Source organism: Cygnus atratus, chromosome 12, assembly GCF_013377495.2.
Source record: "Cygnus atratus isolate AKBS03 ecotype Queensland, Australia chromosome 12, CAtr_DNAZoo_HiC_assembly, whole genome shotgun sequence".
Lineage (NCBI taxonomy): Eukaryota > Metazoa > Chordata > Aves > Anseriformes > Anatidae > Cygnus > Cygnus atratus.
The window spans coordinates 8,717,791-9,006,148 of record NC_066373.1 but is presented as its reverse complement, the minus strand read 5'-3'; the positions used below and the strand labels follow the sequence as shown (position 1 = coordinate 9,006,148).

The 288,358-nt window shown below is 38.4% G+C and overlaps 1 protein-coding gene across 4 annotated transcripts; it reads left to right on the top strand.

Moving 5' to 3' along the window:
- The first annotated feature begins 81,650 nt into the window (after nucleotides 1-81,650).
- CDH11 (cadherin 11) lies at nucleotides 81,651-261,069 on the top strand. 4 transcript variants are annotated; one of them, XM_050713263.1, is made up of 13 exons: nucleotides 81,651-81,739; nucleotides 178,418-178,568; nucleotides 240,434-240,825; nucleotides 242,135-242,429; nucleotides 243,193-243,312; nucleotides 243,784-243,951; nucleotides 246,871-247,058; nucleotides 248,573-248,826; nucleotides 249,810-249,946; nucleotides 250,161-250,282; nucleotides 251,087-251,204; nucleotides 256,918-257,169; nucleotides 258,171-261,069. In XM_050713263.1, the coding sequence occupies exons 3-13, from the start codon at nucleotides 240,601-240,603 to the stop codon at nucleotides 258,665-258,667; spliced, it is 2,376 nt and encodes a 791-aa protein (XP_050569220.1). In that variant the 5' UTR covers nucleotides 81,651-81,739; nucleotides 178,418-178,568; nucleotides 240,434-240,600; the 3' UTR covers nucleotides 258,668-261,069. The 4 variants fall into 4 exon arrangements, with proteins under 4 accessions (XP_050569220.1, XP_035399580.1, XP_050569219.1 ...); XM_035543687.2 differs by lacking the exon at nucleotides 81,651-81,739 and adding an exon at nucleotides 219,228-219,358; XM_050713262.1 differs by lacking the exons at nucleotides 81,651-81,739; nucleotides 178,418-178,568 and adding exons at nucleotides 219,021-219,059; nucleotides 219,211-219,358.
- The last annotated feature ends 27,289 nt before the right edge of the window (nucleotides 261,070-288,358 follow it).

Sequence of the window (288,358 nt, the reverse complement as noted above, 5' to 3'; positions counted from 1 at the left end):
GTTGATAGCTGAGTCATATTCCTTCTGATATAATTTCATGTCTTTATGTAAATGTATTAAATATGGTCGGGTAGAAGGAAATACGTCAGGTACTAAAGAACAATCAGAGCACATCTGTAAATCATTTACAGAAACAAGACAGGCTTACATAAATGCTAATTAGTTGAGAGCTTCCAGAGATTTTAGGACAAAAAAGTGTCTGTGTAAGCAAAATCTGACTGCAGTTATTTCTAGAAGGATGGATAAAGAGTAAAATATGTTTTGGTAAGATAGATTGTTATTGACTATGTATTAAGCTCAAGGACTATTGTCAGAAACCTGTCAGACCATATCTATAAACAGTAAATTCATTTAAAATAAATAACCTGTAAAACCCCCATATGTTCCTCAGGAAATGTAGTACCATGAAAATTTTCAAATACTTGCATAGGAACATTCTTCTGTCAACTTGAATCATTGTTTCTAACCTAAAGCTTCCCTTTTACTCCTCTTTGCGTCTTTATTTGAAACTTTGTAATTTCAATTATTCTTTAATTACGTAATAAGAGTTTTAGTAATTTTCTCAAAAAAAACCAACACATTGAGTCTCTGCTATCTGTTCTGCCACTTTGTCTTGGACATCTTGGCATGTTCTGCCGTCTTGCCGCATGGACAACTGTGTAAATTTATGGGGTGGCTTAAAAAAATAATCATGAAGCATTGGGGAAAAACGTATTTAGTGGTTGTGTTTATAATTGGTTCTCAGTGTTGTTGACAAGGAAGAGCTTATCATATAAGCACATCAGCAGTTATGAAAGGGAGCCCAAGCAAAATCCACTTTTAATAGTCTGGCTAGTATGCTTGTCTTCTGGGATTTTATTATAGGAGATTGCCTTGATTATATGTTTAGTATATTCATTCCTGGATGAGTCCTTGTTAGAGATCATGATATCTTGGGGGGGTGAAGTAGTTTTAATGTCCTTCCTAGAAGTGCAGGTCTCTTCAGGTGTAATATAGAAAGCACCCCTGAGAAGTTGCAGAAGCCAGGCTAAAACATTTGTGGGTATACTTCATTTTTTTTCAGAAGACTGACACATTCGTGTACTCTGTCAAAATCAGATGACTGATTATCTCCAAGGGGAGAAGACAGTTTCCAGATAAGACCACAAGTCTCAGGAGCTGGTGTGCTGCTGGGGTGGAACTGGACTGCTTGTTACACCCACCTCATCTGGCCTAGAACAATCACTTGGTGTTTTTTTTCAGGCAAGAAGGAGTGACTTGCAGTGCACAGGGCGTGGTCTTTTTCAGCAGTTAGTGTAATTCATTAATTGTTTCTATGATTCTGTGGATGCTGAAAAAAACAGCACTGTTGTTCCCTATGTCAGTTTAAAATTTATTGTAAAAACATGATGTTTTGTTTAGTTGGTTTTTTTGTGTGTGTCCCCCTAAGTTAGTGTTTTCTCAGTCTAGAGTAACAAAAGCAGACAAGATCAGCTCTGGCTGGTAGGAGTATAGCAGGTGACAGTGACATACAACATTTTTCCTGTTCTTCTGATGCACTAAAGTCAGAATATTGGTCTTGATCGGGAGGGTTGCTTGTAGGTTGTATGTGTGGGCTGTTTAGTCATAGAATATAACCTGAACAGCAGCAGTTTTCCAGGCATGCCGCTCAATAGACCATCAAAGACTGTCTGAGTGCTGTGTGTTTTTGGTTTGTTGCTGAATTGTGCAGCTGAAAGGGGGGGCATGTTCTGAAGACCTCCATGCTGGAGAACTCTCTGGGAAGACACAGCAGGCGGCTATCAAGTTTCTGGGGTAGGTCTCTCTTCTGGGAGATGAGCTCCTTCATAAGATGTAGTAGGAATACTCACTCTGAAATCTGAACTTACCCAAGGGCTTCATCCCCTCTCTATATGCATTTAGTTTAGAAACTGTTGCAGTCAAACTAAACGTGAAGTTGACTTGCTTTTTTACTTTTTTTCCTGTTTCAACTTCTCACGTCACATCAGGATACAGCTGGTGCCATTCTATTTAAATACATTTCGGTCTCCAAGAGAAATTTTTGAGATGCCACAGACTGTCTGTATCATTTTATTTCTTGATAACTTACAAGAGATTTAAATCTTTGTGTAACCCTTTACAATTCAGCATCATATGCAACAAATCAGAGTTCTGTAACCTTATCTCAGTGGTCAGTTGTTCTCTTCAATAAATAATGCTGGTTGATTTTTATTTTTTTAAGCTCTCTGTGCACTACTTTCTTCCTATTCTAATCTTGACCTTATTATTAATATGTTCCATCCCTCTTCCTAACTTGGGAATTTCATCTTGTCTTCAGATTGCTCTAGGCCAGTAAGGGAACAAAGGGACAGCGCATACAATCAGCCCTGAAAATATTAATTGATATTTTTACTACTTCTGAGTAGTTAAATCCCAGAAGAATACATCACAATTCATTAGGCTATTCTGACCTTCTTTGGGACTCTAGAAACCTGTGTATAATGAACAAAACAGGCACGTTTAATTTGGAGACGTGTTTCTTATGTCGGCATGTCTCCCAGTTTTTGATAATTCAATAATGTTAGAAACATTAGTGGGCTTTCCTCAATTGACGCTGTTTCCTAGTGCATATCTTTGTTTTAAGTTAGTAACCGTGACATAAACATAACTGACTGAACAACTGCATCTTCCTGAAAGTATCCCTGGATAGGAGGCAACCAATGCTCGCAGAATTCTTGCGTCACTGTCAGATTGCGATATATAGACTGGAAGTTTAAGCAAGTGTTTTATTTGAAGAAGAAATGGACTACGCTTGTCATTGAGGATTTGAAGTTAATGGATAACATGGAGGACCGTGACGGTGGGGATGACAAACTCCCAACCGACCCTGAACGTGTGCGGGATTTGCTGCTCCACCTGGATCCATACAAGTCCATGGGTCCGGATGGGATTCATCCCAGGTTGCTTAAAGAGCTGGCAGACGTCATCGCGGGACCTCTCTCAATTATTTTTCAACCATCTTGGGAATCTGGTGAGGTCCCATTGGACTGGAAGCTGGCAAATGTTGTGCCAATTTTCAGGAAGGGTAAGAAAGAAGACCCTAGCAATTACAAGCCTGTCAGTCTCACGTCAGTGCCTGGTAAAATTATGGAGAGGATGATCCTTGAAGTTATTGAAGCGCACCTGGGGGACAATGCAGTCATTGGTCCCAGCCAACATGGGTTCACGAGGGGTAGGTCCTGCCTAACAAATTTGATTTCCTTTTATGATAAGATCACCCATCTAGTCGATCAAGGGAAACCGGCTGATGTGATCTTTTTGGACTTCAGCAAAGCTTTTGACACGGTTTCCCATAGGATCCTACTGGACAAAATGTCCAGCATACAGCTAAACAAAAGCATCATACGATGGGGTGAGCAATTGGCTGACGGGCAGGGCTCAAAGGGTTGTGGTAAATGGGGCCACGTCTGGCTGGCGGATGGTCACTAGTGGGGTCCCTCAAGGCTCCATTTTAGGGCCAGTCCTCTTCAATGTTTTTATAAATGATTTGGATGTAGGACCAGGAGGTGTTTTGAGCAAATTTGCCGACGACACTAAACTTGGAGGAGTTGTGGACTCGGATGAGGGTGGAAAGGCCTTGCAGAGAGATCTGGACAGATTGGAGAGGTGGGCGATCACCAACCACATGAAGCTTAACAAAAGCAAGTGCTGGGTCCTGCACCTGGGACGGGGCAACCCTGGCTATACGTACAGACTGGGCGACAAGATGCTGGAGAGCAGCCCCGCAGAGAGGGATCTGGGGGTTGTGGTTGACAGCAAGTTGAATATGGGCCAGCAGTGTGCCCTGGCAGCCAGGAGGGCCAACCGCATCCTGGGATGCATCAAGCACGGCATTGCTAGTCGGTCGAGGGAAGTGATTGTCCCGCTCTACTCTGCGCTGGTGCGGCCTCACCTCGAGTACTGTGTGCAGTTCTGGGCACCACAGTACAAGAAGGACATTAAACTGTTGGAGAGTGTCCAGAGGAGGGCGACGAAGATGGCAAAGGGCCTAGAGGGGAAGACATATGAGGAGCGGCTGAGGTCACTGGGCCTGTTCAGCCTGGAGAAGAGGAGGCTGAGGGGGGACCACATCGCTGTCTACAACTTCCTCACAAGGGGGAATGGAGAGGCAGGTAACCTCTTCTCTGTTATCACCAGTGACAGGACCCGCAGGAACGGTGTTAAGCTGAGGCAGGGGAAGTTTAGGCTGGACATCAGGAAGAGGCTCTTCACCGAGAGGGTGGTCGCACACTGGAACAGGCTCCCCGGTGAAGTAGTCACTGCACCAAGCCTGTCTGAATTTAAGAGATTGGACTGTGCACTTAGTCACATGGTCTAAACTTTTGGGCAGACCTGTGCGGTGCCAGGAGTTGGACTTGATGATCCTTATGGGTCCCTTCCAACTCGGGATATTCTATGATTCTATGAACTTTTTTTTGGTAATTTGAGTGTTACTTATTTGGAGACTTGGAGTATAACTAAGTTCAATTTCTTAAGTGCAAACTTAAGAAGAAATTTCAGGTCCATTTAAAAATAAAAAAAAAATGAAGCCATCAGGAGCAGAGAGAAGAAAAAAGTAAAGCTTTGGTGAACAGTTTGATGTTGCTCTAATAACTCCTTGTAGTCTAGAGTCATGACCAGCATTTTGATTATTATTATATTATTAAAAGTGCGTTTTTAGTTTTGTAACTTCCCCACATTCACAGTATTAACTGACACTTTCTTTAACGCCCTACTGCACAGCATTGCAGAAATAAAAGTGTGGTGTAACAATGTTCATGGACCTTAGTTTGGCATTAGCATAATGGAAAGAGATCCTGAAAGCAGAATCATATTTCTGTAAGTGACCTATTACCAAGCTGATTACATTTTACAAAGTAATTTAAATGAATTCTGTTAGAAGTCTGGGTTAGTAAAGGGAAAAAATGGCTTTTTGTTCAGTGTGAGCAATTGGGAAGTAGCATGCCCAGCCACAGCCGGTGTTCGCACAAGCCAGGTATGGGGCTGCTGGTGAGGTGCAGCAACTCCATGTCTGAACTGGGAGGTGTGGGGGGGCGGCAACATGGAGCAGCAAAGAAAGCCTTTCTAAGACATTATGATTGTCTGATAACAAGGGTGGTTTAAGTTCAGCTGATGATAAATGTCAGTGGTTTATGGGGGAGGGAGCACACGTGAACTGAAGCAGGATTGAGGCTTGCTGCCGTTATTGTACGTGGCACTTTCATCCTCAAGAAAGGTGACTGCCTGGCTTCAGTTTGGTTGTTTACGAAGCACACTTGCTATCTCCACTCAAAGCACTTTCCTTGTTATAACAACTTCTGTCCATTTGTATTGTGAAAGGGTTCAATCAATACATTTTCAGATTATCCACTAATAGAGATCGGTATGTAAGGATGAAAGGCTAAAATCTTGTCAAAAGCTCAGATGCAGCTTGCTAAAGTTCTTGTACAGAAGTATTACATGAAGTGAAGCTTTTGGGATTTTTCAGACGCCATATTGATCTTTTCTACTGTTTATAGTAGGATATACAATTCTTTCACAGCAGTAAGGAATTATGAGACAAATGAGATGAGCGATGAAATTGGCCATAAAAATACATGCTTTTATAACCATCTATTAGAATAGCAAGAAAACTTTCTCTTAAAGCTATTATGAGACCCTTAGTGTTGCCCCTTGTTTGCAAATACTGATTTTTGACCTTGCATTGTGATATGGTCACACAAACATAGATCTGTCCCAGCTGTTGATCATACTTACCTGCAGATCAGGTATTTACTGTTATCATCTTTATTCCCAGCTGCGCGTGAGAGGTAACTGTTCCCTATTCTCTTTTCCTCCTGAATTGGCCGCCTTCTCTCTGGAACTGGGATGTCTGCAAGGCCAGCAAGGCCACTCTGTGTTCTTGGTCCCTAGAGATTGTCACCGTTCTTTTAGAGCGCTCCAAGCAGTTAACAGCTGGCCTCTGCAGGCACCCTTGCCGCAGCCCTAGAGCTCTGACAGCTTTTTTCCTTGAAGTTTATTGCAAAATTTATTTTCAGCGATTGGAGAGTAATGCACTTAATTCCTTATGTGGAAGGGAAGATTGTGATTACATCTTATGATGTTACTGTAAGTTTTACCAAAATGTAAGTCTTAATCTAATTAGTAATTAATGTATTATTTCTGAATGATATAATTTGTCTTCCTGGTTTCAAATGCCATCTGCTTTTAAGCACTGCAAAAATCTTTTGTGTGTGTCTTAAAAATGTTTTAGGCTCTTTGTGTGTGGTAGAGAATGATGCAACCTACATTTTTCCAACCCACATCACTCTGTGATTAGGGAGAAACAAAAAAGATGCATGAGTGAGTAGAGAGGCAGTTAACCAGCAAACACTTTGAACTGTTTTTCTTCTTACAGATATGTTAGCGTAAGCCTGGTTTAAATCTATGTTAATGTCCGTATACCTGCCTTGGATATTCACTGATGCAACAGGTTAAAAAAAAAAAAAAAGTGGCTTATCACATAAATAATGTGAGTGATTTAGTTTACTTAAATTGGCAAAAAAAAAAAAGTTTTCCTTGCCTAGTAAATAGCTCCTAGCCTCCGCTCCTGTGTGCTGGCTTCATAGTGAAGTTCCTTCTGACATTGTCTCAGGCACACTTTCAATTTTGATTTCAAGCTGTCTATAAACTTCGCATTGCAGGATTGTAAGAACAGTTCTCTGGACATTATCATGTAACCTGCTGACTGTGGAGATTGCTATCAGTTTCTTCTACGTGCAGCAACTTTTTTCGAATATGTATAACCATTCTACAAATGTTGAAGAAGCTGGGTTGGTCTGATTTGTGTATGTGAAGTAAAACAGAGCGTGCTCATTTGGCACATTTACAGTGCAAAAAGTTGGAGTCTAATTTCATTAACCACAGTACGAAATGCTTTCTAAAAATGCATGTCATGTTTGAAATGCAACGTTATTTTGCATCTTTTTTCTATGTATATGTTACAAAATTATGTAGTTATGAAAACAGCATTTATAAACTAAAAATGTGTCCTGCCTTATAAACAGCATTCGTTTTCCAAAGCAGTGGAATTTAAGGATCAGTTATAAAACTCAGCCAAGTCAGCAGATACCTTTCCATTGACTTCAGAGAACATCCAGACCTGCAATTAATTGATTGTATGTGTCCTTAGTGTATGAAGCCTCATGAAAATAAATTGGTAGTTGAACATGCCAGCTGGGCAGCCTGGCATCTGACTACTCCAAGTAAAACCAAAGGAAAACCTCTGTCTTGCAGCCTTCCTATTATCTTCTGGGAACAATTCAGTTGCATGTACTCTGGGTTTGTGATGTATTTCAGCACATTGTCATGCAGAAGGCCAGTTCTTCAATTTGTTCTCATTGTACTCAGAAAAAGTTCATCTCTGTCTAATGCAATCATTATTTTACAAAAAAAAAAAAAAATCTGTTGTGCTTTTTATCCTTAGCTTTAATAGTCCATGGTCTAGCATAGTCTTGGCTTACTTGTGCTGTTCTCTTGACTCAGCTGTTTAAGTGTTAGTGGGTGTTGATTCTTGGATATGAAGTCACTTTCTTCAGCTTTGCACAAGTATTGAAGAAAGTCCGTAATTCCTTTTATCTAGAAGAATTTCAGTTGATACCAAATCAAGGAAACAGTAGAACAGAAATGGACTCCTGAATTAGGGCAACCCAAGAACAAAGCAATGTAGGAAAGAAAGGAAGATCTGTTTGGTTGGTTATAATTCATAACTCTGCAATTGCCCAGATAGCTTTCCTGTGGTCAGAGTTGTGCTTTGGATTGAAGAGACTGCTACTTTTGTTCGGCCATTTCTGCCATGGTTTTTAGTGATGACATACAAAGTAAAAAATCTGTTCTGAAGGCAAAAGTTGTTTGCATGTGTTAATACACGTTTCTCTATGTTCTGCATCAATGATAATCAGCACTGGACACCTGATACCAGGTTGTGGTACTGTTTCAACTTCCAGGAAAAACAAATTTCTCTCCCTACCTAAAGGTGGCTCAAAAGTGCACATGCGTTTTTGTGCCTTGAGAATTTCTATTGCCAAAAAGGGTAAATAGTGGAAAATCTCATTTTAAAATTTGGGGTTTGAGCTTAAAGTGTGCTCAGCTACAACTAAAGACACCGGAAAGTTGAAGAGCTCAGTACTCTTTTGCATCACACTTCTAGAGGCATACGTATCCCACTTAGGATTATTTTGGCAACACAAAGTGTAACATGCTTGTTGAGCAGATGGCTGGGATGCTACAGTTCATGTCAGCTTGGCAGTCTACTGTATGGTGTCTTACATCCTCGGCGTTCTCACCACTGCAGTGCGATGGGTACGTGCAGCCAGTCTGCTCGCAGCTTAGTTGGTTCTAAAAATCTTGTAACCTGAGAATTTTATTCTTGGCAAGTCCCAGGTTGCCAAAAGAAGACTTTCAAACAACAAAAAGAGGGCTTTTAAGTGTTCAGAGTGGTTCAGTGATCCGTTAAATAATTCTCTGGGAGCATGTGATTCAAAATGGCCCAAGATAGTTTTGAACCTGAAAAATGATGACAGGGTCAGCTCATAAACCTCGCTAATTGTAGCACAATGCTTTTCTAGAGAGCAAAGCAAAAGTATAACCTAGAAGCTTGGTCTAAACTAATTAAAATGATCTGTGCCACTTTGCCTGACAGCTGTAGCGGGGAGGGGCTACTTAAGAGCATCATAGATTGGTTGAACATTGTAATTAAAGAATTAGAAATAGAACTGCTAGACTTGATCCGAGAGTTCTCCTTATTTGTCATATTGAGAGTCTGTAAGCTTAACAAATGTAGCTTGCTTTTCGTTTTTAACTGCGTGCTCAAAATCATTTGTAAATTATTACAGTAAAAGGAATGTGCTTAAATTCTTAGGCATATCATGCCACACAAGGTCTCCTTGATAAAAATACATCATTTGAAAAGTGTAACTTATGAATATGGAAAGAGGTGGCATGGAAACAACGAAATCATGCTAAACCTCTTGTTCCTTCCCATCTGTATGTAATTGTAGAGGTTGTGCTGGAAGCAGAGTCATCAAGTGTTATGTGTCATTCCCAAAAGTTGCCAAAAGCTGCTAGAGGCTGAAGTTAGACATGCTGAATACTTACTGAGCAACTTGGACTGTGTGAAATACCCCAAAGAACACTGGGTCTTCTAACCCTGAAGTAGGGTCATGGAAAAATCCACTGTCTTAGCTGTGCTCAACCCTGCTGAAAAGCACATGACTTGTTTGTGGCAATTCGGTGTATGAAGCATTCACAGTGTCAGTTAAACTTGCAGATACAGCTGTGAGCATGTAAGCATTTCTTCTTTCCTGGTTCCCTTTGTTGTGTCCCATTACTGGCAGCACATTTTAATTACAGTAAGCCTTCCCCACCTCCTTCAGTGTGTTCTTATAATCCAAATGGTGTGGAGTAGTTTGAGTGATATTCTCTGTTGAGATTTGTAAGGAACAACAGGAGAGAAGTACTGCTGGCAAAAGGGAAAAAAAATATATAGAGAGAGGATTTTAGCATGAAAGCATCCTAAACAATAATTGTTATTTGTCTGGAATAGTTTGAAATCAAAAGGAAGGAAAACCTGAGAAGCCAGCCTCTTATTTTACGGGGGTGGGGGTGATGACTTATTTCTCTTTTCTTTCTCCAGTTCCCACAGTTTGGTATCAAAATGTTCTGCACTGTATAGTTTTTAGGGTTGTATAAATGCTTTTGGATAGGCTTCTGCTGACTTAGCTCTAGAAATTTTAACCTTTCATTAGTTTTAACTGCTGAGCAAGGCAAATGGAAAGGAAGAGTTTCTATTCACAGGGTTTGGTTAGCACCCTACCCTCTCAAGTGCGGTGCCTTTTTCAGCTCTTGATTTGACTGCCTGGTGCTGTACTGATGGACCATAATGGGTTAAATCTCCCCCAAAGCCTTTCCCATACATACAAGACTAAACAAGAAGCAGACTTTAAAGGTTTTAAGTATGGCTGTAGTTAACTATAACCAGCTGTTGCAAGATAACAGTGTTTCCATTGGAAAAGTGAGCCCCTTTCCTGTTCACAATGAAACCATTCTGCAGGCGTGTTTGGAAGCAGGCGGCTCTGGCAATGATCAGAATGAGGTGGGGGGCTGGGCCCCGACTTGTCGGGTCTTTCTGCTCTAACTGACATTTATATAGCAATTCTATTTCTGCTACTGAAAGCCAAAACATACAAATCCATCTTATCCAGGCTATTAAGAAATAGAGAGCGAATGATTATTTTTTCCCCTTCCCTTCCATTCTCTTTTCTTTGCTGTCTCTGCTCTGCATCGATGTTTATTTTGAATAATGAGGAAAAAATGATATTAGCATGCCTCCATCTATCTTTTAGAGTCTGGTAACATGATGTTTGAAATAAATCCAAACAATACCTGGTGGAGGAATACATCTTTGGAAATCCATCTTGCTTGTTAAAGGCATACCATAAAACAAATTTTCTTGTTTTGCTGTTTTCAATACATTGAAATGTTAGTTAGAAGTGCCTTTTTGAAGAAAGATGCAAAAGCCAATTGCTTCCGTTCCAAGTCAAATGCAAGAAGGCCAGGAAAATAAAGGATCTGATTTGAACGCTTTTTGGCAGTTAGGGATTTGTTAAATAGTTTGTTTTTAATTGCTTTTCAAAAGTGAGGGGGAAGGAGAAATCTTTTGTAATTCGTGCTTCTGGAGAAAACAAATGTGGGAAATCAGGTTGTTAATATTAGAAGTTATAATGTGACTCACACGGTGCATAATCTCTGCAATAGTACAAGCAGCAAAAGCAGAGACAAAGAAACAGATGTGCAAACTTCCTACTAGTTAAATCCCTGCTATTTAATCAACAGCAGGATTCGTTCTTTGTTTCATGATATTTCCTAGCTCAGAAACATCTCCATAGGAGGACATGAAAAGGTACTGCAAGAAAAGTGCTTTGCCGTCTGCAGTCCAGCAAATGCCTCCTTAAAGCAACCTTCACGAGGTTGGCCTTAAGGCTGTAAAGGGGGGTAAGCAGCTATAGCTCCAAACCAGCAGCCTGGCTAGGAGCTTCCACATAGCTGAGCCAGATAGAAACTTGGTTGTCTGACCTCATACTTGCTTCTGCCAGACCCAAAGAGCTTTCCGAACTACAGGCAATAAGGAAGAGTTATGTTCCTCAGAGCAACGCCAGCTAGTAGGTTATTAATGTAATCGGAGGCTGGGAATTGTTCTGTGACTGCTTTCAGCCTGGGAGGAGGCCCTTGTGCTCCGGTGGCGGCATGTGTGAAGACGAGGGCTGGTCTCTGCTAGCAGCTGGGGCTGCTACAGGAGCAAAACTACATTTTGGTTGTGAAGTTGGGGGCCCTGGGGCTGGGACAGAACCACAACCGGTTGCTCCATGCTCTGCGTGCTGGTGTCACACAGAACTGTGGCAGGTAGATTTCCAGACCTGCCGTCTAATCTTCAGACCAGATAAATCTCCTACAGCAGAACACGGGGCTGCTGATAGAAAAGTGCTTTTTACATGTTTCACCTTATCTTGTGCTCTGAGGCTTTTTCCTTTCAAGATCCAGGTGCGGGTGGATGCTGAGTAAAACCACGAGCTCTGCCTTTTCCTCACTTTCTTGCCAAGGTGGGAGCCTGCACTGACAGCATCCCTGTGCCTGCATCCACCCCCACCTCCTGCTGCAGGTCGGGGAGCGCAGGTCCTCGGGGCTTGCCACGTGCTGGTTATCCTCCAGTCTATGGACAGGTTCCTGTGTGGAATTGCTGTAGAGTCTTGCCTTGCATTAATAATTTGGAAAACTGAAGAAGTTAAAGCTGGTGTTGTAGAACCGGGAGCCAGGCAGGGGGCTGACTGGGGGCCACTCTTTCCTCCCTAAGAAAGCTTATTAGTGACATTTAAAAACTTGCTGAAAAACGGGTCTTGGGTTGTTGCTTGCCAGTGTCTTTCTTCAGCTCATTTCTGCATCGCAATTACAAATGGGTTTTATTTTTAAGCAGGGCAGAAGAGATTGGGTAAAGTATGAGTGGAGATCAACAGGAGCCTAGAACTAGTTGGTAAGCACTGTACCTTTTCAGTGTAATAGTTAAGAGAAATATGAACTCTTAAAATGCCATCTATTTGTTGCACGAGTTTTATCACTTGCCTGTGTAATTATCATAGGGTTAAAGGAAATTGTGTGCAATTTCTGCTGAAATTTGTAGTTGTTTCTGTTCGTTTATAGTACACAAATCTCCCAATAGACTGTAACCCTAATTTTATTAGGCTAAATCATAGAGCGCTGCTGTTAAACTTAAGAGCCTAGGCAGTCCCAGGGGTAGTTCTGATGCACACAAGCTTAGAAGAGAGCTTTTGAAAAACAGCCCTGATTTATACTATTGTGTTAAAAGTGTGAACAACTTTCTTACTGATTTAAAACATGTCCCAAGTCACTGGTAGTGATCCGCATCACAGTTCCATGACCATTAATCATTTTATCATCACAAAACAAAGAGCCCCTTTCATGGAGAAGTGCTTTGCATGCACATATGCTATATCACTGATTTTTACAGCCAAGGGAACGTACGAGTCATCTGCATCCTTTGAAGACTACATTTTAAGCTAATTTACTGAGGAATCAAAAATGGATTGTATTGATATCTTCGCACAAATTCATGAAGTTACACAAATTTATGCAAGCAGAACATTTGGTCTTGGTAGTTTGGGGATTTTTCCAAGCATGTATACATAGTAAACAGCCTGTTGCATGACTTGTAGATATGCAGTATATCATCAAATGGCTTAATTGCTGCAGTAGCACTTCTATACTGCTTTTCTTTCACCTTGGTTATAGTCCTCGCAAGGTACCGCATAGTACTGTGTGACTCAGGATATACAGAAACTCGTTTGAAGTTGCTGGATTTTTTGTGCAGTAGCTCAGTGGGATTTTTGCTACATTCCTTCTAAACTGCTGGCACAGGATTTTTGTTTGGCCTCGTCGTTAATGTTTTCATCTTTAATGAGGAAGGTATATGTTAACAGACCCGTAAGTCAGTGTTTTCTGGTCCAAGCTGTTTCTATTACATGTGCATAGGTTGTAGAGAGTTCTATTTAGTCATCATGAGTCCATGAAAAAAATATACATCTGTGTATATACTCATACACCAACACAGAGGAAACTATTAAGAAAAAGAGCCTGATGAATGTTAAAAAGTGGAGAGAGTTTATGCTGCTAAATTCAAACTTTGTATTTCACAGTTGCATGCTGCAGTTTCGGGCTGCTCACTTAATCGTGCGTTATTTGCACTGACAAATGGCTTCTGCTTCATACAAGAAGCAATGCTGTAGCCTAAAAATAAAGTGGCTAAAAGAGTAGAAATGCTTCTGGAATTAATTGACATTTTGTGTTTCTTTTTAGTAACTGTTCATTTACCTAAATAATTAATGCATTTCATTTTTTTGTGTGTTCTCCTCTTCGGCAGTGTAATGTTTCTCTCTAAGCATTTGTTAAGACAGTGCCTTTTTTAGATTGCCATTCTTTCCTCTGCTGTTGCTTAAGCAATGGCACATACTGAGTGTCTGGATCCTTATCAAATATGAGTCTTCAGTCCCTCAATAACTTCTGAATAACTTCTGTCCTGCTCATGAACATAGGCTGCTGCCAAGAAAAAGAGAGACCGCATCCTTTTGAAGAGACACATAGTGCTTTTTCTCTGTGTTGGGATGTGTGTGATCTTTCTGGGGCTTCTCAGGATTCCTGCACACAGAAAATGCCTGGACTGAAAGACAGTTTGCTGTACTGTTTCCTTTTTCTTTTTTTTTTTTAAGAGCAAAGATCCCTTTTGTATTTAAGTCTAAGCATCTTTGAAAGCACTCTATGCAGTTCAGTTTTTTAAGATAAACTTCCAGGTATTTTGGCAGAAACTTGGGAAGTTCAAGTTATGTTCAATTATGACTCTCCTCAGGTAAAAGCAGTTAGAGTTGTTTCCTGCTGGAACTTCTGGGTCACATCAGTACAGACTACAGAGAAAGGTTAGGGGAGCTCTGCTTCATAACTCCTGGAGGATTTTCTGTGCAAGTTTTAACAGCTGAATGACAATGAAGACAAAAAAAAAAAAAAGCCTGTCAGATTTCACTGTTCTTCACCTTAGTGACTTCAAGTTTATTTTTGCCATCTCTGAATACGGTTCCTTTGTTTGATAATTTGGAAAGCCTTCTTGTAGTGAGTTGTTAATAATATGTTATGAAATATATAGTATTTCCTGCAAGTATATATTGTTACATAGCTGATGTGTTTGTATAACTAGAAAGCATTAGTTTAAATCTGTATGCTCTGGTTCTCCTTTTGCAAACACGGTGTGTGACTGTACAAGTGTGTGCCGCACAGAGCTCTGCCGGGGACGGTCCCCTGCTCTAGGAGCAAGAGGGAAAAAGGGATCATCTTGCTTCGTAGATGGAGAATAGGAGCCTTTTTCAAAGGAAATCATTTTCAGAGCCTACAGTCATAAGGATGCCAACCACAATGTGTCTGGCACCAGAGTTATCTGGAAAGCTGAGCACAGTACTCAGATTTAATCACTATATTACTCTACAAAGTTTTGCTTCATGTGTTTGTCATTACTGACTTTATTTAGTCTGAAAGACATTTTCTTGTACTCGGCAATTTTTAGAAGGTATTGCACCATTTGGTAGTATTTGGAGACCTGTCTGCTTTAAACACTGGGAAGATGACAATTTTGGCAGTCAAAATAAATGTAAGAAGCCACTGTGGATTTTTTTTATCCCTTTTTCTTCCTTTTCTTCTGCTGTGGCCAGAAGAGCCAGCTGGTTGAGTCGCAGCTCGAGCACAGCTGCTCCCAAGCCTGGCTGCAGGTCCTGTGGCCAAGCAGCCGCAGCTCGGCTGACCGCGGGGTGCTGCCATTGTCGTTTGGTTATGGCATGGGATATTTTTACAATACAGCACTTTAATAACGCATCATTTAAATTAATGAGGTTCATTTCACCCGTTGTCATCCCTCGATACCCTTCTTTGTAAATTAATTTGTGTTCGTGTTTTCTGTGCCTCTATTTTCATTAGTTAGAATTATTTCCATCAAAATTATGAAGCTGAAGTTGTATGAAACTTCTCAGGATAAATTATTGCAGCAGAAACAGCTCTTTGTGGCTTTCAGAATTTTTGGCTCTCGTTACAGGTGTGTATTTACACGTTATAGTTTGGATGTTGATACACTGAGTGAGAAAATCTTTGATGTAGCTTTGAAGACACTATACTTTTTGTTCTCTATACTTTGGCCTCATAACTAAATCAGAGTATTTAAAATTTGCTGGAGGTTTTAAGTCATTAGTTATGCTTGGTTTAAATCATAGAATCGAATTTTGAATGGATTAATTTAGCTGTAAAGAGCCTTAACCCTTGTTTGACTTCCTGCTGCTGGTAGTTCAAAATACAATTTTATTGATTGATTGAGATTGATTATAAGGGGTTTCCAAAATGCAGCCTTTTCCATTCAGTGGATGGTTTGGTTTGGTTTTCTTGCCAGAAAACTGATTTGGAGGCCTATTTCTAGGCTATTTCTAGAGTGACCAGTTAAAGATGATGGGTGAAAATTCAGACCCAGAGAACAGGAGTATGTTGGGGGAAGGGAGGTTATGAGGTCTGCTGCCCTTCTCTTTTGCTATCACATCGCAGAAAGTTTTACTCTATTATCAAGTTCCATTTAAAAACCTGGAGCTGAGTGTCGTCAGAATTATGTCAGCACTCCCTTTCAAATCCCAAATTACCGGAGAGAGAGAGAGAGAGAGAGATGCATTTTCTCCTGTCTCTGCAGGTTACTGGGCTATAATGCTTTTCTGGAAAATGATGTTATATTTTGCTTTCCTTGATTTTTGTAGCTTTTAAGTAAGACTAAATTATAACTGACCTTCATCCAACAGCTGCAGCAACTCAAGCCACCTGTGTGGTCCAAAGAAAGAGACTCTGGTAGCCTTGACATTGGAGATCTACAAGAAAACTATTAATATATTTAAAGGCTATAACTGAGAATTTTCAGTGACTTCGTTAAGTGGGAAAACTGAATTTAACAAAAACGTGTACAAAAAATACCTAGCAAATATTTTAGGTCATGGTTCTTAATTAGAAGTTTGGAGGAAGTAAGTGAAGTAGTCCTTTGTGTTTTCTGGACACTGTTGGCACTAGCAATGTAACTTTTGCTTCATGCTAGGGATCTGGCTTTGGGTGGGAGTGAATCAGGATTTCATAGAACTTTCTCTCTTCTGGTTCCCAGTCTGCCCCACAGCTTGTGGCTGCTCTGTGGGCCTGCACCTTGACAAATGCAGCTATAGCCTCTCCTCTGAGTAAAACGGACTTGTTCCCAGTCAGTGGCTCTTTCTCCATAGTCAAGGAGGTTAGAGATATTTTCTGCTGTATTGGGCCCAAGTCTGTCATATTTTGTGTGTGATGTGATGCTTAACACTTCCAGGCTAGGGATTAAACTTAACGAAAACTGCTGATTCTTATTTACTCAGATTGCTTTGGTCTTTAGCTACTGTGTGACTGTGATATTTGTTTATGTATATATATTTATTTATTTATTAGTAGTAATGATAGAGACTTTGGAAAACTAATCTTTCCTTTAGCATGCCACAGTCGTTAACCACTCTTTGTCAAAGGTCTCTCAGAATTTACAGCAAGGCTGTTAAATTCTTACCAGCTGAAATAACAGAGGTCATTTTCGTGTTGTTGTTGTGCTGGATAAAATGTAAAGTACAGGAAACAGAGGAGACATAAGGGAACCTTTCAGGAGATTTTGATTGAACCACAAAGTGTCTAAAAATATTTTACTCACTTGGAGCTTAGTGCTTTTGTGGGAGGGAAGGAGAGGAGAATATTTATCAGCTGTTCTGTGAAAGATATCTGAGACTTATTAAATGTTGATTCATGTTTTTCATTCCATTTTACATATAGTGTGTATATATATAATTCACCAAAATTACTTTGTTTTTTATTTATTTATTTATATCATAAACAAGTTTGTGCATGTTCTTTACAGAAAAGTGTATTTTCCTTTCTGTTGGTTGCTCTATATTATTTACATCTAACTTCCATAAACAGGATCATCTCCGAAATAATCATCTTAAATTCTCCCCCAGGGAGGAAAGCATGCACTGTTTCAAATATTTGTTCATTGTTTATTAAACCATGTTTATATTGTTTTATGATATGTTTAAAAATATTTGTGAGTAGATCTTGTAATTGTTGCTTTCGCACTAATAATGACAAAGCTAGTTCTGCACATTGGCAATTATATTTCAAATCAGAATCGTGATCCTGCCTGCGACTGTAAATTCACATAGCTCAGATTTCAAGGAAACCCTCCTGATTTACATAAGGTTGTCCCAGATTTGAAGGAGATCTCTTACCTTTTTTATGTGAAATATCAGAAAGTGTTATAAACTGTAATTCCACTGAACTGTATTTTCATGTAAAATCGTCTAGGAGCTCCGAGTGCGCTTTTCATTGCCCACAAGAGGAGGTGAAGCAGCCTGCTTCAGAGAGTGGAAAGTTTTGCCTGGTTTGGAAAACTGGTGAAATTAAAGGTAAGAAGTTGAAAAACACGTCACTGGATAATGAGTGGTTTATTACTTCAGTTAATTTTATGAAGACCTTTTCCTTTTGCTAAATTGAAATTGTCTGTTTCTTGAAATGAGACACAAATTAAGAGAGCCTTGCTCTGAAACCCTAACTGCTGGATGGAGCCTGTGCTGTACTTGTGGCACTGATGAAAGCCATTCCAGCAAATTGACGAACAGCGGGCCAAGGGTTGATCTGTTTTACTCCTTGCTCATGTAGTTGGGATAAGTATGCACTGAAAGCACCTATACAAGACAAAGAAATATTACTGTGCTGGCAAAATGATTCTTGAGACCTCCTGGCCCAATTTATGAGAGACAAATTCCAATGAAGGGTAATAATAATGGCAAGGCTTTTAATAGTCCGTTGAGCCCTGTTTTGCAGGGGCAAACACTGGGAGCTCTAAGGTTGCTCTACATTTGGCTGAAATTAAAGGTGCACATAGCGTTGGGGATTTGTTTTCCGATCTATAGAATTCTATGAAAACTGTAATTCAGCCATGCCCGGGGAAATGTCTCCATTAATGCTCCATTAATATTTTAAAAGTCAGTCCAGTCCTTGAGTTGTCAATGTTCCCTTACAACATCTGTTTACTAGCAAGTAAAACCATGCTCTAAGCATGGGGTCTGAAAATTCAAAGGTTTTAAAAACAAGCCATTACAGAACCAGAAATCTAATCCTTCAGTTAATCAACAGCAATATTTGAAAAGGGAGGAGCTATTGGATATCTGCCTTGCCTCAGATAAGCACCAGGAATAATGCACATCCAGAAACGAAATGTGTGTAAATCACTGCAAAGTTGACCAAAGCTGCATTTCGTGGCATTCAAAATACGAGAAAGATCTGAGGGGGGCGAAGGGAAGCTGTTCAGCTGCTGAAAAATACTTGATTTGTAATAAAAAGTGAGTTGTTTACTAAGGCTAAAGTGTTTTTTTTTTCCTTTTTATTGAAAGGCAAGCAACTCTGTATATTTATGATTACAATAATTTTAGCAGTAGCATTATCTTAATAAATTCTGACTTAAAAATTTGCCCTTCAGATTGAGAGAGAAATGAATTTTTCTTTTCCTATCCTAAACTGTAGATAAATACAGGCTGTGTTTGTACATTTCAGTGGTGGATTGACAGACTTTTGTGCATGTTTTAATGGTGTTGTATTATTAATATTATACTGTAATGGATGAGCTGAATCTCACAGCGTAGAGACTAGATATTTTTTTCCCAAATATGAGGTGTGCTTGGATCTGTTTTCAAGCTGCCCACCTGTAGATGACATGATTTTAAGTGTCTCACAGGATAGCAAATCCTGTTCACAGTCTTCAGTTATGTAGTCCCGGCACCTGACAAGTTCACTGGCCGCTCTCTTGGACTAGGAATGAGGAGAGAGAAATACATACAATTGATCTTAGGTGTATGAAAACAAGTCTGCAGTCAGTAGGACGGAAAATGAATGTTGCCTTTCTCCTGCTTCTTGGCATAATGTTTTAAAGCATACACCTGGCCTTTAATACTTGCTAGTAGATCTAAAAAAGCCAGAATTTCTGGTCGAGCTGTCCCTAAAAGTATGTTTTTCGTGATTGCAAGCAGTGCAAATTCCGTGAGGCCTGAGCTTCGGCTCAGCATTGTTTTTCAGGAGAGTAACCAAGTAACTGGTGCAGCAGTAACTGGGAGTTCCCTACTGTCTTTGGTCTTCTCAAGTGAATCTGTTCTAGATCTCCAGCTAAAGCTGATCGTGCTGTTGTAGGACGTACTAGGCACTTTATAGACTGATATACTTCAGTGGAGCAGTTTGACATGTAGCTGCTATGTGATCCCTGGAGGAGCAAGTTCCTCTGATGCTAGTCACTATGCCTTATCCCCTATTCCTTAAGCAATCCTCCTGAAATCCTCTCGTGCACACATGGCTCCTGAACACAAAGAAGAAAGGTACTGTTCAGTGAGTGGAAAAGTCACCTTGTGTTTATGTCATGAGGTAAAGAAGTGCAAATGAAGTCCTGTATGCACAGTGCATGTAAGTGTCTAATTCTTTAGTGACAAAAGACCATGTTATCTCGAGTTAGTTTCAAAGGGCCAGGTTCAGGTTCTCTCCCTTGCTGTGACAATGTATGCCTTCATACAATAAATTCCTCTAAACGTTTCATCTGACTGCAGGAAAAATACCTTTTGGAGAAGAATTGTTTAGTTATGCAGTTAACACATGTGCTAGGTAGAGGGCACAAAAATGTAATGGTTCTTCATGAATGAACAGGCTTTCTTTGGGTTTACCTAAGGAAAGACATCTCTCTGCATCTGTCTGGTTTGCTATGAGATGAATATAGGAACTTTGTTAATCTGTGCCAGGTAGTTTTTATTTAAAAAGTCAAACGTTAAAGGCGCAGCAGGCTGCCTGTAAAAGCCTTCATGCAAAAGTTGGCTCCAGGAGTGTCTGGCTCAGAGCTCTGGGCTGGGGAGAGGCATGGCAGGGTTTCTAGGAGGCTGCTTCTTCCCAGCTGTTGATTTGTCTGTGTCAATAAAGTAACACATTTCCTCTGTCTTCATTGTTCCTGTGTAGACCATAGCAATAATGGCAAAAACTTACCGTCTTTGTATTTTTCTGATAAACAGACTAAACACTGGGTGGTGAGAAATCTGCTGAATAAGGTAGCATGTTTTCATGATGCTGTGCGTGGGAGAAAGCTCCGGGTATGTTTTGTCTCATGAAAGAGCATCTTGCCTCTTTCTGCAAAATGGGGAGAAAGCCAGTGCTTCCGTTGTAGGGGCAGAGATGTAAAAATACTCTAAAATGTAATCCTGGGAAAGTGAAAGGAGAACAAGTCAGTCTTTAAAATGTCAGGCACCAGTGTTTCTGATGTATTACACTGAAATCATGTGTTTTCGTTGGTGTTACTGGATATTTAAGAGAGGTTTTAAAGTATGTACTTTTTACGAAATTAGTATTGTAATTTTTCATTGCTTTCACACTGGTATTATAACCTGTATGCATAGACTTAGCTAATATTGTTGTAACTTTAATTTTGTGAATTAGAAACAAACTTGGTTAATTTATGGTTGAATCTTTCACTTGTACATCAACAAAGCAGAACCAAGTACTTGAAGTCCGGCAAACTGCCTGGCCTGGGCTTGTCTAATGGCTGTATCGCAGCCGTCTGCTTGCCCACCAAACACCTGTTCCATTTCCATCTCTCTAAACTTGCTTGGCCTTGGTACCCTTTTAAGACAGACTCTGAAAACAGCAAAGGTCTCTGGCCAAGCACTGCAGCCCTCACTCCTTTGAGCACCTGGTCCTGCTGCAGGAGAGAGAAGGGGAGAGGAGAGAAGAGAGCTTTGGTGGTGGGGCAGCGACGGGCGGAGAATCCTCCCAAGGCTGTGGTCAGGTGATGGCAACTAATGTGTGGGGCTATGGTAGATCAATAAAGGCTTTTGACCATGCAGAAGGCTAGGGAGGAAAAACAAAACCATGCTATTCACTAGGTCTTCTAGGCACTTCTGAGCATTTGGCAGGAAGCTGGGATATAAGACTTAAGGAATCCCCTGCCTTTCTGGAATGAAGTACTTCTTCAGATGTGCTTCCTGTAGGTGTGGCACAGTTTTTGCCCTCCAGGCTTATCCATTTTGTTCTAATTCCTCACCTTGTTTTTAATTTCAGTAGCTTTATTGTGTTGGTATGAAAAATGACATCAATGCAGTGTTAGACATTCAAAGTTGGAGATGGTGAAGTGCAGCAAAAGCAGCATTGTTATGCCATGAGTTGAATGATGCTGGGAGTAAAATATTTCACTTCTTGAGGCTCACAGATACACAAATAAATCTCAAGAGATGTATTAATATGCAACAGTAATTTGTAATATAACTCAGCTAAACATTGACAAATCCACTTGATGCAGGCCTGATAAGATTTTATTTTCATATATATTTTTTTTAATTTTGGCTGCTTAAAGTGTTGTACTCACCAGAACTGATGTGTCAAGATAAATGCATATGTTATTTCCCTTTCCTCCCCCCTATTTATCATCAGTGAGGAGAAGAATAGAAGACTGTTACATTTTCCTGGATCCTACACTTTTACTTTGTTTTATTGTGACATCTGTCACACAAAAGTTTTATCCTCTTAAGCATCTTACAGAGAACTGCCATTTCATGATGAGGACCTAATCTTTGATCATGACGTATTTTAACCAAGATGTGTCAGGCACTGTATTTTCTTCAAAACTGAGGAACTATTGGAGGTGTTTAGTACTAAACAGAACTTTGGGGAAAAGGAATATAATTTTTTGTATCGTGAAGAATATTATGGTGCAAGTGAGAGCAATTTTTAAAAGAAGCAGAAAAGAGGAGAGGTATAAAACCTCAATAACTAGAGGATGTGCAAGTCTCTGTTCCATACTGTATTGATTTTTTTGCCTCACAAAACGGCAACTGTCTCACGTATACAAGCTTCATAAAAACCAGTACAGGCTTAGTTGCACTGCTCTGAAAAATGTGTGACCAAACTCTGAGTTCAAATATAAGAAACCTTTCCTCATGCCAATGAAACCTCACTATTTCACCCTGTGAGACAGCTTCAGTTTATATGATGTGACAAAAATATTATGGGTACTGTTTAATTTGGATGATCATCAGGAATCATAATCATGGGATGCTTCTGCATGTTTCTTCTGAATCACGTGAAGATTAGAAACAACAAAAAGCATGGCTGAGCAAAATTCATAGAAGAAAATTTCAACACTTGGTTCTAAATTCATCCAGAACTTCTCAAATGTGGTCCGTTTTATTCAGTGTTATGAAGATTCAGGGCCAAAAAGATAAGATGGAAAATGAGAATGAAGTGGAAAAGAAAATTGCTCTCAGGCATCACCTTCAGAGCGCTGGTGGAGGCAAGGTTTGGTCTGGGTCCTGAAATGGCTGAAAGAATGGCACAAGTCAGTGCAGGGATCCTTCACACTTGTTCAGAGGAATCCAGTTCACTTTATCTGCATTTTGGAAACTGTCATCTGTCTAGAAACACACACAAAATTTCTCAATTTACTTTTTAAATAGTTTTAGAATAATGAAGTCTGGACTTCTTGGATCATGCCCTTACAAGACATAAATGGAAGGCTACTTTTTTCTTTTTTTTTTTTTCTAAACAGAGAGAAGTGGTGATAATAGGCAGATTATGCACAATTTCTCCTATAACAGGAGACTTACAACCACGAAGCATGCATCTTATATGTTCCCTTCTATCCATCAAATTATATTTTGTGTCACTTAGGTCACTTCTTGAGCTGTACATGCAGTATATTATCAGTAAGCACAGGAGAACTCGTAACCTTTGGTGAGTTCCCAGTCCAGTTATATGTCTCCTCCTAAAATGCTCGCTGCTTGTTATTAATGGTGAGCACAGCTCCTGCTTAGACTCTCTGCTGTCTCCTGCCCCTTGTTAACTTCCCCTTTGAAGCAGAACTGGCTTCTAAGGAAGACAGTGCCCAAGACCTGCGCTAATCCTGCTGCTAAATAGGTATGGGCTCCTTATTAATCCAGAACCATAACAATGTAACCACATAAAGCAAATAGGTTTAGTGGCTGGTTTTTGTATCTGATTCTGTGTATCACACGCTAAAAAGAGGAAGCAGAAGGAAAATTGCAGCAGCAGTTCTGCCCCAGGCCTGTGCCTCCTCAGTATGATGTGGTAACCTCCCAGATCCCACCCTGGCCAGAAACCGATTCCTTTTTTTTTTCTTTTTTCTTTTTCTCCTTTTTATTTTTTTTTCCTCCTGCCTGCTTTCTCCAACCTTACAGCTACAACCCTACTGTCCCAAACACTCCCCACCCCATACCAGCTCCTATTCTGGGCATGTCCTCATGCACAAAACAGATTAGAGTGAAATATAATCATGAAAGCATCTTCCTTTGCAGAAGCTACTATTTCTGTTCAGGATATAAAACACCTGGATATAAGGTTAAAGTATCCAAAATCTTCATGGACAAAATTCTGACAGAAAAAGATGTTTTTGAGGGTAGTGGTGGAGTCAAATGGTCGCACTATGTAAACAGAGCAGAAGATGTGTTTTATTGACTGCATTGTGTGAAAAGAAAGTGATAAATTAAATTTATTGATTTACAATATTTTAAAAACTTAGTATTTATTTAACAGGATTATAAAAAGAAAAAATATGGCAAGTTTAAGGGTAGTGGAAACTTACTGTGTTTTCTACCTATTTTTTCACTTAGATTTGTGTTTGGAGAGCTGTAGATAGAGGTTTTGTCTCAGTTCCTAAGGTTAATATAGATTCTCTCTTAGTGTCTGGTTATTGATCCACGCCTCTCTCTGCTTTAGCAGATATTTTGATTGTCATCTTGCTCATTCACTGTTAAGGTCACAAAATAAGGCTACTGTATATCGTCCTATGGCACAGAAGAGTCAAGAATATTCCTTTGCCTCTCCATTTTTCTTCTTAGAGTCATTTCTGTGCTGTGATTTTTATTTTTTTCCCAATCTGTTTAATCTTTTATTGTTTTGAGTGGGGGGGTTAAAAAGCCTCTCAGCATGAATTTGCCATCAGCACAGATGACTTCAGTTCTTCAGAACTGTAAGTAGAATGAAATACGAATTAAAATCACTCATTAAGCAGGTACACAGTTTTGAAGATGGTTGTTGTACCCAATGGTGGTTGTGTTCAGCCTCGTCTCCTCTCTCTGAAGTGCACTCAGTGAAGGGCATGTTGTAATCTAAGTTTTTTATTACTGGAAAAAGGAATATTCATTAGAATCAGCTTGACTGTCCTCTGCTTTGTATTTCTTTTCATAAAGTGCTTCATTGTTGATGAAATTTCAGTGATTTATGGTAATGTGATTTGTGAAGAGATCAGAAAGTAAAGAAATCTGTAGCTCTGTCTGAATGACTGAGCTCAATCCCATCATCAAGTCCTGCGAATATCTGTCTGAACTTCGCATCTTATTGTATCAAGCCTACCGAGGCAGCAAGTAATTTTCTAATATTAATAATCCACTGCCTTTCCTATTTACAGTATAACTTGCTGGCATGCTTTCCTGAAGGTCTTTTAGGAGAGGAAAATATCAAATATATAGGAAGTGTTATAAAGCGATGTCCTACCCCTCAGCCCCCCAAAAAGCACTCTCTGTAAGACAGTTGTGGAGTAGAGGCTGAATTGCTGTGAAATGGTGCTGCCTGCAGGCCCTTGTGCATGCTCTTGGACGTTTCCTGAGTGCAGTGGAAAGGGAGAGGGAGAAAGACAGGCAAGGTGAGCTTTGTGAGCCGCGTGAGGGGGAAAGACAGGCAAGGTGAGCTTTGCAGCAGTGTGATCTGTTGGTTCTGCCGGTCTTGGCCTGCAGAAGGAGAGAGGGAAGGTGCTTTCTGAGGACGTTACAGCTCACTGCTTGTGGAGTGAAATGGTAAGGGCTGTATGTGTGAATGTCTTTCACATGAACAGCACGCGATCGAGATAGTCCCGGTGGGGCACTGGGATGGAGCGGTGGGAATGGTTCCTGTCCACGCCAGAGGTACGTGGGGCGGTGTGCTGAGCCCCTCAGGTGGGGTGGGTTCATCTGCCCTGTAGCATTCATGGTCAGTCTTGAAGTAGTGCATGTTTTCAATTAATTACTTGGATTTTTCTTTGCTCACATACAGTATTTTGGATTAGTTTTTACTCCAACCCCCAAAAGGACCCTTTCACACCAGTATATCTCTCTGCAGCGATCAGGACGGTTGTAGGAAATAGCGTAAGAGTAATGCATTGACACTTCCTCAGGTTTTTTGTGAGCCTGCTAGGATCCATGGATTTTGTGAGTCAGAGGTGATATGTTTGTTCTTACCGGTCTTTGATAGTTACTATAATACATTTGTTTCCCTAGTCTCTGAGAGCCTGTGAGAGCCCTTGTGAATTCTGATATACAGAGAAGAAAGTGCGGATCTTGGTTAAAAGTTATTGATTGCTCAGAGGGGTCACCACTTATTTCCATATGAATAAGTTGTTAAGTGTCTATCCATATGTATTAATCATTGATGGAACGAAACAAAATATTTTAAAAACGTATTTTTAGACAACTAAATTAGCGGTGTTCATAACATATGTATGCCTTCTTGAAACGCTTGTTCTATTGGATTTAAATTATTAATATTTGCAACGATATTATTAGTGTTTACTCTTGCATTGTATTGGATTTATATGCTAATAATGCTACTTTTTCATGCACTTGAAGCATCTGAATTGCTGTCAACTTTTTTTTTTCTGAGGCTAGTCTCTTCCTGACCTTTCTGGAGGAGCAAACCAGCACAGTGGGAAGTAAAGGCCCTGCCTAAGGCCAGTGTACAGGAGCTTACAGGCAAAAAATGCTCCTAAGTATTTTTCTGTGGTTGAAGAATGATTTTGTTGACTCTATACATTTTGTAACATACATGAATGACAGAATGTGGCTTTGATTTAGACAATTTCAAGTCCTACTGTTCAGTGACCTGTCCAGGTAATACAGCAAAACATCATTCTTGACGCAAGTCTGTGCCAATATGACAGTCTTGTTCCTGCCTTACTTTTCTTCCCAGTGGGGAAAAAAAAAAGTGTTTCCATGCTGTATGCTTATTAAAATAGCATATAAAGGTCTGGCTTTACTTTTTATCTTTCCTGCCTCCGGCCTGTCCCTACTCTTTTGCATTCCTCTCTCTGGGTCTTGATTGTGTCTCACTTAGAACTACCCAAAGTTTTCATGTTAACTTGACCTGAAACAGCGTAAAGCATTGAGCTGTGTTTGAAGTGAAGTTCATAGAGGAAAAATATTTTGTTAGATCAACTGAAGGAATACATAAGCAATTAGTGTTTTTTTGTTTGTTTGTTTTTAATAAAATTTATCACATTGGTTAGTTTAATAAAAAATAATATTCCTGTGCACTAAACTTTCCCTTCCTGGGTCATTAAGCCATGCTAGCTACTAGAGCACTACTTCCGTGTATAAGTAACATTTATTGCTATGCAGTGTTTTCCAAGCAGCCTTGAATGCATTTGCTCTTTGGAATCTCTCTGTGGGTCTGTATTTGTGTGCATGGGAATTTGTAAGATAGTGTTTCCACTGAAAAGAGAAGTTAAAATTAACGGTTGTTTTTCTGAAAATATAGGCTAGAACAGGGTTGGTGGTAAGTGGTTTTGAAGAGAGCTGACATACTCAAGATGGATTAGTTCATTGCTAGTTCTGTTTTCCTTCCGAATAGATTTAAAAAAAACCAAACCAATCCCTACTTTTTCTCAGGCTTATCTGTCATGTTTTCGGTTTATCTTGTATTGGATGTTGTAAGAAGTTGAGGGGTTTTTCCCCCCAACACTATGACTTCCAGACTGTTCCAAAACATGTTTAAGCTTACCTTCATTGACTTCCTATTCTATCGTAACAGTTGAACAAGGATTTCTTCAGGAGCAATAATCAAATCAGTTTTTAATGAGCTATTTAATTAAAGGCTAATTGAGGTGAATTCATTAAAGATTTTCAAATTATGCTTATCAGGGTAGCTATGTTTTAAGATAAGTTTTAAATATTTGTTTTATACTGTGTTGTTTGATCATAATAATTTCCTATGTGCTTTTTTTAAATGCCTAATTAGACTTTCTATGCATTTTTCTTCCTTAATACCCCATCAGGGCAGTTACCATGTGTGAATTTAATACGTCACTAATGTTGAGCTAACATAAGAAGCAACAAAGCTATTAGAGAGTGTTTTAGAGTGTTAGATACTAAAGAATTAAAGAGTCTATTGGGAACCAGTGAATTTATTGTTTTGTTGTTGTTTTTTATCTTATTATTCTTAGCCTTAGTTTTGGGTAGATGTTAACTGTGTTTTATGCATCTTTTCCTAACCTTCCTGAATATCCTTGACAGCAGGCTAACTGCGGGGAATATCAGTACATGAGGATAGTATAAATCTTTTCTTTGTTGGAAGTCAGTCACTTAATGAATGAGTACATTAATTAATCAATCTGGTAGATTTCTTTCCGGGAGTACTTACTATCATCTTGTATCAAAGTGAGTTTGGAAAATAGGCACCCTAGCTTACTTTAATCTTTTTGTCATTGACAGAAACACCAAAGTAGTTGACTAGAAGTGTGGGGGGAAAGGAAGAGAAAATAGAACAAGAAATCTGAGGCAGAGAATTCCCAAAATTAATCTACATTTCCAGAGCTCCCAAGATTTGCTATCAATAAATAGGTCATCAGAATAAAAGCCTCTTAAGAAAAGTGCTGCAGGAACCCAGAAACCATATTAAAGCAAACGCTTTTTATTTCCTGTTTTTATTGCCTTTCTTTTTTCCTTTTCCATTCATTCAAATGGCAGAAGTTGACAGCCCAGTCAGCCATCCCTTGTAGCTGATGTGCCTGTGATTCAGTAGTGCCTCTTTAGATGCACAGTATTCCTGCAGCTGATGTTCTGGGAGGAGATTCTCAGGGCAGCAGTGGCAGCAGGAGCTAAGACTGAGTGAAATATTATTGGTTATAGATCCATCAGTTTCATCCTGCGCTGGTATGTCTTGAGATTGATATCTCTGCCATCTAGGCTTATAGTCTGTAACCGTAGCAGAGTACTTTATTGTCTTGTACTATTGGGTTTTCTCATATCAGTGCATAGGTGGTCTGTTTCTGTAGTCCTGACTGGAACGGGAATGGTCTCATTGCAAGCCAAGAGAATCTTTTTGGGAGACTTATATCCATGAAGCTCGATGTGGTAAAATCGAGTGGGTAACGGTATTTTGACTTAATGGAGGATGGAGTCATAGTAATTTCAAGATGAGCATTTTTTTGTCAAGTATCATCCGATTTCTACAAATGAAGGGTTTTTCAGTTTTGCTAGACAACTTAAAAGCTTGGTTTTGAAAAATGTGTTTTTTATGTACTCTCCTAAAATGAGAATAGTGCTTTTTCTTGTTGTTGCAACCCCTTTTCAGTTTTTACAAAGTGTTTCATTCAGATTACCACATCCTTTGCATTATATTTAAGATACTTAACAGAAAGACATTTCAGTTAAACTTTAAAAGTTTTAGGTTAAATCCCAAACTCCTTGCAAACTTGAAATCACCCTAAATCTGCTAAAGGAAATTCCATATCCTAGCAGGTTGGGAGCATTGTATTTTTTTGAAAGGTGGCAACCCCAGGTGAAAAATCGTATCTTCTGTGTATCTAGGACAATCTAAGTTTGAGTCCTAGAAATCAATCATATCACTGTAAAGCTTGCCTACTTTTCCTATCGTACTTTTTATAAGATAAGAGACTTGAAGGCCTGCCATGCGGTTGTAGGATTACTTGAGGAGAACGTAAGATGTGCATCAGTGGGTTAACCCTGGTGCAGCACAGCATCCTGTCACCAGCATGGACAGCAGCAGATGATAGGACGTGGTACATCTACAGATGTATCTGCAGATTGGGCCTTTTTATATTCTCGGCTCTAGTAATACACAGAGTAGTTGCTTCTTGAGCTTTGAAGATGGACAGTCCCTCCAGGAATTTATCTAATTCCTTTTGAAAAAATTTATACTCTTGGCAGAAGCGTCGTGCTGGGGTAATGAGCTGTATGATTTAATTATGAGTTGTGAAGAAAAAGTCCTTTTTCTTGGTTGTTTTGAACTGCTTGCTCATAATTTCATTTTATACCACTTATGTCTTGAATAATGGCAAATAATGAAAAATCATTGCCTATTCACTATCTCCATACTACTCATCGTTTTATAGACCTCTATCGTATTTCCTCTCAGCCACTTGTTTTCAAAAATTACTGCATGTAGTTTTCCTTCTATGAAAGCCATGCCATTCCTGTGATCACATTCATTGTTCTGAATTCTTCTGCACTCTGCTCTTTTACTTTATCTTTTTGAGTGTGCATGACCTAAGCTATGTGCATTATTTGAGATGCATGTACACCACGGTTAGAAATTTAAGTATGCTTTGTGGTTTGTTCCCTATTCCTTTCCTAATAATTCTTAGTGTAATGCGTGACACTATGGCAGCTACTAAAATGGTGAGTTCAGGCTCTTGCCTTTTTTCCACAATGTGTTAGGTCCATCACTTTTTGTGCAAAGTTAGAAGCTACTCTTTCACAAAGCAATAAGTCTGGTTTTATTTACATTAATTTTCACCTTCCATTGTATTGTGAAGTTGTATTTCTTCTTGCAGCTCTTCAGTGAGGTGATTGTCCTAATTGTAATAATAATAAAAAGACCTAATACACAAATTTAAATAATGTCCTAATTTTAATATAAAGAGCACAAGCACTGCTTTGTTGACAAGCTATGTCATACTATTATATATGCTTTTCCTGATCAATGATGAATATGCTAACAGTAGAGATTGTTCAATTTCTCACCAATAAAAAAGCCTTTTTAAGTTTGGTGTCATCTGACACCATTTCCTTGTTATTGTTGATAGCTTAAACAATGACTTTCCCATTGTAGTCAGTAGCTCAAGTCTCATTTGAGAATTCATAGGCAAATACTAGCTAGAAGCAGTAATTTCTTACTGTTTGTTTTACCTCAAATACTGCATATTAATAATGTTCTTCAAAACTCTTTTGCTAATCTGGCCTTATTTAAGGTGCTGTGTACTTAAAGTGACTGACTATTATAATAACATATGTATGCATATTTTTATTTATGCTTATATATTTTGTGTATGTGTTTATTATAAGTCATTTGTCAGAGCAATGCAGGTATTTTACTTTGTCTCTAGTCACAATATACGGCCAAGTTCACTTTCAGGGGGAATTGTGGAAGGAAGTTGGAAAGAACTGAAGTTATTTGCAATTGCTCTTGGACACTGATATTGCAGGGGTGCTACAGCAATAGCATTGCTGTTGTATTTAGATGACTTCGGTGTTTATCTATCTTCTATGTAAAGAAGTCACAATGAACGCAAACTTTTGAAAAAGTATTACCAGGGGTATTATTGAAGTAACATTTTTTCTCTGTTTTTGGCTTTTCAGTGAAGTCACCAAAGGATCATATAGAAATGGATTTGAGAGCATCTCAGATGAAGAGATTATCTAAGTAGAAGAGAGATGTTTTTGATCCATCATGAGAGGAGGATCAATATCATAATCTGTGTGTTTCACTACTTATTATTGGCAATGCTTTATAAAGGGCTGGGAGAGGAATGAGCTCCAAGTCAGAGATTATCTATTACACTCTTTCTTGTGACACATTAAAACTTCAAGAAAACAAGGTGATGGACAGCAGATTAAAAACTCTGCTTGGGAATTACTTTTGTTTGGAAAGTGGAGAACTAGTTAAAAGTAATTCCCCGTGCTTTATTGCATGAGTGCACGAGCCCTCCAACTCTGTTTTTATGCTAAATTCATCTAGCGTTAACACCATGAAAATATTATGTGCAAATTAAACACATCCAGAGTCTGTTTTGTTTTCACTGTCTTATGTTCCTTTAGTACTCCACAGAGTGTAAGTACAGTGAAAAAATTCTGGCAATTAGCCTTGTCTTACAATTAAACAAAAGTTAAAATGCACTTTACTCAGAAACATTTGTAATGATTATAATTAAAATAGATGGATTGATTTTTTTTTTTTTTAATTTGAAATGTGCAACACTGATTAAATAGGCTGTGAGGTCTTTTTTAAAACTGATCTTACAAGGTAAGATTAACATATATCATCGATACTATGTGTATAGAATTGGAATTATAGTGAATTTATTTATTTTATCTGGCATATCATAGAATGCTTCTCGTTGCAAGCTACTTTTGCATGTCGTATCTGTCCAGCCTGTTGATCACAGAAGTCTAGCCTCAAAGTTAGATCAGGTTGCTCAGAATTTTATCTAGAGAAGATCAAATAGATATAACTTTTAAATGGAAATAGATATCATAAATATGGATACACTGTGCAAAACAACTTGGACATAAATGATGAAACTAGGTTGCTGTGGAGAGTAAGTTTGGAGCAATTGTTCTGTTTATGAAATTCTATTTTTCTCACTGGTTGTTTCTAGTACATATTAGCATCCAGAGCCAACTCTGAATATGATGCCTTCTGAGAAGCTACTATAGTGTTAAATTATGTTATATTCTGGCTGAGTGCATGTTAACTGTGATAAGTGGGTAGTTTGCTGTGTGGCAAAGATTATCCGTCAAGCAGTGGGTCTTTTTGAATTTATAGTTATGTATGAAATTTCTTGTGAACTCACTTGCTTTCTGGACATATAACAGTGATGAGTAATAGAAGGAATAGGATCTATTCATTTAGTTAAATTTGAGAAATTAAAACAATTACATTATTAAAAGAGGATTCTACCAAATACATAGGGAAAGCAGTATCCATGTGCTCCTAGGAGGCAGTGGAGGCATCAGCAGGCTGAAGCTCTATTAATGCAGCACCATGGATAATTAAGAGGTGAACAAGGAGCAACAGTACCTCATTTTGGGCTATTCAGCATAAATTCATGAAGATCATTCATGCAGCGTTGACTTAGACAATTCTTTTATTGAGAGAAGAAGCTGTAATACACAGTGACACTAGATGAGATTATATGGTGATATAATGAAGCTTACAGTGTCAAAAAATAAAATGATTAAATGCCATGTATGCTAGAGACTCGGCCTCCTCACAGCTCCATCTTATGTTTTCACTATATGAGCAATGAATTTTGTTAAGGCAGTGTAATGAAAAATAAGTTCCTTAAAACAAAAGTAAAGGGAAGGGAAGCTTAGCTATAGTTTCCATATTGGTTTCAGGAAAGAATTGATGAATATGTCTGTAACCTGCTCTGCCTTTTCTACTCCTCTTCCAAAAACCACTCCATTCAAATTGGCACCTCTCTCAGATGGCTGAGATCTACGTTCTCCTACCTGTTTTTTCTATCCTTCCTCTGAGATTTCATCACACGGGTCTTTATTTCGTTCCTTTACTGTCTTTCTTGACAATAATGGTTTGAGCTACTTTACTGATCAAGACTTTTTCCCCATATTTTTTGTTCTCATTCCTTTGTGTAAAGTTTAATAATTGGATCCTAATTTGGTAGTATCTTCTCTCTATATCACCTCTTCCAGGTTTTGTTCATCTGAATGTCACTATTAGGCACTCTGTATAATTCATTGGTCTCATTCTTTGTGCCAAACAGGCTAAAAAAATACATGGTTTTTGACTGTCCCTAGCTCTACATCACTCTCTTCATCCCTACATAATTCAGTGCTCACACACACTTTTTAAATCTTTGTCCTTAGCTAGTACCTAAGATATTCGCTCTGCTCAAATTCCAGTTCTTGTGCCACCAGATGCCTTGAGAAGTGAGTGGTGCCTGTACAGAGGAATCATTCCCGGTTAACAGAAAGAGTAGCTTTTGTGGGACAGCTACAGACCCACATGGATATCTGCAGAGCTTTACTATGAGGGGACCTCAGATAATTCAGCTGAAACAATTGTGTGGCACTAAAGGACCTTAGCAGGAGAGTGAAACATGCTGATACAACTCCTTTTACAACAGAAGGAAACTGAGATGCAAATCAAGCCTTTTTCTCCACCTGGGACGCAGAAGCCATGAACTATATAACATTTCAATCCTGGCCGATGCTGAGATGTTTTCAAATTCATCTGCTCTGAAATGACATGTCATTCATAAAAAACAGCATATAAAAGGGTCACACTAAAATTGTGAAGTTTGTGTTTTTGTAGGGTCTTAGGGTGATCATTAGGAATAATAAATTATCAGTAAGCAGGCACACCAGAGATGCCAGTTTTAAACAACTTCATATACATGCTCTGTCAAATTTCTGACTTGTTAGATAATGTTGCGCAGGGGAAGAGCCACTGTAGTGCAGAGGTGACAGCCCTGCCAGAACATTCCTTTCTCTTTTGTGGAGGAAACCACATCCTTGGTTTCTCCAGCTGTGCTGACTTCAGTGTCTGACTGACTTGCAGGGCAGGTGGGGGTCAACACTATCTTGAGTAAAACATTTATTAAAGTTATTTGCCCAATGTCTTGATGGTAACGATGCAAGGATTTCTAATTTTGTTTGTTTAATACAGATTCACAAATGTCAGAGGCAGAATAAACCCATACAAACTGTGTAGAAGAAATTATTGCCCTTTATTCAAAAAAAAAAGGGGGGGGGGGAGAAAAAAGGCGAGGACAGGGGAGTTGGATGCAATCGTGTAAGACGTGTTCTGTGGTGTTGAAGACATCAACACGAATAAATGTCTTCATTATGTTGTGAAATACAGTGCAAATTACTTTTTCAAAAGCTTTTGTTCCCTAGAATGCCTTCTATGCCCAGCTACAACACCTTAAATATATTGTACAACATTGTGGCTGAATTACAAAATGAAAGGTCTCTGTTTTTCCACCTCTGTGTCCTTGGCTGTTAGAAACACTCTGAAAATACATTTACCTGTGGGTTTGTCTTTTTCAGTAAGTTAATAAGGAAGGATGCTGCAATAAATTACTTTTTATTAAAAAGAAATACATTACTTTAGGCTTTAATACTTTAGTTGTGGTAAAATTATCTAAGACAGTAGTGAAACTCCACGACTAGAGTAATCTGCTGAGTGGGAGAATTCCTCTGAAAGAGCTGATGCAGAAGTTTGCTTTCATGCATACCCAGTAGCAAAGGTTTTCAGTGCAACTACTGAGTTGACTATAGTAGAACACAACCAGAAAACAGCAATTGTAGCATCTAATTCAAGCCTGTGACCCCAAACGAGTAGTCTGACTACAGTAGTTTGCAAAAGTTTAGAACAAATCTTGAAGAAAGTCATATAGTAATATGGCTGTGGGTTTACCCCCAGCACAGTGCACTGGGTTGATTGTAATTGAGATAACGAAGAGCTGATACCCCAGACTGTGGGAAAATCCCGAGGGTGTAGAACACAGTAGACAGCTCAGGACAAGGCCACCTGCCAGCCACTCTCTCATTGCCAAAGGAGAGGAACAAGAGAGGTTCCTGTTGTCTTAGGCTCGAGTCAGTGCCAGACCAGCACATGCTGCTGCCTCCTCCTTGCTGGAAGGAGAAAATGCCTAGGTAAACCAAGACAAAGTGTTAGCACAAGAACAGATGGGAGCTGTTAGGGATACGTTTAGTGCGGATGAATATGAATTCACTATGAATACATTTAGTGCAGGAATTAGGAGAAGACTCCATCCTGCTGCAGCACTATATATATAATACAGCAGTTGCTAAATCAGCTCTTGTGCAAAGGGTCTTAAATGTCTTGCAGCAAACTAGCTCTTGACTGAACTGTCAATATCTCCTTGAGTGACTTTCTTCTCTTTTTTATGACTATTTGAAATGTCATGTGTTCTCATTTCCTACCTATTATGGAAACTTTGCTTTAAATAGGTAATTTAGAGATCTTAAACTCCAAAAGACCTGTTTTTGCTTTAGCACAGTGTTCTCTCCTCCCTCAATATTTATTGCCTTGATGAGTCATTACTAGATGTAATGATTGGTTTAAATGAGCAAAATATACCAGTTTTGGCAATATGTCATTGCTAATAATTACTCAACCTCTTCAGTATTGTCAGCAGGATTTTCAAACCTAAGGACTTGATGGCACAGGGAAACAAAGCTTTCCAGCTACTTATGCCTCCTGTTTTGTTGCCTAATTATCATTCATTTACCCTGCCATAAGAGTCATTCTTTACCTGCTTTCTGATTGCTTTATGGCTGCTTTTACAGCTTTTGAGAATAAATTGAAATATATGTTCTCACTGTGTTATATCCTTAAAATAACTGATTCAGTCAACAATCTGCATTTTATTACCCAAATGATCTAACAGCCTTCATATCATAAATGGAAAAATGGTTAAGTTAGGGAGTTCAACTGTGTCATTTATCAGAAAATACTATTTGCTACAGTCAGCAAATATCACTTCTTCCTTTATTTTGGCAGATTCCCCTACAGTTTGAGACATCCATCCTTCTGAAGGCAACTAGGAATTAAGAACGTATGTTTAAATATAAATACATAAATATGCAAATACAAAAAAAAGGGCAAAATATTGGCAAATGAAATGAATTCATTTTACTGTTGGTCTGATTTTTCTTTTTTACTTTTTTTTTTACCTCCTTTACCTTTTATGAGTCTGTATTGTTTTCTTACCATACATAAATTGCAGGCAATGCCTGCGACTGATGCTGTGGGTTGCCCTTTCTGTATCTCTACAGCCAGCACTGAGCCCATGACACCAGTCATTGGTACATCTCCTGGCACGCAGTCAAACATGTGCCACAACTTATTAAACTCCAGCAATGCAAGACAAGCTGGAGAACCAAAGACTTGCTTGATGCATGTGCAACTCGATTTAAAACAGTTGGGGTTTTTTGAGTTTTGTCATACTAGAGATTCAGTTAATTTTAAAGACAGCTCAAGCCTCAACATGAATGTTTCTGAGAAAGCTCTGGTTAAGCTCTTAATTGTGCACAGCTGGAACCAAAGATACAAACAATAAGCAGAAAAAGAGAAATGCATGAACTTAGATTATATCTGGCTAAAGTTCAGTGCTGTATTGGATTTCTCCGAGACATACCCTGGCTGTAGGAGTGAGAAGACTGGGCAGCTTTATTCCTGAGGCCTCTCAGAATCAGCTTCTGCAGCTAGCTTGGCATCTGGCAGGACAGCCTTGATGTGCCAGGCAGGATAAATTTTGGGAGCTCTCCCTCTGTCACTTCTCCATCTTTTTTTCCCTCGTTTTCTGCCTGAATTTCTTCAAAGTCTGTCCTCTTCTAAAATGTAGTCTAAATAATCAGTACTCCTTTACCATATGTAGCTGTCTGCTCTTGCATTTTCCCCTTCCTGTCGTATCTTTTTCTTCCTTCCTTGTTCCCTGTTAATGTAAGTGAATTCCACAATACATGACGCTAAGGATGATGCCTTGCAAAGCAAACATCTGGGACTTAGCTAGAAGCTTAAGGAAGGCCTTTTAAATGATTTGAAACTTATGATGCTGTATAAATTGTCTTTTATAAAGCATTATGAATCCCTGTGTGCTGATAGACCCACGTTATAGTTTGTTTTCAACACGTTAGGGATCACACAGGATGTATTAATAGTATTGATGATGGCCCTAACGTTTAAAGCACATTTACTTGAATCAGTCCCTGCTACCTCTTTCTACTAATTCCTAATTAGTCAGAACAAATTTAATGACTCTAAGAACGTGTTGACCTTTGCATGTTTGTAAGGAACTATGACAATACTGCTTCATTATAGCATAGTTTTCTGGATCTGGGTTGATTCTGAACCCAGATTCTGTTTTTAAAAGCGACTGGTGGGCTAGGCAAGAGTTTGCAGTTGCTTTGCTTGTTTTGCTTGCATAGATGAAATTATTTTAAGACTTTGTAGAGCATGCCCTTACAAATACAAGGTAGTCTGAAGCATCTTTTAGCTCTTTATATAGCTGTTGACACTATTATTTCTTGACATCTTCCTGTTCTAGTGGCCTTTTGCCATCTGTTTCTAAGACGACATTATAATGCAAAGTAAAAATTTTAGTATATTCTTCTAAAGACTTTGCTTTTCTTGCTGCGCCATTCTAATTCTGCACAGTCCCTGTTGATGTATTCCTATTTATCTTGTCTGATAGCTGCTTTATTTTCCTATTATGTTCTCCTATTCAGCTTGCATAGAAAACACCAAGATGCCTTCTCAATTTAAATACTTGTCTTTTCTTCATTAACAGCAATGCCTCATCTGCTACCCAGTCCTACAATTTTTCCTTTACATTTTGGTTTTATAATTTGATGAAGTCTGCAAAATCAGGAGAATATCTATTTACAACCTTCTTTGTATGATTTTTGCTCAGAATGATACAGGATATACAGGAAAGAATGTATGCAAGATATTCTGTAAAAATAATTGTTTCAGCGAGTTAGAAGTGTGTGGTAATGAACCCACCAAAATAACGACTCTGATCTGTGTTACAGGCTCTTACTGACTTGAATCTAGATTTGCATTCTGGCGAATAATGCTGAATTTCAGCTTTTCATTTTATAGTTTAAGCAATTCTGTGTCCTATTACAGTACATCCTGACATTTAGCAAAATGCTTTGTAATTTTAACAAATAGGATACAAAGAAGTATTCCTGTTACAAATGCATGTGATTCACAGTTAGCCCTCATGCTGATTGCTGTTTTGCATGAAGGAATCTATGGCTTGTTAATTTTATCACTGGTCCTAGGATATAAAAAGAGCATCAAGTGGATGAACGGAATAATTTTAAAAATACACTTTTTTTTTCCCCTGGTAAAGCATGTTTTTATTGGTATAACGTATGTGTGTTGTTTCATTTCCACACCAATTCCATAACTGAATATTTTAAATTTTAGAGTTTTGATCTTGTTTTTCTTCTGTAAAAGACCCGAAGATGTGTTAGCTTCAATCTTGATTAGATTCTGCTTGTGTGGTTATATTATTTTTAATCTGATGTTACATTTATCAAAATTTGCCAGAGCAGACAAGCATTTCCATACTATAACAATAACTGTAATAGAATAGTGTGTTGGTAGAGTACACAGACTGTGATGGCACAAAACTAATAGATGTAGAATATCAGAGCTCTCTCCTGCATTAAATGCCATCTTCTCAAACCTGAAGGCAACAAAAACCGAGAGGAAACGTAGCCATCTGGGAAAATTGTTATCACCATCAATGACATCTGGCTTGGCATTTTGTGGTCCCCATATTATTAAATGCTTTGCTGTATTATGCATAGGGTTCATTAGTACAAATTAGGTTCTGTTCACATTACAGTAGGTAATCAATTATATTGGATACTAAATGTCTTCTCATAAATCTGAATTACACTTTTCTTGGAGCGTGGTCCAGTATTTCAGCTGGTACAGACTGTCAAGACTTGTAGAGAGCTGACCGAAGCATGCAGCCCTGCACCAGGTGAGAATCCAGCCCCAGCTTTCCTATGTGCCTGCGGCTGTGCCAGCTGTTTTGTCAGGTGCAGGGTTACCTTTGCCAGTGCAGCCTCGAGCTTCTGACAGGTGGGAAATAGGACAACAGTCTCCCCAACAATAGACAGTTTAGAAGTGATTGTGTCTGAGGAGCTGGCTGGGTCTCTGTTTTACTCTAGGTTCTGATTCCCCTGTTGGTTGGTTGCCGCTCTGCTGACAGGTGACACTGGGCCGGGGCTGCAGATCGTGCAGAAGACTGTACAGCTGCGTGGCTTGTGCAAGTCCATGTCACTTGCAGTCCATGATGAACTTTTTTTTTAACTAAAAAGTGCATATATCTAGCTAAATGTAATCTGATAGGCACCTAGTGATCAGCTTTTTATGAAATAGATTTGAGAGAATGAAAAATTATTTTTTAGTGTTTCATTCTGTAACGTATTTTCTGAATTGAACTGAGCTGGATTGAATTACGAGTGCCACTAGGAGAAGTGCTGCAATTGAAGTAGGTGGTCCTAAGTCACTGTGATACAAACTTTTATCTTTTTTTTTTTTCCTGAATTAACTACCTTGTTTATACTCTGATCGAGGAAGTTGAGAAACAAATGAAAATTGAGAGTTTCTTGTACAAGGAATATAAGAAAATCTTATCTGAAGCATTTGTTTCCTGAAACCTACCGAATTAACACTTTTGCAAGAAGAGATCTGGGACTTTCATGACTGGCAGCTATTCATAGGTTGCAAAGTTCTATCTAATTTTTCTGTACATGTTAATAATTACTTTTAATTTTATGTAGTTAATAAATACTTCTCCAGAAAACACCATTTCTAAAAATAATAATAATAAAAAAACATTAACTTGATTATATATAATATAGCATACAAAATATATGCTATATATAAACAGTACTACTGCTGTAATTATTTTAATGCTTCTGTGCCTTTTCTACTATAGTCTTTATGCTTGCATTGCATCTGGACTAAAAAGTGTAATTAATTGCAGTGCAGTTCTGGGGAAACAAAGCACAATAATTTAGTCTCGGTACTACACGTTTTTGAAAAGCCACCCCGCAAACACTGAATTGGATGGCCAGCAGTTTATGGCGATGCAGCTAATAGCAAGCTTCAGGTTATTTTTGACTCAGCCTTCAAGCTTCATGTATCTGAAGTCTCTAAGGTCTCTCATTACCATCTGAGAAACATAGCTTCTAGGTTGCAGCATTTTCTGTCTCCTGCTGATACTGAAGTTCTGATTCAAGTCTTTTTCTTTTCTGGGATTGATGATTGCAATTCTCTCTTTCCTTGCTTACCCACTACTATTAGAAATAGACTTGAACTGGTGTGGAGATGTGCTACAAGAGTGATTTCCAAACTTGAGTTCATCAGCACATTGCTTCTGCGTTTGCAGTGCTACAATGGCTTTGAGCTAAATGCTGTATAGATCGTAAGGTTCTGTTGCATAAGAGGGCTTTTACAGTTGCATATCTGAATAGGTTGGTAAGATTTAGGAAATGAAGGTCATAACAATTTCATCTCTTTTTTAGTTTACCCTACTGAATGTACACCTATTTGTTCACATTAATTACAAATTATTATGAATCTAGAATATTTGTTCATAGTATACCTTATTAATATGTCTTACTGCTTACTTGCATCTATCCACAATATATTTTAAGAATAAAAAGTAGAAAAATTTTGCTATAGCTGAGAAATCTTCCCAAGGTGCATTTATCTGTTGGGCAGGGCCCACTTCATCTCTTTCTTACAATTCTTCTACCAGTTCTTTGCTTTTTCCCAAATCTCTAGTGAATCTTTGAAATTAGAAGGCATATTATCAATTTATTTTTCAGATAAATCTTTAATAGAAAACACTGTTGACTTCCATGTCAGATGGTGTTATTAAAATAGCGTTATTAAAAATGAATTCAGAAAAACCTCACCCACTCAACATATATTTCCTAAAAACACAAGCTTCTTTTCTTAGACAGAAGTGTACAAATACAATTCCACTGTTTGATCATTGGAAGTACAGTTAGTATGCCATTTAAATTTTGCTGCTGTTGTAAAACATGTTTTGTTGCCAGTATGTCACAGGCTCCAATGATTGCTATTGGTTTCTGCTTTCTGGATAAAGAAATTCAAAATTGCACCTTAGTTTTTTTTCCCTCAATAAATACAATGTGTATGATTATTACTTAGACTTTTTTTTTTAAACTTTGGTCAGGTTTTCAGAGTCAGATGCTATCAAGCCAAACCAAGAATCCAAAGGGACAAATGTATTTGTTGAAATGATTGATACTGGAAAACACTGGTAACGAACCATAGAATCCCAGAATGGGTTTGGGTTGGAAGGGACCCTAAAGATCACCCAGTTCCAGCCCCCTGCCATGGGCAGGGACACTTCCCACCAGACCAGGTTGCCCAAAGCCCTATCCAGCCTGGCCTTGAGCACTTGCAGGGATGGGACATCCACAGCTCCCCTGGGTAACCTGTTCTAGTGCCTCACCACCCTCTGAGCAAAGAGTTCCTTCCTTATATCTAATCTAAATCTACCCTCTTTCAGTTTAAAAGCAGCACTCCTGGTGCTATCACCATATGCCCTTGTAAAAGGCAAATCGAAAATAGATGAAGGCTTAGCAAGCAATCAGTTCAAGAAATGCAAAACCTCCAGCCCAAAGTTTTCAGCCATGAGACAAATTCCCACAATGGTAATGCAAACAGGTGAAAGATTTTCCTTATATATAGATCCTGAGTATAAACAGTGGATGACATACAAATTTGGTGCCAGTCTAAGCTTTGACATGTAACGTGTTGGTTGGAATCCAGACCAGGATGACAACAATCAAAAATCTTTAAACAGGTAAATAAAAAATATCAGTTAGATGCTAGAGTAGGTTAAGGTAGTTCTCTTACGAGAACTATTGCTTTGATAAATAGAATAAAATACTGCAGCCCCAACAATACTGAAGTTACACATTAGAAACAAATCTTACCTTGAGGACTTAATCCCTCTCATTTACAATAAATATTTCAAGGTTTCTAAGGCTGTTCTATGAATCTTATTTACAATTTTATTGAGTGAACTATATTTGTATAGCTGTTTCTGTAATGTTTCTTCTTATGCCATCCTAAAAAAATTACTATCTATAAGTCACAAGAACCCTGAATTTATTTTTTTTTTTTGAAATTACTCTTTTATATGATGGTCATAGGCATGAAAAAGCTTGGCAAGCTATTTTTAAATCACTTGGCATTGATATTTTGAAAGGCACCCTGGTTTTGCAGGCCTTCATTCAGAAGCAGCCCAGTTAAGATTAGAGGGATTTTCCTGTAGAAGGGAAATGTGCATCATTTGGGGGCATGGCAACCTATGTTCAGATCCTGCCTCTGAAACATAATTGCTAGAGCCATGTGGAGAATGTATCCATTGGTCCTGAGTCCCCAAAACCCTGAGAAGTAATTGTCATACATCTTCACAAGACCGAAGCCCAGACTCTCATAATGTTCTGACCAGCAGATTCCCATTTTGGAATGTGCTTCTTACTGTAACCTCCAATCTTTTTGCCACGGTACTGGCTGGGGTGGGTCTCATGTGGGCTAGCTGTAGTAGGAACATGAAGTGTTCGTTTCATGCCTTCTGGTTTTGTACTTGTCTCAATTTTTCTATAAATGCAGGTATTCACTGTAGTAGTTCTTGTGCAAAATGTAGGATCTTGTTGCATGCCCTTTGAAGTAGATCTATTGCTTGGAAACGAGATAGTTATTTCTCATCAGCTCTTGCTCCTCCTGCTTTACAGTTGAGGTAAGGAAGGAATTCACCTGGGACTGCAACTTTGACATTGGTGAAGGATGGGGTGTGCATAATCTGGACATCAGTGGTCTGCAGAGGGAATTGTAAAGTGCCTGATGTAGTGGTTTGGGCTTGTACTTCTGTGACCTGCTGCAAACCCTGCACCAGCACCTGGGGTGGTTCTGCTGAACTCTGTCAGCTCTCTGCTTTGGGGGAAGAAGTTTCTGAAGCTGGTTGCAACACTGTTTAAAAAAGTAATTAGCTGGAAGCAGTCCTTGTTCATCTGTATACAACAAAAGAAAAACAGTGGTTTCCTCATCACTTTACTTAAGGACCAGAGGAGAAAAGAAAAGAGGAGTATTTATGCTGCATTAAATATTTTAATTATACATCAGCTGTTGACAAATTTCTGGTAGGCCTGCAGCATCTCTGGCATAAGTGGCTAGAAAACAAACAGAAAAACATGCAGCACATGGCAAGCAGTGTGGATTGTTTTCAGACTTTTAACTATATTTTGAATTGTATCTGAGACACAACATAAATTTATCAGATATTTGGCGCTGATTGATTCTCACAGACATGACTCAGATGTAGGTATTGATTGACTTCCAAAGAAAGCCCCTTAATTCTATATCATTTGTTCCTTTAAAAGTCTTCTCTTACCTGCTTGAATGTTGTGAACAGAGAACGTCAGGCTTGCACAATATGGCTGTAAGCTCAAGGATTTTTCTTGTGAACCTACTGTGTTTGTTGAAAGTAGCCTTTGTGGGGGGTTTGAGTGGTTTTTCTTTTTATTTATTATTTTTAAGCAGTCATTTTAATTAGAAGCTTAACCATCCAACTTAGAGAAGCAAATGTAGATGTCCTGTCTGCAAACATTAAGCACAAAGGAGCTGTGGATGTTAAAAGATGCTGCTTCCCAACCTAAAAGTTTGCCTGCACAGTTCTTGAGACTTTTTTTTTTTTTTGGCTAGCAGTCTGGAAAATGTCACCAATCTAAGTGGGAATCTTAAATCTGAATTCTTGCCTTCTCTGTTACTTTATTTGATGACTGTCAAACTTGAGAATCTCTAAGTGCTTGGTCTGTATTTATCAGGCTGTCATAGACTCATGGTGAATGCTATCAAATGGCAAGGTAACTACTGACAAGTCTATAAACTTTAATTGCTACCTTAATTCTGCAGCATTCAGTTTGTACTCAGGGTTTCTTCATCAAAACTTCTTTCAGCTGCAGTGTTCTTATGTAACAGGATCAACCCAAACAGCGTATTCATGTATGGATGTCACGTAACTGAGACTTCAGCAAAACAGTTGGATTTCGGTGTACATTTAGAGTTGAGTCCTTCCTGTTCTGCACAGATGTGCAAGGGGAGGAGAACTAGGAGGCACGGTGGCACAGGTGAGCTCTCCATAAGCCAGTTAGCACTGTGCGGCTCTCGGGGGATAAAGGGAGGCTGGATGGTAGCTACTGCAGAATGGACCTTGGAAGGGTGGGTTGAGGGATGGATTGCTTACCATCAGAATAGTTCCCACGTCATAGATAAGACTGGCTCAATCTTTATGAGCATCGGTTATTGTTTTTCAGGTGTGTGTTGAAATTGGTGCCCTTTTTGGCTTTACTTTTTAAAGGAGATAGCCTTGTGAGTCGCATGCTGCTGGATGCTTGCAGTGGGGTACCTGACATGGTGGTGGCTTCGCACGAGGTTCTGAAGACTCAGAAATAAATCGTGTCTCAGCACTTCTTGATCTAGTAAATTAGGGTAGGAGGAAGACATTATTGATGTTCAAATACATTGTCTTCTTGAAGCACTCAACACATGCAAATTATATAAAGAGCAGTTCTGAGTTCTTGGTGCTGTCATGAGTCTCCAAGTTTCTGTAATAAGTGTTGTTGTCACATTATATAGGTTATATGACTAATGATGGAAGTGTGTTCTTATTCATGCAAGCAGCTGCTGAAAAGTGTGTTGTCCTAAAATATACTTTCCTGTCTGGAGAGCTGACAGCCATGAAATGATGGAATCAAGTTCCTGTCCTTCAGTTTTGCTTACAATGAAAACTGTCACACAGTTTTTGGAACAGCCTGTCAAAGACAGAGCCATGGTTCTGATGCCGTGTGGACAATACACTTTGAAATGTCCTGTACTGTGGAGATGTTAAGTGCTGCACCTTGGTATGCTTTTACTTTTCATTTTATTTCTCACTCTTAATTACTTTTTAACCTCTTGGGCATTGGAGGGCAATTAAAAATTAAAAATAAATAAATAAATCAGTAAGTCCAGGTGCTGCAGTAATCTATTGTCTCTGGAACAAATCTAAGGGTTAGAAATCTATTTATTTATTTATTGCTATTCTCCTTTCAAATAAAATTACAGTATGGAAACTTTGGGGCACCTTTGTTTCAGGCACTGAGCTCATTTGGAGGTTTAAGAGTAAATTAACCTGAATAGAAGGCTAAAGGGAATTTGTGAATGTCATGCTGTCTTGCTGCGATGCTCTAGTAACAGGATGGCAGACCTTGCCATCCCAGGCACTTTAACCCTTCAGTCCTGTCTGTGTTTGCGGGTTCTTGTTTACCTGAAGAGGCTATGATGACATAAATGAGCCTCAAGAGAGGTGTGTGAATGGTGAACAGCACTGTAAAACTGAAATCCAGAATTAAAATGACACCTCTTACTGTGTTACTATCTTTATCCGTGCAGCTCTTCGTTTCTCCTATACAACATATTTATTTAAAAATTGATCCTGCAAAGTATCTCCTGACTCCCTCGTGCTGATGCGCTGCTTTGTCAAATCCATTAAAGCCAAGTTGTGCAATACTATTTAGAAACTGTGTTTTTCTGAAAATATTGGCAGTATGCTGAGAACCACAAACATATCTGATGAGATGGTCTATGTCCTGGTGAGTTTTCAATCTACAGCTGACCTAGGAATAATGAGCAAATACCTAATTGGGATAGCAGATAAAGAGGTTATTTTAGCTGCATTCAGTGTGTTACAAACAGAATTTAGTGATGGGAGACAAAAGCAGTAACAGTGTTCAGTAATTTAACCATGGTTCATTGGAAGTGTGTTAAAATAGCTGTCAGTAACAGCTACCAATGCTCACTAGCAAACACAAGGTGATATGTCATTTAGGATAAAGCTTTTTAACATTCATAAATTACCATCTCAAAACATATCGTTATACAAAGAAATGACAAAGGGAATGGTTTCTCTTCCATAATGAAATCTTAACAGCACAGAGTAGACAAGCAGCAAATTTGAAAGTAGCTTTTGCAATTTTTTGTGGTGCTGGGAAGGTTCCTTTGTGTAACTCAGAGATCTCTGGTGGTGAGGAGGAACAGGTTTGGGACCTAAAAAATGGAGACTTGTCAAAGGACAGGTCCCAGAGCCCCTGGGCAACAGGTATTGCCATAGCATCGGCAGCACTGGAAAGCTGGCCCCTGTATCTGTTCATTTTAATGATGAATCGTGTGCTCCAGCAGTTAACGTGTGCTTTGGAACGTCACATGAAAGCTGCTCCAAGTTTGCACCTGCACATTTAGCATACCAAAGGGAACAAAAGGAAGACCTTTTGACTCAAGGTATTCAGAAATAGGATGTTAGATCAATTAACTAAGATTTGAACAATATGTTGAGAAATGATAAAACAATAAAACCTTAATCTGGTTGCTTTCAAGTTGCCCCTCTGTCAATAATAAATAACACACAATTGTTTAATATGTAATTGATAATTAATTTATCTCAGATGAATATCTGGATATTTATACAGCTTGTATGTCAGATTTATGGAGTTATTTATTTAGCTTTGGAGATACTAGAAATTAGATTACTCAATTAATTGGATTACTTAACAAATATTGATTAGCATTTTTAGCAATTAACATTACAGACATGTAATATAGCACTATCTTTTAAAATTTTAATTAACTGTTTAAGCATTGCTTGGCAGTTCAGAGTTGTTAAGATTACAATTACATTATTGCCTATGCAGTTTTGAGTTAATTATACAGCATTTCTATAGACTTGATAAACTGCAAAATGTATCCCCTTAACAATCAATTGGTATTAAATTACTTTCAATTAGTTTTTATTAAAACCAAATTAGAGTCTCATTTCAGACAGTAAAAGCAGTGCAAGATCTCTGAATCCAACTGTGATTTCCACCACACTTACTGATTTCTAGATATTTAGCTGGTCAGCTGATGGGCATAGCTTTAAACTTTGCATAAACCTGAAGCCACAAAGCTGTTTAGGTTGCTGGTCTGCAAAGAAATGGTGCCTGATGCTTCTTCCATAGAAAGTATTGGGAGTCTCATTGGTTTGCACAACTGGGATAAGACCGAGTCTGGTATAAAGTGTTAGAGGCCCATTAATTGCAACAGGTTTCTACGCTGTAATTGTGGACGTTTCTCTAAACCCAAAGGGAATTTTTGTTTGTTTTATAGTGGTACAATATGGTGATTGATGAGAATATATGCTTGTTTAGTTGACAGGAGTCAAAATTAATCTTGTAGGCTCAGGGCTTTAAAGAAGCCCTTCAGATAGAGATTCCCAGATTAGTTAGGGTTTAAATACTTAAAAGCTCTAATATTTGATAATAAAATACATTTAATCTAGCCTCAGAAAATATAATACGCTGCTTTCTGTAGCATCTTTTTGCAATTTATAACCCCTTTTTTTTATCATGCGATGTTTGCGGTTTTGATTTTTCCAGCTCAGCCTTCTTTAATTTGAGGATGCTACATTGCCTCCTCAGTACTGGAGCAGATGAACTTCATATGTTGTTGAGTTTCAAAAACTATGTGTTGAATTTAATTTGTCTTGTAGTAGTAGTACAATAATAACCGCTGGAAGAAGCCTTAAAAAATGACCCCTGCAAATAAACTGGTGATGTACATCCCAGGACACTTACTGGTGACCAAGGGACAGCATGAAGGGAGGGAGGTCGTCTCTTAGTGTTCTGGCCGGAGTCCGCAGTGCTTTCTGACAACTTCAGTTTACTTGCTCTGGGAATGCAATGGTTTTACATAATCTAAACACTAGCAGAAGGAATCGTGCCTCAATACAGTCAGGGTTCGGTACAGAATATGTGAGGACTTGAGCAAAGATGTTGTTATAGGTGGTGGCGGCAACAGCTGTCGTGAAGCATGTATAATCCAGAGAGAATGACAGAGCTCGGTCACGTCAGTCAGGATTAATGAAGGCAGCAAATGAGGTGGCTGAAGGCGGAAAGATGCTGGGGACTACCAGAGTCGGCAGCCACGAGGGCTTGTGCTGCTGATGAACGCGGCTTTCCGTGGGCCACTGGATGTCTGACCAAGAGCAGGCAGTAGAGGACGATGCTTTTAGACACAGAAAGAGAAGCAACTGGCTGAGAAGGCAGCTTTTGAAATTTTGGTGCCTTTAGTTGTTTGTTTCTACCTGTATGTCCTTGTAAGTAGCAAATGACTACACCGGTAACCTATCACATAAATAACCAGTTTTTGCTCTGGCAAAAAGCAAAGGACAAGAACAATAACTGAACAGGGGGGCAGAGACTCCTAAGTCTCTATTAAAGTTTCCAAATGTGTGCTTTTAACTGATGTTTACCAAGGTCCTGAGCAACCATCGATTTCATGAAAATTTATAGTGAAAAGATTTTTAGTGCTAGTCAGGTACCCAAGATGGAAATAGGTACGTGGTGGGATTTATTTTGGATGCAGAGATATTGGGCAGGTACCTGTCTAGACTGGAAATCAATTGGGCTTAATGCCAACCTCCTTTAAACACTCCCTTGTGCCCCCAGGCATCTCTCTGCATCCTTTGGCTCTAAAGTGCCTTTGAAAAAGTAAGCTTAGCCACTCAATTAGTTGGAAAATCAAACCATTAGGGGGTAAGTGATGCCTCAGCCTCTCAGAGACCTGGCTGTGAGGGAGAGAGAACAAGCCCTATGCAGGAGGGCAGCGGGTTGGGTGGGCGGACGGGGGGTTGGGGCAGCTCCTTTGATAGCTGCTGCTATGTTGCTTGAAATGTGTTGTAAAACCTGGTCTTTGGTTAGTACCAGGAGATGATGGCTGTTCCTCTTGCATTGTTACGAAAGCATAGAAAAATGGTAACCGTGTCTGGTTTTGCCCATTTGTTTATACTGACACATTACAGAGGCATCCTGGTTGTTTCTGGGTTTCGTTGCCTTCAGCTCCACGCAGGCACGCACCAAAATGGAAGTTCTTGTCCTCATGCAGTGTGCAGTCTGAGTAACTTTTCTTATGGTCCTTCTTTTATATTTCACGGGCTGCTTAGCATAGCAGTAGACAAATCACACGTCATCATCTCATGTCACCTCTTTTGCCTGAATTTTGTGAAGCAGGTAAATTGCTTCCCACATGAAACTTAATTTGCTCCTTTTTCTTAATATCTTTTATTGCAGGCATCATAACGTGAAGGGTCTTACTGTCACACTGAAAGATTTCAAGGAACTAAACTTATTGTATGAACGGCTGGTGTTATCTGTATTTGAAGGAATCAAACATTCTGCATGTGACTCAGACTACATATATTTAAAAATTAAAATCTGGTGACTCTACAAAGATAATTTTAGTCTACAAGTTCTCTTCAAGAAGTATTAATAATGACAGTATTACATTGTGAGAGAGAGTAAACTAAAATGTCCCTATGGACACATTTCACTTCAGTCATTAAGAAGAAAATGACTATACTCTTTATTTAGAATAATGAGAGCTGATACTGGTTGTCATTAGAGTATGCTACAATAAAACGTTAATAAGAAGCAGCTTGAGAATACATCACTAATGCAACTTTTTTTAATCAAATTTTTGGAATTGATTGCCTGTGGCATAAGTAGCAAAATCTTTAATATGATATAATGATTTTTATAACATCCCCAGGGAGAGATGTTAGTTCTGTCAACTTCATAATCTCCTCTTTGGATGCAAAGCGCAACAAAAATTTTGTCCTGGTCATTACAAAATTGTATTCTGAAAAGATACAGCAATATGAAGTTTATTGATGCGTAGTCTATGATATTTTTCATGCTAGAACATTTTAGTAACTGTATTCTGCTCTCTAAAATGTGTGACTATTGATTAGTATTGATATTCATTCTAAGGTGCAGCGAATGAAGGGCTATTTTCAGGTGTCACTAAACTCCCTGTATTTATTCTGGGTTTTCACTCAGTGGCATCTGACACGTACCATGCTATTTTCTTCTAATTAGAATACAAAATATAAATGCTACCTAGAAACAAACAAATATGGAAAAGTGATTTGGGGAGATCTGTACAAGTTTCTCCATTTACTTTCAGTTCTAGCTCTGAGGCTGTTCATCAGTTTATTGCTGAGCAGAGGTGATATGCCTGGTAGCTCTTGGTTTTGATCCTACCTAAGTGCATATATGGGTGCAAAGATATAGATGCCTCTCATTTAACATTTGTGCTTGCGTAGAAATATGAGAATGAAATGAATTTTGTCTTTTTCACCAGCAAGAACACAAAAGAGAATGGAAAGGAAGATAAAACTCTATTTAATATGTATGGAGAGAGCATTTCTTATTTCTGCTGATGGCTGCCACATCTTTTCAGTGGGAACAGCTGGTATCTAAATGGCTTCCTCAGCTAAAACAATGTCTATCTCGCTTTAAAATTTCAGCAGGAAGCTGCTGTTTCATCATTTAGTCGTGTCACATATTTATAGTGTTGTGTTTAGCTGTAGTGTTTGAGAAACAAAAAATGAAAGAAAATTGATGCACTGTATATCTTGGCGCCAGTGAATATAAAGTTATGGTTAGTCATAAAACCTATAATCTGTTGCAAAGGGAAGGAACCAAATTCTCAGTGCTGTGGTAAAACTTTTAGAAATAGAACAATTAAAAAGTCTAGAAGGAAATATGGCCCCTGTTCAGCAATATGTTTCTGTTCATGCCTAAATATATAAATATCTTAGCAAGCCCATTGCAATCCTGGAACTTGTTTCGTAGTTAAGCACCCACTCAAGTACTCAAGCCTAGGTGAGGACATGCATTTCTCATAAATTCTCCTTCAGCTGGCAGATCTTTTTTTTTTTTTTTTTTTTTCTGGCAAATTTCAATATGAAAAACAAATGTGGAAAATGGGAACAAAATGGGATTCCAAGACAAAGGATTAGAAACATGTATACAGGATGAAGAATAAATTCAAACAAAGTTTCAATGTTTACTGAACAAGTGATTTCAACTGAGTTTCTTTAGTGTTCGTTTTTTCTTGCCATGGTGTTTATACCAGAGAAGCCAGTAATATTATTTAATAAAAGCCAGTCCTGTGCTTTTGAAATAGAAAACAATGAAATAAATCCATTAATCTAAGCTGTGGAAAAGCTCCAGTTTACAAAAGCAGAATATAGCTTTCTCCATCAAGGCTCAATGTTCTTCTTCCCGTCATATTGTTGGACACAACTAATATATTGTTTGGGCACACTGAGTTCAAAAAGCTCTTAAACTGGTATTTAGAGACAGGGCAGGAAAAATGTTGTTCTCAGTTCATCAAGTTGCTGAGATTAAATTTAAATTTTTATTTAAAAATGATAATTTTGCATACAAAACAAGAAGGGCAATAAGATGCCTGGAAAAGGCATCGTGTGAGGGACAGGTCACCCAATCTGGGGATAGGTTTCTCTTGCCAGCTGTAAGAAGTACTTATTGGAGGAATGAACTGTGTCACTACATTAAACAAAAGAAAAAAGTCTCTCTAAATTTGTGAGGATGACAGGAATGAATATGAAGGCCTTTGTCCCAAGATCCCAACTTAGATCACCATTCCAACATTACAAATGTATGAGGTTTCTCCACAAGATCAAGGAGGCGAGGTTTGCTGGCAAATGGGTAAGTTCATAAGACCCAGAACAGGGAGACATTAGTCTCAAAGGTGCTCCTAGCTTAGTCATGTTGTTTTATGTGAAAGCCTAATATTGCTAATTGGGTATATTGCATCAAAAATGGAAGAAACTAACTCCTCTGCTCCAGCTTGTGGATGCCGTGTCCATCAGTTGTAAAAGGCTGCACCAGTGGTTGAAATTACCACTGCCCATGTACTTGACTGACCTTGCAAGCTCATTTTCCCTTTCCCAGCTGGTCCTGACCTGTCTACAGTGATTTCTTTTGTCATGCCACTTGCTGCTCAAAAGAGCAGTTGCATTTCATGGTCGAGGAGACTAAGGTGTTCTGGGTGTCCTGGGAAAGGCTCCTTAGAACCAATCTGAAGATTTGCCTTCTGTTGGGAAAAAAAAAATAAAAAATAAATAAATTAGCTCCAATGCCTGTCCCCTGTGAGGAGTGTGAAAACTCTTCTTTGTGCTGAAGCTTCAGAGGTGGAAGAACACAGAAAATACCAGGGCTGCCTTTGGAAATGGAAAAGAATATTGGCCGAGCAAATGACAAGCATGCGGCAGGTCTTTAAAGCTGTTCTAGATTATAGTTATTTTTTAATCCTCATCAGTACCCCTGGGGAGTTGAGGATGTGGCTTCAGCCACAAGTCAGGGATCCCGTGTCTGTGAGGAGCCAACTTACTGTAATTAATGTGTTGCTTGTGGTTTACTTGTGCGGAGGCACGGCTCTGGCGGAGAAGTAGAAGAGGAGGACAGTAGGTTGTTTGTGTTTTTGAGCTCTTTGATGAGCTTGCCAGACAGAGGTGGTTTTAGCAGCTGATGGAAGGGGGAGAGGAGGTCTGGAAGTGCGGCACCAGCCGGGAGAACAGGGGCTCCCTCCAGCACGCTGCAGTGTGCCCCCTCACCCTGCGTTTGTGCCAGTGTCACCGAGATGAAAACTTGCCTCTAGCAGAGAGCAGCCAGTTCAAAGATGGCATTTAATCCTGAAAAATGTTCCTCTTTTGTTCCAGAGCCCTGCAGAGTGCTCTCTGTCCGCAGGTTAGCACAGAGAAATGGCTTGGTCCAACCCAAGGGGTCGTCCCACAGCCCTTCTCTGGAGCCCTGCGTGAGCAGCAGCTACGATGAATGCCTCTTCGGGCAGATTATTTTTCCAGAAAATTCTTTAAAAATAGGTCTAGAGCCGTAAGTGGATGCTCATCATTAGTTTTAGACATATGGTAATAGCATTAACACTATAAAATACCACTGATGCTAAGAAATTGTACTCAGCTACCTTCCCTGATAAAGTGGTTCAAAGGTGACCTGGAAAGATTAGGTGGATGGTGTGGAGGAGGCAGTCATGTAGGAAGACAAATTCAGAATTATAGCAGTTAGCTCAATGCATGTACCTATTATGATGATTATTTCTGTATATAAAGTCTAACTTAATAAATCTTTTTCCTTCTGCCTTTTCACTTCTTTGCTCATTGAACTGTACAGAAACATTCTGCTTGGCCATTTTCACGAGCCATTTGATTAAATGTATTTCAGTTTGATACCTACCCAATGGCTAATGCGCAAGAAAAGAGCAACTTACTAATTGAATAACTGGTGTATCAAATTTCTGACTTAAATTAAAAATCACATTGGTATTTGTAGAGCCCTGTGAGAGGTGGTGAACCTAAAAACAACAGTAAGACTCCTGCTTAACTATTATTTGGTAGATTATGTGATCTGAGGAGACCAAAAATGTAAAGGCTATGTAAAGCCTGAGATATTCAGTCTGAGGCTGAATGTTTAAAAAATTTTGCCTGCCAGAAGGTTTTTAAACATGTCAAAATGCTGGCACTATTTGCGACTAAGAATAAGAATAACTGTGTAATAGTCTAGTGTGACAAAGCCTACAGAATGTAACTACTTGGTCTTCTGTGTGTAATTGGGTGCGATTAACACACCGGTATCTTCTCGCTATGAACTCTCAGAGGAACTGTGAAGCCATTGTATCCTCTTTCTCCTTTGTTATCCCTCAGGAACTGCTGGCATGTGGGATGTATAAGGCAAGCTGCTGGCATTTCTAAGGAGACAGATTATCTATATTTACTGACATTTGCATTTATTTAGGGTATTGAACAAATACACGGATATTTATCTCACTGTATGAAAAAGGACTCCTGGCCTCAGACTGCTGTTTGTCTGCCTATCTACAGACATCTCAGAATTGCTGAGTTAAGCACCACGTTCACTTTTATCATAACCTGGTCTTATCAAGATTGTTATCTTCCACCTGATTTGCCTGCTTGTCAGCCTATACGCTTCATCTTCTGTTACAAAAACTAATTTTCAGTAGCAAACTTTTTAGGGAGAGGTACCATTTGTTAGGCTGTGACTGTGTCTGCAGTAAACAGTGCTTTTAATGCTAAGGCGAGGGTAACTTTGGGCTGCCCCAGCCCGTGCCACCAGGCGTGCTGGGAATTCCTGGTGTGCCTGAGACCTTGTGAGCAATTTGCAGCCTGCCCTAGGAGGTCCCAGGTGTAACTGTCTGAGAAGAGGCGGGTGGAGCCGGCAGCCTGGCAGGTACCAGTTCACGAAATAAAGCTGACATTTCTGTAGCTGAGCTATGGCTTTGTTTCATTGTCTGGGGGGGCGAGTGGCTCGGAGTTCTCCGCAACATCAAATGTAAGTACAGAGCCAGAAGTATGAAAGAGTTCAGCACTGAAGTCTTGCGGAAAAAAATTGCATTCTTTTACATTTTTGTATTTTCCAAGATATTTCGTGACTGCTTATGTATGCATAAATAAAATATATTTTTCTGTTTAAAGTCAACACCAAGAGTACAAGTTTAGGATGTTGTAATAATAAGTATATTTTTCCTTACTACAAAATAACAATTAAATGAATATTTAAACAACAAAAAAATAGTTACTAAATACCATTAAGAAACTCCACATAAGATTGTTGTTCACATTAAACTGAGCTCGTTGTTATTATGGTACATAGTTATAGTTGGCAGACCTAAAGTCATTTAAAAATCTTTTTTATTCATTATTCATATATGTGGGGTGAACTAGTGGGTTAAACCGTTTTGAACCACCTTGTTCATCTACACGCTGTGCTCTAGGAAAGAGCAGTATACATTGCTGTACGCTGTCTGTTTTGCCTGACTTTTGTAACCAAGTCCTGAGCTATTTCATGCTTTACATTTTTGAAGGATACTAATCACTAAGTAGAGATCTGTTTTTTTCCCCACCATGTTTTCTCAAACAAATTATTTTGTTTCTCAAATAATTTCTTCTGATGAACTTAAGCAGGGGGAAAGCATTTTGGTGAGACGGATGGTATGTCTTCAGTTTTACAGATATAGAACAATCTTTATGAATTTTTAAAATTTTATTATTTTTTGTTATTCCATTTTGCTTGAGCATTTGAACACTCTTCTGGGTCTTTTCTACATGGAAGAAAACCTGATAATGATGTTTTCTCTGATGAATCCTCATTTTTTTATATGTGCTGTCATGCTCCCTAATGTGGACTGCTGTAGTCACTTCATTAGCACTTCTCATGGATGTGCTGCCACATGTACACACACCTATGTAGTAATTCCTGGGCTGTGACTACTACAAGTCACTCCATGGGAGTCAGGGATGTTGAAGGACAAGCTCAGGTTACATAAGCAGCAGTAATACACTATAACCATCCACATTACGAAACCAAACTGGCTTGCGCTTGTGATAACACGGTACTGTCATTTCCAAATGTCATTGATTCCTATGAAGCAGTACAATTCCATATAACAAGGACAAATTCAACACTGTGTGCAAAAATTACACTGCACTGTGCTAGACGTGAGGTCAGCTCCTGCCACCATTGTAATAACCAACAAAATCAATTTCAGACCCTTCTCAGTGCTCAAGGTGAGCTCTGCTGCTCTTGGTACTGTAGCACTCAAGCAACACAGCAAAACTTGATCAGCAAAAAGAATGTGCAAAGTAGAACTATTATTAGGGTAAATTGCTGCCCAAGGAATGATTTCCTGGTGGATATTATTTTCTGGGAACAACTCAGAGCAGATGATACCTACATGAAATAAACAAAATCCTCAAACTGTGATGAAAGCTGTGAGGTTCTGAGGAGCTGGAGCTCAGGAAATATCAAGACATCTTTATTTCAGCTCTAAGGTATTGAATAGCATGGAGTTGTACAGACCTGCTATTAACTCTGTAGTAGGCCAGGGTAACAGTTAGGGATTAAATCTCCATTTAAAATCATTGCAGTTCCCTACGTTGTCTTCCTAACATCTTCAGTGTTTCAGGGGAGGAGATAATGGCAGTGTTAAATCCAGAGTGATATATAAATGGACTCCATCCTTTTTTTTTTTTTCTTTTTTAATGAACAAGATATATGTTACTTTGGAGTTGAGGATCTCCTCAAAGAGTTGAATTTAAACCATATGGATACATCAGACCTGAAATAAAATAATTTTTTAAAAAATTATAATACCTCAATCCTTGAAAACATGTATGAGGGTAGGGAGTGGCAGAGAGAAATATTCTTGCTGACCCTTAGGCATGTACTTCTTTCATCCTTTGAGTTTCCTGAATATTAAGTTTCATTTGTCGTACTTCAAGCTGGAATGGACTCTGATACTAGCCGTGGACGTGGTAACCTAGAGAAAGCTTGTATGTGTACTCTAACAAAGCGTGCTCTAACTACAGTTCTGAAATTTGATTGTTTTGTCTTTCACTTGTGACTTAAAAATGGAGGTTTAAAATGTCTGGTCATTGATTATTCAGGGGTGAGGAAAAGGTGTATCTAATTCCTCCCACTACTGTAGGGAAATAGCTGCCTCCTTGTCTGACATTAATGAAGTTATGAACTGGGGAGTCTAGACCCATTTCCATGTGGATTGTGGTTTAGTTGTCCCTTATGGTGTTTTGCTGTATGGACATGGTAGTTCAGAAAAGCCTTTAGCATGAGTAGTTACTGCCTGAAAGGAGTAAATTGCCTTTTTTACTGAAGAGAGAGAAAGGATGGAAGCTTGATTGTAAATGATGGTTGTTTTACCAGCAGCCATAGACACTAAAAAATTCTTACTGATAATAAGCGAGGCAGATGATTTCTCAGAGCAGGTAGCTGTTAACAACTCTTCATTAAAACCATCTTTACTTTGTAATAGATAATGAAAATGCTCGTAGACTTTTTGCATTTCAACTTCAATTATAACTTAGACTAATTGAATAAAAACAGTAACTGCAGGAGGTCCATCACATACAAGGGCAAACTTGTTACTTTAAGTTTTATTAAGTTTGTGCTAGCTAAGATGGATGAAAACAAGAAAATTCTGGGAGATGGTAGATGACAGTGACTTTAGATTGAACTAGCTTTTGTTATTCATAGTACCGTATTTTCCTTCCGTGCTTAAGTGAAAAGTCTGTTCCTTGTGTGATTTTAGCAATTATGACATTGCACCTGCAAAGACAAAACAACTTGCAACCTGAATTTTATTGTGGCAGATGAAACTACAGCATGGTACTACTTATTCTTCCTGCATATCTCAGTTCTTTGTGGGAGTAAGGCAGCTGTTAGAAGCCTGTGGTCTAGCAGAATGAGTAAGGGAATTTTTGGCATTGGGATATAGTTTAGTTGAAACTCCTTTTCAGACTGACATTTATGAAAGGTTAACAGATATAAGACCTGATGAAAGAACTAGCAGCATCAGGGGCTCAGCTTAATAGCTTATCTTCTCTGCTGTTTATTTTCCAGTGAGATTTCCTTGAACAAGAAGCAAGAAATGTTGCAATACTTGTCATGTTTAGGCCAAAGGTTTGAAAACTTTCAGACTTCCTTGACTTCTAGAACAGGCTAGATGTTATTGTAGTTCACATAGTAGCTATCTAAGTGAATATTATTGTCAAAACTACTGCCTAGCACAGTGTTTTGTTCAAAAGTGATGTGTAAATAAGTCCATAAATGAACTGTTTTCTCTGCCTTTGCATCTGCCTCCCTTTTAGCACGTCTTTGAAAGTAAATTAAAAATAATAATAATAATCAACTAGCTAAATACCCCATACTCCTGAAGTTAAATTAATTCAGAATCGAAAATTTACTATTCTTTGATGTTTCCAAAGATAACTGCTGATACAGCCTAGACAATGGATTGTCAATGTACTGCTTACACTGCTCAAATGTTGAGATAACAATTCTGGAAGGTCTAGGGATGTTTTAAAGGACCAACTTGAAAGGCAGAATTTAAATCATATGTATATAAAATAGGATCTGGCCATACCCTTGCTTCTTGTTTGCCTGGAGATTTTGTTGCTTATGTATTCCATGTCTGAGGCTACAAAAGCAAGGGGCCTCCAGGAGTTGTTTACAATGCAGTTACAGCAGAAGAGAGATTTCCGAGTCAGCTTGAAATTGGCTAACTTGGATATTGGTCATAGTCTAGTTGACCCAGCATGGAGATTAGCTTAGTGTAATTTGCTCCGTTCTTTTTTCCAGCTTTCTTGATTGCACAGCACAGTTTCCCTCATAGGTATCTAAGGCCAAATTACAAACCATGAGCAGCTCTTTCCCTCGTGTGTCCTTTCAGTTGCTTCCCAGCTCTGGAGGAGTCTGTGTTTTTTTTTGCCAAGAAAGCTGCCTAGGTGTAGAAGCTTTGCTACTGTGCGTACCCAGCACTTCCAAAGTGTTGACAGTGTGAGATGTAAGTGCCTAAGTCCCATTCAGAACTACAAAATGAGCATCCCTGTGATTATTTGGTCTAAGAAACATTCTCAGTCTGTTTACTGGATCAGTCCCACAGAAGATAGGGGGGAGATGTTTTTCTCTGTTCCTGTGTGATGCTTTTAGTAGAGAAAAAAATCCCTGAAATAGCCTTGAAGTCACCAAAGACTATAGCTTAGGATGCTTGTATTTCCTTAAGATTTACTGTTGCTGTATTTACTGTGTCTGCGCAGACATAATGAATGGCTTCTGTAGATTTCATGCTTAGATACCTGTCTTCTCGTTGTTTGTGTACCCATCTACCCAGATGCTGTGGAGTCACTGAAGAATTAGGTGATGCAGTGCTTAGAGTTGTGATGTTCCCTCTGAGGATGTAGCTCTTAATGCGTTATGGCAGGTACATCGATTTCAGATACGTAACACACTCACAATATTATGACAAGTTGCAAGTGTAATTAAAAGAAGTTTATCTGGTGTATCCAAAGTCATTCTTGAAGTCTTTTTTAGCTGACAGTGATTTGTGATGTCGGTAGCCACTTTTTAAAATACTGTGAAATTTGTCTATTTATTTTTTATGTGGGTCCCTGCATGACCCATTTCATCATTGTCCTTTTGAGATGCTGCGCATCCTTCGCAGAAGTGTCGCCTTATCAGAGTGCAGTTGGTGGCACTGAACAAAATAAATTGTTCTAAAATATGATAGAAAAATAATTCTGCATTTTTAGGAAAACAATTATCCTAATATCCATATACCTTTACTTCTCATTTTCTTTTCCACCAAGAAGAGCATGTATGGAAGGCAGATATGGCAATTCCTGAAATTGTATGCAGTTTGGTGCCCAAAGCACACTTCACTACTTTGCCATTCAGTGATCTACTGGGTAATTTGCTCTTACCATGTCCCCACACCTGCTGGGACCGAGGACCTCTTTACAGCATCAACAGGAATGTTATGGGTGCAGAGAGGTCCCCTCGCCTGCGTGCCTCTTTCCCTGCACCTGCACTGGATGAACAGAGCAGTTCAGATACCCATCATTTAACCATGGTGGCAAAGGCTTCTTCCATGTATCTCTTCCTGGAAAAGGAGACCTGTACAGTCTTAAAAACATTTTGATTTATTTAGCTGAAGCAATGGAATTGTCAATGAACTATTTGACTGGTTTCATTTATGTCCGGCCATATGATTTGGCTGTTATGAATTGAACCTGATGAGAGAGAGCACTGGAAGCTGACGTAACCCAGCTCTCACAAAGGCTTTGTTATCCAGTACAGCGCGAGGAGCTGAATAAGCAGACAGGCAGGGAAAAGTTAATAAAGATTATGAAACATCTTAGCATGGTCAAATCACATAGCTACATGCCATGAGCTAGGAGATAACTGAGTTGTAAGCAGCTGTCCCTAAATTTGAGGAAATTACAAAATTACTGCAGTTCCAGCTGTTTTTAAAGTACTTGGGAAATCCTGCTATCCTGTGAAATCAGGTTCCATATGCTGAATACAACCGAGAGTTATTATCACCTGGCATTTCATGTAGATTAACCCTTAAGTATTCCTGACACAGTCTCATTTGTAGATTGCTATCCCAATGTCCTCGAAGTGCTCCAGTCCTTCCTGGGAATATACAACGTATATCAAACTGCTGATAACTATATCTATGGCTGTAAGAGTCTATGTGACATTTCTAATATATTCTGAGCTTACATTCATGAAAGCAGCTTTTCTTTCTTTCTTTCCTTTTTTTTTTTTTTAAAGGGAAGAACATAGAACATTTGGGGAAATATTTTTTAAAGAACAACTGCACACTTCTGACAGAATATAAAGGAGCTAGCAGAAAAAGTGTGACTTACTAAGTGCAAAAAGACCTTGAGTTTGTTCAGACTGATACTTATTTATTAGCATTAATCAGCACGTGTTTCTAAACACACACACAGTGTGAGTACCTTTGAATACGTGGATGTTAAAAGCCTACATGTTTTCTGACAAATGTTGAACAAGTGTACACGGAGCTAAGAAAAGTGATGTTTCAAACCCAGAAAGCTCAAGCAGTGATGCACAGAATCACATTGGTACTTGTTACAACCTGTAAGAAAATACATTTTTTTCACCTTTCAGAGGTACTTTATACTGAAAGTTGTTTTGTTTTACTATGTAAAATGCAATATCTTAAAAATTAAATTACATTAAATGAGAAACAGTTTGGAAGGAGAAACAACCCTAAATAATTTTTGCCATTGTATCAATGTAGAAAGTTTTCATTGGGGTAATATTCACCTCTGTGTATAAGGACAGTGGAAAAAGTCATGGAGCTCTTAAGAAGCGAGCGAGCTCCTAGCCGAGCATAGCTCCCCTCCTGATGTCTGCAAAAGGTTGGGCTGCCATTAGAAATGCCTCTGTGTGGCTTTGGGGAAAGCCGAGCTGCTCCATGGAGGTGGCATCTCCCAAGCACATCTGTAGTGCAGAGCAGTTACGACTGCAGCCCCGGCCAGTGATGCAGACCTGACCGGGCCAGCTTGGAGGAGGCACCACTGCCGCTTGCTCAGCTGTAGCCCATATGAGGAGGCCCCAAATGTTCTTGGGATGGGTACGCAGTGTATTGAGCCAGGACTGCTGGACCTTGTTTCTTCGGTGCTCTATGCCCTGTAGGTAATGGAAAATTTTCGGAACTTAGTTCCTTCAGATTTCTTATAAACACATCTGGTAACTTGTGAAGGGTGCAAAGATTTGAGGCAAACTTATGACCTTACTGAAATTTTGCTGTCGATTTTCATTGGGCCATCAGGTCACTGCAGGCTCTTAATGAGTATACAACTGCTCTAATTCATCATCAGACATTCTTTTTTTTTCTAATTAAGAGATGAAAGGAATTTGTGTAACTACCTTTTCTTTGTATAGTACAGCTTAATTCATGATACTTGTCCTCTGAGCACAGCTTGACTGTCTCCTGAGTTTTGCTAGAGGTTTGTTCAATAGCAGAATCTTGGTTTTCATAGTTGAAATGAAAATGAAGGCTGCAATGGAAGGCTCTCTTGTTCAATTTACAGAAAAAGATAAGCCAGAATAGTAAAGTATGAATTACAGAACAAAAGGTTAAAATGAATGGTTAAAAGCAGAATGGTTTCATTGTAAAGTCTGACAGCCAAATGAAAACCTCACAGAGGTTAAAGATGAATATTCTGGAACACTGAATACTATACATTGGTAAATGGGATATTATTATATTAGAAATATTTTCTATTCAGAGTTGTTAGAGCAGATTTTTTTTTCTTGTAGCTGTAAAAGTAATGCATTAAATGCTTAAAGCTGAAATCTCTTTTTAAAGGATATTTTATGTTAGCTCAGAGTTGAATTATTACAATGGAAATAAAACGCAAAAAATAGTTTAGAGGTTTTAGGGTTTTTTAATGTTTAAAAAAACAAACAGAGGTGAATGCAGATAAGGAGAAACACTCAGAACATGTAATCTATATGCATCTTTCCTGTGCTTGCCATCAGTATTGATTTGTTATGAAGAACACCACTGATTGACACTTCAGGGCCATAGTCTAAATCAGATTTTAGAATCTGATTCAAGGTTTGCTTGGCTCACTGTGAAATCTCTTACTTCATTCAGTAATATCCGTACCTTGATAGTTCTTTACATAGAAAAAATGTTTGCGTAGTAAATCTGTGTCTGAGTCAATGCATGTGTATTGAACTCGTGGTTATTTGCATATACTCCTAAGTACCTCCTCATCGTTGCACTTTGTTATGTGTAATGAAAGGTATGTATTTTTGGATGTTTGAATGCTCCAGGAGCTAAAATCAAGTTAATCCACCTGTTTTATATTTATAAAAGTATATTCTGATGTTTAGGAATCTCTTATCCAGGAAATAATGAAAGTGAAATAAAATGCAATATTTTGGTGTATTTCAAGTATAATTAATCCCTGATTCTAATTTTTGGTTGTAACTTAGGAGTATTGAAAATGGGAAAAAAAGAGCTGAAGTCCTTAAATAAGGTATTTTTTACTGAACTGTACTGTTAGACAGTCCAAGAGACCGGGGTTCTGTTTTTTGAAGGAAGAAAGCAAACAAAACAGAAGTACTGATTTATCTTTTATTAGAATGTGAATCAATATGTTTGGCTTGTGAAATGTTTTTCAGGATCAAGCAAAATGTCTCAGAAGCAGATTTTTTTCAGTACATGGTAATCTACAAATCAACCAAGCATATGAGATCAATAGTACTGTGTCTTGTTAGGTAATCATGAAGCTAGAGAAATGTATGAAATATATGGAAGGAGGATACCAGAAAATGAGCCTTTTAGGTAACTTTTTTTTTTTTAAGCAAAAGAAATTATTTTAAACCATTAAACCCATTATCAATTAATATATCAATATTTCTATGAATAGAAGCTCTTAATTCATTTGACTTTCACTGCATAGTTTCTGTGGCTGTATGTATGTATTTTATGTATATATTTGTGCGTGTATGTGTGTATCAGTCAAATTATTCTTTATGAAAACAGTCACCTCTATTTTCAGACTATGACGAGACTGAAAGACATTGCTGGCCTTGCAATACATTAAAAACTTTTGTAGCTAGGAAACAGGGCTAACTGCAGCTGAAGCATTGATTTAGCTTTGGAAGTTTCCACAGGTCACTTATTCACGTGTGGTCATCCTTGGCAGTGGAGAGAACGGTGTTGATGCCCATCTAGATACCCCGCTGGCAGAACACGGGCCAATTAAATGTGCCCTGACAGTCTATTATTTTAAATTCAAAATAAATTGAAGCAGTTAATATTTGGAAAGGTAACTATTGCTGGCTGATGTGGAAGATGCCACTCTGTGCTTCTAGCCTATCCATTCAGGCTGCAGGTGAAGTGGAATTGCTTTGTGATATGGCAGTGAGAGGGAGAAGGATCAAGCCTTTCACCTCAACATTTCTGAGCACTTTTATTTGTGCCAAGCTCTACTTCTAATTGTAGCCACTGGTTCAGAGCCAAGGTTTTTCTGGCAGATGAGAGGACCAAAAGTTGAGTCCTGCAAATGCATGTTGAGACTTATGATATTAAAATTTGGTAATGATCATTAGGTACGTAATTGCAAAGGGATGCATCCATATCTCTTCTTGATTTCACACATTTATAGTTATTTAAAAGTAGAAATAAAATTAATAGTAGATGTTTTCAGCAAGGAGTTAGAAATGTAAGATGGAACAAAAATGATCATTGTAGTTCTATTTTAAAATATAGTTTTTCCAGAAATGCCTTTAAACTATTTTTATTCCACTGGCTGTTCTGTGCCAGAACTGAATTCTGGGCACAATCACATGCAAGCTCAAGAAGTGCCTGAAATCACACTCTATGGATTTTTTTTTTTTTTTTGTCTGTGATGTCTTGATCTGTAAGTTATGTGAAAGTTAAAAGCTTCAAATTAAAATGGAACTTTGTCAGTAATTCGGTTGACCAATTGAAAATATTGCTTAAAATGGATGGTGATGTTGGACAATGTTGAGACTGACAGATCACCCAGGTTCTTGTGACAATGTGCTGTGCTAATCTTAAGGGCTTGGCAAAGAAAGTGTTCAGAATAGACCAAGACAGCACAGCCAAAGAAACTGGAAAAAGCTTCAATATTCAAGAAGAGTCTGGTGGTTCTTTGTTGTTGTTGTTTTTGACTACGCTAGTTGGTCATGGAAAGGATACCGCCTGCACAAGCCTTGTTTCATAAAGTCCATGAGGTTCAATTGTGTATGTGCTCCACAAAGAGCATCCTGAACACAGCCTCCCAAGTCTCCTGATTAATTCTGTGAAATCAATCTTAATCTCTTTAACTGTCTGTCCCTCTTTCAGCTGAATTTCCTAAATTTTTCCTGTACCAGGCCCTGAAATGACTTTTCTGCTTCCATCTCTGTGAGAGATCCCCTAGCTCAGAGAGCTGCAAGGCAGCTCAGGTAAGAGACCATTGGGAAGGAGATGAATGTGCCCAGAAATGGATTTGTTTTTCCTACTGGGCTGACACTGATGCTTGGCTGCAGCTGTGTAGTCCCTGAAATAAATGAGAGTTGTAGTTCTGAGACAGAAAGCAGATTTTGGTCCTTTCTCTCTGCTGTAAAGCTGTTAGCAGTTTTGTTTTAGTTTCAGTGCACATTTTCTGTAGTTTTACAGAAATAAAAACAATCGTTGTTTTTCATTTCCATGATGAAAAATACTTTTGCAAAGCTAATCTGTTTGGAACTGCTGTATTTCCCACTATCTTGCCATTCCCTGAATCTGGGTGGTGTTGTCCTTGGCAAATATATGAGTAAAAAGTGTTCTGGGGCAGAACATACTATAAACAGTTTTAGTTTTGAGAATATCCAGTTAAACAAAAGGATTATTAATAAATGCATTTAATTTCTAAAGGTTCAATATGATGAAGAGTAATTGTGGGTTATCTTATAAATATGTTGTGTGTATGTGCATAGGTATGTCTGCATGGGTATTTCCATTTATATGGAAATGGAGACTTGCATCTCACAAACTCCACAGTTGTTTCAAAGAATCAGAGAACATTTGTTTTTTTATTATTATTATTATTTTACAAATGTTCTAAGATCATCTTGATCATTAATTTATTTCATAATTTAAGAATGTATTTGCAAAATGGAGTAAAGAAGCAAAATGTGCAGAACAGCTTTATCTGTCAGGGCAACACAATGAGCAGCTAGCAAGGAAGCACATACGTGCAACTTATATTGGGATATAAACATATTAGTTCAGGGACTACTGCTTTCAAAGCCAATATTAACTTGTCAGAAATTGAGTTACATATTAAATGGCTTCATTATTAGAATTTGGTTACTATTTTAGATCTATAAATCCATCTGTTATGATAATTTTAAAAAACAAGCATGTTATTAATAAAAGTTTTCATTTCAGCAGAGCAGTGTGCAAAGTAAACGTTACCATCTTAGGCCCAATTTGAAACAGGGAATAGTTTTTGAATCATAATGAAATTATTTCTTTAATGGAACATTTTATTTTCATATTTTTGTAATGCTCCTTTCATTCTGTAGCCTGGGGCTGATACGCCTGCTTTATCCTCTGAAAGTCGGAATAAATGGAGCTTGCTTGGCCACATGGGAAAGTTAGGTCTAGACAAAGATTCAAGCTTTGCATTTATGTCTCAGGAAAAAGTAAAAAGGTCCTGGAGATCATGTGTGTAGGCTTATGGGTCACGGAATTCCTGATGGGCTGTTCAAAGAGCAGCGACGAGGAGGTGATGACGAGCAGAGCCGTTTGCTGGCCCTGCTGCCAGGGGAACAGGCTCTGGGCTGGATCTCGCACTTGGGACTGCCTGACATTCTGCTCGAGGGGGGGTCACCAGTGGAGAATTTGGGCCCCGTCGCAGAAATCCGTTAGGATTTGCACAGAGAAGAAAAAGAAGGCAGGGTGGGTGGAAGAATGACAACAATTTGCAAATGTAGCACTAAAAGATACACTTCCCAGAGCACCATCTATTCCTTGGCATTTCCAGGGAGCTGAAAGAGCAGGCTGAACAAATTCCTTCCACCTAATTATGTTTTCCTTGTTGGCTCCAAGTGGCACACCGAGGTCAGTGAGAGGGGACTGGGTCTGCTCCACGCAAAGGTGATGACGTTCCTCTTTTGTATGAGCACAGCCGCAGTCTCAGTTTACATGCATTACTTTTCCAAATCTCAGGGTTTTCTTCCAAGTCACATGCCTTTACTTCGGTAGAGACAATCACAAATGAAATATATTTGGATAAAGGGGTGCTTTGAATTTGATGTGTTTGAGCATGTTAGAAACTTTTGTGTTTGTGTCGACGTGCTAGGGCTGAATTTGTGAAGCAAATGTCGCAGAGGCGGTGAAGGTGTTGAGTAGACACAAGGCACAGGCATGCCGGCCATAGCAGGAGCTCAGCTGCTGGCCTAGCTGCGCCCTGGGAATCGTGGCCCTGACCGCCACTGCAGGTCCTGCTGGGTGCTCAGGGCCATGGGGATGGCCAAGGGTGCTCCGAGGCTGTTTGAGGAGTTGTGTTTGAGGGCTGATGCTAATGACAAAAGGGAGTGAGGGTGTTGTGCGGGTTCACCTTGAATCAGCAATCTGTTAGTAGCACAGGCTGAAAAACGCTTGTAGGTACAGCGGACTGATTTTGGACTCTATTTTTTTTTTTTCCCCAGATCCACAGAACTCATGCCTTTTATCTAAGGGCCCAGGAGATAAAGTCATTCTGAAAAACATATACACTGTAGGCTCATCTATGTATCTGAAAGTGCATTACTGAAACGGAAGAAAAACAAATGTTACTAGCAGGATTAACTTCTTTCCAAAAACTAGCACCATCTCTTAGAAAACCCTGTGACCATAGTAGTAATAGTCCTAAGAAATAATTTAATTTAAAGTTCTTTACCTTTTATCACCATTTCATTTCTCTGGACATTAGAATGGCTCTGGTCATTATGGCCTGTCGTGAATAATCAACAGAGAGCAGTAATCTGTTACAGGGTGCTCATGGTATGAAATCCAGTAGTGATCTATATGAGTCTTATCTAGTACTGGGAATGTGATTTATGCTATAAAGAAAACATTTATAAGGAGTGCACTAGAAGAGGAAATTAATACTATAAACCTGTCATGAGGCACTTTAGTCAGAAGTGGAACCAAGGCAAAACTGAGCTCTTTGTGATGGCAAAATGAAGTTTGGGGGAAGCTGTAGCTATGAAACCTTGTACCTAACCTTCAACCTCCCAATGATATAAAAAAAAAAAAAGAATCCAAAACTGCTTTAAAAAACATAATTGATTTTGAGGCTGCAGACTTGAATGGAGAGAAGATTTTTTTTTTTCTTCTGTGACAGTGTGTTCGTGTCTGTAGCTACTGCTATAGAAAATACTGGCTTCAAAGTGCTTGCACTGTTAGATAGTTTAAATTGTCCTCGTATCCCCCTTGTCCCTATCAGTCTACAGGTAAGCAGTCATTTTTCCACTGTTTAAACAGACTTTTACTGTACATTTTGTGGTATTCTGTGTTTTTAGGAATTTCACTTATTTCTAATAAATCTGTATTAATCTGCCTCCTTTGCTGGAGAGTTTGCTCAGCCAGCTAATCCAGTTTTCTCTGTCTGATTGCACTCATTTTCAGATGTGTTAGGAAGGGCGTTGGTAAGGCTGTGTGTTTCAAATACATAATGATGCGTCTGGAGGGGTCATGAGAGTCAGCTGTGGGCTGCGCTCTGTGTCATAATGCTGATTAGATAGAATATATTCAGAATATTTCCTCTCTCTCTATTAGTATAATTATGATTAATGTTTTGTGCTAAAATTACTTAAAGATTCAAAAAACATACTATTTTTCCAATATAGTAATGATATATATTTCAGAAAGAAGACCTAGCCAAGCTGCTCAATTGTTCAGCAAAGAGATATGACTGAGTTTATGCATGTCAGAAATCTACTCAAGGCTTGGAAAGTCACATTTATGCAAGCCTTATGAGCTGCTGCCAAAGGAAAAGAACTGGGCATAACGTTTATTGAATGAGCGCTTTGTCTGTAAAAAGAGCCTTAATACCCTATCAGGATTAAATCCTCAATCTATCAGCTCTATTACAATTTTTTTTTCTCATAGCAAATAAGAAATTTGCTACGGAATTGTTCAACTTCTGCCTTCCTGCCATCCTAGAACGAAGTACTAAGACACAGAAAAAATAGAAGATTCTTCCCCACCACCTTAAAAACTGTGCAAACTACCATCTGGAGTCTGTGTTATTTTCTATTTCTTAATACTAAATAAATTAAAAGCTAATTAATTCCTTTATGTCAGGTTTTCTCATTAGGGTAATAATGACCTTTCAAAGTTTGTCATTCACCAGTCAGCAACGTACCATATGCTTGATGTCACATGATAAAAAGTATTTTCAATTTAGCATGCGATAGAGTGCCTTATCGCTATTTAGCATAATCATTTTTTTTCCTCGGTGATGTCTCACTGACATATGCCACCAGATACATTAATTGTTTGCTAATATGTCCTCAGCCACATTACTGCATGCTATGCCAGCAGTGTTACTCATATAAAAATATTTCTTCGTGCCCTTATTCTCTGTGAGCCCTATTTCCTACTTAATACTTATGCCTAAATCCCACCAGCGTCTTTTGGAGGAATGTGTGTTGGGCCTGGTGACACTCTGAGGACATTCATATGGCTGTGATTGGTTTGTCCAGCCCTGCAGTTATGCTCAAACAGGTTCGTAAGAATCACCTTTTCTCAAAATAATCTTTTCCCTCCATGAAAACGTCTTAATAAGGATTTCCATCTGCAAGATTAAATTATAATCTATCCAATTAAAACCTTGGTGTCTGAAATATGGACAGGACTAAATAAACAAAAGGGTAGCTTCATCTTAAGCTAAAACAGACTTGGAAAGTTTCCTTTATTCACATATCATTGAAAATAAATGCATAAAAAATTAAAACTGAAAAATCAAAAGCTCAGCTGGTTCTGTTGATGTGCAGCTAGTTCAGCTGGTGTCCTAACAGCATGTTCACTGAACCTACTAGGAAAACTCACATTAACTATTTTGTTTCTGGTACATTCTGGTAGTATAATTAGGATTTGCAAAATCAGTCATATCCTAGATTGGTTTATATTTAAGTGTTCTGTCTTTATTCTCTTCTAACTGGTTTGACGCTTTATTCTATTGTTCTATTCTGTAAGAGGTCATTCAGGCTTAGCCACTTACTACTGTAACTCAACCATTTTGTGCTTTGATTTCTAATAGTGGAGTTGTGACTATACTTTTACAGTTGCTGTCTTGGGATAAGGTCTCATGATCTTGGGTCAAGATTTGGATTGATGTAGAATTAGTTTTGAGCAGAAACTGTTGCCCTCGTTATGCTTCCTTTGGTCCTACTTTGCTGAATGACCTGAGATCAACACCCTGTAACCTCCTGAAAGGAACTCACAATAGTATATTCATAACCCTGTCTCGTGGAATTAAAACAGGCAGTGGCAGGCTGGCGCTGGAAGCCTTAAAAAGCAGAGCTTGCTAGCTGTAAAAGCAGTGCCGTAATGGACAGTCAGACCGGTGGGAGGATATCTGCATCAAAGCACCGCCTCGTTAGCAGCAGTTCTTTCAATGACTATTGTACTTTCGGAAATGATGAAACCAAAGTTATGCCTGACTATTTCTGTAGCCATCTCCACAGAATGTTAGGTAAGTTTCAGTGTACTGAAATGTACCATTCCCCAATTAAGAATGAGACTTTGCGCAATGGTTATTGGGAGTAGATTAAGTCTTTATGGTCCTCACTTTTTTTTTTTGTTTTGTTTAGTATTCTTTAGTATAAAGAATAAAACAAAAAAACGCTTTTGTGAAGGTCATTCTCTCAGATGGTCCAGAACAATGTATATTAATGTCTACATACTATAATATCCTATGCATACTATAGTCTGGAGTATGGTAACATACTGTATTTGGTCTGTTAAGCATTTCAGCCATTAGTTTAAAAAAAATGTATTGGAAACCCCTCACAATATAGCAAACAAAATATTTCAGAAATGAGGTCAAGTTAAAGGTTGATTCTTAAGAGACAAAATGATTAACAGTAAAACATTTGATGCAAGAATCCCCATAAGACAACCTCTGGTTTCCATTCCTAGCTTTGGGAACGTACTTGGGGAAGCGTGATCTTGCCAGCTACCAGGCTTTTAGTCTCTGCCCTGTCTGGCATTGGAGAGAAACGTGGTCTGTTTCAAGTCTTCGTGCATTGAAGTTACTCTGCAGTGCAGAAGAACTATACCAGCATAGCATATTGCTGCTGCACTTCTCTTTTTTCTCTCGTTCCCCTTCCACCCTCCTTTCCTAGTTTTTTGTAGGCTTTGGCTCTGCAGAAGGAGCTGAAATCCCTTTGGAGTGCAGCACTTCACGCGTAGCTGCTGAGAAACAACCGCTGGAGCTCGATGGAGCTTCTGGAGTGCAAGTTCCTTCTGAAGCCTTGTCTATACCACTGGCATTGTGTCAAACATTTCCCAGTGTTCATCTTCCCTGTTCTTGACATGTGTCCCTGCTATACGCAGTGTAGGCTACATGTGCCTGATGTAGCTGCACTGGTGTAGTGGAACATTTAAAGGAAAAATCAAACAGTTTGTCAATAAAAAGTTACTTGTTTAGAATTTCAGGCTGGGGACTGGCAAGTAGATAAATAGAATGTTTTTTCCTAGTGAAAGAGAACGGATTTCATTGCTCTGCACTTATCTGCCCTCTGACTGCGTGACTAAACAGCCAGCTGCTGAGCTGCCCCGGGCCTTCGGAGCTCTCTGGGGCAAGCTCTGGAGCGCCTGGCTGTCTTGTGCCATGGTTTCTCAGACAAGTGCTCAAGTCTGCTAGTCCTGCTAACGGACCCAAGTGTGCAAGGTGGCACAGACATGGTGTTGGTAGTAGTATGGTCCTGGTGGAGTTTCCTCTCTGACACACAGACAGTTTGAGGAGGTTTGCAGTGGCCAATTTTAGGTCAATTGGGCATGCATCTCTTGGGTGAGAGGCAATTTAGGGAAGGAATAAATGCTGCCTAGTCATAAAAAGCTGTATGCTTTGTTGCCAGTTTGGGGGGTATCAGGAATGAAGGATCAGTCACAGAGGGGACATTGCTGAGAATTAATTTTAATCCATTCCTTCATCGATGACCAGGAGAAGGACTGAGTACCATCTGTGTGGAGTCTCCCAACTGTAAAGTGTTAAGGTAGTCAAATGCACTGCTGATGGTGAGGAACTCTAGAAAGAACTTGTGAAACTAACAGTGTCATTGGGGAAAAAAAGGTGGCAAAGAGCTTTAGTGTAGGTGTACTCTATGAAAAAATAATCCAAACTGGGATAATATGATGCCGAATTAGTAATTGACAGTTACAGCTCAGGAAAGTGATCTTGGAGTTGTTGGCAGTTTCCTTCAATCCTCAACTCAAAGTGCATTGGCAGCCAAAAAAAGCCAGCAAAATGTCAAGCATCCTGAGAAAGGGTACTGAGAGCAAAAGAGGGCATTATTTTCCTAGTGTGTAAGACACTGGAGCGCTCTCATTGCGGTGCTCTGTGCAGTTCTGGTCTCCACATCTCAGGAAGGATACAGTGGAGTTGAAGATGGAGCAGACAAGGGCAAGCAAAAAGGTCAGTGGTGGAAAGCTTTTGCTATACAAAGAGATGCTGAACATACTGGGACTTTTCAGTTTTGAGAGAAGAAGGTTGAGGGAGAGAGCGTGACTGAAGTTTGCAAAGTCACAAAAGCAGGAGCTGAAGTGAATAAAGAGCAGCTTCCACAGTAAGAGGTTTGGGAGTACTTGATGAAGCCGTAGGAGGGAGATGAAGAGTGTCATCAGTTTGAAAAAGAGATTAGATGAATTATTGGACAGGAGATTCAAAACAGATACTATCAGGAATGACCGGCCACGTACCCCCTGACACCTTCATCCATTGGTTGTGGGTGCTGGGGGAGTGGACTCGGCACTGGCCAAGTTTCTGTGCTCTCCCTAAATATCATCTCCTGTGTCACTGGGGAAGACAGATTACTGCAATGTATGGACAGTTGGCATTGCACAGTGGGACATTTCTTGTTAGGTATGCAAAGCTGTATAATTACTGAAATGCATGCAAATAGGTTAATTAGAAAAGGAATTAAAAATGCCACATTCAGCTTAGTTCACTGTAGGTTACAGCCAATAATTTGTGTAGGTAAAAGGCCACAGAGCTCCTAAAAGCAGGGAAGATGGGAATATTGCTGTGTGTGCGCGAGGAAAGATGACGTGATGAGTTCTGGAAAGATATTCCTCCTTTCTCTCTTTTGGAGCAAAGGGGTTATGGGAGGACTGAAAAGCTGAGCTAAATCCTATTTTGGATGAATCCTATACTCAATCTTGTAGTTTGAGCCATATATTAGGATTATTTGAAAAACAACATGATACCCAAAATTAGTGTACTTGAGAACTTTAATTTCTGGAAAACATTTTGAATATTGCAGAAAAGTTGATGTTAGGACAAATTCCAGTCACTTTGGCACTCAAGAAGCAAAGAGCTATTTGGTAAGTGGATCGGATCCTTCCTTACCTTTTTTTTTTAGTTAGGAAGCACCTCACAATTATAACGTTATTTACACAAAGATGAGTAAAGGAATTTCATTTAAATAATGAAATATGAACCATATTTGATAGCAATATCATGACGGTCTCTTTGATTTCTCTGTGTGCAGATGAAGAAGCACAAAATAAAATTCCATAGGATGACTGAAGATTTGAACCACAGAGCTTAAATGCCAAACGTGAAGCTGACAAAATATTATCATTAGTTTCTGAGCCAACCTTATTTTTTTTTTTCTGTTTTTATTGTTCTTGGTATGCATAATACATTTAGCTGATGCCATTTGGAGGTGTAAATTAACCTCGTTTTTCCAGCGGACTTACTTAAATTTCCTTGAGCTGGAAGTATCTGTAGGTTAAGAAGTCCCAGACTGGCTTCCAGATGGAGTAGCTTGGCTATGCTATGAATATAGGTTACAGCCGGGGATGCTGGGAGCATCCAGCAGTTAAAGGGAGTATTCTTAATGCTACTTCCATTTTTCCAGTACTGTTCACATCAAAAATTCATTATGTTATCTTTTACAGAGTTGGGTACCATGGGAGCCTCCAGTAATACAGACCTGACAGCAGCCCTGATTAAAGCCCCATTTTGGCCTTGTCTCCTCCAGCAGGTTTTTACTTGTTATTAGCAATGACTGGAGATGCAGTGGTGTTAACAATCACTACAGTCTCTACCAGCCAGAGGGATTTCACTGCTGTGTCATCAAACTCCTCTTTGAGTGGGGCTTTTAACATGGTGCAGGAAAGTCATGACTCTGGTTGGTACTGTCGTTCTCATTGTTGCTAACAGCAGTAAGGCTGCACTTGTAGATAATAAGTAGGACAAGAATCTGCAAAAAACTTACTGGGCTGTGTGGTGCTGCCTTTTATTATTTTTTTTTTTCCTGTTGAGAATGAAGGTTCAGCACAAAGGACTAGATTTTCAATTGGTTTAGATCACGGTAGTTCTACTGAAGTTAACCAAGCTAAGCTGATTTACACTAGTGGAGAGTGTCCAGAGGTTCTCAAGTGCTGGCATTTTAAAGGAATGACATTCAAAATGAATCAGTCACTGTGCTTCCATTGCTCTCCGTCAAGTCAGTATACAATGGCTTCTAATAGAAGGCCAGATTCTGATAAACTTCTTCCTGTTGAATTTTATACTATCTTGGGAATGTTTTTTTTCCTAATATAAAGTCAATTTCTCATCAGGTACTTATACAAATAGCCATAGATAATAATTAAATAACAAAAAAAAAGACCTTTCATAAGAGCTGCTCTAAACTTCTGTAACAAAATATTGATTTTACTGTATTTGAAGGAAAAACATTTCAGAATCTGCCCTTAGTGGGAGTGAGAAGGCCGGGAGCTCAAATACAAACATTTGTAGTCGAAACCTGTGTATTGAAAGTGTTTCGAATTATTGTAGTGTGAAGAAAAATTTCTAAATATGGTTTTGAAACAAAAGATCAGCTGAGTGCAACTTAATTGACACGGTTTTTAAGACATTCCAGAATGCTGAGGTTGTGGGTTATAAAATATGTGCAGTCACTGAATAACTTGGCAGTGGGGAGAGCAAAGAAAATGAATGTTGGGCCTTCCATTGCGTGGGTCTCTTGTTTCTGATTTTGCTGTTTTTATAAATGTTCTGGGAAGAGATGCTGAAGGAGAGCTGAAGAATATCGGACTAACCCTAAACCTTTTACACAACTGCAAGTAAAATCCACTAATGCCATGAACATACTGCCTTATTCTGTCCTGAGTGTTATTAATAAAAAAATAATTTTGGTGTTAACAGAAAAATGTCATCCTCTGCAGCACAAGACTAAACATTACAAAGATATCAGCTGGATAAGCTGAGCCTCCAGGTAATTTTCTATAAAATAAGGCTTCAGAGCTGTGGCTGAAACTTGGGATAGTTCCCTCCCCTTTTTAAATTCATGTTAACAAGTCTGCCCAGTACATGTCAGGGAAGTTTATCCCAGCTCTTAACTAACATGATATCTTTATGACAATTTTGCGTGGGTGCTTCTGTGTATGCAATCAAATAATCATCTCTTACATCTTCAGTAGATAAGGCAAGGTAAAGTTAAATTATAATGAAGTAGTAGCAATTCTGCTAAAAATCAAAATATAATAATAACTGCAAATTTTAACATGCAAAATTATGCAGTGTTGCATAAACAGTATGGATTTCATGTAGCTTTCCTGTAATCCAACTGAGTATTTTGTATATGTCATCACTTTGATTTATTTCCAGTGTAAAATACCCCAAACTTGCCTGAAGCAGGTGAAGAGATGCTAGAAATATAAGGGATACTTGAGAACGGAACTTATGTATGTATATTAGCATTTTGACTAATCAAGATAACACAGCTAACACATGATCTAAAAGGTTTCAGTCCACTGATATTTTTATTTCTTAATATTTATTAATGTAATACTGTGACTGATGCTAGGGGATAGTAGGAGAGAGAGGAAGTTTATGCAGTAATCAATGTGGGAGGAAAATGGGCGCTGAATAGAAAAACAAATATTTTGGGATGCAAGCAGTTCTCTCAGCACATGACTGAAAAAATCCCTGCCATTATCAGTTTGTGTGCCTGCACATGTAGTGTTCCTCTGTGCAAGATCTCCGATAACAAAACAAAGCTATCTCCAATATCTTGAAGTTTCAAGAATTTTTGTTTTCTTTAGAGATTTTTAAACTTCATTTCAGATATGCTTATCATATGGCCTGAGTTCCTTTCTTGCAGAGAAAGCCATTCAAATTCAGGTCATGTACCAGAGATACAGCAGCTTTGTTATACCAGTCCAGAGTGTCTGCCAACATTATTAAAACTGATAAAGTCTTTGGCTTGCCTTTTAAGGGAAATTGAACCTAACTCAGGTGTGATTAATCATCAGCCCAGCACTGACATCATATATGGCCAGGTATCATGTGATATCTCAAAGGCTGATCCCAATGTTCCTCCTAAGTCCAACAGGTAACTTAATGGATCTGGAAAGATATATCTGTCTGCTGAGTTTCTTTGGTATATGGGATAAAAAGAACTTTTTTTTGGATTGCAGTATAATTTTAAGTCTCATCGAAAGTATTCATACAGGATGCCTTTATAAAGTAAAGTGTACAAGTGTACTTGTAGGACTCTGACAAATCTACAAAGGACAACGTGATTGCTACATGAAAGAAAAAAAGTAGGCAAAGCTGAGGCACTTCATGTTTCTCCAGCCTTTCAGAGGGTTCTTTCCAGGAATGTTTGTTTAAAAAAGAATCACTTGAAATTCTGTAGAAAAGGCATTGTTCCCTGCTGCGTTGCCTAGCAATGCTTTTCTGATGAATATGTGAAATTCAAAATAAAACACGTATTTTCTATCAGAAAATGAGGAATTAATCTTGATCAAGATCCTTTTGTTCTGATGTCTGTATTGCTTAGTGTAACAGGCACGACGTTGCATGCGATGTGTTTTCATTCAGTCTGCGATACCAAGTTACTAGTAGAGGAATTGGGCAGTTCACTAGATCATTACCAGCTTTGTTGTTAACTTATGCATAGCATCATATAGATAATAAAGACCAGGGATTTTTTTGCAGAGGTTCAGCAAAAGTGTATGATCAGACAACTTCCTCACAGTTCATGAACCCCTGGGTACACACTAATTCACTTCTTTAACCTTTTGTAACTGTTGAAGGCGGCAGTGTTTGTACAGTAGACAGGAATACTATACAATAAAATATTCTCTCAGAAGCACAAACTTTCAGAAGCAGTTACTGTACAAACTGATTTTATCTTAATGCCAGGGCACTTCATCTGGCCCCTTTCTCTTCCCGTGTGAAGGTTTTTTCTTTTGTAAAACTAAAGATGAAATTAAGATCCTGATGACCTTTTGCAGGAATCGTAACAAGGTCTCCTTTCTGAAAGATGGTGTCACAGAGAAATCTTTAAGGGAGCACTTTTCATTTGATTAAATGAGTAGATTTATAGCTGTCACTGCCTGAGTCCTGTCTGTTTTGAAGTTTTGTCCTTTAAAAAAAAAATCTATTATACACTATGAATGAACATAATCAGCTAGAATGTAATATCTTGTAAATGTATGTGTCTTTGTACTGTACTAGAAAGAATGTGTGTGTGTATAGGCAAAAATATTCAATGCAGTTAGCTGAGTGTAATGGACTTTGCCTCCTCAGTGGTCTGTAGGCTCATAAACGAACCATCGCAAGGTGTGCCTACATCAGTGTTTTAGCTCAGCCCAGTAGCATGATTTTGAAGCAGTCACCTTTGGGTCACTATTGAGATAATTTGGCTCACATAGTGAAGTTGGATACTTAGCAGCAACTGATTTATTTGCCTAAGACATCTGCTCATTTTGAATCCCAGTACATCCTACTGTAGTCATAGGCTTCAGGAGGCTTTAGAGCTGCCTTCGCCTGCTCATACCCGAAAACTGTAGGAAAATGTAAGAGGTTTCTACCTTGCAGTACAGTTTCTTATTGCTGTAAACTTATCTAAAAAAAAAAAATGTTATTAATGTTCAGAGGAGCACGGGTCAGTTCCAAGACAAGCTTTAACTTTTTTCTTACTTACTCAGAGCTTGGAAAATCTTTGACATTGCTGTCTATTGCTTGAAGCATCATGTTCTTTGATCTTTATGTTGTCTCATCTTTATCCTCCCTGTTACAATTTCTCTTGCTTTTATAGCTTCTGTATTTTTCCTTATGTTAAGCTTTGTAGCATTATAGAACGTCTTCAACAATTACTTTATTGTTTCAAGCCCGCAAGACATTCGTCTTTATTCCACAGTCTGTTATTACCTTCAGTATTTTCCTACCTCCTTTTCTGTCCCTGTTGCAATCTCTGTTGTTTTTCTCTGAATTTCTACAGTGTGGCTTTTCTCTCTCCTACATTGAAAAATTAATTTTCAGCCGTTCCCTGTTTATTTTTTCTTATTCATTACTTTTTCACCTCCTTTATCCTTGTTCTCTAAGCCTAAAATGTGGAGAACCAGACTCAGCTTCCCTGCAGAGAAATCAAATTGTTCCTCCTACCTCAGATGGGCTACTACCAGTACCTGAAATAGCTTTTTTTTTTTTTTTTGGAGTTTTCTTAGATACACAATATGTTCATCAACTAAGTGAGATCAAAGTTTTGGCTCAGTTCAAAAGGTTAGACTTACTGTGAGTGGTTAACATACAAAGCAATTCAATGTTGTGTTAATGAGCACAAACTGAAACCAACAACAGTGTTTTTGTCAGAGAAATGCTGAGGATGGCTTGTGCATGTTTTTCACACAGCATCATACCATGAGTTGTTAAATAATTCAGATTTTAGTCAAGGTATATTGTGTGTCAAGGTATATTTGGTGATGAAGGAAATAAAGCCAGATTCTGTCTGCATCAGAGGGGTGGTAGGAGCAGTGCTGTGCGTCTGCGTCTGGATTTGTATGGAGAGGAGGAGGTTCAGTTTCACAAGACAATTGCAAACAGGCTCTGGAGGAATATTGCTCCACTCAGCTAATAAAGGAATGCTGTACTGTTTGTGCTGGTACAAACAGTAATCAGTTTTACTTGTTTGTGGATAGCAGATTTGTTTCAAGACCTGTCAGTAATGCTCAAAATATTGGTTAACATATGGGGATGGTGAACTAGAGCCTGGATTTGCTGTAAAGATGAATTAATAGACTCCGAGATTTTTCAGAGTTCAATATATTATATTTTGTCAAAATGCATATGACATCAGTATGCTGTGAATGCACCGAGTGGATTTAAATCTTTATTTAGCTGGATCTTCTGGTTTGTTCGGGGGATTCTACAATGAAATATGTTGATTTTTTTCCATTAGTGTTGTGCAGATTGAAACACAGATGCTAGCTGTATACTGTGATCTAAATCTCTATCAGATGGTCTAATCTGGCTCTATACTTCACACAGACTTTCAAAAAACCCTTTAGCACTTATGTTCTGATAGGGTAGCTTTAAGATCTGTTACATAGGCTACAAAGCTCACATATCTGTTTCTCACTTTTTTCAGATTAAAATGGTAACAGCGCTGCTAACACAATGGGGAAAAAAGCTGTGGTTTGTGTGCTGAGGAGGGAGCAGAGAAAAGAAAGTTTGAGATGGTCATAGCCAATGCAGTGGAAAAATCCTAGCTCTGTCCTTAACTTGGTCCTATCACTAGCTCAGCAAATAGCACTGCAGTTTTTCTGCACCACTGATATTACAACTGTTTCTTGACAAATCCCTTTATATTCTGTATTGAAAACAGATTCATAAATATGGCTCTTTTATGGTGAATTCAATACATTTCTTATAAGTTGCACTGTCATTAGAATATATTTGTGAGGTGTATACCAAGAATATTACTACTGCAGTATAAATTTACTATATCTTTAGATGAAAATTCTGGTACCTTCTTCAGAAAACAAAATAAAAATAAGTGTTAGTAGAGCAAACAAACTGTGGAATAGTATTTGGTTTATCATTAATGCTATTGCTGATTTTGCAGATCTGGTAGTGATAATTTTGGATGAATATTTTGTTAAGACTGACAGTATGAATATGCCATTCACTTATACTTAGGACTGGCTTGATTTATTTTATATAAATATAAATATTTATATAAATATGGCTATATAAATAGCCATGGTTAATATTCTGAAATAACAAAGAATATGTAGAGTTCAAAGTACTCTGAACTGCAGTTCAGATGCCTTTGAATATTAGAGAGGATCAATGAGTACAAGTACTTTGTTATGTTAATGGATGCTTATCAAAGTATCACGAACTATTGGATGTCTTGGGCTCTTGGGATTGCTTGGAGTATTTTCGATACTCATCATCAATCTGTTCAGTTATTCTTCTCGGTTTCTGAAGGCAGCTTTCAATATTGCAAATATCCTATTTAAAAGGAATCATGTGTTTAAAGAGATAAAAACAAGACCAAAAACTCCTTGCCTATAGTTAAGATTAGCTTTCCCTTTTGTTTCTTTCTTTTTGTTGTTGCTGCATTCTGTCCTTGCCATTCTTCTAACCTGCATTTGGGAATGCTGTTATGGAGTTTTAGCTTGGAGTATTGTTTATTCTTATTCAGATGATGTATCTTTGGGTCGCACAGGGCTTATGTCTTTTAGAAATGCATGCATATAGACATGTTTACGCTAAAAGCTGAGATTAATTCATCCAACACGGTTATCATAGTATTTAAAGACACTGTGCACGTCAATAATAAGCTATGATAAACAGTATTTTTAATCAAATGTTAGGTACAAGTTTTGTTCTGTGATATTGTTAAACACTTTTTCATGTCTGGTGGCATGGTAGTTGAATCAAAAAATGAGGGGAAGAGTGAGAACAACAATGTAAGATGGTCAGCAGCATGTGGCAGTAGTCTTACCAACTTCAGGGTTTGGGCCAAATACTGGGTTGAGAAATATTGCTGTTGTGACAGTGCGTGTTATTAGGTCACCTTGTGGAAAAGTAATTTAAGCTGCTGATTAGCTGAGAGATGTTTCAATTATCCTGGTGTTTAGAAGCTTGGAGCCTGTTAACAAGTCTCCACATCAGCTGTTGCAACTTGAATTACCCAGAAATAAGAGAGACTTTTTGATGATATAAAACACTGCTGTAAGTGATTGCTTCGTTTTGTAATTGGTCCCCTTCTAACGAGGAGCAGAACAAGGAGGAACACAATGGTGCAGCCAGTGGGCCGACTAGTACTCCAGCACTTGCAGTAATGATTTCCATGGAGCTGCTTTAAAACAAGCAACATCCAGGTTACAAGGCAAGGCTCCAGGACATTCCTTAAGCCTATAGAGTTGGGGAGCGCTCGTTTTAAGGCTTCCCTGGGTCAAGGGTTACTGTGGAAAGCAAGACTGTATACTGCAGTGAGAACAGACCTTAAACTAGTATTCTGCAAGAACACATTATTTGTCATAAAAGCACCATTGCAGGAAGGTAAATTTCCTCTACAATGTAATGCAATACAAGTAACTTGATAAAGAAGTCTGTGACTGATCTATTTGTAGCTATAGATTAATTGATCTCACATGAATGTAGAGCTAACTACTTCAGTCTTCTCATACAGCCTGTGTTGCCTGGAGAGAGCTGTGCTGATGCTCTATCATGAGCAGCCTTTCAACAGCTAACGGGTTATTTAGGCCAGATGTATGCTGAGCATATAAGCTTCGTCCTGGAAAGAACTGTTTAATTGTAGTGCTCCAAGATCACTCAGGCCTACGTCATATTTATTCCAAACGCTCAGCAGTAATGCTTGTTAAGGGGACAGGCTGCTTTCCGAAATGTCTATCTGCATGTCTATATATAGTCTGTATGTTATATATAGACTCAAGAATACATGCTCCTCTGCTGAATAGAAAGGGAGGTTAAAAAAAAAAAAAGTGGAACCAATAGGAAGAAACGAAGCAATCAGGATAAAATCAGGATGGACTCAAAGCTAAATTAGGGCTTTGGAGGGGCACAAATGAAATGGGAATGGGATGAAGCAATGGCAAAGCCAGTCTGGGTTTTCAAAAAAAGTGAGTGGTAAAGTAAACTTGCCTTCACCTCTCAAAAAACTGAGATTAAAAAGCCCCCTCAGAACTCTTTCTATATGGTAATACAGCACACCAGCATGGCTTTGGGCAAGAGGGCCTAAGACCTTGTGAATTCATAAAAACGTGGCAGAATTGTGCCATTGCCAGTTTCCATGAGTCTCTGAAGATGCTTATTTGTGTCTCTATACTCTTCGCATACTCTTAAAGGGTGCAGCATATTAAGGGAATAAAGTGGGGGAATGGGTAAGAAGGCACCCAATGTCCAATATGAGAATTACTATTTTAGCACAGCAAAACGGATTTATTCTTCTTTTTCTCCTTCTAGAATTTGGATGATAGATTGTTATTTTGGTTTAATTCTTCAGTTTTATTACCTATTTTGTGAAGTACCATTATGTTCTGACAAATGATCTTCAGTAAAAGGAAACCCCTGCTTGTCATAAACAGTTCCTGGGAAAGATGTGGGAAAAGGTTAAAGTTGAGTGGAGTGTTTGTTTCTAAAAAATGAAGCTTGAAGGGACATTTTCAATTACTCAGGATATGGCAAAGGTGCTTTTGAATGTGGGTCGATATGATGAAGGGAGATCTAGAACAATTTTGAGAAAGATGTTTAACAGTGTCTGGAAAGTCACTGAACTTTAAAAATATGCAATATGCGTAATCTTATAAAAGTAATATTTGAGAGAGGAAAAAAGTACAAAAGAGCAAATCTAGCATACGGTTGGATGGTTAGCACTTCCTCACTGCAAGATGTTTCTTACTGAAATGTTACGTACTGCAAGACTCCAAAATCTTACTGTAGTGAGGACTTTCTTAGAGCTGTTGAGGGCTATAGTCAGCCTTTTTCATACTAAAGAACGGGAAGACAGCAAAGTTTATTATTTTCACATAGCAAATAGAACTAATCAGTCTCTAGCAGGAATTTATACTGAATTTATTGTGTTATTGGCTATGCCATTCTTCCTTTCTTTGCCATATCTGGACTTCACCCAAACCACACTGAGGTCAAGGAGATGCTATTTCCCAGGCCACTAGATTTCAGCTGAGTATGCCCAAACCCCAGTCTTGTCATTGCTGTGGTGTAGAGGACCTGCCCTTTTGCTCAGCCTCCAAAGGAACCCTCCCATGTAGCTGCCAAGCATGGAAAGTGTGAGGTTTCTGTTGTGTTACGTCAGACAGACAGGGATGAATTCTTCCTAACTGTGATGGTACTTTGGTTTGCCTGTGATGCAATCAGTTGAAGGTATGTCATTTGTCATTTCTCAGTTCAATAGTGGGACCATATTTCTTTATCTGACTGAACTCATAATCTTAGCTGTTTTGTCCCATGTTTCCCCCCTCCCCTTCTTTCCCCCCAGTTTACATTAATGTATTTGAGAATGTCATTTGTCCTGTAGTCTAACAAGTTTTCTTCACTTCCAAAAATGCTAAGAGAGATCATTAGGTACTGGGTCTTCCATGGTTGAGAACAATTACAAAAGAAAAAATGACAGTTTCATGTAGCTGCTTCATTAAAGATAAGGAATCTTGTTGGGTAAGAAATCTAAGCAGTAGACACACAGAACATATATGACCTTAGCAGCAGCAGGCATTAAAGTAATGTCTCATTAAAACAGTATTTGTTAAATCATCTAACCTACCTGTTAACATTTTCTAAGAGTAAGGAATGGAACATAATCCCTCTGTTCTCCTTATTGAAAATATTTCCAGACAAAGGAGATATCCTGATCTTGCTGTCTTTTAAATTAATTTGTATCCAACTCAAAGCATGCTCCAAAACATGACCATGTTCTTGCCATTAAATTTTAGATTAAACTAAGTAAGCTTCATTTTAAGTTAGTAGTTACAAGTGTGGGTGCTTATCCCTTTTGTAAGTCTCACAGATGCAGTCATATTGTACAGCAAAATCTATTAACAGGTCCTTCCTTTTTTCAGTGAGATATATGCAGGCAATCTCACACATCTCTTCAACTTTTTCTGGCATTCATCAGTCAATATCAAAGTAAAATTAAAACACTTTCCCATTTGGAAGAATGCTTTGAGAAACAAGTTACTCTGAAGATTAGGCCAGTTTTCAAAAAACTAAAATGCTCAAGTGCATCTACTCTATTAGGCAAAGTCTTTTAAATGGGAAGGATATTTTTCCGTTTAGGTAATCTTTTTCCACTTTAAATAAAATGTATTTTGAGGAATTCCTGTACTAAATATCCCACTCCATATAGTTTTTAATGACCAAAGCTAAGCGCTCCTGTTTTTTCTCAGCTAGCTTGGATAAACCCTCCATCTGAATACTTTGACCACATCTGTTTATACTCTGATCCCACTGGAGTGCAAAAACTTGCTGTTCAGATTCTGACGCCATACCGTTAGCTTCAGTATGATTTTGACGTATACAAGCTGTGAAGAAGTGCATGTCCAGTACAGCACAGCTACAGTAAGGAATGATGGATGATTAAGAATTGTAGAATTGATCTTGGAAAGGCATGAGTGAATGTGCCTGTTGTTGTTCTTGAACAGTCACTCAGGGAGTTACCACTGTAAGCACAGGAGTGCTGTCTTTGAAAATTATTTACGTTCAATAAGACATCTCCTAGTTCCATCTCTTCTGCAGTGTTTGAAAAAAACAACCAAAAAAATCAGGGAAATGCAGAGATCAAATAGTTCTCCAGGCCTTTCAAGGACTGAGAGCAAAGAAAAACACTAAAAACATGGCTTATTCCATGAGAATACATCTCTTGTTTCACTATTAAAACATAACCTTGTTTCCTACAGCAAAATATGCTGTCATGTGCCAAAAAATCACAAAAAAATTATAGTCTTGTGGGAAGGAGGGAAAGACTGTAGAGCACATTTTTGAGATGTCTTTGCAACCAAACCAGCCCTGTTTGGGGATAATGAAAGCACACAGATACATTGCGCTGTCTGAAATAAGTACTGTCTGGTAGTCCTACATGTCCCTTGACTATCCTGGTAGTATTTGTACTCATGCCATTATCATGACCATTTGGAAGAGATAAATGTCTGAATGTAATGAATTAAATCAGTGATAAATGAATTTTGAATTTTGAGTTTTACTCTTCTTGCCCCTAACTGAGAGCAATTTTTACTGCAGAAGTGATGGTTTTGGTGGGAACAAAGAACACCGCTCACTCCTCTCTTATGTGCTTATGCAATTCTTGAGTTGGTTTGAGTTGCTGCAGAAAAAAAAAGAGGGTGCAAGAATGAGATGAGTTCACAGTAGAGCTGAGTTTGTGGTTTCCTCTCCTATTGTGGATGCCCAATGTGTGGATTCATGCATTGTGGATTCTTGGAGGTTTCTACGAGGGACCCATTTTGGATTTTGTGTTAGAAAATGTTCCTTTCCTTTTCATTCTCTTTAACTTATTATCTGTTAGGATGTGAGATATGAGGGGATATTGTACATTCGTCTATATTTAACACTTGAGAGTGTGGTTAATTTTTTTTTTCTTTTGCATATTTTCAAGATTAATTATTGTGACTGCCGCAGCCAGTGAGACAGTTAAGGGACCTTCACTGTGAGAAGTATTTTAACTTGATCATGGTATCTAATAGACAGGAAATGCTCAGGTAAATGATTAAGCTTTAAAAATATAATTATCATTAATCATTATGAGAAGCAGCCTTGTTAGGAATTCATAGACTCAGAATAAATCTGTTCTGGTGACAAACAAAATTTTTCAAGCTGACCAATTCCCTGAGTGATAGTGGGTTAAAATATTTACTGAATAATTAGATTATTTTTTTCCCCACCCAAAATTTTGTACCTACTTTTGTAACTAATTTATTAATGAGTTACCAAAGGGCTAATCACCCAGCATTATTTTGTTATTTTCTATTGTAATGAACATAAACATAAATCAAGTCCTTTTAGTTTTTATTAAGTTTCAAAAATGAATACTTAAATAAAATTTTCCTTGCAAGAAGAGAATGATAAAAGATCCTTGCAACGTCTGAGAGTACTTTATTTTCACTGGAGATGATCTCTGAAACAAGCAAGCTGCTGGTAGCTGGTGAAGACTCGCATCGTACATTCTCTGTGTGCTTCCAAAGTTCTGGGAGATCTGTAGCAGCGCTCTGAGGGTGCAGGCTGTGATGAACAAACCTGTGCTGCCAGCATTTGGCCATTTTCTGCACTACCCCTCATCTTCAGGGGAGGTGGATTATATTTGATTGAGGGTGTGCATGTCTGAGAGAGAATATGAAGCAGACATTAGAGCTGAGCGAAATCCCAGCTTGCAAGCCTGTTTTTAAATATGCATCTCTAACATAGTATCATGTATCTTGATGAAAGCACTAATTTTTAAGAAGCTGGTAAGATAACTAGCCATATGTGAGGCTGTTGACTGCAAAACATTGCTGACCTGTTGATGGGATGTGGTATGGATGGACACCGGCTAAGTTGCTGCCTGTTCAAAGATTGGCTAGGCGATTGCTCTTCCTCTCTGCAGGCCCTTTTCAGAAGTCTCTGCTCTCTCCCTCCAAATCTAGGCATTTCTAGGATGTACGCTGAGGTGTTTTTTTGTTGACTTTTCTGTTGGGAGACTGTTAGAGGAGATAGAGAGACTGACTTCTGTTGTCATCCCTTTGCTGATGCTAGGGTTTGACCTGAGGAAAAAGATCTAGCACTTTTTTTTTTCCTGTATTTTTCTTCCCATTTATTTAAAGTTCCTTGTCTGCAGTGCATTAGAGTAAAACATTAATGTGCTGTAGCTACTGTTGCTGTCAGAGACCAGATATTGGCAGGAACTAAAAGAAAACAGAAACATTTTTGCTGTTTCAACAAGGGAGCTATTTTATTACTGATAATCCAGAAATGATCCAGATTGGCTATTTCCAGTTGTAATCAAAGCCTCACTGAGAACTTCGTATGCATCTTGAAGTGTTTTTGTTGTTAGAGTACTGTAAATATTTATGGTTTATGCATTCTGAGTGATTACCTGGACTTCATATATCCAAAGATTACCATGTAAGAGCTCTAAACCCCAAACAGTTAAAAATAAAAGCAGACATTTGGAGGAACTCCTGCAATGTCTGTACATGCTGTACATGTCTCTCCAAACCAATGCCGAGCAATGGCTTCAGCTGCTGCTAAATCCAGTGCCCTTTTTACAAGCCTAAAAACAGCCCTTGCTCATGCTAAAAAAATAAAAAAAATAAAGTTTTGACCATGCTTATGTGCTATACAGAACAGACATTTTCTTAGTTGCTGTTTGGCCTCTAAATCACCTGCATAAGCATGTTCGAACTTCCGTGCTGTAGGCATCTGTGCTATATATTGTGCAGATCTATAGACCCACCACCGTGTTATGTGAACGGTAAGACTTACGACATTCTGAGTTTCTAATTATCGTACATTTTATAGTCTGAATTTCACAGTCTTGTTATCTGCTAATACCTAAATCTGTCCAGACATTCACAATGTGGTATAGCTTTCTTCCTGTTTCCCATTCATAATTTTAGCAAAACGTTTCCATTCCTAGAGTGCTCCGTGTATAAACAAGCTGCAAACCTCCTATTTCCTTGTATCCCTCAGATTCCTGCACCACTCTGATGTTTTCAGGTACCTGTGAAAGTGCATCGTATTCAGATCCAGGGCTTCATTTGTAAAATGCAGAACCAAAACCATAACTCAAAACCTCTTCAAATCCTCACTCAACTTTCAGTCTGTAATTACTAGTGTAAAGTCGGCATCCAGCTGTGTGTCTAATTTGCACACACAATTATTTCAACTGCCCAACAAGAACTGGGTAACTGCACAAGCAGGTGAATGTAATTAGTCGTTTGCATTTGTAATTACCTCATTTACACATGCTGTCATAGCAGCTCTGCATTCTAATTAGTTTAAAAATGGCTGGTGCAATGCTATTCCCTCACTTTGTGTTTTCAGACAAGACTTTTGTGTCTCAGAGTGATAAAGGAGTTTTGGCATGCTGGTTGGTGTTCTCAGGTTAGGTGATACTGCTGTGCCAGGGCAGGACCATCCAGAGTTGCAGCATGCCCGGAGAGGAAGGACAGTCTTTGCTGAAGAAGATGTTTTCAGCTTGAGCCTCCGAAGTATTTCCAGCCTCTGATGAGAAGGCGGCACTGCTTATGCTGCTGTGGTAGAGACGCATTTGTGCTGAGTGGTAGCGCGCTAAGCAGTGACATGGTGATCTGCGTACTGCTGCTTAGCACACCGAGAGCATGCTCCCCTCTCCAGAAAAACCAAAGCACCAAGAGCAGAGAATGGCTTTCTTCTTAATCTGCTGCAGAGACAGGTGGTCATTTTAGCAAGGGTTCAGGTTTGCCAAATACTGAATTGCACTTCCTGCTTGTTTTCATGTGCTCACAGGGTCTGAAATCTTAACAGTTTCTCTTAGAGTGGAATAAGCCAAAATCTAGGTCAAGTTCATTTTCTGTAAATCTCTCAAGTATTGTTTTTTCACAGGTTGAAATTATATTCAGGTTTTTCTGCATTACTGAAGTAGCATGAGTAACAGGTTAAAAATGCAAAATAGCATCTTTACTAAACTTTCTAGGTCTTTCTCTGGGTATCATTGTCTGGAATCCCAAATCTTGTAGATAAAGTACAATATAGCTTCAGAGATAGTAAATCAGCCAAGGGAAGGTGATCATTAAATAGATTAAAACGCATGAAAATTACCTAAATGGAAACCATTAGATTAAATGAAGCAGCTACAGTATAATATCCTGATGACTCTAGAAACTTTATTTAGATCATAACTGCACTGATGTTGTGCAAATCCTATGATTAAAGAGAACATAACCTCTCCCTCTTCTCCCTCTGCCTCTCTTTCTTCAAGGATTTCAATTTCAATTCCTCCACAGCTTAATAAACAGTTACCTCAATAAAGGCACTTTCTGATGTTCTGCACCAATCTACATTTTGATGTGGTATGGCATGAAACCTTATCTCAGTGTGGCATGTTTGCAGAAATAACAATGTTTAAATAATGACTGAAATGAAGCATAAAAATCTTTTGCAACCAAAATGGACACACTGAGAAATCTTAAGCCTCAGCTCCCATTACTACTTTGGTATTTTCTGAGCCTGACACTCATGCATCATACCCATCATGAAGATGCGTTCCCAAACCCCATGCATATTTTGATTTAGTTCTGTTTTATATTTCTTTGTTGTTCCAATGAATGCCAATTCTTGGTCCTAAAGCCAAGCTGTTTCATGACGTTTCATTAAAAATATATATCAGTATTTCTGTTGAAACCTCCTAGTGAATTACTATTTCCTTCTTAGTATTTGCTGTATAATTTCTAGATTGTGAATGCCATTGTGTTCTATATATTGTATGCACAGTCTTCTCAGAGAATTACAGGGTCAGGTTTCCTGCACAAATTATTATTATTATTTTGAAAAAAAAAAAAAAATTGTTTTAATGGACTGTTTCATTCAAGACTTTTCAGTCACGAACATCCTGATACCACTGAAATAAGAATTTCAATTTCTGATTTCTTATTTTGCAAGCTGCTAGGATACCAAGCTGGCTAGAAATGCCCCAAAATATAGACTTGCCCATCTTTGTGTCTTCATTTAGTATTCCTTCTGAATATTGTGCTGCTCTTTCACATACCCTTGCTCTATCTGCATGCATACAGACATTGTATTAAAGCTTTTAGGGAATTAGAATTCAACAACGGCATGCAGTAATAGCTTCCTAATGGAGTAAATAATGGCTATTATTCCATAACTCATCAGAATTAGGAAGCCTAATTCTGAGTGATACTAAAATAATAAAATAAAGAAGACCGGTCTTTTTCCAGTCCTTTTACCAATATTTGTAATTTATCATTATAGTGTCCCAATTTGTAATGGACAAGAGTTTAAAAAATAAATAAAATTGCCAGTCACGGCTTCTGTAATGTGAGTCACATTGCTGCGAGCAGGTGGTGTGCCCGAAGCAGGGTGCGCGGTGCCCCCTGAGGAAGGAAGGTGGCCGGGCAGGCAGGAGAGCAGGGGTCGGCCGCCCTGGGCTGCTTTCAGCTGCAGTGGACTAAGCTGGCTGCAAGCTCCCAGTTCCAGTTGGTGTCACTGGAAGCTGCCAGTGTGTAAGAAGTTCTTGTCGGTTTAGCAGTGTACATCTGAAGGCAAAATTAGAGATGTATGCCATATAGGGCCGTTGCATGACCTGCACTGTGCTGTGAGAGCAAGGGGATGTGAGGAATTCAGGAAGAGTTCAAAGGTAGAAGCTGTAAACCTTTTTACAGATACCCGAAGGGAATAGCTGAGAGGACCTGGAGCTACTGAGGCACACAAACTGGAGGTCTCTCTGTAAAGAAAAAGGTTAACCAAACTCCCTTCGTATGGCTCCACAGAAATAGTGTTGTCTACTCTGATTTGGAATTAATAGATCTTTTATGGAGAAAGAAGGCCGAGATCTTGGCCATTTGTCTGAGCTACGTGAGAGCTCAGAGAACGCCATTAGCAAAAGATGACAGCTTTAAAATTGTTTTGTTTTTCCCTGCCAATCTGCAGGCAAAAAGCTGGAGTCTGACGGCAGTGCTTTGCTGAAGCACCAGGTATGCGTCCGTCTGCTTCGTGACTTGGGTGAAGACATGGGGCAGTGGCGAGGGTGAGCAGCCAGGCAGAGCTCACACCGGCGCTTGCCTTGCTCTGTGAGGGCTCGTTTTGCATGGTGTGCCGTTGGGCCATCACTGCCGTGATCCCAGTATGGAGTGCTGGGGGGAGTTAGTTATGGCTCTGTTATTTATGAACAGCGTCCTGAGAAGTTTTTATTAAAACAATAATAATGACATTGTGCTCTCCTGATCCTATTTGAGTTGTGATAGTGTGTTGCAGTGTGAGCCGATGCAGCCTTTGCTAGATAGGATGTACACAACTCACTGGGCTTTTCCAGTGGGACCCTGTGAAGGATTATGGTGGGGTTTGGTACAGCAGATTATCAGAGAATCTGGTTTCACACCCAGACCGGACTCCTAAGTTAATTCTGTTTCACAGTCCTCTCCTCTGCTGTCTACTGGTGCTAGCTTTTTGTGAACAGTTGCATACAAACCCTTCATTCACAAAAGCAGCTGTTACTGAAGTTGGGTGTTTTTATTGCTGCCGAACAACCAGCTGCATTTCCATCAGCGTATGAAGACCATGCCGTAGCGCTGTAATTTGCTTACGCCCTTCCATCCCTTCCAGCCCCACTTGGACACAATTAATTTTTTGTCTGTACAGCAGGCATACCTATTAATTTTCAGATTTGTTTATACTTTAGAATCACATCCATCAAAGCAATAACAATGTGGTTAAAGTCTGTTCTTATTAGGAAATGCTTACTTTTAGCATTTTCTTCCTTTGCTGGCGTGGAGAAAGCCTATGCCTGCTGTAGCTGCTGGGGCACCATGAGCCCTTCCTGGCCCCATGCAACCCCCAGCCCAAGGCACTTCCAGCCGTTTTCCCTGGTGGGCTCCTGGTGACCCAACTTGTCACCCCACTTGTGCGTGTCCCCCTGGGCTGCCAGTGGTCCTGCTGCCAGCGGCACAGGTCTGCCTGTGCTCCGTGATGGGCACTGCTGGACAAGCGTGCAAAGGGCTATATGAAGGACATGGCTGTGGCTTCTGTGGCCTGTGGGAGGGCAGAGGCAGGAGGGCTGGCTTGCAGCACAGAAATAAAAGTATTCTGGCTTTTGCGCTGGTGTTATAAGCACACAGAATCAAGTAGAATTTTCCTCAGCAGGAAGAAATGTGTAAACCAAAGCTGAAGGCCAGCATGGAAATTGTTGCTGCGCTTGTTTAAAAAAACCCACACAGATAATGCAAAAGCAGGTAGGCTTTAACAGCACAGTCTCAAGGCCTCAGCAGCTTTGTGCTGACAACACAGGAAGGGTATATGAAGCTCACACAGGGAACTTTTTGAGGAAGTCAAAACTTGCATTAGCAGCTTCAATTATGTCTCATCTGGTTCCTCCAACTAAAACCTGGTGAAAAGTTTTAGAAGCTCAATATTTTGGTCTCTACAGTTGAGAGGAACAAGTTGGATGCTGACTGGTGAAGCTGATTTTTTTGGTACCTAAAGAGCAGGCTCTGCTGCGGTGGCTTCATTTCAGTCTTTGGGAAGATGGAGGCAGGAAGATGGAGGCCAAAGTTGCTTGCTCTTTTTTTTTTTTGTCTTTCCTTTTCCTTGTGATGGCTTAAGTTGGAAAACTCACAGTAACGTGCCAGCAGTCACAGCAAAATTAATTTCTTATTGCTCTGTATTTTGGGCTTACAGGACGAGTGTTGTCGCTGGTTTGATCACTGCTGCAAAGGGGCAGAAATGGCAGTGCAAGATGGAGGGGCTGGGCTTGGCCCGGGCTGCTGCTGGCGTGGAGCCGCTGGCTCGTGGTCCTTTGCGGGGATTAGAATGGATACCCAGCGTCCTGCGTCCCAGGTCGAACAAAGATCCCAAACGGCTCTCTTGTTCAGCCTTATCGTACAACGCATAATGCACGTTAAAGAGGGGCTTTGTGTATTCTGAAAGGTTTTTAATGGAGTTGGTGTTTGGATCCTTACTGAAATGCGCTGGCTCTCTTCTTTCCGAGTGCGACAAACAGCAGCTACTACCGCATGCGGTAGCTTACAGAGTCTGTATTCCCAATGCATTGTTCAGGGATTTTTATTTCATACATCATTTCTTAGTCACAGCTGTATAATCATATATCAAGTCTATAGAGCATAGCATGGCATTGAGGATGTATTCTGAATACACACTAAATATTGAAAAATCAACACAGAGAAAACTGTATTTTTTACCGCAGCTTGCCAGAGCCAATTTCTCAATTCTGTAGAAATCCACATGCTTTTCTAACTTCCGCAGACCATTTGTCGAGTGTAAGAAAGTCTACCGAGATAGATTCAGTATGGATTTGGTTTTCTTAGGCACTAATGTAGTATTGGAACCTAATAAATAAATAAATAACCATGAAAAAAGATTTCTGTAAACTATACAGAGAAATCTTAGTGATTCTGTGATGGTCCTTAGTTGGGGCAGTTCTACCTAGAACATCTCCTGTCACTGGGAGTGGTTTCAAGCCCACACAAAAAGCCCTGCTATAAATTGTTAGCAGAAGAAGCTAAGACACGTAGGAACAAACACTCAGCTTCAGCCATCTAAGCAAGAAGCATTATTTCTGTTACTGAAAGCAGTAATGGTCTTTATCCTTCCCTTGCTTAGGCTTCTAGGGAAGAGATGGCATTTAACCAGCTTGTTACAAATGCCCTGTTTTTAGTGACTACAAGGTCTGCAATAATGCTCCTGATCTAATTATCGTTTATTTATTCAGTAAGTGCCAAAGGACGCCTCCGACAGCCTCGCATTGTTCCTTAGGGTGGGTGACGTCCGCAGGCCGGCCGAGGCTGATGCCCAGCCCTGCCTTTCTGCAGGCTGCTCACCTGTTCCGCAGGCAGCTGCAAGCAGGCTCGCTTGTAACAACAGGAAAACCTAGAAAACCTGCAGAACTGCCACAGGGAAGTCCAGAGGAGAAGCTGTAGACATGACTACTAATTTTCTCGGTGGGACTGCTTGTTATCTTTATGCCGGAATGTGAGAATATTTTATTCCAGGCCATTAGCCACAAAGACAGATAAGAGATTTGGAGTAATCTATAAGAAAGTGACATAGGTCACAGTGTGTTCGGAGTGTGTAGCCTGGACCATCTGTATTATTTATCTCCCTTCCCTTATTTATTTATTTATTTTTAGATCACCTCTGGCTTTTTCTGCATTTATGTGTATTTTTGAGTTGCACAGTGTTGCTCAGAAAAAAGGACCGGTCCTTATCCTGGAGATCTAAGGGGCAATAAAAAGGTTTCTATGATATCATTCCCACCGCTGGTGGGAGATCATCCTTGGTTACTCAGGAAGTCCCCTCCAGTCCTGTTTTCTCTCCATTTTGAAAAAGATAAATAGGACAAAGGTCATACACCATAGCTAAAGGAATGAGAAATAGTAAAGCAAAAGGAATTGGCCCACTGCAGCCAGTCCTAAGTAGCTTGCTCTGCATTTCACCGTATGTGTAATCTTGAATTGATTCAGCGTTGCCGACTTTTCTGGAGTTCTGTTCATTTCACAAAATTTTGGATCTGATTCTTTGGGAACAGACAAGTGCAATGGTCCCTGGGCTGCCTGACATGAAGGCAGCCAGCTGGCAGTGCCAGCTGCCGGGGCAGGACGGCTGTCTGCAGGTGGAGGTGGGGTGGCAAGGGACATCCTGGCTGAGGTGGGTGCTCTCTGGAGGATCTCTGCTCTCTGCAGCCAAGAGGACCTTTCCAATCTTGTTATGATCAGATGTTCTCATGCTGTGTTCTCTTAAGCTAATATACATCCTAATTTACATACCGTTACCCATGCTTTTCTTTATGCAGTCATCCCATTCACCTGGCCACTTGGAGCTTTCACCAGACGGTATGCAATTCTAATGACATGCATTAGAGGTTATTACGTTAATAATATCCCCAGCTTTCACATTGCTTCTGAGTTCAGTTTTAGAACAACAGCTCCTCTGTACCACAGTGCGCACTCCTCTGCTCCTCCACCGTACCCAGGAGCGTGCAGCCCTGCGCTGGAGACGATGCAGTGCGCTCGCACAGGAGCTCCCTTCAAAACAAAATCACAACAGTTTTAATCTTATCAGTCTCAAATAATGGCAGAAGTCTGTGCAAACTCAAGTCGTTGCTGTCTGACAATGTCAGTGAAGAAACACAGTTCGTCCTCATCCAGGCTATCAGTTGTCATAGTGAGCTGCCAGTACACAAAGAGCTGCAGTACCTGGTGCCAGCTCTACAGCTGTAGATGATCCTTAACACACTTTCTTCCCTCAACCCCTCCGGGGAAAAAGCAACCTTTACTTCAGGATGGTGAGGAAAAAAACAGCCCAAAACATTCTGTACAATATATCTAAGAAAGCTTCAATGTCCATTTAAGAACACTGAAATCTTATTTTGCTGCTTATTTCTTTCTGTCTCAAACCTCTGCAGATTATGCTGTGATATACGGGGTGGTATGCACAAGCTCTTTAAAAGGCTCAGGCACACTACTGGGATTTTTCTCCATGTCTGTGGTTACTTTAATTTTTTTAAGCACAACTTCCCACTCTCCTTGCACTACTTTGACCACATCCAAAGATGGTCATTATTTGTGGTACTCAGAAATTAAGAGGAAGTAATGTTTTTTGCAGACCACAGTGTGGCTGTTGAGATTAATACTTGCGCAGTGCTAATCAGCAATGGCGAACAGAATTGTTTACGCATCCTTGGAGGCAACCACTTTAAAAGCCATCAAAAAAGCATCTTTAAAACTTTATACTCAAATGTTTTTGAAAAGATATGCTTTCAGGTGGCATATAAGCCCAGCCAGGTTTCTCAAGCAAGTTTACTCTCCAGTTACTGTGACCACACACACAGCTCGGGATGCTGTCTGTGGAAATGGTCAATTCCATTAATTGGCACGTGCCGTTTCCAAAATGGGCATGCAGATGTGCTTACTTTTATGCAGAGAATACAGTGCTGAGTCCATTTCAAATCCTCTATGGTGGGATACTTTCTCTGCCCTCTTTTCTTACCAAAAGAGCCCAGGAGGAGATCCTGAGCTTATTCATCAAGAACTGGAGCAGGAGGCTAAGTCAAACCCAGAGCATAAATGAGCTGGAACCACGTTTAAAAGAATGTTTTGCCTGAGACTTGGTTTAAACTGTGATCTGGTAAAATCAGCCCACTCAGTTTTGACCCAGAGTGAAAATTAGCTCCATGGGTCCATAACAAAAAACAAACCAAAAAGGCTGTGACTAATGGGTGTAGCTTAATTAGAAGGTGATGAGTCCCTGATAAAGTTGTGATAATTTGAACTAGCCTTTCGTCTTCCGTCAGCAGAGCTGCAAGTGTCCATGTTCTTTAAAATAGAATAATAATGCTTTGTAACTTGGACAGTTTTTAAATTAAAGATCTTCCTGTTAGAAGAAAAAGGGCAGCTGCTTGGATTTGTCCTAAAAAATCCTAAAATAAAAGTGGCACAATGTCTGCTTAGGTACTTTAGAAAACAGCGGCTTTTACAAGAGCTTTTGATTATTTTTTTTAGTACCTTCTTATGTGGTATTTTTGAAAATAGGAGATCAGAACACAAGAGCTGGAATGAGACGAGGTGGAGCTGAAAGACGAGAAAGGAACAACAGGGAACTGTAGGGACTGAGGAAGGGAGGATAAATGAAACAGCATGGAGATGAGGAAAACAAGAGCCAGGGAGGGGGTGGAGGCATTGGAGAGAGCTGAGGGGAACAGAAGAGCAAGAAGAAACTTTAGCCTTTCTGATCTATAAGACTGTCTGTATTTTGCATTAGCTGTCAAATATAGATGGCAGCATGCATTCCACCAGACAGGGAAAAATAAAGGAGGCGAGAAAAAACAAATGCTGTGAATACATCTTTGGGTTATTCTAAAAAGCACAAAAGACTTTCAAGTTACTGGTCTTTTGATTTATTATGATGCTACCAGGATTGAATGGTGTCTGCGGAGCTCTACATTTCAGATTTATGAATCTGTGCAGTAAACATGATTTCAATTATCTTTGACAAACGTTTTGATTTAATTCACAGGAAAGCCTGCTTTCACAAGCAAAGCAATGTTTGCCCTGCTGTCCCAGATAGTCTTAATCTGACCCACTTACCTGGTTGTTGCCCCCGTGGCTGGATTTGCATCCTCTCCCCTTTATTCTTGTTCATCTGGAAAAGCTGCCCCACGCCGCATCAGAGCTGGCTGTGTTTGCTTGTCAGACAACATTTCCCGGGTGGAAATTGCTTGCGGGGCGTAGGATCTTTAGTTTAGATGCTAATTAAAAGTAATGTACTAGTGTTACTTTTATTCATATTAACATGAGGATTTTTGCCCAGCTCTAATTAATGTTAATGTTAGGAAAAAGGGAGAAAAAGGCATTTTTGACAAGCTAAAGAAAATTCTGTTCAAATGTCTTTGTGTTTCCTCTACTCATTATGTGTTGATATAAATGTAAATGTCTATGAGAAATGTGGAAAGGAAAATGTAAGGCAATACACACTTATTTTTGGCTGGGAATAGCTGTACTTATGAGTCAATTTTGGCTTTCTAGCCAAAAAGACTTGGCAACTATGGTACTGACAGCATTTGGACATACTTTTATACATTTGCTGTTAGGGGCTGATCCTGCAGAATCCTGTAGTCTCAATGTATGGTAAAGTAAATCTAGTGTGGGATTGAATGGGGAAGGCAATAACTCACAAAAAGCATGCAGCATGACCTGTTACTTACCAGCTTTCTCACAGGTGAGGATACTTGATTCCAGTACATACTTGCTTCTCTATGGCGCATTCTCTTTTTTTCTCAATTATACAGGTTGCAGTTCAAAATTAGTGGAAAAAAAAATCTGAATTTCTGGTGAAATTTCTCATCTTTCAAAAATCACTTTATTTGTCTTTCAGATAGATAATGTCAGACCATAGGAGGAAGGATGATTTGTTATTTCAGAGCACACGCCCGCAGTGAATGAGAGTAGACGTTGTGTTCTCATAATTTTCCAAAACGAAATCCTCATCATGAAACTCAGCCTTTTTTGTCTTTGCCAATGTAATACAGGTGGGATTATGTGAAATTAGCATTTAGGACTTTATCTGGCATTTTTGGAATGACACAGGGTTTTCAAACAGGAGGAGAATGTGTCGGTGTCTGAGGTGGATGTCTGCATTGCCGCATGTCAGCAGAGCAGAGAAAAATGCATTGTGGTGAAGCTGGGGAGGGACGGGAAGTGGAAAAAAAAAAAAAAAAAGGAAAAACCAGGCAAGTTTTACTTGAAAATGGCTAAGTAAATAGTAGCACAAGGTTGGGTTACAGAGTAAAATTGTATCTGGTCCTTCTTTTCTGAGGATGGCTCTCTGTATTCTCAGAGCAATCAGCGTGCTCTCACAGCACACAGAGGCTCGGTTTTAGCTTGGGGCACTTCTCATTTTGTGGTAGTCTGGTAATCCTCCCTTCTTCTGGGTCTGGAGCTTCTTTAACTTTCTCACCACTCAGCTCAATACTATGGATCTCCTGGTCCTCCAGTTCTGTGGAGAGTGTGGAGGGAGGCAAAAGATGAAGTCTGCTTACAGCCTAGGCCGCGTGGGCACCGCTAGGGGTGCTGAGCGAGCCGTGCTCTTTGCAGACAGTTCCAGGTCTGGCTCCCCACCCAGGGCTCTGCTGTGTGAGTGACAGCAGGCTTTGCTCTCGGGCAGGCACTTTGGTCATTCGGATCCCTGTCGACAGGGAGTTCTGGTGTTCAACTGGTGTTGAGGCCTAAGTGTGTCCTGTCTAGAGGGATGTGATGGAGGAGCACAGCCGGGTTCCACCCAGGGGGAGCTTACACAGCGCTCTTCTTGGCACTTGAAGGCATCTCATTTGCTTTTGGGCACAAATATTCTGGTGAACAGTTTGGTCAAGAACCGTGTACACCCTTGTAAGTTAGAAGCAGTTTCACGGGGTATACAGTAATATCTTTTAAACATCAGTTTGTGTAGTACACTGTGTACAGATGTACAGTGCTTCTTACTCCGACTCCAAGTACTTAGCTCCGTGAGAGTTTCTTCTGTGCTAGCTCTTGATAAAGGTCAGATTAATTGAAAAAATGAAATGCTTTCTCTCGAGTATTACAAGGTGAATGTAATTCACAGTGGGAACATAGTTTCGATTGAACAATTGTCTTTTGATTTTGTTTTTCCCTAAAAGAAAACTCACCCAACTGTCATATAACCTCTAGGGGTGAATATTCATCAGCTGTAAAATATAAATTGCTATTTTCCTGTATCGCTGGCAAAATATTCCTTCCTCCCACCTCTGTTCCCAGTAAACATTCTGGCTGGCAGTATAAATAAAATACAAATGATTCTTGCTTTGGAAATGGGGTTCTACAGGAGCAGAGTGGAATTTAGTCAACCGTTCCCTTTGTGTTAGCTTGCACCCCATTTGTTCGTGAAGCGTCACAGTGAGTGTGGAGTGCTGAAGCTCCAAACAAGGGCTCAGGCCCTCATCCACAGATTGAGTGGCTAAATGGCAAGGATGGTAACAGTAGCAGAAGGGTTTTGTGAAAACAGACAAGGGCAAAGAAAAGGAAAGGCGAGGGTGCACATGCAAGAGAAGGAAATCTCCATCACATATTTCCCATTGCAGATTCCTCAAGTTCCTTTGTCTTGGTTTCAGCTTCTGAATTGTATAACAACAGTGTTGGAATTTCCCTGTCTTACCTTGATGAACAGGAAGATAAATACATTTTAAAACTGCAACGCAGGTGCAAGCAGTGGGATTTGGAGATGGTGTTTGTAGCTACTAGGTTTGTTTGTGTAACAAAACACCATGGTAAACATTATCATTTAAAATAACCTGTGTAACATTTGATGGAGGAACTCCATGCATTCATTATGACTGTGGAAGTCTTTCTGTCAGACATTGCTATTGATTTAGTTCATAAGTGGTCAGTCTTCTTCCAGATGCCAAAAAAATCCCTGTGGTTCTCCTCACCTTAAAAAGTATGTATCACTTGTTAGAATGTCATGAAGTGGTCGTCAGGCTCCAGCAGTACTGACGTTGCTGGAAAATCTCCTATTTTCTGCCCTGCTAATAAGTTAAAATGTGGATTGAAGAAACACATACTGGGTGTGCATCAAGCAAAGGAAAGAATAATATCTAGTGTAGAACGATACTGGATGGCGGGTTGAGGTTTTTTTTGAGAGCTGAAGTGGCAGTTGGGAGCGTTCAGAAAGCCGAAGCAAGAATGCAAATGATAGAAAATGAAAATTTTGATAAATGGGAGGAGCTAGGGCACACTGCATAGTGCAGGAGCAGCCCAAGACACTGAAATGAAAACAGCAGAAAGCAAATGATAAATGCCAGATCCACCTGCATTGTCTTATTACTTTCTTTCTCTCTTTCTGTTTTTCTAAATCTTCCTCATTGTGACTAAATGTGTAATAGCTTATTGCTTCTGGGTGCAGACTAGTGATTACCAGTGTTTCAAGATGAGTGATTCCTAAATTTCTTTGCATTTTTTTCACTATTACTCTGTCCAAGGCAGATGCATTACTTTGTAATGATCACATTACCCAGAGCAGGCGGGTCTCTGAGATGGACATTTGACTTGAATATTTATAGAGGTAGAAGGCAATATTTACTAATAAAGTTTTTAATGTTAAAATTACAATTTCTGTATTACTTCACTTCGTGGTTTTTTTTTTGTACATATTTTTCTCTTTTAGAAAGAAAAATCAATTCTCAGAAAAAGTACAGCTGCATTTGTTTGCTTTTGCCTTTCAAACAGAGAAAGGATTGGGTAGAAAACTGCCTCAGTTCATGTTCTAGTTACTCAGCTGAGGTGGAAGAGTTAGTGGTTGACAGTACAAATACACAATAGAAAGGAAAAACACTGGAAAGGCTGTTACAAATTTGGCAAAATTCAGAGTAATGTTGAAGTAAGGCTGGGAAAGGACACAAGTTGCTCAGAGTTTTGAGGCAACACTGCCAACACTTATGGAAGAAGAAATGTGCTTATGGGCATTATGTGTGCAGAGTGGGTATTTGTGCTCAGTACCTGGGAAGTCTGCAGATGGGGGCTGGTATTCTGGAAAACCTGAGGGTAGCACACTTTGTGAGCACTTTCATCTCCTAATAACTGCCTCTTCTCTGCAGCTAATATGTGGGCCAGCCACAGAAATTCAGATTGTTCAGAGCATCTTATGATGGCTTTAAATTGTTTCTCTCATAGACCCTCCCTTTGCATTTAATATTGCTGAAAGTGGGAGTAGAGAAGAAAGACTAAAAAAATATTATCCTTGACTTTACCAGTGAAAGGTGAAATCCAGCCAGTAGATACTGGAAGCCTGGGTGAAAATAGATGGGAGATGTTCAGACTGGTCTTTACGTGGTAGTTAATACATTCTACCGAGGCTAACTACCTCATTGGTTTCAGAAGGCATTGCAGCTTAAACTTACTTCATTTTACTTAAAATAATAATAATAATAGACACAGCTGACTAGGCTTTATTCATGTCACTTTTAGGATTATGAAAAGATAAGAAAGATTAGAGAAGTAAGTGTTTCTGCAGGCAAATTTAACCTTAATATCATGATCAGACATCTCAGATACAGTATTTCTGTATTATTTGCTTCATGTGCACTTTTATCCATGCACCAGTCAATCCAGCATCCCCCAGCATTCACAGAGCTAGTATGCTGTGCTACCAGAGACTGACAGGTTTTTGACATGTTTTTTTTTTAATCTCCTTATGGACAAAATTCTGCCATTAGTAATATTTTAATTATTGCAGATAGAGTCAAATATTGGAGAAAACAAAACAAACAAGCCATTGTCCCAGGGCATTTAAAGAATGAAAGAGGGAAAGCTAGCACTTTGCAGTGCCTCAGGACAAGAGCTGCATGCAGAGTCATTGCAGAGTAGCTCGATACCTCCAGGAATACTTCAGTCTCACTTTCTCACGGGATACGCGGAGTCTTTTAAAGTCAGCACAGAGAACTCGGTCAGCAGTTTCAGCATTACCGTTTCATGAATATTACTACTGAAGATGAAAATATTCAAGCAGGAGGCTGGTTTTGTGATCACTTCTCTGACAAATATCAAACCCTGTGACCAACTTTGATTGATGTTTTGCTAATACTGTCAGAATTAAATGTATAACTAATAAGGAACTGACTTTATTCAGATGGATTTGGGTCTTTTTAAATGGCTGGCCTAGTAAGTGGAAAATACTGTTCAGTGTTTAACATAGACAAATGTGAAATAATCGATGTGTAGGCAATGAACCAAAGTAAAGAGTGTATATACAGTGGAACAGCTATGCAGCATAATGACAAGGAAAGGATTTAAAGGTTATTATAAACAAATCCATGAAGATATTAGCTTGGTCTATGTGCGGGGAAAAAAGCCAACATGAAATGGAGCTGCACAAATGAGCAGAATACAAATGACAACAAGGAATATTAATACAGGACTCTTTTATTGCTTTATTTTAAATAGCACTGTGGATTCCATTTTTAAAGTCGAGTATTGTGGTTATAAACCTGATTTGTATTTGAACGTTCATATTGGCATTTGGATTTCTAAATTGGGATTCTGTTTTAAACTCTGCTGCACAATATTTGCTCCTATAATTTCTGTTAGCTATCTGTCTTTTAGAGAGCTTCTTCAGTGTGCACATCACAGTAATTGTATGTACAAAAGACCAATTACATATTTAGCTGGTTTCTTGAAGGTACATTTGCATTAAGTGGACCCACACAACTGGAATAATTGTTTATACAACTAATGGTTGCACACACAGAAATCTGAGACTTTTTTTCCGAAAGCCTGCTCAATTACTTTGGCATGGCCTTAACATACAACATGTGAGAGGTTTTGATATGATTGTGTTTTAGTTCAGAGTTTGGTACCTCAGCTAGCTACTTGGTAGAACGTTTACATCGCGCATGCAGTAGTCACCCTCGGGAGTCAGCTTCAGAGGTACATGAAAATGCTGATTAATCCTTTGGGTCAAACTTTTTTCACTACCAATTAAAACCTCGTATTTTCCTAGCAGTGTTTTGGCTTATTGGAACATAATAGTGGATGTTTGTGACATATGTCACACAACAAGTGAGTTTCTTACGATGTGACAAATCAACAGAGCTTTTCTTTTCTGATTACCTTAATGTCCTCAGAAGCCCCTGATTTGTGAGTGAGGTTCCTTCACTTACCTCTTCCCATACAGCATCTTACAGAGACAGAAAGGTGCTCTATTTAAACCTGGCAAAGCTGCAGAGTACATTAGGTCAGGTATCCACATTAAATCTGAGCATGCCCTAGGGGATAGTTAAAGAACTGCATCATTTTAATAGCTCTTGAGTTGTTTGTTTGTTTTCTCAGTGAGTAAAATTCAAGCTTTTCTTAGTAGGCAGCCTGTTCCTTTTCTTTTCTGCATGTGGTCATGTTGTTTTTGATACAAAGGTCTTAAAACCCCCAGTGTTTTGTTTTTTGTTTTGTTTTGTTTAAACTATATCTGATAATGGCTAAAGTCACAGAAATACCTGTGCACAGTATGTGCGCTTTTTCATGTTCCCCATATGTGGTCTGGTTGAAGCATTCAAGTGGCCTTTTTTTTTTCTTTTTTTTGTACTTCACCATCTGCTAGAGATGGTATCGTATGATTTGCATAATTTTACTGTCTTCATATGGATTTTACAGTGTCCTAGGATTAATATATCTGAATGGAAGCTACTTATGTCAAAATTAATGTGTTAGATCAAGTACATTTGAATATTTGATTGATATTGTGGACTTATTTTTATCAAATTCCTGAAGCAACACTCAGGTCATCTTCTTTGTAGAAAAGTACTGTTAGCTGATCTAAATTTAATCTAACAACCTGATATGAGATGGTATGAGAAAATAATGGCTGAACTACCTCTTAGGGCTTTGTATGTGGCAGGAGTCCTCAATGTGCGCTAGAGCTCACAATGTGAGACATGCGGGTTTTGTTTCATTTTTCTTCCTAGTGATCCACTATGACTCTTTGCAAATTGTTCCAGTGGTTAACTACACACCTTTGCTAAGTAATGTGTGCCTTATCTTAATTTTAATTTGAAATTTTCTTGCTATATGTGCTTATTAGAAGAACTATCCTATATTTGTGGGTCTGTGTGTGTTTATGTGCTTATAGACTGAATAAATCAAGCCTTCCCTTTACAGGTTGTGCTCTTGGGTTCGTGCTTCATCATCTATGCTTTGTCATTCTTCATGAATTATGGCTAGTAGAACTGGGCTCAGCATATAAGTACCAAGGCCCCCCTACCAAATGTGATGAGCCAAGCACTGAACAATTTGCCGTGTCTTTGGCCTGTGTCACAATTTGGGTACAGCCAGCTTGTTTCCGCAGCTAAATTAAACATGTCTTTGAGTGTTTTCTGTATACCTGCAAATGCCTGCTGACATTGCCCAGACACTGGAAGAGCCTGAGGAGCAGCCTTTGCCTCTCATCCCCTCAAAGAGAAGAAAGATAATCCTGATTCAAGGGGGTAGATATGTGGTAGTTTCACAAGACAATGTGAATAGCCCACTAGCACTTGAAGTACCTTTTGTTCCACTTTTGCTATTAAAAAGAGAGTTTCACTTACAATATTTAAAAATATATTTATCTTAAAATATATTTAATCTGCACTATATCTGTAACATAAAATATATTTTTAATTTTACCCGTATGAAAACTGTAGCTGGCTTTAATGTTCAGAATCTCAAGGGATTTTTAGGCTTGATCATCTGCCAAGCTCTGCATAAATGCATCTAATCTGGATTTCTGCAGAAACTTTAATGATGATTTCAGATATTATCCTCTTATAGAATAAATTTAAGAAAAATATCTTGCTGGAATGAATCATATCTGATTTCTAGATTTCTGCAGTTTATGTGGTTCTAATTTTCAACCTTTAATTTTTATTTAGGTACTTGTTTATTTTTATCATCTCTGGAAACAAGTAAGCCATTATTACTTCTCCTATCCTACAATCTGGAGTGAACATAGCAGTATAGAGATGATAAAAACATTGAACCTTTCCCGTGAAGCTTAAAAATAAAAGGACCGTTCCTATAACCTTAGTCTGAACATGCAGGAATTAATAGGGCTATATAGAGAGTGAAATATAGTCTGGTATTATTAAGTGTGGCTAGATCAAGAGCTGTACTCGTGTGGATTTGTGAGGGATGAGAATAAACAGCAGTTTCTATGGGTAGATTGGGGAGGTTACAGGTTGGGCCCATCCTAGGTTGATGCAAAGCCAACCTATTTTAAACATATTTATATACATATATATATATGTTAAATTTGGATTGTTTTTCTAGCATATGCAGCTTTAGAGCCAGGCAATAGTGGCTGTAGGAAATGTATATTTTTTTGTCTTCCAGACAGGAGGAGAAGAAATGTAGAAACATAGTAATAAGATGCTGAAGTATGTAAGATTGCAATGAAGTATAGGAAAATAAATGTTGACGTTTGAGCGCAGTTGTGAAATGGCAAGTGAAAAACAGTGTAAAAAAATATGGAAAAATTTATGTGGGTCTCCCAAATGATGATGCAAATGTTATATTTAATGAGGAAGATGATTAAGAGCTAGTGAAATGAAGCTGGACAGACCGAGAGGAACAGGTAAGACGGATAAAGTTCTGCTAGAATGTAAGCCTATGCAGAGATCAACAAAAAATGGAGAGTGTGCTGCTTTCTCTAGCAGAAAAGGAAAATGATCTGGTTTTCATAACTATTATAATAGGCAAACTGCTAACCAGGCCATGTTATTTCACTGCAGTGAAATTGTGCTAATTGGGTTGTAGGTAGGCTTGGTTAATTCTTAATAGATGAGATTCCTGGTAACAAATCTCTCATTTACTGTTGGGATTATCAATCCAAACTGCTCCTGACTGAGTGATGACTTCTCCATGTTGTGTTTATGGTGGTTAAATCTACTTACGTGGCTAATACATCATAAAGGAGGACAGTTCCTATACCATGAAGTATCCACCCTTTTGTGGATAAATGAAGTAGATCAGTCTCTGGAACTGAAAATCTGATCCACCTTTGAAAACATAAAATAATTTGCTATAGTTTTAGTTAGAAAATATGTATTTTTGTTTCTAGCATCTAAAACTGTTATCTGTGTATGTTCAATATAGTATATGCTTGCTTTCTTAATTTTTACACAAGCAAAAAACGTCAAGAACAGTAAATCACCCTACATCCTTAGCAGTATATTGAAAGGACCTAGATCCTGGGAAGTTCAATGCAATCTGAGCTTTTGCTCTCCTACATGCTGAGATAATTTACATGTGTCTTTAAGATCACAGTGATTTGGGAGATTAACATTTTTAAGTTCAATTAACACCAAATGTTATCAAAAAACCTTTTGCAAATTGCAATTTGCTATTGCAAATAGCAAGGAAGAAGCTCAGCATTTGGCTTCTTATTTGCAACTCTAACTCAGTGACAAAAAAACATGGGTATTGTGCTCTGCAGAAACTTTATCTCTGAAAACATACGGGAATGGGTAAGCATGTGGGATTTGGGTGAACCTACACTTATTTATGGTAATTGCAGGCTTTCTTTCCTTTTAGCTTCTAATTGGTTCTATGTCCTTCCTTCTTCATCAGAGAAAGGTGTGATTCTGCTTCTGCCACCAGTTCATTTTTAGTGTTCTTGAAAGTGTTTTTCAGCCAGGTGGGGTGAATTGCGTGCTTGATAGGTCTTGTTTCTACCTCCTTTTCATTATTTTATTCTCATAGGTTGGTTTAAAAGATGTTTAGATCATTTCAGAGCATGTAGAGCATGAGGTGGAGATTCAAGGGCAGGTGGCACCGAACAGCAGAACAATCTCTCAGGGGAATCATTTCCTACCAAAACTGACTGCTGCAAAGAAGGGGGTTGCATAAGGATGTTATATTTGAAAGGGCGAAATGGGAGAAAGCAAAAAAATATATACATCTAGAAATTTAGCAAAGGTGTGATGGGGGGTTAGTACAAGAAGACAGTTGGGGAAGCACATTTCAGTACCAGGTCAAAAATATTTAGGAAATTCGTTGTGCTGAGTTACCTGTGTGAATAGGGCATTTATAAGGGCAGTGCAGTGACTGGAGGTGGGGAAAGAGAGGGCAGGGCATGGAGTGAAGAACCCCATTCTCCTTTGGTTCTCTGACTGTAGCAAAGAGGAAGAAAAGTCTCTGTCACTATTTTCGGCCAGGACTGTAGTAATTATCATAGATTCCAAATATCAGAGTTTCAGGGAGAGAAAAGATGCAGTGAAGGGAGGAAGAAAAGAAGAGAAGAGGCAGATGGGGACAGCTTACAGGCACTCAGGTCTATGGTACCAGGGATCTTCAGAAGATGATATGTACATTCTCCTGTTGCTGACAACTATTATATTCTTAGACAAGAAGTATAAAACTTCCTTAAGATGAAACTTTCAGAAGAAATAGAGGTTTAAGTAACCCACATTTTCAGGTTGCTCTGAATCCATAACTTGGCTTATTTTTCAGTCACGTTCCTACCTTTTACTTTAAGGTACCTTTATGCTAGTAAAAACTAATACCTAAATAGCCATAATCTCTTGAATGACACAATTTCAAATACTGTTTTTTCCACATCAGCTACAGTTCAAAATAATTTCCTCATGTGTCAATCTCAAGAGGTTATTTTTAGAAGCTTGTTAGAGAATGAGAGGAGGTTGTTTAAACATGCTATGGGATGCTTATCACAAATCATTTTAGTGGGATGAGCTGCCTTGCTCCCAAACAGGCAGTGTCCTGTGACAGGAGCACATTGGAGCCTGTGTGTGAAATGGTGGGAAGAATTTCTCTGTGACACAGGATCCCACCATGCAGAGACTTGTACCGAGTGAGCACTTCTTGAGGTAGGAGGGTTAATCCTGAGAGTGAAGGTTGCTCATGTGAGGGATTGTGAGAGAAAAGGGAAGGTTGATAATTTTGAATTGGTAAGGCATGAATGGTCTGGTTGTTAGCTAAGGTGATGAGACAGAAATCCCTCTTTCTTACCTAGCCTGTCTGCAGGGAGACCACTAAAACAGCTCCTCATTCTGGGATAGCATTTTGCTCTGTCCATCTGCTGTCTCCATGCCCCTTGTAGGCTGATGGCCCCCTGATGCTGTAGTATTTCCCTCTTCTCTGGTCTCCTAGCATGCACTGAGTCCTCTTGTGGATGTCGTAAATATGTGTGGAAAACATCTTAAACCCACACAGAAAAGCCTTAGGATATAGGTAATGTATATTGTAATTTCCTGTCTTCCTCACTGATTCTTAACCATTTTTATTTTTATTTTTTTCCTAAAGCACATACTCTATAAAACATATATTCTAAAACACCTTATTATATAGTATGTGATAGGAATTGTGTGGACTTACATAGTGAATGGTAGTCAACCGAAAGTTTGAGAATTGAAGAGCTGTAGGAAATGGTAAAGATTTCCATGTTATGGATTTTTTTTCCTCATTTTTCTTGCTGTTGCATCCTCTTTGCATTTCTCTGTGGTCTGTTTCTTGCCTAGACTACATAAATCTGGAAGTAACACTATTCTCAAATGCCAGCTAGTGTTTCTCACCTCCTTTTAAAACATATGCAGAAATAAGGGTGCCACTTAATGATGCTTTCACACCATATTTACTGATAACCATGTTCATTATATAGGTAATTAATTGCTATGTTTTATGTTTTCTATTCAGAGCTATTTAATAAAGCTTGAAAGTGGGGTGTACATGTCATCCAAAAGAGTGGTTGCTAAGTACCTTGTGGGATCTGGCCTCAGGAAATGACAGATAAAGGGTACATGGGGTTATTTGAATATTCAGCAGTTATTTCTACCTTCCTCTCTGCATCATAGGACTTCTCATAGTTCCAGTATCCGTGCACCTTTCAAGTGAAAATGAGCAGCAACACAGTCCTTACTGAATTTTCTTAATGGCATCTCCTAGATTTGAGTATGACTGCTCTGATTGGGATACATTTTCTGGTTTTATTTCTTTCCAATATTATTCATGTTGTCTGTCCCTTAATGTTTAAGCTATGTGCATAGAATAAACAACATGAATTTCAGTGTATTTCAAAGCTCAGAGCTGTTTGATCAGTAACAGCCACATTACAATTCTCCTTCAAAAAGAAACGGCAGTAGATGCATAATTGTACTGTTGCAAGAGTTACAGTCAGGATCCATTTAAACTTATGCCACTAAGTATTTTAAATGTATTTGTTGGGACTGCTCTCAAGGTCATGCTGTCAGGAGCCAAAAGCAAACCCCCTGAGGGAAAAAAAGTCAAAGACCATTTTGGTGTGTGCCAGATAACTGGATGTGTTATAAATGACAACTAGCTTATATCCAAATCACACAGACCAAAGGCAAGGCAAACATGCTGAGAACTCGGGGGAATTCAATGTCACCATCTAGGACATGATAAAGTAACTTCCTGCACTCGTACATCTTAAGTAAACAACTGCATTATGTCTTTTTTCACTTTGCCTTTCAGTTCAACTTAGACTTCAAATATGCATGAGGGAAATCTGGTTTGCTTGTCCTAAATAGTCCCTGGGGCATTTAGAAACCATATCCAGCAGCATCTGAATTTGAGCATGCCCTAAAATGCTGGATCGTTCCCTGACGTGAGCACAGGGCTGCCTTTCCCTGGGATCCAAGGTCTGCATGTGGCTGTATGAGGACGATACGGGAGTGTTACGCCCTTGTCACTACATAACTAGGTAATGGAAAAGGGAGGTGTGTGAACTGCAGCTTGGGGCAGAGACTTTCTGGGTGTCTAAGGTACTTAGAGCAAGGAAGGTCCTCACTACTGTATTACAATAAATAAGGTCACATTAACTCTTAGGTCTACCCATGCTAAAATCCACTCTCTACAATGAAAGGTGAGGAGGCTGTGAACAGAGAGGCATTGCCTGCCCTTTGTTATCTGGTATTAACTGGTATTCCATCCAGCTGCACTAAATGGAAGTCAAAGGGAGCCTGAAAGCCTTGGCTTAATTATTGCCATCTGGCTTGCATGTGGTCAGCCCCAGATTCCTGTTGAATTCCCTGCATCTGAAGTTCTTGGGCCTAAAATAACATTCTTTATCTTCCCCATCATATCCAAAACTCATTTTGCTGTAAACCACCCCTCAGCCCGACCCCCGTGTGATTGATGGAGTGATCTGCCAAGGTTTTTTGCCCCCATGCTGGCTCCTTTGCAGAGTGTGTTCTGCTGAAGGGATGCAGAAATGCAGAAACACGGCGTGGCAGTCTGGCTGCACCAGGTAATTCAGCCCCGCGCCGTCGGTGTGTGGGACCTGCAAACAACCTCACTGAGGAATGTGAAATCACCTGAGGTAATATCTCCTGATATTCGAATAAAGATGTGCTGATAAAATTGTTCTTCATAAAGAAGAATAATATTAATAATTTTAAAGACTTCTACATCCAGTTTAAACTTCAATGAGCCCTTTATTGCTCTCCTGCAAAGCACCAGGCAAGGAGTCTGCTCACTTTCAATAAACTAGGTGGTTTAAAGAGAGAATTTAGTCATGGCTTTTTCATTATCTTCTCTGTAGTGGAAATATGGAGGTAAACAAAATGATTTTTTTATTTATTTATTTACTTCTATTATCTAGATTATGGGTATCTTTCAAAACATTTTCTCCTTCTGCCAAAAACCTCCCGTTCTCAACTGTAGAAACAGAGCAGACAGGAGCCTGCTCTGCGGTACCGAATTAGTGCGCGAGGTGAAGTCCAGCAGCTTTCTTCGCAGTCTGCAGCCTGCCTTCAGCCTTCACGTAGCCTGAGCAGGCTGAGGCTGGGTATTTACTAGTTCTGTCTGCCTTTAAGCATTTGCTTATAGAAGCAGCTCTGGTCTACATCAAAGGTCAGGAGCTCTGGTATGTGACCATAAATAAATAAAGCAGCCCTAACGAACACTGATGGTGACTTGCTGGTGTTGCCTTTCCTTAGCCTACACTAGTTTATGCAGAGCCGTAACTGTGGAGCTGATCAATAGCTGTTCTGGTGACAGTAGTCAGGAGCAGAAAAGACTGGATCAATCCCACTTTTATTTTCCCACTAAGTTCAGAAGCCCGAGGTTTAATTTTCTTCTATTTTCCCTGTTCTTTTGCTCAGCTGTTCATTTTTGTGAGATGAAGTCAGTGTTGTATTGTCATGGAGAATAATTATTTCTTTCTTCTAAAACTCGTGTTGATGGTAGTTATCCTTAGATTAAATGGCAAAGAACCTTTGTTGATTTTTTTTTCCCTTAACTGGAATATTTTTGGATTTTGGTTACAGTATTTTTCTCAGGGTGATCCGGAGTTGTGTCCTTGCAGTGTTTTGTGGGTGGGATGGATGACTTCTCAGGAATGAACACCCAAGCTGCCAAATTATTTGGGAAATTTTATGGGTAGATGATATATACCCAACAACCAAGCAATGGGAGCTGCTTTTGTGTCCATGGCAGTCTAGAAATTGAATTGGCATGGGATCATGGCTCTATGCTAGATCAAAAATAAAATCCTGACAGTATTAGCTTAAATTGAGCCTTGATTTCATTTTCTATTATTATATTCTGATTACATTGATCTTTCCCCACCAAACCCTAGAAACCAATGTTAGTAGCACCTTCTCAGCTGTAGCTATATGGTAAATCTTGGTCAATATTTACTATATACAATAATGGAATTTGTCTCTAGCAGTAATAACATGCTCATTTTTTTCTAAATCTTTTCAGGTTTTTAAGTACTAAGGGACACTGCATACAGTAAGTTTAGTACTGTGAACCTCAGTTTAAAGATGGGAAAGCTGGAGAGCCAATTTTGGTAAATAACTTAGCATAGAGTCAAGGAAAATTGGTGGCAAGACAAGGGTTACAACTACTCATGTCAAAGTCATGACTGTAGTGTTTATTCCAGTAGAAAACAGCAATGCAGATATTAAATTGGCATGGTATCTCCTACAATACTCTGAAAAATAAAAAAAAAAAAATCACTTTTTAAATAAATGCCTCTGGCTCCTTATTGCTTTTATCAATGCTGTAACAAAGAGACCGATAGCTCGAACTTTAAAAAGAAATCATAATAACGAAAATCTAACATAATGTCAGTTCCCAGTGTTCTGTATAACATGTCACACGGGCAGAAAGATTGGTTACTCTGATATCTAGATGTTGGTAAGGTCTTTAATCAAGACATTCTTCCAACTCATAATTCAGCACTGTGGAGTGAAATACAGTAGGTAATTGAAACTGATTGATAAAATATGGATTTCCGCCCCTTAGAAGAAAGTTAAGCATACTTAAGGGGAAAAAAAACCCAGAGCATTAGTAGTTCAAATGAAAAATATGCTGACATATTTCTTCCAGGAAAAAATAAATAAAGATAAAAGCTACAGGAAAGAGTAGGTGACAATAATTAGTTTGTTGTTTTAAATTAGGAGGTCTCTTGGGCCAGATGTTAGTTGTCAGGGAGTGATGCCCCCTCCTGAGAAATGTAATGAAACTGAGATAGCCAGGGGCCTTGGAAAAAAAAAAAAGCTCTCTGTTTGGAGATGTCATTTTATTACAATGCTTTTGCCTTTTGCCTGAAGCATCTTGTGACTGGGGATGGAAGGGAAAAGGGAGAGAAAGAGAGCATGCAGGGATTGATAGAAGGGATGTAGGCAGAATTTGTATTCAATCATAGTCTGGTCAGCAGAGCATGCATGCTTCTAATTAGCATAAGGAGGAAGGCAAGAAACCTGTCTCCGCCACCAGAGACAGAGCAGACAGGCACAATCCCAGGCTGTCCGGAAGAGCTGCCACGAACGTCTGCAGCTCATTGCAATGCAGGTGACAGAATTTAGAGAAAGATATCAGCAGAATTAGTCTTATTTTCTCTGCCATTCACTGTCTGCTCTTATTAAGCAAACAAAGAATCCAGGGTGCTCTCCGGGTGTTTGGAGCACTCAATGTACATATTACAGCCCCGCAAATTGCTCTCCACAGGCTGGCCGCTGCCAGCTGACCCCCACGGCTGAGCTTGCCAGCTGCAGGTCTGCGTGGTCAGGGGGAGCGGGGGCTTTGTGTTGGGGGCCCAACGTGGCAGCTTGGCCTTTTGGATGCCCACGATGGGTCTCGGGGACCCCTTGGCACAGGCGAAAGCTGAGTGCTTTCCTCCCAGAGCAACGTGCTGCTGGGGTGATGGCGCGCTCAGGAACCAAATGGCACCCCGGCTGCCCTCTCCCAAATAACCAATACCTTATTTGAAGCACATTCGTTATATTCTACATGGTTCAGATCAATATTTGACTTCAGTCGAGGCCAACAATTGCAAACAGCACTAGAAAAGTTGCTTCAAAAGTAGTAGATGAGTTTGTACAGTGCTACTTGGTTCCTATAGCACGCATGAGCATAGCCTCAATAAAGCCATTTCAATTGCGGTAGATCAAAGCTTTAATTTTTATCACCAGCCACAGTTACGCCATTTACATTTCACTTTTATTCATACCTCTGCATTTTATTTCTGCAATAGAATAAGGACAAATATTAACGTGATTTTATATGAGGAATAACACATTTTCTAGCATTTGCATGTAGTTGCGCTAACCTATTAAAAATATTTTTATGCCTCATGAGCTACAAATGTAAAGGAATATGATGGATATAGAAATAAATATAGATGCTTTGCTAAAGTTCTGTCATTCAAAATTATTTTCCCCAGACTTAAATATTTCAGAGCCAATTAACTTTGAAACAGCATTTGCACTTAGTTTGTCTCAGTGGGGTGAAAGACTGAATTGTTTTGATTTATTCTTGTTTATAGAAAGATTGAAAAATAAATCTTTTTTAAAATGACTCATTTAAGGTGCCCACATGATGAATATTTTAGCATTTGCTCTAAAAGGTGTGCCAGCAGCACTCTCCCTTTTAACAGCTTCTAACTGGTTTAATAGAGCACGGTTTACATTCGTGACTTCCCAGCATGAGCACTGTATTGTATCAGATGATGCAGCTGCTTACCTTTAATCAAATGACAATTTAAAAGACATAAAGACGTACCTCCATCTCGTTCCCTGGTTAGAATTTCAGCACACGGGAGTTAAAGGACTGTTAGAGCAGATTATGGCACTTGTAATCTCTCAACTGGCTTCTGGTGGTGTTATGAGATTCTTTTCATAAACCCACCTGCTGTCCAAAAGTCACAGGATTTTTCCATTAATTATGTAAGATTACTTCAAATTTACGTAATGGTCTTCTGGGACTCCATTCTGGCTACACTCGGAGCAAAAGATGCCTAGCACTTTGCAGATTTAATCCCTGGGTTTGCAGATTTCTGAGAATCAGAGAAGTTAATTAACTATTGCTATTCCTATTTAGTTGGAGTAATATCAAATACTAGGAGTTGGAGTGTGCCTTCCAGGTACAGTCAGTATAGTCCAGCCTCCCTGCGTGCTGTTCATTATGAATCTGTGTTACAGAGTTGATAACTGCTTTAATCTCTCAAACAAGCAGGTAATTGAATAAACCAAACTTGGTTTTGTCATGTCGTGCAGGTCAGCCCATGTGCTTTATTATTATTATTATTAATAATAATAATTTAAAATGGAGTTTACCTGGAGAATTTTTATGGAGATAGAGTTAAAGGCTGAGTCGCATTTTAGGCAGTTCTCATGGGATTGAAAAGCTGAGATGGCATTTTAAAAATTGACTTTGACACTCCTAGGACCCCTTGAAAATCCAGACAATTGTGAAGGCCTTGTTTGTATATGTGTACACACACACACACACACAGAGCCACATATGAATGGCATGTGGAAAATAAGAAGTTAGGAAATCCTTTTCAGCTGAAAGATGTCAAGCAAGGCACAATCCGTAAGAGCAGATTGAAAAGCACAGGGACAAGCAGGAGTAGGTATTTTAAGCATTGCTGCCTAGTTCTTAGCACAGTATGCCATACAGGTTTGAGCAGGGGGTGTGGACTCAGGCTTGGCTGTACAGCCCATTATTTCCTTCTGCTCGTGAGAGTATCACCCTAATTCAGGTTCATTGCCACTGTGTCAGCACTGCAGCAAAACATTGCTAAAGGTGTGATGTCATGAACATTTATTTACCTTTTAATTTGCATGGAATGAAGAGTTTCCTCAGGTGGTCCACATTTTTTGGTGCCAGTACTGGGTGGGGGTGTCATGGGACTTTGATCTGCTCAGATACCGTGATAAGATGGGTATGTTCCCTCAGCTAAAACTGTCTTTTTTTCCTTTCTCTCAATTGGAAATGTGTTAATTCCCCTGAAGACTGTAGTGTGGGAAAACAACAGCTAATAGGAGCTGTGTGAATATTCCCTACGTAACACTGGGGCTTTCCTGGTTAGCCTTTCTGTCACTTTCTTTATAAATATATAAAAAGCTATTAGGGTTTTTATGTTTCTTGTACAGGAATGTCTCATTTCAGGCATTTCTGTAGCTGTTCAGTACCATTTCTTTCCTTTTTTTTTTCCTTTTTTTTTCCTTTTCTTTTTCTTTTTTTTTTTTTTTTGAGAAACTGCACTTTTTTCTTCAGTGTTTATTTCCAGAAGAAAATCCTGTCTCATTATTCTGCCGCAATTTGACTTCATGCCCACACCACATCCGTCTCTTGTAGTGCTCAGTTTGCAGGCTGAAGTCAGCCTTCTTTCTCATTTTGACTTCCGTTTTTCTCCTTTTATTTGCTCGTTCTCGAAATGTGTCAGAGCAGAAGACAGATCGGAAGTTCTGTTTTCCAGTTAAAAGCAAAAGTACACCATAAAATGCATGTTTTTTCTTGCTTTTTTTTATTATTATTATTTTTTAACTATTCTGCACTTCATGAAAGTGCACCGTCTGATGAAACTTTTACGCTTTTTCAAGAGTTTTGGGTTTTTAGCTGAATCTTATTCCGTTGCCTGTGCCTGTTCACTGAGCTGCAGTTGCTCTCAGCTTTTTCCTTCCTTTTCTTTTCTTTTTTATGATGTACTCCAACCCAGACTCTCTTTGGCTTAAAGCTCCCACCCCACCCACACAGACAGCAGTAGCCTCTGCAAATTCTTGACTGGCTTTCATGTGTACTCTGCCTGATCTTAGTTTTGGATACACATATTAAAGGGAGGAACAATGTTTATGTTTGAGGGAGTAGGATTAGCCTTTTGTAAAATCCTCAGCTATCAAAGGACACCGAGTTATGGTGCTTTCAGATGCAGTGCCCTAACCAGGCTACTACCACAAGGCGTTTTACTTTATGCAGCTGAAAACGAGGGGCAGAGTTCTTTCAGAAGTGTCTGGGCTCCTCATTCCCATTTTTTTTTGGTGGGAGTTGGGTCCTTAGTCCCTTTAAAAACCTGTCCCCCAAGTGCTCTTTCCTTCTTTGCTGTTTCATGCCCTTATTTTTGGTAGGAGTTTTCCGATAACTGAATTGAGCATTTCTCGCGATAAATTCTTCATGCTTCTGCTTTTACTAGAAATGATAGATTTGTTGGATAAAGGAGACGGACTGTCTATGTGAAAACAGGAAAAAATTAGGCAGAGAGAGAGAACAGCCCGCTGAGCCCACTGCAGTGCTCCTCTTGGCACAGCACCTCACAGGTGGTGGCTGGTGCCTGCAGAGACCTGACCAGCTCAGCACATCTCATGGTGCCTCTACCTAAAAGCCTGCCCTTTGTGGGGTACCATGTGTCAGTCCTTTCCCCTGGCTTTCTTCACCGCTCCTCTGAAGTACCCGGTGCAGGGGAACCTCTCTCTGGATGTCTCTGCTCCTTGTCAGCGTGGTGTCCCTGTAAAGCATGTGACTGGTTGCACTGGCATCCAGGCAAGGTAGAAATAGCATTGGTACCTCAGGGAACATCAAAAATCCTGGTGCGTTTTGAAAATGTGGAGCGGGCCCCCAGATGATATTGCACCAACTGTTTTGTGGCTTTCTGGAATTCTGTTGCTAAATCTGCAATTAATAGAAATTGTATGAAAATGGCTGGGAGTCATCATGTTGTTTACAGATGTGGTCACAGGGAGATGGAGCCTAATGGAGCCGCAGGCTGTACCATGTGAAGTCAATTTACCTATGCGTAAACTCATAAAGATCTGAAGAGGCTTGGGCTGCTTGGTGGTGTGCTTCTGGGCAGCTCGGTGTGATGGGGACAGCTCCAGTGCCTCAGTCCCAAATGGCTCTGTGCAGTACCACGGCCGTGCTCTTGTTGCAGCTCTTGGGGGCTGTTTCGTGGGCTGCTTCCAGGCGTCGAGGTGTTCGCTGCCATTGTGCTCTGACTGAAAGTGGCCTGGTTGGGAGGGCATAGTGAAGGGACGAAGGTTTGGAGCCAGCCTGGGCAGGACATGCAGCTCACACCAGCATGTTCACATGTGGTTGGTTTTGAAGGCTTTGAGAAGCATTTATACAAGCTACCTTTTATGGTGTCTTTGAATCGCAGTTCTTATGTTCCTTTGCCAGAAATATAAAAATAATAACTAATTTTTGTTGAACCTTCCAAAAAAAACATTTTTTTTTTCTGTAGACCTGGTGAGAGACGTGTTATTTCACGTGGATCTTATCTCCAGATGCAGTCGGCAATTCAGGAAATGCACATCCCAGAGCACAGTGTATTTTTAAAGAGGAGCACCTTATTAAGTCGTTTCCTGAGGAGGGATGGGGTTAGGAATGTTTATAATTGTTTTTCTGAACTGGTGCCATGGAGCTTGGCTGCTGTACCACATTCCGTAGTAAACCCTCTGATTCCTCAGCATAGGATTGCTTCACCCCCAGCCTGCCTCATCAGCTTCTCCCGTTAGGTTTTTCTGACACAGGACTTAGGAAAAATCAAAACTGAAAAAAAAAATAAGAAAACTAATTTTTCATCTGCTGTTTTTTGGGGACTGAGGCTCCTTTGTTCCCTCCAGCTCTTAGTTCAGTGCTGCACCATAGGTGGAAAACTGCAGCGAAGTATAAAAAATGTTGAAAATGCTACTGAAAATGTTGCCCTGCCTCCTTTGCACAATGTCACAATGGCCGTCCTGATTGTTTTTAGTTGACAGAAATGCACAGCCTGTTTTTCCCTAGGAATCACCCTGCACTCAGTGAGGAGGGTGCTGTGTCCGCAGCCCGACCTGCACAGGGCGGCGCTGAGTCCAAGAAGCACAGGGACGTGCTTGGCCTTGGCAGAGTGGGCACCAGGCTGGGAACTGGGGCACTGTAACTGCTCTCCACCACTAGTCACAGCTTTAGCAATAAGGTGAGCTTTTAAGCAGTAGGAGGGCATTTGACACAGTACAATATTTAAAAAAATAATAATACAAAACCCTTACTAACAGAGTCAGGTGCCATGAAGTATTTGCTTGTTGTTGAAATAACATGTAACTAGATAGAAGTGAGGTCTGTAATCAGTGGGAGCATGTGTTCTGGAAAGGAAGGAAGAAGACTGAAACGAGTAGTTTTTTCTCTGTCTTCTCTCTAATCCTGTGATTCAGATTGTCATTCCCTCTTGTGGCAGAAGGGCAAACTAGGAACTGCTTCAATAATCTGAAACATCACTAATTATCATGTGAGATCTTGTGAGAAGTGAAGTGTGGAGAAGCACTACATAGTTAAGGGGAGAGCTTCCGATTTAGTATATGCTTGCTTTGACGTTGAAATAATGTTCACTTTCAGGTTGTGATGTCCAGTATCTATTTAGTACAGATATTATAATTTTAGGAATGTCATGTTCCCACCATGATGTTGCTAAAGTCATTTGTTCTGAAATTGTAATGCTATTTTCATGGACTCAGGGACCAAATGCATCTCCCAGATGGCAGGTACCAGGAAGGACACCAAGTGGATATCCACAAATGGGACATTCCTGTTTGCAGCTGGTCAGATTCCAGGACATTACATTGATGCTGTATCATTGTATCATGAGATACAGAGAAAAATATATTCTTACTTTTTTCAGTGTCCTCAGTGGTACAGTAGAGTGAAGCAAATGCTTACACCTCGAAGAGAGAACTGTTAAAACCCGGGGGTTAAAGAACAGCTCAGGTGTCATTGCGCTCCCATGCAGGCTGCAAGCTTTGCCATGCAGCCCAGATCTCTGCCACAGAGGGTGCTGTGTGTGCTCTGGGGCACACCAGGCAGCTGCTGTCTGACAGGGAGGTTACATCCAAGTGCTGCCTCTGTCCAAATGCAGAACCTTCCAGGATCAGGACCTGCGTTTAGATACAGAATAGTAAAGAGGAGTAATAGACCAAATGCAGGGAGAAAAAGGAAAAGGATGTACTTAGTTGAGTAGCTGCTCTCTGTTTCTAGCGCATCCATCCTGGAAAGAAGAATGTTTTCCTCATGAAGTTAAGTATGCAGAAATCAGGCTTGTTTTACACTACTTGCTAGTGTTTTCTACTTCTTGTACCACCTGGATCAGATTATCATGAAGTGTAGAGGAGCAGGGAGGTAATGTGCATTTCAAAGTGGGCTCTTCCTACAGCTTGCGATGAGCGTCATTGGAAATTTGATTTAAGATAGGATGAAGCGTACAGGGAAGGATAAAGATGATAGCAGCAAAACGTTCTGCATGTATTCATTGGGCCACTCACCATAAATTTTGCCATCTCAAATCTTCTCCAGACCCTCATGAATATCACCTTCAGGGCTGATTGCAAGCAAGTAACTTTAAAAAGGGTGAGAATAGAGTATGTGACAACAGGGAACAATTGTTAAAGGAGCATTGCACATCAGAGCTGGACTGCACTAGAAATCATCTGCAATATTTATTTCCTAAGTATAAAGATTATCTCAGTGAAAATCATTTACTAGTTTGACAATTTCATTTTAGTGTTACTTGATATACTTTTTAGACACTTGGGAAATCAGTGTAACATTTTACCCTTCCCTATGCCAAAATGTGAGCTTTTAGATGACTAATTTACTCTGCATGCTTTTGGAGATGGGTTACTCTTAGTGCTTACTTAGAGTGGAATTTCTGTATAACCATGGCCAAATCCTCTTTTATTCAGGTACTGGGGTAATGCAAAGGACGTATCTAGCGCAGGTTCTCAGTAATCACCTGCAATCTCTTTTCTGTGTTTTCATATCATTTAGACCTTACTATACCGAATGAATGTCTGTGATTTCATCTTAAAAGAAATAGAAAAATGAAATTATAAAACTTGTTTTCCAAACCTCAATATTCAGAAAGGCTACGAGTCTGCTTATGACATGACAGGTTTTCACCTAAGCAGAATCAAATATGTTCTGCTCTAGGGCAAAGTGGCATTAGTAAAGACTTGTACTGAAAGCAAAAAGAGCAGCTAAAAGCCTCTGCACCTGGAAAATACTTTCTTTTTGTAAATGTTCTAGAGGCTCATGACCTGATAAGTGATTAATTAAAGTCTCTAGAGAAAATTAAAAGAAAGGATATAAAGTTTTGCAGGTGTGCTTGAAGGACTGTGTGAGGATACTCTTAATGGGATTTCTGCTTTTTTGTTTGATTTTTTTGTTGGTGGTGGTGGTGGGTTTTCTTGTGGGGTGTCTCCATAGAGTCCCCATAGCAGCCTAACTTTCAGCAAACAAAGATGCAAGAACACCTTGAAAGCTGAAGATTACAATCAAATTACCAAGGAGTACATTTGCTGAGTTGTGATATTTAGGAGTATTCCTACTGCAAAAGGCTCTTTAAGGTTCTGCTGCAGTGATGTGAATAAAGGGTCAAACAGATTTGGTCTGAGACTGATGCTTTCAGGCTCAATAACGTGTTGGCTGGAGACCTCCTGATTATTGTTAAGCCCCAAAGTGCCGCTTTTCAAAGGGCGTACATCTCAACTGACACCTTCGCATTGATCAGAGCTGATCGACCAACACTGCGATGGGCTTAGAGGAAAATATAAATAAATAAATAAAATAGGTGGCTGTTCACTCACCAATGGGAATGCTGGTGTATTTCCTGTTGGGCAGTCGTTTAAGTAACTTGCTGGGCTTGCAACATGAAGCAGGGTGTAAAAGTAATATAAGACTGGTTGAGGATCACATCTCTAGCGATACACTGAAGCAAATTGGAAGGCAATACAACAGTTGTTAACGGTCTTGAGCCCAATAATATTTTTTGCCTGTGAGAAGGATATTGCCATGAGCCTGCTCTGTGGGGAAATTAAAAAAGAGGTTTTGTAAACAGAGGGAGTTGGGTTACAGTGAAATAAATAAATGTTGTTTGTGTTGCTTTCGCCTTTTGAAGTAACACAACTATTCCTGATTGAGTGTGTTAGGTAAAGAGGTAGATTTGCAGGTATTTGCATTGATGGTAGATGGTAGAACTGACAACTGCAGCATGGGGATGTTAGAGGGCTAAAGGCATAGGTTATAGCGAGCAACTCCATGAAGCTTGGTCTTTATCAAGAAACTAGACTTTGGTTACTAGCATTGACTGCTGGCTGGAATACCTTAATTTGGAATTTAGTAGAAATCTTCTAATTCTCTCTAAAGACATAAGTTAAATGCTGGAAATTGTAGATGTACAATTCATTTGGCCTCATTAAGTATTGAGATCTATAATTTCCAGCAAAATAGATTTTTTACTTTTCATACTTTGCTCATTAAAAAAAAAAAAAGCTATGAAAAATATTCATGTATTTGTTCACTAGAAACCAAGTGGAAAACTGTTTCCATTAGAATTTAACAAAGGAAGAAGAAGGTGCAGGTTGCTGTGATTAAGCGGCTTTTAATGATGTGTGAAAACTGGAACACGATTTAAAATCCAATTTTTTGAAATTGATAAGTATGAGGCCACATCTCTTCCCCCTTAAAATAACCACTAATGTCAGTTGTCACTGAGGGGGAGATGCCTCTCCTGTCCTTCTGCTGGCTTATTTATATGTAGAAGAAACTGCTTTAGTAATCCATGTGCTTGTAGAAGAACTCCTCTGGTCAGTATTGGACGTTTCTTCAGAGCATTTTCAAGCCCTTGTCTCAAGTCCTGCCAGCACGTGTGTTGTTCCAGGCTTGCCTTTCCTCTCCCTGGGCAATAGGCTGCCTGCCCTGGTCTCCTGAAACCCTTCTTTCCCTGGAACCGATCTCTTTGAAGTATTCTTTTCTCAGTAACCTCTGATCTCCCACTTTCACCTCTGTCTTGTTTACCTTTCCTCTGGCAGATAATGTATATTTCTTTGGGGTTTCGTAAAGAAATTATAAATTGATAGCAGTGCAATATTGTGTACAAATCGCACTGTAACTATCCCTCTTATCACTGAGTTTTTCCCTGTTTCTTCCTCTGAAGTTAGTAAGCTCAGGCATTATTTTGAGTTAAAATCAGGCTTTTTATAAGAGCTCATTATTATGCATAAGAGTTTCAAAATCAAATCATTAGTGCTATTGCTTGACAAATAAGGGAAAAAATAGACTATAAGGTTTTACTTTTAGGTGCTTACATGAGGATTGTACCTGAAACCTAGACATGTGAAGTGCTAGGTTCATTTAGAGGTTTTGTACTTCTGCTTATTTCTAAAGTTGAGATTGTCGTGAGCTTGTTGGATGATAAAGGAAGGTTAGTAATAAAATTGCAGAGGGAAAAATCAAAACACCATGGAAACTCTGTGTTCAAAGGTCTCTGGAAACTAATCAGGCATCCCAGATTTAGAGCAGGCTATATTTTGCTGCTGTTGCTGCTGTGCCCATAACCTTTGTACAGGGCAAGCGAAAAACTGTACAAAAAGCTAGCTTCTTAAGGAAAGCAGTATCGGAGCTAGTTAGGGATTACAATTCTCATTTCGCCATACATTCAGTTGACAGGGGAGCAGTGGTGATGGGAACTGGAAGGGTTCATACCACAGATCAAAGGAATTTTGCCATTCTCTGATCTGAACTCTGAGACCTTCCATAAAAGCATTCAGTTTCTTTTCCATTAAATGTGTGTTGTACTGCCTCTGTTAGGACCTGGAGGACACGGGAAGAGTAATTTAACAGTGTGTTATGTTGCCTATTCGGAATGCAAATATTACGGAAACCTACACCTCTGCAAAAGCAGTCCCCCTCTATGTGCATCCCAGCTGAGTGCTGCCCTGCTCCCTTCTGTGCCAATTTGGACTTAATCACAAGTAGGAGCAGATCATTTTGCTGTATGTAAAAATTTCATTAGCCTATCTCGCAAACCCACTATTTGAAAATCTTACTTTTTTTTTTTTTTTTTTACCACTGTTCTTGGAGACAGAAATGAATAGCAGCTAAGATGGTGTGTGCAGTGCTGTGCACAGCTGAAATTGCATCAATTTTTGTTACATCGCTGGAACTCGGAGTCTTCACTCCTTGCATTATGGTTTCTGACAAGAAAAATATCATGGTGCTGGGTCATACTCCAGCAGAATCTACTCCTAATCCCCCCATAACTGCGGTTCAGCAGAGTTTTTACTACTCTATTTTAACTTTTTTTCCTCTGGAAGCAGCCCGCTATCTTTTCCCCCAGCTATGGTGGGTGCGCTAAAGTGTTTCTTCTATTCTGACAGATTTTGGCAGTTTGTGGAAAATTCACTCTATGTATAATGAGGATTTCAGCTGGACCTAGTTCTGACTGTCAAACCAGGAGGCATGTTATGCCACACCATTGCAATCGGAAGGAAGATGGGTTTTGTTTGTGGGATGAGAGTGATTTTTGCCCTCAGCTCTCAGTAACTGCGGATCCTTTGTGCTCCTGTTTTCTTTCCAGAAGTGTGTTCTTAGGGGTGTACCAGATCTCCAGTCTATCAAAATATCAAATCAAATGGCAGAACCTTTTCAATCTAAGATGTGTAGTCTTCATCACAGGCAGCTGACAGTCTGATAAGCTTTTACTGTACATCCCCTTCCTACAGTGTTCCTGAGAAATGGAAAAGGACTTCTGCTCCCATTTTATAGCTGTATTTTTGCAACAGAGAGGTAGTCAGTGCCACAGCCAAATTTAGTGAGCCTGATTGTGGATTCTGGTAGAACTGAGGTCTGGTCTTCCAGGTTTTATGTGACTCTGTGACAACAACCACATCATAAGGAAGGACAGCAGGACATTGCCTCCTGGCCCTTTGTAAAAGTCAGCAGATTTATCTTGGAAGTTGTTGGTCTTGAGTTGACTGGAATTATCTATGGAAACTGAGATTTAGTACCCTATATGTCAGTGACAATACATTTCTGTGACAAAAAATTCAAATTTGCCATTAAGAACAGTTTTCTGGGCTGTAAGAAGACTCCTACTGACTCATGGCTAAATCTGGCAGAGAAAGTAAGTTTACTGTACTGTGCTTGCATGTTATCCATCCGCTTTAGGAAGCAGAGCTCACTTTCAGTATTCTTTGTGGGACCACTGAAGGAAAAAAGTCCTTGCTTCGTGCTAAATGCATGGAATATTCAGTCAAATCTGGGAAGTTTTATTTGCTTTCAGTCATCTTCCAGGCTTGTCTGAACATAAGGTGTGCCAAAGACTGAGTACTGTTTTGTTTTGCTTTATATTTTATTTTATTTTATTTTACCGAGGAAATAGGGTGAGGTTGAAGGGACCATAAAGCAATTAAGAACTTCATACGTCATTCCTGTGGAATCAGTAGTCAAATTTCACCCACAGACTTGGACTGTGTCTTGGTGAAAATACTAAAAAGCATTGTCCAGTGATCTGCCACTGAAACCCCCACTAGTCCATTTACAAATGAAAGGAATGCTATACCCATTGCATCTGAAGAATATATTGCATGGCAGATGCGAGGTTAAAGCACAAAGTGCAAAAAGCATACAACCTCATCTATACTTTCCATGGTTACCCTCCTGTTTTCCTTCCTAGCTGAGCATGCCCAGCTGCCTTATGTCAGTGCTGTTGCAGCGTTCAACTCTGCTAAACGAGGTAACAGAACACATTTCACAATTCAAGGTGAATTTCAGGGTTTTGGTGTCTCTGAATACTTACCTGCACAATGGTTAATCCCCACGGTCAAAGTAATCCGTCTCTCACTTCAAGCAGAAAACGAGGTGGTTCCCCGAACCTACAGCTGCACCAGGCCCTTCTGCCCAGTCGGCACCTCTGTATCCATCACGCATGTTACACTCCTGCTGCACCAACCATTTCCCAGATCTTTCTTTCAGCCCACCCATAAATTACTCATTTTTTCTTTGCAGTCTGCGAGTGGAAATCTCATACAGAGGTCATGGTTCAGCGTCCTGTATGAATTACAAGTCACTATAATAGATACTAGATGCTGGGACTCCTTTGGGTAATTTCTTTCTTGGGGGACAAACTTCACAAAAATCAGGCCTGATGCTTCCAGCTGAAACCGAGGCCTTGGCTTTGCATCAGCCATGTGTAGTTGGATATTAGACAACAAATTTAGAGCATTTTAAGCATGTGTTCAGATGTTAAAGTGATGGATTCACATAGAGAAAAATAGAAGGTAGATGCTCTATTTCTGCTGTGACATTTCTAAAGAGGTAATTCTGTGCCACAAAGGGAAATTGTACCTGATTTTAGCTATGAACTATGCCATTGTGCATAACAGAACAGTCAACCTCTCTATTCAGTTCTCATATTAGAAAAAGTTACATGTGAACATTTGAAAAGAAACATTGATTTGATTATCCCCATTTTCTACTTTGCACCTGTAGCTTCTATAGCTGTTTAATTTTTTGTCATGCAGTTAAAAAAGAAGAAACACCAGTTTCCTTGTCATATCGTTTTTCCTTTTTTGCTGCTTTGTGCAAAGCCTTTTTGATTTAGCAACACTTGTCTGTACACTTTCATGTTATTTCTTCAGAATCACTCCCTGTAGTGTGAATAAATGTTATTTGTGTCAGCAGCTAATCTTACTGTAAAGCCCATATTGTTATTAATATGTTTATTTGATACTGTTTATTCAGGCCTGAATTTACATATTTCCAAGTTCTTTATGCATGCTCGGGGTCCATCAATTCTAACCCTCAGCTGGGATTAGAAGGATGAAGGATTACATGTGCCAAACATCTGTCGCTGCGGTGCTGCAGGAGCTGCATGTCTGCGGACAGAGAGGGCCAGAGCCTGGCTTAGCAGCTGAAGCACAGATCAGTTCTTCTTCTCGCTGTGCTTGATTACATTTCCAGGGCTGCTCTACACATTTTCACTTCTTTTCCATGCTGGAAAATATCACAAGTATTTGTGTTCGGCACTGCTGTAGTCAGTGATAACCCTTCCTACAGTGCCTCCAGTCACTGTTTAAGTAGGTAAAAATGCACAAAACGTGATCTTAATTTGAGTGTCAGTGATAATGGTTTGAGTAAAAAGTAACTTTGAGTAATTATGTTAATTCATTTCTAATATCGTCTAGGCTTAGAAAAGCATTTAATCCCCAGAGAATCATTACTTCATGCCCCAGCGTGCAATTTCATAAAATTCAAATACAGCTTTAAAAAAAAAAAAAAAAAGTGATATTTCACAAAGCTTGGCATTGAGTTCAGACAGCCCAACTTCCGAGTTCGGATAGAGCCACTGAGCTACTCGCAAACCCCGCTTGCTGTTACCCTTTGTGTTGTGGTGCAGCCCGAGCGTTTGTGGGAGAACAAAGGGAAGTTTTCCTTACTACAAACCTTCTTTCAAACTTCAAGTTAAATAGCATAATCTAAACCTGTACTCTTGATATTAGTTCCACATCAGATCTAAGACTGGATGAGATTGTGTTGTTCTTTTCTTGATCTCTGTCAGGCAAGCCTGAGACCTTGGAGCACCAATATCTCCTGGAGTTGTCAGCTTGGGATGCTGGAACTGGCAGCAGGGGACTGCGAGCAGCGTTTGCTGCTTCTGGGGTGGAAGGTGGTAGAAACAGCTCGTCTTCTAGGCATTTCCACCGTTTGCCTAAGTGCTTCGTTAGGAAAGCTCAAGACAAGCAGTGCTCTTGCTTCCAAATTGTATGTGTGAATCAATGCAAATGTAATTTAGAACAAGACAAATTTTTTCCTCATCATGCTATTAGTATTATTTGTAAAAATTTCTTCTCTTTTTTTTTATCATCTCTGAAGTCAAAGCTATTCATGTATGTAGTATGTGGCAGAATTTAGCTAGTTTTCTATTGCATTTTTAATATTACATCATTTTTAATATTACACAATGGCTTTATGTCTGAAGCCACTTCTGTTGGATGCTTCAGCTCCAGGAGTCTCAAAATGAGCACCTGAAGTTAAAGAGTTTTTCAAAGTCTGTTTTGAATATGTTTGTTATATGAATATCATGAAGCCTATCTGAAGCAATAAATAACAGCATATATGTCTTCTAAATTAGAATATAATTTGACAAATAATAGATTCCTAAAACCTTTTCCCCTCAGGAGCCTTTAGTCCCTCCTTGTGTTAAGCCAGCCTCATGCTTACATAGGTTCCTGTGTTAGAGGGAACAAAATTAAACACTAGTTCATCAGTGGGTTTCTTCCTTCTACACCCTTCTCTTTCTTTTCGGTTGTCTCCTGGCTGTCACTGGCAGGGCTGTTCTTTTGAACTTTTAGATTGGTGCATAATTAAGGAGGTATATGGGACAATAACTTCCTATTTTAAAGAGCCATAACGATTTAATGAGAACATGGCTTCAGGGCCTTCCTCAATGAGTAAAAAGAAAAAAAGAGAAAAAAAAAAAAAAAAAAGAGGAAGGCACACGTCTTCCTAATTCCTAGAGCAGCATGAGCAGTGTGCAGTAGTACAGTGAAATATTTCCAGACTGCTGTGGAAATGAAATGCTAGCTTATTTGAAGAGGCAGCTAACAACAGGAAGAGAAAAGGACTTAAACGATCAGAAGCAATGAGTGTGCTTTGCAAGGGAAATGATTCAGGCAAAGTAAGGCTGATATTAGTCAAGTGCCTTTTGCCGATGGGCAAACCTTGACGTGTTAGCTCTGCAGCTTCTTTGTGCGTCACAGCTGGTCTGTGTGGTTTATATTGTCACAACTTGATGGCAGAAGCAGACCTTTCCTTTCTTTGTCTTTTTGTCTGCCTTACGATTTCTAATTTTTCCATTACAGCAACATTTCTCTCTTAATCTTCACTTTGGAAGTATTTTCTTTCCTTTGCTTCTTTGTTCCATAGGCTCTGTTCTTGCATCTCCCCGTCTATAGCTCTTTTAATCTGTTTGAGAGGAAAGCAAACTGATGCATCATCTGAGACTTCTCTCTGTGCTGCTCATCAGACTGACTGCGAGATGAATTCAGAGCAACAGAGGGATGCATACCTTCCATAGGCAAAATATAAGAACTTCACAGCGCTGAAGAAAAAGGTTCCACATTCAAACAGGGCCATCTTGTTAGATCTGCTGGTCAGGGGAATGCAATTCCTCAGACCTATTCTTTGGCTGGCCCTTTGCAGCATAAAGTGTCCTTTGTTTTACAGGATCCTATAATGCAGAAAATTCCTTTTTACAAAGTTCCCCGCAGTAGTGTTCATCCTCACATGGAAATAGTGATGTTTTGCTGAGATGATGTGGAAAGAGGAAGCGGTATTTATAGAGCAGATGCTAGATTATTTGAATGCATTAACATGAAAGAGGGAACATATTTCCAACAACATCATTTGATGTTGATATACTTCTTTATATTTAACCAGTGTAAAGTACATCTTGAAAGGTGCTGTGGATTGTCAATCCATAGCGGGGGCTGCCTGCCTGACTTTTTGAAGGAAAGCGAGGCTCTTCCTGTGCCCGTATAAGTAGCAGCACAGAGAAAAGATACCAGATAACTACTATGTGAATCATGATCAGAAGGGAGCCAAAACCTCAGAATAAACGTGGAATCTAAACAGAAACAGATGCTGTCACCTTTTGCCCCAAGGCATATGGCAAGAAAAAATAAATACAATAGCCCTGCATCTTCTAAGCAGGTTATTATCCAGAAGGAGCGGATGGGGGCTGTACATGGTACTCTTTCATGCTCTTCTTCTTTGTGTATCCACACACCTAGATGAGACTGCCAGTGGCCATTAGCTGTCCAAATATAGATGTCTGAATCTAGATTCCTCTGAGGCAACTCCTTTCTGGGCCCTGAAAAGTTCTGAACTTTGGCAACGCTAATCCAGAGCTGCTGAAATCAGTGCAGCCTTTCCATTATCGTTGCTGGCTGTGGAGCTAGGTTCTCTGCTTGTAAGCACAGGAAGCAAGTAACCTGTACTCTTTCTTCCCAGGTTTACCGTTAAAACATCCTCACTGTCCCTGATGTCATGGGAATTAGCATCTCCTCATACTCTTCTACAGATGTTTCTTCCCACATGGAATAATGTCCTTTACAACAAGTGGAGCAAATAATTGCTGTTGGACAAATATAACCATAGGAGGTTCCAAAGCATTTTAGGGGCTTATGTTTTATGCTAAAGTGTGTAGAAGTCAGTATGTTTGTTAACTATTCAAAAGATCTGTGTTTTCAGAAGCCTTTCTTGTGCTTCAAAATTTGTGGTTTCTTTTGTGTGGTTTCTTTTCTCTGTTCTGCATATTCCCCATTGGTGGTCACGGTGCTTAAAGTTGTTTGTAGTTTGATTTTTACTGTTGTTCGTAAAAGAGTCTGACCCTTGTAATAACGATAAGTAAGCAGCTAAATTTTACGTTGTCCCTTGTCCACGTAGATGAGCAAATTGATTTATTTGTATATGTGCTTGTACAGAATAGACATGCTGTTTTTTATCCTTGGTTTCCTGCAGCTGATTCTGCACTGCAAAGTCATTGCAAAAGCTTTGGTAGGCTAGCAGTACATGGTCTCAGCTGTAGGATCATCCTCAGCCCCTAGAAACCCAAACACGAGAGTATTTTGACATGTCAGACTCTAAAGCTCTCTGGGAGTCTGGAAGCTTTCCGTGACTGAAGGAAGGATGTGCAGAGGGATGGAATATATTTTAGAATAAAGCAGAAGTGCTCCAACATGTCTTGTAAAAAATACCATTTTCTAGACAAGGAAACTTTGTGTTCTGAGAGGGCTGAATTTGACTTCTTTATTTTTTTATTTTTTTTTTTTCAGCATGGATAGAACAGCTTGCCTGTGTGAAGTGTCAATACCAGTGCTGCAGTCTGGGTATGGAGACATTACAGGGATATCACTGGTTTGTTTTTTGACCAGGAGTTGCTTGGGAGGCTGCCGTTTGCGATCTGCGTGCTTAGTAACCCCAGTACTCTGGGGGCTGCTTTTCTCTGTTACCTTAAGTTTGCACAGAACATTTTAGTTGTCTGTCTGCAAAAATAAGCAAAACCAAAGGACTTTCCTGAGCTGCCAAGCCCTCCTAGCACAGGCACGCAGAGCTGCTCTGCAGTAAAAGCTGTGTGTTTTATAGCATGTGCAGACACTCTGCATCCCCTCTCCCCCTCCTGCTTGGATCTCGCCTTTTGTTCTCTGTTGCATTCCTCAGCTTGCACAGATACTTGTATGGCAATTTCTGGTTTTCTTTGAGGCACGATAGCATGGTCATGAGTTCTTGTAGAATAGAGCAGTATTTCTTTTGTCCTGATCTGTGTAGGGTTAATCAGTGTAACAGCAAAGTAGAAATTGATTGTCTTTAAATTTTGTATATTCCTTGAGGTTTTGAGGTGCCTGGGAATGAAAAAATGGATACGTGTGATTCAACTTTTTAGCAGTTGCCCCAGGAGCACTATTCGCTACTAAATTGATGCTTTCCGTTAATAATTATTTTTTGTTGCTTATTTTTTTTGCCCAAGTTTTAACTGCACAGACTCAAAGTTTCCATCGAGAGTGCTAAATACTGTAGTGACAGGCACAGCGGAAGCCTCAAGAACAATAGTCTGCAGGGTGAGGTTTAAACGGGGAGCAACAATTGAGATTTAGGCCACGCATGGAACAGTGACGAGAAAACAAAATGCTGAATGGCTGTTCATTAAGTAAGTGTTGCCTATTGAACTGAGGCAATGTAGCCAGGGGTCTTGTGGGGAAAATACTGTGAGATCATGTAATTGTAAATTATATCTTCGTGTGTTATGCATGTGTATAGACACAACAGGTAGTCAAGTTGCATGGTAGCCTTAGTGGCGTTTTGTAACTTATAAGCATTTGACATGGCAACCTAAATAGTGAGCTTTGTGTGTATGTTGTATTTATATTTGTGTTACTTCATTCTCTGATCACTTGTATTGAAATTAACTGGGTCCTCAAGTCCTGAAATTAAATTTCAGTTACTACCAACATTTCTGAATACCTTTAGAATTAGAGAGAAATAGCCAACTTGCTTGGTTTCCAATGTAAGCCTTTTATGTGACAAATTCTAACAAGAAATGTATGCAAAGCCATTAGAGTGAATGGCATGATTACAAACTGATTATTGCATGAGAGAGGATAGAGTTGGTATTTAGCATAATATTGCTTTCCTTTATGTTTTGAAAACCTCAATTCTAGGAAATACAGTAGAACTTCAATTTAAGCCTAATTGTTGAAATTTAGTGTTGTGCTGAAATGTCAATTTTCATTTCATAGCAAAACTGAAACTTTACAAACACTGTGGGATTCCTTGCCAACTTCAGCAGAGAAACTGCTGAAACCTGCAAAAACTTGCTAAAATGTGAAAGCCTCCATTTAGCTTATCGTATGGATCATGCTCAGAGATGAAGCGTGCATTACTGCTCAGTCGGGTCTTGTGCAGCGGCAGAGATCACGTTTTGGGAGGTCTGCTGGTGAAACAGTTAAGGCTGGACACTTCGCTGGGAAGCTGCCAAAATGACCCAAGCTTCCCTGAAGTAATTGTTTTTCAGATGTCTCTGGGGAGCAGAGGACATTCAGGTCAACCTATATGGTATCTTCAGTTACACTGAAAGTGATTGGGAGCGGTGTTGGTGAGGGCTGCTGCATCAGCCGTCAAGGAGCACTATGCAGCCAAGAAAACAATTCCATAGGAAGAAAAGGGTTCGTGTTGGGAGCTCCTAAACCAGTCGGTTTTGTCACTTCTGTGTCGTAAAACTGGTATTTAATACAGTTAACAAAAGTGGCCTTTAAATCCAAAGGAAACTACTTTGTGGCCGCTGTAATGAAGAACGCACGGTGACAAATTCCCCGAGCAGTTCTCTGCATTGCTGCTGGAGTGCTGTCAACATATGGTGCTGGCCTGCTGCCAGCTCTCATGATTTTGCTATTCTCTTTGGTGACTTTTATTGCTTGCAGTGTAAGGTGTGTTCTTTAAAACTCCATGTCCCGGAGGTGACATTTGGAAATAAAAGTCTGTCTCTTAGAGGTATAGAGACAGAGCAAAGTCTAAGAACACACACCCTAAAAGCTGAAAACCCTGGGACTAGGTACCACACTAGTGACTACAGTCCATAGCAAAAGCAAGGGATGAGGCTTTTTTTCTCCCCAGATGTTTCTTTTGTCTGTGGCACAAGTCCAGCCCTCCATGAACTCTCCTCAGCACCTGCAGAAGCTCATCTTTGTCATTCTGCCTTCTTGCTCCCCACGCTGCCTGCAGCTCCAGGGGCTATCAGAGCCAGCTGAATTCACTGCTTTGCTCCCTCCAGCACAGCACCACACCAGGCCCTTCTTTGGGAACCACCTACCACCTTCTGGTAGCAGGAGCTTGTATGTGTGCCTATTTGTCTCCACTTTCTTTTCCATGCTTTCTTCTTTCTGCTTTTAACTTCAGGTCTCCAGGTCCTGCTTCCGAGTGTTCAGCATCCTCTGCTTGGTAAAACACTTCCACCTCCCATCTGCACAGCTGGGGATCTGTGGCGCAGGCAACTCACACACCAGCGCAGACAAATCACTGCACGTACAGTCTTCGTGTCTACCTCCGTCCACATTCATGGTTTGGAAGAGAAAAAGTAACACCCTTGGCTAGAGTGGGCCCTATGTTTCGTGGCAGCACAGGAGCTTCAGACAAGGGTGTTCCTTCCTATTCCACACTCCACTGTTGCCATTTTTTATGAGGACTGACTCTGACATTAGAGAGATGCAAAAGCGATGGCAGAGGATGGTTAAAATGTGGTTGGAGAGCTGTATGAAATGGAGAAAAGGCAGAAAGGCAGGATGGCATTGTAGAAGGCAGAGGATTTGTTGGGGTCAGGATCAGCGGGGCTGTGAGATGCCCGTATGTGTGTGAGGTGGCACAAGCCAGAGAGAATCTTTGTCACTCAGTGTGGAACACACAAAAAGAGACTAAGATTTGGAATAAAAATGAACAAATGCATGTGACCTGTTGATCAGGAGTGTGTATGACCGTAATACCTTTTGGCAGGCAGGAGAAAGAGATTAAGATTTGAAGGTGAGAGTGAAAATGGCAAAAAATTATGGGGAGATAGGATAGTGTGCATCTATTGTTGGAGAGAACAGGGCTAAAGAGATAGAAAGAGAAAGGAGGAAATAGTCCAAAAGTTTGTGGTTGACATCACCAGTTTTTTTCAATATATAGTTGGAAGCTTTTTCAAAGGGATAGGAGGGAGATGAAATGGGAATATGCTGAGGATCGTCCCACCTCTCGTTCCGATTTTAATTATCCAATGGAGGAGCAAGTCATCTCTGTACAGCTGGGCCTCTTTCCTAACTCCGTAATGTGGCTTAACCCTAACCTATCTGATGAGCTTGGTAATTACAAGAACCTTTGCAGGTGGAAATGTGGCTGGAAATTATCAGCACATTTAGGTGCAGAAGGATGGAGATATTTTAAGAAACCAATTTATTTATTCCATTGTCTTTGTTCTGGGCCTAAAGACTCCTTGTGGCTTACAGTGGGCATGAAAATCATGGTTAAGATTTTGCAGCAGCTCTATATAGCCAATTTAACACAAGATCAGTATGAAAATGGGGCCATCATCTAGATTGCAGTGAGTGGGAATCAACCTTAAAATGCAAGACTTTTCCATTTTTCATTTATGGAAACATGAGTTAAAATACAGCTTGGTATAAAGCTGGAACTAAGAGGAGTGAACACAGTGATTTAAAAAATATATATGTCTTAAAAAATGTGCTATTGAAGTGTCCTTCCTTGATAGAGGAAAAACTTCCTTTGTCCTGCAGTGTTTCAGCAATGCTTAAGGATTAGGCTTATTTACTAAAATATTGATTGGATTGTAATAGTATGATGTTAGACTGAATATCCTGCACTTGAGTGTCTGTGTTCTCTTTGGGGAGGTATTTGATTTTGCAGTAAGGAATAAGTGTGCCGAGGGAGTTAACATGCTGATGTTCAGCTAACTACTTGTAACGGTACAATACCAAATTTGAAGGCCTGTTATTTTAGTCATGATGAAAATTCTTTTTTTTTTTTTTTTTTTTTTTCGGGGCTCTTAAGATTTTGTTTTTAAAGAATTATACCCTGTGCTCCTCGGAGTGTTTCTGTATGAAGGTCTCCCTTAACAGTTGCTTTTAGCTTGATTTCAGATGAACAAAGCAGTCAGCTCTCACTAATTCTAAACCCAGGAGACTCCTCTTTCTGTACATTTCTTAATTACATGGGTTATTAAATAGGGGGTAGAAATGCAGCAAATTGTATGAAAGGGCTGCACACAATCAAATGAAAACCCTGCTAGAGGCTGACCCACATCCACATATTGTACCCAGGCTTCTGAAGGTAAGAAGGAACAAACAGATTACTGAAGGACTTGGTACCTACTTATTAAAATCACTGTCAGATTTCTTAGCGGACTCCCTGGCATAGGAATTACAAGACAGCTGTATGCCTGGAGACTGCAGACTTGATATATTGAGTCCTGTAGTTCACAGAGGGTATACAGATACTGAAGAGAATGTCCATTATGTCTACAGATACATAACAAACCCTTCTCCCCAAAGAACAATCCTGCCCCTTACTTTGTGTTTCAAACACCACTTTTCTGTTTTTTCAGCATGGGAAAAATCCACAAAAGGAACTACTGGTGCCCCTATTTACATGATCTGTCTTAATGCTTCGTTATGTGTTTTCTGTTCAGTCTTATTCTTGGTGTTTTGGGAGGTCTGGGAATTGATGAGCGCTTAGTCTGGTCTGCTGTGGAATTTCCTGCCATCTCCCCACGCATGGAAAAATACAAAATTCAATAGGAGCAGAGTTTTTGCTGGAACAGGTTTCTTTCTGCCTGCCCCAAACACACGGTCTCAGAGCAGGTGGTATCAGTATTGTTACAGATACCTCCTCCTGGGCCGTGCAGTGGATATTCACAGCCCTCATGTTTGTAAAAGGTGCTTGCAGTGAGGAAAGCAAGAACCTGCTCTGCTCCAGATTATGTAAAGAAGCAACAGACATTTATGACTTGCAGCATAGAACTAGATTCAGAGCTAGGAAATACACCTGAACGGCACAGGGGGTGAACCACTGGCCTAGGCTGCCTTGGGCTTGGGGAATCTCCATCACTAGCAGCTTTCAGAAAGAGATTAGATGAATGTCTGCCCGGAATAATGCAGGGATTGTTGCTCCTGCTGTGGACAGGGGGATGGACTAGCTCACCTAAAGTGTGTCCTTCCAGCCCTATTTGTTATGATTTTATGCTGCAGGGAAGAAGCTGTGCTCAGTTTCACTGAGTGCCCGTTCTCTGTCATTAGTGCTTGCAGGACTGGAAGGACAGGAAAGCTTTAACGTTTCCAAACATTCTCATGACAGTAATTGGAAAATTTCTGTTCTACAGAGTTTTAATTCTTTATTTTATCTCTTTTTCTTTTCTTTGTTTTAAATGCATGACAATTTAAGGTGTGCAAATCTAGTGTGGGTTAGCAAGTAAGGCTGTAAGGCAACGTTATCCAATAGGCCTGTTGTTCAGCAGCTATGTTTGAATCAAACTGAATGCCTTATTCATAAGCGCTAGTCCTTGCTTCTTGACTTGACCACTGGTTATTTCTGCTCTTTCCTGAGACCCATGAAATTAATGACTCTGTTGCTGTCTCTAACAGGACTCTTTTCTGTAAGCAGCTCACAGTTATCTAAATTGTTGTTTCCCTGTACTCCTTTCCCTTTAACTTCTTGACTTCCTTGACTCTGTGTGGTTTCTGTGTCATTCAAGAGGCCATATGGAGCCCCTGTAAGGTCAGCTCAGTGTTTTTCTTGCCTGCAGCTCTGTGTATTGTATATCTTAATAGATGTGATAACAATCTGCAAAAAATCTTAAGACTGTAAACACTGAAGAGAAGCAGGAATGGCTCCAAGGATGTGTGGGAAGTTGACCAAAGGAGCATGTATATTGAATGTTATAAGTATCTTCTCAGCTGGATCTATGAGAACAGAATAAGCTTTCAAAAGATTTTCAGATCAGTTTTAATAAATTATGAAAACTGTTCTGCAGCGTCAGCTGTTGATGGTGCTGCAGCTCTCTTACCACACTACCACAGCACATATACTAATTCTTTCCTCCAGAAACTAGTTAAAGGGCACAAAAAAACTCTACTGCATGGGCTACATATCATAAGAAGAAATTCTTTGGAGTTTTGTTTCTGGTTTGAAAATTTCAAAGGCTACCCGTGATCTTCAACACAGCCTCTGTGAAAAATTCAGCCCTCCTGCTCCCCCTGTTTGAGATTTCTGTGGGTCTCTGGTAGCACCTCCTGATCCCTTCTTTGCAGGATCAATTATTTCTGCTTCCCTGTATTCCAGACCCAGAAGGTTTTAATGAATTCCGTGTACTTTTCTGCTCCTTGCAAACACTGTTTGCTAATGCAATGTGAAAATGCTAATGGCAGTAATAAATTTGGTACATTTGCTATCTTCTGAAACAAAGCCTCACTGGGCGAGGTGATAAGAATGCAACTGGAGGTTTGGCTGCCTGTGGAGCTCCGGGAAGCTGGGCAGGTATGGAGCATGATGAGGCAGGCAACGGATGGTCTCTGTCATAATTATAGGACCAAAGCCTTTGAGACCACACAGACTGGTATGAATGTGACTCAGTGAAAGATCCCATCACCTTGCCACACTTCTTGAGAGAGGCTCCCTTCTGCTGCTGTGAGGTGCCTGCTTGGAGGGCAGAGCAGTGGCCATCCCTCTGCACTACTTCCTATGAGACTGTGAGCAGGAAAGCTCATTTTCAAGCAAGCGATGCTGTGGACAGTGTTTGTGCTCCCACCCTTCCACAGGCACTGAAGGCAGATGGATCCCATGGGAAATGATGTTTGCTTTGTGTGCCTTCCCAGTGGCTTTTCTACCAGGTACTGTGCTCCTGCCCTGAACCTGGGGTCAAACATACCACTAATGTTACAGCAGACAATCTGATAAGGTTTTCAGTTTTTCTTACCTCACTCTACAACACCTCTATTGGTTTTCTGTCACTTCACTTCAGGCCTGATTAATACTATGTAAAACCGAAGATTTTGCAGCTATTCCTCAAAAGGATTTAGAGTCTCCTGATTTCCCATAGTGAAGTAAGCAATTGCATTATTTCAATGTGAAGGAGAGAAAATTGAGATCAATATCCCATCGTAAATACAATGCTGCAATTCGTAATAACAACTGTGATTTAATTTTTTTGAAAGCCAGGGGACCAAGTATGTGACAGTTGCTGTATTCTTTCATAACCACATATTTATGTGCTAAACTGCTCCTGTTAGTTGGCTTGATGTCACCCTGCTAAAGGAATGCATCTTCTGGATCTGTTCTGAAGAGAACGTCATTTTCTTTTACAAAACCGGGGTAAAAGATTCTGTCTGTCCCAAGCATTTTGCCTTTTCCAGAATCTCTGGTGGTTCAGGCTGCCGTTGGCCCCCAGGATACAAACAATGAATGGGATCATACACTTGGTCAGGTTGGAATCACTCAGTTTAGGCCCAGTTAACCTACAGGTGAAGATTTAAATGGCTGCCACCAGATTCAGAAAAGGGAAAAGACAAATGATGAGCAGGTTGAGGGATGCAGTTTTCTTGCTGAGAACCGGGGGATTTCTTGTGCTGTGGTGTTCTGCCATGCTGCTTCACCTTGGACGCAGCAGCAGCCTGCAGGTAGGAGGCAGGAGAAGTGGCAATTGGGTATTCTTTCAGAAGTGATAAAGTTAGGGTGCTTTTGATTAAATCACTTGAGAAGAACTGACACGCGGTAGATGTGCTTATGCAGCTGGAGAAATAGGGCTTTTACATGTGAAGATAGTGCTCCAAAGACAGAATCCTAAAGTCTGAATCCTAAGAGATACAGACAACTATTAATATTAATATGTAGGAGCAAAATCTCCAAGGGATTTTTGAAAGTGTAAGATGCGGAGTAACTGCACAGTCATAGCAAGAATAAAAACAGAGTAAGGTACATTAATTGTCTCATCATATCAAATGTATTGATTAATATGGATCAAAACATGGAAACTACCCTTTTTGCTGTTATGCCTATTGACCTCAGTAGGAACTATATAAACGTACATATGCGGGTCCTGTTTAGTTAGGCAGTGTATATGCCAGCCTTTCTCTGGGTAACAAATTCGTATTCCTGTGGTCCACATCCAGAAAAACTTGGATTTTCACAATTCCATGTGATGCTGAAAAATTGCTGAAAACCTCTTTCGGAAGTGAATTGGTTCACTTTCTGTTTCCAGAGCCAGATGGGGAGGGTAATAAGTTCTTTTGAGGATGGAGGGATTGAGGGGATGAGGTATTCAGTAGGAGCTGGAATTAATATCACATCCAGAGAAGTCTGCATGTTACAGTTTGCGATAACTCTACAAGTCTGACTGTTGGGCTAGATTTACTTGAAGAGAATCTATGCTAAGGGAGTGAAAAAAGGTTAGATGCCTCTCAGAGAAACCAGGGAAGTGCAGAATTTATGGATCTGCCCTGTGGCTGAGATTAGATAGCCAGCAACAGTAGCCTGGAGAGAAAAGTGCTGTAATTTGCATGCAGCTAGGTAATTACAAGTTCCTCCATTAAATCTTCGCCGCTGCATATGGATCTGTGGCTTAGTTGGGACAAGTCCAATTACCTTCCTGCACTCTACATGGAAATCTACTTGAAGTTCACTTGATGCAAAATAAGGCTGCCAATATGTTTGGTAGTATTAGTTTGATGTGAATATACTGTACCAGCTGGAGAACTGTGATGTGTTTCCATTTGCTTCCATGTATAATTCAGGATGTTCATAAAGAGCATGAGCATCCCGGATATGTGAAGGTTACTTTGTGGTCATCATGGGAGATCAATTGATTAGTTACCAGGGGAACACTTGCAGAAAGTTTCACTCCAGCTAGTGAAATAATTTCACACTTGCGTTTAGTATAACACTCAATTTATTTCTATTGCCGAGCAGGAGAGATAGATGCAGGTAATGGGACCCTGGATTTTTTTTATAGGGGGCTTACTCCTTTAATAAACCTTTGAATATTAATGATAGCAACGTGTCATCAGTTCTGTACGTGGGCTATATTCTTCAGCCTCCTCCAGCACGTCTGCTTAAAAGTTGTGTTTCTTCCTGTCTGTTGCTTGTTCTTTCACAAAAGCATTGTTAAGACAGAGGAAAAACAAGATTAGTTTTCTGTCAAACAGGTCTTTTAAAGTCCAGTTTTGCCAGTCCTGTTTTTTCAATGGAGCTGGGCTGCGTCCTTGTAACCCTTGCTCCCCTGAGAAGGGACTCGTTCATTTTTCATGGTCCTTCAGTTAAGTGATCCCCGGAGGCAGAAGCAGCATGATGTCACGCTGCTGTCCAGTGAGGGCGGTAACGAAAGGACGGAGCACGTCGCACTCCCTCGTTTCAGCTTATTTTCAAATCCAATATGTGAATGATTAAGACTTTGCATTAAACTACAAGATCTTGCTTTCTCTCCATCTCTTCTTCAGTCTCTCCTTGCTGATAAGTAATAGATATAGAAGAATGAATAAAGCACTAAACTTGTGCCCCTGGGACTGGAGTTTCCATCTAATCGGTGGTCCAGTCCAGCGTGAAATCTATTTGGTGGTTTCAGCTTCGTCCTTCTGGAACAGTATTCTTCCTGCAAAGATATTAAATGGAAAAAAATGCAGCACAGTGAAGCAATCACAATGTCTGTTTGAGAAAGGCCAAAGATTAAGTTAACATGGAAACAGATTTACCTCCCTCTCATATAGAAGAGAGTTTACAGGTCACCCTTTACCTGAATGCTGTGAGGGAGCCACTATTGTGCCTACTTGCGCTCTCTATCTAGCTGCTCTTCAGTGGGGAGCTTCTGGTTTTCAGTGCTCAGGGTGCCCAGGGAAATTATTTATTTATTTACACTGGGTAGATTTTAATCTCTACGTTCATAAATCTAAGTATATGTGCATACATGTATGTGTGCATACACATATAATACGTGTGCATATATATGTGTGCATATGTGTGTGTGGTAAAGAAAAACAAAACAAAAAAAAACCCTCCCCCCCCACTGTTGGCTCACACAGGGGTAAACACCGCTTGTCTGTGACTGGAAAAGCAATTGTCTAATGTTACTCTAACATCACTGTAAGAACCTTCTTTAAAAAAATAAAAAAGAGAGAGAAAAGAAAAAAAAAAACCTGCAGCTGATACCAATACAATGTTTGCAAATCTTCACAGGTCCAGTGCACAAAATTCACTGTGTTTTTTTTTAGCTTAATATATCCTTTGTCTTGAAAATTGAATAGAATTAGCTGTAAATTGGTCATTTTGACTCATATTGTGTGTCTTTCAGATTCCTGTGAAAAGCACAGTTCTGTATGATAATTTGTCTTCCCTCACATGAGTAATGACAATTTTATGTGAATTATCGTTGCATGCCAGAGTGACCTCAGAGTCCCAGCTAAGGTTCATTGGCAGAAAAATGCTGAAAGAGGGAACATTTAAGCACCTGTACATGAATGCAGAGATAGTTCACTGGTTTCTAAAGCGTTCAAAAGTGACAGTGTCAGAACTTCCTGAATGTGGTAATTGGTGCTGCAAAATTAGGGGGTCTGAAATCGTGTGTGTGTTTTATAGCTGGGAATTGGTCACTGGGGTACTGCCAAAACACTCATAGCAGTGCTGCTCCTTAAAATATCCTCATGCGTGTTTAAAAATTCTCTTTTTGCTTTTCATCTGTGTATTTCCAAGAGGACTTGGTGGTATATGGTGGTAAGAAAATTATTTACTCATGGGAGTGTTAGGAACGCTATGAGTGGACTAGGCCCTTTGTTCCGGTCTCCCACCAGCCAAGGCTTGGGGTAGGTGCTGTAAGTCCTGGGATCCGCCCAGTCTGCACAACATATTTGGACACCTGAACATGTTTGCATGGAGCTGATTAAAGCTGGTGAAGTCTGGGTGATGTTCAGAGGTTTGCAGTTGGCTGTTATCTGTAGATTGCAGACTGTGTAAGAGATTACAAGGTATGCCGGACTCACTAATTATTGGTAACACCTCAGTCTTCCCTGGGTCTTAAAAAAAAGTACTGATAACACAAAGAGAGTCTGGTAACATTGCCTGTAAAACTTTGTCACATTGCAGAATAAAAAATCAGAGTGTGCTGAGGTCAACGGGAACTTTTGGTTAGCTTCAGTGAATACCGAAGCAGCTGCCAAATGAAATCTCACTGTGAACCCACAAAGTTTATACTGTTCTCTTGTGGAGAGAAGGCAGTAGATGGGAAAGGAGAGGTGTGCACAAAGGCTTTGCATTGTTGTTCGCTATGAACTAAAGCCTAGAGAAGGGCGTTCAGAAGAAAGGAAACAGCAACACTATCTAAGGAAGAACTTCCAAAGCACTGACAGCAACAGTGAGGGTCTCCATATTCTGGAAATACCAGAATGTGTCTCTCGAAAGAAAATCCGCCTTGCAGCGGGCTGTGCCGGCAGCGGGTGCCAGGTCAGCTCCGTAACCGTAGGGGTTGGGTGGCAGAGCAGTGGGTCTGTCTAAGCAGAACATCCGAGGGCTTTCACGGGCAATCTGCTTTAAAAGCAGGTGGTATGACTTAGAAACCCTGTTCATCTTCATCCTTGAGAAACCCTTACAATAACAAACTGGAGTATTAACAAATGGCAACTAAATTTTCTGACCAGAATATCTGATGTGCTAAATAAAAAGCTACCTTATTGGATAGCTTGTGTAATGCATCCTGAACACAAATTTCAGCAAGTTCGCGCTCATCACCATCTCCTCTCTTGAAGGAAATAAATAATATTGACCTTTGGAAATATGTGGTTCAATAGTTTATCTTGGCTTTAGATCTTGCCAAACCTCATGACTACGTCTGAGGGGATTGTTTCAGATATATCCATGTCAATAAGATCTTACGTGAGCTAAAATAACCAATTTAAGAGTTCAGGACTCAGTCGTCTTGTTGACAAGCTGCCTTCACGCTAGATATATTTTCTATTATTGATGGCATTTTCAGCAGATCCCAGAACAATGCTAGGTGAGTTCTAAAATTAATATCCTTTTTCGTGGTTCATTAGTTTGACTGGGGCTGGATAATAAATGGAGTTACAAAAACAAACAAGGAAACAAAACCTGCATTCCATCTCAGATCCAATTCCAAAATTGAGATGTGTGGTTTTTGTCGCGTTTGTTTATTCATTCAGAAAATTTGAACTTTGAGAAATCTTTATGGAGGTTCTAAAAATGACATGCTCATTTTCCTTTTCCTTTCATATGCCTTCTGAGCCCCAGTCAGAGTGATAATTAAAATGCTAAAATGCAGTAAAATATGCTGTCTGTGAAGAGTTTCCAACCAGAAACAGAGATCTCTTGCAAGATGTACAGCTCAGTTTTGCAGACACAGAGGATCTGGCTATTTCTGATAAGCCCAGATAAGCCCCTGGACTTCTGAATGCTTATCAGGCCTGAACCCAGACTCCAAGCTTGGTGAAGTTCACTTGTCTCCAGCTTTAATATTGTTTTATCAGCTGTTATTATATAACTTTCCATCCTCTTCTCTCCTTTAAACCGCCTCAAAATCCTGCCTGGCATTTTAAACCTAAATCTGACTTACGTATTATTGACTTCAATGCAATAGTTATTGGATCATTATTTTTAATTGTGGCCTGCAGGCTCTCGTAGAGATCAACAACTATATTAAACAGTATAATGTACAAGGTATCAATTCTTTGTAGATACCTTAAAAATCTTTGTCTCTAGAATGTTGAACCACATAATTTCACCACTAAATATTCAGTTGATAAATAAGTAGTACCATGGGAATCAGTGGAGATTTACACATGTACTTGCCCCTTGTTAAAATCACGTATTTCCCAAACATAATATCTATAATGTTCTTATTGTAATTAGGGGCATTTCATTATAATGGTAGATTTAATTATTATTTTTTTTGAGAGTAATTCTTGCTTTCTAATCTGTATTCAGCAATGCTCATCACTTCAAATTTTGAAATGTCTAAAGGTAATTATACATATCTTGAGCTGTAGTGAAAAAAACATACAATTACAAGTTTGCTTAAGGGCTGTGCAACATTTGTGTTTTCTTTTTATACTCTTCATGCTTCAAGATTTATAATTGATCATGACACTCACGTGATTTGCCTAACGGACTTTGTTACCAGTGGTACTTGGTGATACATTCAGCCTATCTGGGAAAAACGTGTTCAGAGGTGTGTAACTGGGGCCTAATGAAGGCTCCTGCATTCGAGGGAGTTCCCCTTAAATTAGTGACTTTCAGGTCATCTGTTTCCATCACAGATTTGATATTCCGTTATTAATATTTGATCCTGTAATTACTTGACATTTAACCTTCTTATCCTTCTTTGGGAGGTATTGAAAAATGATCGTTTGCTATGGGACGAAGCTTCCAAATTCTGATCAGTTTGGCGTTAAGTTGCTGCATTTTCAGATATGAAATATTTGGTTTAATTATTCTGTCATTTAAACTGCCCTTTTAACTTCAGTCCAATGTCATTTTCAATCCATACTGAATTGCTGGATACTTTTGCCAGCACTAGGAAGGAAATGAGAACCTTCGTATTTCTAAGCAGCAAGGTGCATACCTAATCTCTTGCATCCTTAATTCAGTTTAAATAGGAACATGAGGTTTATGTAAGCAAACATAAAAAGCTGGCCTTTTGAGATGCAACATCAGATGCTGAAGAAAATATAAAAGGAGTGAGGTTATATAATGTTGCAAATTCAAGATTTAGTGTGAAGAAACGTGCCTTGTGTAACCAATATTAGAAGGATAAGGTCATGCCTATTGCCAAATGCTTCTGTGCCCTACGCTGCTGACAGTAATGTACTGTAATTATCACATGTTCATGATATTCTGTCTGTCTAAGAGAATGTAAGTGAATAACTGTTCTTTTGTTTGTGGAGAAATTTTGCAGAAATTGATAACTAAGAACATTTCTGATAAATGCTCTAAGACAAAGAGGTTTATGCTCTGCAAAGTGAAGTTTGCTTTTCATCTTTTGTTTGAAAGTAAAGGTGAATCTGCTATGTACACAGGCAGCTTGGAGAGCTGTGTTGTTCCCCCTCAAGCTGTGCATTTAAAAGTCCTTAAGAGATTATGCAGAAGACGTTGACAGATTCTGAAACACAAGAATGCTGCAAATTCATCTGCCATGTAGATGAATCTTTATTTCTAAGAATTATAAAGTAATTATAGTCAGGCAAGCTTAAAAAGCTGTACAGTTCTCACTTATGGTGTCTCTTCAGCTGAAGTTACTAATTGAAAATGTAAGTTTCTGGAACTCCCATCTCAGAAGACTTGAAGCAGCCATTGAGCACCATCACTCTGTGAATGGTGGTGCTTTAAATACAGAATGAAAATATGTAATAACTGTAACATTATTGATTCTTTATTGCAGATATTAATCTTTTCTTTTAGCAGTAAATAGCAAACATAAGGGACAGGGGGATAACGGAGAATAGGATGTGTTTCCCAATGGAGTATTAAGTAATTAAATGTTGAACTACAGATGTTGGATGTGGATATTTCATATAAGGACCGTGCATTTATTATCTCTTTTTCTGCAAAATCATTGTACCTGCATTTTAGGTAGGAAAGGGGGAACTCGGTTTGTATAGTTAATAATTTTACTGAACTTCATGGCTTGGGGAGGCTGACTCATTCATATTCAGGTTCCACTGAGGGGAAAGTAGGAAAGAGCGGGAAGGAGACCAGAAAGAGAATACTCTTTTTCTTGTGTATGTGTATGCGTAGTAAAAAACAAATGTATGGCAGTAGGATTTTCGGGGAACTGCAGCCTCAGGTTAGATTCTTATTCATATGTAGGCTGCAAAAAATGTTTGGGCTCATTTTCAAAATTGTTCAGCACTTTCCAAATTCACTGTGAATGATTTAAGCCCTGCATTTTTTTTGAAACCTAGACACTATTTGACCTTAGACATGGACATGAGACAAATTATAGCCCTTTTATTTTAAGTTGGGCCTAAGTGTACTATATACCATCATAGCATATTCAGTGAGTCTCTGTCTAGTAGAAGATATTTTTCTATCCCTTAAGACATTTATAAAACCAATATAAAAACCTCAGCCTGGTAAAATGGTTTGAATTACCCAGAGGCAGAGCTTGCTAAGGCAGTTGAGTTTTGTGAGCCTAAAATAGCCTTTGAAAGGTGTGCACATTATCCAGCCGCGTGTCGCTTTGCTACTCCTCGGGTAAGCAGTCATTTGGGTGACAGATGGCCTGGTTAGGCAAGGTGTTGGGCATTTGGGACTCTCTTGGATTTTTAGTGGGATTGAGGGTGTCTGTCATTTTGTGGACTGGATGCAAACTGCAAAGGTCTGCTGTAATTGGGGACAGGGCTCTATTTAATAGAGTCTGTGTGTTAGGTAGATATCTAACGTGATCTAAAAGACGTTAGGTGGAAGACAGACTGACAAGTTTTTGAGAACTGCAGCTGGTGAGATTCTCTTTATTGTAATTGACAGATTAAGGATGTCTTTACCTTTTTGATAGTGCTGTAACTTACACTTTCAGCTGTGCAGTGATCACTGATAGTAATGACAGACAATTGCCTCCGTCTACCCGTTTTAATGAGGTCTCATTGCAAAGGCCTTCTCCAAAGCAATCATTGTGTCACTAATCCTCCTAGTGCCTATGAAATTAAAGTGGGGTCTTTCTGGAAACATTCCAAGGACATATGTGCATATATATTTCAATTCTGTTTTCTAATCAGAATGTTGGGTTTTCAGGATTGTTTTCTGCTGAAAGCTTGTATTAGGGTTGGCTGGAGCTGGTTTTAGTTTGTGCTCCATGCTGTCTCATTTCCATGGCCTGAGAAGTCCCTCTCTAGAAGCCGACACATCTGGCTAAAGAAATCCAGTCATGTTGGTGACCTGAGGAGAACAGGATGGTTAAGTATGTTAACAAGCTCTCAACAGATAGTCTAGAAGTATCCTAGAATAATTTTTTTTCTTTGGCATCCCATATCCCAAGAAGACTACACATTCCAGTGGAAAAAGTAATGGTGTCCAACTGATTATATTTAATTACAAATCTGTGGTTCCTGTGTGAATAATTGTATTTACTTGATTAATACATTATGACGTGGAAGCTTACTTTTGACATATTTGTTCTGAGAACAGAATAGATATATATGTGAGAGAAAGGGATGCAACCTGCAAATCATCTCTCTCTTTACAGATTAAAACAAAAACCAGGCTACACAGAGGACAGCCATCAGGAGAGTAGAAAAGCATGTTTAGGACAAAGCCCTAACAATACCAACTCAACAGTCATCTGCATGTTAAAAACCTTACTTTTACAAAGTTTGGTCAATTTATGCTCTCAGAAACACATCAACGTTTTACACCCATTTCTGTGACCTCCTCTGAAGGAAATGAAAGCCTTTTAAAGTTTTTAGAAAAACGGAGCGTTTTGCAGAAGAAATTTCCACATTTCTGGCCAACAGACTTTTAATTCCTAAGTCAAGAACAGTTTAACGCAATGTCACGCCTGCATGCAATACAAATTAGGAAAGACCGTGTGTTTTAAGCCTTTGGTACAGACAAAGCGTAATAACACTGGCTGTGCTGGTAGAACTCATCATTTATTTTGCATGTTACGCTGCATGTTAATGTGCACTGTAGCTGGTGTTGACTAACGCAGCTCAAATAAATGCACGGTCTTCTGGATCAGAGTCCGTGATTGTGAAACCTATTCCCTAGAGAATTAGCTCACGCTAATTGTGCTGGTAAAATACAAGGGGTCCTCGTGGACTGATTTTTCTTTTCACCCCCACCCCAAACATACTGACACGAATGCTGACTTCTGGAGCTCTGCCATAGCTGGTTCCCATGTGATATTTTCAATAATCACATATGTTTGCAGGCAGTATTTTGAGGCTTGGCATACAGTAATGTTTAATGTCAGTTAAATTAGCAACAGAAACTTTGCCAATTTATATATTGTTTTTATTCTAGGGATTTTTTTTTCTCCCCATGCTTTCCCTTTTTTAGGCTGAAAATCTGTAATGCGTCAGTATGTAGGAGTTCCTCTGAAAACTCTTAATGGGAAGGCTCAATTATTAATGCAGAGACTGGGAGCTAAATGCAAGGTAAATTGTGCCAAGAATGAGGGCAGAATCTGACTGTGCTGCACTGTAGTCATTCAATATGGTAGTCCACACCTGGTTTTTCATCCCATGTCAGATAAATGTAAAACTGACTTCTAGACTGACATGTTATGAAAGGGCAGAAGGGAGTTTCAGCCCTTAGCTAGAGCTATAAATCCTTCTGTAAGTCTAAAAGAGGCCCCATTAACTATGTTGTTCCCAAAATAAAATTGAATTATTTGTGAATAAATACGTAGTAGTAGTGAATAATTTTCATGATCATGCAAGGTATATGTAAGATATTTTAAAAATACATTAGCTAGGAGTCAAACTATATCTAATGCAAACATCACTGTATTTTATCATTTAAGCCAAGAGTCTTAAAGTCAAATTAGTCCTTCATTTTGTTATTGTCTCTGCTCATTGGTGAAAAATAGAAATCAAAAATCAGAATTGTTCTAAAAATATTTAATATTCACATAACTGTGTGCAAGTCTATGCAAATAAAGACTTAGATGTCTGTGCAGAAACATAATCAAAACATTTCCTTCAAATTATTTTATCGCCCTTTAAACAAAATATAATGTGTGAGGTGTTGGAGGCCTCAGGTTGCTTCCTCCTGGTTGCCCTAGACCTTGGTTACCTCTTATGGATTTTCTCAGGTTTTCCTGACCTGAATTTTTTTTCAACCTTTTTAGGATGTATTGGGTTCCGATGTTCCTGAGATGGGATGAGCCTAGCGTAATTGTGCAAGACTTTATCCTCAATTTCAAATTGAGTAGTTATTGTTGTGGCATAGAAAAAAAGGAGTAGGAACAGGAAATTACTCTGTTTTTAAAATAGGCTTTTTACGAGTGCCTTCCAGGAGTGCATTAAGCAACATGACTTACATCTGTCTTGTGTTTTGTTCTCTGATTCTCTCCCTAAGGGAGAATTGTGTGTGCAGTGGAGCATTTTGTTTTGGTAGGGTTTGTCATTTGATTTGTTTTATATACAAACTGTCTGTGTTTATATTGGACAGAAATGTGCCTTGAATTTGGAGCACAGGTGGTGAAATTTGTGATGCCTCTTCAGGCCTGCAGAGTCACTGAAGGGAACACCACCATGCTGACCCAGTAGAGTCACTTTAAAGAGCATCTCAAAGTTGTACGATACTTAACAAGATAGTTCTTGTTAACATTTTGAAAACTCATTTGTTCAAAGCATTTCATGGGGGTTTCTGTTTGTTTTAATTTGGAGATCTCTTTTTCATAGTTACAGTAGCAATTCCTACATCTAAGTTGAAAACCTCTGTATCCAGAGGTGGTACTGAGTTCAAACATCGCCTGAGTCCCATAAAATGAAGGAATTTTAATTTAGAAAATGTCAGTGAGAGCTCCCCTCCTAAAGACTGGCAGTAGGAACCAAACCTTTGATTTACTAGCAAAAATATTACTTGATCGTCTCAGTGAAGGGCACAAGAAATAAATAATAGGAGCAAAAGCTGATGGGAACAAGTTTGCTATTATTTTTTGCTATTCTTTAGTTTGCTATTATTACCATTCTTTATTTGGTTTTAGATAGTGTCCAAAAAGACCAATTAGAATTAGACTCCTCTTGTATCAGACTTTACAGCTTTTTCTCAGCTGTATATCCTTTGGATAAATGAACTGCGTGATGTAGGCAGAGAGACAACACAGACACAGGAAAATGTCTGGCCTCCTTTCTGGTTTACAGGACGATGCAGCAGAGTTCTTGGTTCTGCCGTTGTGTTCACCTCTGTACAGCAGAGAAGTACATGTGTACCTGTGATGGGATTTCTTGGTGTCGTAAATTATCTACTAGATATCAACAGTAATTAGACCAAATTTAGAATGTACAGAGTGGTGAATTTAAGTTTTCAAAACAAACTTATGCTGGAGTTACACACACAAGAATGCCTTAAATTGAGTATTGAAAGAGAAAAGAAATGGACTAAATCACTTTTAATTAACTGCAAAGAAGACTGTAAAATATGTTCAAGGATACAGATAGGCAGAGAAACATCATTGTAAGGTGGGATTCAGTTCAGGCATCATCTCTTGTTCAGCTGTAAGACAAGGACTAGAATTTTTAACAGATTGATATAGTCTTGCCTGTGTCACTGTGATGCTACAGCTGTAACAATGAGATCATTTCCTCTAGTCATCTGGCAGATGCAGAAAGGATGTGCATCCTTTTAGAAAGTCTAACATAATTATTTGTAATCTGTGGGAATGCAGCATTGCCCATGCAAGCAGTATGAACATTTGAAACTGAAGGAAGAAACACAGTCTGATCTAAAGATATGTCCTAGAATGGACGCTATTTTGGCTGTTATTTGTATTTACTATAAGGGCTTACAGTAGATAAAAACAAAGATCATGAAATTTCATATTGATACAATTTTTGATCTGTCTACAATTTTAGCACTTTATTATATGGTAAATTGGTCAGACATTTGAATGGAACAGCTAATCTGGTTAGTTCCACTGCTATTTAATACCAGAAAAGTTGAGAAGAGTAAGGAAAATGCACACACTTTATATGAGATGCTTCAGTTTAAAACTGAATCTGTATGAAAGGCCCATCTTCTTATAGAACATATAAATAAAAAGCTATTCAGAGCATATAGATGTCTGTGTACATTTTTCTAAGAACTGAAAATAACGTCTATAAATCATGTCATTAAGAAGCCATCTAAAAACTAATATTAACACTTTATGTTCTTTTATCATTGTTACTTTGGAAATCAGAACAAGTAACAGCCTCATGCTTCTTGCAGTAGGTGAAGATGAAAAGTAAACACCGAACAAACGAGTCGTGTGGCATTGGCTGGTGAAGCAGTGCAAGAAGCATCGAAGCCCAGTGCTGGGGAGGGGTAGATCCCCCTCCCCTGACAGGCAGTTCCCTGCTATTTTCTGTTTTGACAGACAGCAGATATCCATTATGTCACTAACCGCACTTCTTTGAAAGTCATAAATTGCTTTATCCTACATAATTAGGGTATTTTCAGGTAATGGGGGACTAACTTATTTATCCTTTTATTCTACTTTTTTATGTTGGAGATAGAGGGGAAGCATATTTTTACTTTACGTTTTTAGAGAAATAAAACTTACTTTGCTTGGGGAGCTGGGACTGCAAGAAAAACATGCAGCATGTCAAAATTTGCGGTAAAGTAATGAGCTCTCATTAACACTGCATTCCACCCAAAAGTTTCGTACTCTCTCTAATAGCTTTTCGTACCAACATAGTTTTTTCCCAGTAAAATTAGAGACTAAGTATAGTACCTAACTTTACGATGACAGGTATATTAAAAGACACTGGGACTTTTACTTACTGATTAGCTAAAATAAATACACATTTCCATCCAATTTCCATGGCCAGCAAAATAAAGATACACAATTGCATCTTGCTAAAATGTTAGCTTTTCAGCTCTTTTGGAACTCTTTCTAAATCTTTCTAACAGATTCTGCAGAATGTGCGTTGTGTTTAAGATATCATGTTAACTAAATTCTTGCAATGACTTTTATTGGTTTTACTATAGAAAAAGCAAAAAATGAAAAGGCATTTAGGTAGGAATGTGTGTGGTTTTTGTTATTTTTTGTTTTCTTTTTTGTGTTTTTCAAGTTGAGCCATTGTAGTTATTTTGACCCAAACCCCATAAAAAAGAGTTTTTAAAATGTTATTAATATACAAGACATAGGAACTGGATGCACACGTACACAGCAATGGTCTGTTTATTCAGGTCTTAGAAACTAAACAAAATTGAGCTTGTAATGGGGTAGGCAGGGTGTGTGGGTGGAGGGTGGATGTGGAGTGAAAGAGAAAGTGGGTGATAGCTTGTTGCATTATAAATGTTTCAGCAGGAGGTATTTGGAATGGCTCCCTCACTTCCATGTTGTGAAATCATAAGGGAGTTATGCTGCATCCCAAATGAGTGCTAATGAAACCTTTATACCGAGCACCATCATGTATTCTGCATATGCTACATATGATGTGGGAAAACTCAAATTAAAATTGAGGGAGAGAGAGAGAATATGTGATGGAGTGGCATAAAGGTTTTATCAGCATGAGACTGGGAGGGGGTGCCTTACAAAAGCAAAGCTGAATTTATTAGTTCTCTTTTTTCTCTCCCTCTGAGCCCTCAGTCTTGGCACTCACTGTAGAACTTGGTCTGATGGGCATAGGCTACAGAATTAATGCCAACAGTCTATTTTAAATCTCCTTTTTAATCTTTTGATAAATACTTTTTGACAGAATGTATGAGATGGTTAGGGTACAAAAGTCTTACCAGCACTCGTTGGGAATGTTGGGCATTTCTCACTCCTCATTTTGTAGTCTGTAAACGTGTTTGTGTTTGCATTCTGAGTGCTTTTAAAATCCCTTATCTGAGCTTCAGACATTAATCTAGCCAGCTGAAACAAAAACTTCCTTTTGAGAAAGGAGGTTTCTTCCTTTGCCTTCCCCCTTCTCTGCTACACTGTGTTCCTTCTCTGGACACTGCAGTTCTGGACTGGTGAGTTTGATATTGTGCCCCAGGAGCGATCAGAAGTCAGAAGTGTGAGGGCATATTGCACAGGCCCTCCCAAGGTGTTTAACACCCGTGATGTAATGCTCATTATAGCTATTGGAGGTCATTTTGTAAAAATGTTAATCCTACTGCCTTCCTGCCCTCACCAAGGTCAGTACAGCGTGGAGTCATGGTGCCTTTACAAATCAATAAATACTTAAAAAGTCTTGAAAAAAAAAAAGACTGAGGTGTATAGTTATGCATCATTTGGCTTGTATTAATGATAAGGAGTCATATGTGCAAAATTAAGCTTTTCTGGGAAAATAACCATTATGAAGTATTTGTGCCATTAAGAAGTAGCTTCCTATCTTCACCTTTGGCTTCTGCAGTATTATTTCTGGTCTCTCTCTCTTTTTCCATGCCATTTCGTTTGACCTGTTCATGATTGCAGTTGTGGAACAACCAGTAGCACTAGAATGTTTTTAATATGTTTGCTGACTTATGATTTTCAAACTAGTAATGGGCAGAGGTGGTCTTTCATAAAGATAACCTTTAGTTACACTGCAAGGTAAGCAGTGGAAGAGGGAGTGAAAGGATGCTAAAGGAGGAGGAGTTAGTGGTACTTATTAGTGACAGGAAAAAGCAGTGCACGTCTTTTATTACTCATTAAGGTCAATTGGTCATTATGTTCTTGCATCTATTGACTTTGAAACAAGGAAGAAGAAAATCTTTCAGGAGGAGAGGAGGTAAGGTAGCACGGAGGAGGATTTTCTCTCCTGTGATTTGTCTTCTTTCCAACCTAATGCTTTCTCTCAGCAGCAGAAATTCTTCACTACACTTTAGCCTGTTTGCCCGAAATGAGTGTTCCAATAACCAAACAAATCATATACTATCTACAGAGAAAAAGCAACAACAACAAAAAACAGGTAGGCGGTCCAGAAGATTTGTTCCTACATCTGATAAAGTTTTAACTTTCTTCCTGTGGTTACTCTACTTGAATATATTTCTCTCTGATATGTGGATAAGAAGGAGAAAAATCAAATCATGGAGAATGAAATGGAAACTATTCCTTCCATAAATCTTCCCTTTTCCTTTATTTACTGAAATAGAAAATTGGCTAGGAGTTGAAATGCAGAATGTGTGTATGTGTGTGTGCATGCTTCTGAGCCTTTCTTACCAATGTAAGAAGTGACATTTTCCTAATTTCAGTTTATATATAAAAGGCTTTGCGTGACTTTGATTTTAATAACATGAAGGTCAAACAATTCAGCGTAGAAACAATAATATTCTCCAGAAATTGACCCATGAAAATGTATTTAAGTTGTTTCTGGAAAACTGCCCTTCAAAGCTCCTTCTCAAGTAAACTTGCAATGACATTTCAAAAACAGAACATGGATGCCTGTAACTATGGGGAATTTTTGGATTGTTTCTGCTAATTTGCTAACCACACACAAAATGCCTGTTACACAAATCAAACTCCAGTAATTTACTATCCAGGTGTCTGATCTTGTAACAGCCAACACGCTGAGAAAACATTTGAGGATATTCAGCTCAGTTTATATACGTTCCGTATTGCTTTTTCTATTTCTTTGATTGCCGATCTGACTTCCCAAGGCCTTTAACATTGGGAGAGATAAAGCTGCTATCCCATTAAGGCACAAGGAATTGAAATACCAGAGTAATTTGATGTCATACAGGTCATTCAGTTAAGAATTAAGGTTTCATCATGGTTTTATATCATTTTTTGTTCTTTCTAAAAAGAAACAAAATGTGGTATTGCCTAGCTAGCCTCAAGTGTTTGGTTAAGATAAATGTACTGACTGTGTAGATATAACACCCTCGTGCCTTTAGCAATAACATGGACAGGAAGGATTGTAGAACTGGAAAATCACAAATCTGGAGTGTCCAGGGATCTGTGTTATCTTCCTATCTATGTCAGACTTCAAAAATGAAGCTTTGCAACAGCCTTCAGAGGTAAATATGGATCATCCTTTTTCTATTTTTCACAAAAGGGGAAAGGGAAAACCAGATTCTCAGCAACTAAAAGGCAGAGTTGGGAAGTTAGCTCAGAAGCCCTCCCGAGGCTTTGTAGAAAGAGTTGTGTGGCAAGTTCAGCCTCAGTTTTCCTCGAATGTAGAGAGTCAAGTTAGGAGTCTTTGTTTTCTTTTTTCAAATTTTCTCTCTGCATTTTTAAGGCAAGAAAAAAATATTTTCAGACTGAAAACCCTGTGACATGATTTCTAAAGGAAATACCACCTATTGATCTGTAGTCACGTGGCCTGTTGTGGTTGGCATTGTTTTATTGCCAAGGTTTAATAGTTTTTATTGGTTAAGGCCTTTAGTCTCAAGTCACAGCAGTTGCAAGGGAGCATTGTGAATGTCTTGTGGATGTAAGCAGGGTATTAACCTGTCTTGTTTAACTGCTAGCTCATTCCTCTAGAGGTATCATGTTTGTCAGATCATTTTTCAACTGTGCCACACAGGCCTGTGTGCGATATTTATTCTGCCTGTAACAAGTTCTTTAATTAATTTATAGATGGGACACTTAGGAGCTCCATTCTGTTAACTGCTATTATTATCATTACTTTCAGAATAAGTTTTGGATAAGTCTTCATTTTGTCAGTTGTTTTTTTTTTTTAATTAGTGTCTTCTGCACTCAGTAATCTTGCTGTGGTTGTGCAGTAACTGCGAGTTATATGGATCTGCTCCGATGTAAGGATAAGCACAAAGGGGCCAGATGGATGGTAATGGGCAGTACAATTTCTGTGCCATTGTAACAACTGTTAGTGCTGATTTTCTGCTTAGCTTCCTATAGATCTCCAGGGATTTTCCAAGGCTTCTTGAGGGGATGAAGTCATGGGGATATCACATTGCTTGTGTGAAGTTGGGCTGAGGGAAGAGTGGGCTGAAGGTTTGTCCCAGACATTGCAAGTTGAGATGATTGTACATCTGCTTCAGAGCTTAAATTCCCTGCTCCCGGCTCTGCCCCTTGGAACTGTGCACCCATTACACAGAAACAAATGGGGAAACACAGCTGTGTTAGAAAATCTGATATACAAGGTGAACGAGCATAGGCAGAAACAAAGGGCAGTTTCTGTGTCTGAAATGTGTGTTCCTGAGGTAAAGCCCCAGGAAGTATTTCTTTGTTTTGACGCAGTTTGCTGCTTCCTTTTAGCTCCTGCCAGTCACCTTTATCTATCCCAGGTATTTGTAAGGCACCTATCACTTCAGGATCTAAATGGCATGGGCCTCCCATGGAAGGGAGTTGAGATAAAATAACTACGTGGAATAACTAACTGACAGACTGCAGAGTCTCTTCTGATGTGAATTCGCTTGGGAGAATGAATACATCCCACAATGTTGAACTACTGATACATAAACTCATTTTTAAATATTTATGCTTTACACTATAACACCCAGTTTTGGCACATTGTCCATAAAATCTTGATATTTTGAGACTAGTAGAATTTAATTTTCATATATTTTATGCAACTATATTTTTAAACCATTTTCTTCAGAATTGTATGCAGAACTGCAGCAGGAGTAAAGTAAATATTAGTGAAAATGTATTTGACATAATCATTTAATAATGAAGACATACCAAGTAATACCAGAGTAATTATATGTTTTGTCTCTATACAAAATATGCTTGGCTAAATTCTGAAGTACTGCTGCAAGATGAGTTTCCAGAACCTCAATTAGCAGTTGACAAATGTAGGGATGATAGACTTGGGGCAGTATATGTTTCCTTTAGGCATGAGGATGGTGGGTAGAAGCATTTTGTGGAATGCTCTTTGGATATCACTGACATGCTACTTTCTACAACAGTAAAATTAAGCATCTGCAATCTGTTGCTCCTCAACTTTTAGCTTGAATTTACAGGGAGAAATAATTCATTTTCTCTCTGATAAAAAATCCAAAAATCATTTTAGTGGAAACCAAAACTGGTAAGAAAAGATAGAAGTTACTTTAAGAGGACTATAGTTTGGGCATAGGGAAATTAAAAAGCTCTTAACACCTTTCTAGTGAAAATGCTTAAAGAACATCTAAATGTGTGTGTATTTGAATTAGAGGTTCTGGCTTGTAGTCCTTAATGATACTTGAAACTGTTGTTCCCAGTAATGTTGAACTCTGGATTGATGCCACTATAGTGAATATACAATAAGGTAATAAATGTAATTTATTTAGTTAAAATCTAGAAGTCAAGCGAAGGCAAAACAAGTCAGAAATAACCTGCTGTTTTGCTGCTATTAGGAAAGGTGTGGGATTTGCGGGAGTTTTCTGTTGTTAGCACTGAATCTATTTCATTTGTTCAGGAGTTCTGTAGGTAAAAACACTGCCATGAGCTGAGAGAGCTCATTTATCCCATTCTGATGAGCTCTAAATCTGAAAAGGTGACAAAAACGTCTGTTTCAGTGAGTTCTTTCACAGTGTCGTGCTAGACCTAAAATCCAGAGCATCTATACACGTGCCATGCTTTGAGCAAGTAGAATGCATTTTCTATTAAATGAAGTTTAAGATTTTTCATTTGGAGTTGATTTTCTGCTGTCAGCAAAAAAAGACCATGGATGCAGTTGTGTATTTATGGGCAAGTTTTATCTCTAAACAGATTTGTAACTAAAAACAGAAATATCTTTTTATGGGAGACAGCTGGTTGGGAGATTAAAGAAACACAGCAAGGGAGGGGAGTTCAAATTAACAAACATTCCTAGACAAGGAATGCCTGTAAGCATTAGCAAGCTTTTAGCTTGCGACCTAAAAACATATCTAATCTCATCCACAGGGTCTGTACTGATGGGTTTCGCTTTGTTATTTGATGGTGAAGAAATCTTTGAAAAGCCTGGTGTGGAACCATAACTCTTGTACATCTTGAAGTATCAGACAGACCCTATAAACATGTGTCAGCGTAAAAATTTCCAATTATGCTGTGAGTTGGGGCTCAAACAATGTCAAGCAGTTAAATCTAGCAGACCTTGTGCTGGTTAAGTTTTTGTTGGGACAAACTGCTCCGAGTCTTCAGCAGCTTCCTGTGAAGTTTCAAGGTCTGTGAGCAGCCTTGCAGAAACTTCTCACAAGAGCAGGCATTTTGTTCTAGGGAAGGCAAAATTGGCTCCTGGAGGAGCATAATATCTGAAGACGGGCAGACAGGAATCAGCTTGTCCATACCCTGCTCGGTGTGTAAGGCAGGTCACAACAGGACATTGTATTGGTCATTTTAAAACCTTCGTCTCAAGATACAGTGTAGGAAAATTCCCATGATGTTCCTGCTCCTATACAAGATGGCAGCCCTCAGATGAGAGCTTTTCTTTTGGTATCTGTACAGAATGTGAACTCTTAAAAAACAGGCAATTTTTATGTGTGGTGAATATTTGAATAGCTGGACCTTGAGTTATTTGACAAATCTGGTTGAACTTTTCTCATAAAGTATACAGTAATATGTCATTTTAAAATAGTTGGAGTGTGTCTGTGCATATTGTATTCTGTCTTTCCTTGTTTAAATATTGTTATAGGGAATGCTGCCAGTTTCTAACAGAACTATTGTTTGTTTTTAAATCAGTAAAGTTACATTTGGAATTGTGTTCATCCTCATACTGTGTTCATTTTTATATGATTTTTGAAGTTTGTCTTATGAGGGCACATCTTCTGCTAGAATAAGCTAGCTCAGGTTTGCTGACTTCCAATTGCACCATCACAGAATTTTATCCACGTTCAGAAAATTTCCAGAAATATCTGGAACAAGGAGAGAAACAGAGAATCATTATTCTTAACATCAAATGCTTTGAAGCCAATTTTGTTCTTAAATTTTACATGATTGTGGTTTTGTGCTGTATCTCATACATTTTCCCTACAAAACTGAAGGGTGAAAAATCCAATATCTGCCTGTTCATCAAATCTGATTTAGTTGTTAAAACCCCATGTTTGCTCTGAAAGAATGAAGAGAAGAAGGGAGACTAGAGTTATTTATCCTGATAGCCAATAAATGTGTGAAAGAAGGTTGGTCAGCATATGACTCTCATTATGTTATAGACAAGAACATGAAGAAAAATGCTGAAGTGTCTGTATACTGTAATGCATATACATACACAGGCTGTAGTGCTGATAGAGCTGTATGAGTACAGACCACCAGAAGCTCATATTTGGCAATAAAATGTGACCTTATTTGGTAAATGAATGCGAATGGCAGTGGTGAGATCCTTTAGTTCTGTTCCCTGGTTTCTTGTGTTCTTTTTTACTTACATGGCATCATTTTTCCTGCTCCACTCAGGATTCAGGTGCTAAGTGGAAGGTAATTTATCCCACCTAGAGATGACATCTGTGTTTAGTCAGTAGAGGTTTGTTTGGAAACTTGCAGTAAATCACACTTTCCTAGAAAATATCAGATATTATTTGGATGTTGAACCAAACACAGAGTCTGTATGCTCTGGGAGATTTCTCATTACTGACGTTTAGATTAAACAACAAAATATGTGGCCAGTGAAAACCATGCAAATTAAATTTTAAAATGTTTTAAGATCCTTATGCTTCTGACAAATCATAGATCCAATGAAGATTTTTGTTTTATTTTTTTTTCTTTTTAAAAGCACAGATTTTTTAAAAAAAAAATCTTTAGGTAACTGCGTAGATATAGATAGAAGGTTTTTTTCTTTTTTTCTTGTGGGATTATGACAAATATTTTGTGGGTTAAATATGGAATTTTAGAACTGTTCTATTTGCTTTTTAAAGTAGATTGATTACAGGTGTTTTTGGCAATTTTTTCTTTCTCCTCCATAGTTACAATTATGTGTATGTATTATGAAATCAGAATTTTATCTCTGGAAATCTGTTTCTTTCATTGCTTTTTGAGAGTATCATCAGTTTAGATCTTTCGCCCACATGTTCATGATTATATCCTAACGAGGAAACATTTTTCAAATTCATAAGTTTAAAAAAAAAAGGGAAACAAAGTATCTGATTCTTCAACCCGAGAAAGTAATGTGGGTTTTGCTTTATTTTGACTACAATTCTTTCTTCATTATGTGCAATTCTAATCAGAAACACATTTTTATTACCCTCAAATTGACATTTTTAGTTTCAACATGTGCTTGGATGGAGATTTACCTCTAAAGAAAGACTGAAAAACATTCTAAAAGCACAAATTTTCATTGCATAAAAAAAGCATTGGTGGATATCTATTCCATGTATTTATGCAAGGGATATTGTCCTTTTCATATTGCTTTCTGTAGTTTTTCCCATCATAAAAATTGAGACGGAAGGGACCTATAAATTATTCGATGTATTTGTCTGCCATACAGATTTCACTAGATATTTCAAAATTAATTTGCCTTTTCAAAATTATTTAATTTCTTTCTTCCCTTCACATTTAAGCCATATTAGCTAATCTTGGCAAGTCACTTCATAGTTATTTCTGTAGACGGCACTGAAATACTAGTTTAATTCATTCTAACAGCATATATTGGATGCATCCTTTTCCTCAGAAAAAATAGATTTTGGATTTAAAAAGTCAAAATGGTATATTTTTCATAAACATGAAAAAATGTAATCTAAAACTTTTATTTGAGCAACAGTCATTGTTTCAATATAAACACTGACTGCCTTATTGGTAAGGAATATTAGCAGTGAAATTATCAGCAATAAGGGGACTCATTCTGTAACTGGTATTAATAAATAAATAAAAGATATTAGACCTTTTCTTCTATCCTGTTTCTTCTCCATTAAAAATAAATAAATAAAAAATCAGTGTGCAGAACAATAGCAATTACAAGTAGAGGAGCAGTATGAAGGAAATCCCTTGTGTAGTTCAGGCATTTGTAAAGACATGGATGTGTATAGAGCTTAGAGAGCAAGTAATCAAAAAGTGTTTTTAATTTAAGGATTGGATGGAACCATTAGATTATCTAGTCTGACCTTTTGTGTGTAATAAATCTTGCCCTTTTCCTTTACTGTACTGGGCCCTACGATGTGAATGAAGCAACAATATTTTAACAAGAAAAATATCTAGATGGGAAGAAACAAAGGCACCATCCTCCTTACTTACTACTATGTTCAGTTATCCATTAATAGTATATGCCTAGTTTGAATTTCTCTGATTTAAACATGTTTTGTGTCACATATGTTTATGATTTCCCCAAATAAGTTTGCTGTCTGTTACGTTAACTGTATTCAACAAAGAATTCAGTGCTGTTCTGAAAAAAATCACGTTCAGTCTCGCATGTCCTCCGTTTGTCACTGAAAATTCCCGTTGACACTGTGACATTACTGAGACAAAGTAATAGTTTGTTGGTGCAGTTCTAGCTACAAATCAAAATGCTAAAATTAGTCTTGCTTGCATGTTTTAGTGCTTTTTTGCAGAGGATCTGGTTAAAATAATTTTTTTGAAGTCAGGTCTTTGTGTTGTCTCATCTTCCACAGTCCTCACTGTTTTCAGTGGGCATAGTCAGGTTAAATGAATTTCCTAACGGTGTTTCTGAGAGTGAAACTCAAATGTTTTCTTAAAGTATAGAGCCAGCAGAAACATTATTATTTAATTTCACAGTTTCATTTATATGCACTATTTTAAATGTTAATGTTAATATTTTTTTATGATTTACAAGATTTTTGCTAGTACTTAGAAGCCATAATACTTACTAAATCTGTTAAGAGGAAATTTATACTCTGCAGAACTAAATCATGAAAGTCACTGGTAATAGATAATACAACAGTATATCCAGAATTGCAACAAAACTGAAAACTAGGTATGTTTTTTTCTTTATGCTTGCACTTCTTGCTACATGAGCACCACTATTGTAGTACCTTCCTGTCATCTTATCAGCAAGAATTCTGAGGCCTTTTAAGTAATTCTTATTTAAATGTTTAATGATACAATGGACTAAACAATTGCTGAAATGTGGATAGATCTAGAGTTATGCCCAGTTCAAAAATAAGTCACTGGCAGGAAGAGGAAATTAAGGTCAAGATCCTAGTTTCTCTCCTGGCAGCATTTTTCAAAATTTGAAAAATAATAAATACAGTTGCAGTAACAATTGAAAGCACTGTAAATAATAGAAAATGAATTCCTACCATACTGGTAACATTAAGAATGTGACATTAAAAAGAAGAAAACCGCCTGACATTAATGCAAAAAGCAAGAAGATTATATACCACAACATTGATTTAACACAATTATTACTGCTATTCAGTGGTTACTTTAATGATTAGCTGAAGGTTAAATAAGAGTATTAGCAATGTAGAAAGAAAGAAGAAAAAGAAGCAAAGGAAGAGACAAAAAGATGGAGAGGAATTATCAGTAGTGTGGATCAATTATTTTTTTTCCCCATGAGACTTTACAAGATGTCCCATCATCATCCATAATTATCTCTTGCTATCTCAATAGCTGTTTCTCTGTTCTAGCAGCCAGACAGTTCCGCATCTACAATGCTGAATCCAATTTATTTTTATGTTGTATTCTTCATTCAAGGAAAAGTAAAATGCTTTTCAAATAGAGGCAGTGTTGTTGTTGTGTGTTTTTTTTTTTTCATCAAATTTCCATTACTGTTTTCCCCAGTGAATTTCACAAGGTGCAAGCACCGTTCACTATAGCAGTAGTACAGGATGTGTAATATCTAGACATTTTTGGACTGGCTGAGTTGATACTGCTACGTTGTAGTGAGCAAGTCAATATCAGTAGGTCACAGATGGAGTTAGTCTAACGGGAGATTTTAATAAGAATGTCTAGAACAAACATTTCTTTGCTGTATGTTTTAGTGAGTTCTGTTGGGTATTTTAGTCCATATAAATCCCTGAGCACTGCCACACTTTGAGGATTTCTTTGGCTTGCCCTAGGGAATCTGCAAATGCTAAGACTTTTATGACTACAATCCCTCAAGATGATACAGAAGGCTTTAATCATGACTTGTGGGGCATGTGATGTTTATTCTCATACTAATACAGAAGTTATTTCCTACAAGAAAATTCAGAGGAGGAGGGCTGAACATGGTGCAGCTTTTCCAGTTGCCCTAGATTGTGGGTAACTCAAGTCCCGGTATGGCCTCTTCCAACAGTGCTGAAGAAACACAAAGAGGAATTTTTTATCCATGGATAAGTAACTAAAGCTGGAATAAATATTTCAACTGAAATGAGATGGATGTTTCAAGGTGAGGTGAAGTTCTTGCAGGATCTCTGAAAGAGGAAGATTTCCTGTAGATGAGGTCATGAAAGGCAACAGTCAGGTGTACCCCAAATTTTGTGCAATGGAGAGCGTAGTAAAGGTTAGAAACAGAAGATTATTGATGACTGCATGAGAGTCCAGAACAATAATTTTTTATCCCAAAGTCTTTGAAACACTGACTGAGAAAAAATGGTAGAAGGAAATCATACTTATTTCTGCATTTCATACCATATTATCTTTAATACTACTTTGAGCAAATGGCATCTGCCTATGATTTAGGATTGACTTATATAGAACACGAATTCCGCTGCTCTTGATCTTTTGGAATGTTTTGCTTTAAGCATTATCTTAACGGACATTTTATCACATTTAAATTATTGGAGGAAGACAGAGCTACTTCTTCTGTCAGAAGACATGCATGAACACTTCCAAAAAGTGTGGCTTGGTATAGGCACTCCTACTCCATAGTGAAGGGACTGCAGTCTGACACGTTCCCAAAATGTTCCCCAAGGACCTACTAAGAATGCACTCTATCTAGTGTTTTCTGAGACTCAGAAGTTATATCTGCCACTGAATGAGAGCTGTAAGTGTATGGAAGAGCTCCAAAGCTTCCATATGCTCCATATTTCCTTGACTGGAACCTGCACAGCTGAGGGTATATTTTTCTACAAATTTCTGTTGACTAAGTGAACATGATACCTACAATTCAATAAGAAAATAAATTCTGATGTGTTTATTTTAGCAGTAAATATAAGAATTAGTTAAAAAGCAAACTTTTTTTTTTTTAATGTGATAGTTTAAGCTAAGCTATGACAAGCATTATAAAGAAGTAAGCCTGGGGACTCCTAATCCAGATGGTTGTGCTAAATGATACAAATAATCATGTTAACCTACTCACTAAGACATTACTTACAAAGGGTGATGTAACGATTAAAGACAGTGTACTACTTTCTCATGTTTTGTTTTTCCAAATTCAATGAGCTTCAGAACAATTTACTTAGAATATTCTGTGGTGGTTTTGGTGTGGGTTTTTTTTGTTTGTTTGTTTTTGGGGGGGAGGACATAGAGTATAGCTAGTTACAGTGCTTTGAAAAATTGCATACTTTTAAGCTGAATGGCAATTAGCACCTTTTTATTTTAGTACTTTTGTAATATCTCTTTTCTTTCACCTTTGTACATTACCTTTTGGCTATTATCCTCACTGTTTAATACTGCATTTGATGTCTTACCTAGATTTTTTCTGTCTTGCGACTCGAACATCAGGTGTTTATGATTTTTGTAGGTCACTTCAATGTTACATTCATACTGCATTCTTTCAGGCAGCCTGTGCTTTCAACAGAAGCAACAATATGTAGTTTCTTTCTGTACCTTTAGTTTCATTTCCTTCATTTTATGTTGTTTTATTGGGCTTCCCAGACAGTTTTTCATGTCTTCAAATTTTCTTGGAGGATCAACACTTTATTTTTTTCATAGTCTACAGCTGTGAACTGTAGAGGGACAGAGATCACCATATAAATAATGAAACATAATATTTCTCTTTGCCAATGTCATAGATGTAAATAGGTATAGTGGTGCCTTGAAAAAAAGCAGCATACAAAAAGAAACTTTATTCTGAATCAGAGGAATGATCCAGATAAGTTGTGGAAAGTAAATTGTACTTTAGGCAATGTTAACTGTGTTCTCCGTGGTCTTTTTGTAAAGAGACAGTAATTTGTAAACCAAGAACTAGTGGACTGCTGTTTCTGCACTGCTAATATAGATGCAAACTACAAACACTAGTGAAATGGACAACTCAGTCAGAGCTTCCTGAAATTTCAGTGGTTTGGTCTCCTGACTTCCGAGATGTAGAATGTAGAGGGAGAGAGTAGGTTGATTTTACAAGGTTTTAATTTTTTTTTCTCTTTTTTTTTTTCTTTTGGAAATCATGTTTTAGAAAGCATTACTTGGATACTGTTCTGTAAAAGTAGAAAAGTATCTAGTTTGGAAAACAGGAGACAACAGTCTAGTTTGGAGAAAGGGAGGCTAAAAGGAGACTTCATTGCGCTCTACAGCTTCCTGATGAAGAGAGGGAGGCACTGGTCTCTTCTCGGTTTCCTGGCAAGGTGGTTGATGCTCAATGGCTGTCAGTGTCCAAGATGCATTTGTATAATGCCATTAATAATATGGTTTAGTTTTTGGTTGGCCTTTAAGTGGTCAAGGAGTTGGACTTAATGATCTTTGTAGGCTCCTTCCAAATTAATTATTCTGTTCTATTTGATTTGATTCGATTCTATATCTGCTGCCTTCTGTTGTTCATACTCTTTTGACCAACAAGACACTTAGGTAAATAAACATAGTTTGAGGCCAGATTGTGATAAGTGCATGTATATCTGTAGTGTGGAAATGTGAAACTGAACTATCCCTGGAGCAAAATCGCAGACTTCTCAGTATGCAGGATTAGTGCTGTGATTACCATTTAGCAGATGGGATTAGCACTATGCTAATCATTCCTCGGAATGATGAGTGTATATGTCCAGTTTGCTCTGATGGCTGGTTGGGGCCAGGATAAATAGCTGTGTTACTTCCTTTTCAGCCTATGTACATGGCATGTGTGTCCCTTGATTACCCCCAAACTATTCTGTGCTAAGAGCTGAGAATGCTGATAATTACTTTCTAAGCCATCAGAAAAAGCTGAAGGAAAAGAAGCTGCTTCCAAACTCATCTATTTATTATTCTATTAAAAGCAACAAGCATGTTAGTTTCCAGTGTACTCTAATGGAAATCTTTTCTGCATATCTGATGTGACGTTTCCAAAAAAAATTACTGTTACCTTGAACATTATCAAGGCAAAATGAACCCATCATTCCTTTGAGGAATTTACATAAAAATGAAGCTATTCCACCCCCATGTTGTAAGTAATACAGTAATCTACTCTTTATACTCCCTTGGCTTTTTAAGTCTTTTTGAAAGTGTTGTACAATACAATACACTTGATTTAAATAAACTGCTTCTTGATAAAAACAAGGAGTCTGGTGGAGCTTTTCTGTAGCTTTTCTGTATGATGTCAGAATAATGGGCAGAATATTCTGCATAGGAAAACTGGCACAACTCCATTGAGTTCAGTACTATTTTGTGAATTAATACCAGAATTTAACAGCCATAGACATAAGGTGCAACAGGCCTGGTATGCGAAGACTGGACAGCACAGTTGAATTTAGTAGCTTGGTTTAGGTTTAAATGGAGAAAAAACAATGGCAGCTTGATCCTCCCCAAGCAGGGACAAAAGATTTCAGACACAATAAATAAAAATTTCTTTTATCCAGGAGAGGTTCAAAATATGTTATATGCATACTTTCTCTCTGCCCCCAAAACAGTAAAAAACAAATACAGAGCAGTTCAGGAGAGAAGCAAAACAGATAGGAGTAGTTAATTATGATTTATAAATGTATTAACTTGCTGAATATTCTAATGAACCAAAGCAGGAATTTAATTTCAATGCTATTCAGTAGCGAAATGTTGCAAAAAATACTGCCTATGGAAAAACAAAACAAACCACCTGTCAGATCAGGGTTTTCAGATCAATAACAATAGTAACCTTTTAAACCTTTATGTCATTTGCTCACTCTTAGACAAGTGGGTAAAAGTAATAGAATACCAACGTGGTATAGCTGAACCTTGTAAGGAATCATTAATACTTAATCAGTAGGAAACATCAGTGGAGAAAGCCATAACTCAGCCCCAAGCCTGCCTGGTGAAGGGGTTTGTCAGAACTCTGTTACTGCTGGGGAGTATCTGCAATGCTCCCCACAAATATGTCTGTGTGCAGATGTTGACTGTAGCAATTCTGCTGCTGTACCACTGTGGATGAGTTGGTGTTGACATGGGGAACTAGAATCTCTCCTACTTCAACAGAAGTAGCACAGACCATGATTTAGTGATGTAGCTCTCTGAGCGAGTCTGTGCTGCTGTCTGGAACTGCAATTTTTTTTTCAATTTTCAGCTAATAATGAGGAAATGTTGGAGGGATTCAATCTATTTGTGAAGTTAAACTGCTTGAAAAAAATCACTTGGATGGAGAATTGGGGGAAATACATGTCAAAATGCAAGGAAAGGGGTCAGTTTTTTCAAAAGGTCATTTTCTGTTACTTTAAATGCACCTGTATTTATATTTTACTTTGGCACCTTCCCTGTGCAATAGTCTCTGGAACAGCATTTGCATGAACTCAAAAGAGAGTTAATATGCAAGCGTCCTGGAGGAGAGGTGCTCCTGAGCTGCAGCTGCCCGTCACCAAGGTAGATGCTGAATTGACAGACAGACTGAATGTGACTGCACTGAGCTAAGCTGTAATTTAGATGCATTTCTCTATAGTAATGACATCTTGGGGCTGGGAATGCAAGAATATAGTCCTGATAGTTTCACTCCCTGCATCCAGATTTGGACCTAATAGTAACAGAAGCTTTACTTTGGAAAAGTAAGCTGTTAAAATCACAAATTAATTCATGTGTAAAAGTGCCCTTTCCTAAGGCACTTTGATGACAATGATAATACAACTTTGTATTATGAAGATAATACTTTGCATTTCTTTGTCATCTTTCATCTCAGGATTTCAAAGCGCTTCACAAGCGTAATGAATCATGCCTCACGACACCTTCGTAAAGGAGATGAGTGACAAATCCCATCATAATTGCTTTGTTATGGAGACAGAATTTTTGTATTCACATTTGATGGAGTTATAGTATTTTGTTTGTTGAGAAAGCGGTATGTAAGTTTTTAGTATATTGACAAGTTCATTGATTTTTAGACAATATTTCATTTTAATTTAGATTATGAGTTATTCTTTCCTTTTCTTGCTGTGGATCATCTTTCTGTAGATTAGTATGGTTAGGAACCTGATTAGGTTTGCTTTTAGTTCTTTCCACTTGCCACTGCTTAGTATTTCAATGTATTTCCAAAAAATACATTGGAAAAACTCCTTGTCTTGGAGACAAGGTCTTCAGCTTTAGAAAGAAGCCACGTGCACCTCTTCTATGCACTAAAATTAAGGTGGTGATTTTTTTTGTTTGTTTTTTGGTTTGTTTTTTCCTCAGTCTTAGTCACCACCATCAGCTCTTCTATTTTTGTCCTGGTTTGAGCTGATAGCACTAAACAGAGGTCACCAACCTATTGAATGCCTTTCCTGTGTTTTGCATAACTTTTTCTTTAATTGAGGCAAACTTGTATATTGATGCATAGACCAAATCTATTAGTTCTTTTTTTTTCTTTCTTCAAGTATGCCTTATGAAGTATGCCTTACCAAACAATAAAATGCTTTTGTTTTCTATGGAAGAGCTATACTATGTAGTCATGAGCAACATAACATATTTTCTGTTTTATCCATTCCCATAGTTTTCTAGTTATGTAAAAATTTATAACAATGGAATATCTAATTCTCTTTGTCATTTAGATACACAGTTTTTCAAATATGTGCCTTCAAGGACTTTGATTACAATACAGTATTTTGATGGCCAATGAGGCTTACCTGTTATTCCATCCAGAAAATGCATAATGGTTTGATAACCTTGTTATCTTGAACATCACACTGCTATTAATAGAACTCCACTTAACCATCTCCATCAATCATCAGATGTCATGTAATCTGCACCATAAATAGGTTGAAGTTTGTGCTCAGACTTGATTGTATCATTATAAATGTTAGTTTTTACACATTTTAACTGCTGACTTTTCATGTTTCGTTGGCTTTTACAGATCTAATATGTATGAAGATTGATAGAAATACTCCGGCTTTTTTTCTTTCTGGAATATGTAAATAAGAAAAATATATTTATACTGGATACGTTATCATGAGAACCCATCCATTAGCAAGAACAAAGTCATGAAAATATTTTATTATCAAACCAGTGAACTTCAGTGGAATATTGCTGTACACATCATTATCTTATTACTTGATACAAACACTTATTGGTGTTCTTACAGAAAAAGTTTAAACTGAGCAGTGAGCTAATTTTTCCATTCCGTAGGCTGAATGAAACAGTTTAAGCACTTAGTTTTTCTCATTGAAATGAAACTCACAAATTATTTTTACAATTGAACTAAATTCTGTATTCTGCTCAAACAGGGCATTACATCTAGATTTTAGCCATTTAGATTTGAAAATTTAATTTTAGCTACATTTCAGTTTGTTCCTCAGTTAGAAATAACACATTTTGTTTAAAATATATGAAAGCATTTTTTTTTTCTTTTCTGAAATGCTTTCCTTCCCTACTTCCTCTCAGTCCAACCTGCACACTGGATTTAATGACAATTTACCAACTGTTTATCGTTGAAACTTCCATTTAATATTTTGACTAATAGATTCACTTGAAGGTTTTTTTGTTTTGTTTTGTTTGTTTTTTTTAACTACCGAAATACATATTCTAAACTGTAGATGACTGAAAAACAAACAAACAAAAAAAGGACATGTGAATTAAGGTCCAAATTAGACAAAGCACTGAATGCTTTGTGCTGAAAAGAAATATTATTTTTGTTAATTGGCATTTTAATTGGATTTTTTCAAAAGCTGAACTGCCAAATGCTCTGCAAGGCGTCTTCAAATAGGAGAGATTGATTGCTATGAGGGCTATTTGGTTTAGGACAAAGAGGTGAAATGCATATAGACCAGGGATATGACTTCAAGTTACACATACTATACTGCAAAAATATTTTTTATTTAATGGACTACTTAGTAGAGTCATGTAGGACGTGTTTCAGTACATGGTATATAATTTCTGTTTTCTTTTTTTTTTTTAAATAATGAATTTAAAATACCAGTATTATATTTCCTAGTGACAACTTTGTTTCAAGAGAATGAAGTTATGTTGAGATTTGAATACTTTTATGTGGTCTTTTATAGCAGTCTCTGCAGCCTTGGTGTCTGATTTCAGGCTGTAATTGCTCTGGGCAATAGAAAATAAGCTATTTTACTCTGTATGTGCATTTTATTTCAGAAAAGCTGCTACATAATTATATGAAATGTGAATTCAAGCATTGTTGCCTCATATTGTCCAAATACTGAAAAATCACTTCTTAATTAGAGAAGATACTTTATTTACGATTTTTTTTCTCATCCATATTTAAGGGCAATAGAATTTGGAGACATCTTCAAATTGGTCTATGATATAATGCTCCTTGTTTAATGTAGAATGTCTATATGTAGTTTAGATTATTTAGAACTGTACTCTTGGTATCTTCAAAATCTTAACACTTCAGTTAGTGCAGCACATCCCTGAAGAGGATGATTTACAGTACTTGATTTTCAAGGTTAAAGACACACAAAAAAGTGTTGGTCTACTTTGTGGGGGGTTTATTCAATACTTTTGCATACGTAACCATCAAAATTATACTCAGAAAGCGTATGTTTATCTGCTCAACGTCATGACTAGTCATTTCGTACATGCATGCATAAACAAATTGAATGGACACAAATTGCATACATGGATTGGGCATGTAGCATTAATCTCTTATCAAAATCTGTTATCCGTAGATCAGCACCAGAACAGAATTCATTGTTTGTTAATCAATTCTTTGGGATTCTCATTTATTCAGGAAAATTTATCAACTGGGCCTATGACTCTCAGAGCATCAGAAGATGGATATTATGTCCTCTTATGCCAGATGAGAAATTAATTTAGATTAAATGAATTCCTCTGCCTCAAGAATTACAGATTAGATTGTTGCACTCATCTCACTGATACTCTTAGAGTACTCTGCAAATAATAGCTACAAAGATCTAAGTGCACAAGCCTGCAGACAAAAATAACTTTTCCATTAAATTCTATATGGAATACAGTTTAATGAATGAATGAAAGCAAGATGGGGCACTTTCTGTATACCATTTGAATCAATATTCAGATGTGAAAGTGCTGAATACCAGTCATGTGTTCAGCAAGAAGTAAAATAATTCAGACCAAGATATTGAAATGTCTTCTCAGCTGATTTCAGCACAAGTCAATCTTGTGAACAAGAATGAGGTAGCTGACACTTTGAAGGATGTGGGCCTTGATACGAAAATACATATATCCGTGTTTTAAACCTGTGCTCAAAGTTTTACTGGATGAGCAGTTAAAAGAATAGCGTAAGCCTATCCAATAACTGCAATCGGATGAATCCAGCTACATACACATACTCTCACAAATACCCATGGATTTCCCTTCTGCTTGCTTGCAGACGTGCGTGTTCTGTTACTGTCTTCCATGATACTCAGTTTCTTTGCCAACTTTCAGGTCCTTAAAACAGGTTCTTTTGGCAGATGCAAATGCTCTTATCAGCAACTGTATTTGAAATTTATCCAGCTCTCAGACAGTTGTAAAATTTTGCAAATTGAAAATCCTTGGATCTGCTGGGATATCACAGTTTAAGATCATGTTTAATCTCTTTTTAATATCCCCTCAGCAGTTTGATCCTGATCTCACAGTGATGTAAATTCAGAGTAACTCTCCTGAAGTCAATGTAAAACTCTAAGTAAGCTAATGGTGTTAGTTTGGATTTATGGCACGAGAATAGAATCTGGCATAGCATCTTCATGTTTTAGTTCATTGAAATAGCAGGTGGAAAAGTTTATGAATCGCGTAGTCTTGCTTCTTCATCCTTACTAGCCAAAAAAGTCTGTCTGATTCATTTGAGCTTGATCTGAAGAATCATTACATTAATAATTAATCAATTATATTCTCTAGCTTCTCTACCTCATCTGTTTGCAAATCTTTATTTTGCAATTCTCCTATAGAGTCTCTGTCTGTTAACTTTTCAACAAAGTATATACAGAAACAGTAAAGGAACAGTATTAATTTAGTTGTCTGAATTATAGCAGTTAAAGAAAAAAGAAAAACATCTCCCTTTTCTCTATATGTTCAGGAACTTCAACCAGTTGGACATGTTTTTCAATCTCTACACTTCGAGCCATCACTATTATCAATTTTATTATTACAACTGAAAAGCTATCATGGACCCAATCTTTTTTTAAATGTGTGAGCATGAGGTACTCTTGGGGAAATGAGGGTATTATTTATCAATATTGTTCTTGAATTCTCTGTTTCTGGTATTCTTGAATCAAAATTTGCGAATACTATGATCTATCACAAGCAGTGCAATCTAATTAAAACTTTAAAACAATACCAAATTGCAATGTCAAGCTGGAAGAAAAATATCTAGGCCTACAGTATGAGTACTTTATGTATGGCACTGTAAAAGTCAAGTTTTAAGAGACAGGTCCAAGACGCTATGCACAAAAGGGTAGAAGAGACTCCTCTGGACTGCCTGAATTTTAATATCTGAGAAATCTACTAATTACCTCATTTTACCATCTTGTACATATGCTTTTTCTGTTTTAGACCAATGTTGGTCCATTCAGGACAGGTCTCAGTGCCTGGTGTTGGAATATACAGTACAGAAATGGGGGAGATTATTCACTTTTTTCTGAAATGCTAGAGAAGGCAACCACTTTCCAAGAAGATGCTTAGAAAAGCTTGGGAGAGTTAGAATAATAGATACATCCCTAAAAGCCGAAAGCACCTACAGAGAACCTGGTGAACGTTACTGCACTGGAGAGGCTTGCAGGTACTGCTTTCCATGGAAATGAGTTCATCTAGATGCTAAACAGTTTAGTGAGGGCTACTTGCACATTCCTAGACTACAGCAGTGGAAAATGGAGAAAGATGAGGCTTTCTCTAAGTATGTCTCATGGAAATGAAATCATTTTCCATGGATTAAGGGCTCTGCAGATCCAGAACATCTGTAATTTTCTCTGATACTCCTAGGAATGAGCTACTCAGATGAGTTAAATTGTATGAAATGCTTATGTGAAGCATTTCTTTGTGTTGTATAACCTGAACATGAATGTGGGCTGAAGAGGCCTAGTCCACAGGGAAATTTGCATTTGTTTCTTTTTTAATTGTGCAGTTTTTCTTCCTTTGTTGATTAAATTAATGGGATGGTTTATTGAATTTTCAGATGGAATATGTTTTTCTTCTAGTTGTATTTGACAGTGTGGCAGTAGTTTGAACATATTTTCCATGATTTGTTAGCAACCATGATATTTCACTGGGAAAAACCTGACACTGTTTGATGTTTTAAGCATCTGTGTTAATCTACCTTCTGATTTTGAAAAATGACAGGTAAACAGTAAGACATCTCAGCTATTGAATCAACAAAAAATTTGTGTTATTTTTTTCTCAAAAACTAAAAACCATCACCAAACATACAAAACAAATAACTAGAAGCATCAAATGACCAACCAACAAAAATGCGTTATAAAAAGCCATATTTCTCGTTGGAGAATACAATATGTATAATGTCATTACATTACAATATCTGTAATGTCATTATAGAATACATCCGGAACAGAGATCTTGTGTTTTAACTAGGGAAACATCAAAAATGAAACTGAAATCCAAAATGTAAGTCAGATAAGAATTGTTTACATTAGTTTATATGACCATTGCTGTGACCTCATCCCTATAACAGTGGTGGTATGTTTGTAGTGGCTGTTGGACTGTGTAGATGCACAGTGGACCTGTGTGATGAGTTGAGATGTGCAGTTGAAGACTGACTGGCCAACACGTCTTCTCACGAGCACTTGCTGGTTGCTGAAAGCATGAAAGCAGCTCATTTAGTTCAATCCCATGTGCGGATGCTGTGAAGCTACTGGGCCTAATCCAAAGCTCACCAAAGTCAATGAAGAGCCTTCCACAGCTTCTGCAGTAATTGGACATGCCCTGTTGAGATCTCCCTTCTCATGCTCTTTCAGATGCAGAACCTGAATGTTTGTACTGATTTCTAATAGATGTCTAAAGGATACTTTTTTTTTTCTTAGAAGTTTGTTAGGTCATTTATCTAGACACCAGTTAAAGATAAATGTATATCTGAGCTTCCTCAAGTAAAACCTGTCATTTTCAAGCATGCCTCTTATCACCTCTCACTGTGTGATTTATAACCCTTTGACCTACTTGTACGTGGGTCTAAAATGCTGTGCAGTATTGTTTTTTATGGGAAATTTAGAAAAAATATTACTAGAATCTTTAAATAATTATCTGAATTCAAGCAAAATGGTAGCTTATTATACATAGGATTTTTTTTAAAAAGTATGCTCTTGCACTTAGTGATCAATGAAATTTTAAACCACATGGCAGGTTTATAGTAAAGCAGTGCCATTTCATTTTCATCAAGTTTAATAACTGAGATTGTTTTCCTGTTTTGTGATTGATTATTGTGTGAATCATCTAATGTTTTTAGTTATGACTCATCTGACAAACTGTTAAGTCTAGTTATATTTTTATCTTCTGATAAAAGCAATATTAAAGAATTATAATCTTGTGGACTTTAAATAGTCAAGCAAATCTATATTTCTTTTTATAACATTTTTACTCACTTCAGCTCATTAGAGAGAAATGACAGTACTTTTTTCAGTAGCAGATAGATGTTAATGCAGTGATAGCATATCACTTGGTTCAGTGTTGTATATGGCTTAAAGTAGAATTTATGGCTAAAGGTTTATCATTTTGTCATTATTTTGCTAGTCTGTATATAACAGCTCAATTTATAATTGTTTACTGAACTCTTGCAGTCATGATAGCGATTGATCTCCTGGATCTATGCAACATAGTCATTCATATACTGGTGTAAAAATGCCTTTGATTATGGCCTTGTATGGATAGATAAGTAGCTACTGACTCATAGTACCTGGAATAGCAAGGGGACATACACGAAAATCACAAATAAAAATCTGAAATACTTGAGGCGCATGCTGGGCAAGATTGACTATCTCAAGCTGCGGGCATTAAATGAAGAAAGATCTTTGTGCTAGATAAGCGTGACTGCCTGGTGTTCGTCAGTACAGAAGGGTTAGCAGCTGAGATTACAGGAACATCATTCTCTCTTAAATCTTCTTGGACACAGTTTGGACTATTTGCAAACTGATGTTAGATATATCCGATATACATGGAAAAAGTATTCATAGCAGAGCAGAAGTATATTCTAACAAATGCGTATTGTTTAGACAAAACAGGAAAACAGAAAACACAAAATTGTGAAGACTACGTATTTTTACTTATGTTTTGGAAGAAGCATAATCATTAATCGTACAGTACATCTTGTACAAAATGAGTGATATCCAGAAATGGAATTAAAAGATGCAATTACGTCCAATTTAGCTATGCTATATTTTACTATCAAGCGATGTGTGTTCAAGCTGTGCATGCTCTCTAGTAAGATGTAGTGATTTTTTTTCAAATTTATTTTCTAATAAATTATGTAAGCTATTTTCTCCATTAAAACTAGAAATTGAATAAATTAGAGGAATTTATTTGTAGGCCTCATCCTGTTTGACAATCAATGTGGACAATGCCATGCACACAGGTATGTGTACGTATATATATAAATGCATTTTTCTCTTTTAATGTGCAGTGTCAGAAATAAATGAGCTTCAAGTTCCTAACTAAATAATACCTTGTCTAAATGAAAAATTTAATTTTCTGTTTTGTATTTCTGAAAACTTATTAGGAAAATACATTGATAAATTCAAATGTTTATGAGGTCTGTCTGACTTACCATTTAGGCCTTTTTCTCCCCTCCTGAATTCTTTTGTGCTGTAATTTTTTGATGCTAATTTGGAACTATAAATAGTCTATAGTTGCAAATCTACATTGGTCAGCAGACCCCTTGCGTGCAGTATTTTTTCATTTAATGCCTTTATGAATACTATTCTTTGAAAATGTATTTCAGTATTGTATAAAAAACACATCTGAGGCTTGATCCTTGATTGGGTCAACTCTGTAACCCAAAAAAGACTGTCTTGGGTGCCTCTGGAGATTTCCCAAGCTTGAGAGACCCATTCTCAAGATAACAGCAGACTTGTCCAGTCCCACCTGGTCTTCAGTACATCCTAACAGAGCTGAGGAGATGGGATGATGGCCAGAATGCTGCTGCATCCTTATCACAGCAGTTTTTAAAATTGAGTAAAATAGCCCCAAAAGATCCTGAAGGATCCTGTATCAGGGTAAGATGGTCTCAAAGCTCAGACAGTGACAGAAATGTCTAATTTTCTATGCTCAGTACATGCCAAACCATTTCCTTAGATTTTATAAAATAAGGAGCTCCCCTCATCAAAATCAAATAAAAACAAACCTAGCATTAAAAGTTCTCTGAAAACTGGAGAAAAATAGACTTTTGTATTGCAGCTTGAACAATTTTGGACTCAGTTGTGTTTTCTTTGATGGATAGGCAGGTTCTTACCCTGTGGCCCATGTCTGCCCACTTGGGTTTGACTGAAGATGAGGATTTTCATCTTCATTATGAAGATGAGTTAAAATGTTGAATGATATCAGGCCAGGCTTCAACAGCAGTTTAATGGGAAGAGCTTTGTTTTTCTCTGGTATAGGAATGAGGCCTTTTTTTGTGCAGTGGACAGGGAGAGGAGATAACCAAACCCCAAATCTGGATGCCTCCTTGAACATCGATTCTGCTTTCGAGAGTGCTGCCCTGGGCACCACTTGGAGTAGGTGACTCAAGCTGATGATTTGTCTGTACAGCTAGTGCATTTGGAGGAAGGTCCAGGTGCACATCTGGAATATATATTTTTAGCACTATTTATATGACTGTAGTATTTCTATGGTTCAGCTTCTTCCCACTTCAAAATTCCCTTTCCTCTCCAGGTTTCAGTGCTTCAAGTAACACACTGGTATATTGTTAACTTTGTGGAGATAGCTTATGTATCTGATATTTTGTGCTCGAACATTTTTTCATGATGTTTTTGTCTTTGTTTTAACCTTTCTCAAGTATTTCCACAAGCAAGACATTTGTTATTGCGGAAAAAAAAGGTGTGGGGGGGGAAGCTTTAGATAATGGCTGTTTTGAAACGTGTGTTCTACATTGAACAAAAGCCTTGTTCCCTCACCCCAAGATGCACACTTTTGTTAAGTTATGCTCATTTTGCATGCTAGTGTTCTCACTGTGCTGGTACTGTGGCTTTCATTAGTCTTCCTTTTTTGGAGGTCATTAGGAATTTTTTTTTCCTTTCTCCTTCAGTCCTGCTTGCCTTTTGCATTTTCACATAGGAAGCAAATTTGGCTTTGTTTCATTAGCAAAATGACGCAGAACTTGAAGGGCATTTGGAACAAAAACTTTGTTCAGTCTATGGAGTATCTTTTATTGTGACTCTCTTCTATCCTTCTTTCACTGTCTCTCTTGTTTCTTCTTGAACTCCCAGCTCCTGCTGCTAGCAATATGCCTTTTAAATCTCTAATACTTTCCAGGGGAGAAGAAAAGTGAAGGAATTTACAGGTCTGTTAAAGGTAGCTGAGAAGGGAGGGAGTCTCTTGGAAGCCATATGGGTAAAGGACCTGTAAGGCCTGGAGAAAACAGGGTCAAAACATGGAAAGAGGAGTCTTCTTTCACATTTACTGTGTAGGTGTGTGCAAGGTATTGAGTAAATAAGACGTTGATATAATCTTTGGAACTGTGGAAGGCTCATCAGAGATCAGTGTCTGAAGTTCACAGTTCAAGCTTTTTCATACAGATACAAATATTCAGCCTTAAACTTATGATACACCTGCTTATGTGTATTTCATGAACTCAGCTGCAATGTTTCCTAGAACAATGATTCAATTAGCAGAAGTGCATGTACCCCTTCAGATGCTCTGAAAACAAATCAGCTGGCTTATTTTCAGATGATAAATGGGTTAACTTATCAAGCAATGAGCAGAATTTTAACAAACTTCAAAATCTGTAAGCCCACTGTAGATAAAGAAACCTTTTTTTTAGGTTTCATAGATTTGTTATCACAGATGTTCTTAACCTAAATACATGGATATGCAAAAATAAATACTGTTTAAAATATGTATAAACTTCCTTTATTTATGTCTGACACTGATTCCTTGTTGCCACCAGGTTTCAAGCAGCTGTGACTTCCATGGCAGCTGGATAGCTGAGGCCTGCTTTTTTGTTTCACATCTAACATTTTCTAAAGGAAGGTGGCAACCGTATTTAGAAAGCTTTCTCACTTTAATCTGGGGTTAATCTGATACTGGCCATGTGGAACTTACAGTGGCTGCAACACGCCAGTAGTAAAGGTAGTAACTAGCCTAAGGCTTCATAGGTGAAGCATCCCCAGCCAGGTGAGATAGTCAGCAAAGGCAGAACTTTGCAATAGTTTATCCTGTTTTCCTCAACTTTGTGTATGGTAGAAACGGCAAGGTATGACTTAGGCAGTCTGTGAAGATCTCCATCTAACATGTTGTGAGTACACACGTGAGCGCTGAGCTGCTAGAAGTTCAGCTGAGTAGTTCTTCAGATGTTTGGGGTACCCTTCCTCCCTGCACGTTTCTCTTGATGTGAACCACTGTCATATCTTGTGCAAGGCCTCTGTGCAGTAGTTTTGCTGAAAGGATGGCAGGGTTGTTTAGAACTGCCTGAGTACAGTCTGTAGTAAAGGGAACATGCCACATGTCCTCATTTATCAGCAGTATACACTGATTTTTGTTTGACCATTTCTTATTTTCTGTATCTCATAAAATAAATAAATAAATAGGACTCATCTTACTTTAGATGGTTGTAGGTAGGTTTCCAGTCCAAGCTAGTTCTCAGAACCTTCAGTAAGTAGAGAATGGTATCTCCAGCTAGCGGCCCTTCCCAGAGGGACTTCTTTTCATTGACATTAAATGTTAGTATAGATAGCCTATTAGATACTTAACTTTAAAATGGCTTAAGATAGGTCAAATGAATTCCACACTGATTATTAATGTAATCAGACTTGGGACTTAGCACAGAGATGCAAACATAGCTTTCAGTAGGAGTTTTGTTTTAATTTTGTTTGCAGATAGGACCTTCCATCTCTAGATCCTATAGGAAGATGGAGAAATAAAAGAAAAAAGATAGCTAATCTGATTAGCTTTACTCTAAGATTTTAGTGCAGAAGGAAGGGAGGAAACTCAAGCCACTCATCAGATCAGATGTTACTACACTCATTTGTTAACATGCCTCCTCGAATGGAATTAATGAAACCTTTCATTATAGATCAATACGATCTTTGACTAGAGAATATTATGGGTACCTATTGTATATGCTTAATTAGATTGAAATTGCTTTCACATTTCCTTTATATCCAAAAAAAAACCCTGATCTCAGCAGTTTAAAAGAGGGAATTAGAAAAGTCATCCCCTCCACTGTGCTGCTAAAGCCAGCAAGAAAAAGGAAAAAGGGAAAAATTCTTCAGCCAACTGTCCAGCCCTGGGCTTTAGTTAGGTGGTGATTTTGGCAGCCCAGCAGCAGAGCTGTGCTAAGCAGTGCTTGCTGCAGTGTATCCGTAAAGAAAACAAATGATAATTCTCATATTATCATCACAGAAGACTGATGACCCATTAAAGTCAATAGGTTTGGGCTGGGACTATATGAAACTATTTTGAGATATTTCCTTTCCTCTCATATTTTCTCTCCAAAAACAATTTCTGGAGAGAACTGTTCCAAATTAATGTGCTTTACCCTCCTTCCTCAGCTACTTTTCCTCAAATACATTCTCAAATGCTATTTTTTTCATGTTTTATTTCTTGATAGTAATTTATTACTCTTCAAATTTCCTATCAAAAACCACTTCTTCCCTAAAACTATTTTTCCCTACCACCACAGCCCTTTTCCTGTCCAAATGAAGCCTTTAGTATTTCAGTACCAATTAATTAGCTGTCTGGTTACCTCACACTTTCAGCTCAGCCCAGGGTATTTCTGGTATGTTCCCTGTTTTTCCCTGTCTGTCCAAGCTCCAAGTTCTCTGCAGCAGCAGCTGATTTCCTCACGCCTTGCGGGCACTGCGCTCAGATGCTCAGGCCCCAGGGCCTGCTTGTGGGGCGCTGCCTGGGCACCCCATGCTGCCTCAGAGCCCTCCTGCCCTCCCACCTCCCGGTAAAGGCAGGCCCGGGTGCTTCTGTGGGTTGAATTGCGAACTCCCGACATCTCTCTAAAGCAAACTGAAGCTTGAATTCTCAGCCCCCCAGCTCTGCAGGCAGGAGGAGGCTGCGGCTCTTTCCCTGGGGCTGACACCAGGCAGGGCTCGCTGCTCGCTGGGCTAAGTTCGGTGTGCCCCAGCCTCCTTGCATTGTTTATCAGCTTCCCTCCTTCCAAATTCTTTGTTTGTACAGTGGCAGCTTTTGTGCCAGTTTTTCTTCTTCTTTTCTTTTTTCTTTTTTTTCCTTTGCCTGGAGTTATTGGCAGAGCTAATTAACCACAGAATATAAAAGCCTTGTTCTTCAGGGCCGAGGAGCAGTGCGATTGCAGAGCAGCGTGAGTGCTGCCTTGTGGCGTGGGGGATGAACGGACGGGTGGGTTGCCTGAGGATGGCCAGATGATCCTCACAAAGATGTACCTAGACATTTGCATCCTGATTCTGGAGGGGCTGAGCCGTGCATCCCTCCCCGCCCTGCTCTGCCGATGGCACCCACTATGGCGAGCCGCCTCAACCGCCATGGGGGAGCTGAGGGGTGAGTGCAGCCTGGCAGGCCGACGTGCTGGTGTGGACAGGGCAGGAGGGCACAGTGTGCTGCTGCTGGGTTTGTGCGATTCGCCCTGCACAGCTCCCCTCCATCCGAGGGGATGTGCTTGGGGACCGTGCCCAGGGCTTGTCCTTGAGGTGAGGAAGCCGGAGCTAGAGACAGCCACAGCCGCAGCCGTGGGGCCTGGTGTGTGAGGAGGAGGTCAGCCCTGTGCCTCGAGGGCAGCCCGAAGGGCTGTGGGCTACACAGACCAAGATCTTCCAAATCTAGAAACGCTTGGGAAACTTTTTTTTTTTTTTTCCCCTCGGAGAAATGCCTGGTTATGATAGGCGACACGACTGCATTCAGCACAAAATGCTCCTGCTGTTTGTCCACCTGAGATGACTTCCCTGTCTGCGTATTGGGGTGGCTGTGGGGAGCCCCACGGGCACCAGAGCCCCACGGTGCTGTGTAAACCCGGCCGTGCCCTGGTCTCTGCTGTGGGCTCGGGCCCACCCGCGGCGACCCCACCACCGTGGGGTAGTCCTGCTGCCTGCAGAGGAGTGGTGACAGGGCAGGGTCGGGGCATCTCCCCGCAGCCCTATGGCACAGCACCACGGGCGGCCCCGTCCCCCTGTGGACGTGCGTGGGTGCCTGCGTGTCTGAGGGGAGCCGAGCCGTGGGGTGGGGACACCGTGGGGACGGGGATGGAGGGAAAAAGAGCACCCGGGGCTCGGCGCCCCCCACCCGGCCCCTGCAGCCCCCGCTGCGCCCCGCCGGGACACGGCGCCCCGCGGGAGGGCGGGCTCGGGGGGTTCGCGTGCCTCCGGGGGCGAGGGGGAGGGAGAAGAAAATCGAGAAGAAGCAACAGCCTCCAGCTTTTCCCTTCCTCTAATCTTGCTTCACTCCCCCTTGCTCCCTCTCCCTCCCTCTCCCCTTTCCCCTCCCTCCCTCCCTCTTTCTAATTCCTGCCGCTAGCTCGGAGCCTCATTCAGCAGCCGCTGCCAGTGGAGTGTAATAGGCTGAAGATGCCGCCGCGTCTGCCCAGCGCCGACTTGTGAATGGGACTTGTCTCCTCGTCCTCCGCCCGCGCGGCCCCGGGCAGCGGCCGGCCCCGCTGGACGCGCAGGTGAGCGGCGGCCGGGGCCGGGGCAGGAGGAGCTGGCGGGGGCTGCGCGGCTGTCCGTCCGTCTGTCTGTCTGTCTGTGTATCCGAAACTTGGCGGCGGGGCTGGGGCAGGGGAAGGGGCAGGCAGGTGCGCCCCCAGCCCCCGGCCGTGCTCGGAGCCAGCCCGGCGGGTGCCCGAGGGGCGCGACGGCCTCGGAGAGGGGAGGCAGACGTTGGGGTTCTTTGGGGGTTTGGGTTCGGGTTTGGGTTGTGTTTGGCTTTTATTTTATTTAATTTTTTTTCAAATCTTGCCCCCGGGGGGCGGAGAGGGGGAGGGCGAGCGTTTGCCCGTTTTAAAATGTTCCTCCGGATAAGCTGATATTGAAAGCCCCGAACTGAAAATCTTTTACTTGCATGTAGCTCCCAGGCATGAAATGGATATGTAGAAATTATGAGCGCGTGAAATGAAGGGTACTCTGTCCGGAATAAAAGAGGGAAAGACTTTGATTTATATCTTTTTTTTTTTTTTTTAATTTGCTTGCTGGCTTTCAAATGCATTACTATTCACAAGGTACCAAAATGGTATCTGTCTCTAATTCGGGCTAGTCCAAAAAGCATTAGACTCTTGGGTGATACGTGCTTAAGCACATCCCCAGGAGAGGTAAAATAGATCGGGCTGCGGGTCCCCATAAATACCATTAAGTTTTAGAATAAAAGTGCTTCCTGTGCAGTCCCTGGGGAGCACATATAGCAATCTGACATCATGATACAAATGCCTTTACCTTCTATAGAAGACCTCCTTTATTGTCTACTCTTTTAAATATTCATTTGCTGAGCAGAGAACCGGTATATGCTAGGAGATCTTCTTTGTACCATTGCTACAAAGGACAGTGTGGCTGTGTAACACAGTATTTACCTACTAAGATATCTGTGACAAAGGAACCTCTTTAGCAAATGAGGTCACTAATTCAGAAACTGGCCTTTTATAAGCAGAATGCTCATTTCTTTTTCAAATTCCAGTGAGTAGTAACTCTCTGGGAAAGACTTTCTTCCTGTTCATTTGTGATGGTGATACAGACTGTGCAGACTCTATTAAGAAATTAAATATTTTTAACTCTTTCATAACGAAACTGTTGAGTGAGGAAAGCACTAACAGATTCAGAAGCAGGGAAGCAAACACTCAGACGTTACTGAGTGTCTGTCTTTTTTCCCCTTCCCTTGCTCCTATGCTTGCTTCAGTGTTTCCAAAGTCTGTGTGATTTCTCCAGGTAGAGACTTTGTTCCCTTTTTCTACGCTGGCTACCCTATATCAATAAATGAATTTGCTTTCAATATGGAAGTTCTGCAATAATTAATCTGACATCTGCCTCAGTTCTCTCCACTGAGATTTGAAATGCAAATCGATGACTGTACTCAATCCGTTGGATGATTTTATAAGGAGAGATATATAGAGGTACATGGAAGTGGAATTACAGATGCTTGCTTACAAACAGCATTTTCATAGCAGAGCAGTGCAAATCATGTTGTGAGACAGACAGTGAGAACAGTAGGGAGATAGAGAGCAGAAGGACTAGTTTGGGACTTCATGCCTTAACACACACGTTTTTCTAGCATATTTCTTAGTCTACTACGCTATAGGAAACAAGTTTGTGACTGTATTTCTAAAGCAGTTCTTCTTCCTCTTGCAGAACAGAAAAAAAAAAAGTTACAGAACAAAGAACTACATCTTCAATAAAAGAACTGGAAATTCTTTAAGAATATTAACTAAATGGCACCTTTCCTCCTGCAGATTCTTGTTCTTAGGCCCTGAAATGGGATTATTATTTTTTTCTTTTTTTAAACCTCAGCCTTGCACTAGAACATCAGGGAATGATCATGGGCAGAATGTACTATTTATAGACCACTCTACACCAGCTTCAACTTTGCTAAAATTTTAAGTGTTGTCCGTCCAAAAAAATCACTAAGAACTAGATTACTTCATTACCAGAGAAGCTGCTACAATAGAGTATATCAAGAGATAAGTCATTGCGATTCATCAGCACAGTTTGAGAAGGAAATATGTATGGAAATGGATGACCGAGACACAGAACAATCAAATTAAATTTTCTTTTGCATAACAATGTGGGGAAACTACAAAGATTTGAACCGTTTTTGTGATTCATCTGATCAAATGCTTTAAATTATATCATATGATTTCAACTTCAATTAATACGCCATTTTGACAAAATTTGACATACTTAATTCAATTTAGTGTAAGTAACATACGTGAAGTTCAGAGTTGCAGTAGTTTGAGACTAAATTTTTTGTTTTCTGCAAATGCTGTAACTAAAGAAAGCACGTATAAGTTAAATATTTTTATTGCTGAGATTTCTACAATAATCTCAGAAGTTATTTCTAGCACAGACACCACAGAAATTTAAAGCAACTCCAAACTTAAAACTATTGCCTGCCCTTTCTTGGTGAGCCCCCTAAAATGACTTTGAATCCATTTTGTGCGCTGGACATTCAGCGAAATATCTTCAGTGTGTGAGAAACAGAGGTCTCATCTGGAATCAATTAACTTGAAACAGTTTAGGAACATACTTTCTAGACTTTTCTTTTTTCTTTTTTAGTGCCTGAGTTTTTCTGTGAGTATTTATAAGCTAAAAACCTGTCTGTAATTTGCTGTGCTGTACCCATTTGTTTTAAAACAGCACTTCAGTTTTCAGGTCCCTTTGCTGGGCCCTACCCAAAGCTTAGGGAAGCAGAAGGAGGAGAGATGGCCATTGGCTTCTCTTTGTGCATGGGAATCACGAGGACTTAGTTTACACTTAAGTCTTGTAATTTTGTCACATAGGTTTTTTTGTTTGTTTGTTTGTTCATATATATATATATATATATATACTTTATCCCTTAACGGTTAAGGAACATCGTCGAATACTCCTAAAGCTCCTTCACGGTCCGTGAGGAGAAGCTGCCGTCCTGCGTCGCGCTCCGGGTGCCGAGGCGCAGGAAGGAGGGCGGCACAGCGCCGTGCCCGGCCCGCTCGCCCCTCACCGCCCCCGCTGCCCTCACGGCACCCGGGGGGGCTCCGGCCACGGCCGGGGCTCGGCGGCGGGGCCTGGCGGGCGCCAGGGGGCGCTGCCGCTCTTCGCTGCCTCGCCGCCGCCTTCCGGGGCGCGCTGAGCGGCGGGGCCGGGGTGCGGCCTGGGGGCGGCCCGGGCTGAGGCGCGGCACCGGAGGCGGTGGCTCGGCGAGATGCAAACAGCCTCGCTCCCCTCCGCGGCTGTTCAGGGGTTCGCCGCCCCTCTCTGCCTTTCTCAACGGGGATGTCAGCTCCCGTTATGCCAAGTGCAGTTTAAGATAGAAAAAATGATACGGTGAAACAACAAATTTTGCTTTCGACAATGTTATCGGGGCTTGAGATATACTATATAGCCATCTTGGATAGTAGAAGGGCATGTTAGGCCAAAGTGGCCTAATTTTACCTAGGTAAAATTTTACCTAGGAGCTCACAACAGACAAACTGAAGTACGTTAGCCCAAGTCATTTCCCAGTATCTTCTAGCACCTCAGAATAAGAAAGAAATTGTTACAGCCCATCATTGCACATGCTGACCAGAAAGGACGTACATAACAGTAGATTTGAAGTGACTGCAGGTCAAACAGAGCCTCATTTCCACCTGTCCTGGTCTCACATTCTTCCCTAGATATCCACATTAGGCAGGAGGCCAGGGTTTGACTCAGACCAGTCAAATTCCTGTGTATAAGAGATATAACCTACTCGTGACAGGGTGCATGCAGAGTTTTACAGTATATTATATCCACTTGGACAAATAAGGAACCAAAGAAGCTAATGTGTCTAATAGAAATCATTATCCATGATTTTGATGCCAAAAATGGGGAAGATGTTGCCTTAATTGTACTATTTTCTGTTAGTCACCTGATTTTAGATATTAGTTAAGAATTATTTTGCAGTAGCAGCTCTTTGTGAGAGAGTTAGTAACTACAGCACTGGAAATGAGCACCGCTTTGCTGAGGAGCGCTGTGGTGTGAAGAGCAACCTGAGACCCATTAGCTGCCCATCCTCTGCTGTGCTCCGAGGCAGGGAGCATCCTTTATTCTGTTAGATGCTCTCAAGGTGGGTGGAAAAGTCAGAGCTGCCAGTCATGTCTGAGGCCCTCCACGGAACATTACGCATCACTGGAACATTAGCAGTGCCTCACAGGCCAGCAGGAATTCAGAGACGAATATCTGGAGCAGCCAGCCCCTGCTGCTGAGCAGTGCCCTTGGGGAAGGAGACATTAGGGCTAATTTTGCTTGACAAAGGCAGAAGGCCTTCTTCCATAACTGCTTGGGTGGTGTGGTGGCTTTCAGACATCCCAGTCCCACTGAGCTCTGTTGGCTCCATGAGCCATAATTTAGTTCTTCAATTTTAAAGTGCTGGCTTAAGCAACTTCTAAGAGGGTTTTGTGCTTTTTTCACCAAAGTCTGGCAATGAGTAAGAGCCCTCTCCCTTCTGAATCAGCAAGGGTTCATCAGAATTGTTAATTGTAATGCAATGGCAGGCAGAGTTGGAGTAGCAGAAATCAATGTAAATGGATTAAAAGAAAAGGACTGAGTAACTGAATGTAAAAGAGGAGCCAGGTTTTTCCAGAGTGATTGGTGAACAAAGCTGCAATAGGTTTCCAAGTATAATTTATTATTTATTATTTATAATTTATTATTATAAATAATGTTTTAATAGTTCATCAACAGATAGACAGTAGCCACATTATAGGCAAACTGACATAAAATACAATTGTGGATCATGAAGGCTTGAAGTAGGCAAAATCGAACAGAACTTTGATACATGAATGTGAGTGGTAGGAAATGCCTATCTAGACAGTAATTACACTCAATCTTTCATGCAAGTATATTGGTATGGTCTGAGACTTTCCACTGAACTCCCAATGATTGCATGGAGACACAGGCTCATATACGCAAAGACCAGAGTGATGAGCAGAAAGAATTACATTCAATAACCCTTTAAAACACAAGTCACAGAATTTTCATTGTGAGCTTGATGGCCCCAAGAATTTAGGTCCCTTACATTCCACGTTTGTACAGTGTACTAGTGCAAGCTTTGCTACCATACCAGCATGCATTGTTACTACCCCTTAGCTTGAAAACAGCCTGACTTAGATGGTTGTGCACAGCTTTGTTCTTCACTTCTGTCTCCACACTAGTAAGTGGGGTAGAAATTAAATTTATGGTGTACTCACTTGCAGCTCCTGTTCCTTGTCACACGAGCTCCTAATCATACAGAGTCTATGCTAGCTTGGTAAGCTAAAAAAGTTCCTTAATGTCAGTCACATTGAAGAGCTCTTTCTTCTGCACTGTGTTTTAGTATTCTTCATTTTATACAGTGTTATTATCAGATATTCCATTACATTTAAGGTTAAACTGATGCCATAGAAACTCTGGTTCAACATAATTTTTATCCCAGTGAGGCTGCTGATATATATTTTAAAATAAAATAAAACTTCAGAAACATATTAATTGGTCTCAGTGGTTAAGTTAAATAGTTAAATACATGCATACATATCATTCTGCCAAAGATAAGTCATTAGTTCAATATAAACCAGAAATGATAGCTCTATTTGAATCAGGAGACTAAACCCTATTTCCATTAATGCTAACTGTTTTATTAATACATGCATGTGTCGGCATTGAGTCATAAATTTAAATGGTCTGTCCCTTCTTGATTTAAAGTAATTATCTCAAATATCTTGGCGGCTGAATGAATAACTATGTGATTCCTTTCATCTTTTATCAACTAACCTTTTTTTCTTTTGTATGTAGACTTTGTAAGGCAAACAAAAGAAACAGAGTTTTTGCAAAGTTGGCCAGCATTTGATATTTGAATACTAGAAACAAAAATTTAAGTATAGAGCAGAATACCTTGTAACTGTACCAGCTCCCAGGTAAGGTTCCTTGGATCCATTTTAGAGCTACTTAGTTACATACCCTTGTGTACATATCTGCAACTTATGTGTGCTTCATGCACATCTATTTTCATTTCACATGTGTATATTTTAAATTATTTTTGTGGGTTACTAGAGAATTTTAAGCAAGGCAACAGGTTAAAAAAAATCCCAACTTAAATTATGACACTCAGAAAGTTTATACCTAATTCTTGAAATTAATAATTTTATCTGAGATAAATCTTGATGTAAATGTAGGACTTCAAATGGTGTTTAACCAATAAAAAGAACAACTGGTCTCATTAGCATTAGAAAACACACTTGACATTTTAAGATAAAATCTTGTACTTTTCAGAGCAGTGATTTCAACAAGTAGCCCTTCCTTTCAGCAGACTCAACCATATATTGACTGTAGTTAACTGTCTCGAAGTATTGCTCAGTTCATTTTAGACCAACAGTCAAGACAAGGTTTCAGTGCATTGTACAGGGTACTTTCTAGTCAGAGCTGAAATGTCTGTAAGCTTTCTCTGAGGAATGACCAATATTAACACAGTTGAGTGCTGCCCGGTTAGTTCAGTAGGTGCAGCACAGTGATCAGAACTTCCAGTTTCATATTGCATGCAACCATCACTAACTACAGAGACAACCATTCTGATGTCACTGAAGAATCACTCAAACTTTTACCCAATGCATACAGTGATCAGATATTTTTAAAGATAGCTTCTCCTTCCCATTCTCTTTCAGCATGTTTACTTGCAATTGAAATTTCAGTGAAGTTCTTTAACATTTCACATTAGTGAAAGTTACTGTTCATTCACAGTTTCAAATCCAATTTCTCCCAGACATAAGAGGTTCCAAAATTTTGAAAAGCAGCTGCATAATAATTTTATTTGGGGCCCTGATTCAAATAGAAGACTTTGTCCATTACTGATTGTTGCCATTTTATTTGTTCCTATTCCAGTTATAGCCAGTATAGCTCAGAGAATATGGCTGATTAGTATGCATTTTGATTCTTTTTAGCACGGTTGTAATTTACATAGCATTTCTTTTTCTAAAGCAAGAATGAAATGTAGCAGGCATTGGCATTTACATACAAACAATTTATCCATTTACATACAAAAGGGCTGATTAGGTAGCAAGATGAGTAACTGGAGGTCACACTTAGGATGGTCATTAATGTTCCTTCTGTCCTTAAAATTGTGGATTTCTCAATATTGATATGAAAAAAAAAAGTTCATAAACTATAAATATGTGGTCAAGTTCCAAGTATTAAATTTGTCGCTCTTCTGTGTGATTTTCCATGGTGCAGTCTTTTGCCATATCCTTGTATTGAAGCTAGCTTGAGATGATCCCTTCCTCAGTTACATTCCCAGTTCTGTACTGCAGTTCACATTCTGTTCATCTGTGCAAGGTTGATTTGGAGATCTCACAGCTAACTAGGGCATCTGCATGATCTGGACTAAAATAAAACATGCACAGTCTTTAAGGTTAATGTGTATATGACCTTGGTAAGATTGAACCTGTGCTCCTAGGCATTGCATAGTTCCTGGTTTCTCAGGTTCCCGCATCATCTCCTTGAGTTTATTGATCTTGCTTATGTTTAGATGATATTTCTCATGCCTCACTTTATTAGCTTCCATTCCCCCTTTACAGTATGTAATCTAATACTCTGTGAACTTCTTACCTTCAAAGTTTCCCACTTTTCAATGCCAGCTTTGCCCTGCTCTCCCATCACTTCCATTTTATTAGGTACAGTGGACTCTACTTTTCTAGTGTTCTTTTTTCCCCCCATTTTTCACCTTCACTGAACTACCCTCCTCATCCTCAAATGTGAAGAAATCTTCTGATTGAGTGGGTCAAGATAATCCAACACTTGCCTTCTCCTTTGACTGTTACTGCTACCTGAATTAAATGAGGACCTCCCATTCCTAGCCTGCAATGTAATAAAACCCCCCTCACTATGGTCTTGTAGATGCTATTGTCCAGTTACATTCTGCACGCATTACTTTTTTTTTTTTTTTTTTTTAAGTCCATATGCAGGTATAATGCTGAACTACTGAGAGCAGTTAGACATGATAAAAAATTCTTGGTACATTCAGTGGCTTCCTATATATTTACTTCATTACCAACCAAAGTCTGAGGTGGTATTGGTGCTATTTGAGTGGTATTAAGGCAATCTTATGAAAAAGAAAATGGCAACCAGCTTCTTTAGAGCATTTATCTATATATGCAGATGTTGTATGTAACTAGGACACAATGAACTCCATTGAAAAAGGAAACACAAAGATTTACTCCATGCTACAGTGCTGTGCTATGATTCTACAGTGTCACAACTTAATGGATGGCTGCTGGCCTAGTCTTTGAAAGGAGAAATCAAAGCACTTACTGCAACTCAGAAGTAAAACTATAAAATTATAATCTTCTAATTTGTTTTGAATGGCATTGAGTTGACATTGAGTACCACCTTACTGTACCCTTCAGTATGTATTAATACGTGGAGAAAGCAATGGCAATGCCCTCTTTATTTAATATATCCTCAAAATTTTGTTGTTATTGTTAGCAGACTTTCAAAAATTACTTCTATGACCAGACGTGTTTAAACTATATATTTGACATTTATACTTTGCTGGTTGAAATTCTGTCTGGTCATCCTGAAATAAAGCAGAGAAACTGTATTGGAATCCATGAGGTTATTCAATTTACATTGCTATTGAACAATGACCTTCATATGGAGATTCAAACTAGTTTTGGTTATTACATTAACTAAGTTTTAAGCAGAACTTGCATGGAGGTGTGGATTTCATGGCTAAGGCAGTTTTTAATCATACCTGCATTAGAAATGCCATCTATACACCATCATATGTAAGAAATTGCACTAATATTGGTTTAATTATCCAATCAAATTGAACAAGGAATGAGTTTGGCTGAAGTAATCAAGTCTATAGAGAAAGTGCCAGCTCTGATACTTACCAAGATTTGACAGTTGCTTGTTGTCATGCCCTTGGCTTCTTTTATGTTTAGCAGGAGGTCAGAAAGTATGCTAGCTGTAATTGCTGCCTTCATAAGATTCTGTAGGCCATCTTCTGCAGCAGACTTGAACCAGATTGTCTACGTGTATCAGATTTCGATGAGCTGGGTACAAATCTCTATTTTGTTCTCACAGCCATTAAGTCCTGTTTCTGACTATCACCATATACAGTCTGTGGAACAACTTAGACTTCATGATATTTCCTTGCAGAAATAAAAGACTAGTAAGTTATTTCTTGAAAGCTATATATAATGGGAGACCTTACAAAAATTGGACTTAAAAAAAAAAAAAAACAAGACAAAAAAACAGGCCATTGATACCGTGAACTTTATTATGAAAATAAAGTAATGTAAATGAAATTAATAATGTGTACAAAAGATTTTCTGGTGTTGTTAAATCATTTTGTCTACTGGAAAAGAAATGAACATTGTTGCCCAAAGGTATACCCCATCTGGAAATTAAATCCATTTTTACTAGAAATGAAATCATTCAAAGTAAACGGCAGAAAAGCTTGTGTTTTAACTGTTTCCATGTGGCTAAAAGTAGATGATATTTAACCCACAAATGCCTCAGGCACTTTATTACTTCGAGTTAATGAATGCTAATTGTTTCTTGAATTGGAGATCAGCAACTCCTCCTTTTCATGGTTTTCCATAATGTTACAAGGAGTATTTTAAGTCAGATATGAAGCAGCTCTAGTGACTTAATGTGGGGAAAAAAAAAGATGAATTTTTATACACATAACTTCCTTTCTCATTTATATTAGTTGATTATACACATCTCCACTTTGGGCTTTATAAAAGGCCCCCAGCTTTATTTTCCAACAAATTAGAAACATACCAAGTTTTAAATAACATATCAAGTGTTTTAAACGTAAAGACATGAATTTCTATCTACATCCTCATGCCCCAAAATAATTTGTTATCTTTAGTAAACCAGGCTATTCATTATGCCTCCTTAATCCTGTATCCTTATGAATTGAGATGTCAGTCTGAATGACAGGAATGCTTTTCACAGCCGTGCCTTGAAGGATAGACACCTTTCTGCCATGAACTATACCAGAAAAACTCCCATTGCAAAACAGTTCTTGCATGGTTCTCAGTAGTCCCGTGAAGTCACTTCCATAAAATCCATGGAACTGTTGCTAAGATTAGGTGCATATATGTTGCTGAAGCTTTATAGGGAACTGACTAAGAGATCCCTATACATTAATTATGCCTTCTAATTACACACTTTTAGTAACCTCCCCATGTCCCAGAAGAATCCTGGAATGAATGAAGAGGAGCATAATTCCTCATTTATGGAGAGGAATCCTTTCTAGCTCAGTAATCACATTCAAGATTACAAGTCAGCTGAGAAGACAGCATCAGGACTTGTTTCTAGTTTCTCTTCAGTTTTACAGGACTTCTGCTTGTTAGTGGCAAAGGTGACTTCATCCACTTGCTTGCATTTGAGGATGGGAAAAAATGAAAACCTTAAATCTGTGTGTTTGTTTTTCCTATTTTAAGAGTGTTCTTTCACCTGACAAGATGATTGTGTGCCCACTCATGCTCCTTTTGGGGGAAATACTTGGAAAGCATTGAGTGTGATGAAAACTCTTGTATTACAAAGGCAAAACCCCTTGTTCTCAGAAGTTTTTTAGAAGTTCTTAGTGATACGCCATCTGAAGAGCAGCCTCCAAAGTATAATAGTAAGGTAAATTAACTTGGCTGAAAAATATTTGCAGCTTGTTTCAGAGGGGGAGTTCCAGCCTTTCAATAAATGTTCCATGAAGATCCTATTGGATTTAATATATTCATTGCATTTCCTATTGGAGCAGCATTTCCAAATGATATTGTGGTGTTCACTGTGAAATGCCAAAACATTGCGAAAAACTGCTACTAGTGGCAAAAGGGTTAAACAACATATGGGCTAGTTATCTGTCTGGAGCTTCAAACAGCCATGTTCTACATCAAAAAGGGACTGCAGTAACTCGTTGATCAAAGCTCAGGTAATTTAATTATTTGCCTTCATGAATCAAGGGGTCCTTGAACAAGCTCAGGATGTCTAGATATTAGAATATGGGAAATTTATTGTTTCACTCCTTCTAATATTCCAACATCAAAGAGAGTTTTTTCCTACAAACAAAGCAGCCTGAAGTCAAAGAACTCAAGCAAAAGCTAGCGTGGAGAGCTTCAGTTTCGTAGGAGCTTTGTGAGCTGAAAATTAAGCTGATTCCTATGGGGTGAGATATTTACCACTGCGATTCTTTGTGTTTATTTTACATAACTAAATATCTGTACTGAAACTTGCAAACTGAAATGCTTAGCTCCTATTTCTGTAAGCTCACTTAGTTGATATTCTTTTTCTTCTTTTTCGATTTTACATGACTTTCCATGTTTTGCTTTGCAAATCTCTGTTTACCAAGCTCTAAGTGGCTCCTTGACCACATCTTGCTTTGAGATTCAAATTGGCACAATGTACTGCAAACCGTGTACTCTAATGCTGAGGGGAGTTCTTAGCCGGTTCCTCCAGCACTTGCAGCCAAAAGGCAGAAGGATTTTAGGGTGGCAACAGATGTCTGTGGTCTGAAGGAGCAGGACTCAATCCCATGCACTCCCTGTACTTCTCACCATCGATGGCAGTTTTGTTTGTTCAGGATTAATAGGGCAAAAATCAGTTGGCTTTTTTAAAATGCTAAACATAGCAGAGATGTGCACGCTGATACAAGAACAGATTCTCAGCCTGCAAAAACAAATGTCTCTTTATTCCTTGGAAAGATTCCTTTGTAATTTTCCCTTTTATTTTTATGGTTGCACTTTCTTCTTTTCCTTGGCCAGACTTTCTTTCACAGCTGGGGCGCATCCCTCTTTTTTCCATGTTCGTGGACAAAGCATAACATACTAATATGTCATGGTAAGTGCCAGTCTCGGTGTGCGAATTGTATGTTTATCTGCTATATCATTTCTGCATAAAAGCTTTCTCATTGCTTGTGTTTTCCTGATTTTGTATGTGTATATTCATGACCTGCAACAGTGCTGTATGTCAAACTGCTCTTGCAGCTAGTGAGATGTCTTTGTGCAGAGTACTTCCTTATATCTTAGCAGGGAGCAGAAATAAAGTAGTGGGAGACAAGTCAGTAGAGACAGGAAACAAATGCAGTCTCTACATGTGGTGACAAATGTTTCCGAGAATGATAAGTAAGTTATATAAATAGAAAGAAAATAAAATGGGTTGGCGCATCCCATCTTCTCGTATTTACCTGTGAAATAATAAGTGTCTCAGATTTCTAATACTGTGGATCCTTTTGCAAATGAAAATGTATCTTTGAAAAAATGCCATGGAAATTTTTGTTGAGCAAAAGGAAGGCAAAATGCAAAATTATTTTAAACAATCTAATTATCTCACGTAACACGCTAAATAGTGAAGACAATTTAACTTATGCCATATTCTTCATGTCATTGCCATGCTGGTGAAGAGTTCCACAACGTATTTTGTTTAACTGGTGACATGATGCTTGGAGTGACATGCTCCTCAGTTTAGTGTGAAGGTGTTGTAATCTACTTCGCATATTGGCACACTGTAAAACAGCTCTATCAGCTGCATGCACTGCAGCTCCTTACAATAAGATTGCAGAATAAAGTGCTCAGTCATAAAGACACTCCAAATTCCTACCAGACTTCACAAGTAATTCTGTTACTGGAAGAATTACCTTGTTTCTGTGAAACTTTTGCAACCAGACTAATTTTTAGTTTCTTCAGCTTGAATGGAAAACTTTCTTTTAACCTTGAAAGACCTTGCTTTTCATTTCAATAAACTAAATATGTTCAAATTATTAACGTGATAGTCTCATTCAATATTTTCCAGGAGATCAGCCAATAGAAAGGTGATTATTTAGCTCAAAGTGAAGTTGGTTGGTATCACAACAAATCTATGGTAGCATCCAAGGCAATAATATAGTCAACCAGGCAGTATTGCCAAAGTTTTACCTGTATATGCACATGCACACATATATATATACATGTGCACATGCACACTTATTGAATGTCTATCATAGTCTTACTGCAAAATCTTTGTTACTAAGCAGGACTGCATGCATGAGTTTATGGAAGCTTTAATTTCTGCCATGTAAACTATATTGTGGTGTGAGTGGTAACATTTGCCTGTGAATGATGTAGTGACAGTGCACATGCCTGTGCCATTACCAGAGGAGGAGGAATTGATTAGCAATAACACACTTCATTAACACTGCACTTTCTCAATCATTGTAATTGTGGCTCTTCCCCTAAAACATCAAGTGGAACAGGTTTCATTTCAACCAAATCAATCTAATGTGTTAAAATTTACATAATTTCCTCTCATTGCATTTATAGAGCAGCAGGAATTTTAATTTGCATTGTCTGTATAGTCTATAATCAAAGTGTTAAGAGCACAAGGTTTATTCATTATGTATGGCATGTGGTGACAAATTTACATAATAGGCTGCGTCTTGCTGAAATATTCCTCCTTTCCCCACCCCCACCTTTGCAATTTTGGTTATAAATTATTTTCTGTAAACCTGCTAATGCAATTAAACAAGACTTGGAGTTCCATAGAACATTTATTAGAGAGAAGTATCCTTATAGAAATAAATAAGTAGATAAAATGTCATACTGAAGTGCTAAGGGAAGACATTGACAACTGGACTGTGCGTCCTGATTTCAGGAGAAAGCTGCTCTAAACCCACTGCAGCGTGTTCTGTTGTTGTATACTGGAGGTAAACATTTCCATACTGAATGGAAAGATACCTTTCTGTTTGTCCATTGACAGTTTTTATATAGAGTCTGTGGTTTGAAATTTTTCAAAACTAAGTTAGGTACTGAAAAGCAATTAAGAAATTAAGATGCAGTAAGCATAAATCTCCATTGTTGACTGTTGCTTGCTAAGGTCAACCTTTGTTTTATGAAAATAAAACTGCTTAACAAGATATATTTGAAGGAAGGTCACTGTATTTTAGTAAATAGAGGGAAAAATAGAGGATTTTGGTAACATTTGTAGCAGCTGAAAATACTAGTTAAATGAGGAATGTAATTCGTCCATTGCTTTAGATACACAGGTTCCTCTAAGAAGTGTCACAAATCCAGGCATAGCCTAAGAGTCGTCATTTAGGTCTTTGAACCAGCTGAGATTTTTATAAATGGCATGTGCCGGACAGCTCCCTTCTCCCTTTTACTGCCCAAGTGAGGATGTTCAAGACTAAAATGTAAGAATATACATTTATTTTTATTATACCATGCTATGATATAATGCAAGAGTATAAACGAATATGCTCCATGTTCCAGCATGTACAAAAATTCAAGTCATGCAAGACTTACCTACCTTTGATCAAATAACAGAAGTGCAGAATATATTTAGATACCAAAACTCATGCCAGTAAGAAGCTGTACGGACAGCTGTTTCAGTCTTTTACTGAAACATTCATACAAACATTTTTATTTAAACATGATTAAATCCTTAATCTGATATTCAGAGTTTAAGACAGACATAGTTTATTGTATGTGAATTGTCTTTTAGTCTATGCTAAGCTAAGCTATGTGTAAGTGGGTGTATTACATGCATGATGACTTGCATTTTCACGTTATGTAAGTATAGGAACAGACACAAATCTGACTTTTGTGAATGTTTCAATCTCTGTATGAAACTGGAGTTAAACTTTGTTTTATGTAGTAGCTGTTAACATCCAACATGTGCCAATGTACATCTAAACAGTGTTATGCCAATGTAGATGCAACTACTCCATACATTAAAATAAGACTGAATACTATAAATAACTTCACATTACTGTTACTGAAGTTATAAGATTAATACATAGACAGTAAAGTAAAGCTCAGTAGATTTAGAAAGGTGTACAAACAAATGTAAAGTCAGTTAAACTTTGAGAAAGGGAGGAAATCCAAGGAAGGAGAAGACTCATTTAGCAACTGAACTCACCAATAAAAGGGTCCACTAAAGTGATTATGAAGCTGTAACACTGGCCACTTTTTTTTTTTCTTTCAGTTTTTCAGCAGAAGTTACTGTATGTGCTGCACAGTCCTTGAAAATTACCGTCTCATTCTGCTGTCAAGCTCCTCAGACAATGACAGCTTTGCCTTCTTTCCATTTTTTTCTTCCTTGCATTTTTTCCTACCATTTCTTCATATCCATTGAATATTCTGTTTAAAATTCTGCAAGGAGCTATCAAATGGGAGGTTTTACAGCTAGAGGCATATAGCAAGGGCAAGTAGTGTAAGAACAGTAGTCAGTTTGCCCAGTCATATTCTCAGAGATAAACAACGTATGTGCTCAGTATTCATATTCATATAGTGGACCCATTCTGCTTACACAGGCTGTAGAGAAGGGGGCAGGGGAATGCGCTGCAGTTTTTAAATGACTTCCTTTCTACGCACAGTGTGTGAGAGCTGAGCTTTGCAGAATATTTCTGTCAAATCAAAATCTCGTTTGAACTGCACCTGGTTTTGGACACTGATGTTTCCAAGTGTCAGCACATCTTGCTGTTGATTAAGCATCGGCTGAAAAAATGCCAGTTGGAAATGTCACCAAAGCTCCTCTTTGTTCCTGTCCAGCAAGCGAACTCCTCCCAGCCATCTGGGGGAGCCTGCCTTTCTGTGTAAGTGAGAATGGGTGTTCTCCAAAGCCCAAGAAGTAAAGGGAAAAGATGGAAATATATAAAGAGCTAGGTGCAGCGGCAGTTCATACCAGGTGAGGATGTGCCTTCTCTGCGGAATTGCACCTGGAGGTTAACTGAGCCAAGTGAAGCTCTGTTTACATCTGACACAGGTGAATTAAACTACCAAGTTCAGTTTGGGAAATTTCACTTTGTGCAATAACACCTCAGAGTTGGCTTAGTCCTGTTGCTGTGAGCTTTCTAGGAGAAGAAGACCTGCTGCTGAAGTATAAACAGAAGTGCACTCAATCTGCTCTTGCCATGAGAATAAAATACAATAGTCAAAGCAATATATCTTAACCAGTTCTGCTGGTACAATGTTCAGCAGTGCACTACTGCTGAGGGTGCTATCATTTATATCCCGTTTCATTCAATTTGATATATAGTTTTTCCTTGTGTGTGGCTTCAGCAGCTGTCATGTAGATAAGACTTAAGCTGGAATCTGTGTTTGTGACACTTTTTATGAATAAGAAAAATGTGTTTTACAACTTGATTCGAGAGATGAAAGAGAAATCAGATAAAATTAAATTGTTTTAGAAGTTTAGCAAATGTCTCTTGAATTGGGTAGAGAACTTGGTCAGTGAGTAAAACAGGATAAAATGTATATTCATCAGTTCAAATAGATTAAGATATTCACTGTAATGCTATGATGCTACAAAAACAAACAAACAAAAAAAACAGGAATGCCTTTTTCTGCAACAAAATTACAAATTCCCTATTAACTCAATAACTCAGCTCTGTTTGAAAAGGCTATAGGTATTCCAATTAGAGAATTGCCTAAGACTGCTGTAATTAACCTGCCAACAGGAAGGAGAAGACACTTCCTTTCCAAACTCCTGAGGGATAGCTGGCATCTAGGCATGGGAGCGAGGGAATGGTTCACCTTTCTCTGAGATGATGCAGTTTGGGCAGGATGTAGACAATCAAATCAGACTCACCAGGATTGGTTTTCAATCTGTATTTTCCTGTATCTGTAACGTGGAATTTTAGAGTATCATCTGCAGGTTTTATGTAACAAACATGTTCTTCTTCCAGTACCAACACCAGTGGTAAAACCTGATTCTCAAGCTCTTGTCTTGTGGCTCATTGTACTTAAAATTTGAGTTTTGTGTTGCATGTCTAAGTTTGCTATCATATGCATTGAAACCTATCTGCTGCGTTACATGTGATTTTGCTTTGTGAACCTTCCTAAAGTACTTCTGTACTGCTTGCCTGAGGTGACCGGAGTCAGTGACCAAGGTCTGGTTGTGTGCTCCTCTTTGTTATTTAGCAGTCAAACCCACTTTGCATAGAGGCAATTTATTTCTTAGTGCTTCTAAAAACGTTAGAAATACTGATGTTGACAGCTTTCAAAGGAAATAGATCAGCTGCACACAGACAAAATATTCTACTAATTTAGTGGTTCTTTCCTTCTTTGATCCTGTTTCAGTTTAGGTGCTATAGAAAAATTCAGTATTTAATAGGTTTTTGGGAAGTTGGTTTTAAATCAGAAAGAGATCAGCAATATGACATTGCAGGCTCCAGAGGAAAAATGAAATGTCATGTAATGGAAATAAGTGCTACAAGTCTTTGTGAGGCAACTTCTGTATTTTTTTTTCCAGCATGATTAGATTTTATAAATATCCTACTGTGTACAGGTATGTTCTCATCTCCCCGTCTACCAGTACAGGATGATGGGCTGTCCTCCACTCTCAGATGACAAGCAGCCAGCAGCAATTAATGACAGCACTGGAATTTTTGGCACCTTTTTCACACTGCACTGACTCTCTGCTCACAGGATAATTATCTCTCTGCTTTGCTTTATGTCACTGAATACTGAGAAATTTCCAAATAATTTATTGGTGAAGCTCTGATTTCTCAGTGGTTTTGGGGAAAGGGAACCTTGACTCCAGATGTGACTAACACACATTACTGACTGACGTATTACTGACATCAGTGTCTTGGTTTCTCTTTCCTGAAGTGTTATCAGTGAATTCTGGGCAGGGTATAGCATTGTGATCGGAGATGATAAGCATCTTTATGTATTCTGGATTGAAGCTGAGTATCAAAGGAATCTCTGTACATATTTATGAGGAAGGGGACAGTAATTTTCAGCATAGATGAACATGTTTAAATATAGGCAAAGGGAAAGATCATGGAGGTGGTTTACTTAAAATTTCTGTTTCATGTTAAGTTTTATTCTGCAGCAAGCTATGTTTATGGGCTCCATTGTGAGAACTGAAATAAAAGATAGAGTAAGCAGTGCCAGATCTGGGAAGAACATGGATCTTCTTTGTTCCACATGCACTCTGTCAAATAAAATTTCTTTTTATTCCTCTTGCATTAAAGACAGAGAGAAAATGGATTCTTATTCTTGACTTTTCACCCCCATATTGTTTAGCCTTTCATCTTTTTAGTGTCTGGACCTTTCTTTTAGCTTTTGTCTCTATTGCTCATTTTTAAATATACTAGTACCACAGACTTCCTTTACACATTCTTGAACTCCTTGAACTCAGTAGGATTTTTACTGTCGAATTTTAATGGGTCAGGTCTAAGTATTCAAAGTGCCACGTACAGTGGATTCCCAAAACTCAGTTCAAACTTAGAGCACATTTATTGCAGGGATCTTCTTTTTTATTTAATTATTATTTTTTTTAAACTGTGATTCCACTTACTTCAATCATTATTACGTACTTCAAATTTTGGGGAGTATTAAATGATATGCAGAACACTAAACCGGGTAAACAATATGCATCTTATCCTCAGAAGAAAACAGTGTTATAAGTTTTTTGAAGAGGCCATAGATTACTGCAAGGAAGCGGAGTGAAGAGGATTGCATTACTTATGCCAGACTATTTACATGGCACTGAGCCTAAGTGGTTGTCAGAAGAGTTTCTCCTGTTGAACGATCAAGATAAAGCTACTAAAGTCCTTCCAACTCATTCAGCTGTACAGGCTTTGATTACCTAAACCTGGACTGAACCTACTAAATCTGTCTGGTTCTTCTGAACTGCAGTCTTTAAATAACTTCCCCCCAGTAGCATCCTGGGGTGAGTTGTTGCTTCTAAAGTCAGTTTGGAAGAAAAACTGTTGAAGTAGGGATCTTCTAGTCAGAGAATACCAAAGCTGTTCTTAAAAGATTCTGATAATAAGGAAGTAGAGAGCGAAATTTAAGTCCACTCAGATTCAGATTTATTTGATGTCCTTCAGGTCATTAAAGATGAGCTCTATTTTTCTATATAAAATGACTCTTGTGCTTTTTCAGATTAGATATTACATATCTGTTATAGTCTTATAGAGCCTGAGAAAGCCAAGGGGTGTACATTTGATTAATTGACCTCTTGAAATTCTTAGTCTTGCCTTTACCATTGAAAAAGAAATGTGAAAACCGTTTAAAGTCTATTAGATCACAAGGTGTTCCCTGTATGTTACTTGCTGCTTTCCAGCTTATTGTTTAAGAAGTTCAATACTACTAATTCCATTCTGATTATTTTCCTCACATTTAAAATGGAGGTAATGTAATATTTAATTTCTGTGGCAAATTGTTCCTCAAGAATGTGATGAGGATACCACAGAACAAAACAAAATTCAGATAGCTGTGGCTGTAATAGTCTCCCAAGGAAACTGTTAAGGCTTTCAAAAGAAAGAACATTAAATCAATACAGTCTAATAATTTCTTCCAAATATTTTCTCCATATATTATGGTATAGAATTTCAATAGATTTTTTCTTATTCTTGAACTGTTATTGTTATCTCCAGTTTCTTTTAGAATAATATTACAAGATATCTGTTTCAGTCATAGACCTAGTAGTTGAACTTCTTTATGCAGAAAAGAAAGGGCATTCACTACTTGGAAGTTATTGTTTCTCAGATTCTAAAATAGAAAATCATAAAGCAACACACTTGCTGTGATTTAAAATACTTTCCTTGAAAAAAAAAATTAGATTTTTTAATTCAGGGGAAAATTAATTCGATCTCTTAGTATTCTTAGCAAATGAGTCATGTAAGAGTTTTCAAAGTCAAATGTTTACTTTGATAAGATAGAAGATTGAACTTGAGACGAATTGCTAGCTCCCACATCATGTCAGTTAGACTCGATTGAAACTGGTTTCCAGATTTGTTTTTTGTCTGCCTTTTGTTTCTGTTTAGGACAGAATGTATGGATGTTTACAGACACATTTTTCTCTTTTGATATTTTTTGAGAAGTGCAATATTGTCTAAATCCTGGAGTTGGAATGGGATTTACAATTGTATACAGACATAATGTATGTATGCACACATTTATATTTTAAATGCAAATGTTTAAATGTTACAGTTTAATTTATACTCTAGAGGTAATAGTGGTTAGATACATCAGATGTGTTTTATGGATAAGTATCACAGATAAGTTCATCATTCAGGGTGGAAGAGATGTCAGGAAGTCATATTAGTCCAGCCTCCTGCTTGAACTGAAGCAGGGTCAGCTGCAAGATCAGACAGGGTTGCTTAGGGCTGTACCCCCTGTGGCCTTGCAGAGCTCCAGGGATGGATGTTTTAACGGGGGACGCTGCTCCAAGAGCTGGACTTGGTGAGGGCTCAGCTCTGAAGAGGCCGATGGTGCCTAATGTGATGCAGGTGATGCTGCAGCAGCCAGTGCGCTAGGAGGCCTAGCAAGTCTTTTCCCACCTATCAGTCTGTCCCTGAGCTCTCGGAGTGGCTTTCAGGCCATGGTGCTTCTACAAAGACAATCACAGATCGTGCTTAGCTTTACAATGTGGCTGTTATCTGGTTTCTGCTGCAGAATGCGTTATCAGTGCTTGTACGGCTTTCCTCAGATCGGGGTTGTTCTGGAGACTGTGGCACCGTGTGTGTAGTGGGAGAGTTTTCAGTTTCGTTTAACATTGGCAGTAGCTGTTTCTGTTTAGCATGCTGAGTATTAAGAAAAATCCGCTAGATTTGACTGATGGAGCTGCAGAATATAAGAATGGCCTTTACAGGTAAGAGGTCTGAAATTATTTCTTTAGTATTTGTGTCTAGTTTGAGACTGGGATAATAGCAGAAAAATAAATTTGCTTCAAAAGTAAAAGATCTTACATTTTAAAGAAATTAACTCTTCCCTTTAACTATTTCCAAACCCTTTACTCTAAGATTAAGGATTTTTTTTGCAGTTCAGAAATTTAAAGAAAAAAAAAATCCTAGCAAAGAAGGTATGGTTTTGGGCTTGTTCTGCAGTAGAAAGTGTTTGATAATATAGTTATGCCAGGACATCTATATCAATAACAATCCTTATTTCAGGCACAGCATGTGTTGGCAAAGGAGTGCTTTTATCAGTTCATGAATAAAACTCACATAGCAGAAATGACTCCTCTTTGCCAGCTGAAATATTTCTATTCTCAGTTTTTTTTCTTACACCATTGTGAGTGAAACCATATGTCTCTGGTTGACATAGACTGAACCCACATTTTCAGGTTGCCAGAGAAAGTCCAACATTACTAACTTAGACATCTCTAAAGTTCCTGCTGTTTTTTAAAGGATTATTTTTAATGTCATATTTTTTAAAGAAACACTAATCTCACCAACACAAGAAGGTATCAATGAAAAGGGATTTTACATCCTGTCAAAACCCACAAAAAGATTAATACAGTACATGGGTTAATGTCACATTTTCTAATCTAGAAGAATTTCATTAAAAATGTGGGTTCTTCTACCATTGTGGATTGTTTTAATGACTTGTTTTATGGCATTTATCCAGGTCATTCATCTCTTTACACCTCCCCAGATGGCTCTGCCCATCTCTTATGTTTGCACGTGGTTTTAAAAAACAAGAGTCTTCAGGGCTACAGGTCCTACTGTCAAACCAGGAATAATTTCTTGTCTAAGTAATTTAAAATGTCTGAAGAATTTTCTTACATGTTATATAAAAGCTTTGTGTAGGAGACCCAAAACCTGTGGATGAAACATAGTCTGAATACAGCCAACAGTGGCCTGGAGTTCAGAACGTGTGGAAGGAGTTATTGCTGTGTATACACACTGACATTGTTATCAAAATGAAGCGCTTCTTAACTAGGAAATGTCGCTAGTAGGTTGCTGGTGGAACATATATGTTATTCATATGCAGTAGGATTCAATTATCAGTGCTTGTGGTTAAGCTGTTTTTCAGGCTTCTGTGTATAAGCTTTTAGGTGTAAAAATATCTACTCCAGACCTGGGGTGTGGTTTTTTGTTTGTTTGTTTGTTTGTTTGTTTTTCCTTTTCCTTCTCTCTCATAGTCTGTATTTGCAGGTATAGTTGTTTAGGCAGAGGTAGGACAGAAACTGAAGGAAAAAAGCTCTCAAATCTCTTTGTTACAGATCAGTTTGGATACATCAACAGCAGTTACATGAGGATAAAACTGTTAAATTGGTACAGCTCTGTTGCTTCTTGCCCACCAAGAAAGCTAGTATTACTGCAGTACACATGGTGTTCTCGCATTTTGCTGCTGTGCAAAAAGCACTTTGTTATTCCAGATAACTGAGAAACTATCAGTGCCAAATTCTTGTGCTTTCAAAATCAGCTGGCTGGTGTTTCTTTAGGACAGAGCCATCCCCGGTTACAGTTGTCTTACGATGTGTGGGAGCTGCCAAGGAGAAATGAGATGGTGAGGAAGATGTTCAAGTAGAGAAAAGATGCAAATGATGTGAGATACAAATATCAGGAGCATTCCTCTCTATGGAAACCTTTGTGGGTTTATTTCCTCCTCACCATTATTGGTTTATATGCAATGCATCTGTGAGTTTATATTACAGGGATTTGGCACTGTACAAATCAAAATGAAATACAGAGGGTGAGAATCAGCTGATGCTGAATCTTTCCTTTGTCTGCGGGTCAAGGAATGTGCTTGACGAACAGAACAAATTCCTTCCATTAGTATTATCCTTTAGCATGAATTCCTGTTCATATTCTTTTGTTCTTCTTTCCCCAGAAGTCAGATTTAATGAAAATAAGGTGTAGATCTGGTTTCTTCTTTGTGTACATGTGACAGTTCTGGCTGAGTTATATGTGTTCCATGTTTTTGCTACTCCTCTGTGTTTAATAGAATGATTTGAATTTTATTTTTTTGTCACCTGCCCTACATGCAGAAAAACCTATGAACTAAGAAAAACATGTTATTGGTGTTCAGGATCTAAGGATAAGAAGGCAAGTTAGGCCAAAACAGGAAAAAAGTGAACAATTCAGATGCTGGAGAGATATTCAAGGTTTAAAAAATTAACAAATTAAAAGAATATGTAACTTTTTAAGCACATAAAACTAGTTCAGCTTAGAATGAAAGGAGGATGACATTGGCACAGCAACTGAACTGAAGATATGCTAGTAATGGTGTTTGGGCTATGTAGAAAAGGTTGTGTCCCTCTCAGAGATACAGTCAGTCTCATCTTTCTTCCTTTCAACTGAGCCTGGTTAATCCTTAGCTCTTGTTAAACACAAAGGTTACAAGGTGTTTTATCACAAGCCAAAAATTACCTGAGGATAATCTGAACTGAAGCTATTACTGAACACGTGCTGGCACTTTATGCAAGACAGTAGAAAAGGTTAATATCTATTTAGTGAATTGGAGGTCTTCCTTTCCAAGACCAGGAAGAAATTAGGCTTGAACTATATCCAATTTATTTGGGGTTGTAATAAATAGTCATGACAGAAGACAAAGTGTTCCAAATAAGAATACGGGCATCCCTGATCGGCTAACATCTATCTTGTCAGGATTGGAGCCAGTACTAGTAATATGTCAGAACGGCTTGATCATTTAAAAATTCTAGTGGTGAGTTGAACTTGTGCTTGGCTTCTCTACTTTTCCCTAATTTCATGGGACTGAGCTTTGGGAAGAGAGCAGATGTCTTTGGAATAGTTTCCATCGTGTTTTTTTTTTTTTTTTTTTTTCAGTGAAACAAAGACATTTATACTGTTGGATAATAAAAATAAGAGTTGCTTGAACCAATATATTTTATTAGATCTAATATAACTGGAAAATTATCTTGATCAAATCTGTATTTCAGCCCAAGTGGTGGGAATTACTACGCCTCACTTGTGATGTTTTTGATTGAGGCAGCCACCAGGTTGCTAATTGTAGCTAATTATTGCTGAAAATTGGGCTACAGTTTATTTTAGATTTGACAATATCCAGAAGTGTTGGGCATTCAACTGGATGTAGATAATAGGAAATTCTAACTGTGGTTATTACAGTTATCCTAACAGATGCTCCTAATTTGCCATTGAATCATGATAATATATTGTCCTTTCCTCATAATTTCTAATTATAAATTAAAATTAAGCAAATGGATGTAACTCTTAATCTCATATGTGCTTGAGCTTTGCATTTTTAATTATGACACTTCTCAGTAGCTACATATCTCCATGGTATCTGGCTCACAACATATATCAGCCGTGGTAGGAAAAGTTGAAGCTGAAGTAAGCACACATCGTGCCACTGAGAGTCTTCCTTTAAAAAATCTTGGGATGTTTATTATGAATAGTTGAAATGAAAATTAACAGCTAGAGAAGCTTTACAAGAATCTGGAATTAGCCAGGCCTTTTTATATTTCATAGACCTTCATAGAAATGAAAAATGTGAACCAATACAGTACAACTGTTTCTGGGATTTGGGATTGGGCATGGTCTCGTTAACAATGATAGTGTATGGGAGCACGTTCAGCTGAGAGGAGTGTGTTAAAAGAGCAAAGCAATTGGAGCAAACCCTGCCAAAGAGGTAGCTTTGCTGGATGAGAGTTGCTACAAGTAGTTGAAGCACTCTCTCATGCTGAGCTGGTGTAGGAATACAAATATTGACCAAAGAATAATACGGAACTGCAGGAGCTGAAAATGTGGCTATGTGTTATGAGTTAAATTGATCTTCAAGTTTGTTTTGTCTTCATGTTTGTGCAGAAGGCAGCATGCTTTTGGTGACTTTCAGAAACAGTTGCAGGGTTTTAAAAGTGAAAAAAAAATCATTAATAAATATTGATTTCATCAAAAGAATGGATAATATGGTAAGGCACAAACAAGTAGCTGCCAAGAACATTTATTTTACTGGCTTCCATTCATTTCAGCTGGATTACATCAGGCCTAAAGAGAATAATATTAAACCACATCAACTTAATTTTCATCTGCTTATTCTAGAATTGTATCTTTTAATGAGGTATTATGAAATCATTTAATACAGAAACTTTTTGTGTATATATAGTTGAGATTTTGAAGTATTTTTTTTGTAAGAGGATATTTAATTTGTTGCAAATAATTCATTAAATGAGGGTCTTCTTGCTCTTCCACTTGTGATAGTCATATTCTAATGCATTCATTGAAAATGAGTTAATTTCAGCAAAATATTCAACAAACACTTATGTATATCACCAGCTTTCCTCATCTCAGTATACTTTTTGCACAATGCCCCTAACATGTATTTTTATCAGGATTGTATTTTATTCTGATAAATTCTGTGACCCATTTGATGCGTTTTGAGCTGTATTGATGGGATATACAAGCAATATGATAAACTTCAGTTCCCTAAATGGATAAGTGTAGTTCTTTGAATTAGGTTTCTGACATGAATATTAGCAATTACAAGTTGAAAGTCTGCTGTGAATAGTTACTTAAAATATGCTGTTTCAGCAAACATGCTTGATCATCTGAATTCAGGGAAATATTTGCAGAAACAGAATCTGAAAGCGCATGAATCTGATCAAAAAGATTTAATATGAAATGAATATTTATAGATACATTGGCAATATTTGCATAGCTTTTATAATTGCTCATGGGTGTATCAGTGGCTTCAATTTCTTATCACATAAAAGAAGAATGAACAGCTAGTGGTAAGTAGCTAAATACAGACACAAACTCTTTGCTGATTTCAGATTGTTGGAATTAAATTCTCCTCAATATAGCTGATAGCTAGAACTTTATCCAAGGGAGTCCAAGGCACAACTGCTGATCTTTGTAAGACAAAGACTTGCAGTAGTGAAACCCGTGATAAATAGCACTGGTTCTGCAGTACAACGTGGGGCATGCAGTTGTGCTAGTGCAGACCAGCTTCCCTGGCTCCCCGCAGCAGCCTCAGCAGCCTGCCCACCTGGGCATTGCGCTGCATGCTGCTCTCAGCCTGAACGTGTGAGAAAACCCTTAGCATACCACTGTGATCCTACAAGAATTTGTCACTCCTAAAGGATTCCTCAACTCAGTAGTCTTGCAGTTTCATACCAAACACTGTTATTTTTTGTATTTATTTATGTTTTGTACAGAACCAGTACTGAACCCATCTTTTTATTATTATTATTGTTATTATATTATTTCCTTGAAAAAAGGCTTTGATTTGTAGACTCAAGAATCCATTGTTTGTCTTAAACAAAGTTAAAAAATGGACCTGTGTGTTTTGCCTTCTATCATAATGTTGGCAGGAAGGTGACTTTAATGCCAGGTGCTTGTACAAAAAATTCATTCCAATTCCCTGCTTTAATTGCTTTACTGCCCTGCCACTGAAGGCAATGAAAAGTTTGCAGTTAAATCTTCCTGCCGCTCTTTGAATACATAAAACTTATTTTTAACCTCTTAGTTATTGTTACAAGCTGATAGCTTCAGCTCCCTGATGTCATTTTCTTACTGACATTTCAGTGACTCATACAGTCCCTTTTATTCATTGTATTGTTATTTTTCCTGTGCTGCTGATATATCTTTTGATCCATCTGGCTTACATGTTCTTAAGCTTTGAATTCAGCTACCAGGTTGGACACTACTGTGTTAGACTATTTTCAACTGTTAATTTTAATGAACTGCATCAAATAGACATTTGAGTAAAGTATTTGCAGCTGATTACCACTGCGCACATTACTTTCCTCTTACTGGGCAACTTGTCTTCTTTACATTCAGGTCCTTCCATCTTGGCCAACTTCTGCTCTTGAGCACAAGTCAGCAAGACCTGCCTATTCTGAAGTCATCAGATTTGTTATCTGATGATAACAACCAGTATTTGTTCGATTTACTGTTTCCTCTGAAGTTACTAGTTTTTAATAGTAATTTCTGTTTGCCTGCCTGTGATCATGGCTGAATGCTGTATTCTAAAACTCAGTTTGCCTCTTGCAGTTTATGACTGAACAGTTTAGAAGAAAATGTAATCTTGGATGAAAGATTAATGTAAGTTGGTAGCTTTCAGAAAATACCACATTAATTCCAGCAATTATATATATATATATATTTAATTGCAAAATTTTGAGATGCAATGTGCTGTGGTTCTTAAAGACTGCAAAGTCGACATTTCCGAAAATTATGACCCCAATGAAGTTTGAATGATAGTTTTGCTGAGAGTATGTAAGTTAGATAAAAGTAACTTGACCTTGAAATTTTATTTAAACCATTTATATGTCTGCACAATGTCTGTGCATGTTTTTGGTTTGATTACAGAAACAGTAGATCTCAGTTTTGTAATGACAAAAGTTTTGTCTTCTGAGTTATTGAAAATTTCAGAATGTTTGCTGCTTTTCCATTCTGTGATTGTATTAAAATAACACATGAGTAACTTTCATTCTTCTGGCTAACAACATAGGTAATGCAACCAACAATGCCTGCTGGCAGCTAGTAACCTACCAAGACAGCGCATATAGAAAGCATATTAGATACAGCTTTTAAACTTCCTCATCCAGATTTGTTTTATTTATTTGTGCAATTCGCTTGTTAAAAATAGATAACTTCGCTTTTCCATTATAATTTCAAAAACATTTCTTTATCTATTGCAGTCATTCTTCAATGAATTTCTTGCACTTGTTTTTGCCAAAATAAACCTGGCTTCTTTTTAGGCTTCAAAGTGTTGTTCAAAACCAGAGAAGAGCTGCAGGGACACTTGAGGGTGCTCCCAACGCCTGCAAAGGGCTCCAAGGGCTAGGGGCTTACGTTTGACCTCTTCTGGTTCATCTGCGTTAGCATGTCATGTTAGATGTCAGTTAACAGAATGTTTTAGGAAAAGCATAATTTCTTGCTCAGGTCTGCGTTTTAAAAGCTGTGCCTGTTGTATGGTTTGGAAAAGAGAATGGCTCTTGCATCCCGGTTTTCCATGCAAGACCTTTCATTTCAACTGCTGAAATTACTCACTTTAAATACAGTGCTATACCATTGATAAGCATGATTGTGGCCTATTTAATGTCATGCAAATGAAAAGAGCGGCAGGAGCTCCTTGTAGTGTGCTGTGATGTTGAGGAAGAAAGTGCTGAAGGAAAACCAGTCTGTCCAGGGCTTTCACCTCTGCTTGTGAGGTGCGTTGCTGTGCTATATACCTGGTTTTGCAGCTTGGTCAGTAGGGCTGTGTCAGGAGTGCTCCCGGTCTGCTACTGGGTTACCTTAACATTGTGCTGCCCTTTATTTATGGTTTGAGACAAAGCTCAGCTGAGAACCCTGTGTGCAATGTGTTTTTTAACAGTGTTATATAAAGAATGCCAGCAAGTGAGCTATCGTACACTTACTAGCAATTGACTTAGAACAATGTCATCTGAATTACAAGGCTTTATCTTGTTAATCTGTTCCGCTTTGCAAATGCGTAAGTACTGATGCTGAACCATCCTAAGAACCCAATTCAAATAATCTTGTGGTTTAAAATGGTCATGGTTCTTGTCCCTTGACTAGTTTGGAAAATAGCCTTCATTTCAGTGGTCAGTCAAACACTTTTTTTCCACTTTCCAAGTCTAAACATATATCAAGTCTGTCTGATCAGGAACCCCAGATCAAGATACTGCTTGTGTGGAGGACAGCAGAAAATGTGAAATTTTTCACTATACCAGCTCAGCTGAATAGCTGCTGCTGCTTTAAAAAATATAATGTAAAAATATAATGAGAAAAGGTTGGATTTGGGCCAAAAAAAAAAAAAAAAAACAACTTTATGGTGGCTTAAACTGTTTTGCAACCAAAGACTGCTTTTCTCTGAAACAGCCCATTCCCTCATGCAACTAAATACTGCCATATGTTTAAATTCTTGCAGGCCTCCTAAGGCTGACCCAGAAGAAATGTCAACAAATGTTTGTGAGTCCTTGTGGCCTTGTAACATTTTCTTTAAAAAGTGAAGAATGGAACAGCAGGAGCTGTAACACTCCCACAGAACAGACATATGAAGGCATATGGCTAACATGGGAGCCTGCTGGCTCTTCAGAGCTTGCTGGAGTCATTCTTAAGGCTCCTTTTTTTTCTTTATTTTATTTTTATATTTTTTTTCCAAGACAGCTGTACTTGTCTTCCTATTTCACAAGTTCCTTTGTTCTACTCAGAGCTGGGTTTAGGAAGCTTGGGGTCCTGTATGCCACTGCAGGGCCATGGAAGAGCAGGCATGTCCATTTCTAGGTGTCAGATTGGCAAATGCAGGTATGGGGCAATGTAGAATACGGCCCTTGAGATTGCTCCTGAGTTTGGCCAGTAACTTTAGGCGACTGTTTGGTGTGTATGTACAAGAGCTCACATAGCAATCTCTTCCCTACCTGGATAGATTCAGGGAAAATATGCTCTCTAGAGCACAAACCAAATATTGGCTCTGATTTTGGAAATTCAAATAAATGACATTTGATGAAAGGCACTGAACAGTTGCACTGAAGTTTCATTGCACATGCGGGTTTATTACATTTAACTCCGAGATTTGAGTTTGCTGTTGAATGTTTGTTGAACATGAAAGTTTGTTGAATATTCAAGTGCCCAGCATCACAAGTTTTATTTTTTTTTCAAAATCAATGTGATTTAACGATATATGAAATTAAGACTTTCAATTGAAGTTATGCTCCTGAATTGCTTGGAAGCTTTGGAACTATTTTCTTCTCTGTAAGTAACCTTTCCTGCAATTATTATTTTTAATTAATTGAGATATTTCTGTGCTGGAATGAGGCAACTTTAATACTGGAAACTCAGGCACAAAGAAATCTGTAGGGAAAATGTACAGCTCAACCACTTCACTTCCAGCTGTCTGTTTCATATTTCTGATAATATATAATTTGGTTTCCTGTTCCTAAGGCACTTAATAACATCTGTATAACATAAAGTACAGCTTTCCAGGTTTATGTGTTTCCAGAGGCTGAGAAGACCACGCTTGCACCAGGCTTGGGTAAATGGCTGATTATTGTATGCCTAGAGAAGGGCAGAGCAGCATGTGGTGCTTTGTGGTGTTTTGCCCTTGTGCTGTGTAGGTATGTGGTTTTCCCTGCTGTCATCTAAATTTTATAAATTCAACACAGCACAGAGTTTGTTTCTGAAAGTTGCAACTTTTGGTCATTTTTATTTGGTCTACTGTACCATATTTATGGATGTGTAGTGTTTTAAACCATGAAATCTTGACCTTTAGAGTTGCAGCATTGTGTATTTCTCAATACCACAAGATATTTCTTCACAAAGTTTTTAGAAGATAATTTATGTAACCACTTATAAAATTATACTGTCTTGATGTAGGGGGTTGTTGAGGTTTATTTTCTCAAATGTGGCCAGTGAGGTTCTTGTGCCCTGAAAAATAAAAGCATAAAAAGAGCACATGAATAAAACACAAATATAAAAGGAAAAATCCGACATTTAGTGGAGTTTCTGTGGTTTGCTCCTCTCTATTTCTCCTCATCCCCTCTTTTTCTCTGTGTGCTACAGTTATAGTAATAAGTAAACAATAATGTGAAAACACTGGACATTTTGTCTGAGATGGTCAGAATAAATCGCTAGATTTCTTTTTAAAAAGGGAGTAAAGAAGTTTATTGTTGTCATTTGAAACTTCTCAAAAGAGTATTCTGAAGTGTTCAGCCACAATTTAGCATGCAGAATGCTGTCTGTTAAAAAGGACTACTTTATAATTAGAATTGCTGTGAATGTTGACTGGAGAATCAGCAACTTGTTGAAGCAAAGTTGTCCACACTCTTAGGTAAAGCTATTAGGTGACATATTTAATAAAGCTCGTTAAGGCTGACACCTCTGAAAACAAAATAACAGGTTTGTTTAGATATGTTGAGTTGTCAAATACTTATACATCTCATTAACCTGAAGGTAATACGAAGACATGAGTATCTTTATTAATACTTTACAAATTGAGAGCTCACCAAATTGAACATAAAGTATGTATACAGCTTTATTTTGGCTCAGTTCTGCAGCATGCACAGGGAAAAAGGTTTACCTTAACTAATAATTGTGCAGGTATATGATTCTGCTTTTAAAGCATCTTAACGGTCAATGTGAGAGTAAATTAACTTACCTTCACTATATAGTTTTCAGATTCAGACGTTAATTATTATCTCCAGTTTAGCGATGGAGCTGAGGAGCAGAGGGCACATTGACAAAGTCTATTGTTGGCAGATGGAATCTCAGCCCACTGGAGCTACACAAACGTTTATCATGGTGCCAAATCTGAATTAGCAGGTCTGATCACAAGCTCATATGCCTCACCTCACAGTAGGACTTGGTGGGTTGGGCTCAGTGCTGTGCTGACCACATTTATTCAGATTCAACTCAGCTTGGAACTTGGGCAGAGGAACTCACGTCTGCCAGCAATATACTGTGTAGATACTCCCAGCAAATCTGCCCAAGGCCACCCAGGAGACTTAAGTTATGGCCTGGAATATTCTTCTGAATATTCCAGAATATTCTTCTGTCCCTGTCCAATTCAGTTGAAAAGGAAAAATGTTACTGCTGTATGAAAATTATTCCACTTATGTTTTTTTAGTTAATCTTTTGGCAAAGAGACCTGTCCATTCATTTGCTGAGAAGCCACATTTCTGCACAGTTAACAGACTTCTTTTGTTACTATAAAGTTATCTTTGACTTTTATTAGGCATTAGGTTGTTTCCATGTGCAGTCTTCCATTTTGTCTGGCTATGTTAATGTTGGGCATTCCTGGCGCGGTCCCAAAAGAAAACAACTGAAACTTAGAGAGTAGGTGCATTTCTGAGGAATAGAATAGAATGGTTAAGTTGGAAGAGACCTATAAATATCATCAAGTCCAACTGCCTGACCACTCCAGGGCTAACCAAATGTTAAAACATGTTGTTGAGGGCATTATCCAAATGCCTCCTGAACGCTGACAGCCATGGGACATCAACCATCTCTCTAGGAAGCCTGTTGCAGTATTTGGCCACTCTCACAGTGAAGACATTTTTCCTGATACCTAGCCTGAACCTCCCCTGTTGCAGCTTTGTGCCATTCCCTCGTGTTGTATCATTGGTTACCAGGGAGAAGAGATCAGCACCTCCCATTATTTCAAACAGCACATGTAGTGTCTCAGCTTTTAGCCAACTAGTGTTTTTTTGTTGTTGTTCATTTGTCTGTTTTTTATCAACCCTCTTTGTTTCTTAAGTGTATCTTCTCTCGTTTGTCTGAGTTTACTAGTCGATTGCTAGTGGAACAGTACTCTGGAGTTCGTTTCTTGTTATTTGAAGTACCTATGACTGTATTCATCAGGCAAAACTCCCATAGACATCAGTAGGAATTCTTTCCTAATCATGCAGTTTCTCCTGAATATGGAGAGCACTTGCTCTGTTATTATTTAGTTATGCATATTTCTATTTCACAATCATTGTTTTGAAGAAACCTTATAATGCACTTGCTCATAGATTGTAATAATTACACAACAGAAAACTAACAGTTCTGTGGTATTTGGGAGGCATAATGAAGAGCAGACAAATGTTAAATATTAATATTGTCAAATATTCTGGTTAATTTTGGCTGTGAACTTCAGTGTTGCGAGCACTTCATTACATGATGCAACTGAAACAGATCTGCATTTATATTTCAACTCTCGAGAATAGATTGTAGGCATGCTACCAAATATAGACAAAATAACTGCATGAAAAATACTAGTATATCATAATTTCTGAAGTGTAATATCCCGAAATAATAGGAGGTGGAAAATCATATCATGTTTGCCATAAACATTGCTGCAATTCTGTAAAGCTGCATTAGTTGTGAGTAGAAAGTGTGCACCAGGCATCATGGAACACTCCTAGTGCTTGCTTGTATTCCAAATCCTATGCTTACCCATTGATACCTCGCAGTATCTTTACTTACCATTTTGAAAATTATATGCTGTTGGGAATAGTATTAAAACATTGGTTGTTCAGTATTGTTCGGTCCTGAAAACTGAAATGCACCATTTAAAGAAGCTTGTTTGCAGAATCAATAAGTTTAGCTTGTCTTTTTTGTTTTTTTAAGCTTTCTTTTGTCAACCCTTGAAGAATGTTCCGTGGACAAATTAATGTGTTTGACATTGCCTTGTCCTTGATTGAGAAGCCAACTGTATAATGTCCTTTGAGAAAGCACAAAAGGAAATGAGGAAAAGAAGAGTAGGAAAGAAGGAGAGTGAATGCCTTTTGGTTGACCTAAAATAAGTTTACTATCCATTTTCCCCTCACTCCATCCTCCCTAGATTTAGACAAGCTATGATGAGCGGGAGTTTGGGAAGAGGATGGGGGGGAATAGAGAAAGAGGTGTATTCAGTCCAGAAATAAGACTGAATTAAACTTTTTAAAAAATCTTTGCAAATGTTTGAAGAGTACTTGCTGGGTTTGCAATAGGCTTCCCAGAATGAATCATGTATCATTCTGTGATGACAGAGATATTCAGTGAGTTGAATGAGGCACGCAGATATTCAAAAATGTCAGATCTCTGTGGTGACTTTAAACAACTCCTCTTTTCTTTATTTATTAATAAAAGGGAGAAGGTAGGAAAAAATGTCCCTAAGACCAAAGAAATGTGTCTCTCTTGAGTCTCTTGGACGAATTCTGATACTCTCCTTTATGGTATCTCTGATGTCCCAGAACTATTTTTTCTCAGGTGTCTCCAGTGGAACTGGAACCAGCAGGAACATTTGTTGAACATTTATGTGAAAGATTTTTTTGAAAGGTTAATTTTTTTTTTCTGTGCTGAGTGTCCCCTACAGCTTGACTAATGGGGGCATTCGGCATATACTTCAGTGGCTCTCAATTTTTAGGTTTTCTTTTCAGGTCACTAGAAGAGGTTGATAAAAGAGAGCAGAAGAAAGCCAGAGGAAAGAAATAGAAAACAGTCTACTGAAATTGGCAGCAGGGAAAGATATGATAAAGTGAGCACCAATTGCTGATGAAGATGGCCCATGCTACAGCTTTGCTATTGATTACTACAGAAGGATCTGGCCATTTGTGTGTAGTGGAAGAAAAGCACTAGTGAATGTGCCAATGGAAGGAAACAAACAAACCAAAAATCTGTAGTGAAAATTTGCCATAAGAATTTTTCCATGACGACAAGATCCCACTCCAGTAGGCTCTGACATCTACTGTTGGGGGAAGATAAGTTCCAGAATGACTTAGAAGGTTTTAGAGCAATTCCACATGCTTTTTTTTTGTTTTGTTTTGTTTTGTTTTTTTTTTTTGCAGTGGTAATAACTGGTTTTGTAGGCTGTTAATGTATATGCTTATTCAAGAGGGAATATATATGAGCATTTTAATGGTGGTGGTTTAAGAATATATCCTTAATTTAATCTAGTAGACAGCAAATATAAAGAGTCTTATGCTTTTTTTTTTTTCCCAAATCCAAGAAATTCAAATCGTATACAGTATGGTACACAGGAAGATCTGTTTATGCATGAGGGTGTAAAAATATTTTTATTAAGATTTATTTATGTGTATATCTGTATAGGCACGTGGATAGAAACTATGTATCTACTTGCTGTGGATTCTCTTCTTCCAAATTCAATTTTTAGAAGAAATTCAGAGAAGTTGGAAACATGGAAATAGAGGGCTTGGTTTATGATATTTAAAATGACAGAACATACCTGCCCTCAGGCCTCCCAATCCACTTGTATTCTTAGTACCTGGATAGGACGGGACTGGAGCAGCATGAAGCTAATTAATACAGACTTTATCCTTAAGGGCCTATCACCTACCTTCAGGCACTTGTGACCCAAAAGCAGGAGGGGAACTGATGAAGTTGTATTGTGTTAGGTGAGCAGAGGGCTTGGGTGTGCATGGGGTCTGTAAAGAGCTTTTAGATGGGGGGTTAATTTGTTCATTGTGTGCCCATGTGAAATGTTGCTTTTACTGCTATTTAATTTGGCTTTGGGCACACAAGATTTGGGCTTTAGTCTGCAGCCTGTTAGTATTCAGAAAAGCGATAATATGTATTTTTGTCTCTTATGAGAGCATGCAGCTCTTCTGCCTTTTAATTTGCTAATTTCAGCCATCGTTCGTGGCCTTCACTTCTGACAGGATTCAGGACAGCTTTTCCCTCAGCCTGCAGGCCGGCCGGCTCCCGGCTCCCTGCTTGGGCAGCGCACCCTGCTGAATGTCAGCCTGCGCTCAACAGCGCAGGCAAGGGAACACCAGGGGAAAATATTTTGCTTGAGAATAGAATATAAAATTGGTGTAGTTCATAAGAAAGAGAAATGGTCTGTTTACTGGCTTTGAACTGAGCCTTGTTTGTGTGGAGCCTTCTCTGCAGCTCTCGGGCCTTGTCCTTTCCTCATGTGTCCTGCGTTACCACAAGGCGTCCCTGCTGCATGGTGAGGTCCTCCTTTCCTTCTGGAGGAGAGAGGAGATGGCACAACTGTTTGGTTAACAAAATATGTTTTCAATATGCAAATCATGGGTTGAACACTTAACTTCTCTGGGACTTAACTCCATACTGTAAAATACGAGTATTAACAATTTCTCACCTCAAAACCAGGAGGTAATTGAAACAAACTGAAGAGTTCAAGTGTTGTGGTGTTGGAAGCCAGTAAGAGAGGAAATATGTGCTCCTCCATCACTGCTGCTCAGCACAGGGGGCTCTGGGTGCTTAGGAGCACGCACAGAGCTGTACCAACATCCCCCCGACCCTGAAACATGGTCAGTCATCAAAGGCATTGGTGCTCACCTGCCTGTAGGCCCTGAAATCGCATGCATATATATATTTATAAGGCAAACTATACACAATTGTCTTTTTATTCTTCCAGATTCAGTGCTTGCTCTTTTCTTTACTCTATGACTTTTTATTTGTCTGTCTTTCAGCCTATGATGGTACGTCCTTGGAGCATTCACGTCCACATGGAGTGCACTTGGTTGTGCTGCAAATACCAGCTATTAACAGTGATGAAATGACAGCTTTAATTATCTAAAGTAACTTTGAAATTAGCACTGCTTTCAGTGCTGGAGTTGGACCAGATGACCTCCAGAGGTCCCTTTCCACCTAAAGTATTCTAGGATGCTGTGTTGGTTGTTGCACATAGGGATTCGCATTACCGAACTCAGCTGCCTGTAGTAAATGGAAAAAAGATAGATTCTCCTGGAAGGTGATTCAGAGCATAAGCTTATTTAGATGCTGAAATAATAGCTTGCAGGAACAATTTATACATAGCCAAGGACACTTCCTCCCTAGTCAAGGCACATGTGTTTCTATGCATGTGTGTGTATATATATATATATATATATATATATATATATTCACTAGCAGGGCTAAATGCTGGTTTTGCACTAAGAGACTGAAGCAGAGACTGCTGGCTATATCACAGTGCAGTGTGGCTGTGTATCATGTAGTAGGAGCTGGAATGAAATGGAGAGCTGGCAGGAAACATGTTTTGTTTAAAAATGAAAAAATAAATTAAAATACATATTCCTGAATTGTGAATTGACCAGTGATCAGAGTAACTTTATGCAAACTATATTTATACAGGTGATGCATCTTCGGGGGGTGGGGAGGGGAGAGTTTTGGTGATGCGTAGCTTACAACAGCAAAAATCAAAAAATAGCATATGGGAAGTTAGGTTTAAATTCTTTGTTAAAACAGAATCTCACTGTTCTAAAGATATAAGTATAACTAGTCACTGAGGAGAGAGCGTGAGACGTGAGAGGCAAAATGGTGAAGCTCTGAGCCCAAACAGTAGAGATACTCAGCTGGCATGTGGGAGGTCTGAATTCAGGCCTCTTTCCTCTGATTTTTGTACCTATAACTACATTTTTCATAGGTGAAATCTTTTACAGTGTGCTTTTAGAAATGGCTTGAACGTTAAGTGGTGTGTGGCACTGCAAATTCATGTTAGAACCACGGAAAGCTCACATATTCCTAAATCTTCTATTCTGTCATCTGGTGGTTGTGAGCTTAAATCTATGTTATTTTTATTTTCCGTGCTGTTGGAATCTTTCTTGTATTTTTAACATTATTGATGTTTTTTCATTGTGTACATTCTGAATATTTCATTTTCCCACTTGAATATCTGTTTAATATGCAGCTTAGAAATACTTGTATGTCTGTTAGGCAAGTAATTATTAGGCACAGTAAAACAAACAAAAAAAAATTCAGCCATTTTCCTGAGCTGTGTAAAAGCATTTTTTCTATATTGGATTTGAATAATAACTTATGATCAGTATTTCAGTCAAGAAGTTTCAACTGCTCTGTGTTTTGATTCAGCCATACAGATTACTTTATCGCTTTGGATATGGTCAGTGTTGATTGTTTGAGCAATAGTTCAGATTGGTAGGTTTTTGTCTTAATAATTGTGTAGGGTAGAAATTGTTGTTCCATAAGCACTTTTCTAGTGAGTTGTAATCAAATAACTGTTTATGTAGAAATCCACTGCAATGGAATTCTGAATGTTAGAAACACTTTTTAAAGTTGCAAATATGTATTTCTAGAATATTTTGTTCTCTCTCATTCACTTTTATGTTAGCTGCCAGAATTTTCATTGAGCTTCTTGAAAAAAAAGTTGTAATAATGTGGCCACAATTTTGTTTCAAAATCTGAGCCCCTTGTGTCTCTCAGCACCTAAACAAACATATGTAGTTATAAACCCACAGCTTTAATCTCTTTATGATTGTTAAGTATTTTGCCTCTGTTTCGGTGAACTGTCAGATATGTCCCCAAGTTTATTTTTGTAATTGCTCATCTGGAAATACTTAACTTTAAAAGAACATTGGACACTATTTTGCTCCAACCCAAGATCTTTGCAGATTTCAAAATTTTTTCTTCTCTTTTAATGTGTGATATAGCCCAGGTCCTTTTTATAGAGACAAATATATATTCAGTGTAATTCCATGCAATCAGGAAGAGGGAAAATGAAGAGAGGAAAATAAAGAGAGGTCTGGGGTTGTTTAGGGTTTCCTTGATTTAAATCTCATATTTTGCATGCTCCTTGATTGTATTAGTTCATTCATTTTGCCAAACAGACCACAAAGCTGTGAATATTTATTTAGTTCTGTTCCTAATAGTTTTTCTAATAGGGAATTATTTTGGTACAATGAAAGACATTTGTAAATGAAGCAGATAAGCCCTTTGGCAGACAAGGAGTGTTTTGTTCAACACAAGAATTCTATTGTCCACTGCTTTAGTTGTCAAGTGCCTGGGGAGCCCAGGATTTATGATGATGTTACAATGGCCCTTTCAGTGCAAAGTCTAAGAAGCTGTGAGATTCCGTTCCTCTGCTTTTCAGACTCTCAAATCTTTTTATCATGCAAGGACAATGCAGGATTCAGCTGCTTCTTAGGCCACAGGACTGCCCATTTAACATCAGGCATTGTGAAATAATTACCATAGTGACAATAGGGTTGGTTGGCTTTTTTTTTTCCCCTCTTAACTAGCAACATTTCAAAAATTGTTCAACTTGTCACTTTGTATAAACCGGCTCTGAAGACACGGCTTATTTTATATTCAAAAAAATCTTGTTAGAAGATTTGATTTAAAGTGCCACTGTGTCAAGTCTATTTGGAGCATTAGAACTGTTTAATGGCTCTTTTTTTGAGTTTTCTTATAATTGGCCTTTGAAACAGTCTTCTGTAAATACAGCGGTTGTTTTCCTTTTCTCCCTTTTTAAAGGTTATGCAGTTAGTATTATTGTAGCCATATTCAACTATAGCAGAAAATAAGGAAAATAATATACAGTAAAAGGGGTAATATCTAGTATCTATGTATCAAAATTAACCAGCTAAACTATTTCTTGTGCTGTATTAATAATGGAAATCATTCAGCAGTCTTAAATTATGGTTTTCCTGAAAATTGATATCTGCAGGAGTTTCTCTCTCCTTGCCTGATGTTAATATGAAGATTTATTTGCTTCAACTAATGATTAGAACTACAAAAAATATTGATTTATAACCTCTGAGGTCTGTTTAAATGCAGTGTAGCAGAAAAATGGAACCTTTATTTGACAGTTAAATTATTATTTATGTGGGCACTTCACTGTCTGGTGGTCAGGTATACATACAGGATAAAGCTTAATAGTGTAGCAGATCAGGTTGAAGAGTGGTAGTATCTATTACCAACTATATTTGCTGCTTCTAAAAGCAAAAGCAGATCTTGTAAAAAATTAGACCATGGGTATACGTAAGAGGATATTTTGAGAAATACATATCTAAGCAACTTCAATTATCTTGGGCAAAAAGAATCCTTGAACTGTGAAGTCATCTGCAAAGATGTCATCTGTAAAGATATTGAGCGAAATATCAAAATAAAGTTTATTCAGTTGTAGTCTTTCTTTTCGTTCCTTCAGATGAATTGTGAATTAGTTCAAAAGGGTCCTCTGTGAAAAAAAAAATAATAATTTGCTTCCAGAATTAACATATTTAAGATGCCATATGCACATCATAGCAAATTGCATAAATATGTTGCGTATGTAGAATATTTTAATAAACCAAGTGCTTTGTGTATTAGGGACTCTCATCACAGAAAACATTCCATATTTCTTTGAGTTTATCAGTAAAATTCACTATCTAGGAATGTGTTTTTTGATGAACATGTATGACATATTTTTAAAACAGCGAGTTAACATATCTGCAGACACAATTGGCAATGTGGTTTTATGTCTTCCTTTGGTGGATTAAGTGTGAAATATGTTTAAGTGTCATATTGCAATATTGAATATCTAATACTCAGACAATGCTTATCCATTTCTCCTGAATGCTTTTGCTAGTAACTTTGGAATTGACCCTGTGCTGCTGAACTATTTTTGTGCCAGTAAAACTCGATTGCTTGAATGGGGGTGGAAAGGCAGTATAGAATGGAGGATCAATATGGATGAGGCAGCTTTAACAGTTTAATACTGAAAAAAAATTACTGATTTGGATGTACATACGTGGACATCCATGTTTAAATAGTAACAACACAAATTGCAGAGGCTATTGTGCAGTAATTCTTCCTTTAAAAATATCAATTAAGAAGTTTGAAAGTCCTGGGTAACCTAGCCTGATTTCCTTGGCTAAAATGAATCCTAGTCATAGGATTCATTTAGTACCCATTTAAGAGTCTATTGAGGTATCAAGTAGAATCAGAAATACAGTATCATTGGTACATAACAGTAGATAATACTGAGTATTTCTCTGACATTCAGTCACGTTAGCTGTTTTTTTTACTTGTGTGAAAACATATTGTCAGAAATACTTAGAATGATGAAGAACTGCATGCTCCCCTCAAACTTGAGCACTCTTAACCTTTTTGTTTAAATGCAAGAAGACCAACCTCAACTCATAAGAAGTGACTTAGCTGGTTTATTTTTGTTTCTGTGCCCTTTATACAGAATGTCTCAGTGCACTATCCCATTCACCAAACAATTTGACAACTGAAATAACCACAGATGAACTTCTTACAGAAGCACCTTTTACTCATTTTCTTTTTCAAATGCCTTATCCCAGATATATATTCTCTAATGTAGTGGTGGTTCCACTTACTAAAATAATCTACTTCCTTCTCTGTCATAATGGTAAAAATACTAATTTTCTAGTATGCCTTTAGAGCACTTAGAAATGTTCAAAGCACGTTGTGTTGGCTAATGGTATCTGCAGCTGTTACTCTTTTTTTCCCTCCAGTGTGTCTTGCATTGGATAATGTTCCCAGAACAGATTTTCTGTAGAAATGTTTTTTCAGGAGATAACAAAAAAGATGTGAAGGAATATTGAGATGGCCTCCAGCATTTTAGTTGTGGGAACATTCTTGCAATAGTAAGTCTGTTAAGGTAAAAGCTATTTATTAATTCTGTTTTTGGCATATAAGTATTATTTAATTGCTAGTCTTTAAACTCTCTTTGGGCTACTGTGATAGTTTATAGGCTAGACTTGAATTTTCTTTTATTATGGTACTGACACTGCATTGGATTTCAAATGAAGTTTTTCATTCTTTGCAGCCAGAGCTGAAGTACTGGATAAGTGGCAGTAGAAAGCTTGCATCTGCACTGTTGTCACAGTGTCATTAAGTGACTTTTCAAATGTGTGGAATATGCTACGTAAATTGGCAACAAGTTTCCAGTGGGTGAAGGTAAGTAGTACATCCAGCTGTATGATCTTCTGAGTAACAAGTCAGATACGTTTAGCCATCTCCTGTTTCTACAGTGTCTTCAATATTTGTGCAATATAGGGGAAAATTTCTGCAATGACTAAACTCTTGCTTGTGAGCTGTTAGCAAGTTTATCTCGTGCAATTTCATACATAGCTTATCCATTGGTCTTGAGCTCAGGAAAGCTGGTGCTGTAGGACAGTGCCTGTCCTGCTATGTGTGTAAGGCATGGTTTGATATGGTACATTTTTGTATCACACTTATTTCTTGTTTAAAACATCAGAGAACCTCTTGAAAACTCACAACAATGTATCATTGAAAAGCAGAAATGTAACTAATTTTCTAACATATAGGCTTGCAACTTGATTTCATCAGTCAAAAAGATTCATACTTTTCTTCCTCTGGACCTACATGAGTGAGTGATTAATACCATATTTGGTTTACTTCTTTGATATTTTGTGCAATACCTCTGAGCTTAAAAGAAATGCTCACACTTGGGTTAGAAAAAAAACTGCAGTGGTGACTCTTGGGTTTCAGAGAAGGTGGCTGTAGAAAGTGTGGAAATAGGGCAATATGGGAAACCCTATACCTAAAAATAGTTATATCTGCTGCTCTGATGCCTTTAATTTTTCATACCCTCTGAGACTTTCAGTTGTGCTGCTGCTGAAACCAGTGATTCCTCAGATGTGAGAATTGGCCACCTACAGAAATATTCATGCTTTTTTTTTTTTTTTTAACTTAACAGGGAAATAGATTAAATGTATTAGATAACAAATACATAAATACTATAATTTTTATGGTCAAAGGTAAGATCCCATCTGAATTGCTTTGGATAAAGAGTACAAAGACATAATATTAAAGCTCTTTGTCTAGCTGACTCATTCACAGTTCTCGTGTTCAGTGCACTCAATTCCTGCTTGACAGATGCTTCATTTCAGTGGAAATGTCCTTAAATGGCAATAATCTTAATTCTAGCAGCCAAATGGGCCAGCATCCTTGTGAGCAGCTATATAGGATATATGTATATGGCCTCCACCAACTTGTTAAGGTAGGCTGCAGCAATTAGTGTGAAGATGAAACGGCATATTTGACAGTGATACCAACAGCATTCAATTTAATTTAGTTGGGAAATGTGTGAGCTCCTTTGCTTCTTCATTAGGAATAGCTCAGCATATGAGATTCATATCCTGTCATTCACTGAACACAAGGTCCAAATTTTGCAAGCAATGCTCTGCTCTTTTTCACATGCAGCTTTTCAATTGAATGAAATTAAAGATGGTTCAGTTTGACCAAAGACTTCCTGACTAGGTTTCAAGTTCATATATGGGCATCAAAAAGAAATAGCAAAAATACCTTAAATTAGTTGTGCTTTCGGTTTCATTGAGTCTCCTGTCCATGCACAGTTATGTGGATCTTCTCATAGTTTCTCATTGAACTGTTTCAGTTTGCCTCTTCTGGCACTTTCATATATCTCCCTTCGTGGTTTGGCTCAGGGTTTGTTCTACTCTTTATGTTCTTGACTTCAGAGCTATACTTCCAAACAGATTTAATTTCAACAAATTAAATGACTGGATGAATAATCTTAAAGAAAATCTCTTCACTCTCACTAGTATGAATTTAGCAGACTGGGTCTTTACTCAAGATTTATTTATTTATTTATTTTTAACTGTCTTATCTGAGAAACTGTTGTATCTATTTTGGAAGACTTTTTTACATTTCAGAGTTTAAGCAAATCATTTCTGAAAGCAAGCTTCCTGCAGAGTGACTGTAGGATGTTCTCTCTGGTTGGAGTGTGAAGTGGCTCCTTACAAAAGAGGAGGAACAAGCATGCTTTCGTTGATTATCATGTAAACCTGGGCATCCATATGCTTCTTAAATTCTCTTCTCTTCTTTTGAAGGATCTTTCTTTCTTAAATTGTTTCCAGCTGTGCCTGTTCAGGAATGCAAATTTCCTGTTGCAGTATCCAGACAATCAAATGGTTGACAAAATAAATATTCATGTTTAACTGTTGTTAATGGAACAAAGAAGAACAGCACAGACAGAAAGACACAACTGAGCTCTTTTGGAGCTATGATGTAGGCTTGGCTACTCGGTCACACCAAAAATGACCAGTAGTTTCCTTAAGTGAGATTTTCCTGACTAGGGATTTCCTCCCAGTGCTGCATGGGGTCTATGTACTGAAGTTCTGAAGGGAGTGAGAGTAGGCTTGATTGATGAGTTTCTTCTCAATTACATTACTCTGAAAAACATTATATATGAATGCTCAATCCATGGGGGTCAATTCATAAGACCCCCCAAAACGAACACTGCTGTAATTAAAAATCTATCTCATACAAGATAAAAAAACCTAGGTTCACTTGCTGGATATACAAATTCAGTGTTGTATAATGTATAAATTGCCTCTTTCATATATAACGTCCTTTTTATTATTTGTTTTTAATTGTCACATAGTAAACCTAGCCTGTAATAGGAAAAATACAGTGTTCCTGGCATACAGGGTAGATATTGAAAGGAAATTGCTGTGTTGCTTTGTTTCTGCACAAATGCTATGTGGAAAGGAGATAAGTTTTCAATTGCGTAGAATCACCCTGTCTTATTACAATGCTAGCATGTTTAATGAGGCCTACATATCTGAATAGACAGTGTTACATCTCCAGTTGCCTGCTGTAGTCTGTATTACATTTTACTTCAGTTCTGAACAAGTAGCCATTTATATAGGTTTTAAGCCCTAAATTTTTGAAATCTCATCTTCAACCCACAAAACTGCAACACAGAACAAACAGCATATCTGCAGGATTAGTTTATTGCATATATTTTAGTTGAATATTGCTAGTCTAAATGGCATAGGCTCTTAGATTAGTTCAAAGTTTTTGATTTTAGTGGGATGGTGGTCCAAAGTACATTGAATCCACAAGTTCTTCTTAAACTATGGCCTGAGAGTGAAATGTCAAGAACAATTTGCTTGTGTCAGTCTCATTGCACACATTCAGCTTAATGAGCTGGAGTCTGAATTTGTTACCTCTGCTTTGCTGGTTCTCCTGAAGGCTTGCTTGAGCTTATTTCCAAGCACCTTTGGAAATATTGTTAGAATGGTATAAGAGGTATGTTCTGGTCAAACAGATACCAGAGAAATCATTATTTTGTTATAAATCATCAAGGCTTCTGAAAGAACTGAAACGCAGGTCTTATTGACAAAAATCTTGTTTCTGCTCCAATGCTGAAAAGAAATGGGTTGTCAAACACTTAGCTCTGTCTTTTCCCAGCCTTCTGGGAAATTCCAGCCTTATTTGGGCTACGTTGTGCTCTGCCCTGTGTGCTCGAGCACTTTGGCTGGACTATGTCACAGGAAACTCTGGAGGTTCCCAGGAGGCAAGAGGTTTACTAAGCAAAGGAGTGACTGCACTATACAAACTGCAGGGACTGACCATAAGAGAAGAAAAAGACATTGGAAAGGTTCATACCTTGGCTAAAAAATCACCAAAAACCCAAGTTCCCATGAGTCAAAACAACTTCAAGTATTTTGATATTAGTTGGGCAATATGTGTTCCTATATAATTAATTTCTGACAAAATTTCAGTAGTTATTTTAAAGGTGGGAACCGAAAACTAAATCAACATTTTTCAGAAACAATTTTGATCTTCAAATCACTGATGTAATGAACTCATTGCATGTTTATTGAGAAAATTGATGTCATCTTTGATTATAAATGCTCTATAGTTCCTCTCTTTGGTCTTTCATAATAGTAATAACAATACAAAAATACACACAGAGGACTAGAAAATCTAAGCAAAAGAAAAAATTGTATTTCGCACATGCATATAAAAAGAGTACTGTGCACTTAGCCATTCAAGGTTTCATATGCAACAAAAACTGTCTTCAGTGCTACTCAGAAGCTCATTTACTGTCTCAAACATGGACATATTTTTTTATGCCATAAAGCAAAACAAAATGTAGTGTATTTAATTATTTTGAGACATTTAATCAAACCAATTGCTACAGTGTTAGTTACTGTTGAAGAAAAACTTCTTAAAAATAGCTTCAGTATCTTTCTTGAGTACCTTCTAATATAACCATGCAAACATACGCAATTTATGTGGCTTTACTAATTTGCGTAAACACTAGTAAAGTCACACAAGTTGTGATTGGTAAAATCTAATATAATGCATAGGATTTTCCCACTTTATTCCTGACAACCTGCATTTGCAACCATTCAGTTACTTTATTTTAAAATGGCTTTTCAATTATATTCTAGTGCTTTAGGGGAAAGCCTTTTGACAAAGGCATGGCATAAACCATTTGTATTGCAGCTCCATCATAGTTCCCATAGCTAAACTAGACTGGACAGTTCATTAAAAAGAAAAATTAATAGTACAAGGTTGCAGGGAAACAATAACAGATTATGACTGGCCTGTGGCAGCCCACTGAATTCATGCAGTGGAATAAAAATGATTCCCTTGTCTCATAAATGAAGGTTTGTTCCAAGGTTTTAGGCTAAGTCTATATTTCTGTTCCTTTACAGGAAAAAGCAATACGGTTTCTTGTCTATAAAAGCAATACTTTGTAATTCCTGTAAGATTAATATGCACTCTTTTGGGATAGAAAGCACATATTTCATTATTCTTTGAATGCATAATAACAAACATATTATGAAAGAGAATAGACTAGAACACACTAAGCAGATGCATCGAAGAAAAAACAAACCTTCTCGGAGCTGAGAAGTGGCATGGAGGGGCCAAGTGAGGGCACAATCAGGACTCTGTCCCGTCTTTTCTTGTCTCAGGTAGTAAGTGCCCCAGACCAGTCTAAAATTGCTATCCAAAATTGCTATGTGGCAAAACCAAAGGATTTATAATTCAGTGGCATTTCTTTTAGCTTCATTGCAGCTACCTGTATAGCATCATCTGTGATTTAGCTCTTGCTTAAAGGTATAACTAAATCTTAATGGCCTCTTTCTAGATGTTACTGCATATTTTCCTAATTTCCTCAGAGTTTCATGGTTCAGATTTTCTGTATAATTCTGGTATGCATGGCAAGTACCACAAGCTTGTCCTTTAATGTTGAAATCTGAGTTTTATTATAGCAATGCTATAAATTCCTGTCTTAGAAGATATTTCAAACAGTGTAGGGTCTGGGATGGATTAACCATTTCTTTTGGCCAGTAGCCACAACCTTCTAATGAATTCAGCAGGATAACAGGGAGGCCAGAAAACGGGAAGCCTGAGCCAATATAATGTTTGGAATCAAACACAGGACTGACCCTCTGGAGTATTCTCTGGTTCAGTTTATGAACATGATCTCCTTTTACAAACAACAGCCTAAAATACTGAAAAGTGATGGCTCTGGGAGCTGATCTCATTGGACTTTCACAAGCTTATACTTATTACAAGAGAAACTTGGGTATTTTGCCTCCCTTCTCTCCCCTCAAAATAGAAAAACAGATTACGTAACCTCAAAAGTCTGGTTGCTGGTCACAGGCCTCCTGGCTATCTTGGCTTAGTTTCATGCTATAAGCTACATTTTGTGATCTGAGGCTGCAGCAATGAAGCAAAAATAACTGACCAACCAAGAGACTCTCCCTAGACCTCCAGAGCTGTTTTCAAACTTTCACTGTAGGCAGCACGCATGAGCTGCAGTGTGTGTTTGCACAGACATTTAGCACTCACTAGTGAGCTGTTAATTGCAAGACTGAGTACTAACTGCAAACTTCATTATTATGTTCTACTGTTTGCATGTCCAAAGGTACTGCTTTTGTCTTCTCTTCCTCTCTGCCCTGCATAAGACACAGGAGAGAACAGCCTCATCACAGGGAACAGCTTTTCGGTGAATCACAATGATTCGCTCCAAGGAAAGCTCAAAAAAGACTGTGTTGTGCTGGTTCACAGTAAAGCTAGTGACCCGGTGCCTACTGCTACTTTGCTGCTTGCAGGATAAACAGTACAATACAATAGCTGTGTTTTCAAGAAACCTTGCATAAAATGCAATGACCTTTTTTCTCCTTGTAGATCTGCAGCAGTTTGATTTGCTTAAAAGTGCTTTTGCTTAACAAATGTAAGGATGAGTTAAATATTTAAGTGGGGAAGCTTCTCAGCAAGGAATAGAATGGTAATGGCTCTTTTAAAAACTGTCAGAACCAACTCTCCTGAACAGAGGTTAGTGCTCTACTGGCCCAGTCATTATCTGGGTTAAACTTTTGCTCCCCACATCCTGTTAATTCCTGTCAGCATGGGCTCCATTTTCTTTAATGTGAGCTCACATAGAGTTGATGATACTGTCTTTTGTTCAAGTGAACTACTTTGTCTGTGAGCAGTTAGCAGTGTGCTGCATCCAGGTTACAGACTAGGTTGCTTGATTTCCCCATCAGTTTATTATGCCTGTGTGGTTCATTTAGGCCAAAGGAACAAAACTTAAATGTGAAGCCAAGAATGTGTTGTTATCCTTGAAGTCTCAACAGTCTAAACAAAGAATCATTAGTCCAATATTATGTACAGTTAAGTGACACACATAAGCTTCCTAGCATCTACCCTTCCTCTGGCTGCCAGCTGTCTCTCAGGCAGTTGTCCTCAGCCTGGGCTGGACAGAGGGCCCTCGCATCCCAGAGCAGTACGATGATGGCTCCTTCCTCTTCCTCACTCTGGTGTCCACCTGGAGTCATTTTTGTGTTTGCTGACATGCTCCACATCTCTACACCTTGCTCTTTTTTTCATGGCTCTCTGGCTCCATATTGCATCCAGTTTTATTGTGAATGGTGTGTTACATGTATATCAAATGCTGTCTTGTGTTATGTGCTCCCTGTGTTATCCCTGAAACAGCTTTTGGGCAGCTTCCAAGGTTAAATTCTTTCAGTGGCCAGTAGCAGACCCCTAGTGAGCAGTTTACAGCCTGGGGTCTTCACTAACATCTTGTACCTGGACTTCAGAGCCTCCTCATATCATCCTGTGCGTGACTCCACGCTGCATTTTATTCAAGGGTCATAGGTACTTCATTCTATACAAATTAGCTACTTGTTTTTATCTGTCCCTTGCAAATGTATACAGACAGTAACAATATTACATCACAAAGTCATCTAAAACTAAGGGGGGGAAAAAAAAGAGACAATAGTCAGTTGGTCCTCAGATAAGCTATTACATCCAAGCAAGCTAAATAAAACCAAGTTCCAGGCAGGCCAAAACAAATCCAGATGAAGCCTACAAGTCCTGAGGCCTGTGCTGTCAGTTTCACACAGTCTTTGGCACATTGCAAGCAACGCCAACACCATATTCAGTGTCTTACAAGGGTCTGAAATTGTAACGAGCTCATGATACACGTGGAAAATTATTTTACACTATTTAATTAAACCCCACTATTAAATAGGCATTTAGAAAATATTCATATTAGTTTCATTTTTTACATAGTCATTCACGTTACCGTGTGCTGGGTTTAGTTATAGCTCTGTTTACAAATAATATAGAAGTGCCTGCATATGACCTTCATAATGAGTCTTTTCTGCTTATAATATACATTTATCATTCCTTGAGTCTATATCTGAGCACTTACTAAAGCTTAAACCAGAAGGGGTCCACATCATTTGCAGAAATAGCTTTAAAAGAACACGTTAAGTTTTTTGAGGCAATGTTTACCCTGACAGCCATTGCATTTGAACAAGAAATATAACTGTCTGTTCAGAAAGATGTTCCCAGCTCTTGGATGAGTCCCCAGATCCAGTTTCTCCAGCTGGTGCCTGTCTGGTGCTTTGTTCTTTCTGACCACTGGATTTCCAGGAAACTATTTTTGGCTGCAGGTGAAGGACAAATGGTACCAAATCATTCCTTTTCCTTTTTGCTCCCTCTTTTGAGTTTTTGGGTTCAAAGTACTGTCTTTTGTTCTTCAAGATGGCAAGAAAATACAGGTTAGCTTTGTAGAAGAGCACCATATCACCATCCTTGGATGTGGTATTGTAAAAAACACCATAAAGAAATTAAAATACTGATACATGTGAGCTAGTCTTATGCAACCTTATATTATTTACCAAAGAGATTTAAAGGAAAAAGGAAGATAGAAGTGTTCAGCATTATATGCTAAGAAAAGCAAATACCCACTGAATGGATTTTATATAGGCTTTTATAGGAAAAACTGCAGATTCTCTATAATGTGAACAAAACCATCAAGCACCAGTATTGCATTCAGATTCTGTGAAGGCTGAGATACCAGACTAGAGCAGAGAACAAGGCAGAGGTTATGTCAGTCTGTTCTGATGGTTAAATCAGTGGATGCCACGGGTTGCTTGGCAGGCATATGGTCAATTTCTACAAAGGGGAATTGTCCTGGTTTCAGGTAGGACAGAGTTAATTTTCCTCCTAGTAGCTGGCAGGGTGCTATGTTTTGGATTAGGATGAGAAGAGCGCTGATAACATGCCGATGTTTTAATTGTTGTAGAGCAATGCTTACACCAAGCCAAGGACTTTTCAGCTTCTCGCTTTGTCCTGCTAGCGAGCAGGCTGGGGGTGCAGCAGGAGCTGGGAGGGGACAGACCCAGGACAGCTGACCCAAACTGGCCAAAGGAGTATTCCATACCATCTGACGTCATGCTGAACAATATATAGGGGTGGCTAGCCGGGGTGGGGGGGCCGGCTGCTCGGGGATAGGCTGGGCATCGGTCAACGGGTGGTGAGCAATTGCATTGTGCATCACTTTGTACACATTATTACTATTATTATTATTATTATTATTATTGTTATTGTTATTATTTTCCCTGTCTTAATAAACTGTCCTTATCTCAACTCACAGGCTTCACTTTCCCGTTTCTCTCCCCCATCCCGGAGAGGGAGGGGGGAGGGTGAGTGAACGGCTGTGTGGTGTTTGGCTGCCAGCCGGGCTAAACCACAACAGGAATCTTTACCAAAGTATAAGAAACTTAACTGAGGAAAAACATAAACAAAACTCAATTCATGGCACACTCAATATGCTGTAACTAACAATTTTAACCTGACTTATAAGCGAGAGGAAAAGTACAGATGAAACTGAGTTGTTATGTATTTGGAAATTCACTGGAACTGTGAAAGCCTCATTTCTCTCTGTCTAATAAATAAAATTCACAGAGGTTAGAGATGTTTGAACTGGTGAATTGCCATGCAGGAACTTTCTTAATAGAGTTATAGTAACCTGGCCTCCAAAGCCTCATGCTCTTACAAACATGATGTATTTGTGCTTGCATGGAGAATGCCATGTTATACTGTACACTTACCCATTACTCTTAGGCTTTCAGTCACCTTCATCTTGTCCACTTGCTTCTAAGATGGTAATTTGGGCTTCTAGTTCGCACTATCTCTCTTGGGCTTTACACATACAGTCTTTAAAAGCTTTCTATTGACTCATAACTTTCATTTTCTTTCTATATATGCTCCCAGGACTGTCAGCAGTCATTTTAGTTTTTCTTATTTCAACTGTCAGGTAGACGTTTCCTTTTAAAAAAAACTAGAAAGGTCCAGAGTTTGTAAGTATTCCATCATTTTTCCCATAAATGTACAAAAGTATTTAGAAAGATTATGTTTGGTGACAGACTCTCTCATCTCTCTTTACCCTAACAGTTCCCTTTCCAGAAAAAACATAAGTACTACAAGAGCAATTTATTTAATTGCCATTATGGGAGACTTCAAAGGAAATTGGTTGGATTGAAATAGTGATATCACCCTGGCAACTTTTTGAAAAGAACGTTTTGGTACAAAATATGCTGAACATTAGGGTATATTTAATGTGAAAAGAAATGTGTAATTCCATCCTTTTGACTGAAGCTTTCAGTCTTTTTTTATGTATACGTGTATGTTAATTCTTTTTGTTGTTATTATTGGCCTCTGTTTTTCTTCCATGAATATAAATTCTTTCATGTGTACTTGCCTAATATTATGGTCATTCCATCCAAAAATTACGCTGCTTTCAATCCAGCAATTCTACCAAGTGTCAGGTTGTTTTCCCGTTTCTTTTCCTCAAGCTCATTTTTAAGTCACACATCACTGGTCTCCATTAGAGAGAAAGCTATCTGTTACAGATCCAGAATCTAGAGCTTTACTTGACTGGCCATGTGTTTATTCACATACAAATACTTTCCTACTGTCCTGTTGTTAACAAGGACGTTAATGATCTAAGAATGTTGATCTAAGCTGTAAATATATGCCACAAATCCTGATTATTGCTCTGTTAAGGTCAAGATTTGCGCTTGACATAAAAAAATGGCAAGAGGTAGAGTATTTCATATGCAAGTAATGCACTTCCAGAATATATCTAATCTAGCTGATTCATAGCTTCAGCTATGAATAACACTAATCTAATTAAACAAATGCCCATTTTTGCCAATTTCCCATGATCAGCTTTCTGTGGAAAATCAGTTTCTGAAGCTAGTATTTTTATGCAAGAACAGCTGTAGGTTCAAGATATTTGAAGTTTGCCTCTTCTGCATTATTGCGTAGGCCCCAAGCATCGTTCCAACGGCAGGAAGCCACTGTTTCCCAGCTCTTGTTGTTAATGGTGTTTATCAGAAGAATAGCAATGAAGTGGTTTGTCACAATCACCTGTAATTACAGGTCAGAAATAGACCAATCCATACTCTCTGGGATGTGTTAGTGTTCCGTATGATCAGTTAGAAATATAAAATTGAACAGGTTTGACTTGGAATGAATTATGTTCATGCAAAATACACTGAATCTTTTGCTCTTTTTTGCACATGTATCACTTGCATGAAAAACAAATTTTAATTGCAAGCTGGCAAGCCTGTTTTTTTTGCTTAGCATCTATTTATATGCTTAGCGTCTAATTGCAGCACCTCAGCACCTCATTGCCCTTTTTAAATTTTATTTTATTTTGTTTTATTTTTATTGTAATACTGGGAATTATGGTTTAGTCCTCATAGCTTTGGATCACATCACTTGGAACAGTGAATATACAAATGGCTCCTCTGATTTGTGCTCAGAGCAGATCACACCACACGGGGGCCAAAGGGAAGGTTATCTCTAATGAAGGCATTTTTTTGTTTGTGCGTGTGGTTTTTTTAAAGTGCGAAAGTTCTATGGTGACTACTTACAACAAGACATCCCAGGAAATACTCATGAAAATATTGTTTGAATTATAATCTTGTGATTTAATGGATTTTAAATGATCAGTTAAATCTGCAGTTTTGATCCTGTCTGCTTTAGCCTCCCGTTAGGTACCTAAACAGTGATGGTGTCTTTTATTAGAGCTATTGACACTGCATTAGGAATGGGTTTGAGTATTCTGTTGTTATTGCCTCATGCTGTTGAGCCAAAATAGTCTCTTCACAGACAATATCTGCCTATGAAAAAATTATTTATTGATTCAATTGTTCATTAAAATATCTCAAAGTGGCTTTTATGCTCTTTATGGAGGAAATTTGCACTCAACTCGAACAGTTAAGCAAGCAATCAGAAAGAACCTTGCATGTGCATGGCTGAAGGATCTGAACTCATCCCTCTGCAGCTCTAAGAAAGCTGAGAAAAGGAGGGGAATTTGATTAGAAATTTAGCTCTCACCTTTCTTTCTCTGTCAAATGTATTTGAAAATGAAAGAGACTCTTGGTAATTCACTAAGTTGTCAAGTTTTATAAAGATAAGTGTTACAGAGAATCTAATTATGTGAGCCTCTAAATGAGAATCACAATGGTTGCTAGACTTAAACAAACTGCTGTCTTTTCAAGGTGGTTTGCATGTGCTTCTGAAGTGGCGATCTTCTATCAGAAACCTTCCTACTTGAGGGAAATCAAATTGAAGGGGACCAGGGGATCGAGTAGTCTAGTAGAATTATATTCAAAGTGGCAAAACATTTTGTAGAGGAAGGCTCTGTGCAGTGAAGAAATTGATTATAGATTTAGCAGTGCATTCCCTGCTCAGATGTTTTGCAGAAATAATTATTTCTATGATAAACTGGAATCACTTTTTTGAAGAAAAATATTTTTAAAGTATTTTTTTGTTCTGGAGAGGAAAAAAAAATAACTGTATGGGAAACTCCATTCTAAGGTACTTTATATATAGGTAAATGTATTACACATGGGGTATGCAAAAACTATGCAATATCTGCATTGGGTAACTGATTTCACTACATAGTAGGACTTCAACCAGAATAACCCAAAAGCTTTGGCACTATAAAATGTGTTGTAGAGAAAGACGTTCCATAGCTTTTGTGCTCTTTAGAGTTACGTATTGATGTTGGTTATATAAAGACCACACAAGATGCTATAATTGTCTGGCATTTCAACAGCACTGCTGAAGCTGCCTCTAGAAATGAAGCTGTAAGTACAACACAGCAGATTCAGTTTAGATTTCTGATTGCGTGGAGGATGTTTGCCCTTCAGCAAGAGGTTGTAGATCAGAACAGAAATTGATCATTTGCTGGAATTCGTTCTGGCTTGGTTTGGTAGCTGAATAGGCCTGCCTGTAGTCACTAGTTTTTGCTATGTTCTCAGTTATCATTCCTTAATCTTGACTTTCTGTCTCATTTTTGTCATAAACCAAAAAGACCCCCAGTCACAGCACAAGTGTTAGTTATAAATTCTTAGAGAAAAATATTCAGGGTTGTCTTAGCATGTGAGCACAGTATTAGTAGTTGGAAGTAAGTTGATTTTAGATGCCACTTACTTTCTCCTAGAGGTGTCATTTATAACCACTTACATAATAGGAAAATATATTAAAACTAGCATGGGCATAAGCTGTACCTATATTGGGCTTTCAGTTTACAAGAAATTATAAGAATTCCAGTTTGTCTGAGATGCGCGAGAATGCAATTACTATTTAAAATAAACTCTACGAAGAGCTTAGTCATTACTTCAAATGACTCTATCAATCACCATGTTCTTTAATAAGACTACCTTTCTTATGCTAGTTGTTTTCCTGTAGAGTTTATGCTTAAAAACAGACAGCCTCTGTCACATTTATCTTAAGTGGATCTCCCTGGGGCAGCAAGTAAATGTAAAACTCTGTTTACAGCCATTTTTCATTTCCCAAGCCTTTTAATATCACTCTCTCAGGCTTATTTCTATGTCATTCACTTCATAATGTACTAAGTTGTCTTCCTACTTTCTACTGCTTTGTATGAGCAACACCAAATGGCAATTTCACTCTTCTTGAATGAGTACAAATTAAATCAAAGTCTGGTGAAAATACTTTCCTCTCATGATGGTTTCAGAGGTGAATACTGAAGGATATATCACAACATAAAGAGGTTATTTTTCTTCCTCTTTCTTGCAAAGTGACTTCTATTTTCAAAGAACCATCATTTTATGGTTCTTTGTCTATGGCTTCTTAACACTGAATCTCAAAGCTGCTACAGGAAAATATGGCTATATTTCAGAAACTATTCTGTGGAGCAGCTGGGGATTATTGGCTTTAAAAATCTCAGTAATCCAATACACTGCTATAAAATATAATTTAAAATTGCAAAGGATTAAGATTTCTATGCACAGGATTCTACAGAACTCAGAATAGGATTCTACAAAGCTTACTATGCATTTTTGAAGGTAACTTTTATTGCTAAAGATGAAAATCACCAGTTCTGTTAAGATTTTATTTATGTATTTAGTACATACAAATCTTACCATGACCTAGAGCCTTGCTATAGCAGGATATCCCTAGAAGTTTCATCTGTTTGCACATGATATATAAACTTAAATATATACACGTTAACTCTGCAAAACTGCAACTTTGGGTTATAATCCTTTATAATTGCATCATGTTCCCATGCAAGACAGTGGAATATGAAGAGTGTGTGTTGGGGGGGGGGGGGGCGGGTGGAGAAGCTCTCATTTAGTGGAATAACTAGCAGAATTGTTTTCCCAAATATCTTTAAAGATAAAAAAATTTCCTTTTACGGACTACTTTTGTCTCAAAAGCCTAATTATGTTTTGTGAGTGACACAAAAGACTTGATATCAATTTGCATTCAGATGAGGGTTATTTGCTGTTTGCTCCAGTGAGACCTGAAATATGCTTCACCAAGAAGGAGAGATTCAGTGTCTCTGAAGGGCTCACAGGGAGTTAGTTGCTGGCGGTCTGTTTTAGAATTAAACATTGAGAAAAATGAGATTTACCGGTTACATATAAAGCATGAAAATCTTTTCCTATATCAGAAATCAGAGCTCTTGTCATTTAAACAAAATATTTTACATTAGACTACTGGATATTGTCCTGTAATGCTTGACTGCCAGTAGATAATTATATACATGACTAGTCTCATGGGATTTGTCATATTCATAAAGTCAGTTTGCTGGGTTTGGAGTCTTTTAGTTTTTCATTTTCCTATTTTGTATGTGATGAGTAAGGGCCACGATTCTGGCACTTCGAGAAGGAACTCTATGGGTATATGAATAGAGCTCTATGTCCTGATGCTGCTATGGGAGAAGGGGTTCACTGGAGGAAGTGAAAATCCATCTCCTGATGGGATGATTTCCTGACTGGAATAACATGCACAAAGCCCTTCACTACTGTAGTGCAGCTGAAAGTTTTAAAAAAAAACACAAAAAAACCCACTAATATTGTCTTGTCCTTTAATTCAGCTCATTCCATTTAAAGTACACCTTGGGAATGACGAAATGATGAGGTGCCAGTGTTGCACCTTTTTCAGTTCTGCACGTCATACAGGTAGCTCTGGGAAGAAAAAAACAGGCATACTCTAGTTCCAGTGGGAAAATACAGTAATTCCAATTTTAATTCTAATCTTGTCCAGATTCAGGGTACCTAGAATCTCTGGCATTTTTCAGGACTGAAGGACTTGTTCTTGGAACTGTTTTTTCCATGTGTATCATGCAATCTGGATAGGCTGTATAGCAGATCCGATACTTTGTGAAACACTATTTCAAGTAAATAAAATGAGATGTGCCTTCTCTTCCACAAGAATTGTTTGCAATGAGTCTATCTAAGCTAAAAAACGTATTCAGAGATTGATCTGATAATGCAGTGCAGTTTAAAAGCAAAAAGCAATTGATAGAACTAAGTCAAACGTGGAAGTTACATTTAAAATAGGAAAAAAAAACCCACCATACAAAATACTAAGTATTTTATCTTGTTTCATAATCAAAAGGGACCAGGATATTTTTAAATGTTTAGATGCCATTTTCTTGAAATGAGTCAAGGAGGAAAACAAAGTTCTGTTAAGAGGGGAAAAATTGAATTGAAACCAAAGATTAAGTTATCAAGATATGTGAAACTTACTGATTAGGGCTGAATAGCTTTCTGCAGCAAGAATTAGCTTCACTCAAAAATATTTTCATATTAATTATGTGAATTTCTCAAAAATACTTAGGCATCAGGTATTAGAATACAGCATTTCTACAAGGTGATAAAAATACATGGCATGTCTAAATCCTGTATTCACGCTGCTACGCATACATTTACAAATGCACATCAGTATGGGACAGATGTACACTTGCACACAGAACTAGTCCACATCCCTCAGTTCATGTCTTTTATTAAAAACTCCCAAAGCAGTTAAATTCAGGATGTGCCCTAAAGATTAACCAGTATGGGCTCAGTGGGACTTAACTGATTATTTGATCTAAAAATCTTTCCTACCTTCTTTCCATAGGATCTGTTCATTTTCATGACCCTGACTGTAGTATTCAAGGAAGAAATAATGAACCATTTAAGTTAAGCCACAGATCATGAGCCCCAAGCCTGTTCAGAATGGCCCTAACCCTAAAGGAGAGAAATGTCCAGGTTGGTTTTGCAACACCTGCCTGCATGGACGAGAGGTCCCTGAGGAGCTGGGGCACTGCCCAGCCTCAACGGGTCCCTCCCTGCTGTGGGCTGCGGGGGCTCCTCCAGCTGTGCAGGTGCTGCATCCTTCTGCCCAGAGCTCAGGTGTTCTGACCTCCAGAGCTACCAGGATCCAATATTTATGCTGTCATTAAAAAACTATTCATTTTTTCATCTGACAATAAAATTATTGTAAAATAAATTGTTCATCTTTTCAGCTAATTCTAATTACTGCTAAAATCTCATTTGGACTGGTAGTTTGCTATATTTACTTGACACTCTTGCAAAACATTTCAGAATATAATCATCTGTTATTATATTGCTACACTGCGCTCTTGACTGCTTTCTGCCAAGTGTATTCCTGAGAACAATTGCTGTTTTAATGTATCATCCAGAAGTTGTAGCCTAGACAAATCAGAAAAAATTGTTTAGTCTATTATAATTTGGCATATGGTCATTTAATAGCACACAGGAAGTCAGCATGAATGTTTGGGATTATTTTTGCTATAAATATAATGAAAGAAATTTAAAATTGGCTAGACTTCATTTCCGTGACTGGTCTTGTCATTAAAATAATCATTGCTTGCTCTTTATTTTTGTCTGTTAGTCATCTATAAGCAGTCATTCAAATTTGTGTATGAAGTTTTGTCGAGCAGACTGACTTTTCAGATTAGTCTGTTAGAGCTGACACCACCTCTCTGCTGTGCCTCTGCATTTTGCAGTCTCAGTGCGAGGATGCAGAAGGGCAGTGGAGCTGATGCATGCTGGAGCCGCCAATACTCCGGCTCTACACTGTGCTGTAGTCTGTGGACATAATTTTATTATTTTTCAGGTTGTTGATGGATGAGTTCTTAATTAGTTGAATAATGTATTTCCACTAGGAATAGTGATGGATTGTATTTTCTAGTGGTAGCAGAACAGACTTTGCTTATGATAAAATTGAAATTTGTTAGCTTTGCATTTCCAAAAATAAGTAACAACTGTAACTAAAGAACATAGACCTATTATCCACATAGCTAGAAGTGCCCTGACAGCTTCTTCTCACAGCTATTTAGGGAGAAATACTGTATTTCCATGCAAACATTTTGACATCCCCCTATGCATGATGTTCTTCAGAGTGTGGACTAAATATTGTTTTAACAATTCTCAGTCTTATAAATGTCAACTGATAACTTACATGGGAGCATTTTGGAGTCCCTTTGCATTCATGTATGCCACTGTTGTGATTTAATCTTGTGTACTGCATGGTTTTTCCTTTACTCTGATAGAGCTGTTATTCAGTACCAAAATTGCAAATGTTCGTTTGTATGTGATTGAAATCTGTTAATGGAATTCCTCCTTTTGTGAAAAGGTGTTTCTTAGTTCAAGCCTGGTATCCATTCTTCCACTTAAGGAAGTGGGAAGCAGGACTGGATTTTTACAGATTTCTAAGGAAAACCTAGGATTTCAAAATTACAAGTTGTGTAATTCTAAGCAACAATGGAAAAAACATCAGGATGTTGCAATTTGGTCAAATGCCCACCCAGATTCTGTTTGCTGTAGTTGAGGAATAAAATCTGTGTGCAGAAATAACGATGTTGAGGATCTCTCTCAGATCATGACTTAAAAAAAAGTCTAGAAACAGTCACAGCAAATGGTTGTGATGGTTCCCTGTATGTGTAATGTTGTGCAGTGTCTGAAAGTAAGTGCTACCCACAGAGAATGTGTGGACTCTGACCAGAGAAGCATTCCAGCTAGCTGCTGCAAGTGCCAGCCTCAGATCTGTATTCCATGCTTAGAGGTATTTGTCCCTCAGCGCCGTCCATGGGAGAAAAGGAAAAGCTTTATAAATTGCGTAGCTGTTTTTCTATATTTTCCGCCTGAAAAAAATGGGAAACTGTTAGCTTTCAGCAGCTGAGTTGTGTTAAAATATTTGAAAGGCCTTGAGTAGATTGTTTTGAAAAAGAAAAAAAAAAGACTTGTTTTTGTTAATAATACCACTTCATTCTTAATGCAGTTTATTTTAACTATAGCTAAAGAGCATCTTGTGCACCTTGCCTTTTAGTAAGAAAGTACCTTGCAGAAAGCCAAGCTGTAGCTGTTAGGAATTTAATTATTTCACAGACTTCAGTGGAACTTTATATTGCTTTATATTATTAACTTTTCTAATGACAATAGGAGTCATAGGGCTTACCGCTGTGGTAGCCTCTATGTAAGGGAACAGAGAGAATGAACTGCAGGCAGGGAGAAGGAGAGGGGGGCATGCGGAGGCTGGGCAGACCTTCCAGCCTGCAGCTCTCACCTATCTAGCAGCAGATCACATACTTAAGAGCCAAGTTGGTATTACTAGCATGGAGTCCTTTCACAATGTAACTCAAAATAGAAGCAATTACCATTTAAGAGCTATAGTGATTTATTTTTTTTGCCCAAACAGTGTTCATAGGATGAGATATAACCTGAAGACATGTAGCATTATTGTTCCCTCTCTATATATGCATACGTAGAGAATAAAAACAAAAGGTAGCAAGCAATTGTTGTTTTAAATCCTTGTTAGTAAATTAAGCATGGATGTGTGATTAATGTTTTGTTTCCAGCACTTCATACTTGAATAGCTGATAATGACCAGGGTATGTGTCAGCTTGGCTCTTCCATTATTATTAAGCATCTTTATAAAGTGTTTACTGATTTACATAACAGTATTCAGAAGTTTGGGAATAATGGTCATATTTGTTTACTTATTTTCATTGTTGAGATCATTATGGGATGTTAATAAAGAGTAATCAGAGAGTTTAATTTTCAAACATGTCCAAAATCTAGTAATGTAAGCAGTTTACTTAACATTTTTTAGCAGCAGGTTATAAAATGCACAGCTGTCTAGGCATGCCTTTCTATTTCACTTCTGTTTGAAGCATGTAGCCCATGTTTAACAACCCCACTAGTAATTGCTGCACACAAATACCATGCTAGTATACTTGTCCAGCATAATTAGCTATACTGGACATGGCACTGAAGGCTATTTGGCTGAAAGGACACCCCCTAGCAAACTACTTCTGAAGCAGCAGTATCGTTGATTAACTGAATGCAATTTTGAGGCAGACTGAACTGGTCTTACTATGTAAATTATTTTTTTTTTAGTGATGTAACTTTATTATTTATAATTTAGTTACACCACTGAATTTCTGTAGACAGACTACCCAAAAGAGTTAACAGAGCCTGCTTGCTGTGGGGTCAAATTTTGCCTACCACAATGATGTAAACCCAGAGGTGTTTCCTAAACAAGACAGAAGAGCTCATTTTACATCTGTGGGATGAGTACAGAATTTGATGGATTGTATTTAAAAAGACCCTTGGGTTAACAGATAGTTAAATGGTAGGGAAGCTTGGTAAGTAAATACTGCATACTAGGGGTTTCAATTTGATTTTTTTTTTCTATGTAAAACTGAAAAAAAAATCCTATGTCCTTTCCTTTTAGAACTTCTTATCATCAAAAGCTACTGCAATAATTAGTGTTGAAAGACTTATCATACTTAAGCCACTTCTAAAACAGGTTAAATAAAATTTTTCATGTCCTTTAAGTCCTACCTGATTTTTACCTCTCAACAAATTAGAGATATAAAATAAGCTCTAAAAATACAGGCCTAATGCTCCACAGTTCACACGCAAATGTTGTATCAGAATAACTGAATTTTAAGAGCATTTTTCTGACCAAAATAAGAGATCGTTTTCTTTTTCATATCTCCCATGCTATTATGAGTCATCTGTAATGTGGCATTGTGTAACAGTAGTAAAAAATGAAATGGATACACCAAATGCTGTAATGAATAAATATGCTTAAGAAAAGAGAATGTAGAAATTCCTCACTTCGTGCCAGATTATGTTTATATTTAAATGTGGGACTTTCATTTAATTCACTATGCTGGAGTCATTATGGTGTTATAACTGAAGTTATTTCAGTTTTCAAAAAAACTAAAAAGCAGCTTTTTTGAGGAAATGAAAAACGAATATTTCCTTCCTTATTTATGAATTATTTATAAAACTCTATATCTCAATGTTCAGTGTGTGTTGTTACGTAACTGTGCAAAGGAATGTGGATGGGAAGACATGAGTGCTCAGGATTTGAGAAAGACTTCCCAAGACGAGTGGGCTGGTTATTAGTGAGGTGTTTATTTGTTGCTGGAGTTATAGGTAGTGATGTAGGTTGAAGCTTTTCCCTATATTCACATTTTCTGTGCTACAAGTACCTTCTTATTTCTCATGAAAAATGATTCTGTTTTAAAGAAGATGGTAGCAATTTATACATATGCCTGTATGAATATAACATTGAGTGTTTTATTAGTGTGTTGCAGAAGAATAAAATGAATTACACTGAAAAATGAAACAAAACACCCTAGGGACCCAGTAAAAATTAGGTGCTCTGTGAAGATTGAAGAATTGATGTTGGAAACCCAAGTGATAAGTCAAAGTGGCCTTTAAGATGGATCGTTAACTGATGGAGTTGTAGACCTTAGTTCAGGTTTCACTCTATTATTACACAATTGCTGCTTCAAATATTAATTCTGACCTAGTATTATAAAAAATAGTAGAAAATAAGCATCAGTGTAATTCTGGTAATTTATACCACAGGGAAAACAGGAGTAAATAGCCACATCAATTGCTGTATTATCAAAAGTATCTAAATATGTTCGTGTTAGTTTATGGCATTTATCATCACCAGAACACAGACAGAAACATTGGCAATCAGTGCTGCTTCTCAGCTTTGATGACTTGATCCTCAGAGGGAGTGGAAAGGCTACTTCAAGGACCAAAGTCCAAAATTTAGGTCCTCAGAGTCCGGTCAGCCACTGCTCCTGCCTTGAAACCCCAGGCATTTATTTTTGGCATGAAAATCTGTTGGTCATTCCAAGGCCTTTTTGCAGGCATGTGTAGAAATACTCCATTCTTGATAAGCAAGTATCTTGGTATCTGTCTTATATCTAAACCTATGGCTTAACGGCTTATATCTAAGGCTTATATCTAAGCTTCTAAGAAGGCTTAGATATAAATTAGGTATTTCTACAGTCATCTCGCATCTTGGGCTAAGTCCATTTGGAAGGATCATGAGGGAATATAATTCAACTTCCAAATGAGTGCCCCTAACCAGCAAGTCAGGAGATTTTATAAGGTGATAGTTACATGTACCAAAGCACCAACTATGCTCGTTACTTAGTATTTCATAATCATTTTTATATTTTAATCTTATTATCTCAAAACGTTCCAAGTTAGTTCTAATTCTGTTTTGCTTGATAAAGAAATTATTGCACCTCAGAGACATAAAAGAATTGACACTTTTGTCCATTTTACTTTCTTTCAGGAATTAAGTTGGGAAGCTGCAGAGCATTAAAGTGATGCATTCAATGTGTGGTTGCAACCTATGTGCAGAACATTTTATCTGAAACTCTTAAGTGGCCCAAACTTTTTGACTTCCAAGGTGGAAGGGGTAGATTCTCGAATACTCCTGTGCCTACAAAATAACCAAAAATGAAGGACAATTGTTTACATGCCGCTCTTATCTGCCTGGGCATGCTGTATTACAGCCATGCCATAACTACAGAAAAACTGAACCACACAAGGCCATCACTTCATGGTCACCATGAAAAAGGAAAAGAAGGACAAATTCTTCATCGTTCAAAAAGAGGCTGGGTGTGGAATCAGTTCTTTGTTATAGAAGAGTACACGGGACCAGATCCTGTACTAGTGGGAAGGGTAAGAATTTGTTTTTCATTCACTGATTAATATTCACTAATTAATATTATTATTTTGTGAGTTGTTCTTTTTCTTGCCATTGCTTTTCTGTTGTATTAGCTCTTTCTTCAGCAGCTACTGATTTGCCTAAAATTAATCACGCTATTGTAGTTCAATTAAGGAACTAATCAAAAACAACCTAAGTGAATACAAGTTTTTTTTGTTGACCTCAGCAGTGTTTGAATGAATGCATATAGCTGTCATTTAAGACCACAGCAATCACTTGAACAACAGCATGTCCCAAGAATATCTGGTATCATTCTCTTTAAAATGAGTAATTAAAAGTGTAATGTCTAACCCATTAGCTCAGTAAAAGTGTACAGCTCAAAAGATATCTCTTCATCCTTTCATTTTGAAGTTATCAGTAATATTAAGTATATGAGGGGTAGGTATATATATAGTAGAAGATATGTATCTGTGTGTGCATATGTATATACACACATCCTGGACTGGTCTTTTTTCTGTTACTATCTAACAGTAACTGACTATATGTGTGTGTGTGTATATATATATATATATATATTTTTTTAAAAAGGCATATTTATCAGTTTATAATGAGTCAGCTGAACTGTGCTGACTTAATGCCAACACAAAGAGTGGAGAACTGGATCAATGACACCAAACACCATTCTGGGTATTCTTGTTTGCAAGATGGTTAGAAGCATACAATTTGTAGATGTAAACATAAAATCAATAAATCCATAATTTGGCTCAATATTTCCTTCATTCATCAAACTGAAGTGTACAGTTGTGAAAGTAAGATAATTCAGTAAGGACTTGTTAATTTTTTGTAACAATGAGGTTGAAAGTAAAACCTAGTTGGCAAGCAACGACTGACTCATTTGTTACATCCCATCTGTCAATTAACTTTTTTCTACACGGTAGAATTCTACATTTTGCAGAATCTGATTAGTATGAAAGGTACAAAATCTTTGTAAAAACTCTGTAAAGCTCTTTCTTCCAACTTCATTTAAATAAGGATCCTGTTATAACTATCTTCTCATGTATTTTCTTCCTTAAATCTCAAAGCTTGAGTCTCAGTTGCACTCTGTGTGTGGTAGCATGCAACTCTATGCAGGCAGTGTCTGAATGTAGGGCAGATGTTCATAGCATGGGCTCGTGTATGGATTATTGCCTAGTGTAAGACAAGATTTTAGAAAACTGTGAAATTATACTAATTTCATGTTTTCTTTTTCTTTTTTTCTTTTTTTTGGTAAACACATGAAATTTATGCTATCTTGTTAAAGTATATCTGTTTCTCATTTTGTAGCTTCATTCAGATATTGATTCTGGAGACGGAAACATTAAATACATTCTCTCAGGTGAAGGAGCAGGAATCATTTTTGTTATTGATGACAAATCAGGGAACATCCACGCAACAAAGACACTGGACCGGGAGGAGAGAGCTCAGTACACTCTCACGGCACAAGCTGTAGACAGGAACACTAATAGACCTTTGGAACCACCCTCTGAATTCATTGTCAAAGTTCAAGATATAAATGACAACCCGCCTGAGTTCCTTCATGAAAACTACCATGCCAATGTGCCAGAGAGATCAAATGTAGGTGAGTACTCATAAATGTACTTCAGTCCCTGTTTTTTGAGGATGTTGCATTGTCAGTACTTCTTGGCTTAATCTAATTCTTCTAGAATTTTGGGAGGTAAATTTTACTTCAAGCTCAGCCAGTGACTCAGTCAATTTATCTAATTTGCTGACCAAATCAAAGCGTGTTCAGCTACTGTCATGGTTGAGGTGTCTCTAAATTGCTCCTAGAACACATCTGTTTCCTCCTAGGAAGGAGCATGAGGCCCCCCTAGAATTTACGGAGTGTGAATCCTCTGGGGTAAACATCAAGATCATTCCTTTGGCTGAGCTGTGTAGTAAAGCTAGAGAGCTATTGCCACACTATTTATTCCATTTTTATCTCTTGTTTGAGCTTGTGTCTATCACAGAGATTTCTACAGGAATGATTTCTCTGACACTTTTTGAGGAAAATGTAAAAAGAAAACTGTTGTTTGGCTGTCTAATGACAAAAGGAATATAGTGCTATAAACTGTTGAGGAAAAAAAAGCATAATGATACAGAGTGACTGCTGACTTTTATACCTTCAGTGTTTAGAACATTAATCCACATCACAGTTGGTGACGAATCTTTGTGGATTTTATAAGTTTATTCTGTCATGTATAAATTGCTAAGTGAATTTTTTCATTTCCCAAACCTGGAAAAAAAAAGTTAAGATGTAGCCATACTGAAAGTATCTCTGCTTGGTTCTTACAGACACATTTGCTTCTGTTTGTATTTCCTCTGTCTTTGCTTTCCATCTTTAGGTACATCCGTTATTCAGGTAACGGCTTCAGATGCTGATGATCCTACATATGGGAACAGTGCCAAACTGGTTTACAGTATTCTTGAAGGTCAGCCGTATTTCTCGGTGGAAGCTCAAACAGGTATTATTGACCAGTTTATTTGAGTAGGACCTCATAACTGGAATCCATTAAAATGAAGAATTAAATATATTGACCAAGGCAGTACATGTGCTGATGTGTTTGAGCAAAGCTTCCTTCGTTCTCTCTTGATGCTAGATAAGCTGCTTAGCAGGTTGTTCCCCTGGCATTTAGTAGAGCTTCTTGGTACACTACACTAGAAAGATGTTTCTATCTTTTGTGGTATGATATGGTATGATAGAAATAACAGTTTCTGTGCTGAACTGTAATTCTCTGGGGCAGCTCTGTGCTCAACTATTCTAAATATTTGGGCTAGTTTGCTTGCATAGTGTCATGCACAGCATAGAGGAAAGAGAATCTGGAACATTATTGCAAATATTTCTGCATTTTAATGCATGTTAAAAAAAGTGTCCTGTTTTTCATGACGTGAACATGTGAAAATTCGTATGTGACATATTTTCTTTGTATTTATAGGAATTATCCGAACTGCCCTTCCAAATATGGACAGAGAAGCTAAGGAAGAGTATCATGTTGTAATACAGGCAAAAGATATGGGAGGACATATGGGAGGCCTCTCAGGGACAACCAAAGTGACAATTACACTTACAGATGTCAATGACAACCCACCAAAGTTCCCACAAAGTAAGTAACACAATCCTTAATCACATATATTACTAATACCCATATTTGCATAGTATCAGACATATTCAAAACTTCAAAAAGCAGTAACTGATGGATTATCACAGCACACGTAGGAATAGACAAATATTATTTGCACATTTTTGCTAATAACATACAGAACTTCAGTATCTGGGTGATTTACTTTGTGTTGCAATGAGCCATTTTTTAAGGTTAAAATTGGATTTCAAAGATTCTTAACTCTACTTAATTTTTTACACTACTGGACCATGTTATATTAGAAATATACCTGTGATGTGATCAGGGAGACATAGTGGGAACTTCTCTGTTAATGGAGAAAGAAGTCTCATTTTCTGGGACAGTTCAAGCAAATCTGTACTAGAAGACGTACCTCCCCTGCAGCAGTTCTAGGCTAAGCTGGTTTACTGCCTTTCCCATTTTCATAATTATAGTGTGGATGTAAAAGACTTAAAAATCAAGTGTGTTTACTTCTCTGCTCAGACAATGAGAATATTAAGTAACCTTTGTGGGGAAATAGGAGGAGGTTAAAACAAAATTCCTACATGTTTTATATAGGAACAGATTCTTCTGTTGTGGGAGAGATCCAGTAAACAGTATTCTCATAGTGTGTGTGCAGCAGAAAGTAGTAAAGGTTACCCATGTTTGAGAGGAGTCTCCAAGTGGCCTCACCTCAAGCCTTTCAGTAATCCATTTTGTTTATCGATGAAGATTGACAAAGGAAAGGAGATCTACTTTATGTTCTTACAGCTCTATTTCTCAGGGTCCAAGAATCTTGCTTTTTGGACCCTTGAGAGAAGTGTTGTACAGCCTATTAACAGCTCCTGATTATGCCCTTTCAGGTCTTTGACAGACCCTCGAGTGAGCATCATTATTTAATTTCACATAGCCTTTCATTTTCAGTGTTGGTGCTTCATGTTTTACTTCTCTAAACACTCTCAGGGAACGATGTATGTCGGTAAGGATAAAAGTTAAGACTGGATACTCCTTATGCTGTATATTTATCATGGCAATAAAACCAAATTTGGTACAATTACATGTTGAAATTGATGGTTGACGTATATTGCTGGTGGTCAAATAAAGTCTATTTCAATACCTGTGCTATTTATTTTTCATGTACAAAATTAGTCAGGGATGACATTAACAGATTCAGTCTTCAGAGTTGGGTGGAAGTATATTAATGGACCCACACAGCTGTCCTACATCTCATCTCTGCATGGGATTGTTTTGGAGTGCAGCATATGCACCATCCTACCCCACCCTGCTTCCCCTCTGAGCATCCGTACAACACTGATACATCCTGGTTGTGAACATGGCTCTCTGCTCATGCTGCAGTTTCCTGGACCCTCAAGCCAGAGCTTAAATGACATAGCCAGTCTGTAAATGTAAAACTCTGTTAGCATTTTCTACCATTCTAACAGAAAAGTGTTAAATCCTAAAAACGTCAGGTTCTACGCACTTCACAAACATATCTTTTTAATCCAGTCATAACCTGGGACCCCACTACATGGTATTTTTGCTCAGTAACTCCATCAAATGATGTATTTTTCTCAGCAAATTCTAGTCATTTTACTGAGTGCAAAAAAAAATAATAATAATAAAAAATATGTTCTGTGAAAATATTTAAATCAATGTTTGGAAATGTGAACTATCAGTTATTTGACTTAATCATTTGCCCCTAATTTTAAAACCTTAATTGGGAGTGTTTTGTAACAAAACCAGGATTTGACAGGTTTGTATAAATAGCCAAATGCAATTTTTTTACCTTTTTTTTTTTTGTTGTTTTGTTCATTGCTCAAACCCTTAATGAGTTATGTGCTTAAATTTTGGATTCTTTGTGACAGGAGTTAATGGCCTATTTCCATGACATGTGCCAATTGTTTTTACGGGTAATGAGCCAAGTCCCTGCCTGGTGTAAGTCTCCGGATGTTCCTAGAGTGCTACTGTAGCAACAAAGAACAATCATGGAGAGGAGGATAAATTAGATTATTTCATTTTCTCATGCTGTTTTGTTGTTTGTATTATTATTTTTTTATTCACTAATACTGCTGAAATGGCAGAAAATGCTGACATAGATTTGTAGGTTTAGAACCAGGTTATGTTATGTGAACACTGTGGTAGGTTGGGAAGGTCCAGGAAGCAATGGTCCCTACAGGACAACTTTTGGTAAGAGATTTACCCAGAAAGAGTATTGGTCTCCTCTAGTGTCCTTAATACACAAAGAGAAATGTGTGGCACCACAACTATGGGATATTTGGGGATGGTTTTCCTTTTTAAGTTTGATGAGGGAAAGCCTTTTTTTTTAAGTATGGAATCCTACACAAATTGGTAGATATTCTCTGTTGTGGTAAATTGTAATAATCACTATGAAAATACATTCATACTCCAAATTAAAGCCATAGAAAGCAGCCGTTTTATTCTTTAGGCAGTACAGCAGTCAGGTCTATCCAGTTCATATTATATATAACTTGTGGCTACTGAATAAATTGGCAGAAACACTTCACAAGTATAGAATTGAATGTCATACTGTGAGTCATATGAAACAGAATTTTCCTTCAATTTTTGTAGTAACATCTTGAATATGAATTATAAACTTGATGATGTCACAACAATTTCTGCATTCTGACGAATCAATTGTCTTTTTAAGCCCTCCCGGAACAGATAGGTATACAGATGTTATGTAAAACATCAATGAAGAGGTAATTTTATATAGATTAGCAACGTGTTTTAAGATTTCACAGATGCCTTCTCAGAGTTCTTTATACCATAACATTCCTTCAGGGAATTTCAAAGAGTAAAAAATTACTGTGGTTAGTTGGAATTTATAAGTTAAATGAGTAAATTTACAACTGGAGAGCAGACTGCATACTTAAGGCAAATGTCTTTTTTTTTTCCTTCTGCCAGGTGTGTACCAGATGTCAGTGTCAGAAGCAGCTGTTCCTGGAGAGGAAGTAGGAAGAGTGAAGGCCAAAGATCCGGACATTGGAGAAAATGGCTTAGTTGCTTACAGCATCATTGATGGAGATGGAGTGGATATGTTTGAAATTACAACAGACTATGAGACTCAGGAAGGTGTTGTAAAGCTTAAGAAGGTAAGTAGTACTGTCCTTTCAAACCTACCAAAGTGCAGTATTCTTTGTTTCTGACAGAGTATGTGGTAGTAATGGGTTATCACCTAAGCTAAAATATCAGTAAATGCAATTTCACTTAATTTGTTTCTAAAGCTGTGATTAACTCTTAATATTCCATTTCCCCATTAGCTGAATTGGAATGGAAGAAAATAACCAAGAAGAGTTACATAAAAACTGTACAGTGGATTAATTTCACAAACTAAATGAATTCATAATAAAAAGTCACGGTAAAATACAATGCCATCAGCTTCATTGTTAATGAAGTTTTGCCTAGTGCTGATAAGTAGCAGACATTCACTGTTGCTTTATGTTCAGTCTGAACAGCCTCATGCCCTATAGTTTGAATTCCTCAGCTGTGCATTGTCCAAAATACTGTTCTGAAGGAGTCACAGGCTATGCCAAAAGCAGCAGAAATACTAAGGTGATTTCATACATCAGCATGATTTTTAAAAGTGTTACGAAATTAAAATTTAGAAATCATAGAATCTAATTCATTATTTAAGCATTCTTATTTTGCCCTTCATATCTTTTTAGTTATTCATCTCCTTTGGAGATATTCAAAAGTCAAAGCAGAATGTCTGGGCAACCTAACTTCTAAGTTAGCCCTGCTCTGTAAATTGGGGCAATCTCTCTGGAGGAGACCCAGACATCTCCTTTAATCAAAATTATCCTGTGGTTCAATTCCTGTATTTGTTCTAGTAGAGGTGGGAATGTATGTCTTGTGCATTTTAAAATGTGGGCATACTGTCACTGCCTGCATTCAATTTATGTTCTTAGCCTACTTTGTAAATTGTGGTTGGCACCTGTTTCTCAGATGTTTAAAGGCACGATCATTTTGAGGTGACCAATGCTGCAACACTGCAGCCATTTCATGTTGATGACAATGCAGATATGCTGTGTCTTGGATCAGGCTCTCTAAAGGACCTAGCTGGCATTATTTCACCTCCCCTTTGTAAAGTGACATGAGATCTGTGGATGGAAAGAACTGGAGAAATCAAAGAACTGCAAGCCATCTTCATATTTGCTCTACTACTTAAAAAAAAAAAAAAAAAAACAACTTTGTCCATATCGATATCTCTAAAGGAATGCCTGGCATCTTAGGGATAGTCCAAGCCTGACATCTTGTAGGAACCCCTTTCCTATCCATCCCTCTTCTGTGCTATGTGGAAGGCTGCACAAAGGAAAGGTCAATTTTCCCAGTAAAGATGATTTCCTGAGAGATGCAGGAAGCAAAGAGCAAGACAAAGACTCTTGTCTTGATATTTTGAGTGCCTTCTTATGCTGCTCCATACATAGAATGTAGCTCCTTCTCTTTCAGTCTTTTTGTTTTTAAATACACACATTTCAGTCCAAGCTTGTTGACAGATATGCTTACATTTGTTTTATGTTATTGAATACTAGGAGACTGTTTACTGCTTTTACACTAGTTTTGCTAACTCTGTTGAATGAATGCGTTATTTTCTTTTTTCTCACAGTTCTTAGATTTTGAAACCAAAAAGTCCTACAGTCTGAAGGTAGAGGCAGCCAATGTACATATCGATCCGAAGTTCATCAGCAATGGACCATTCAAGGACACAGTAACAGTGAAGATTACAGTGGAAGATGCTGATGAACCACCTGTATTTTTAAAACCAAGTTATATTTTTGAAGTACAAGAAAATGCAGCATCTGGTACTGTGGTTGGAAAAGTACATGCCAAAGACCCTGATGCTGCAAACAGTGCTATAAGGTATGCTTCATTAGAGCAGGCTGTTTCTTTCTAAACATGGTAAGCTTTTAGAATTGTTATGCAAATTATTAAGATAGCATAATAGACCTCAGATAGTAATATTCCTAATTTACACAGAATATTGCTAACTGTAACCATACAGCATTGTTTTTATGTCTTATTCCATAAGGTACTCTTTTCTCAAAGTCTATATCAGAAAGAAGTGCTGTAAGTGTCCCATAGCTGTGCCTACCTAAAATATACCTGAGGACATCTGTATAAGATTGTATTCTATATCTTATCGTTCTTAAAAAATCTTACTTTATTATCACAGCATTTTTTTTCAAAAGATAGAAGTCCGTGCAGTAGATTACAGGCTATTGTAAAGCGTTAATTTCTAATGAAAACCACATACACACACCTACTTTCTGCAGTTATATTGGGTAGTCTTCTATTAGTGTACTTTGTCATGTTCTCAGTGTAACTTAAATTATAAAACACCATTTTGTGGGTATAGTTAACATTTTGAAGAATTGCATGGTAAAGAGGTAATCAGAGGTGTATAAAACTGTGGACATGTGTAGGTAATGGATAATATTTAATAACCTAGTATGATCAATTAACATTCTGAGTAATCCAAAGATCAGAAGTTTTAAATGATCTTTGTCATTAATAGGATATAGATAAAAATCATAAATAACTCTGTAGATATTTTAATCATATTTTGTAAGAGAAGAATGTAAAAAAAAATCGGGGGGCTTTAATATAGAGACTTCAGAGAACAATAATTTTCACTTACTATTAGCATTCTGACATAGTATTTTTTTCTAAATGTAGAATTGAACCTAGTGAACATCATTTTAAAAGAACCATTTATCATTACATTGAAAATAATATTAAGGGTACTGCTTACAATTATTTAAAAATGATGTTATAAAAAAATTGGATGCATGAAACTGCTAAATCTTTCTTTTACCTAATTACCGACTTTCAATCTTCTTTAGGTATTCAATTGATCGTCACACTGACCTTGAAAGATATTTTACTATTAATGCAGATGATGGCAACATCAAGACAATAAAAGCTTTGGATAGGGAAGAAATTGCCTGGCATAATATCTCTGTCTTTGCAGTTGAAGTTCGTAAGTATTTCACTGAATTATTTTATTTTCAATTTTATAAATTCTGTTGTCTTCCAATTGACTCAAATTGGTATGCTGCAATAAATCCTAACAGAAATACCTTGGCCTATTTCTTTTTCACTTGCATACAACTAACATAGCTTTTGCTGTGATTTTGTTTGTTTTGAGGGATTTTCCTGCTTCCATTTCATTCTAGTTTTGCTTACACCCATAGACAAACAACACCAGGAAGCCAAAGTTCCGGTTGCAATTAAGGTTGTTGATGTCAATGACAATGCCCCCAGATTTGCGGCAGCCTATGAAGCGTTTGTCTGTGAGAATGCTCGAAGCAATCAGGTAAGCCTGCATGCTTCACCTTCACCACATTTGAATTTCTTACTTTAGGGTGTTAGCCCAGTTTTGTGTTGAAAGCTTGAATAAATAGCAGCAACTGAACATTTATTTTTAAATTTTGGCCAAAATGCCTAGAGCACTCATCCTGTGTGTACTTTCCTGTGTTTTTATTTTGTATTGCTATCAACATTTAGCAATAAGAGTGCTCTGTATATTGAATGTGAATGATGTTGGCTGTAAGTATCCACCAGTACATGGGCAACAGAGCTGGTTGGGAACAACTTTCCTAGTTGTGAGCTTGGTTTGGATATTAAGAAATACTCAGCATCTTATAAGAAGAATCACAGTACAGTGCTTGTATGGTGTAGTTTACAGATTTATCCCTGAACAATCTGCGAGGAAAAGGGAGAGCATCAGGTGGAAATAAGGCACTATACACTACCTGCACTTTTTGATTTGGTGCAGCAGTTTGGAAGAGACATTGTGAACTGCTGAAGTTTCTGCAAATGTTATTTAGCCTACTAAGTTATCATTAGCACAGGTCTTTATATAAGAATGTGTATCTAGGTGTATACTTTTACATCTATAATCCTGTGTTGGTTAAATGTAATATCAAAGATTGCCTTTCTAGCTTTGAGTCTGCGCTATGTTTATAATTGCATACGTTTGTTGAGATATTTTCGTGTTTTCAGCTATTTCCTCTGACTTTCAAAATTCTTTGTATTCAAAAGATTTCTCAGAATGCTGTCTGCATGTGATGTATCCAGAGAAGGAGCTGTTTGCTTACACACCACTTTTCTTTTACAGCAATTTATTACAATTAGTGCTGATGACAAGGATGACTCGGCCAATGGACCAAGATTTATCTTCAGTTTACCACCTGAAATTATTCATAATCCAAATTTTACACTCAGAGACAACAGAGGTTTGTATGAAGGTTCCCTCTATAATAGTGTTCAAAGAAATGACAAAAGAAAACTAATGGCCAATTTAATGTCATGCAACAGCATTTTCATTAATTTTGACAGAGTGCCTGTTTTCTAGAGATTTAGGGGAGGAAGGCAGAAAAAATACAGCTGAAATACAGGGATGTTCTTGGAATAATGTAATGCTTATTAACTCACTCATTTTCTTGAATACGTATTTAAAATTACATAATAACACCCTACATGAAAATCCACTGCCATTTTATCACCCAGGAAGAGGGTACAAAACATTGAGAAAAATGTTCACTAAATTTAATTAGCAGGTCTCCTTGATTTAAACAAAACTACTTCCTAATCTAAAGTTAGTGAGGGAAAGATAAATTATTATGTTGCTTGTATTTTTTCACCTAATTCTGTTTGCTAGTTTTTGGATGTCAGGAGACATGGACTAGGGTCCTAATGGAAGGAAGTCGCTGCGATACTAAACTTTTGTAGGAAATTTCTGCTGTGAAGCAGAAATCCAGAGTGGGTATATCTCAGTATATGGGTATCCCGATCCCTTTGCCAATTTTCTGTTAATGAAATACAGTATAGTCTTGCATTCAGAATGAGCATCATAAGAGGTAAGAAATTTTAGTAACAAAACAAACAAGCATAAATAAAAGCTAAAATTTACTTGATATTCCAACATGATAACATCATTGAACCTGACTTGCCAAATGTTGAGGAATCGGGGGGGGGGGGGGGTAGAAAAATACAGATTCAGCCATTATAAATATTTATTCTGTTTATTTAGTGATAATCAGTATAACATTTATGTTCAATGTTCATTTGTTGTTTTCCTGTACAGGGAAAAAATAGTTTCAGCTTCTAAAGAACTGGTTTTAAATAGCAAGCTGTAATGTGTGAAGGAAACAACTGTTTTCTGAAATGTAGAACTCAGTTGAACTGGTTTAAATAATGATTTATTGTAGATTGACAGAAGTGCAAAAGGCAACATAATCCAGATACATAATTTCAGTAACAACTGTTTTCTCTCAAATGTTATGCTGTGGTATGCTTTCTATTGCCATCAACATCTGAAGTGAGGGCAATTATCATCAGAATTCCTAAACAAAAGTTCCATAATTCTTGAAGGATCGAAGTAATATTGTTGCCTAGTACTTGACACTTGTACATATATAAGCAATTCATAAAGGTTCCAGTGGAGAGAATATATTTATTCTCTTTGAAGTAAGAAAAACACCATTTTGGAAAATTTGATGAATGTATTTTAAAGAGAAGTAAATAAAAATGAATTCTTTGCTTGAGACCCTGAGGTCAAATGTCTCCTTACAAGATATTTTCTGGTCGCCATACTAAATTGAAAATGGATTAGATTGTATAATCTAACAGAGAATGCGTAGGTCAGAATTGAGATGCTTTGATACAGTTGCTGGCAAATGGTCTTATGGTGCCTGACTCCAGCCAATTCCATTAATCTTTCATTTCCATATTCAGCAGATTCTCTTTCTCTCTCTCTTTCTCTCTCTCTTTCTTTCTCTCTCTCTCTCTCATGACAAAACCCAGATAAAACTGTTTTGTGATAGAAATGATGATATCCATCAAATGTAGTGACTGTACCTAGATATCTGAAAAGTTTATTCAACAAGACAGTATTTAAGGATTGAATCTTCCTGTATAAATGTTTGTTTAGGAAATAAATAGTGTAGTGCAATCCATCCATTTACATCCTGTCTTTTCTATCATTTTTGTACAATCCTTACTGCAGTCATGTTGTTAATTTAACTATTTCTGTGTTGTTTCGTTTTTAAAAAAAATATAAGTTATGGTATTGTAGAGAGTTAAAATTCTGTTTACTTCCATATAAAGAACTTCTCAGAAAGAGTGTGCTATCATTGGCAAGTCAAATAATTTACATGATCATTTAAAGTTTCTTTTTCATTTGTAAATCTGAGCAGTCTATATACCATGCCACTGCTTTCAGAGGGAATTACTAGTTTCAGAGAAAAATGGCTTTATTAGCTGTGGAGAACAGTTAATGAAAACTCCAATGTTTGGGTCCATTACAGAACTTTAAAGCAAATACAGTCCTATAATTATCATTTAATAGAGTTTCTTTCTACCAACTCCTAAAAGTAATCACACATTGCAGTAATCCAAAAAAGTAATCACATTCTACATCCTATTAATAGCCTACTGTGTTACCAAGTTTTTCAGCTGAGACTATCTTCAGTAGAAAACATGAGATAATGGCTTATCACATGCTGTGATAAAATACCGAATTACTTTTGCGCTGTTTACTTACATTATACCACATAAGTAAACAGCACTGTGTTTGCCCAGGCTCTGTTCAATTTTACTCCTATTGAAGTCAGAGCTTCAAAAGAGCAGCAGAGGCTCATAGCACTTCACCACAGAGAGATGGATTTTTAGCAGATGGATTTCCTGCTTTAAATCCTGCCCTGTCTGTCCTAAACTGAAATGCCCTTTACTTGGGCTCACCTTGTGTGGAGGCCAGGCACCAAGCCAATACTGCTGGAAGTATTGCAACCACTTCGCTTTTGCATGCTGCACAAGGATGCATTATACCACACTGGCAAAAGTGAGCTGTAGTGATGTTTCCAAATATGCAAGACAGAGCTTTATGAAGACTGAAATTAAGTTCATGAGTCCACTAAAATCAGTGACAATAATAGCTGGAAAAATGAGAGCGTGTGTATTTTCTGGATGGTGTTGACATGGATATTTTCTTCTTTCTGTCTTTGAGTTCTTTAAGACTGCCAGTCAAGTAGCTCCCATATGTGTTAAGTGATAGTTTTACGCTGGTATTGACATTTAACTTCTGTTTCTTGGTTTAAAAAAATGCCATTATACCTGGATTATAGTTATACTCCTGGGACTTGAAAATGATGAAAAAGCGAGGATGAGAATATTAGCTAGGATTATATGTTATCTTTTATCTAGGTAAAAGAGTTTTATTTTCTCTTGTGGATATTATGTCTTTCTAAATGTGAGAAGTGAACATACACAGAAAAAAAAAATAAAAAATGACATGGTAGTCCTTTTTAATTTTTAGCCAGGAATGTTGATTGGATTTTACTTTTAAATATATATGTATATATATATATATATATATAAACTTAGAAATCACCTCAACTTAAACCAGATATATGACCCATTGGATCACATTCAGCTTTAGTATAATGTAATTGACCGCTGTGGAATTGGCCAGACTTTATAATAACTGAGTAATTTTCCATCCTTTTCTTATTTCTAGTAGGAATACTATTTAAGCTATTAATAATATTTGCCAAAATTCAGGAAACATGCAATATGATATAATAAAAAATGTGTAACCAACAGACTAAATATACGAATACTTGATACTGCATATATTTCCTTCCAGTTTGCCTTTACAGCCTCTAGGGAGTTGTATCTCAGTCCTCTATTGATGTTCATATATTTTGCACAAGAGTTGTCTGTCCTGCTGTACTCTAATTTAATAGAGCAGATCTTTGCTCTCAGGTTGATGAAATGAATTATTAAATGCATTTTAGACAACCCTTTGGAATAATTTGATTCTGTATCAATATATGTTAGTTCAGGTATTTGTTGTTAGGTTAATAGATATCAAATGTTACACTTCTATTTATATAAAATCATCATGAGCCCATTAACTTACTATCCAAAAATAAGACCCCTATCACATAAACACTGATATCACTAAAGTCCTTAAAAAAAATTGTGCCACAAAACCTAGCTGGGGAAATGTTGCATGTAAACATTTAGAGGGGTAGAATGACTTTGAAAAGAGACAAAGGACACATCCAAAAACCAGAAGTGATATTGGGAGGTGAATTAATTCTGCATTTATCAAATGTATCTAAGACAGTCCTAAAAAAATTCATCCTTTTCTGGTGTGATCTGCAAAATTTTCTAGTGTGGAGAATCTCAATAAGCAGGACCCTAGTACAAGCATCCTTCTCATCCCATAAATTGATCTGTGTCCATCTAGTCTGGGGACTGTTTCAGACCTTCTCCTACATCAGGGGTACTGTCTGCAAGGGTGATTAAGGCAAGAACACTTCTCTTTTGGTATAATTTATTCACAGATTTTCATGGAAAATGATTAGATCATTAAAAGAGGTTTTATGGTTTGCATTATTAAATTCTTGAATTTATGCTGACTCTTCAACAGGAAAATGATTAATCTTCTGCAGTACCCCAAGGCAGCAATAAAATGGAGGAGAATAGCCCTCTGTTAGTAGATAAAAGGACCATTCTATTCTCTTTTTTCTTTTCATTATATAGTGAAAAGTAAAGAGCATTCTTAAAACAGAAAAGGTTGTGTGAATTAAATCCTCATCATAAACTAGTTTTTGAAGGTCTGAAAACCACAGATGTGGTTGTTTTGTTTTACTTACTTCGGGATGTTTACAATTTTATAAACTTTGGTTCAGTCTGAGAACTGAGAAACAAGAAGCACAAATAAATGCTGTTCATGCTTCCTTGCCTTTGTCTGTCAAGGTTGGGAGCAGGAAGCCCTGGCCATCTCATCCAAGTGTTTCATGTCACACACTTCCCTTTCAAATGCTTTTGCCCCAGAGAGCTCAAAGGACTATCCAAAACAGCTTTCTGTGCTGAGACGGATGCTTGGTTTTGATGCCCTGGACCAGGAAGCCCAAGGCAGGCAACTACTCAGTGATAACAAATGGAAATGGTGTTAGACAAGCACCTTAATGCAGTACATGTCCACGTAATTCATAATGTGTCCCGACAGGCTGTGCATGTATGATCGAGCTGTCTGAATTCTGGTTTGGAGGAGTTTGGGTGAAAAACTGGTTTTGCCAAAATGCTGCTTGCTTCAGTTCATCTTACTGAAATAGATGAACATTGAGGTTCTGATCTGCTAATACATAGTAAGCGTTGGCTTTTGCGTTTTGGTGGGAGTCTCATTCACACAGGCCATGTCGGTGTTTTCCATTCCTGCAGGTCTAACACCAAGAGCAATAGGTCAATAGAGGATTCGTTTTCTTCCCCTCTGCTGAAGGCTTTAGTTCTCGAAAGAGCTTAGAACCAGTACAAACAGCAATACCAAGGCCCAATTATTCTAGCAGTTGTTGAAGTATTGTGACTTTCCAGAAAGTTGCTGGGGTGCAAAAAATACTATTACTGTCATTTTCTGTGATAATGGTTTGCACGGTAGGCTTTCGGTGACATATGCACTGTTTAGTATTTACAGTTAATGTGTTATGTTCCCTTAGCTGGTGTATCTAATATTCAGCTGTTTATACGATGTCTGTTTTATAATAAACATAAACATTATGAGTTGTATAATCATTGCTTTGTTTACTGTTAGCATATTCCCTTGTGGTGTTTAAGTAATTGGTGAACTTGCATATGAAGGATGCTAAGATACTTTGAAAAGAGAACAATATATGTTAAAAAGTACTAACAAAGAGAGACAGTTTTTGTGTTCCTTTTGTTACCCTCATCACCCTTAAAATTGGGGGTGGTACTATATGAATGAAACACAATACTGTAATTGCTTTGGGGTCAGTAGGAAGGTGATACTTTGTTCATGTTGTTTTTACATTCTAAAACATCTGAAAATTCAGGGCCACTGTGGCAAAATATATTTTTTCCATATTTGCTAAGATGATAACTTTGAGGAAAAAATGATAATGATCATCTCCCTTCTTTAAACAGATAACACAGCAAGTGTTCTTGTTAGACGTGAAGGATTTAGTCGCCAAAAGCAAGATTTATACCTTCTTCCCATTGTAATAAGTGATGGTGGACTCCCCCCTATGAGCAGCACCAACACCCTCACCATTCGAGTCTGCGGCTGCGACAGCAATGGCTCCTTGCTCTCCTGTAATGCTGAAGCCTACATCCTCAATGCCGGATTGAGCACAGGAGCTTTAATCGCCATTCTTGCTTGCATTGTGATTTTGTTAGGTAAAAAAGTTCTTTATTTATTATTCTTCTATACTTGTTTGTATTAAAAAAACAAACAAACAAAAAAAACTTTGCCTTTGGCTCCAAGATGGAGAAGTCAATCTTAATTTCTTGGCATTTATTTTTACAGGTGGCACTAATCTGGCAGGCTGAAACGCAATATATGATAACTGCAATAGAAAGCACCAGAGAATTTGTCTGTGTGCTCAGAGAATGTCCTTTTGTGGCCTAATATCAGTTAATCAGGGACACTGTTTAAAGGAGGTCACAACATACAGTTTTAAGTTTTGTGATCTTCCCTGGATGACAGGTTCCTTATTGAGGTCAGCCAGGATTAATGGCTCCTGCCAGCTATTTCCCTCTAACTTCTCTTGTGTTGAAGACAAATGAAGGGCTCAGAAGACCGGCTTTTAAGAAAGCACTATAAAGCTTTTCCTGATGATTTGAAAATATTTACATAAAATGTTTTAATTTGTCCACAGTAATTTATAGTCTTTTCTTATGTATTTTTAAGTAATTTTAAAGAGATCTGCAGTGAGAAGGAACACGTCAACAAAGGCATGTATTTTCATCTGTTCTGTCAGAAAAATTCCATTGTCATGGAAATGCCCAGAACATGGAATTAGAGTTTAGCTTTGGGCATACAGGGGAGAGTAAAGATTGATCCTTGTTTTGCTGCAGGCAGACGTGATTGGGCAGCTCAGGCAGTGCTGCTGCATTAGGGACCCACAAATGCTTTTCCTGAATTAAAGTCTTGCATTAATGATCAATTAGTATGAGCAGTGGTATTCAGCCCAAAAAGAAACCCTCAAATCAGTATGCTCAATTCGTGTGGACAAACATCATAGCTTTTACTTAGCTGGATATTCTAAAAATGCAGATATTAGCAAAAATATATGCTGAACTGCTGCTGAGATTTCAGTGAAGGCAATAATCTTATTTATAAAGCAGCTACTGTTCGAGGTGCAGACTAACTTGCCTTTTTTTTTTTTTCCCTATAGTCATTGTAGTGTTGTTTGTAACACTGAAAAGGCAGAAAAAAGAACCGCTGATTGTTTTTGAAGAAGAAGATGTCCGGGAGAACATTATTACTTATGATGATGAAGGTGGAGGAGAAGAAGATACTGAAGCTTTTGACATAGCTACTTTGCAGAACCCTGATGGCATCAATGGATTTATTCCTCGTAAAGACATAAAACCTGAGTATCAGTATATGCCAAGACCAGGGCTTCGACCGGCTCCCAATAGTGTTGATGTTGATGATTTCATCAACACAAGAATACAAGAAGCTGATAATGATCCAACTGCTCCTCCGTATGACTCTATTCAGATCTACGGCTATGAAGGAAGAGGCTCAGTGGCTGGTTCACTTAGCTCGTTAGAGTCAGCGACAACAGATTCTGATTTGGACTACGACTATCTACAAAACTGGGGACCTCGATTTAAGAAACTTGCAGACTTGTATGGCTCCAAAGACACTTTTGATGATGATTCTTAACAATAAAGTTTAAGATTTGGCCTTAAGAACTGTGTCCAATGTTCTGAAGAATCCAGAAGAAATTTAAGCAGGTATTTTTTTAAAAATCAAGAAAAGTCTCATTTAAACATGTAAGTTTGACAGAAAGGATTCCTTTGATAAAAAAGGACATAAAAGTGGTAAATACTGTGAAGTACCTTTTCCTGCAAAAGGCAAATATAGAAGTTGGCTGCCAACTTCACTAGAGGAAAAAAAAACCCACTTAAGAAATAAAAAATATTTAAATGAAGGAAAATACTAAAAGTGAACCTACAAATAAGGGAAATCTTTTATGTGTTATGAACATCTAAATCTTTTATGTCAAAGAAGCTTCCACAAATTAGAAAAGATAACAGTTCTGAGCTGTAATTTCGCCTTAAACTATGGACACTCTATATGGTAGTGCATTTTTAAACTTGAAATATATAATATTCAGCCAGCTTAAACCCATATGATGTATGTACAGTACAATGTACAATTATTATGTCTCTTGAGCATCAAACTTGTTACTGCTGATTCTTGTAAATCTTTTTGCTTATACTTTCATCTTGAACTAATACGTGCCAGATATAAAAACTCTGTCTTGTTGCAGTGGGAGGCGCCCTATTTCTATGTCATTTTTAATGTATCTATTTGTACAATTTTAAAATTCTTATTTTAGTATACATACAAATATCAGTATTCTGACATGTAAGAAATGTTACAGCATCACACTTATATTTTATGAACATTGTACTGTTGCTTTAATATGTGCTTCAATATAAGAAGCAGACTTTGAAATAAACTGATTCTTTTTTAATTCTTGTTCTGGTTATTAAGCATATAAGGAAAAACATAGTGTTTCTAATGTCCCATTTATAGTTCTGACTAATTTACTACAGTTGTGACCTTTTAATAGCCTTATTTATTATGTGTTTGTAGTTGGTTTGTTGCCTTGTTAAGTGATTATTTAAAAATCAAGTACATTTTACAACTGTTTTTTAGATTAAAAAAAAGTAACGTCTGGTGAACATTTTGTACCCTATCTACAGCTTGTGGCTGCTCCCAGAACACAGTAATAACCTTCATATAATATGACTGTGTTTTCTGGATTAAATTAAGTGTAATACTTTTAAATATGTCCCATGTAATATGCATTTATCTTATATCTTAGGAATTCCAGAGGTTTCAGAAATGACTTTGTAAGTGGACAGGAGCACTCTGTGTTTACAGTTTACTCCAGGCTTGTGATTTCCATATCTGTGCTAAGCTTCTGCGGGTTTTAGAGACTTAAATCTCATCCAATTTAGCTATAATTTCCCTAAAGACTGTTCTACCTGACAATTACCTTACCTGAGTATTAATTAAGATTCTGGCACTTACTTTTATTTTTATTTTTTTGTTTTTGTTTACTGCAGTAGAATAGCGTCGTCCACTGATAGGAAGACATTTTAATTTGTGATGACAAATACAGAGTGCTTTCAGAGTTGTTCTTTGTAATGTATGTTTTTAATTGAAAAATGATCTATAACTTTTTTTATATTAGTTCAGAATGAGCAAGGGATTGGAATATGTTCCGTGCATCAACGTTTTCAGCATCTGTGTACAGCTGTAGTTGTGCTAAATTTAATATAGTTTGCTGTTTAGGGTCAGAGATCAGCAGCTGCAATATGGGAAGAGGCAATAAATAGAAGTGATATACATTTTTCTACTGTTCATTTTACAGACCCTGTCCTTCATTTGCAGTCAAGTACCAAACTGCTTGATCTGAGAGGAAATCTGATTTGTTGGTGTATTGCTTTTCTGAAGACCCCCCATATGTGTAGTTAGATTAAAATTTAATTCATTAAAATTATGAATGATGTTTCAGCTCTATAATCATAACATATTCAATTGTCCCATTATATCCCTATGTTTTATAAGGCAAAGTTTGCTAAATCAGCAGATTTGCTGTACAATGTTTATTGTAATATTTCACTTTATTATAGCTGTATGCATTCTATATAATTCTATAGTTTATTATTAACTCAGTTCAAATTTCTTTGGTTGTTGATTTTTTCTCTGTTTATAATCCAAAGAATATTTTGCTAGATTTGCACATTTCTCCATTATAAATTTAAATAAACATTAAAAAATGAAATGAGTATCAATTTACAAATTAACAAATGGAAATAAAGTTTAAAAAAAAAAGTCATTTGTAGGACTCCATCCTCATTGATGCTATCTGGTTTTGTTTCACTATTGAGCAAGTTTTAGAATTAATAACTGCATTTTCTACATTTTTGTTTGATTTTTAAGAAGGACATTGTCAACTACATTTTTAATAGTTTTAAATGCTTTGAGTTTTAGTCTCTATTGTTTGTAGCACTCTCGTAGATGCTTGGAAATAAATTTTCTTTCCCTGCTGGTTTTGTCCTTTTTCATTTGATTATTTTTCCCTTTCCCAGTGAATATGCAATTATGATAGTGCTTTATTAAGTTAGTCTTGCTAATCTCAGCCAACACTACCTCTGAAATGCTGGGAATTATACTCATTACGTATCATCTGCAGCACCCCAATGAACAGTGTGTTTTGGCAGAACGACAGGGCATTTATTTGTGTTAAACTTCACAGCAGCGGTTGCTGGAGTCTCAGGCTTATAATTTGAGTGCAAAAATCAGCCCAGCACAGCAGTGCTGGGTTAGTCCCCAACACAAATTAGAGAAGACTGTGGGCTTGGGTTGTAGTTTGCAGCAGTGCTCCCAAAGATCTGAGCAACCTGGGAAGGGATTTACTTGCAGGAGCTACTTTAAGGTAGTCTCACTGCCTACCTGAGCTCAGGGAAGGACTGAGCCTCACATCCATGGAAGGCCACAGAGAGATTCACTGTAACTCCAGTGGGTTTGAAGGCAAACAGTAATTAATAGGAGGATCAGCACAACTCTGCAGCAGGTAAGTTAAGGGACACTAGCAAGTGCAGATAATGTTTTGGCCATATTTTCCCTCTCATACATCCTGCTTAAGGATCATCATTTTGAGATGGAAGAATAGGGGGAACAACAACATTCCTTCTGATTCCATCAGTTACAGACATCGAGACATTAACCAAGAGTAATGTTTATTTTGCGAATGGAGTACATTACATAGATGTATGTGCTCCCATTGGCAAAAATAGTCCCCTCCTTTTCTAGCTGCTTGTCACCAGGAAAACTTGCATCTGAGCAAGGCTGACGCGTCCCTATCTCTCATATATCCACAGTACAAATGTACGCAATTTTTCTCATCACTAGCAAGAAGCAATTAGGTATGCAGGTTCAGTGCTGGTTGCTAAGGGAACTCTCAAAACCTACACTGATATGGGAGAAGAGGGTTTGTTTGGGGTTTTTTAGATTGCCTCTGTCATGTTCTTGCCAATATGTCAAGCAGCTTTTGATACCATGTCAAGGGGTACAAGCTTGCCACCAACATTTACATGATCTTGTGCAAAATCATGCCTCAGAAACTGATATGACCACAGATGAGAAAAGCTTTTAAATAACTTACATGTTTTCTTTATTCCACTCTGTTGACTGACGAAATAGAATGCTGAATCTTACCACATTGCTGCCAGTAAGCCTACAGGAAAACTGAAGAATGGGAATTTAAATCAGGCTCACAAAAAGGCAACCTTAGTTTTCTGGGTCCCAAAAGCCTGGAATTCTTTTATGTCTTATGTCCTTATTCCATCAGAATTCTCAAAATTAGGTGTTTTTTATTGAAAACTGTAGCAAATAAAATAAATCTTAAAAAAAAAAATCTAAAATTAAAATAAATATCAGACCCTGTGTAGTTTTCCACTTTGGTGAGTGAAGTACAGAGGTACAGTAGTCAGAGATGAATAGTCAGCATCAGAATCACATTCCGTATTCAAAATAAATAAATAAATAGCTTGTGTAAGGAAATAAGTGAGCTTGATAACATTAGTTAGATATCTAGAGTTAGCTCTCTGGAGCTTTGCTACTATTTTCACTAATTTGGGCTGAGACAGAGGATTGACCAGTTTGGCCTAGTCCCACCTGGAAAAATTCAAGTACCATAGAGTTCAGCTTCAAATCAAACAAGGAACTACCTGAGACAATTAAATTTAGGCCTGGCTGGCAATGGAATAGAACATACTTTGTATCTAACTCGTTCAAATGTCTGTGGTATGTGGCTGCCCATCAGATTTTCAAACCTGCCACCTCTATTGTGTGCCCAGGCTCTTGGTGTTGATCCAGCTCAAAGGCCATGTAACATCCAACAGTGCTGGACTTCTTGGTGTCTTAGTCTGACACGGGGAACAAAATGGCTTCTGGGCCTGCTCTGGGAGATGTTTTGTAGATTTTTGTGCAGCTTGTAGAGCACCCCAGGCATGCTAGTGATCAAGCTTGCCATTACTTAATATCATTAATCTCAGTATTTGATAGAAAAGCTGTTTAAAATCCTTGACTGTTTGAGCTGGTGTGACTGTGAACACCGAAGTCACAAGAACAATTTTAACCAACTGGGACCTCCTCTCAAGTGAGATTCATTGTCATTTGAAAAACATCTCTTGTAGTTCTTAATAAAATCCTAGCCCTCTTGTCTAGAGGTGTTTTGTTAGGCTTGGCTTATGGGGTGCTCAACAAGCGCAAAACATATTTATTTCAACTGACCAAATCCACATGCTGTTGCCCAGGCCTTTCTGCAAGTGAAGGCCTTCTTTTGTTGTTATAGTGTCTTCTTTTCCAAACTTCATGTTATTCCATGAATCCTGAACTCACTGCTCTAGTAGGCCTTGCAGATATACCAGTCATCTCACAGAGCTTCTTTTTAAATATGAAGTGCTTCTGTAGTGTTCTTTGACGTATATGTAGGTTCTAAGGGGAGTGGAGGGTGGGGATATTTTAGAGCCATGAAACATTCTCTTCCACTACTGCAAAGCTGGCTTTCTACGTCCCCATGCTGTGCTGAGTGCCCTATCAGTGGGGGGATAAGGAGCAATCTTTCAGGGAGTAATAAACTCCCTTGTACTTGGCAGGATGGCTTTAGAAGCCCCTCTGTCCCCCTACTGCTGAAGACGGCCTTCCTTCCAGGAGGCCGTTCTCCCTGTTGCAGCCCAAGCTCGTATTTTCCTTCTTCTTATTAGCATACTGAAGAAAGTAATCATTAATCAAATGCAAGCACATTTAGCAAAGTTCAATGTGTATGAAAAATTTATGTCAACCTTTGGGCTCTATGACAGCCCCAAGGCTTCACTTAATAAGTTCTATAATGACTTACTGTTAATGGCCGATTCACATTATCTCTTTGAGGTCTATTGGGCCTTTCAGTAACATTTTCTATTACTGATTATGGAGCTGTTGCACATTATCCAGACATATAAGCAAAACTGTTGTTTATGTTCTTTGCTTTCTAAAATGGAAATGTGGATGCATTAAATTATAAAAACTCATACAACGTGATTTTCTCTCTTTCATGTTACGTGGCCCTGGTATAGTGGAACAGTGAAAGAAAGAGTGTAGCCATTTGGGGGGACTGGCAGAATCTCTTAAAAATTACTAGAAATTTGACATATCTTGTCCACAGATTTAGCAGAAATCTACACTTCAAAAACCATCAGCATCCAACTATCTATCAATCACCCTTTCTAACAGTCTCAGAAGAGGTAAAGACAGGATGGCTGACTGCCCTAGGTTCTGCAGCTTTGGTCACTAATGAGTCATATTTAATTTCAGACATTTAATTTCTTTCTGAATTTTATGTGGACAAAAAAATACATTTCAAAGGAAAATGTTTCTGACAACCAAGTACTGCCTATTTCTGTGGCTTTACACAATGATCCAGCAAATGTTTTTCACTAAACACAATCTCTCAAAATTGTTCAGTGCTCATAATTGTGGTATTATTTTCTAAAGCCTAGATCCTGTATATGCTTACTATTTAGCACGTTTACTACTGTGAATAAATGGTAGCACTCATAATAGTAAGTATAATGAGGTAACACTACTGTAATCTAAGTGCTCCCAAACTACTGGAAGCTAATATCTCACACTGTGTTGGAACATCATTAAATGAAAGAATATGAGCACGTTATGTGCCTACACATACTGCTACTGCACTGCAGACTCTACTCTGAAGTGCCCGGTGTCATGTAAAACTCTTTTCACGGAGAAAAATTCCTCCAATAACACCTAAGTATCTCGCTAAGAACTGATAAAATGGCATATTTCTTTGTCATGGCCACCCAAAGAGAACTGATTGCATGTTTCATTCATGTAAGTAACAATATGCAACTGTAGTAAGGAGGAAAAAATAGAAGAGGGAAATAAATAAAGCCATAGTACTTGCTTTAAAACGTTTTGAAAAAGCAAGAAGAAAGCCACAGGAATTCATTGTATTGAGAGATACTGTAAATTGCCAGCCAGGTCAGCACCTACTATCGAGCTACTATAACATGTAGATCAAAACAGATGATGTATTTCTTTCTTGCTCCCCCCTTTGCCTTTCCCATCACACTTGCAAAATTAAACTTGCTCCAAGTGCAGAGACACAAGGTCAGAAGCCATCTTCCTGAACACACAAGCACACCAGCACCTAGAGATCACATATGAGGCATTTTTTGATGTGCTTAATGGTGCATAGTAAAACCTCCTGATACTAACAGGGTATGTCTAATAAATAGGTGGCATTGTTTTCGCATTACCTGTCTCACGTTTGTGATTCAGGACCAGGTGCTCCGTGGTGGAAGAAGTGGATGAGCTGAGCACAGTCAGAATTCTTCTGGCTGGTTTTCAAGTGAGATCACAGTATAAACAAGCTACTTATCACCAAACTCTTTAAAGAATTAAAAGCTGTGCATAACCCTGCATATTCCAAGGAGACTATTGCTGGTAAACTGCTCCCAGCCACAGCAGATAATCAGAAACTTTTGCAAGCAATCTTTGCTATTAACAGTGCTTCAGAATAAAGAGGGCATCTGTACTCGACTGTAATAAAAAACTAGTGCAAAATATCTGCATGATAATAACAGAGACCACAGTTTTAATGAGACTTGGGAAAAAGAAAGGCTAGAATTTCTGAATGTTTATTTGCCCTTGGTGAATTATGAGGTAATGTGAAAGTCCCTGCTTTTTTTCGCATAGAGGTCAATACGGAGTTGGACTAATAAAAGAGCATTAGACTCCCAGTGCACCTATAAAGTTCAGAACCTAAACTAACCCTCTCAGCTCAGTGCATGAAGCAACATGACAGCAATTCATTGCAGAAGTGGCCCCTTCCCATCACACGTACAAAAGGTGAACCAAATTTCAGCAACAGTCAGCTGTTCTGTTTATTTGGCAGCAAGAAGGTTACTGTAATAATCTGTCTCCTATAGCCCAGACTATGTCCTTTCTTGTGACCTTCCTCATAAGCCTCAGGCTTTATCATTCTTTGCTACCAATTTGTGTTGGCTGCAGAGTCTAAGGACAAAATTTATGAGATATTCCTGGGCATCACAAACTGCAATAGTCACTGATGGATGAGAGATTCAGGGTTCCCCCTGGCACAGGGCACCCACGTGGGACTGATGCTTCGGGCAGCACCATCTTGGGGACGGTGTGGCTGTGCCAAGGGCAGAGCTGGAGCTGCTGCATTAATGATGTGCTGTGACCAACACCCCAAACCACGTTTCAGTTCTGGGAGTCAAGAAGCAGATGAGAAGCATTTCTAGGAAGGCAGTGTGCATGTAAAGGAGAGGCAGCAGAAGAGGTGCTGAAGCCAAGGTAGTAGTGGAAAGAAGAGGGTCTTGCCCTAAACCCTCCCCTTCTCCATGCCCTTACTTTACTATTTGTCTTGAAAGCTATTATAGGGAAGAGAAGGAGGAAAAAAGATTCAACCCATTTTGTGGCTGACTGGTATACAGTCATATATGAAGAGAAAAAGAAGCCTACAAGACAAGCAAGCTAATATGAGCATGAATGAAGGTACAAAAAGGGCTCAGCTCTCAATGCTCACTTCGGTCTCCATTCTCCAGCCTCCACTTGGCCATGACAGAGACCCGACACCAAAGCACAGGCATGGGAGACAAGGCAAAGTGGGGAAAAGGTTTGCTTTGCATCATCTGTGCTATTAAAAAAAAAAAAAAAAAAAAAAAAAAGAAGAGCTGTTCTGAGGTGCAGCAGATTGAAGACCCCCCCCCATTCAGGAGACCTGACAGTGTGACATTTTGAAGGAGCTACACCATTGCTGACTTCAAATATAACCTTGCAGCTTTTAGAATCCCTTTCTCTCATAATCCTACTGATCTTTAGAAATAGTGACGAACTCCCAGAAAACGTTCCTTGGCTCTTTGCTGGGCTCCTTTCCAGTTGTGTTGTGGTCAGGTCTGCCCTGTTGGTTAATACACCTCCGCTGTCACAGCAGTGGGGGGCAGAGCAGAGCCCTGCTATAAAGCATCATACATCCTTGAAGCGCTCAGATCATGAAAGCGTCCTCATTCACAGCTGAACAGCAGTGAAGTGGGGTGTCCAGCAGGTAAACAATTGTTGAACTTAGTGGGCTAAATTCAGAGTTATTTATCTGCCAAAGAGTTTCTATATCTCTCTTTCTCAGAAACAACAGTATTAGTCATTGTCTGTCATTTTTTCACCCTGAAATTATTTAAACTCAGAAGAGTTATTGTTTGAGTTATTAGACTTGACTTTGTGACAAATGAACGCCTCACCTCTGAGAGATTCTCCAGGCACAGTTCTGCATATGTCTCACCCCCAACACATGCGCGCACACACACACACACTCTCTCTCTCTCTCTCTCTCACACACTCACACACTCACACTCTATTCATGCTACTCACCAGAAAGATGCACAATTTGGCCGCTCTCCCTCTCTAATTTTTTATTTATTTTCCTGAAAGATGCTATTTTCTTTCTTTGATTGATTCTTGTCTTCAGATTACATTTAAAATGTATTCTGCTTGCCACCCTGTGCACTCCATTAACATCTTTGCCACCAGCATCCAGCACTCAGTGTATTACTTTCCATTAAGAAAATTTACGGTACAGATTTAATTTGTTTCAGTTAAAGATCACTGTTGTCATGGAGAAGCATAATATCACTCTCACCTGTCTGATGAATAAACAGGCTAAATACTAAATCATTGCTCACATCTGCAGGTCCTCCTGGTTTGCTTGCAGGAGGTTTAAGAAGCATCGAGATTGCCTGAGCAATGAGGGAAAAGTCTGTGAAGTTTAGGGACCACTTTGATCAGCAAAAAGGCCACAAGAATCACTACAGTTATGCTAGGGGAAAAGATGGCCATATGCAAATTTAATGCAGAATAGTCTCACCCTGCCAAAGAAAAGAAAAAGAAAAACACAGAAGGTTTTAGGGGCTGCCAGTACATATTATTCAACTTTCATTAACTCTCCTAAGAGCAAGCCACAGAATTGAATTTGGAGTCTTACTGCAACTCTAAAATGCAGCCCATCTGCTTCCCATCCCAAACAATGGATGGGCCAACATTTATGCCAAAAAATTTGTCCTAGGATTTGAAGGTTTAAATGGCTGTTACCTAAAAATCTGGTGCAACTCCCTCTTTCAGAAATACATTTTAGAAGAGCATTTTGTGTTCAGGCTTCTTATGAGTGTGTTTGAACACTGCTTGAAATGATTCAGGAGTTTTGCTTGACAAACGGTTGCTGTGATCCAAGGCCCATATGGCTTGTTTTGGAGTGTGTAAAGGTCACTGCTTCTGTTAATACAACTAGTACAAATACTTCCCTGCCATCTGACGATGTTCCTCCTTATTCAGATTGGCAGCCATTTCCCCCCCACAATCTGGAATTTCCTTTCAATGTGGGTTGTTGAAGTGGAGATGATAACAGTTTTAAAATCAAAGGTTGAATGCTTCTGTCGAGTTATACTTGGAACCGACCATGTTCTGTACAGTGAGAACATCCCATATGGAAAGGACATATGTGTTGGATACAATAATACATAAATAGTGGATGCAATTTTACATAACCCTTATATTCTTATAACTGTCACATATACTTCTGTAATGAGATAGGTGAAATAGAGGACTTTGATACTGATATTTAAGTCCATATGTCGAAAGCCTACACAATAAATAGGCGTTTTTAAAAAAAGATTTAGCAGTTTAATTATTTTTCAAACATTTGCATTGGCATAAGGCACCTTTGAAAACCCTGTTGAACTGTCCTAACAAAATAACACTGTAGACAGCACCACAACTACACACTATGATATCCACCTCCGAAACACACACACAGTCATACTTTTTTTTTTCCCCGGGTTAGTGCTTTTAAAAATGTTAAGTTTTCGAAGGAGCAGAGTTGATTTAAAGTTTCAGTGAAAATTCAGAGCCAAGATTAAAAGAATACTGACAACAGCTTTTGTTATGAAGTTTCAGCATGGCTAAGATTTGGAGCAGGGATGTGGAACCTGGCAGGAGGATAACCATGTCGTCACTGATTTACACTTAGCTCTCCCTGAGAAAACCCATCCAAATGTACAAAACATATAAGCTTCGGGGGGGGGGGGGGGCGGGGGGGGAAAAAAGTCTCAGTTTGCAGATGTTCAGAAAAGACCTGTTAGTACTTGGCAGCTAAATTCTGTAAAGAGTCTGGGCAACAAATGTGCCCCTCCTCTCCATACCCTGCCCAGACTCTGCATCAGCCCCCACAGATGACTGTGAGCACAGAGTTGGCTACAATGAGAGTTAAAACAGGATGGGAGTGGGCTCAGTATTATCCAACACAATAACATTTTTGTTTATTTTAAAGGAGTTTAAGCAAGTTTTCTCGTGTCAAGAAATCATAGACATTTTACAAACCTGCATTGCTCAGTTTCAGAAGTCAGGGAACAGTGACAATACATGTCACGCTCAAAGCAAATTAGTTACAATCACTTTTTCCTCATGTCCACTTAGTCAACAATTATTTCCAGAAGTTGTGTATTTGTTTTCCCTCTACTGACCAAAACACTGGCACTAGTTTTGCTGGAAACATTTTTTTAAACTTCCTTCTTCTATTTTTTTTTATTCGTCTGACAGTAAAGATAAAATAATGAAATTGCTTTGTGATACTGTTTTATGCTTACTTTCTGGGAAGGAGGTCTGTGGAAATACATTATTCTCTTAACACATGTTCTGTAGAGATGTCAGCTCTCAGCTGAAGACCCACACCGTTTGTGGCCATGCGGTTACTACAGTCACGTTAAGTGATGGAAATGTAGCTGCCCATTTCAGCAGCACTTTCATGGCCAACAAGCCTTATAAGAGAAATCCACATGCTTATTATATGCTTTTTCATATCTCTGATTAAAAATTAGCCGAGTGTTTTAACTGAGCTGTGTGCCAATAGCATATAAAGGAAGCATTTAAGAGACTTCAAAGTTGTTGTGTTGGTGCCTAGTGCAGGCTTCAAAACAACCCTAAATCTGAAGTGCCCTCTTTTCAAAGCATTTCCCAAGATTCTCCTTTTAAGAGAAGCTGTGCTCCATGAACCTATTTGAAAGTTTCCTTCTTCTTGTGGAACTAAGCAATTTTTTGTTTGCTTGTTTGTTTGTTTCCTATCTAAATAATTGAAAATGCTGTGAATCAAACTGGGTGGAAAAAAAATCCTACAGTGAATTTCAATGGCCAGAGCCAGGCTATTAAAAAATAGATTAACACTGCAGAATGGAAATATTTTAACCAGCATGACCACTGCAAACTGAAATCTAGCTTGCTGCACTCTACCAGGGAGCAAGAGTGCATGTTCTTGCTTAAAGTGATTCCTTAATCAACAAATTTACAGCTTTACAGCCACATGAAACAACAACAAAAAAGACCTCCTATCTACTGCCAAGCTATGTTACCTAGAACAGACTTCATTTATGTTCTTATTACAACCTTATTATAATAATTATTGACATGGCTAGGCCATTACACTAGATTAGTAGGGGTTTTCACACCCACCCGAATGAAGGAACAGATTTCCATAGGCTCCTTCTAGAAACCACTGGGGGAGTTCTTGGGGGAGCTGCTAAAAGCCTTCTAGTGTGTGCCCGCTGTTCACCCCCCAGCCTCCTTGTACCATCTCTGGTGCTCATCCAACCTTCTGTGCTGTTTAAGTGGCAGAAATCTTTTTTTTTTTTTTTGACATTCATTTAATTTCTGGCTGGTTTAATGAGCTGAATGATAAAGCGATAAGAAAATGAACTAAATAACAAAATTTTCTGGAAGCTGCCCAAATTAGATGCAATGTTTTACTCACTGTGATGATGCCCATTCTTACTGAATCTTCTGATCACTGCAGGGATGTGCTCTCACTGACACAAAATGAAAATCCTGTATCCCTTTGACCAGTTCATGGCTGATTCTGAAAGTGATCCTGTCTGTTGTCTTTTACATCTTACCCTTTAAAAATATTCAGAGATACTGTGAGGCACAATGAATTTCCAAGCAAAAATGTTTCTGCTTCTTTTTAATGTACATATCCTTGACTCACACTGACACATGTGCATATAACTTCAGATTTCCAACAGGTTACTGTATATTTTGGCAGCCTTCAGTTATATGCTATTCAATTACGTGTTTTTTATAGGATTGACTAATTGTATTGATATCCTTTAAACATTGCTCCTATAGCAACTGTTGAGCTCTATGGCACTTTGAGCAACCACAAATTTAAACAGCAACACTAAATCTTAGCTGATTATAGGTACCTCTCTATAGGTACCTTAAAGGAGGCTGTAGCGAGGTAGGGGTTGGTCTATTCTCCCACGTGCCTGGTGACAGGACGAGGGGGAATGGGCTAAAGTTGCACCAGGGGAGGTTTAGGTTGGATATTAGGAAGAACTTCTTTACTGAAAGGATTGTTAGACATTGGAATAGGCTGCCCAGGGAAGTGGTTGAGTCACCATCCCTGGAGGTCTTTAAGAGATGTTTAGATGTTGAACTTAGTGATATGGTTTAGTGGAGGACTTGTTAGTGTTAGGTCAGAGGTTGGACTAGGTGATCTTGGAGGTCTCTTCCAACCTAGACGATTCTGTGATTCTGTGATTATTTAAATAGTAGTAACTAATGTAGTTTTAAAAAGAAAGAATAATACCAAAAAAAGCGTACTGCTTTACCATGACTCTGTTGTAACAATCTTCAAATATCCATTTCTCCAGCCTGTCGCTAGACTGAACATCTCAATAGATACAGCTTGTTTTTAATTTCTTTTTCTCTTTCTCTCTCCCCAACCCCCAATTTCTATTCCTTTTGGTTGCAGAGGAACAGAAATCTGACTAAATGCTAAAAAAAATAAAAAAGACCCAACATTTATTACTTTTTAAAATCTCAGTGTTTTCAGCTCATCAGTTTAGAAGGCCTGACTCACTGCTTTTTATCTCTTGGGGTTGGCACTTTGGGAAGCAGATTTCATTACAATAAAAAAACAGGTGTCATTTGTGTTCTTAACTTTTTTTTCTTTTTTAATCACTGCATAAATTGCATCTGTCTTTCTGCTACAACGTAAAACAGAAGCCCTGAGCACTATTTCCTGATTATTCCACATCATTTTTCTTAGGAGTGGGACTGTTCCCCTGTCCTGGTCAAACTCTAAAGAGATGATAGCATCACTGTAAAATTGTGCAATTCCTATTTTACATAATGTTTAGTGTATACTGATGCCCTTTTCTGTCAAAGTGTTACTGTATGTTTTGGCACAAAGATATCTGCATTTCTGTATCTTCTACCAATTCTACAAAGGCTTAATGAATGGAAAGTTCTTTGAAAAGCTGTAGATAAAAGGCAATTCTGAAGTCAGTCATTAGTAGTAAATACCCTCATCAAAATTTCTTTTGCTAATCCTTTATCCCCTAGCTATGCAGGCTGTGCTGACAGCACAAAACTACCATTCCGTCAAGGTTATTCTAATGTTAACTTATGGATGGCAACTGTAAGAGTCACCCATATTTATAACTCTGCTGGCATGAATGTTACCCTCTCACCAAATTTGATCAGTTAAAAGTGTGCCACCTTAACACTAAAGATCAATAGCAAAAAGAAATTCATAGTCTTTCTAATAGTCTCACCATTAAAACTAATATTGTGTAACTGGAAATCAACTGCTTCAATTAATGGGAATATATGGCTTCATTTTGTAGGCACAACCTTTACATTTGAGCACTCAGTGACATATGGGTTCCCACTGGTGCTATAATTACACCATGCCTAAAAGTCATCATTAGCTTAAAATGTGGAGGTACTATTTTTTTATAATGAACAATCTTGTGCTGGTTAAGAGTGCATGACTCTTTTCTTTTAGCACCAGTTTCAACAGAACTCATTCATTTAGTTCACAGTTTCTCCAGTGGCTGCTATGTACCCCTTGGTGTCAGCGTGGGATTTCCGGGCTGACAGCTGTACCTGTGAATTGCAGTTACAATGGTCCTCTTTAAAATGCTCTGTAATGGTAAGACAACACTGTATTGTTTTCCGTTGGGTCAATGGTAACGTCATCTCTAGCACAGTAATTAAAACTCTGTGCCCCAACAGTCCTCCCTTGCAAGAAGGAATTGGGAACAGGAATGTTTAACACAGGCAGAAGGCAAAAAAGGACTAATTGAGACAGGTCCCATGGGGCTTTGAAAAATGTATGGCTGAGACACTGGCAGTAACCTGGGGCGAGCAACCATCAGAGAGCCAAGGACAAAAAGCCCTTCTGAGTGCCTAACTGGAGCTGTCGATTAGCAAAGGATGCAGTATGGACAACATTCAAAAAAGTTGTTCTTGTCTTAGGCGCCGTATCAAATCACAGCGCCATGACATCCGGCTGCATTGGATCACTGTTCAAATTGCCTCAGAAATAAGTGGTTGGCTGGTTCTTTTCGGAGTTGGGAAAAAAAAAAAGGCAGATTTATCAGAACAATGTTTTTAGACGGTTTGAGGGGAATAGGAATGGATTGGGAGCTTAACAGGAAATCTGAGCATTTACTTTGATCTGAAACGAACACTTCATTTTGCATTTCAGTATTTTAAGGAGTCTTTTGTGTGGTTCAGAGGGAAAGTTTACATAAACTTGAGAGAAACTTCCAAATGAAAACTAATGCAAATGGAAAACAGAGATGTTTAAGACCTGTCAACATGAAATGTTTTGATATTTATAAAGTTTTGTGTTAGTTTTTCTTGGGCATGAATATTTCAATGAAAGCAATATGTGATTTGAAAATGCACATCAATGTCAAGAGCCTGCATTTTTAACAAAGTTCTAGCCTTTTGGTTCTACATCTAGTTGGTTGTGGGTCTTGCAGATCCTTCAGCCACACGATTTTGTTACCTCAGACAGCTGCTGTAACTCTGAGATTGAAAACCACAGAGTCAGGTTTCCAAAGATGCAGTAGAGAGGCACTGATATTGCTTAAATCAGAGAAAAACTATTGCGTGTATTTGTCCTCACCGTAGCACTGAATACTATGAAAGACCTGGAAGTCTTAAAAGTATTTGAGCTTTAGGTCTGTGGAGCCAAAAAAGCATTTTTTATTAAGCTAAACACGATATTAATAGTGGGCAACACCAATCAGTCCACTCCGTCCCTGTCACTACTCTCTATGGAGGCACAGCCATTGTCTCCTATGAAGTACTAAATGGTTTGTGCCAGTGGTTTTTACATCTTCTACCCCCTCATCAGGCGACTACCCTCTGGTCAACAGACCTTTGGGCTAGCATTCCCTGTTGTAGCAACGAGGACTATTAGCATGGTACTGCTTGTGAAGACCAAGGTGTGGCTGTAGCCTGAAATCTCGAACACCCACGTGGAAAGCTGTGTGAGGGCCGTGGCAGGACTTCTGCTCGTGCAAGGTGTGTGTGTTGCTCTTCCTAAGTGACCTAGGAGTATCCTCGTCTCCAGTTCTTTTGAATTGTCTAATGCTGTGAATTATTTCTTGCACCCACTTGGCTGTCAATCAGCTTCATTTCATATATGTCGTAGAGAAGACTGAGGTCAGAGAGAGCAACCAGGCTGCAGGAAGGAAATTTTTCCTGCAGGGAGACAAGGGCAGGTAGGAGAACACTGTGCTGTAGGAGAACGTTGTGCAGCCAGGCACCACCTCTAGCACACTCAGGATGGGATCCCACAGGGCCTTGTCTGAGCAAATGGTGCAAGATGCTATAGGAAGGAAGGGAAGTCTTTATGACTCATGACTGCTACGTGAAATATTTACGTGCACAGTCTGTGTACCTCTGGTTAACTCAGTCTGCAGGAAGTCCCCCTAGGTATTTGAGCCACATGAATCCTCCTTCCCTATTTTCCAGAGATTCCTTTCCAATTAAGAATGCAGCAGCTCGCTTTGATGCACAGATCTCTAACTACTTATAAGTAGTTACATCACCCAGCTCCCTCACTGCTAGCTCGGGAGTGTTTCCCCAGCCCACACACACACTTCCCCCCCCGGAAGCGCTTGCCGTAACACGGCCGGCGCAGCCTTCCAGCACACTAACCTACATTTCCCTGCAGCTCCCAGCCTGCACAGTGCTGAGCCCGCTGCACTCCCAGCCTCCCACGCACGTCCCTGCTCTCACGCCTGCCTCAGCCGGAGCTCCAAGTGCTCTCGCACCGGCAGTGCAGAATAGATATCCGTTCTTACCAGATTTCACCTGGTATATCCAAGTGAAAATCCCTGAGGACAGTCATTAGGCAATGTTAATTATGGCAATCAGCCTACCCAGTCTGACCTAATTATAAATAATTAGCTTATCCCTTTATTTCCAAACCTCTCTCCCTAGTGAGACTGCACTTTTAAGAGTTTTAAACTAGCAAAACTCCCATCACAGATTTGCTTTGCAGTTGTAACAACCTTGACATTAAAGGCATAAGGCTGTAAGAAAGGGATGTTCAACGTCTCCTAGGTCTGTGTCTCAAAACTTAAAGAATTACAAGTGTTATTTCTCAGTCTGTTTCACTGGTGTAAGGCATCTAGTTTTTTGGGTTTTGTTGGTTTTGTTTTTAAATAGGCAGCAAAATTCATACTCATTTGCCTAAAACAAAAACAAAAACAACAACAACAACAAAAAAACTTGTCTTAAATACTTTTTTAAAATCTTATGCTTTTGGAATAGTTGATTACAGTGATGCTTCTCAGAGCCATTGTAGCAAAGAAAGCAAGTGTGACATGAACTGTAATTCTTTGCAGTTATGCTCAGTTGTGCCACATTTTGTTTATGTTAGTGACAATAGTGTTAAATAAACAAAATTTTCTGTTAGCGAAAGAATGCAATATTTTTATTTTTGTTGCTTCAAGCAACAAAGATTTGTCTCTGTAAATTGACATTTACTAATCCACAATTTGTGTTGAAAGACTAACTCCGTGTGAAACTATCTTGTTCTCCAAGTTTATTTTTTTGTTGCTCTCCCATTGCATTTTGAAATCGAGCACAACCTATGTGGGTTATGTGTGATCTCATGGGTAATGCACTTGACAACCAAAAGATATACCCTCATAGTCTCAAAACATGTCTCCAAGTGACTCTTCCTATAAAAGCTCTGTGAGGATTTTTCTAAACCCTCATTCTTGGTCCAAATAAATGCTTTTCTTGAGCTCCTGTAAGAGATTTTTACTTTTGTACATACCCCTGTGCCAAGGGGTATATACCTGACATTTGGTCTTTTCCACCTGCAGCTCTCCAAGGCCACCAGTAAAAACTGTTTGCATACTGCATAACAGAGCACCCACGAAGTCAGGAGCTTCTGGTAACTATTTCCAGGCTGTGCCCACCCACATCTAGGAGATGTTGTGATGTTCGTGCTGAGAGCAAGTCATGCACTGATAGACCTTTACCCCTCACCTTTGCCACTGAAAAGGGCGTACTGAAGCTCACTCAGTGATGTCAGTTTGCAATCATTTTCAAATAATTCCCATTCCAAAGAATTGTGCTCCTGGCTCATTTGTGCTAATGCAAACTACTCCCAAATGTGTCAAAATTTACTACTTTGAAAACGAAGTTAAAGCTCATTAAAGCCAAATTATTTTTTTCCCTCCAATGATTCCCAGGTTCTCTGGATCAAACCCTGTTTACAGAATTCTCCCAAGGCTGTCTTATGCCTTTTTTTTCCCAACGACATTTGCAAAGTTTAAAGCCACCTTTATTTCTATGCACGGCATTTACCAATAGTTAGATCTGTAAATAACAAGGCTCTCTGCTTGGTCAGGAATGCAACCTGTGTGATGACATTTTACTCAAGAAAAAATATTCCAATAACTTCAAGTGGAAACTGACTATAAGAAGACTACTTATTTATTTGTTTTGTACCATGAATTCAAGCACGGACTGGGGAGAAATAAAATTAACCTGTAATATTTTTTTCCATTTTCTTGCGAAGCATGTGATTAAATAGATTACTGACCATTGCAAGTTCCTGTGTCCCATTGTATTTTACACGTAAGAACCACTAGCAATATTCTTGGGTCATGGAAACTGCCTTTCTACCATATATGTTTTGTGCCAATTATCACAAATAACCAAATGTCCCTTTAACCAATCCATCTGAATTTTCCTTGCACCACTGTAATGTGAACATTATTTTAACTAAGTAAGGATGGCACTGTTAGGTTTGTTGGTGTTAGTCCTCCTACCATGAAGAAATGCACTTTGTTTAGCATGGCAAAGTATGATGTAAAAGAATGAATAAACAAGACCCTGTTGACAAAAGCTCTCAGTTACAGATGATAAATTAAACTATACTGAAAAAAATAAAAAATGAAGAGGAAGCTTGACATAATTTAAGCTTCATTTCGCTATGAATTCTTATTCTTGCTTTTATTCTAACCCTTTAACATCATCTGTCTTGTCTCTTGTTCTTTTCTTGAGTACTACAAAACGATCCTTCACTCTATTATTCCCATTTGCAGGCCATTATCCTGCCCCAGAGGAAGCTGTGTATCTCACGTTTCTTGAAGGAATTCGTCAGTGCTGCTAACCTTTGCCTCACTTGTATAAAGCACAGCTCTCTGGCAGACTCTGGCTGTCTCTTATCTCTCTGATCCAGGCAGAGGTGTCAGAGTGTCCTAGGGAGCCATTAATCAGCGGCCCCCCTCTGCCATCAGCTCCTTAGAAGCTCTCTGTGAACCTGGAGTGCTTTTGGAGGTCTAGAGCAAACTGCACAAGAAGCTTTTACCACCGATATCTTTCATAGATTGTCTAATCTGATTGATGATAATACTCAGAATTAAATATTTATGGGTTAGGATCCTGGGAAAGTTTTGAAATACATATTTTAAATCTGTATGAGAGGAGTAATGTCAATGCATGCAAGATGCTTTTTACATAGTGTTTTGGACAAGTAGTTCTGTCCTGCTGTAAATGCCATCTTCATTGCTTTGTTGTATTATTTCATATAAAGTGCATGCTCATGAAGTTAAAAACAGGAAGGGGGAAAAAAAACACAAAAAAGGTGAAATAAAGAAACAAGATGTCTCAAGTTTTTTGTCTATTTGACTATCAGAAACAAGGAAACAACTTGTCATGTTTCATGATGTTGAAGTACCACTTAAGGCATATTCTATATATATATACCACAATAATGAATAATTTACTACACCCATATCATCTAGGCCTATGATCTCACTCTCTCCTCCACTTCCCCCAAGGAATCTAAGTACCCACTACGTCTGGTAGCTTGTGGCTGGGAGACCTATAGATATAGAGGAAGAAGAAATGGAGAAACCTCTAGCAGCAAATCAATCCTGCTCTCTTCCATCAGTAGGCAGCCTCTACTCATGTGAATGTGCAACGTGCCAGAGAAAGACTTAAGAGTCATACCTTTTAAAAAAAAAAAAACACAAGATCTTCATAGCATTTGGGATGCTAACACATTTGAAGGGTTTTTAAACAAGCAAGCGAATTTCAGTTTTTATGCACTGCATTTTCTACAGATTCTGCCTTCCATCTTATCCGGGCCAAATAACACTATTATTATTCATTCTATTTACCTTAATGATAGTAAAGCAGTACTTATGCAAGGTTAAAGTATGCTTCATTACTGCAGAAGAGTAGTGACATTTCTATAATTTAAAAAGTGAAGTCCTACATGTCCTAGATATAAAACCTGACAGCATAATCTTTTATTCCCATTCTAAGCAACAATTTGCATGAGTGAGCTTTCTCAGGATTAGTTGCATTGTTCAAAAATGTCTAGGGCTTGTTTGGGATTAACAGACTGAAGAAACAAGACATATTTAAATGAAACTGCTGGGTTTAAGCAGTTTCCTTAATGGGTCATCACAACCTTTTTTTCCTGACTGAATAGATTTTTCTAACCCATATTGTACTGAGAAAGTCTTTTCTCATCAGCTAAAAATACAAAGCATTTAGCTACGTGATCTACATAAGCCAAACAAACACTACTGAATGTAAGAATTTTCTTCTCTGCAGGCCAGCATGAAGTCTATGCCCTACATAAATGTTCTAGGCAACTGTTCTGAAAGGCTAATTTCACCTAGAATTATGAATTTAGATGTGAGATATCAAATGTATAAACTAGTTGCTTGCACAAGTATCATTAATTTTCTTGCTCACACTTCCTTGATCTGTCACTAAGTGAACCCAGGAAACAAAACACCAGAGTCTGAACTGAGGCATCACAACATCCCAGGGCCTTCTGGGATCTCTGATAATGAGGAAAAGTAAGCCATAAACTCAGGCTTCCTCAGCTGAGCTCATCATTGCTTTGAACATTGCACACTATCTTCTATTTTGATTCAAATTACATTTCCCTCCACAAAGTTTGATCTGTTTATAAAATAATTTTACCAGGCTTTCTTCATAGCCAAGAAGTAGTTTTACAGTTCTGAGTGAATTCTCCATCTCCTACTGCCCTGCAGTGCCTGATCGTTTTCCTACCCAGTTACAGTAGGGCTCCCCTTTTCCAGCATTCCAGACATTATTTTGGCAGAAGTTCCAGTGCGTGCTTATCTGTGGAGAAAGATCTGCCCATCTAGTATCAACAAGAACTCATTGTGAAGTCAGTATCTTTTAAGGAATGGCAAATGGTAGGATCAGCTTAAATCGTGACAAGTAAAGTGGAGCATTATCTGTGTTTTTCTTATTTTGGTGAGCTCATCTTTTAACTTCAGCATTCCACTGGAGAAGTCCGTTTTTCATATAGACAGATAGACAGCATGATAAACATAACAATGTTGTAACAAGGAGAGTAGGCCCAGTTTGCTCTTCATGGGAAAATAAGTTCCATATTTAGTCTTTTTTTAAATATTAGTACATATTTTTTTTAATATTAGTTCCATATTTAGTCTTTTTTTTTAAGTTATATAGATCAGAATAGCTTGACTGATTCCAAGAGAGATATGTTAACACTTGCTAAGGCCTCACCCTCTTAAGGTTTTCCTTGAAAATGCTTTTATTTGAAGGAACAGGAGATGAATATTTATGATACTGACATTTAAAAGTGGTTATGAATATCTTATACAAAGTCTTTCATGGACAAATATCAGAGATTCATCCCACCAATACTTCTGTTTACCTCCCTAAAATCCAAACCAACCCAAAACCTCAGATTTTTCTAGTAATGTTCTCTTCTGCATTATTTAGTGGAACTGTACTAGACATATTCCTCATGAAAACAAACAAAAAACAAAACAAAAAATGATAAAGTGATAACTTACTCCATGATAAATTATCCTTTTGTTTGAGTCAGACCGAGTAAAATATTAAATTTGCCATAGAAAAGCAGAAACTGTAGTGTACTTAAGAACATCAGACTCATTTAAAATTGAGCATGCATTCACTTTTCAAATGATTTATTTTATAAAGACCATTCTGAATCTAGTAGTTGTTACTTTAAGGACCAATTTTTCCTTTAAAATTTTCAAGTGATTTAAAAAATATATAAAAAATACACCATTTAAAAATAAATGTGTCTACATAATTAAAGATAGACTATTAGAATAGAACAAGACTAGATCCAAACGAAATTATCAGTGTTCTCTGTGGAAGATAATGAGGAGACGATTTTGTAAATGTTTTCAGCATTCCCACAAATCACTGGATTATTGATGGTTAGCATTCTGGATAGAGCCATGCTAAACTTCAGAGGCTTAAAATACTTTCTCTTCTTTCTTATGTCTTTAACATTCCTATTACATGCCTGTACATTATGTCAATCAGAACTGCTTTTACACACTATAATTTTCAATTATGCTTTAATTTTCTGAATGCATAAATTGTTATGGTATAATGTAAAACTCCACAAAGGTGTGTGAAAATGCTGGATTAGAAAACTGTATCATAATGAATTGTTTTATAAAATACCCTCTTCTTCATTACAGATATTAAGTATCTAAATACTTGAGGTGAACCGTAGGTCAGGTCATGAAAAACTGCTGAAAACAGTCTTTTTAGAAGCCAATGCATTCTAGTAAGTGATGATAAGCATACTAGAGTATTCCAGACTGCTATTCACAGCTTCTTAAATCAGAGAGATAAAGTTCCTATTTTTTATCTAATGTTTCCAATGACTCATTAGCCATATAAACAAAACAAAATCAAAGGCAGAGGTGGTAAGGGGTGCCACAGTTTACTTAAGACTTAATCTTCTAAATATATTATCAACAGGAACAAAGATGAACTGTATTTCCATTTTTCTATAAACGTGAACTTGTATCATAACATTTTGATTATGATGGGAAGGCTTGTTTAAGGATGAGAAATATTATCTATTATAGGAAGTAAAGGTCCAAGGAAGCCCTGTATTTTTCCATGATCACAATTTCTTTTACAAATATGCATATACACAGACATATACCTCACACATGTGCATACACATATAGAATTTTTCTCCTTTCCTTTATCAACCAACACAATCCTTTGTGATACCACTTTCTCAACAAATATGCTGTGTTGACAGTTATATTCAACTTAATATACCTTTGATATTGTGCTTCTCACTGGAGTTACTGGAATATATCAAGCACCGATTCCTGTTCCACGTGAAAGTCTTCAAATGGCAAACCATGCATATTAAAACAAAGAATGCATCATTTATTTATTTATTTATTTTTGAGGAACAACATTGTGATTAACATCTGATAATTTCTCCCAACTGCATAGTCTTCTGTAATGATTCTTTTCTGGACTATTACTGTAGTATCCCTTTCAACCCAGCTTTCTTTGACTTTTAGGTACTAAATTTAAAACTTTGATGACTCTTCACATTTAACTATTTTATATCTGCAGAGAAAAAATAATGGGAGCCTGTCTAAATTATTCCATGCTTCTGTAAATCACACACATGTACACATTGTGTTTTTGAGTGAAAGCTTTATCGTAAATTTATTTATTTGGCCAAAATCTATCAATGCTCATTAAAAATATTTTGTCTTTATTTACATTCAGAAAATTTTAATAACTGGAATAGATGGATATCTTGAGCTGGCATTAATAATTTCTGATGCAAGACTGAGGCCTGTAAAAGCAACTTGTGTTTTAAATTGAGAGGGAAAGAAACAAAGGAGGAACTTGGCAAGGAAAGCAGAAAAGAGGTGTTTAACAGCAGTCTGGCTGGATCATCAGCCAAGATAATCTTCTTAGTATTCAAATGTTATAAAGCAGACAGATGTTTGGGCAGAAAAAGAAGCTGAAGACTTTAGATGCAGACTGATTTACAGTTCCCCCCCCCCTCCCCCCCCAGTAATATAAGGACGTAATATTAACACACAGTTAATATTCTATTGCATTCTCTATAGTAAAACCTCAGTCTGAATGGCGTTTTCTGGAAGGAATGGAGTTTCAGCCTTTCCAAAGACACCCTTTCTTCAAAAAAGAATATCCACATAAGGGATTATGTTGCCAAAACCATATTTGTATTACTAGTAATTTCTGAGCACATCAGGGATATTCATTCTCAACAAAGCTCAATATAGGAATAACGTGAATGATTTGATTTCCTATTATTGTAAACTGATCTGTTCCTTATATTTTGGAGATTATCATTAGACAAATTTATCTGATAACTATAATGCAAAAATGCACGATGAAACCCTAATCTTCACAGGATATCTAAGGTATTTTTCCTTGATCTCTCAAAATCTCTTACTTAGGCTTCCAGAGCCAAAGGATCCTCTGGACTCCAGTACTTGTGTTCTTGAACTTGCGGGCTGAAATCTGTCCCCAGTACTCTTCAAACTGTCTGCTTTCTAATGCTTTCCACACTCTCATTTCTTTCAAGATGAGTGAAAGTACTCGCCGAGGCGATCGGCTCCGGGGCAGGCGCGTTCTGCAGCGGAGCGGGCGATCGAGGCGGCAGGCCTTTTTTTCCTGCCATCGAGGCCACTCGAGGCAGCCGAGGGAGCCGCCAGGGCCCGACAGCCCTAGTGAGGAAGTCTGAAGACGCGCGGGGGGAGCCAGCAGCGCCCCCTCCCCGGCCGTTTAAAGGCAGCCGCCTAGGGACCGCGAGCGACCAGGACGGGCAAACAGGGCGGGGCGGGGCAGTTTGCGCGGGCAGACCGAGCAGGGAGGGCCTCTCACTGCTCTTTTCTAACGGTCTTTCCTAACGGTGGTTGTAATTTGCTCGTGAAGAGCCCGGACATGGTATCCACCAGGCAGAAAAACATGGCCTCCACATCTTTTGCGGCCTCTCCAGCCACAGTCACCAGTGTGGCTACCCAGGCAGAGGTCTCGGGGAAAGATGCAGCTGTCCAGGTCTTTGGACATAGGCCTACGTCAAGGGCATCCACCCTCAAAAGTCAAAGCCTTTCCACCCTCAGAGTCAACAACTCCTCCAAGTTCAGTGTCATCAGCAAAATTGCTCAAAACACCTCCTAGTCCTACATCCAAATTGTTTATAAAAACATTGAAGAGGACGGGCCCTAAAATGGAGCCTTCGGGGACCCCACTAGTGACTGTTCGCCATCCTGATGCGGCCCCATTTACCACAACTCTTTGAGCCCTGCTCGTCAGCCAATTGCTCACCCATGATATGATATTTTTGGTTAGCTGTATGCCGGACATTTTGTCCAGTAGAATCCTATGGGAAACTGTGACAAATGTTGATACCTCGAGATCAACTGTCCTTGTCCTTATGGGGGACTTCAACTTGCCAGACGTCAACTGGGATTACCACACTGCCGACATGAGCAGATCCAGGACTTTCCTGAGGCACCTCGATGATAACTTTTTGTTACAGTTGCTAAGGGTGCCAACTAGGAAAGGTGCCCTCCTAGATCTGTTGCTGGAGTACAGAGAGAGTAGTCGCGCACTGGAACAGGCTCCCCAGGGAAGCAGTCACAGCACCAAGCCTGTTGGAGTTTAAAAAGCATTTGGACTGTGCACTTAGTCATATGGTCCGAATTTTTGGGTAGACCTGTGTGGTGCCAGTAGTTGGACTCAATGATCCTTATTGGTCCCTTCCAACTCTGGGATGTTCTATGATTCTATGAGTGTCTCAAAGTGAATTATGGCTTGGTACCATGTGAGCAGCTCTGTTTGAAAAAGAAGTAAAGCTGCAATAAGAGTCTTGGACTGCAAGTATTTTCATTTTAATTCCAAATTTCTCCTAGGCATGCTACACCTGATATAGACATATATTGTTTCTCATAGTTACCTTACTGATACATTTATCTTTCTTTCCTCTTGCCAATATTATATTACTAAATTGATTTAAATCAATCTTGTTGATTATTCTGTGCACCTACATAAATCAATAAACCTCCTATTTGCAAAACTTAATAAGATGGTGGGAATAATTAATGTTAGCAGAGGCCTCTTGACTAATAAGCTTTTATCATTATCCACTGCAATAAAAGTATTCCATCTTTAAGCAAATAACCTTGATTCCATGGTTGGCAAGACTTTCTACCAACTTCGATATGTAGGCCAACCAATTTTATGTATATAGGACAACCAAAAGGCAGGTTGGTTGTAGACACTTAATTTGAAGGGTATTATTTTTAGTCCCACTAAGGACTAGTGGCATGAAAACAATTAGGATCTTTTGTCAAGTTAATTAAATTTTACTAAGTGTAGTAATCTCAGCGGGTTTAGTACACCAGAGGAAATGCTAATTAAAACTCAAATTCTTCCTGGTATAATAAGGAACTCTAACTCTAGTAGCAAATGAATGTTTTGCATACTGATAGATATTCAACACTAATTTTTAACTAGATGAGGGTGAACCCTTAAAAGGTTCAGATCTGCTGAAGGCTCACTTGAGAACACCACTAAGTGTGTTACATCTTGGAGCAATCCACCCAAGGAACATTAAAGAATCTGGAAAACTGTGCTTCTTTCTTAACAGAAATGGTGTTGGCTTTGCAGCTGGGTCCAAACATAAAGCAATTCAAATGCAAAAGGAATTTAAATATTTTTTAAAAATGTGGGGGAAAAAAGACCCCCCCCAACTACCCTTTCTTGATTACTCTTTCTAATGACTTGCAAAACAACAGATACTTAATGAGATGTGTTCACCTGTGGCATGTACAAGAAGACTGACTTCTTTGAAGAAGAAACCTCCAAGTCTGAGGGTTAAAAGAATATTATGCAATAGTAAAGCTTTTGCCCTTGTTTTATGCATCTCTCTCTCTCTTGTTCTCTCTCTCTTTTTTTTTTTTTTTTTTATTCTTTTACTGAGCAAGTCTTATATGCAAAAGACATTCCTTCAAAATGACAATCAACAAGCAAAAATACCAGTATTCTGGACCAGCTTTGAAAATATTTTGTTCTTTAAATTTTATCTCCAATCAAAAAGGTAAGCAAATGGCATTATAGTCTTTCAACTTCCCATACAAAATTATATTTAGCAACTGTTTGCACCATTACAAAGGTTATGCCATATATCAGCATGTACATCCTTACCCTGTGACAGAAAGCATGGCTGGTGTGATGAATCTGCTCTTCCTTGAAAGTGTGTGTGCTCAACTGCCAGAATAAGATCAGTATCACTTTGCATATCTGCTCTGTTGCACTCTTACGTACTGTGAATATTGATGAAAATCTCTTTGTCGGATGGCTGACTGCTTAAATTCATCTGATGTTCTTAGCTTGTAGTCATTTGGGCAATTAATGTTCATCTTGCAACCATTCAAAGAAAGGGTCAAACCTAGGACACAGGGATCTGTAAATTACAAGAGATCTGCCTGACCAGGACACAGAGCTGCTCTCTGGGAAAAAAGAGAAGCGCGGCTGTGAGAAAGGGCATGCGTGTTGCTCTGCCCTTGCCATCATGATCGATGGGCTGACGCTGCTCTTCCAGGCCCCGCGTCTCTTATCCTGTGCCCTGGGACAGGGGAGTAAAGGTTGGTTGTTTCTCACTGAGGAACCACTGCACATCCCCGCCATGGATTACTGGTGAGCCTTGTCAGGTAAATGCACACTGCTTAGCTTTGGGGGAAAAATAAAAGAGGGCTTACAGTATGTTGTTTGTCTGCTTGGTAGTAAAACACAATGGTTTCCATAGCCTGGAAATGCACAGAGCATACTTGAAATGTGAGAGACAGAAAGAAGCTGAGTACCTTTGTAGCTCTAGTGACTTTAAGCTCCTTCTGCCAAACCATTATTGGGTCAAGTACCTAAAAGTCAGAGGGAGAAATTTTAATCCCTCTTCCTTGCCTATTACTGCATCTTACTCCGATGTGAGTAGAAGGAGGAGATACACCAAAAACATACCGTGTCCCCATGACACTCTGGTTTTCTGTAGTCTTCACTGGTGAAGAGGTGGTGAAGATTGACACAGTCTTCACTGGTGAAGATTGACTGAGATTTTTATTGCAATGATTCTCCTCTCCTGTAATAATATAAAGGAAATAGCAGTTAAAATAATTTTTTATTGACTTCAAAACAGAAATAGGAACACAATGTATAGTACAGGGCATGGCAGAAAGGCAAAGAGAGTTGTGATAATTCCCAGCTGTGCTGTCCCTTTGGATCAGGCATCAATAAAGATCTGGGAGCAGGAATTTCATTCACATACTCTTTATTCCTGGAAAATAATACCAATACGCACCACTTACAATGTTTCCCCTCATTCCTTTCATAGCCTGAACTGAGGATTTCTCAGTAGTATGTGCCGCACCTATGGATTTGACAGACAGAACAAACACCTTTGACTCAGGGAAGATAATTTTTATGTACAGAAGAACTACAAAATATCCCCCTTGAAATTTCCTTAACAAAGTGCTTTCATTGGAATTCACTCAAAAGAGATGCAGAGCTCAACAGCAGCGCACAGAGAACTTTTTCTGGAAGCATTCTACAACATAAGAGAAATTAAACACTTTTGTCTGTTCGCAGGTGCTTCCAGCCATCAGGAAAGCAGCAATGAATGCTATTGTAGTTATTGAAAAACAATGAGCATTTTACTCTCTCTATTAGTGCACTATTCAGCATAACTTAACACTCACAAATTCATAATTTCTAAAGATCTTGGGACTTTGAAAGTTTGAGGCAACTTTCCTTCAGAAATGGAAATATATTCTAATTCATACTGATGTTTGACAGACTGGCGGTCAATTAGCAAATGCAAAACATAAGGAGAATGCAAAAAAAAAAATCACACATCCTTCATCTGTTTTGACAAGTGAAGTTTAAATTATGGATAACATACTTGTAAATATACTGTTGTGTCTTGCAAACCTGACTTACTTTTTGAGGTTTTCTGATGGTTTTTATTGAGTCTTTTCTTCTCAGAGGCAAAAAGAAGGCAATATATATTTTTGTAATATCAAAGTGTAGATCAGTCAAGTTTATCTGTGATTAACTAACAATAAAAAAAGGTTGTATAAAACTGGAATTCTGTTCTTGACACACAGTACAGTCTTTTCTGCTTCGCGGCCAACAACTCCTGTCCATGAGCTAAAACAATTATTAAATCATTAAAAAAAATACATTTGCTATTGAATTTCATTTTAAAAATTGAGCATAACAACAGCAAAACTAGACTATTAAATAAATCAAAAGTGCAAACGATGAATTAAAAAATACATCACCTCATACTTCCTAGAACACTGCCTACTAGGAGTATTCTAGGTATCTATCCCACAATAGAAATGTTATTCAAAAACATTTTGAGAGAAAGCATTTTTTCTTCCCCTGCATGATAAACTATGGGTAGAACATGACCTTAATTCTTAACACAAAGTAATCATGTCACTCATTTCTGACAAGGAACAGCCGCCACCAAAACTTAATTTTTCTTTATTGGAGCACGGTTTAGTTTTGGCTGTAATTCAATATGGTTTTGTATGTTATGATTAGAGATGGGATTATTTGTGTAGTTAACATTTAACAACAATGCAAGTGTTTTGCTGATTTGGGAACTCATTCATGCTGTATGTGCTGTTATTGTACCACTTTAACAACATGAAAGCAATGCAGTCAATTACTGTGACTCTAAAAATGTGCTGTGCAAGAACAAAAAACTTTTTCTTCCAATGCCCTGATCTGTACTTAACCCCTGAGAAAACATGGAAGATAATCTTTATCTGAGCAAAGAACACATTCATTTCAACCATACATATGCTGTATGCTATGATGCAAACAGGACTCAGTTTACAGCTCTGAGTTCAGAGCAGGTTGGAGCTCCACCTGGAACGAATGTGTCATCAACAGAGTTCATCGCACCTTCCACAGCTAGTGGTTTACAGTACACTGCAATTTTCATGCAAGTAATACAGATGGTATAGCATGTTTTTTATATGCTAAACAACATTTTTGTAATTTCTCTGTTGCTTCCAAGAAAGC

What these genes read in the sequence shown, in the direction of transcription:
- CDH11 (XM_050713263.1), top strand. Translation starts at nt 240,601, where the DNA reads ATGAAGGACAATTGTTTACATGCCGCTCTTATCTGCCTGGGCATGCTG. An exon ending in GCCAGAGAGATCAAATGTAG is followed by an intron (nt 242,430 to 243,192) that starts GTGAGTACTCAT and finishes TTCCATCTTTAG; the next exon opens with GTACATCCGTTATTCAGGTA. An exon ending in TACACTCAGAGACAACAGAG is followed by an intron (nt 251,205 to 256,917) that starts GTTTGTATGAAG and finishes TTCTTTAAACAG; the next exon opens with ATAACACAGCAAGTGTTCTT.